This window comes from Mesocricetus auratus, unplaced genomic scaffold (genome assembly GCF_017639785.1).
Source record: "Mesocricetus auratus isolate SY011 unplaced genomic scaffold, BCM_Maur_2.0 Super-Scaffold_100676, whole genome shotgun sequence".
Classification (NCBI taxonomy): Eukaryota; Metazoa; Chordata; class Mammalia; order Rodentia; family Cricetidae; genus Mesocricetus; species Mesocricetus auratus.
The window spans coordinates 5356639-5644996 of NW_024429266.1; the positions used below are offsets into that span (position 1 = coordinate 5356639).

General features: G+C 44.3%; 1 protein-coding gene and 2 long non-coding RNA genes across 7 annotated transcripts; 1 reads left to right on the top strand and 2 right to left on the bottom strand.

Annotated features, from left to right (window-relative positions):
• Positions 1-14706: 14706 nt before the first annotated feature.
• On the bottom strand, positions 14707-29583 carry LOC121136870. Its single transcript, XR_005874044.1, has 3 exons — positions 29376-29583; positions 17856-18024; positions 14707-16507 (listed from the first exon to the last, which is right to left on the bottom strand). It is a non-coding gene; the product is annotated as an uncharacterized LOC121136870 (long non-coding RNA).
• Positions 27267-204130, top strand: Kcnk2 (potassium two pore domain channel subfamily K member 2). 5 transcript variants are annotated; one of them, XM_040738351.1, is made up of 7 exons: positions 27267-27683; positions 87916-88226; positions 120494-120611; positions 151408-151568; positions 154729-154915; positions 168693-168832; positions 201997-204130. In XM_040738351.1, the coding sequence occupies exons 1-7, from the start codon at positions 27650-27652 to the stop codon at positions 202312-202314; spliced, it is 1269 nt and encodes a 422-aa protein (XP_040594285.1). In that variant the 5' UTR covers positions 27267-27649; the 3' UTR covers positions 202315-204130. The 5 variants fall into 5 exon arrangements, with proteins under 5 accessions (XP_040594285.1, XP_040594286.1, XP_040594287.1 ...); XM_040738352.1 differs by lacking the exon at positions 27267-27683 and adding an exon at positions 83924-84068; XM_040738353.1 differs by lacking the exon at positions 27267-27683 and adding an exon at positions 84515-84746.
• LOC121136871 lies at positions 83151-84081 on the bottom strand. The gene is made up of 2 exons (XR_005874045.1): positions 83944-84081; positions 83151-83464 (listed from the first exon to the last, which is right to left on the bottom strand). It is a non-coding gene; the product is annotated as an uncharacterized LOC121136871 (long non-coding RNA).
• Positions 204131-288358: the final 84228 nt, after the last annotated feature.

Consider the following 288358-nt stretch of genomic DNA (forward strand, 5'->3'; position numbering starts at 1 on the left):
ATTCCAGGTCTGTCTTGGTGTCCTAGTTTGTTTTCTATTGCTAGGAAGACCACGTCCCAAAGACACTTGGGGAATGTCTTAAGACATGTTACTATTGATGAACCACCGTGGCCAACAGCAAATTAGGGAGAAAAGGATTTTTTGGCCTACATTTACACATAACTGTTTATAATTGGAGGGAGTTAGGGCAGGTACTCAAGCAGGGCAGGAGCCAGGGAGTAGGTGCTGATGCTGAGACCATGGAGGATGCTGCTTACTGGCTTGCTCTTGTGGCTTGCTCAGCCTGCTCAGACCACCAGCCCAGGGATGGCCCCACCTACAATGGGCTGGCCCCTCCCATGCCAATCATTACTCAAGAAAGTGACTACAGGACAGTCTGATAGAAGCATTTTCTCAGTTGAAACTCCCTCTTCTCAGACAATGCTAGTGTGTTAAGTTGACCAAAAAATCTACCCAGCAGACTGGGCTACACAACAAGACTCTCTCATAAAAAAAGACCCTCTCTCCATTTTGGAGGTCCTGAAGTTAGGACTCCAGTACATGTATCTGGAGGGGTATGGGTACAATTTAGTCTATAACAGCTTCCAGATGGAGAGTGGTGAGAGAGAGTTGCCAGAAAGAGCCAGGAACCAGAGGACAGATCCATGGGAGCAGAGAGAGTATCTGAGGATGAGGAATGATGGGAGGAAGGTTTCCTGAGGACTTTTGAGGCTGGAGGGGAGGAGGGCAGAGGCAGATCAGGGGGAGACAGTTCTCTTAATCACTAAAGTATGGTTGTTAAGCATGTAAAATTGGATTTTTGTTTGAGCTAATTTTAATAAATTAAAGCCTAGGTTTTCAAAGTAGAAATGCTAGTCAGATGGTAGATTTCTATATTTCAGGAAAATGCAGACAACCAGCTTTCTGGAAAGTCACCCTGAAAGTGTCCATACCTCATCCACACCAGGCATGAGCGCTCAGGCTCTCCAGTAGGGCTTCCCAGTCTGATGTGATTGACAGGTAGAGCTAGATATCACCTCATGGTCAGGGGTATGCTGTTTTAGCTGGGTTTCCCGTTTCTGTGATAAAACACTCCGGTAAAAGTAGCTTGAAGGAGAAAGCATTTGTTCTGGCCCACAATTCAGAGATACAGTCCGCCAAGGTGGGGAAGTTAAAGCGTCTGGAGCTTGATGCTAATCACATCCCAGACACCATCAGGAGGCAGAGAGTGATGGATGCAGGCTGGTGTTCAGTTCCCTTTATCGACATTCACTGTCCAAGATCCGAACTCGGGAATGGGAGCACCCACAGTGGCTTCCCACTTCAGTTAAGGATCGCGATACTTCCCACAGGCATGCCCAAAGGCCTGTCTTCCGGGTAGCTGTAGATTCTGCCCCGTTGACAACACTCGCCACCACAGGAGGGCGCTGGAGGGTGCAGAGCACCAGTCTGAGCTCTCCTACCAGGTGGTGGTGGTACTTGCCCCAAGTCCTGACAACCAGAAATGCCTGAAGACAAATACCCACGGGAATAAAGTCTTCCAGTCAGGACCACAGCTCTTCGTGGCTTCCAGTCCATAATCTCTAGGCACCGTATTCGCAGCCTCAGCAATTTTGTGAATCAGGTGTCGTAGGCATTCCTGATGGAGCAGAAACACAGCCCATTTACTCATGTTTATATCCCTAAGGATGTCTGTCAGAGTCTCAGATCTAAATCTGTACCCTTTGTTATCTTGTCCCAAGCACTAGAACGGGGCAGTCAGGTCCTTTCTTTGCAAGGGAGTCTACGTCCCAGAACCCTACCTCTCTGACAACCTGGGATCACAGAAACATTCCAGTGTCTGTGCCTGGAGGATAAAGCCCTCCCAGATCCACATGTAGCCTCCCTCAGCTTTTCTCCTCGCTACAGCCTGACAGACAGCTGTCAGGGAGAGACTTGAAGCTGCGTGTGTGCATGTGTGTGTGTGTGTGTGTGTGTGTGTGTGTGTGTGTGTGACAAACACGCACAGCCCTCTTCTATCCGCTAGCCAAAGCACAGTTTGTTAGCCTGTCAATTATCATTGCCTGGGTGCCGGGCTGCATTTTTAACTCTCATCATGTACACGATATACTTTGCTAGTCAGGGAAACCCCTGTGGGAGTCCCGGTCCTGCCCGTGGCTTTGCTTCCATTCCCGGGATATTCCTTGGGTGCCAGAGTGTGTGTGTCTTTGCTTCAGAAGAAGCTAGTGAATAGGCAGCCTGTCTGAAGAGCACCTAGGAAAGTGACTTCAAGTATGGCTGGCTAAGGAGAAATGGCACCTGTTTAGTTCGCCTTTTATGTCACAGTATTTGCAGAATACGCAGATTGTGTCCTGTCTTGGGTGACCCACAGGATATTCACTGATGCATGCAACATACTCCATGCCTTAAGATCCCCTTCCTGTTTAGACATGTATGTGTGCAGACATTGGTAGACATGTGTGTGTGCAGGCATTCATAGGCATGTATGTGTGCAGGCATTCGTAGACAAGTGTGTGTGTAGGCTTTCATAAACATGTATGTGTGCAGACATTCATAGACATGCTTGTGTATGTGCAGGCATTTGTAGACATGTGTGTGTGTGTGCAGGCATTCATAGACATGTGTGTATGCAGGCATTCATAGACATGTGTGTGTGTAGGCATTCATAGACATGTGTGTGCAGGCATTTGTAGACATGCTTGTGCATGTGCAGGCATTTGTAGACATGTGTGTGTGTGTGCAGGCATTTGTAGACATGCTTGTGCATGTGCAGGCATTTGTAGACATGTATGTGTGCAGGCATTTGTAGACATGTATGTGTGCAGGCATTTGTAGACATGTGTGTGTGCAGGCATTTGTAGACATGTGTGTGTGCAGGCATTTGTAGACATGTGTGTGTGCAGGCATTCATAGACATGTGTGTGTGCAGGCATTTGTAGACATGTATGTGCAGGCATTTTGTAGACATGTATGGAGGTGTGCCTCAGTTGTCTTCCTCAATTGCTCTTCACCTTGCTTTTGAGACAGGGTCTCCCACTAACCCAAAGTTTACCAATCCTACTAGACTGCCTGGCCATTGAGCAGCCAGAGTCCTCTTGCCTCTGCTTCCCCATTGTGGGATTGGATGTGAACTCTAAAATGCTGGTTCCTTTTCTTTTTTTATAGCATGGATGCTATTGATCATAACTCAGGTCTTCATGCCTAAATGGTGATGGTGATCACGTTACCCAAGGAGCCATCTGCTCAGCTGTCCTCTCACAGGAGATATTTGATCAACTAACCACACCACAAAGATGCCCAGAATAAGAGGCCACATTGGGTATAGAAAGGACCGGGGACTGAAATGTCAGTGGCGCCTTCCTTCATTACATGCTTGTGCGTTATCCCTGTGACTCAAGATGCCAGAAATCCCCTGGGAGAGTCCATTTGACTCTTCCTCCCATAAATGATCTGCTGGGGTGACATGGCTCCCATACCTTTCCCCGGAGACTGTTGGAATTACCGGCAGCATTCCTGTACTCTTCTCCCAACAGTTCTTTGCTGTTTGTTATATCTGCAGACCCTTCGCTTGCCCCAAAGTGATTCCTTCCTCCTTGTTTCCATTCCGTTGTTTTCCAGCAGGCGCTCACCCCACTGTTCAGTTATGTAAGGGTGATAAGGGTATATACAGTCTTATATCTGTGTCTCACTCTGATGGACAAGTCTCTGCCTTTCAGACTTAGTCCTCTGGTTAAGCAGCATCCTTTATCCCAGAGACACTGCGAATGCCATGGAGCCAGACATTTTATTTCTGAGCCTACAAATTCTGCTTCGCTGTGTCTCCAGTAACAGCTCAGGTGGGATCCCAACGATGGCGTGTTTAAAAGTCTGTCTAAATGAGAGAACTTCAAGTATTGATCTATTTCTACTTCCGATGCAAAGTAGCAGCTTTGTCCTGAAGCTGCTCCTCATACAGCCTACCATTGATTTTGAGTCTGAATTGATTGGGAATGAATAGAAGAGAAGCCAGCAGTCGCACTGGGCAGGTTGGATCAGTCAGTGGAGTTCATTTGGCCACAAAGAAACACTGAGACAAAACTGGAGCGCTGAGTGTTGATCTGGCATTTTCTGGGAGGCGAGAGAGAGAGACATGAACCCTGCTTACTAATAGCATTGGAAATTCAATAACAATTTAATGCTATGACCTAACATTGACCTGGCTGGACCATCTCAAAATGTACAAGATTCCCTTTCTCTGTCTACCAAGCTTTGCTAGGCAAGGGAAGTACAAAGACAAAAGAGTCTCCTCTCTACCCCCAGCTGGTGCAGAACGTGTTGTGTCCAGGACTTGTTGTGGGCACACACAGAATCAACCTGAGTAATCCAAGCATTGGGTGAGGGAAAGGGGGTACAAGGCAACAGTCCATCCCTCTTTTGTTTTTCCGGCGGGGCCTTTTCCTCTCCCTTAGCCATGGTTACCCACTCTATAGCAAACGGTGAACTCCAAAAAAGGAAACAGCAGCAAGATTACTTTCTCATGCTCCATGTGTGTTCTTCCCAGTCAAATCAGTGATTCCTGTCAGTTGTTTCTGGCCACACACGCTTCTTTATGATTCATCATGTCTATCTGTAGATGGTACCCTTATCATCCCTACAAGGGCCTGTGAAGCCCATCTTGATATCACTGTTTTCGGATAAGGAAACCGAGTCTTATAAAATGCACTGAATTAGTCTGAGGTCATACATCCATATGTGTTGATCATGGGATCAAAATGTGATTTAAATTAAGGTCACTGTGTGACCAAAATGAAACTCAAGTTGAGGTCAGTGTATGAACAAAGTAAGATTTGAGTCCAGGGTTAATGTGGCTCCCCAGGCCCTGAGCATCCCTTCTGGTCCACGTCTCTCTCCTTACAACAGCCACATACATTCCTGTTGGAAGGTCGTTCCTTTTCCTGTACACTTTCCCTCCACAGATACTTTAGTTGGTTTATCACAGGGAAAACCAGCAGTATATTTACAGTGATTAATGACAATTCTTTTTATAAAAATTTATTTAGAAATTCTTTGAGAATTTTGCACAATTTATCTATTTATTTAATTATTTATTTATTTTTGGTTTTTTTCGAGACAGGATTTCTCTGTATTGTTTTGGACGCTGTCCTGGAACTTGCTCTGTAGACCAGGCTGGTCTCGAACTCACAGAGATCCGCCTGCCTCTGCCTCCCGAGTGCTGGGATTAAAGGTGTGCGCCACCAACGCCCGGTGCACAATTTATTTTGAAGTTATTAATTTTCCCCCTCCCAGATCCTCCTTCTCTACCCAAGCAACTTCATGATCTTTCATTAAAAACAAATAAACAAACAAACAAACCAAACAAGACCAAACCCAAATTACAACAACAACAATAAAAAGCCCAACATAGAGTTGTGATGGCCAACTACTTCTGAGCGTGGGGACCTGCCCTGGAGTGTGACCTGTATAGCAGGTGCCACTCCACTGAAGAAAACCGACTTCCCTTCCCCAAACAGCAGTCAGATGTATAGGTGTGGACTTTGTGTCTGCCTAGCCTGCTCCGGAACGAGGTTTCCATGCTTGTTTGGGTCTTCCACATGTGATCACAATCTCTGTGAGTTTATGTGTGCAATCCCCCTGTTGTGTCTCGAAGCAATCCACCACCCCAGGGCCTTACGGTTTTCCGGCCCTCCTCTTCCACAGCAAAGCCAGCTCTTTGGCTTCTCTCCAGCTGAAGGGGTAGCACTGGGAATTATTTTTTCCATAACAAGTTTTGAGACATCTTTATCCAAATTCTCATTGGATTGTTGTGTCTTTTTTGTTGTTGTTGTTACCATCAGCCGGTACATTCCAAATCAGTAGAGGCATTGACTAAGGAAGTGGGGGGGGAGGGCGTTTTTATTAGCTGTAGATAAATAATGATGTTAAACTCTTAGTATATAAAGTGCTTTCTACACTCTCTTCATTGCTGTAATACAGATAATTTCAGGTAACCCACAGGACGCAGGCCATCAGCTTTGCAAATAGATAAATGGAGACTAATTTTCCTTTACCCATACCATTGTCGGAAAGCCTAGTCCAAGTCGGTTTGTCCCCACACTGAAGCCTCTGGTGCTGAGCAGGAATGTCACAGAGGGTTCCCTGACACATGCTTAGAGAATGGATTGTGTTCCTTTTCTCCTGTAGCTGCTGATCCCTGTGGCCTGGCTATAAATAATCAAAGTGGGCAGGCCCAGGGGACCCTGTTTTCAATCCTCTTCCACACATTTATAGAGAGGAGAGGAGAGAATTCTTACTCTGGCTAATTAGGGCTACAGCTGATGGAAAACAAAGGAGTTGTTGCAAAGCCAGCCATCAGGGGCCTGGTATCGACAGCGGCGGTGGGACTCTGGAAGGCTGGTGACAAGCTGCTGTGGTGCACCCTGAAGATGGAGGCTATTCTTCCTCAGATAGAAGGATTCCTAAATAAGAACCCTAAAGACGGCCACAGAAGACAGGCTGTGTCCCCAAAGTAAAAAGAACTGCTTCTGTATTTGAATGTTAAATGTCCTCTAATGCAAAAATTCTGTTGATGCTACAGGTGAGTTACACATATTTACAAAAATGGGCTGGGGCGATAGCTTAGTCAGTGAAGTGCTTACCTTGAAATTAAGAGGGTAACCCCAGTATTGAGATGGGAGCTGGAGGCAGGAAGTTCCTGGGCTTACAGACCAGCTAGCCTCTTCCTCAAAGCTCCAGGCAAATCCAATTAGACAGCCCGTCTTAACGATTGATACCTGACCACATGGATATTGTGACCACACACCACACACACACACACACACACACACACACACACACACACACACACGCACGCACGCACGCACGCACGCACGCACACACACACACACACACACACACACACGGGCCACCCCAATCCATTCATGGAGAAAACTTTGCAGACTTTGGGAAACTGCTGAGCCGTGGGTTTAGCAACACCGTGCTGCTGTCTGCATGCCTGTGCTTCACAGCAACCATGAACACACATGCATGTGTGTGGCATTTGCCTGTGCACACACAAGTACGGATGTGTGCATGTGTGTGGGCACTTGTCTATGTACGGACATGTGTATTTAGTGTCTCTCTTTTGTACCTTGGAAATCCCCGTAAATGCTTGGGGAGAGGACTTTGAACAATGTGTGGGCATGTCAGATTCTCTTTGCAGACGCACGCATTTCTGGGAGCTTGTAGACCTGGAGATGGAATTTTCCTAAGTTATCTCAAGGAGAAATGGGTGCCAAGATATAGGGTATAATTAGAATTTGTTAAAGTGTATTCTTGGCAGCTACCTATTTAGTACACATTTTATGTGTTTTCCCTTTTCTTTCAAGGTGAGAGTCAATTGCTTGCCATCTTTTAGCATGGTGTAAAATTTTCTGAAGAAGATCTCGTTGATAATGATGAAATGTGGAATTCATGGCGGTGTCTGGAAACCACATTAAACACATTTAGATTCAGGTTTTCTCCCAAGGAGTCTGTCAAATAAACACATGACATCTTCGCAGAGAAATGAATGTGTCAGACAATAAGTATTAGGAAAATTTACATAAATTATTTAAACTAGTACATCTTTAATTAAGAGTAATCTACCCAGAGTTGCCATACCAGCCCCATTTTCTGGTAAATTCACCCAGAAAGTAAAAGGCTAGAGGAGGGTAAGGAAGGGTTGTGGGGGAAGGGACACAGTAAAGGGAGAAGACACAAATGCAAAGTAAGTGTTGAGCTTACAATGCTCATTCCATGAAAATTCCCGAACACAGAGAAATAAAGGAAGAGAATTATTAAAGCTGTAGTAGAATATGGCTGCCCAGAACTCACTCGAGAGCATCATGCTTTTTAATCGGAGTGCTGAGTGATGGTCACACAGAACGGCACAGGGCCACTGCACAAGTCAGCATGGGGAGGCGAGTGAGAGAAAAAACCCAGAGAGGAAAAAACAAACGAAATCCAAGCCCTCCATCCATCTTACCAGGAGCGACTTGTAATTAAATTTAAATTACATTTAAAAGAAAGATCAACTATAATGGACCAGCAATCAAGTGTCCCTCAGACACAGGTTAAGGATGTAGGAAGTTTACATTTTTTTGAGAATGTCCTCTAGAAAAAGCAAACCAACAAAATTGTACACACACACAGACACAGACACACACACAGAGGCACATACACATGCACACACACAGAGGCACATACACACGTGTGTACACACACACACACTACACACACACACACACACACACACGCATGCATGCACGCACACACACCCTGCCTCTAGAAACTGGGAGAAGAGTCAGTGAAACTAACACAGACTCAGGGAAAGTGGGTCTAACCAAAACTAACAAGCTTGGAGTGACTGTAGTACACCTGCTAATCTTTTGTGCAAAATTATCTGGAAAACAGAAGAGTCCACAGCACCTCAGTGGCCAACAAGCCTGCATTATCCCATGCCCCCACCATCCTCCTGTCTCTGCTCCCTCCTCTCCTTGCTCAGCACCATCCAGGGAATAGTGGGTTTACTTCCTGCCTGCTGACCAAGTAAGCCTCAGACCCTTAGCCTTTTATCTCCCGTCTGGAATTGTCTTCCTTTGGTTGTAACTTCCCCCTCTCCTTCCTGTTCTGAGGGAAACTTTCCCCGAATCCCCATCCTATTTTCATCTCCCTTCTCTCCTTTCATTGCTTTAATTCAAAAGATGAGCACATCCATCTTACTGTATATTTGTTTGTTGTCTTTTTCTTTTTAAACTGGGAGTTTTCTAAGATACAGAAACTTCTGGGTGTGGATGCGATTCAAACTCTAGAACGATGATTTGTATTTAGTAGATACATATTCAGTACTGTTAAAATGAAAAATTTAAGGGCTAGAGAGATGGGTCAGTGTGGGAGAGTGCTTTCTGCATACATATGGGAAACAGTTTGGATCCCAGTTTTCACATTAAACACTGTGTGTGGCTGTGTGCATACCTGTAACCCTAGTGCCATGAGTGACAGGGATTGGAGGATCACTGAAAGTTGCTGGTTCCGACACTGACTCTGATGTCAGTGAGAGTATCTGTCTCAGATGAATTTGGTGGAGAGAGACAGAACAGGGCCTGCACACATGCTTATACACAGTCATGTGAACAGCACACATACGCTCATATACCATACTCACATAGATGTCATACATCCACACACTCAGTGTTAAAAAATGAATGAGTAAATAAATAAGTAAATAGGATCCAAATAAAAAAGAATGGAATGGATTAAAAGGAATGAAGAAAAACAATTAAGGGGTGAAAATGCTAGAAATATGATTTAAAAAGCATATTCTTCTCTCAATATAAAATAGCACACATCTGCATTTCCACTGTTTGAAATAACACCCTTTCTGCATAGTGCAAAGAAACAGGGAAAGGCAAACTGAATTGGTTTAGTGATGACTTTTTAAAAAACTTGTTTTATTACTGTCTTAGTTAAGGTTTCTATTGCTGTGAAGAGACACCATGAACCACAACAACTGTTATAAAGGAGAAACATTTAATTGGGTGGCCTATATTCTCAGAGGCTGAGTCCACTGCTGCCGTGGTATGACATAGTGGCGTGCAGGCAGACATGATACTGGGGGAGTAGCTGCGTGTCCTACATCTTGACTTGCAGGCAGGAGGAAGTGGTTTGTCTCAGGGCACATAGCTTGAGCATAGGAGACCTCAAAGCCCACCCCCACAGTGACGCACCTCCTCCAACACGACCACACCTCCTAAAGTGCATCACCCTTTGGGGGCCGTTTTCTTCCAAGCCACCACAATTAGTTTATGTTTATGGGTGCCCAGCCTACATTTATGTCTGTATGCCATGCACATGCCTGGTACCCATGGAGGGCAGAAGAAGGTCTTAGAGTCCCTGGAACTGGAGCTACAGACAGTTGTGAGCTACCATGTGGGTGCTGGGGACCAGACCTGGGTCCCCTTAACTACTGAGACAGCTCTTCAACTCCTGGTGAGGAACTGTTAAATGTTGCTAAAACTAGTAAAAACTGAATTTTACATGGACAAGGGCTTAGTTGACTGTAGCATGTTAAAAGCCACAGACTTAGGATGTTCTGAGAAGATGCTTTGCTCCTGCAGGGTGATCTGCTCTGCAGATCTGGCCCCCGATGAAGATCTGCAGTGTCATGTGGGCAGGGTTTAGGAATGTAGATTCTCAAGTTCTAGGAGAAAGCTCGGGTTCTCATTTGTGTTTCTAGGCGATCTGGCTTTGGGAGGTGTAGAGTGTTTCCTCCTGACTCGTTTGGGCATTTCCCCTCCCCCAAACACACACACCCTCATCCTCACCACCATCACCATCTCAGATCTGTTATCCACTACATCATACTTGCTTCTAACTATGGTCCTCTGTACAAATAAGGCAGCACTTGCCCCCTCTTTAAACAGAAAACATAGTTTTTAAAAATCTTCCTTGAGTTCCCTTTCCCTTCTCGTCCCTGTCCCATTTTCACCTCCTTTTTATAGCATTACTCAAAATAATTCTCTGAAAAGTCTGTTTTTCTTTTGGACACAGAGTCAGGCATTCCTATGACCACTCTACTAAGTTGCTCTTCCCAAGGTCACTCCCAGTGCTCTCTTTGGAGGCAAACTCGCTCCCCACTGTCCTTGGTCCATCAGCGTGAGCTGAAAGTTGGTTGCACTCTGGTCAGCTCCTCTTGATTCCCCCTTAGTCTCCTTTGGTTGCATATTCAATGTTTTAGAATCCTTTGTCCCCAAGGTTTCTCTGCCCATTACTGTATGATTGTTCTTATCAGTTGATGATCTGCTTTCTATGTCTTAACCCAACGGTTGCAGTGAATTCAAGAGTCCAAACATGGACTCTGGTTCACGGCAAACATTTGGTGCTTGTTAGATTCTAGGAACCAATGTCCATTTTCTGAGCCCCTATACATTCCCTCTCAGACTCCCTCCTTCATGGCTTCAGTCTGTGCAGCCTCATTCTTCCACTGCACAGGCCTCAAACACTGTGCCATGGGCTGACTTTTCTCCCTGGAGCCACACCCGAACCAGCAGCAAATTCTATTGGCCCTCTGAACGTAACCATCTTCATTGCTACCTCATTCCAACTCATCAAGGTACGTGGCCCAAGGGACGCATTGCTGGTCTCGCTTCTTTTCTGGTCCATGGAGGGTGATCGCCAGCACAGCACTGGTCAGGGCTCACCTCCCAACTGGGATGCTTCCTGTGAGCTCCCTGCAAGCTGTGTGAAACCCTCACCTCCATTCCCAGCCTTCATGATTGGTTTCCATCTCCATCCTAATTCCTGAGCACACTGTTCCTGCCACGCTGCTTTCTTAGGTGCCCTGGGCACATTCCCACCTGGGGTCCATTGCACGCTCCTCTGTTCTGCACTCAGTCTCCCCCGGGTGTCTGCACTGTGTTCTTCCTGTCACTTCTGGGAAGTCACAACCCAGTGGTTATGTAGGTAACCTTGGAACTCTTTCTCTCCCTTTGCATCCCAGCATTATGATACACGGGGCCCGTTTGGTGTTGTTTATCGTGTCTTTTCTACATCCAAAGACAAAGCTGAGAAAGTGTAAGTGATTCATACCCTGTACTCCTCTGGTGTCTGAAGCATTACTTGGCCAATTTAAAACAATTCTTATGTGTTTGTTACAAATGAGTAAAATCTTGGGCCCTTATTATCAAAGTCTATGTATTGTACTCACCTGCAGGCTTAAGGGAAAATATAGCACCCTTGTGCTTCTAAGAGAGAAGGATTTACGTGTTTTCATGTAACTTTGACAATACCAATCCTCTTCCACTTGACTCTTAATGACTCAAGGGTTGCACTGTGTCTGTTTTGCTCAAAATTTTCCAAGGTCAGAATGGGATGAAGGAAGCAAATCACTTGCTTTGCACAAAATTTAATTCGGCTTTACAGGAAGAGGCTAAGCGAGCCCAAAGAACCAGCCACCAAGATTCTTAATGTGTTTTAATGGAATAATTTAACAAATCAAAACGAGCCAAGTATCTAGGGACAGCACACAAGGCGTTTAGGTGGTGATAAGACCTGCATTGCTGAATCCTTTCGGCTGTTTGCAGTGCAGTTCAACTTAGTACTGGGTGCACTCCCTGACACCTGAGAGCCATCTGTAGAAAGGCTGCCTGAATGAAAAGATGAACGAAGGCAAGACAAGGAAACCAAGACCCCTCGCTGTAGTCGGCCACTGATCATGGTGCCTATACACATGGCTATTAGCTGAAACCCTCCCCACCCTGTACACTTGTAGAAGCTGAGGTCTGGAGGAGCAGACAATCTGCACTGTGAGTTCTACCCCAGCCAGTGGCAGCGCTGGGCTCCTCACAGCTTCATGGGATCATCAGTGGCTAGGAACCCTGATGGTCCGCAAGACCCCAGGAAAAAGGAATCTAAGCAAATCCTTTTACTTTTATAGAGCAAATTCAAGTGGACACCAGAATAAATCCTGAAAACACAGGAAATACAAAGCCCACAGATGTCATGATCTAAATACTAGGCTGGAGAAATTAATGTGGAATTACTTTATGAAGCATGCTGAACATATGGAACAAGTTACGAGGCTGGGGTATGGCTTTTTTCAAATGGCACCATTGGCTTCATGACCCAGAGTATGGTATAAAAGAAATGGAAATTAAGGCAAGAAATTACCCTATGTTTTCTATAGCAGAGTTTGCTCTGTTTTTCTGAAAAATCATAAACGGTGGACTGTACAGAGAAGCCTTTTTCTTGTCTGCCACTTGGTTTGTCCCCACCAGTCGACTGGGCTCTGCTGTGTTGTAGTCCCCAAATAACACACAAGATGCTGTATTAATTATGAAGCTGTTGGCCTTTCTTGTTCCTTACTGGCTAGCTCTGACTTAAGTATTTATCCCATCTTTGTTAATCTAAGTATTTCTCTTACCGGAGAAAAGTTCCAGACATCTTTCTTCTTTGGTGGGCTACATCATGACTCTCTGTGTTTCTCCTACCCAGAGTCCTCCTGGACTCCTAGTCCCACCTATCTTGTTTCCCTATTGGCTTTATTGACATATACACAGGGCTTCCCCATCATCTCCTCTTTTCTGTCTAAGCAAAAAGAAAGGTCTTAACTTTAACGAAGTCAAATTATATATAATAGAACAGTTATCAAGTAAGAACACAGTTACAATATTTTGTTTATCAACATTCAGCAAGATTTAAAGAAAATATCATCCATCTCATCCTTGTGAGTCCAAAGTTCTATATGCAGCTTATCTTTTATCATAACTAAGGAAAACTATGATAATAACTATCTGTCTTCAACTCTATCAAAGACCACAGAAGGATAATATATAAACATTAGGATTGACAGAGACATCTTGCTGCCTGGGCAGTCACCTGAAGTTCCTCTGTAATGTTGGGGCATCCATCTTCAGCCCATAGGCCACAGTGTGTCTGGAACACTTCTCAGCAAAGCAGGAAATTTCAAACTGTCCATCTGCATCAGCAGTCTGTCAGTCATTTTTCTGTGTCCTGTAGAAAGTCTCGTAGACTCTTCCATGAAGCAGGAACCCTGAAGGACTATTTGAGTTTAGCAGTCACTTTCCTGTGGGTCCTGCATGTCCAGATTATACAACAACAGTCAAGCAGTCCAGGCAAGAGCAGTTTCTTGTCCAAATGGCTAATCTTGCCATGTTGAAAGCAAAATCCATAGCGAGTTTCTTTGATGCCCATCTTCCTCTCAGACGTAATTGGTGCTGCCAGGAGCAGACATTTCTCATTGTCAAGAAAACCCTAAACTATTTTAAATGCCATTTTCTGAAGGTCTTTGAAAGGTTTGAAGACTGTCTATCTATCTCAAATATATCTGTGTATTTGGAAAACCTAACTTACCTAATTATAAGTTCTGACTATTATAAGTAACTATCTATAATCTGTATTTAATTATGCATTATGTTTTAAAAGATCAGTATATGTACAATACTTAATCAAGAGGAGAAATATACGCATCACAAAATTGACCTTGAATTTGTATCAATAAATGAAAAACCATACCAATACAAAGTACTCATTTCCATACCATAATCCCCCTTTTCCTTTAAAAAGAGATTGTTTGTGTTCATTAACCAACTATAAGTAACCCCATTTAAATGAAAACAAAGATTTATAAACAATATGGGGATTTGGACGTTGCTCATTCCAAACTGCTTCATGCTGGAAGGGGGTGCTGTTCATACCATGGGGATCATGACAAAACTCAGAAACCTGTATAAGTCCTTATTTTTGGAGTTTGTAAGGCTCCATCATCTTAGCTGTTTTAGATGTTGAATCACTTGGGCCATTGCTTCAGGGGGTCTTGGTTCATCAAACCACAGAAGCCTGGAAGGAATCCTTAGCTTTTAATTTTCTATAGAAACATAAACAAAAACTCTTTTCGAAAGTAACATATCCTTATACTTAAATTTTAAAGTCAAGGCATTTTCAAAAGATATAAGTTTAATTAATTCAGCATCATTTATAATCAAGTGTACTTTAGTAGTTGTTCCTTCCTGAGCAATCAAAAATCTGAAAAACACAATAGCATACAGTATCCAGACTTTCTGTGTATTTTCCATCTTTACGTGGCTTATTTATTTATCTATTATTATTCTATTTCTTTTACTTTTATTTATTTATTTTTGTCTGAGATAGGGTTTCTCTTTGGAAATCTGCCTGCCTCTGCCTCTGGAGTAAATCCTATCAGCGTGCGCCACCACAGCCGGCTTCTTTATTTATTTACCACTATGCCGTTTCTTTTTCACTCTCAATCCTATGTACATTTTTAAACAGACTGCAAAATGCTTGGGTGGTGATATGGCTTCAATTCCAGATCCTCTGCAAAGAAACCATGTAGGACAGGGTCCTTTGAGCAAACCGCAGCCATCTTCACCAGATCAACTGTACCTGCTTGCAAGAGCCCATCGTGATGGGGCCTGTGGACTATGGACGTTTTTGTGTTAGGAGGGTGTGGGGAAGGTCATTACAGATGCTTTCCCCACCCACACAATCTCTCCTCAATTGCAGGTGGCCATGCTGGAGCCTGAGGAGGAACTATAATCTACAGGTATGGAGGCTAATTGGGAAGGATGTGGGGCAGCTGCGATTCCTGCTGGGTGACACTTTGCTGTGCCGATTCTTCCCGTGTCACCCGTGCTCCCATAGGCAACCCCTTAGCTGTGCCCTGTAAGTGCAAAAAATTCATCGCTTCCCAAGACTGAGCTTTGGTGAAATCATACTTTGGTTTGTCCTTGGGAACTTATGAGGAAGGGGTGGTGTCTCCCTGGGGATGAATCATCGCAGCGCTTGGAGTAGGCGGCAGGATACAGCAAAGCCAGGGCTGAGTTTGGGGGTAGCGATGGCGTCTGTCTGATGATCCGCTGTGAGTCCTGAGACAGGTAAGTGAAGACTAAGTGACAGGGATCTGGAGGGGACCAGGCGTCTATGACAGAAGCAGTGCATGAGACCTAGTCACCAGATAGACAGATTGTGTTGGCCAGAGAGTTGGGAAAACAGTTTATTCCGTGGGACCTTACGATGGGGGTGAGCTTTAGGCCTCTTACTCCAGTTGCTGTGGAAGAAGGAGCCCAACAGCTAATTCCCTAATAAGGTAGCCGGGGTCGCCTGCTGGTCCAGGACCATGCAATGCAGTGCTAGCCAAGGGCACATCAGTCCCCGTGGCCAGGCATACAAGGCATGACACCGATCATGCTGTAGAATGCTGTCCTTGACATCGGCCATCATCCTTATCAGAACTGTGACGATTTGTGTGAGAACCCCAAGGTCAGCTCTGTTGACGATTGATGCTTCCTCATAGACTAGGGATGGGTTGGTTGGGTTGTTGGACCTTCACCTGAGATTATGGCTGCCTCTGCTAGCCCTGCGGAGTAGTAGGAAATCGAGGTTGGGGGGGTTTACTGATAGGGCCTTCGTCTCTGTCACTGTAGCAGAGCCATCATCCACAGCCACCGGGAGAAGACTTCCCAGTGTGGCCTACTTCTTCCAGAAAGGGTCCGCCCTTTAAAGTTTCCAGAACATTCCAAAACAAAGCCACCAGCTGGGAACCAAAGGCTCGGAACAGAAACCTGCCGGGACAGTTCACATTCATACTGTAGTGTTTCCCTTTCATGTGTACATGAACTTCTGAGCCCCTGTGAAGTTCCCAAGGAGACAGACCCTCCAAGTCACCACATACACAGGACCGGGAGTGCCCACCCGCTACTGAGGTTTTATCCGGTGTGTTCTTGAGAACCGGAAACTTGGACTCTCATTAATTTTTGCAGCATACTTGAAACGATCCTGCCATGAGTCATCAAATGCCCCAGTGGAAACAAAGGAGACACTGTAGAGCATCATCTCAGAAGAGCAGCAAAGGACCAGGACCAGGGTGTTGTCTCTCAGTGCGAGGTGTAAACTTGTTTGGTCTCTCCTCAGGAACACAAATGTCAGGGAGTCCCCGTAGCAATTGCCTTTGAGAGTTCTTCAGTTAAGCACATGCCTGTGGGAGAAGACCTTGAATCAATGCACACTTCTGACTCTGAATTGGAGTCTAACACACAGGCTCAAAGAGGGCCAAGGCCCGTGCAGAACAACCTTATTGAAGACCTCTGCCGTGAACCAGCTATGTGGCCAGGCAGGGTCTGACATTTTTCTGGGCCTTCACGTATCTATCTTTTCCCTCCCTCTTTTGGTTCTTTTCACCCATATATGTAAGAGGAAGCTAGCTAGATGTTAGGTGTGCATTCATTCACTGAAACATAACTGGGAGTGGAGCATTTGCATTAAGAGAGGGACTTATCAGACAGCTGACTCCCACTGTCTTGCCGTACTCTAGAGTTTGCAGGCTGGTGGGGAAAGGTATGAGGTGCACATCAAGCCCAGACCATTAGATTAAAAGAAAAATTTAAACATAATAACTTAAGAGGGGGGAAATGCTACTGGGTCTTACAGACGTTTAAAGAGGGAATCACACACATCACTGTAGTATTGCATTCCATGGGAAGGACGGTGCAGAAAACTGGTTTATAACCACATTCCTTTCACTCAAAAATAGTTTTAAAAGGTCTTACCAGAAAAACCAAACACCGAACCCTTCATGCTCTTGTTGCTGGACAGGGAGAGAAATGGCGTAGTGGTTTTTATGAGGTAGAAATTGAATGCTGTTAGGAATAGCCAAGTTTCCAAGGCTGAAGAACGGATGGAACACTTCTGAGAAGATGGCTCGTGTGTCCCGGGAAGGTGGCGCATTTAGAGAATAGGATGGGGAGTGGGTGAGGTGTCACACAGTGGGGGATGTGCCCGTCCAATGACCCTTTGAGTTGTTAAGCTATCCGATTGGTCCAAACCAGCAGTTCTCAAACTCCCTAAGGCTGAGACCTTTTAATATGTATCCTCATGTTGTGGTGACCCCCAACCATAAAATTATCTCATTGCTACTTCGTGACTGTAGTTTTGCTACTGTTGTGAATTGCAGTTTAAATATATGATATGCAGGGTATCTGATATGTGGTCCTCAAAGGGGTGGGGAGCGACGGGTTAGGACCCACTGACCTAAATCAAGTGTGCATGTGTGTGGGCGGGGCAGTTGTTCTCTGGTCTCTTAAAATCCTTGATTCTGGTCAAGTTCAACAATGTCCATGGGGCGGGAATATTTGAGCAATGTGCTTTATCCAGTGAGACAGCAGCAAAGGAACTACTAGGCCCGCTTTCTTGGGTGCCAAACTGCTCCCTGGGTCTCTAAAGCTTCTAGCCCGCTTGTTTTCCCCTCTGTGTGTTCTCTGTGCACCTCAAGGCAATAGTGTCTCTTCTAATGGTGTGTCCCACGGGTGACAAAAGTCGATGCTTACCTAGTTTGCATTTGTGCTTGTAAGGAAGGGGATTGACACACCTAGCTTCCCCTTATGGGGTGGGGGGTGTGGGGTTCGATGCAGCACAGTTGAAGTCCAGTCCTAAGAATCATTAGGGTGTGTTTCATAAAATCGCCAACATCCAAGCCCCCTGAGTCTCAGCATCTGCCTGGTGGGTAAGTCAAAAGACGGGAAATGGTAAGATCCACGTGTTTCGACAGACACAGTGTATGTGCGGCTTTCAGTCTCCTCGCCCCGTGACCTGGTGAGTACTCCACAATGCGTATGGCTGACTGGTCTTGCATTTCGTCCTTGACGTTCCTTTGAGAAAGGGGATTCTTTAGGTCCCCAGTGTGGAGACAGAGGCAGTGCTGCTCAGAAGGAAGCAACAAGTGAGTCACATAACACTGCAACGCCATCTGCAAGAGACCGTTCACTGTGTGCTAACCCAGAAAGGAAGTGCTTCTGTTATCTCCAGCCCCCTGGGATGCTCACCGTGTGACAGCCTTGTCAGCCACAATGACACCTGCTGCTGTCCTGCAGCCTCAGTCACCATTCCATTCTTGGGATTCTATCAGCCAGATCCAGAAGACAGGGTCATGCTTGGTTTCAACAGCCTAGGCCCTTCCAGACAAGCCCTCAACAGCCCAGGCCCTTCCAGTCAAGCTCTCAATAGTCCAGGCTGGGAAGACAAGCCCTCAACAGCCCAGGCTGGGGAGACAAGCCCTCAACAGCTCAGGCTGGGAAGACAAGCTCTCAACAGTCCAGGCTGGGAAGACAAGCTCTCAACAGTCCAGGCTGGGAAGACAAGCTCTCAACAGCCCAGGCTGGGAAGACAAGCTCTCAACAGCCCAGGCTGGGAAGACAAGCTCTCAACAGCCCAGGCTGGGAAGACAAGCTCTCAACAGCCCAGGCTGGGAAGACAAGCTCTCAACAGCCCAGGCTGGGAAGACAAGCTCTCAACAGCCCAGGCTGGGAAGACAAGCTCTCAACAGCCCAGGCTGGGAAGACAAGCTCTCAACAGCCCAGGCTGGGAAGACAAGCTCTCAACAGCCTAGGCTTGGAGGACAAGCTCTCAACAGCCTAGGATTGGAGGACAAGCTCCAAGGACATCACAGATGCTTCTTAATGCCCGAGTGCCCAAGGCCCAGTCCCTGTGCACCTTGTAGCACAGATGGCATTGTCACAGTATTTTCACCAACAGCTAGGGAGTATAGAAACAAGAATTCATAAAAGAAAAAGATGAGCCTTGCCTGTACCTGTTACTACATAACCTCAGTATTCACAAGGCCAAAGCAGGAAGCTGAAGAGTGAGAAGCCAGCTAAGACTACATAAGGCAACCGTAGCTCTCCCCCTCCTGCCTTTGTTCATTTTTCAAGATTGTATTTCTCTTTGTAGCCCTGGCTATCCCAGGACTCTCTGTAGACCAGACTGGCCTCGAACTAGGAGAGCTGCCTGCCTCTGCCTTCCAAATGCTGGAACTAAAGGCGCGTACCCGCACACCTTTGTGGCTCCCCCACAGCCCCATGCTGGACAGCTATACGCTATATATTAGACTGCACACATGATTCATTGTTGAGTGAAGCCTTTTGCTTGTTCTGCCACGTTGTAGTCCCCAAATAACACACAAGACGCTGTATCAATTATGAAGCTGTTGGCCTTGCTTGTTTCTTACTGGCTAGCTCTGACTTAAGTATTTACCCCATAATTGTTAATCTAAGTATGTCTCTTACGGGAGAAAAGGGTCCGGACTTCTTACCCCTGTGGCGGCTACATGATAACTCCCTGTGTTTCTCCTACCCAGAGTCCTCCTCAACTCCTAGTCCCACCTATCTTGCTTCCCTATTGGCCAACAGTGCTTTATTGACATACACACAGGACTTCCCCATCAATTCATCTCCAGTGTGGGTCACCACCATGCCTTACTGTTTCCACGTGTGTTGACACCCACACAAGCAGGGAGTGTATTTGCTGTTCTTCATCCACAGGCAGGAAACGGCCATGTGCAAATGGCCTAGTTTTAAAATGATGAAATTTATATAAATAATACTGATTTCAATTTAAAATTACTGAACCATTAGCCTACAAATCGATATTCCTTCCCTTTTTGGAGTATACGTACATGTATATGTATTATTAGCATGCATATATATTTGCCCTTTCTTCTAGCATGCATATATATTTGCTCTTTCTTCTTTAAGAACTGAGAACTAAGAATTAAAAACTAAATCATTGAGAGTGTTCATATTATTTTGCTAGAAGGTAATAGAAGATCAGTTTGTCCTCTGCCTGATAACATGAAAGAGTAGGAATTTTGGGCACTGCCTGTGGGCATTACTAAAACACAGAAACCTGTATTTGAAAGTACATCTTCATTAACATGCCTCCTGCTAGCCCTCCTGCCTGAGCAGAACGTCAGCTTCAGGCCTCACAGGATTTGAAGAGGAAAAGTGCTGAAGTTAGACGTCTCATCTGCAAGGTCCTCATCTCGTAATACTGTTTTCCTAGTAGATCAGTGTAGCCAGAAGTCTTGGAGGAACAAGATCAAGTGCTAAATCATAAATAGATTTTCTAGACACTTCTAGAAATTAGCTATGTAAGGGATCATATTTAAATTATCAGACCAAGCCAGACATGGTGACTTGTGTCTATATTTGTGACATTCGGGACAGTGAGGCAGGAGAATCATGAGTTTGAGGTTATCCTGGGCCATACAGTAGGCCCTGCATCAATAATTAAACAACTAATTGACTAACTAACCTATGAAATAAATGAACAATACATAAATCAGGTCAATATAGATAAACGGTTATGTAATAAAATGTCCAAAGCTGGATATGGAGGGATGAGGAGAATTAAGAAGTAGAACTTTTGAAGGACCACAAGAATACTGTTGTGGAATTACTACTGGGAAGGAGAAACTCAAGTCTGCAGTCAGAGCCCACAGGTGGCGCAGAATGAATAGGGAGTTCAAGGTCAGCCTGGGCAACATAGTTCTCGTCATGAATAAACAGCTTTGGCTAACAAAAATCCTTTCAAGAGCTCCCTAATTGTATTCTTTTCCAAATAACCCAATGCTAATGAATTATACTCTAATTTCAGACAGTTTTATTCATTGATATATGACTCGAATCCATGAATGTAGAATCTGGTTATGATGGGTGAATGTCACCCTGTGGAAATGAAAGCTCTCCACTGAGAGTGACAGGATGGCCACCTTTGGTGGTTAGCATTCCTGAAGATAATTTTCAGTGTGTGTTTGGGAGGGCGTGCTCATGTGCTTGCACAAGGGGGGGGGTAACACCTGTGCGCGTGCATGTGAGTGTGTACATTGCTTTTTGAGACATGGTCTGTCACTGAACCTGGAGCTCATCCATTGTACCGACTAGACTGTCGGTGTGTCAATGTCCAGGACCAGCCTGTGTTTACCTTCTCAGCACAGCAATTACCAGTGTATGCCATCAAGCTTGTTTTTTTTTTTAACTAAGGCTTGTGAAGATCAAACTCAGGTCCTCATGCTTGTGAGGCAAATACTTTATGGCTGGAGCTAGCCCCTGGCCCTAGGCACTTGCCTCTCCTCCTGCCAAGTCTTTCTACGAATTTCAAAGATCAGAAAATGTCACGTAAGATTACAGGTTGCTTTTTAAGATGTCCAGACCTGGGTGTGCTGGGTGCTTACTCCTTGAAGAGAACCGTGGGTTAGGGGCCATTGAAGGCAGCCCCTGTCATGGGGCGAGTAACCAGGACACCTTCCATGGCACTCTCCAGTCACCTCTTCTAAACCTGCTGCACCATGGAACCAAATCCTTTTAGTCAGTCTTCAGAAGTGCCGATTTGATGACTGTTAGCCTAACCCCTAAACCATCTACACCAAAACTGCTCCAGAGACCCATCGTCTGTCTGCTTTGTTGTTTAAGGTCCCATTGGCCTTTGCTGACTTCCATTCCCACCCTGCTTAGTGGATTCATTTGACTTTCTTTGTGTGTTCCTCAATTCTGTCTCTGTCCCATCCTGCAACTCTGACATGGGTAGGTGCCATATTTGGTGTTTTGCTTGCACTGTCCTGGGACATTCCCATCCAGTCAGGGATTTGGCTTTGTTCTGTGTGGAGACTGAAAGTTAATTCTTCTCTCATTGATGCCATATTTTGTGAGACCCTGTCCAGGGAATTTGAGTGTGGCAGACTTTACGGTGTGTTATGTGAGAGTGTGTGTACACGTGTACATGTGTGTTCGGATGTGGGGGCCAGGGGGTGATGCCATGCTCTCTGTGTCCTGCTCTATTGCTTCCTACTGTATCCTCTTGAGTCATGGTCTCTCACTAACTGAACCTCACTAGACTTGGAGCTTGCCAGTTTGGGGCTGGGGGGTGGCCAGCATGCCTAAACAGTTCTTTTGTCTTGGCCCACTACAATGCTGGGAACATGCCTGGGCTTGCTTGTATGAAAGACATGCAAATGTAAGAGACTCAAGGGGAAAGCCTTAATTGTCCCAGCCGAGCCTACCTTGGAACAGCATGAAGTCAATCAATGCCATATTTAAAAAATCCTGCTCAGGTGACCAGTCCCCTACCCAACATGCTTGAACAAGCCCTAATGATACTGAATTTGTCATGCTGACCCATAGAATAGTGAACAGCAAGAAACGCCTTGCTCGAACAGCTCAGGCACAATGAAGGAAGAGAGGGCAGAAAGATAGTCAGAGCCAACAGAACAGGATGCCTGTTACTCTATAGTGTCTTTTAGACTTGACAGGGAAGTTGCAGTCGTGAAACCTCATCTAGTCTTACACAATGACCACATAAGTTGACATTCCAGTGTGGGATGCGTGAGATTTCACAGGGCCTCATACCTAGGCGAAGAGCTACAGGCAGTCAATGGTTGCCAAGACAGGAAGAATCTGTTTCCCGGGGAAGAACTCGCGGATAGATCCTTCAATCCCAAGTAGTCATCCCTAAGCACATGTACATAGGAGTGAGATGACGTGGACTCTGTAACGTATGTGTGCACGCGTGCAGGCAAAACAATAACAGTTAGAGAAGAGGTCACGAATTTGAGAGGGAGGGGGGCAGAATGGGAGGAGTCAGAAGGGGAATAGGGAGGAGTGGAAATGGTGTAATACAACATGCATATGTGCAATTCTCAGAAAAATGTAAATAAAAGTATTCTCAGGAAAAAAAAGCAGTGACCATTGTCCAGGCCACTGAAGCGGAAAGCAGACACAGTCCTCAACAATGGTTGACGGATTCGGTTATGCCTCAGCAGAGTTGTAGTTGCGTTTGGGATACACATTTCAGGGCTGGAGACACGGCTCAGCAGTTAGGAATGCTTGCCACTCTTGCAGAGGACCCATGTTCTGTTCCTGGCACAGAAGGTGGCTCACAACCATCTGTAATTCCACTTCCAGGCAAATAAATATTCATACATATACCATAAATATAAAAATTCTAAAAATACATTTTCCTTGTTAAAGATAGGCAAATGGAAGGGGCTGGAGTTGCCACACATTTAATATGCCTTGGGATATATTTGTAATTGTGGTGCATTTGTGTATGTGTGTGGTGTGCGCCCACATGTGCAGGCGTGCTTGCCCATCTGTGTGCGTGTGAAGCCAGGGGAGGCCATCAGGTGTCCTAGTCTACCATACTCTGTCTCATTCCTTTGAGGCAGAGTCTCTCACTGAACCTCAAGCTCTCAGGTTTCAGGCTAGATTAGCCGACCAGTGAATCCCAGCGACTCTTCTTCCCCCATGCCCCCAACACCCCCAGCACTGGGCTGTCAGATACATGTGGCCATGCCTATTTTCTTCAAGTGGGTGCCGGAGACCTGAACTCAGTCCTCCTGCTTGTGCTAATCCCCTGAGCCATAACCACAGGCCCTTTCCAAAATCTTTTTTTTGTTTGTTTTAATATTTTTATTTGACCAGGAGAAAAAGAGAAAAGGAAGCAACTAAAAATAAAGAAAATAATTGAGGGGTTGTTTTAGGATAGGTCGACGTGATTTTAGAGAAAAATAAATGTGTCATCTAAAAGTTGAATGTGTTCTGAGGACATTTGAACCCAATGTTTGTGTTACAAATGACATCCTAAGCCCATTGCCACAGCGGCAAGGGGATGTAGGACTGGCATGCACAACTATTTCCGACAACCCTAGCATTCACCGCTGCTTAGAGGTCTCGGTGCTGAGCTGTGCGTGGAAAGACAGCACATCCGCCTCGGACCTCGGAATGCTGGCAATGCCTGGCAGATACTTATCTGAGCCACACGCATTAGGAATCTGGGATGGAAACCTCCTAAGAATAGCCAGTCTCACGAAATTTCCAATCTCTCTTGTTTTTGGCAGAGCTTAAAATTCCATGGAGATGGTTCATGTCGCAAGCCTTTTCTGTGTGGTGCTGGCCAGCACCAGCAGGGAGAACGGCCTGGGGAAGGAACGCCAAACCAACGTGGCTGTGTGTTTTCACGCCTCTGAAAAGGTCTGGGTTTGGCTCCAACCAGGAAAGAACACTTGAGGTTTGCATTCTGTGCCAGCGTCTTCAAATGCCACTCACCTGACTCAGGAAGCTCTGATCGTCAGCAGAATCCAAGGGACTGGATAAACTTTGAGTATTCTTGATGTTCAGACATGCTTTGAACAAGACTCCTCGCTGGGAGAAAGAGCAGGGTTCTGCTGGAGCAGGATGTTCTCACACACCCCTTGCTGGGGAGCAGAGGGACAATGTCAACTGTTGGTCCGAAACCCATTAGGTACTAGTAATGCCTGAGATGCTGATGTGGACTGGGCTTGCTTTGTTTACATGGTTGAAGAAGTGAAACGAATGGGGACCAAATTAGCTACTGCCGTCAGTGTACGTTTTCTTCAGAATAACCTGCCATTCAATCCTTCTCATGGCTGGGCATGCTACACCTGTCCCACTGCTCTGGAAGTACTTCTACCTCTTATATGACAGATATGACAGATTCCACTTCTCACCCAAACCCAGCTCAGACAGCAGCCTTAAATTTGCCAACCATTGCAAACAGCTTTTGTGCATGGTTGCACGACTGTATTTTAACACACAGTCGTGTTCTCAGCGTATCATGTAGGGTGCTGTAGAAGCTTGATGAGAGGATGACCTCACAATACTCCCTGTAACTGCATTTCCTTTCTGTACCATAACAACCTTTCACCAATGTTAGATCCATCCTTGTGATGACCATTCTTGGCTGTCAGCTTGATTATATCTGCAAAACACAAGCAGCTGGGTGCTTCTGTGAGGAATTTTTCCTAATTAAATAATTTGAACTAGGAAGAGCAGCTTTAATCCAGATCTTTTGAGATGAGAAGAACCCCTGCAATCTGGGCCATGACTTCCACTGACAGCCTGTGTAAAAGAACACGGGAAGAGGGAGCTTCTATTCCTTGCCTGCTTGCCCTTATTCTCACCGGCAAGTCCATTCCTTCCCTGGCATTAGAGCCTACTTCATTGTAAACTGAAAACCAGTTGAGACATCCAGCCTTATGTCTGAACAGCTAATGGATTCTTGAACTTTCTGTGGGTAGACAGCCAATGTTGGATTAGCTGGACTAAGCCTATAAGCCACTCTAGTAAAACCCCCTTTATCTATCTGTCTGTCTGTCCATGTATCTATAATCTCTGTCTATCAATATCTATCTAATCTATTTACATCTCTGTCTATCAATATCTATCTTTCCATTCATCAATCCATCCATCCATTCACCTGCCTTCATTCTATCAGTTCTGTTCCACTAGAGAACCCTGACTAATACAATCCTTATCTCTCAGTCCCATATTTTACAAACCATTTGTTATCCCCAGAGTGGCTTTTTTTTTGTTCCAGAAGATTTTTTCCATCCTCGTTAACATCCTTCTCCCTCTGCCACCCTTCCCTTGTGTGAATATAAAAAGGGAGCACGTGGCCACCAGGGCCCTGCTTTCCCATCCACTGGCCCATGCTTAGGTGCTGATTTAAAGCAACCCCACCTCTGTAGTCTGGCAGCGAATGAGTCCTCTGATGTTTAACTGTGGTGTTACTCAACATGGAGATGCAGGAGCCATTTCCCCTGAAGCTTATGAGACAGCCACCATCTGACTTTGTTTATTTTTCGGGGTGCCAACGGCTGGCAACTTCATGGGATTATAGCCTGAGAGCACATTAATGAAACAAAGGTCAGGGGTCACGCTCTGGTCCAGTTAGCATGGCTTGTTTCTTATATTTCCTTTTCCAGTCCCCTCTACACAGGCAGGTCTCACATGAGTCAGTGTCATCTAGCAAAAGGTGTCCCCGGAGCAGAGTTTCCAGTGGAGTGATGAAGACCCTCCCTTAGCTCTGAACAACCTTGCTGAGATGAGTATGTTAGAGTATGTCATGGTGTGGGCACATGGGTACACAGGACGGACGTTTCAAAATACGTGAACAAAAGCGAGTCTGTGTCTCTTGCATGATTTCAATAGCATGGATTGCCCCCATCCGATGGGGAGATCAGGTTACTTCCCGCCAGCATTTAATGCATAGGGCCACACAGCACTGTCCTGAGTCCAGCTGTTTAAGATCTGGACTGGAAACTCCACAGCACGGATTGGGTTACCTCAGGGTCACCCCACACCTCATGCTCCCTGCTCAGCTGTGTTTTGTTAGAGCTTTAACAGAGCAACGATGTGTTTCCACAGTCTAGGTCCAGTATTGGATGACATGCCGGCGGATTTTGGTGGTTTGAGCAGACCAGTAGGGGGTTATACAACACAGAGCGGTTTGCTTTCCCAGCAGTAAGAAACTATGTTAAGAATGACTGCCGATGGTCAGGGCATCTCTCCCCCTCCTTCACTGCCTCCTTAGCTCCTCACTCCCCTTTTAGCCTCCAACAGGTTTTAAAGTTTGTTGTCACTTTTACGGTCTCTGAATGTCCCTCTGCTCTAGTCCAGGAGACTCTAACTTTAATTGCTTTCTTATCGCAGCCAATGCCCCTTGAAACTTTGCTCTTACTCCCCTCTCTCCCCTTTTATCCCCTATCCCAACCCACTGAAAACAAACCAGGCTGTAAAACCGATAACATTCCTAATGTAAAAAAAAAAAAAGATAATCGATGCGGACACGATTTAGATAAGGTGAAAGAAATGAACAAGTAAAAGCCTACGTGGAGCAGGGCCAGCCATTCATTCATCCGTTTGTATTAATAGGTTCCAGTCACAGTACACCAGGCACAGAACGTCTGTTTGCCACTGCACTTAGCAAGCACATGGGCTTAAAAATAAACTTTGACAACGTAGATCTCTTTGTCCTTTCAGGAATGGAAAGCATTACGTACTTCAAAGCCCACGGAGCCCGACTTGAAAATATAGCTTGTCCTTGTGTTACTGTGGCTGTGGGGTGGGACTTGACCGCAAGAGGCACATGGACGACTTGTATGCAAACAGACACAAGCTAGCAAGAGCAAGCGACACGGGCTGCTTTGATAAGCCCACTCAGGAGGCAGCGCGTCTGTCTTTTAAGTTCCCCGGGACGACTGGGATATGATTCCTCGTTTTAATCAGCGTTCCCTTCCTGAGCTAAACTGCAAAAGCAGAGGACTCGAGCAGCGCATCTCACTCACACAGAGCAGCGCTCGTTGGTTTTGAGTGTTTCTGGACAGGAAATTGATCTACAGGGTAACATTCACACACAAAGAAGGAACAGTATGGGACGATGGCTTGTTAGTTCAAGTGACTCTGTTTTGGACATTACGGACAAGAAACCTTGGAGGAAGAACGGCGTTAAAGATCAAAAGCATGACAACTCCTGATGAAAACGTCCCCAAATGATGAACCCACGAGTGAAGAGGAACTTCTACCGTAAGTATCTTTGCCGTGATCAAGCGTATTGCTTGCCGAGCAGATCTCTGAGCAAGTGTTTGATGCAGAGACTTCATTTGCAGACTAGTCTATAACTAAACTCTTTGGGTGGCTCTTGCAGAAAGTTCATGCTGGAATGCCTTCCATGATTCTGTAATGCTGGGAGAAACTGCAGGTTGATTTAGGAGTGCCTTGGATGGCAGGTATATCACGGCAGCCTTTGTTCTGTGATGTGTTATTTGGGCAATGCATAACCCATCGATGTATATCTGTAAATTACACTGAGTCAATCCGCATGCAGATAGTTTAAACTCTATGACTTTGATTTCATGTGGCTCATCCTGTAATCAGGCTGTGAATGTATAGAGATTTACATAAAACTATCAGGATTTAGAGAGAACCTGAACTGTTTCCCTAGTGAATTGTATTTTTCTACCTTATCTTCCTGCTGGGAAGACATGTTTAGAATCTGCGAACAGGCAAGGAGAAGGTTCACCACAGAGAGTAGACTTCTTTGGAACTGACACCTGGATTCCTTTTCTGTTTCCAAAGTTTATGTCCATAGTGTTCAACAAGTCACCTTGAGAGTAAGACTTCTCACGTCTAAGTGTGTTGACATGCCCTTGAAAATGGGAACCAAGCCTATCAAAACCTTAGCTCTGTGCAGATATTAAATCTGGCAAGTTGTACTCTTAGTGTCTACCATGTAGTAGATTTAGACGGTAGTACACAGTTTTGAATGTTGCATGATGTCTGTTGCTGATTTAATCAGGAGATAATTCTCTATTAACTCTAAACTTACTCACCAGTGGGACTGAGCTGTATGTACCGAAGGAGTATATCATAATGCAATTACATTATATTGCCTTTTCAGGGAAGGGGTTTCTTCAAAAGTCAAATTTTGAATTCACTGCCACTTTAGTTATTCTTCTTTTTATTTATTGTTTCTTTAGAAGGGTATCTCCCCAGAACAGCTCAGTCTGTAGAGTAGCTGAGCATATTTTTCCCCAGGCAGTATATAGGGTCCTGATGTTAGCCTGTGTGGTGGGACACAGGATAAGTTACTGTGTTAGGATCTCCCTTTGTTGAGTGTGAACAGACGGGCTGAGATGCTGGACATGTCCTCTACTGGACTGATCGTCTTTCAGGCGCAAGGGTGTGAAAATAAACTGAGGTATGAATGGATAAAAGGCTCCTTGGAGTCCAGAGTGACGAGAAAAAGTCACATAGTGGAGGAGAGCCACACACTTATCCACAGCCCTGTCACCACCTTCACAACACCAGACAGCACCGTTCTGCCATTTCCCTCTGGTGTACTTGGGGTAGATGTTTGTCAAACCGAACCTGCCCTTCTCTACAAGTAGGGAAGAAAAATGCTATGCACATGTTGGAAGTGGTAGTCAGATCGTTGGCAAAAGCTGTAACTAAGCAAGAGTCATCAGTAAGGCGAAATGTTTTGGGATAATTACATGGAGTTTCTGGGTGAGCTTAAATTATAGCATATGTAACATCATAAATAAAAATGGCTAAGCTTAAAATATCCCTTTAGCAGTTCAGACAACCTAGACGTGACTTTCACTGGTACCATTACCAGGTAGAAATTCTAACTAGAGTAATACAGTCCCTAGCAATTGCCCAGCAGCTCTTTTAATGCCTTTTCAGGCTAGAGTCATCTGGAATTGTTATACTCACTTCTGGGATCTCCATCAAGAAATGATGCAATGTTCAAGGAGTTCTCACTGGCCCCTGTCCGTGAGGGAAAGGGGAGCTTTAGACTGGAAAGGAAAGGAAAGCAGGGGAGAGGGTGCTGCGGTCACTGAGGCTCTGAGGATTTCCACCTGGGAGCCAGGAACGCGAGTTCAAAGCCAGACTCAGCTGTTGAGTGATAGCTAATCTTATCCACAATAAACAAAACAACAGAATTGGGGAATAACTTCAACTGGGGAAAGTAGGTGTAACGCTGCAGCAGCTCAGCGTCAAGAGAGGCTTATGGGTAGCAGATGATGACTTGATGTTTCTGCGGCACGTTTTGATTTTCCAGTCAGCAATAGGACACCAGGAGACCCACAGGCAGAGTTACACAGTGTCTGCTGTACGGAGAAGGGTGAGTGTCTAACGCTGTGGGCAGTGAGTGTAAAAGAAGGAGGGTCAGGAATTTTGAGTCAAACAACTATGTGTTAAGAGTTCCAGACCCACCATTTATAAATGGTAGGGTTTTGGAAAAATTGTCTACATGCCATTTCCAGCTTCATATATATACATATATATATATACATATATATATATATACACACACAATATTACTTCTCACACTCATAAAGGTTAAATTAGATCATTACATTGGCTGTCTGACATGTAGAAAGTGTGTTATAGGATGTTTAAATTATGCAAGCTTCGGGAACCTTAAACTTTTGAGTTCTGTTAATACAATAATTGGGGCTATTCAGCCCCAATTCTTTGGTTGAATTAAACACCAGCCGATGGAGGAAACTGATAGAATATCTGCTCTCCGAGTACTGGTCAGCTAAGACACGAGAAATGCCGAGCAATGCTTAAAGTGCAGTAGAAGGACGAGCAGCAGGCAGGTGTGGTGGCTCGAGCCTGCCGTTCTAGCTCTTAAGAGGCTGAGGCAGGCATCTCATCTTCAGGTGCAAAGCATCTCAGACCACAGAGTGAGACCTTGCCTCAAGAGGTGAGCAAAACAAGGCAGGATGAATAAGGCAATCAGGTGCGTGGGTTAAAAGCGATAAAGGGGTTTTCCTGGTGTTCCCCAGGCGAGGGTCAGAATCCACTTGCTTATGGTCGTTGATGCTTGTAAGACCACGTACTCGGTTGACTGTTGTTACTTAATTTCACCTCTCAGGGTTTGCATGTAGCCTGTCTACTCATCTTAGAAAACCTGCTGTAGATGGTGGTGCAGATATTTGCAGCAGAAGTGACCTTCTGCAAACTCAAGGACTAAACATGTCTCCAGTGGTAGGCTGATTCCCATTTCCCTGAGGAATCTCCATACTGCTTTCCAAAGTGGCTGTATGAGTTGGCACTCCCACCAGCAGTGGAGGAGTGTTCCCCTTTCTCCATATCCTCTCCAGCATAAACTGCCATTGGTGTTTTTGATTTTAGCCATTCTGACAGGAGTAAGATGGAATCTCAGAGTTGTTTTGATTTGCATTTCCCTGATGGCTAAGGATGTTGAGCACTTTCTCAAGTGCCTCTCAGCCATTTTAGACTCCTCTATTGAGAATTCTCTATTTAGTTCTGTAGCCCACTTTTTAATTGGATCCTTTGGTGTTTTGGAGACTTGCTTGTTGAGTTCTTTGTAAATTTTAAAGATCAGCCCTCTGTCAGATGTGGAGTTAGTAAATACCTTTTCCCATTCTGTGGGCTGCCTTTTTGTCTTGTTGACTGTGTCCTTTGCCTTACAGAAGCTTCTCAGTTTCAAGAGATCACATGTATTAATTGTTGACCTCTGTCTGTGCTATTATTGGTGTTATGTTCAGGAAGCGGTCTCCTATACCAATTCGTTCAAGGGTACCTCCCACTTTCTCTTGTAAGAGGTTCAATGTGGCTGGATTTATGTTGAGGTCTTTGATCCATTTGGACTTAAGTTTTGTGCATGGTGATAGACATGGATCTATCTGCATTCTTCTACATGCCAGCATCCAGTTATGCCAGCACCATTTGTTGAAGATGCTTTCAGTTTTCCATTGTATATTTTTAGCTTCTTTGTCGAAGATCAGATGTTCATACATATATGGGTTAATATCAGGGTGTTCAATTTGATTCCAAAGATCCAGCAATTCCACTCTAGGGCATATATCCAAAAGATGCACATTCATACAAGGACATCTGTTCCACTATGTTCATAGCAGCATTATTTGTAATAGCCAGGACCTGGAAGCAACCTAGATGCCCCTCAACCGAAGAGTGGATAGAGAAAATGTGGTACATTTACACAATGGAATACTATTCAGCGGAAATAAAACAATAGAATCTTGAAAATTGCAGGCAAATGGATGGCACTAGAAGAAACCATCCTGAGTGAGGTAACCCAGGCACAAAAAGACAAATGTGGTATGTACTCACTCATATATGGATTTTAGAAATGGATCAGGGGAGTGCCAGCCTACAATCCCACTACCAGAGAGTCTGGGAAACAGAATCTTCAACCAGTGGAAGCAGACGCAGACTCTCACAGCTAAACACTGAGCTGAACTCAAGGAACCCAGTGTCAGAGAGGGAGGACTGATGAGCATAGGGGTCAAGGCTGCTCTTGTTTAACCCACAGAAACAGTTGACCTGAACAAGGGGGAGCTCTTGAACCCAGACTGATGGCTGGGAATCCAGCATGGGGCTGATCCAGACCCCCTGAATGTGGGTGTCATTGAGGAGGTCTAGGTAATCTATGGGACCTTGGATAGTAGATCAGTGTTTATCCCTGGCACACAAATGGACTTTGGGTGCCCATCCCACAATGAGAGATGCACTCTCACCCTGGACTCTTGGGGGAGGGCCTAGGTCCTGCGCTGGATGAAATTACAGACTATGGACACCCCCATGGAGAGCCTCACCCCCCCCATGGGGAAAGGAGTGGGGATTGGGGGAAGGGGGCTGGGGGGCCTGGTGGGAAGGTATGGGAGGAGGGGAGGGAAAGGGAGAGGGACCTTGGATTGACATGTGAAGCAGCCTTGTTTCTAATTTAAATTTAAAAATAAAAAAAACTAAAAAAAATGTCTCCAATGGCATCTTTCCACAGTACTTGCAAAAGAGCAAAGATTTCTGTGGGTAACGTATTTTGATGATTTAATTTATCATGTCCACTTGTTCTAAGCACACATGCAAAGCTCTTGGGCAGGACCAGAATTCTCACACTGCTGCCTAAAACCCCCACCTCCCAGATAGGAAGTAACCCAGTGGTTAGAATTTTCAGTTGGGAAAAATCACTGACATGTAGGCATGGCCATTAAAAATATGATCTTGCATCTGTATAGTATCACTTTCTTTCTCACAAACCTCCACATTTGTGAACTTATTTTTTCTCACCCCTGTTGTGGAGATGGAGGCTATAATTCGTCTTCTGCCTGGGGTAAATAAATGCAGACATGAAGCATGCTTGTTGAAGAGGAAGGTTGGGTAGGAAGAAGTGAAACGGCGCCTTGTGGAATTTGTTTAATGGCTTCACAGCCACCTCTGATTTTTACCCAGAAGTATTTGATCTCCTGGTCTCCCATGTTAATTGGAGTCTCAGATTTGATCAGTAATTAACACCAACTTTGTGTTACAACATTCACAGGGGCCCATGAAAATGAAAATACAGCATAACTGAGTTCAGCCTTAAGAGTGTTCGTTTCCATTCATTTGTTTCTTTTTTATTTACAATTCCTGTTGTGATTGCTGTCTTCCAAATGAAAGAGTTGCTGTTTTCATCAGTGTTTGCTCATGAGAGAGAGAGAGATCATCACTATCAGGCTTGTTGACTGTTGACATTGCCTCATATGAGGGCCTAGGGAGTACCACTGGACCCGCATCTGAGATTCCAGTTCTCCTCCAAGCCATTTGTATGCAATTCTGCCCGTTATATGAGTTCACAGGAAGTGCTAGGGTATTTTTATAAACCAGGGGAGATTGAGACTCCACCCACGTGGCTTTTGGCAAGCCATCATCCATGCTAGGTGAAGACTTGCCATGAAGCTCCTTGGGGTCCTCCATGTTCCTTTAGGCAACTGCTCTGCTGTGATCTATAAATAAGCCAGTGAGATCATTGGTCCCTGAGGCCAAACTTGAGGAGTATTGTATTTTAAATGGTTGTTGGTACAGTGGAGAGGGAAGACATTGTATCCTACTCACCAGGGTAGTAATTCTTGCAGTGAGGCCCTGGATGTGCTCTGGGCTGTCTTTTCTCTGTGGTGAGATGGTGCAGAGCTGGACAACTGTATAGTAGGCACACTTCTGTGGTTGTATCTTAAGTGGGTAGTGATAATAGCAACTGGCACTCTGCCCCACCTCTCTTCAGAGACCTAGCACCTGCCTCTGGCAGGCGTGGATTGTGAGGCTCATGTCATAGACTTTTGATCATTTCAGCCCAGCAACTGGATGTCTTCCTTGCATAGGCTGAGGGAACTGCAGTTTATAGGTGCAAGAGAAAAAATAGGAAATGGTAAGACAGCAGAGCTCACTGTCTCACACAGATTAACAACTGGTGATTGTAAAAATGTAACGCGTTGATTTTGTATCAATCACACTGTCTGTGCCATAATCTTTGTGTGCATGTTTGCAAGAGGAGATGTGTGTGTGTGTGTGTGTGTGTGTGTGTGTAGACCACATCAAGTGTCTCCTCAGGTGCCGTCCATCCTAACCCTTTTTGAGACACTAGTCTTGAACTCACCAACTAGGTGAGGCTGGCCAGTCAGCAAGCGCCAGGGATCCACCTTTCTCTACCCCTCTAGCTCTTGGATTACAAACACATGCAACTATCCCTGGAAATTTCAAAAGTCTGTATTAATTTTAACTCTGTGTGTGTGTGTGTGTGTGTTTACTCAGCTGCTTAAAAATGCCATCAGAATAGCCCCCAAATAAGCATTGACAAGGGAGTGACTTGATGCACCTTGTATGCTCATTATTTGCCTGAATATATTTTTCTGGAAATGCCTATTCAAATCTTTGCCCCTTAAAAAAACTGGATATTTTTCAAGTTTTTTATTGTGTTTTGAAAGTTCTTATAATGTTAAAGATATAAGTAACCCCTCTAGATCTGTAATGCACAGACAGTTTTCATTGGTTGCCCCATGCTTTATCATCTGTCATAGAAAAAAACATTATAGTTTTGGTGAAGTACAGTTGATACTTTTTTCTCTTTGTGCGTCATGTTATAAGTATATTATTCAAATTCTTTTCCTAATCCAAAGTTATAAAAGTTTCCATTGGTGTTCTTAGAGTGTTTGTACTATTAATTTTATGTTAGGTCCACAGACTACTTTGAGTTAATTTTTGTAGTGGAGATGAAGTCTGGAAAAAATTCATGCACACACACACACACACACACACACATTCATTCATCTACAGCGTTTCCTTTGCACTACAAATCCATTGACCATTCTTCTGAGAAATATCTCTAGGCTACTGTGCCCTGTTAACTCTATGTATAATTTCTATTATACTGCTTAATTTAGATTTAGAATTAGTTATGGGATCATGCAATGTGAGTCCTTTAAATTATCCTCCTTTTCAAAATCAGTTTTTAAGTTATTTGTCATTCCATAAAAGTTTTATTTGTATCTTTCCTCTTTGTGCGTGTGTGTGTGTGTGTTTGTGTGCTGCATGTGTGTCCATGTGAGTGTACATGTGGACACCATGTTGAGAATCATCCTCTATTGTCCTTCCATCTTGTGTGTTGAAGCAAACCTTGTCAAATCTAGAGCTTGCTGATAGGGCGAGTCTTGCTAGTCAACTTGCTCTGGGGAATCCAACTCCATCATAGGCGGCTGGGGTTACAGACAGGCTGCTAGGCCCACCTGACATTGAACATCTTCTGGACTCTGAACTTTTGTTGTCTCTCATGCTTGTGTTGTAGATGCTTTGACCACTGAGCCATCCCCATAGTCATTCTCCTTGCAAGTTTTCAAATCAACCTACGTTATTTACACATAACCCCTGTAGGGTGTAAGAGTTGGTTGACTCACATGATTCCTGGGAGAAATGGCAACTTAACAATGTCAAGCCTTGCCTTCACACAGTTAACTCATCTGTCATCGGCACTTTATGGTTCCCTCCTACAAATTCTGCACATTTAACTTGTTAAATTCACACCCGAACATGCAACCTTTCTGAGCTATCATAAGGGGTTTTCCATAGCCTCCACCTCCAACATTCATTGCTAACACGCAAATGTGTTAGATTGACCTTTATATACTGGCTGACATGGCCCTAGTGACCTTCTTCAGTTCTTAGCTCCTAGGAGTTTCTTTTGAGAAATGATTTAGGTTATTTTTAGTATAGAACATGTCACTTCACAGTGACATTTCTATCTCTCCTTTCCCAGAGTGCAGCTGTCATGTTTTCACTTACCCTATTGCACTGGTGAGGGGTTTCAGTGCCTTGTGGAATAGGAGCACACCAGGAATAAGCATCCTTGCCTTGTTCTGTTCGTAGCAGGAATAGATCTCTATCCTCTATCATTAACATGACGTTAGTTAGAGGTTTATGTGACTATCCTCTATTAGATTAAAGTAATCCTGGTCTAGCCCTGAGTTTGTTAGGAGATTTATTATAGAGTACATCTTATTTTTCCTCAGTACTATTCTTATGACTATGTGATATATTTTATATCCTATAATTTGTTAGTCTGATCAGGTAAATCAACTGAATGTTGAATCTTTAACAAGTCCATGTTTAGTGTTAACTCCAGATGGCTATGAAGCATCTTTATGTTTTATATGTTGATGGAAAGAAATAGCTGAGGTTTTTTATTGTTGTTGTTGTTTTGTTTTTTTGTTTTACGAGACAGGGTTTCTATGTATTGTTTTGGAGGCTGTTGGTCCAGCCCGGACTCGAACTCACAGAGATCCGCCTGCCTCTGCCTCCTGAGTGCTGGGATTAAAGGCGTGTGCCACCAATGCCCGTCTGAGGTTTTTTTTTTTAACATGGAATATTGGCATGAAGCTTTCTTTGCTTATGCTGCATTTTTGTTGAATGGTGTCAGGCAACTGCTGGCTTCCAAAATGTCTCACAAGTCTATTTAGAAGACTCTTAGACTGTACCAGTGGCAATTGCATGTTTAAGTTAATTGATAGAGAGAAGCCAATCATTAGCAATGGAAAATGCTCTCCCACCAAGAGGGTAGTAATTTTGAGAATGTATAACTATTAAAACTGGAACATATTATTGATAAAATCTAATGAACTTGCTTCAAATAAGTGAATTGATTAGCATGTTCATTCAAATATGAAGTGAGCTGAGAAACTTCATTGAACCTGCAACATTGCCCATTCCCATCTCCCTGTATATAGAAAACAAAACCTGCCTAGGAGTATTTCTATAAATTGATAAGGCTATTTCCACTTTGAATATCCCTTGCTACCCTGTACTGGGCCATAGGAAAGACAGCGAGACAGACAGAGAGACAGAGAGAGGACCCTTCTAGACTGGATGGAAACCCACTGTCTATCCAGTTGATGATACATATAGAAGTTACCCTGCTTGCATGATGTCAGAGTGCCAGACAATGGAGGCAGAATAGACTGCTTCCTTGTAGTCATCCATCATCAACACTGACTCCTACAGTCCCTCATTCCCCTCTTCCACAATGGTCCCTGAGCCTTGGAGTACCATACAGATATCCCACTGAAGCTCTTCCACAATGGTCCCTGAGCCTTGGAGTACCATACAGATATCCCACTGAAGCTCTTCCACAATGGTCCCTGAGCCTTGGAATACCATACAGATATCCCACTGAAGCTCTTCCACAATGGTCCCTGAGCCTTGGAGTACCATACAGATATCCCACTGAAGCTCTTCCACAATGGTCCCTGAGCCTTGGAGTACCATACAGATATCCCACTGAAGCTCTTCCACAATGGTCCCTGAGCCTTGGAGTACCATACAGATATCCCACTGAAGCTCTTCCACAATGGTCCCTGAGCCTTGGAGTACCATACAGATATCCCACTGAAGCTCTTCCACAATGGTCCCTGAGCCTTGGAGTACCATACAGATATCCCACTGAAGCTCTTCCACAATGGTCCCTGAGCCTTGGAGTACCATACAGATATCCCACTGAAGCTCTTCCACAATGGTCCCTGAGCCTTGGAGTACCAAACAGATATCCCACTGAAGCTCTTCCACAATGGTCCCTGAGCCTTGGAGTACCATACAGATATCCCACTGAAGCTCTTCCACAATGGTCCCTGAGCCTTAGAATACCATACAGATATCCCACTGAAGCTCTTCCACAATGGTCCCTGAGCCTTGGAGTACCATACAGATATCCCACTGAAGCTCTTCCACAATGGTCCCTGAGCCTTGGAGTACCATACAGATATCCCACTGAAGCTCTTCCACAATGGTCCCTGAGCCTTGGAGTACCATACAGATATCCCACTGAAGCTCTTCCACAATGGTCCCTGAGCCTTGGAATACCATACAGATATCCCACTGAAGCTCTTCCACAATGGTCCCTGAGCCTTGGAATACCATACAGATATCCCACTGAAGCTCTTCCACAATGGTCCCTGAGCCTTGGAGTACCATACAGATATCCCACTGAAGCTCTTCCACAATGGTCCCTGAGCCTTGGAGTACCATACAGATATCCCACTGAAGCTCTTCCACAATGGTCCCTGAGCCTTGGAGTACCATACAGATTCCCATTCAGTAGTGAGCACTCCAAAGTCTCTCATTCTCCACACCTTGACCAGTTTATCTCTGTGTTAACCATTATTTTCTGCAAATAAAACCTTCTCCGATTATGGTTGATAGATGTGGTAATCTCTGGATATAATGAGAAGTCATTGGAATTCAGCTTAGTATTGCGTCCATGTAGCAGACTTATAATAGCAGTGACTTCCCCCTGGAGTCTGTGAACTTTCTAGATACAGGTTCATGGACCCAGTAACAGTTCCAGGTATGATTTTCAACTTGTGGATCAGGGCCTAAAAGCAACTGGAAAGTAGGTGGTTACCCCAGTGACATGTGTGCCAAAATGGTGCAGGAGCCCGTCTTGCAAGCTGGTTCTTATTGCAGCTCACAGGATTCACAGCAGGTAAGATTCATGATTAGTTCTCTCCTCCTGGAGCATTCACGTACCTTTCAACACTACGAAAGCTAGTTAGTAGAGATAAGGCTTCCAGGTCAGTCCTAGCTTGGTTTCTCAATGGCCCGTGATTCAAATATGTAGTGTTGGCAATAGGGTCTTAGTGTTAAGTTCTGGAGGATAACCAAGAGAATTGGCAATAGTTTGAAATGCTCTTTGGGGGGTTCTGTGGGTACTCACTGGCTAACAACTGCAAAAAAATGATAACCCATGCCTGGCACTAAGTTTTTTGTTAGCTTGTAATGTCCAGTAGGGTTATTGTTGCCCAGTTATAGGGTAACCCCATTTAAACTCTTTTTATATATGCATATGCGTATGCATGTGTTTATGAAATTTCTAGAGTAACAGGTTCATATATAAACTTTTGAAATGTCTTTAGTGTTAGAATATCCCTCCCAATACTCCCTCTTCTAGTCTGCCCGACTATGGGATACTTCTCTAAAGGCATTCTGTGTTGTGAACTCTGCCAATAATGTTTGGAACCAAACCTAGTGCATACTTTGTCCAGCTTAGAAACCTTGTCAGGAATGAAGGGCACAATCTGACTACAAAAGCATTGGGACTCTTTTCTCAAGTGGCCTGTAAATCAGCAGTGCACTGGTGATAATACTTGCTGTCTTGTGGGGTCATGGCCTACCTCAGAAGCCAGCTTCAGAACAAGGGTGCCCAGGGTATTTTCAGCATGGATGCTTTTGAAACCCAGAGGCTCCTCAGTGTGATCGTGGAAGAGCAGTCCTCTCTGGGATGTGTGAACTCTAAAAAGTTCCCTTTCTGCTTCATGCTAAGCTCCCATCATACACTCTCAGTCTCCTTGGGAGTGGAGGATCTCCGACCCCAGTGTGGTGTGCAGGGAGTACTGGACCTCATTCTGTAAACACCCTGTTCTGCCCAATTCTTGTCTTCTGTGGGGCCAGCACTTTCTCAACATTGCCAGGAAAGGAATCTTTCTCATTTTTAGTGACCTGGCATTTTGAAACAGGCACAACATGGGATTTCAATTGGGGGGGTTGATAGTTACCTATTAGATATTAAGAAATATTTTCACAGGTTTTTGTTTGTCATCTGATGTGATGTCTTTAGTCACGGAGTTTTCCCATGTCGTTGTGTCTGCCTTGCCTTAAATGTCAGCTCTTGTCAAGTCTGTTCAGTAGTTTCTGAGCATCTCTCACGAGACAAGAGAACTGTGTGACTTCTTGCCACTTAGGGGTCATAGGGTGTTTTCCGACACGGTCGCAGCCCCCATTTTGGCTGGATAGCTTTGGTGGGCATTGATATCTAACCACTTTCTTGCACAGTAGGGCACAGAACATTTGTAAGACTCCAAATACCTTGCTGGGATGCATTGGAAGAAGTTGCAGTTGCAGGCACCCCAACCCCACTAACCTCCCTGGAGGCTGTGCCCACGCCCATAGCCCACATGACCCAGGATTGGATGGTTCAGGGTCCCTTCCCAAGGACACAGGAGCAATTGATATCTCCTCTTAATTTTCCTCTTATCTGTGTCACCTTTCTCTTTCACACAGTGGGAAAGACAAAATGTGAACTCTGGAGTTCACACACTGTCCCTTCAGCCTTAAGGTTTGTGGGAGAACGTTGGCTTCTGATATTTGTGAAGAGCCAATGACTGACTTCTGTCTTCTCCTTTCATTTCTAGGGGCTGAGTCTGTGGGTGACTTTATTAGTGGGGGAGGATCATGTGAAAGGAAAAGAGTTACTAGAAATTGAAGGAGGCATAGCTGAGTAACACGATGCCTGAGGACAAACAGAAATGGAAGGAGAAAGAGCTGAATTATGCAATGCCTGTCTACAAACAGCATAGCTGTTACTACACAGTCTTGTGAAACCTATAGGGTTGGAGGTTGCAGGTGGAGTCCCTAAAATGGGAACTTTGGGGTTCAAAGGAGATATTTCCAGTGTGAAGTAACGTTGTAAATCCCTTCCCCCAAATCTATCCTTATCTTTAGCAACTTTCTCTGAGGTTGGTAGTTTTATTTTGAATCTGATCTTTATGATCAGATAGGAAAGAATTTCTCCTTGGAACTCCATAAGCTCTCTAGTCTCTAGCCAGCTTGCTACTGCAGACACCTCCTTCCCCACCTCTTTTGACAAAGCAGACCCCACTCTATTACCCAAATCCAGGAAGCAGAGCATGCCCGTCCAGTGAACCGTCAATGAATCACCTCTAAAATCTGTCCCCTGGCTATAAATGTGTCAACCTCAGTATTGTTATAGCTCGAGTGGAGCTCTGTTGAAGCAGTTAGACAATGGGAAGAGACGAGAGCGTTTGAGTTGAGTACGAGACAATCATGGTCAATGGCTGCATGCCCTAGTTAGCAAGCCTGGCCATGCCCCTCACAGACTTGGCTTCTTAAGACTGTGGCAATTCACACTCATCAGCCAGAGAGTGTCTTTTAATGAGCAGCAGATCCAAGTTTTTGATGTCGGTTTTCATCAAAACTAGAAACCATACTAGGCGATTGTAAATCTAAAAGAAATGACTTATTTGATAGCAAAACATTTAGCTTTGTAAGTGGAAAAAAATGGAACTGAGATGGCACACACCCTCCAGATTCTGGCACGCTGGTGGCTGCCATCTTGCATATTGTCTCTGTGTCTTACGCTGTGCCTGTCCTGTTTTTGTGTCCCCCACTACTTCATTTGATTACATGTGATACTCTCGTCACCAAGACCCATAGAGATCAGGGGATTTTTCCTTCTTGGTCCCCTTTTTTTTGATTGGGACACTTATTTTGCTTCTGGAAGATTAGTGGCACGATCACTCTCGGGCAGGTACAGGAGACAAGTGTTCCGCCAGGAACAAGCCTGCCAGGACACTTGGGAGCCCACCAGTACCACTAGGCAGTGCACGGAGTTGCTGGCATTCTCTGGACAGGCTGTGAGGTTGAGTGAGGACCACAGGAATAGAGTGTTTGGGACAGGCGTGGGGGGGAGGGCATCCACTCACATGGTTGACTAACATGTTCTCCTTCCTGGCACTTCACGTCTGTACAAGCCCACACACTCTCCTAGATCGCAACCCTGCTACCCTGCTTCCATGCAGAAAGGCTTGCCCCAGTCCATGTTCCAGAGGCACTGTTCTAGGAGACGCCTTGCAGTTTCTAAGCCATATACATCACGTTCTTCCTCAGACTTGTCAAAGCCCCTCCTGAACTGAATGGCACCTCCTTCATGAAAGGCTGTGTGCCTGACATTTCCACCAGGAGAGTGCTACCCAAACATCAGAGCCTATCCAAGAGAAGGAAAAGCCTCAGTGATCTGCCAGTACTATTTATGCTTAATTCTTGAGACTGGGTTCTTTTCAAATATGTTTAAGGGACACATTAAAAACAAAACATCAGGGGCTGGAATGTGGCTTGGCTGGCGGAGTGCCCACATAGCATGCACAGAGCCCTGGGTTCAAGTTCCAGAGGTTCACAAATAGTCACAGTGATACATGCTTGCACCCAGCACTTAGGAGGTGGAGCCGGGAGGATCAGAAGTTCAAGGTCATCCTTGCCTACATAGTGAGTTCAAGACCAGACTGGACTGCATGAGACCCTATTCCAAAATCAGACAAGCGAACGACATCCAAATTACCCATTACTGTCTTTGCATGTGTTCCCACCCTCCAAATTAGAGCGTGCAGATCAAAAGTTGTGTGCCTTTTCCTTTTTGCTCAAATACATACATTGTATTCATGACTTTAAAAAAAAAGATAAGCTGAAACAGACTCAGCATACATGTATCCTATTGCAACCTGTGTATTTGGAACAACACAATGTCCTGGACACATATTTGCTGAGAGGCAATATGTCTAGTGGTTATGGGCCAGGATTTCAGGTTTGTCTATCCTGAATTCAAATCCAAGCCCAGAAGCTGAATAACTGTAATTGTAGAAAGGTTACTGCATCTCTTAGTTTGCTAAATGAGGATAATAACAGTTTGCACCTTGTGGCGTGGTGGAAGGGGATGAAGAAATGAGCACGTGGAGCTCTTGGTGCATACTTAGCGGTGGAGAGGTCGTTGTCACTGCTTCTCAGGTCAGGAGGCCATTGTCACTGCTTCTCAGGTCAGGAGGCCATTGTCACTGCTTCTCAGGTCAGGAGGCCATTGTCACCGCTTCTCAGGTCAGGAGGTGCGTGCAGACACCTATGTTTTTACATATGTGGGGTTCCTGTGATGCTCTCGGTGTGAAAATGTCCTTTCTTCTACCTACCTCTCTTCTGTCACCTGTATTTACATATTTTGCAAAAAAGAATTTATTTTATGTGCATGAGTGTTTTGCCCCACAGGGGCCAGAAGAGGGCAGTGGAGTCTCTAGAGCTAGAGTTACTTGTGGATGCATGCCAAGTTAGGATGCTGGGAACCACACCTGTGTCCTCTAGAGGGCAGCCATTGCTCTTAACCACTGAGTCATTTCTCCGGATGACTATCATTTTAACTAACATTGCATCTTTCTAAATGCAAAGTCCCTTCACAAATAGTCGCACACACATCCTTCTGGATGTTTCCAGATGGTTACTGGTCCACATCTCACAATATACATGCAGCATATATGTATACGTATAATCACACGTACAAGTATGTATTTTTTATCGTTTCTGCAGCAAAGTGAAACTATATTAAGCATAATTTTCTTTTGTACTGTGTTTTCAATTTAACAGTTTAAGTTACTTCTATACATGCCATGCTGGCTAGCTTTATGTCTATTTGACATAGGCTAGCGTTATCTGAGAGGGTGGACCTGAACTGAGAAAATGCCTCCATAAGCTGTAGCTGTGGGAAAGCCTGTTGGGCATTTTTAAGGATCGATGTGTGAGGGCCCAGCCCATTGTGAAGGTGCCACCTCTGGGCTGGTGGTCCTAGGCTGTATGAGAAAGCAGGTTGAGCAGGCCTTGGAGAGAAAGCCAGTGAGCAGCACCCTCCACGGCCTCTGCTTCAGCTCCTGCCTCCAGGACTCTGCCCTGTTTGAGTTTCTGGCCTGACTTCCTACGGTGATGAACTGTAATGTGGAAGAGGAAGCAAAACAAACTCTTTCCTCCCCAAGTTGCCTTTGGCCACAGTGATTCACCGCAGCAGTAGAAACCCTAACTAAGACCTATGCTGATCACCCTCACTCCTCATCCCCTCCCTACTCTCTCTGCACCTCCCCCCACACACATATTTCTTTCATCTTCACATCTATTCGTTTTGTTTTGTGACTCACTGAGTTTAACCAGGACAGTGTGTGGCCTTGGGTTGAGAGCTCTCCACTGGGGTCAGCAGTGGGTATGCAGCTGAAGACAGTGACACCCCTCCCCCAGATTCTATGAAGAGCCAATAGTTCAGGTGTCGAGGGGAGGCCCCCCAGCATCACCATGGTGCACAGAGCTGGCCTTGAGGGGCCTTCTGCAGGGAACCACAGTTGCTGTGAGTTGGTGCCTGTGGTGATGGTGTGGAGTCTTTAGGATGGCATTTTATAGTTCATCTCGTCTTCTGGCTCTTCTGTAAATGCGGAGTCAGCAGGGGTGTTTTGAGGGTTTCCTTTGTGTATACATCAATCGTTGGTACTAGTGCTCCAGTCCACATCTGGACTCACATCTACTCTTGGGTGTTCTGTGTATCCAGGAGAGGGGCTGTCGGAATGTTTATGTTTCTTCCTCTTAATAAATGTTCCCAGTTGTCCTCTAAATTAAACTTCTGTCAGCAGTTCCCAAGACGTCTTCTCACATGTCCCCACTGACGGTGCTGTTACTATCATTGCTATTTCTCTCTGTCAGTCTGATGGACCTGAAGTGATGCTGTGTTTTGTGGCTTCCGCTTCCATTTCCTGTTAGTAAACTCAGAAAATGGTTATGCATATGTACTGGCCATTTGTTTTTATTTTTGGCCTATGAATCATCTATTTATATTTGTTGCTCATCTCTCTGTTAGGCTGTCAGTTTCTTGTTAATTTGTAAAGTGCTCTTCCTGTAATTATAGCCTTTAAATCCTGATCTGTCACCCACATTGCAAACATGTCTTCTGGATCCGCCACTTGTTTAATATCTTCATTTGTACTATCCTCTGCTCTACAGCAGTTATTTATTAGCATCCGTCTGTGTCTTCCCCGGACACCCCAGTCAATACCAATAATATCGTTATAGTTACCACTTTTACGGGTCACATATCAGATTTCCTACGTATCAAATATTTAAATTATGATTCATAACAGTCGCAAAATTGCAGCTATGAAGTAGCAATGAAAATAATTTTATGGTTGGAGGTCATCACAACAGGAAGAGCTATACTAAAGGGTCATGGCATTAGGAAGGTTGAGAGACACCACTTTAACCCATCTGCCTGTTTTTGTTTGGTACATGACATTAGATAAAATGGCTATGCTGACTCTCTCGTGATAGATGTCCAGCCCAGAGCTGATGTTGTTAACCTTTTTTCTCTTTCCTTTTTTTCCCTTCCTGATTGAATTGTACTCTGGTCATATGTCAGCTCTCACATATGTATCATATCTTTTATGATTCCCCAGTTTCTACAGATCTATTTTTATGGACTTATGCATCATTATATTTCAGTTGCCTTGTGGAATATCCAAATTCTTGGTTTGAGTTAATTATCCTTTTAATTTTGTTTCAGGTTATTCAAATATGTTTTTATTTCATATAACTTTTTAAATTACATGAAATTAAGAACATATTATATTATTATAATCATCTATCACATTGCTAAGACTATTATTACATGAAATTCAGCAGTAATAGCATTCTCCCAGAAGTGGCCTTACACACATGTACACATGTCTGTGTAGTTATAAATGAATACATGCCATGACAGTAAGGCATACCTGTCATGGAAAGCCTTATGTTACTGAAACATTTTAAGTACCACATTCTGTAGATCTCTGAAACGTTTGAAGACCATCTATCTACTAAAAATATGTCTATGTTTGACCTTGAAAGCATATCTAATATGACTATAAGTTTGATTGTTATAAGATAGCTATTAACTTGTCTTTATTACCCTTAATAGTTTTAAAGGACTAGAATTTTACATTTTTAAAATGGGCTGCATATATATATATACATATATAATACCTTAAGCAAGAATAGAAACATATAGAGTATAACAAAAATAACCTTAAACTTGTATCAGTATAAGAATATCCATACCAATACAGACTATTTGAGACCATAGTTGCTTTTTTAGTTTGAAAGTAGATTCAATAATCCACCTTTTTATCCTATCATTCCTCCATCCCTCCTTTTTCTTTTCAGAATGAGGTCCCTGAATCTAATCTCCTTTGTTTAATTTTCTCCCTGCACAGCTTGTAACCAGCTCCCCTAAACGAAGACAAACATCCACCAAATGACCAGAATCACCCCCCCCCACACACACACCTCTTGAGAATGTGGGCATCAGGTTCTTAAAATTACTTCCTGCTACCAGGATGTGACGGCATCTCTGGGGAACCCGGAAATATTTGAGATAAAGATCAAATTCTGGGAGATGTAGTTGTTGTTCAGTCTAGCTGTGATGGGAAAGTGCGGAGCTTATCTGAAGTCCTGACTAGAGTAGTCTATGAGGCTGGACCATCTTAGCCAACTGATTTGAAGTTGTGGGAGCAGTTTGTAGTCCAAAACTGACCTTTGGGTGGTGTTTGTCAGTTTAGTAGTGTTACCACAATCCAGGTGGAATCATCGTTGTGGGGCTCCATCATCATTTCAGAGATTTCAAGAGTTGCTGTTAGGAATGGTCATGGTTCACTGCAGAAAACTTAACACTTTAAATGCCATATGCAGCATATATCCAAGAGGTTAAAGGAATACAATCTATTAAATGCACCCAGGATGCACAAACTTAATTCTTAATTACCTGCTTCAGACTCAAGCCTGAAATCACGTACAGGAAGCCAGATGAAGCCTATATCTAGAATTAGTACTCTTAAACGATCATTCATATCATGAAATATATATATATTCTTATAAATGTTGAGATAATATTTATGCCTTAAGAAAAGTTTTAAAGAGTCAAACTGAAAACCAAAGGATTATGAGATTAGTGGCAATGGAATAGTCCCTTAATTTTGGTTTTCTTCTGTCACAAGACAGAGACTTTGTACTTCCTTTGAAAGAATGCTTGGGCTTAGAGAAGGAGAAAGTCACACTCCAACTTCAAAGCCAGTCTTAAATTTTAGTTGATTTGGAACTACAAAAAGACAACTTGCCTTATATGTCTGTAGAGAACAGCAGAAACAAACATTTGGGAAGATTTATGAAATTTTATCCTATTGGAAGTTTGTTATACCATTATGCCAATTTGCTCTTTTTCTTGGGACATTTATCTGGATTATTCTGTCTTCTTCTGTCTCATTTGTCCAGTTGTCTTCAGTTTCCTTAGTTGGATGCTTTTATTCTCCTGGAAAGACAAAAACAAAACACTGCCCTAACCCTAACTTTGGGGAATTTCCCTTTTTGACAGTTTGTGTCTGATCAAATGAAAGGTACAAGCTAGTCTTATAAGTTAGTTTAGATTGAATGACCAAGATGTTTGGTGAACTATTGCCTCTCTAATCAAAAGGGCTCTCCTGTTTGAATCTAATCTTTATCAGTTTAATGGTATCCATAGCATTTCTTCTCCTGTGAAAACAAAAGCAAAATCTCTTTCCCAAAGTAACACATATCCTGGTTTGCATTTTGAGGTCAACACATCTTTTAAGTATATAGGATGATTTAATTCAACATTTTTTTAACTATCCGATGTCTCTCTCAGCAGCTGTCATTCTTTTATTATTAGCATTTTAAATTTTAAGGTTAATAGGGCATTGTCTATCTCTGGGGAGGTCTTTATTACCCATTTCTGTTTATTAAGAATATCTTTTAAAGTGTAATTAGATCTTTCTATAACTGCTTGTCCCATGGAATTATGTGGTATATCTGTAATATGCTTTATATTGTAATATCCAAAAAACTGCCTCATTTTGCTAGGGACATAATGCTGGGGTATTGCCAGTCTTAATTTGTACAGGTATCCCCATATGGCCATTAATTTATAATAAATGTATTATTACAGAATCAGACTTTTCAGAACTCAAAGCAGTTGCCCATAGAAATCCTGAATATGTATCTGTGGTATGGTATAATATTTTAATCTTACAAACACTGTAAAATGGAACACATCCTTTTGTCGAATTTCATTTCTTTGAGTACCCTTGGAATACTTCCCACAGGTAGTGGAGTTCGGTTATACAAAGAGCAAGTAGGGTGTTTCCTTGTACTTGTCTGTTGCCAAGTGATAGAAAAATCTTTCTTCAAACCTTTCCTATTAACATGATGTTTCTTATGAAATTCTGAGGCTTGTAGCACATTTCCTACTAACAGTTAATTGACTTCATTATGATTTTGAACTGAATCATAAGGGCTTGGAGACACTTATTTTTTTCTGACTTATAACCTGCCTTTCTTGACTTATTTGCATTAGTATAAAAGGTAGGGGCTTAGCCAGGCATTGGTGGCCCATGCCTTTAATCCCTGCACTTGGGAGGCAGAGGCAGGTGGATCTCTGTGAGTTCGAGGCTAGCCTGGTCTACAGAGCTAGTTCCAGGACAGCCTTCAAAATAATACAGAGAAACCCTGTCTCAAAAAACCAAAAAATAATAAAAGTTAGGGGCTCCATAAACTGGTGTTCGCCATACAATGTGAGGAAAGATACAATTCACTCTCTTATAAACTGAAATATCTTGCTTCTTGGATATTTGTGAAAGACCCCAATAGGGATACTTTCACGGAAGGGAGACCCGTACCCAAGGAACAGCGAGACCACGAACTTGGATGCAACAGCAAGAGGCTTTATTGGTGACATACGGGTACCCGGGCGTCTCAGTCTCGGGGAACTGAGCGCGCCGAGCTGGGGACTCAGGGGTTCTTTTATAGCAAAAAGCGCAGTACAGAAGCGAGAAGCCTAGTAACAGGACCCTGATTGGGCAATTGAGGTTTTTCTTGGAACTCAAGTCTTGGCTTTGGCCCTATCTGAGGAACAATTAGTCTCTGTGTTTGCTCAATCCTGCTGAGCTGGCTGTCCGGCCACCTGCAGATACCCGGCAGCCTGTGTCCTTGAGCTGAGCTCCCTTCTGATAGGCAATGACTATGCAGTTGTGGGGGAACGGAATTCTCCATAAGCCTCAGCTGCCGGTTTAAACTGGGCCAGGGTTTTCATTTGTTACTAATCTCCCCCCCAAATAATTTGTAATTGATCTATCCTGATTTATACTTTCTGTGGTTGAACTTTTTGTAAACCCATCTTATATCCCAGGTAATTAATAGAATCTCCTCTTTGTATTTTCTTTTTTCAGGAGCAATTTATATTCCCCGACAAGGCTTTTTTTTTTCTTCTTCAAACATTTTTTCAAAGGTATCTGCATCTAGATATCATCCATTTAATGGTAAATTATAGATTGAGGGAACTACTTACAAATTATTTCTAATGGCTGTTGTATAAAATGTTGACACAAGTTGAGGTGGTTTAATGCACCCTGTCGAAGAACTTTCCACTGATACCTTTTAACAGGTTGGAAATTATTATAAGTAGGCACTGTGCAGGCAAACTTTTCTCTATCTTGTTTTTGTAAAGGTGTAGTAAAAAATAGTCTTTTCAATCAGTCACTATAATATACCACCATGTAGGTAACACAGGAAGCAAGGTAAGTCCAGCCTGTAAAGAGCCCATTAGCTGAATCACCTTATTAATGGCTCTTAAATCTGCTAACATTCTCCATTTTCCTGATTATTTTTAATGACAAATATAGGAGAATTTCAAGGATTAGTCGGTTTTTCAATATGTTGAGCATCTAACTGCTCCTGCACCAGCTGTTCTAGTACCTGTTATTTTTCTGATGTCAAAGGCCAGTTCTACACATACAGGTTTATCAGTTAGCCATTTTAAAGGTAGGGCTGTTGGTACTTTTGAAAGACCACTAGCTCTTGTGCCCTGCCTATGTATAACCTGAACAATTTGTGAGTGTACTTGGTAATATCTCTTAATACTTCTCTCAGAAGCATTCTTTATTTTACAGTTTGCTTCTGAGGTTGAAGGAATGTTAATTTGTGGTTTTCGTTGCTGTAACAAATGATGTCCCCATAAATTCATTGCTATGTTAGCCACATATGGCTTTATTTTTCCTCTCTGTCCCTCTGGCCCTATACACTTGACCCATCTTGCACTTTGTTTCACCTGAGACACAGTTCCAATGCCTAGAAGATGAACATTTGCCTCCTGAAGAGGCCAATCTGGATGCCAAGATTTTTTTTGTGAAATTGTTGTTCCATCTGGACCTGTGCCTACATAACCCTCAATATCAAAGCCATTTACATGTAGTTTTAGCTTTGGTCTCTAATCATTTATAGCAGCTAGCCAAAATACTTATGTTTTTGATCTCTCCTACACTTCTATAGAAGTTGTTCTGTCTTTGGTCACATCCACAGCAGTGTGGTTTTTAAGAACAGGTTAAGTCTTTTAATTGCTCTGTGTGCAGAGGATCAGCAAAGCCACAGAACTGCAGAGCCTAGAATGTCTTCTGCTTCTGCTTTGCCTTTATACATTTGCTGCAGCTCTCTTTGGTATATAGCATGGAGTGAGTGGATGTGGGGAGGTCTCCACTGCCTGTAATACGGTGTGCTCACCTCTTGGAAACATCCCCTTCTACAGGGCACTAATACCTAATACCTGTGGATTGTCAAGAAGATGACCCCTCCCTAACTGTACTGTCTAATTTGATAATAATAATAATAATAATAATAATAATAATAACAATACAGGATCCAGGTGGTTCTAATTCTCTTAATGCTGGAAAGAGGCAGTCAGGTACCATGAGCTGAAACAAAGCTTTAAAGTAACCTGAGGTTAGACCACGTGACTTGCTAATAGTTTTAAGATAAATAACCTGAGAAAACAAGCTAAAGTTCACAAGGACACATAGCTGGAGTTAAATATTAGGCAACTAAACTTGAGAGACCTACAGCTCCACAGAGAAATGATCACCCATTCTCCACCTTATCTGCTCAAAAAAAGACCACCATCTCCTTAGGTCTCTCCTCCTTCTTCCTGTGTGTCCCTCTAGCTTCCTCTCAGCCCATCAGAAAACTCTATGGGCCACCCCAGTTAGCTTAGTGTGGACCCTGACATTAAAATCAAGGTCCAACTCCATTGGCAGTCTCAGAACAACAACACAAATAAATCTCCCACAACAAATATTTACCAATAGCTCCCCGAATAGGGATAGAACTTCACATGTAACTCCCCCTTCTCCATGCTGGACTTCCATCTGGCATGGGCTTGAATAGGTCTTACATATGCTGTGCCAACCACTATAGGTTCATACATGTGGCTCCCCTGCTGTGTCCAGAAGGCCTTGTTTCATTGTGCTCATCCATTACCTCTGGCTCTGACACCCTTTACATGCCTTCTTCTGCCATGATCCCTGAAGCTTTAGAGAGGGGAGTGGAGTACATATGCTTCATTTAGGGATGACTAATTTTGAAGTCACTTATCCTCTTAGACTTTAGTCAAAGTCTATGATCAGCTGTAGGTGTGTGTATGTGTGTTGGTCAGCAAACAGAAGTTTCTCTGATGAAGTTCCGAAGGTGTCTTAATCTACAGGTGTGATGATGTCATTGGGAGTTTGTTTAATAGTATGCTCATTCAGAGGAATAATAACATTAGGTTCTCTCCTAGGATCTGTGATCTGTCTCATCATAGGTTATTTGACCAAGGATGATACCAGGAATGGGTTTCATCTTTCTGAGCCAATCAGAAGTGGTTACCCCCATCCAATCAGAAAGTGGTTACCCCATGACATTTGTGACACCCTTCCACCAGTGGACATACTTTGCCAGGCTGGTTTTTACTGTAGCTCACAGGGTTCTCAGGTTGGGTTGATGATTACTTTTTTGCTCGCACAACAATTGCCATTGTGGCTAGTAGGGGTGGAGCTTTCATGTCAGGCACAACTCGATTTCTCCATGTTCTATGAGAAGTTTTTTTTTTAGATTTTAATTTACTTAAAAAATTCTGTTATTGAATTTGTGTGAGAGTGTTGGTGCAAGTATGCCATGTTGCCTTTATGGAGGTCAGAGGCTAACCTCTAGGGGTCATTCTTTTGTGATATCTTGATGCAGAGTGAGTCAGTCTCTCTCTCTCTCTCTCTCTCTCTCTCTCTCTCTCTCTCTCTCTCTCTCTCTCTCTCTCTCTCTGTCTCTGTGTCTCTCTCTTGCCTGTCAACAGAGTATTCTACCTAGCTGTCCCATAACTTTCCAGTGCTGGTATTATAAATGCATATCAGTGAATATGGATTTTTGTGGGCTCCAAGAATTGAACTCAAGTTCTCAGGCTTGCATAGTACTCATTGAGTCATCTCACCATCTCAGGTTTTAAAACTTACTTAGAAATGGGATTGCTGGGTTTCTACAGTAAGTATATGCTTCACTTTCTTTTTAGACTAGGTTGTTTTCTAGCATGGTTGTATATTTTGCATTCCTACTGCTCTGTATCCTCATCAGCTCTTGGTGTTATGGTTTCAGTTGATCTTCAGGAGTTCTTATGCATTCTGAACACTTAATCTTGGTTAGATGTGTGTATAGTGAATATTTTCTCCCTCATCTGCTGATTGTCTTTTCATTATTTTAGCAGTATTGCTTAATAAGCATAAGGTTTTCATCTTCACGAATTCCAATTTATCTAGTTTTTATAGTTAACATTCTGTGCATTGTTTAAGAATCCTGTCTGCTTCAAGTGTGTGATGGTGTTCTTTAAAGGTTTTTTTTCCTACAAAAGTATATCATTTTAGCTTTGATCTTTAAGTCTGTTTTCAACTTTAAATTGATTTTGGATAGCTAGTTTGTTTTCATATGGATACCCTGTCCCAGAAACATTGGCTGTAAAAGTGCCCTCCCCCATTGAGATGCTTTGGTTGACTGGTCAGTCATATATGTATGTATAGGACTACAGTTGGACCTTCTCTTCTGATATTGATCTAGTTTCCAGGTTACATCAGCCTTTCAACTTTGTCCTTCTTTCAAGGCTGTTTCAAATACATTTTAGAACCAGCTTGACTGTTTCTTCAAAATGTCCACTTAGATTTTGAACTTTATTGTCGTAGCTAAAGATCAATTCGGGGAGAATTTTATTCTTAAAGGATTCACTCCTGTAGTGCTTGACCACACTACAGAACTCCACTTACCACATCTTTCACTCTGCTCTAAGTATTAAATATACAAAGTTTATAAGCGTCTCTATTCAGCTATCTCTTAGCTTTTAGTGTGGTTTGATGTAATTGGATGCAGCCCTGCTTCCTTAATTTCCTTTCCCAGCCATTTGCTGCTAATACACAGGAGCTGAGCATTGACTGTGTGTCCTGTGGCTTTGGTAAATTCACTTCTTTGTTTTAATATTTACTTTGTAGACACTTTATGAGCTTCTGAAAGACCATCTGGAATAAAGAACTGGCTTGCATCTTCTTGTCATTAGTTCCTTTTATTTCTTTTTCTTGTCTTACTGCCTTTACCAGGTCTTAGGTTCCATATTATGAGAATGGTACCCTGACCTAATATGGGAAAAGCAGGGCTTGAGAGAGAGAGAGCTTATCATGAAGGAGTTTCCTTGGAAGGCATGAGGACCCGTGTTTAATATGCAGGACCACAGTAGGTGAAGGCAGTATAGTTAATACTCATTATTTCAACAGTATTGATGCTGTTAGCCACAACATTTTGATGTTCATTGTTTTAACTTTTGTTAGCCAACTTTCATCAGATCTATGAAGCCTCTGAGAGATTTTCCTCTTACTTATGAATGAACATAGAATTTTATTAGATGAATCTTCTGTGTCCCTGCAATAATCACATGGTTTGCATTTTGTCCTTTGATGCTGTTGTTTTTATTATTGGGTTTTCAAGACAGGGTTTCTTTGTTGCTTTGGGATTTGTCGTGGAACTCACTCTTGTAGACCAGGCTGGCCTCAAATCCACAGAGATCTACCTGCCTCTGCCTCCCAAGGCATGTGCCAACCACCTGGTGACAAACTTCTTAAATATAGGCCCTTGCTATATTTTCACTACTTATTGAATCTGAGTGATCACCTCTGTTACTGATAATGGCCATGTTTTTTTTTTCTTTTTCTTTTGTCTTCCTGTCCATCTACCTGTCTGTTTACCTGTCTAACCCAAGGTTCTAGAAGGTAACTATGTGCTCAGGGATGTTTTTCTTCTTCTAAGCATCCTTTGTCTCCTTGTGTCCCCTCTACATGTCTGGGCTCTATCTGCTCATCTTCTTGGACCTTCTGAGAGTCCGTGACTTCCTGCAGCGACATTACAGACCCACTGACCACACTCGGGATCCAAGTGTCATGGAACCAGTCTTTCCTAGACTTCTCACTCAGTTCCTTGCCCTGGGGTTGACAGTGTTGTCCTCTGAGCTTGGGGAACCCAGGGATTGGAGGTTCACAGTCTCACTCTCATCCTCCACATGCCTTGCCTGCTGCTCCATCAGTCCTGGGTCAGTCAGGATGGATGGTTGCAGTAAGAGAGAAAATGGGTACAAGTTCTAGTGCTAAGGAGATAACCCTTTCCATGTCAGGACTCAAAGTTCATTCATTTTATTGTATGATATTGAAGAAAAGCTTTGGAATCATTTAATCTATTACATCTCATTTGTTTCCAGGAATTTGCAAAAAGGACATAAAATCCAAATCACTTGGCTTGATATCTCCTACAAGGGACCCTAGACTTAAAGCAGTGGTTGCTGGCAACAGTTACCAGTCCAAAGGTAGAACCATCTGAAGCGCTGTCCTCATCGTGACCGCTTGAGAAACATCACCCAAAGTGCTGAGAAACGCTTATTCCCAACCCAGATGCTTCCTCTCACTCCTTTTCTCTCCTCTTCAAGATGATTATTATGGGGATGATGTCTAGAGATGCTTTATCAATATGTTATGATCATTCGCCAGCATCTTTTATTGTTGCCATGGGAACAATTATGCCTTCAAAAGAAATGAATAAGACTTCAGTTAGGGTAGAAATTGGGTTGGGCAGCTAATGCTGATGAAATAAAAAGATGCAGGATGTTTGTGCCTGCAGGAGAATGAGACATAAATCAGCAATTAGGTGTTTTGTCTCACTACTGTCGATGAGGACATGACATCCCATCTGCACTCATTTGTGTGAGAGCTGTTGACACACTGAAGCCAACACCAGTGTCATTGCGTGTCCTGATTGCTCTTTGATCTTTCTCAACCACATCAGATTTCTCACTCACCTGATTCTAACATGAAGATACTCATGCTTAACAAGTTAGCAAATGACCAGAATACAGCCCCTCTAGCAAATACAGGCAGTTCCATCTTCCAGATGCCTATGACAGACTCTGCTGGGTTATGCGTCAGTGCCATGAGTTTTTACTTGGGAGATTGCGATGTTGATGATTTCCATGGGGAGGGCTCCACTGTAGATCATCATGTCATGTCCCCAACGTGCTGTGCTACCCAGTTCTGCAAGAATGTGACCAAATCCCCAGAGAGGCAACTTCAAAGGAGAGAAAGCATATCTCAAGGAGAAAGAGCATATCAGCCCATAGTTGCTTTGACCTAACACTTTGGACCTGTGGTAACATCAGGATATGCAGGCTGGAGAAGGTCTGTTCATCTCCTGGTTGCTTGGAAGTGAGAGGGAGGGGGAAAGAGAGATAGGACTGAGAGAGAGAGAGAGAGAGAGAGAGAGAGAGAGAGAGAGAGAGAGAGAGAGAGAGATTGACCAACCAGCATAAAGCCAATAATAACCTTTTGGCTACAATGCCCTTTTTATGTGGATTTCCAGAACCTACATAGCAGCTCTGAATGGTCTGTACCTCCAGATCCAGGATGTTAGGTGCCCTCTTCTGGCCCCATGGATACCAGGTCCACATGTGGTACATTTACATACATGCAGGCAAACACCCATACACATAAAATACAAATAAATACATCTATTTTTAAAGGCCATGTATCATAGTAAAAAAAAATAAAATCCTTAAAGAGTGAAATATAGACACATGTATATTCATGCATTTAAATTTTAGTGCAATCTCAGTTTAATATTTCCAGGTGTTATGTGAATATATAAGAACATGGAGCTAGGAGAGACTTTATTTTCTGATATAAATTACTCATCTGATGCTTATGGGTCCAACTTTGAAACCTCATGGGAAAAGGGTTATGTGTAGCATAGTAAGGAAAAGGTTACCCTCTGGCTTGACAAGATTTTTTTGAGTCTTTTGAAGTCTGGATCAATTTTATAAAGATCAAGCACGATGTCCTGTTTTCATACTACAATATTTAGAAATATATAATGAAAATTAAGGTGATGATATTTACATGAAACACATTTGTAAATTTTAGAAAATTGAAAGAGCTTTCAAAGTAGCCAGGTTTCTTACTGCATTTTCACAAGTACTTGGTTCTGGTTGACCCCCTCCCCCTCTCCCTTTTCCCATCCCCCTCCTCCCTCCCCCTCCTCCCTCCTCTTCTCCCTCCCCCCCTCCTCTCTGGACTCCCTCACCTTCCCACTTACAGGGCTTCCTTCTGTCCCCTCAGTCTCAGTCCCTGGAATGTTTCCTTCCTCCACTTTATGTCACAGGTGTCCCATTGCCCACCCCACGGCTTTCACCCCCTCAGGAACCCCTTTCCAGTTTCCCCTGTATTCACACTCATGTAAAAGGTGGGGTCTTTTTGGCTTTATCATGTGACATAGATTCAAGTATTAGTAATCTAGTCTGTGCCACTCAACTCTAGATCTACACATATGCCAAAAGCACACTTGGAGTGTGGTTGATTCTCCCGCAGACTGGATTGTGCACCCACAACTCCTGAAGGCTGATTTGCACCCCCCACACCCCTGCAGGCAGATTTGCACACCCACAAATTCTACAGGCTGATTGGCACACACACGCCACTGTGTCTGTCTCTGCCCAGGATAGGAAGGCACCAACCCTGAGTTATCATGGCATGGAGAGGAGCATCTTCCTGTAAATATTAATGATATTGAAACCATAAAAACAAGGGGAAGACACTGAAAATATCACCAGGCATGGGAAATTTATTGTGTCATCGGAGAGGGGCTTTTGGCCTTTCCAAAAGTCAACCAAGAGCTATTTTCAGTATGTTGTACTTGGATGAATTTTCTTTTTCTAGTATGTTCTTTTCAGATAGTTCGCCTTTAATTGTCTGTACCAAGCATCACATACTTGAAAAGTACAACGTCCTTGAAAACATGTCTTTAAATCACAAATTTGAATGTGGAACACAGAATTCAAATGTTAGGTCGCTAATTTGAAAATAATGAACATAAAATTTGATTTAAACTCAATTGGATGGAACGTTTATTTATGTTCACCATGTAGTCATCTTAATTTATCATTAATCTAAAGCACACGAGGACTCTAAACATTGGCCTTGAATAATAAGTTCATATAATTCAGAAATATCTGCAATACTGCTCCCTTTCAAAAAACATGTTTAAATTGTTTGTTTTTATTTTACATATATGGGAATTATGATAGTAAGGATGTCTGTGTGCCTGATGCCTTTGGGAGCCAGAAGGGGGATCAGATCTCCTGAAACTAGAATTATACCTGGGTGCAAACTGCCATGTAGGTGCTGTGAACTGAACTTGGATCCTCTGCAGAAGCAGGAGCCATCTCTTATCCCCCAAGAACATTGTCTTTTCAATTCTCCCACGGTGGTAGTAGCTAGGACTTGTCCATACCTAAAAGTCAACAGTATGCAAGTATGTACTATCATCACCTGGGTGTCTGAGATCTTGCAATTACTGTCCATGACCAGATCACTGTATATCCTCACAGAGTTTTTGGTTTCAGAGATAAAAGGGCGTGTATTAATTCCTTATGGATAGAAAGCAAGTGTGCTGGGTAGACAGTTCTGTGGCAAGAGCGCTTGCTGTGTCCACAGTATGAAGACTTGAGTTTTAATCACTGGTATCAACCTAAACAACCTGGGCTTGGAAGTGGGTGCCTATATTCTAGCACTGAGTTGGGTATTTGAGGAACAGGGAATGGAGACAGGCTAATCTCCAGGAGTTTGCCAGCATAGCTCAAATGGCAAGCTTTAGGATAAGTGAGAGACCCTGTCCAAAGGGGAAAAGGCAGAATATGGCAGAGGCATGACCCACGGGCATGCTCACACATGTACACAGCACACACAAATGCATATACCCACCAAACAAAGCCTTATTAAAAGAAGAACTATCAAGTGAGCATTGCACTGTGCCTTGATTTTAAACAAGACTCCGTAGAGCACCCACAAAGCTCATCTTGGCAGGTGAATTCTTAGGAGCTTGAGTGGGGTGCAGATGACAGGGACATACTCTTCTGTCTCCTGGGTGAAGAAGAGCTTTTCCTTTATTGTGTGAAGGTGAAATGCTTGCCTTGTTTTCATAAAGGCCTGAGTTCAGTCCCCAGAACCCATGGGAAAGACTTAGTAGAAAGCACTATGACCCCCAGCTCTGGGGACACAGAGACAGGAGGACACTTGGAGATCAATACCAGCTAGTCCAATCTAGTTGATAAGCTCCAGGGCAAAGACCCCGCCTTAAAGGAGGTGGGTAGCATTTCTGAGGAAAACACCTGATGTTGTCCTCTGGTGTCCACATGTACATGCACAGATGGTCACACACACCCTCACGCCTGCACACACATGTGTGCCTGCAGGCATTCACACAACTATATCTATTATTAGTGTTAATCATAGAAACTATGATTAATGATGAAATTCTAGTGTAATGATCTTCCCAAAGTTCATTTAGGAAATGGAAAATGGATGAAAACATTAACATGACAGTTGCCTGTGCTAACCTGTGAAATATCTATTAAAAAGTAGCATTCGTGCTGTTATTTCAAGTCACTGGATGCAGGAGGTAGGATTTCATGACATCACGGAGACAGGAAAATCAGGTTCAGTTGCTGGGAATGTGTTACTATCCCACAGACTTAACTTCCCATCAGCAGAAGAGGAAGAACACAAGCTATTGTGAGGACCACGTGCAATACCTCCCGCCGTCCAGTGAGCACGCATGGGTTCTCACTTGCCAGGCGACAGCCGTCGTTACACCTGCCCCTCCCCACAGTGCACATCCGTGTTCATCACATCATTGGATTGAGCCTCGTGCTTGAGACAGCCACACCACAAGCTAGAGGTTGGAATATCGTTTCAGGAACGAAGTCAAGACTTGCCTGTGGTAGCTAATCTTGGTTATCAACTGTATCCGATTGAGAAATGCCTGAGAATTAGGGAAGCATACCCCTGGGCATTTCTGGAGAGGACTCATTGCAGACGTAAAGCTTGTCTTGGATGTGGCTGCCAAGGGCTCACAGGCAAGGAGTCGGAATGGAATAACGGGGAGAAGCTGAGAAGCTGCTTTGCTATAGACTTTCCTTCCTTCCTCTCTCTCTCTCTCTCTCTCTCTCTCTCTCCCTCCCTCTCTCTCTCTCTCTCTCTCTCTCTCTCTCTCTCTCCCTCCCTCTCTCTCTCTCTCTCTCTCTCTCTCTCTCTCTCTCTCTCTCTCTCTCTCTCTCTCTCTCTCTGCGTCTCCTCTTCCCTTTCTGTCTTTGCTTGCAGTCTTTTATGAGAAGATGGACTGAAACATCTGGAACAATGGGTCCAAATAAACCCTCCCTCCGTTCTGTTGCTCTCTGGAGGAGATAAAAGGCTGACACAATGCATGTTTAAGCCAAGAAGGGCTGCGAGATAATCTGTCATATCTTAAAACTGTCTTTGCTTTTTCTTTTGACTTGCTGTCACTTGTATTTGAATTACACCTTGGGGTGAGTAGGGGAGATACAAGAAGGTCTTGTAAGTGCACAGGACACTTGTGGACAGAAGGCAAAACCGCCAAGTACTGAGGAATGGGGTTGGTGGTCAGGGAAGACCTACATCGTCTTGACTGTGTGGGACTCATGGGATACCAATGAGAAACAGACACCTTTCCCTCAGCCGTCTGTGGTTGTGTGTTAGGAGTTGTGATTTTGCGCAGTGGACCTGGCTTTACATCTTGTTCTGCCACGAACATGCTCTCTGGCCCCGCCATAGTAGTCCCTGGGGTCTGCTCCCTATCTGTAGTGACACAAAATTTCAAATGCATCAAGGCCAGGTGGGACAGAGGGACCAGGAAGGAGCAGTCTGCACCAAGTAGAAGAAGGAAGAGTGAGAACAGAGAAGGGGGGGTGGAAGCCTGGAGAAGGGGAACCTAGAGGGAGGTGAGGAGAGTAAGGGGGTGAGCCTGAGGGCAGGCAGGGAGGGGAATGGTGGGCACAATGGAAACGGGAGCCCAGGAAGCAGACAGGCTTGCTCTTGCATCCTGGCTCTGATCCTTCCTGGCCTGGCCTCGGCAAGCTGCGTCATCTCCCCAAGCCCGCAGCTCCCTACTGAGACAGCTAATCATAGCTTTTGCCACAGGAAGTTGTAAGAAACCATCCAGACTGTAAGCACCAGGTTAGCACTCAATAAATGGTTAATGGAGTTAGAGCATTTGGGTAAAGGACCTGAACTGCTACAAGGCGTGGGTTTAGACAGCCTCCTTGTACACCAGTTAAACAGACAAGTTACACTGAAAAGCAGAGATGTTGGACAGGGGAACTAGGCTCTTGTGAGTACTGACACCAGCTCTGGGTTTCAAAGCTGAAGAACTGGGGTAAAGTGACAGGAGCTGGTTGAAATCATTCAGTTCCCATCAGCATGTGCCCCTACCCATTGTTGTCTTGCAAGGTAGTGCAATAAGTCATTCCAAGGGGACCGTTTGGGCTCCTGTAATGTGAGCTGCTCCAGGATGCTGCCTCTCCATCATGATAGCTGCTCTCATCTTGGAGCTGTCTGTGTTGACTGCCAGGTCATGCTGTCCCTAGAATGTAAGGTGACCACAGGTTTAGGGCAATGATTCTGTGCATGTAGGCTTTAAGGGGGATCACAGAGGTTAAGGGTCACTGTGTTCTTAGGCAGACACACCTAGTTTTTAACTGGACACAGAAGTAGGCATCCCTTGGAAAAGAGGGTCTTGATTGAGGAATTGCCCCCATCATATCGACCTGTAGCCCCGATTTGGGGCATTTTACTCACTGCTACATGGTGTAGAAGGGCCTACACCACTGTGGGTGGCGCCATCCCTAGGCAGGTAGGACTGGGTCGAAAAGGAAAGCAGGCTGAGTAAGCCAAGGCAAACCTGTGAGCAGCATCCCTCCACGGTCTCTGCTTCCGTTCCTGCACGAATTCCTGCCTCGTTTCCCCTCAACGACTCACTGCAACTTGTCAAGCAAATAACACTTTTCCTCCCCAAGTTGATTTTGGTCAGTTTTTAATCACAGCAACAGTGCCAAACTAGGATAATGGGGGTGAAAGTCTAAATTAAAATGATTAAGGAAGTGATAAAAAAAGATTGAGAAGAAGCTAGGGGCCGGGGGTTTTAGAGTAGAATGTGGAGATGAAGGAAGGAAAGTGAGGGCTGGGGATATGGCTCAGTAGAGGAGCTGGGTTCAGTTCCCAGCACCCACATGGCAGCTCCTAACCATCTGTAACACCAGGTTCAAGGCATCTAATGCCTCCATGGGTACCAGGCTCATATGTGGCACAATGCATATATGCAGACAAAACAGTCATACAGGTAAAATAAAAACTACGAAAAATACATAATTTGCTTTTAAAGGTGGGAAGGTTACCTAGAAACATTTGCTTCTGAACACCAGAGTCCCTTGACTGTGGCGTGTCCTCAGCCCTCTTCCACAGCCCATTCCCTCCTCTTACCAGTGACCACACCCATCCACCAGGTAAGTGTTTGTCAATTGGCCATGTACTGTTTTGTCTAGGAGCTTTGTGACATTTTCCTGATTCCTTCTTCGTTGCAGGAGGGGCAGTTGCACCTGATACTTGGGTTTCTGTTGGTGGGAAGTAAAAGTTCATTGAAGACAGAATAGAACTCACAGCTCTGAGAATGGAAAGAGATCTAAGCCTACCCCCTCCTCCACTCAAGTACAACGTTCCTGATTCTTCTTTCTCACACCCATCAATATGTTCTGTTCACTTTACCTCCAAAATATGCATCGAATTCCACTTGACATCTGCCTTCTTACTACCCTCTCGGTTTCCCTCTCGGTTTGTCCTAGATTCCTATTCTTTTGCTTCTACTTTAGTCCCTTCCACTCTTTGTCCAAAGACAAAGTCGTCATCCTCCTGCCCCCGCCCACTGAACCTCTCCAACAGCCCCATTGTACAGTAGATAGAATGCAGACATATCTCTTGCTCATAAAGCCTTATAAGTACCTATCCCTCCTCACAAGCGAGCCCTTCCCTCTTCCTTCTGCTTTCCTCTTGCAATCTGCCCTCCAGTCACACTGAAGACGTTTGCTTTTCTCCGAGCTCCGTGCATATCCAAGCTTTGTTCCTTTCCCCCTTCAGGGTCATTTCTTCCTTTGTATGTCTGCCAGTTCCGATCTCTGGTCTCTTTGTCTTGAATGGTTTTAGCTTAAAAGCTATGCTCTGATGGGCTTCAAATGATTACTCCATGTGAAAGTCACCCAACATCTTGGGTCACACAGCAAGGTCTTGTTACTTTACACAGGCATTTGTCCTCTGTCTGTGTGTGTGTGGGGGTACAAGTGTGAATGTCTCTTTCTCCCTAGACTATAGTCTCCAGGGGGAGCAGAGATTTTACTCATATTGTTCATAAAATCCTTTCTCATAGGTCAGAAATATGTCCAGCATATAATATGGACTCAATAATTATTTCAGTGAATGTTGCTAAATAGATGATTCAAACCTCTGAATGCAGAATCTTCACTAGTATTATGTGATATATGTATATCATGTATGATGTGATATATATGTATATATATACATACAAGCACTCATACACATAATATAGAAATAAACAGAATGAAAAAAGATTTTTAGGTAAATCCAAGTATCTGTTTTATTATGGCTGTAAAACTAGGTCATGAAACAAATTGGTGAGTGGCTCTAAGAGGCAGAGAGACTGGAGAGGGAAAGGTCTTTCCGGATCTTCGTAGGTCTCACTGAATAGTTGGAAGTGTCAGGTCTAGCCAAACCTCATCACAGAATGTGACTAATAGATAATGTATAACAGAAAAAAAATACTTAAGAGACAAGTCCATAGTTTCCAGCTTGAGACAGAGGGAAGAAAGATGGAGAGAGCTGGAAGAGTGTCAGAGCTGTGTGTCACCCAAGGTGCCACACCTGCCTTCCCTGCAGTAAGTCACCTCACACAGAGAGGGCCAAAGGCAGCATGACAGCTGTGCTTGAGGCCTCCAACAAGATTGGCATGGAAGTCAGCGTGGCCAGGCGTTTAGTGTCTTTATACAAGTCCTACGACTTCACCTCGGCTTCCTGTGTGTGACACAGGCTCTGAGAAAGAGCCAGCAGGCCTGCCCACGGGGCAGAGACACAAGGGAGCCATGGCAACAGACAACAGAAGTGGTCAGGCAGGGCCTGCGCTTCGTGCAATGCAGCGAAGAGTCTAGGAGAAATGACCAGAGAGGCCAAGGATGCTTGACAGCAGAGTGCCCAGGGTGCTCACACCTGAGTGTCCTCATTGGTGGCTAACAAAGGAAGAGCCTGACCCTGGCCGGTGCTGTCTTTCGCCAGTGCCGAGCGATGCCGTGAATACCCCCTTCCCCTGGGTGTTATCCGGAGGGATCCAGGGAAGACAAGAATGACAAACAAAGCATAAATGTTTCCAAAGTACGGTTAACACCGAGGTGTCTGGTATGAATTAGTGGCTTAGACGGACTTTTAAATTCATCAGACTCATTTCCTTAAAAAAAAAAAGTTCTATGCCATGTATCAGGAGAGCTATGAGGAAATCAAGAGTAGTTTTAGCCAAACCATATTTGTCCGCATAGCCTCAGTTTGCTTTGTATCCTAGTCTGTGGTGTGAAACTGAGATACATGCTTTCTAACACCTGGGGACTCCGTGAAACATAATCGCTGTCTCTAGAGAATAGGAAATTAATTATGCTAGCACTCGGGGCTGGGGAGATGGCTCAGTGCTTGAAGTGCTGGCCGCGCAAATGTAAAGGTTGAGCACACGCACGGCATGGATGCCCTTGACCTGAGCACTCCTACGGGGTAGGGAGGCAGGGAGGGCGGCTCCCTGCAGCCGAGAACAACACAGAAGAGAGGCTGTCTCGGATGAGGTGTCACTCAAGGTAGTCTCCAACCTCTGCACTTGTGCCATGACACACGCATGCCCACACACATGCATATGGATGCACACGTGGATACGCGCACACACACATACACACACACACACACACACACACACACACACACATATACTAACTTCAAATTTCTAAACAGGTGGTCTGGGTATAGAAGCCATGACTGTTGGGAAGCTTTGAGTCCATCACTCTGCATCAATAGAAGCAGACACTTTGGGAAACAGAAATAATGTAGATATAATAAACCAAGTACATGTGCAGTAAGACTTTGATTGTGGCTCTAATGATAGATATAGACTTAGAACGTTTTCTGTGGAAACACTTTGACTTTTATGGAAAACTTTATGTGTTGCCCAACCAGTAATGTGTTATCTAGCTTACAAGATAATGGAGGCTTCCTATGGCTGGATTTGTCATAAATTAAACATCTCTATCACATTTATTTGTTGAGTGGTATAAGCCCATGCCACAGCACACAAGTGACAGTCACAGGATGGCCTGGAGTTGGCTATCTTCCCCACTATGTGAGTCCCGGGGATTGAACTCAGGTCCTCAGACTTGGTTGCAAGACATCTTTGCTGAGATACCTTGTGGGATCCTTATCACCTGTGGTCAACCTCAGGTAATATTACTTCTGACTTCCCCCAAATATATTGGAGCACTTGCTTTCAACTCCCATGTAAAAGGACTGGAATGTAGCCTCCTTCAAAATGTGAAATTCACTTTGCACTTTATGAACCTCAGCGTGGAACTTTCTAGAATGTGTGCAGCTCATTTTTCCTAGAGTGAACTCATGCATACCTGTGAAAAAGTCCTCGGCTCTTTCGACCTTGTTTTTGTTCAGAAATAAAGTGCAGCGAGTGTTTCTATATTTAAAAGGTAATTTTTAACCCCCAAACAAAGAACAGTTCTAATTGATTTATTGGTGTGAGGCATTTGTGGTTCAAAAGTATTTCATACAGGTTTAAGAAAGAAAAAACCCTCCAAAGCTACAGTCTTATCCAATGTAGGTCTTGGGGTTAAAGCCAATCACCGCACTAACACTCACACTTGCAGTCTTCCTATAAACATGTTTTAAAAGTCCCTGTGGCTAATAGAGTGGATTTAAAAAGGAAGTGAGTTCCTTCAAAAATATTCCAGAGGTATGATTTTTTGCTAATAAAAACAGTTGTCCTTGGAATAAGTTTTAATGACTAAAAATCAGCTAGAATTACTGTGGCTCAGGCTCGGAGATGGCGATTTGGGAGCTGGTGAAACGGGGGGGGCAGACGTGGCTTGGTTGGTAAAATGCTTGCACAAAGGCCTGAATTTGGGTCCCCAGTATCCATATCAATAGCTGATCATAGTGTCACCTCAGCATTGAGGAGCAGGACACTGGAGGATGCCTGGAGCATGCTGACCAGGGTAGCCAGACCAGAGAGTTCCAGGTTTTATGTAAGATTCTGTCTCAGTAAGGTAAAGGGACACCTGACTTTTACTCCTGGTCTGTGTATACATGCACTCACACATGCATGCATACCATTCACATATGACACATGTGCATGCACATCCTCCACACATGTGTATGCACACACAAATGCACCCTTGTGGACATGGGCACACACACACACTCACACACGCACACACACACACTAGTGGGAAATATAGAAGAATTAATAGTGAAATCTCATTTGTTTTATTTTTTTAAAGGAACATATCTTGGGGTTGTAGACATCTTAATTAAACACTGACTTCATATAGATTATTAACAAATTATAATGGGTTTCGAAGATTCATGCAGCCTAATAGTCTATGCCAACAGTCTTCCACACAGTCTGGCGATAATAGTAATGTGCCCAGTGCATGGCTTTCATTAACTCCCGTACAGGTCTCTGACAGAGTTAATTGCCTAAGTCTGTTCAAAAGGCCAAATGACTCTCGGGGAATAGAAAACATTGTGCTGGAGACCAGAGATGCAGATGAGCGTCCAGGCTTTAATTTAAAGAGACGAGATGAGTTCTGTGCAGGAAACAAAGACGGTCGGTCTGAGTCTGAATGGCTACAACTGGTTTTTTAAGTGTACAATGCTGGATCTATTTAAACCCCTTAAGATATGAATAAGCCATTGTGAGCTCAGAAGACAAGCCTGATGGCATAGCAGGTCCCTGAGCCATTGTATGACACTGGGTGTTGACATGTAGGTGGGACATGCTGGGAACACCCACGGTGTCAATCTCCAAGTTAGCAAAGCAGTCAGTTTGGTACACTTGGTGGACTAAGTTCATCACCCACCACATAGGCCGTTTGTGCAAATCATGTCAAACGCCAAAAGCTGACTCCCAAAATATTTTCATGTCATTTTAAACTATTTTATCTCCAATTCATATTCACCTTTTAAAAAACATCACAATACTCATTTCTAAATTTATTTTAAATTGTTTTGGTAGTTATGAGTATGTGTACTCAAACGCTTGCATCTGTATGAGTGCAGTTACCCATGGAAGCCAGGAGAAGGCGTCAGATCCTCTGAGCTAGGCTTACAGGCAGTTATCAGGTCCAAACTCAGGTACTCTGCACGAGACCAGTGTGTATTATTAACTGCGGAAACTTCCTGCCTGCCCCTCCCCCTCACTCTTCTGTGCTTCCCCCTTCTGGTCAACCCCCCCCCCAGTCCGTGTGGGTGGGTGGTGGTGATATATTATTTATCATTTATTCAAGTTTGCCTGAGGAATCAGAAAGCAAATTCAGTCACAAGCCATAGAAGCCAAGCACACACCTTTAATCCCAGCAGCCAGAAGCTAGGAGCTGGTGGTATACACCTTTAATCCTAGGATTCAGGATTAAGAGGTAGATGGATCTCTCTGAGTTCAAGGCCACCCAGAGATACACGAGATTGAATCAGTCTAAAAGATTAACAGATCACAGGCCTTTAATCCCAGCACTAGATGGGTATAAAATACAGAAGCAGGGTCTTCAGTGTTGAGTAGGGGGCATTGATTCTCCAGCCACACTGAAGACAGGAAGGCTCAGTATCAACGAGGATAGGAAGACGTTCAGTCTCGGGATTCTCCAGCCACGCTGAGGAGAGGCAGCAGGAACAGCCCATTCAGCCTGAGGTAGAGGTAAGAGTTAGCGGTCTGCTACTTTGCTTTTCTGTTCTTCAGCTTCAAGTTTGAACCCCAAGATCAGTCTCTCGGTCCTGTATTTTTCTTGTTGTGTATGTGTTCGGGGCAGGGTGGGGGCCTTGTGGTCAGAAGGTTAAAGCTAAGAAGTAGATCATACAAGGCTCTGACTTCAAAGGAGGATACACATGCGTATTTAAAAAGACAAACTGTGCAGAAGGCTCCGTAGAGAAAGCGCTTGCCACACAAGCCTGAAGATGAGTCCAGAGAAGCAGGCAAAGGCTGGGTAGGCAGCTACTGTATTTCCAGTACATGGGAGACAGAGACAGGGGATCCACAGAGCAAGCTGGCCATCCACCCTAGCTGAAAGCAGCGAGCTCTGGATCCAGAGAGAGATCCTACCTCAGCAAAAAGTGCAGCGTGATCTAGGAGGACACCAGTGTCAGCATTGAGACTTCAAATGCACTCATGTGTGTGAGCCGTCTCCATCTTCCGCACGTGAACCCACACACATTCAAACATGCATGCATGCATGTCCACACACCACACACACACACATGTGCATGCTGTGAAGAGAGCAGAAGACCAATGCGGTACAGAGCAGTGTAAGAGAGAGAGGAGGGAGCCGATGACAGAGGGAGCTCAGCAAATCCCTGACCGAAGGAGAGAGAGGGGCGTGGCAGGCAGGGCAGGAGGGAGGATTGAAGGTGGTGAAATGTACTCAGCCAGATAGATGTGGGCCAGAACCGGAGCAGAGCTCAGGGAAGGGGCCTCAGGCATCTACAAGCTACTATCTGGGGAACAGTAGGAACGCTGGTCATGTGACAGCGAGGTAGCCTGATGCTCAGGAAAAGTGCAAGTCGTGGCTTTCCTGCAGGTGGCTGCAGTTCCCCCAGAAGCTGTGCAGAGCTGCTGGGACACTATTGTCAGCTTCATAGTCGGAGCACAGCAGGGAGAAAACTGACATGGTAGGAAACCAGTCAGGGACTCCTGCAGGGCCTGTTGGGATAACGCTTCCCCACTCTCTGCACAAGGCCCTCCCTCAGCTGCACCTGTGCTGTGTGGAAGAGGCAGCCACCAGCTGGTAAGCTTTCCCAATAGTTATCCCCTGTCCCCTCTGCAAGAGTGATGCCTGGGCCTGGAGAATAGGTGAGAAAGACCATGTGTGGTTTGCTAGCCCCGCCCTCCCTCCCCCCCCCCAGAGGAAGAGCCATAACCATGGGAATGGGTTGCCATAACCCTGGAGACAGGAAGCCAAGGGGACATGGAGAGAGAATGAGAAGAGACAGTGCAGGTAGCCACGCCTCCCTCCACAGCATCTTCAAAGGGGCTCCAAAGCCCGCAGATGTGTAAATGTCAGAGTGGAAAGGTAACCAGAGGGGCAGCAGGCACGAGAGCGTCTGCGAAGGTTTGATGGATGTTTTTGCTTGAGTAGAGACTTAAAGTAGGAAACGTAATTTGATATGTGTATGTGGAGCAAGTGGTCGGCATGCTTGAGGAGACTCAGAAAGTTACCAGTCCTTGATGAAGAATTTTAGCATTTTTCATTTGTAATCGGCTTGAGCTATATAAGTTAGTTAGTTTGTGGTCATAGAATGAGAATTAGAAATATCTTTTTTTTTTGAGACAGGGTCTCTCTGTGTAACAGCTCTGGCTGTCCTGGAACTCGCTCTGTAGACCAGGCTGGCCTCACACTCACAGAGATCCGCCTGCCTCTGCCTCCCCAGTGCTGTGATTAAAGGCGTGCGCCACCAACGCCCTGACTGAGATGATATTAGGCCAATTTTACACTTGTAAAGGCTTATATGATATAAAGAGCTGCTGCAAGAAACATATGAATGTGTGTACACATGGGTATGTGTACATGCATGTGTGTGTGTGTGAATAGACACATCCATCTGTGAGTGCATCTGTGAGTGTGCATGTGTGGCTGAGTATGTGCATCTGTGTGTGTGTGTGCGTGCGTGCATATGTGCGTGTTTGTGAATGTGTGTATGTGTGTGCACTCACTTAATTTGGATCCGAGCAATGACAATAGGTGACTGGCTCCCACGTGATTCAGGAACAGGAAACTACCGGAGTCTGGGGTGAGGGGTGTGGACGCATCTCCTCGGTGCTGAGGCAGCAGAGTCTGTGTCTAGAACACCGTTTTCTTCCTTGGCTGACTGCAGCAGGCCTGGGCTTGCTCACCATTCCCGGAGGAGTCAGCAACTCAAGCGCAGACCTGCTCCAGGGCACGAGGCAGGAAACTCAGTTGTCCCTGGCCTGCGATGGCACTGCTGGTACCTGGCGGGGGAGAAGAGGTCAGCGCTACTCAACCAGACTTGAGATAGAGTCATACCCTCACCCTGGAGGCCATGCTTCCTGGAGGACAGAACTGTTCAGTAACCAATCCTGGGACCCCCATCTTGTGTAATGATGTCATTTGTGTTTAAATTCCTCTATGCCTATAGACATACAGCATTTCCCCTTCCTGCCAATACCCCTGAGGCACCCTCTTTATTTCTGGTTGCTGTGAGAGGTTAAGTTTCAAACAATGTGATGGCTAATTTTGATTGGTAGCTTGATTGGATTCAGAAACGTCCTGAAGATCGATGGTGCACACCCTGCATGTGTCTGGTGGGGTTTCCAGGGCCCTTGGACATGAGAGCTCTGACCCAGATAGGGGACTAAGCCCGTCATGGAGTCACTTCATTGGCTTTACTGGGAGGTGGAGAAAGGAGAGATGGTGCCTATGAGGATAAAATGGGTGTTTCCGGTACGTCTTTGGGGCCGCATCATGCTCCATCTTCTACCTGCTGTTCCCATTCTCCCCGTTTCCAGCCCCATGTGAGAGAAAGAAACTCCTGCTGCCCTCTCCAGCCACCACGGTATTCTACCTCGCATGGGCCCAGAAACAGGGATTCAGGTATCCACAGGCAGAATCTTGTGAAACCATGGCCCGCACCGAGTCTTCCTCCTCAAGTTGTTTAAGGCATTTGTTCACAGAGACGACAAAGGCCATTAGTAAGGGTAGACAATGGTACTATTTAGTCAGAGGAGTCATTAGAAAGCAAAAATGATACAGGATGCAAAGTGTTTTGGTATTCCAACATACTAATTTAAAGTAGATTTAAACTGGGCAATTAGGAGCTACATAATTGGGGCTCTGTTTTCTTGCCCCCCCACTTCACTGTTTCCAGCAAGTATCTGCATTTTTTTTTCTGTAAAGAGAACTTTCAAAAACATGTAATGGATTTTCATGAGCAGTTCTAATCTGTGGAAGCCCCAAGAGAGATGCTCTTAGTCCTTTAGTCATTTCCATTTAATTTTTTTCTCTCTTTAAGTTTGGGTTCTGTTACATAGGAATCTTCCAGTCTACACACTTGTAACCCAGAGGCGCAGGAAACCTTGTTCTTTCATTAATTTTTTTCAACTAACCTTTGTTTTTGTTTTTGTTTTGTTGTTGTTGTTTTCGAGACAGGGTTTCTCTGTGGCTTTGGAGGCTGTCCTGGAACTCACTAAGTAGACCAGGCTGGTCTCAAACTCATGGACATCTGCCTGCCTCTGCCTCCTGAGTGCTGGGATTAAAGGTGTGCACCACCAATGCCCGGATGTTTTCGTTTTTTATAAACCCTTTGTTTTATCTTTAGCTTTAGTCACATTTTTGGGAAGAAAAAAAAAGAAAATCAAGAAAGGGACATCACATAAACCAAGCAATATAAAATATAATCATTAATCATTTAGGATCTCAGAGCCACATTACTTTCTTCATAGTGACCATAGTGACCCCTACTTGGTAGGAGTAAGTTACGGCTTGGTGTCCTGGTTAGTTTTTTGTTTGTTTTGTCAACTTGACACAAGCTGCAGTCATCTGGACAGAGGAACCTCAGTTGAGAAAGCCCTCTGATCAGAATCCCTGCTGGTAAGTCTGTAGTACATTTCCTGACTGATGATTGATGTGGAAGGGCCTGGCCCTCTGACGGCATTTCCTCCACCGTGCAGGTAGCCCTAAGTTCCGTAAGAAAGCAGGCAGAGTCTGCCATGTGAAGGCAGCCAGTACACACCGCTTCTCCATGGCCTCTGTGCCAATTCTTGCCTCAAGGCTTCTGCCCTGCTCCAGTCCCCCCCCACCCCACCCCTTAGTGACCTGAGAGCAGTGAGCTCTGAAGCAAATCCTTTCTTCCCCAGCCACAGAACCCCAACCAATGGTAATGTTTTAATGTCGTGTTAAACATGTATTGTTCACCCAGGAGCCAAATAGCAATAGGACATTTGCCTAGACAAGTGACTTTTGAAACTTGCGGATAAAATAATTCTAGAGCTTTCCTCTGTGGGCCGCTGTCTTGCCTTTGTGTTGGTGAGACCGGAACACGTGGTTCAGTCTGCGGTGAACAGTGTCAGCGCTTTTGCAAGGGAACTTGGGAGGGATAGGAGGGAAGCATCTCAAAATTCTGGAGAGCATCCATGCCACCTCTTCTTGCCAGTGCCCAGAGCAAGTGTGGACTCTGTTGGCTCAGGGCTCCTTAAGATGAGAGCCCATGGACCAATGTGCACGGCGCCAGCCGTTCTTTGATTCCGGGCTCTAAAACCCAGGTCTCTGTTTTCTGTAGCGAAGTTAGTCTAGAGAGCTCACCAGTTGCCCCGTGTTCCTATGGATCTACTTTATTTTCTTAATTTTAGGGCAAGTTATAGTGTGGGGTTTGAACATAAAATGTCCCCCATAGGTGCATGGGTCTGGACACTTGTCCCCAGTTGGTGGCACTGCCTGGGGAGGATATGGGAGGAGACCTGTCACTCAAGGGATGGGAAGGCACTTTGTTTTCTCTCCGCCTCTCAAGCACAGAGGCATTTTTGATGGACTAGCTTCCCGCTCTTGTTGCCATGTCTTCCCTGGCTCCCATAGCATCTTTCTGGCCGTGATGGGCTCTTGTTCTGGAACTTCAAACTTACATGAACCTGTTCTCCAAGTTGTTTTCTGTCTGTATGTTTTATCACAATAATAGGAATTAATCCAAGGAGCTTATAGAAAACAACTTTGCTTCAGTTCTGAACAGGGAAAAGTGTATTGTTCTTTTTTTTTTTTAATCTGTGGCTTTGGAGGCTGTCCTGGAACTCCCTTGGTAGTCCAGGCTGGTCTCGAACTTACAGAGATCCGCCTGCCTCTGCCTCCTGAGTGCTGGGATTAAAGGCGTGCGCCACCAATGCCTTGCTAAGTGTATTTTCTAAGAAAGTTCTGTATTCCACAAGATGAATGAATCTTGATAACATAAATGTTTATTGAGGTAGCAAATTAGCAAATTGAAGGGAATTCTTATATTAATGTATATAAATGTAAAAATGCTTCATATTTTTGTACCTGCATATACACATCAGAAAAATACATCTATACTCATAGGAAGGATGGACACCAGCTCCATGAGAGGGTCAAACAAAACCATGAATTTGAGGACAGCCTGGTCTACAGAGCTAGTTCCAGGTCAGCGAGGGCTATTACACAGAGAAACCCTGTCTTGAAAAACCAACAACAAAAACAAAAAACAAAAAGAAAATCTGTCTGAGACAAAGATGGAAAATGTTTGCAACTTTAAAAATCTAAATTTATGGTCACATTCCAGCTCCTTCATACTTCTGAAATATGTAGCAACTAACAACTTGCAAAATTATGTGCTGTCTTCCAGCTTCATCCACGATGCTTCAAACAACTGAACATCATTACTTTTGTATCAGAATAATATTGCATTGTGTCTGGTTGCCACATTTCTTCACCCACTGATTGATACCCAAGTCTTCAGGACTCTTAAAATAGCTCAGTTGATTTCAACAAGAATTTACTAAGAATTTATCACAGGCACTGAGGATAAAATGTGGCATAACAAGGTCCCTACCCCAAGCAACTCACCCTCAAGAAGGGAAGAGGATGTTAGCAGACCTCAGTGTATCGTAGTAGCATAGTCATGTCTTATATAATATTTTCTAAACAGAATAACTGAAGCCATGGTGATGTTTTTCTAGAAGATTTGAATAAATGTAAGCCAGATTAATGGCCAACATATCATCATTGTTGAATTAAAAACATAATTTATGGGTGCTGGCAAGAAGTCTTAGGTAAGGGTACTTGCCACTCAGTCTCATGACCTGGGTTTGGGTCCCAGAACCCACATGTTAGGAGGAAAGAACAGGCTCCCACAATTACCCTCTGTCTTCCACATGTGTAATGTGTAACACAGACACACACACACACACACACACACACACACATTTTAAAGTTTACTTTTATATTCAGTCTTTCAACTAACTGCAGACAAAGTAATTTTTAAAGACAGTCCTCCAAAGTACGACTGGCTGGTGTCCTGTGCAGTTTGTTTGAATAACCAATGCACACTTTGGTAGGCATTTCTTTCATGATACCTTCTGAATCCACCTTTGGATTTCATTATGGGCGTCTTATGGGAACTTAAGGTGCTCAGCTTTACCATGGTGGCCATCTGATATTGTTTATTATCCATCTCCTGAAGCACTTAAGGTCATCCTATGTAAAAGAAACCATGGTTACATTTTTATCAGATGCCTAAAATATGCATTGGGATATAGTCAAGGCCTTCCATAGTGGTTTGAATAGGAACGGCCCCATGGGCTCATATACTGAAATGCTTTGTCATCAGGGAGTGGCACTACTTGAGAAGGATTAGGAGGTGTGGTCTTCCTGGAGGGTTCGTGTCACTGGGGGGTGGGCTTTGAGGCTTCAAAAGCTAAAACCAGGCCCAGTGACTTCACTTCCTGCTGCCGGTGGATCTGGAAGTAGAACTCTCAGCTCCTTCTCCAGCACTGTGTCTGCCCGCAGGCTGCCATGTGCGACCACCATGGGTCAAACCTTTGAAACTGTAAGCCAGCCCCCAAGTAAATGCTGTCTTCTGTACGTGTTAATGTGATCATGGTGCCTCTTCATAGCAACAGAACACTGACTCAAGACACCGTCTTAACTCCACATGCCACGTTCAGGTCCAGAGAGACCAGGAAAGCTAGCTGCCATCAAGATCGATGCTATCTGACATGCAGTTTGTACATGTGCAGAATATAATCGCATGTCCAAAAATGACAACCGTGACTCTAGTCAAAAAAAAAATAAAAGAAACATCAAAACCAGAAACAGGGCAGTTCATTACCAAGAACATTAGGAATCCGAGCCATGCAGCGCTGGCTCCCCGTCCGGAGAAAACATCAATGGAGAATGCCAAACAAATTTCTTTTTTTTTCCGCCCAACTTTTATTCAAAGAAAAACCACCATGAAACTTAGCATTCCACTGCTGGGAGTAAATATAAAAAAAAACAGGAAGAAAAAGAAAAAGATCATGAAATTGTATTCATAGCTACCCTTAGTGGCTAACAGATTTCTACCAGTTGTTAAAAATTGTTTGGTAAATATTTGACAATTATGCACTAACTAAGGTGAGCCTAGCGTGGCCCTGTGGTGATAGGGACAGGAGCAATTCTGGTGAGCCTGTGCAGGGGGAAGCAACACAATGTATGAGTCACGGTGCTAGACCCTTGACGCACCTGCTGGCCTGGAGCCTACACCCTCTCCAGGGCCCTCGGTGCATTTATATGTCTATACGTTCTCACATACATTGGTTCTCTTAGCAACCGGCAAACTAGAGTTAGAAATTTTTGTTTTTAACTAAACCCTGCTTGTGGGAAAGATTTCTACCTGCGTCCAGAGGACAGCTTTATTAGGAAGAAACAGAGACCATCCGTTAGAGTCACAGGATGTAGAGCAATCGCGATGGCCAAGGGGACTGAAAACAATGGAGTAGGGTGTCAGGGCATCCCAGGGAGCTACAGCTCACTCCCTGCAGGGCACAGCCAAGAGAAATTTGACAAAGTGCATGGTAGATGGTGGGGTGGCCATTTCTAGGCCAGTTATGCCAGTTTCTGGGAGCCCCCTGCGGCCCCTTCCCACCCTTTCTGACAGTACTGACTGATACCTGCCCACCCCTTGTTGTCTTCTGCTAAGGATTTCATACCAGGGATTATGTGAAAGGCTCCCAGCCCCAAGAGGAAACCACTTAACAGTCCTCTTTTCTGTAGCACAGGGACGAGTTTTGGCTTCCTCTGGGCTATCTGATTATATCCCAATTCAAAGTACTCATGTGGTTCCTAAAAGGCATCTTCCAAGTGTTTTCTGGAGGCTTCTGGGACATAAGTGGCCTCTTCCTCTCTGTTTCCCCCTTCTTATCTCAGAATTCTCCCTTCTTTCTTTCTTGGATCATGGCTACCAATGACGGTGACACCTGTAGCTCACATTCACTGAGTTCCTGCAGTGTTTGGGTCACTATTGAAAGCAGGTTTTCAAGTGTTTCTTCTCTGGGGTCACATTAACACACTGGAGATGATATAATTTTCACCTCTCTTTCTCAGATGTGAAATCTAAGGCACAGGTGACAGTTGTCTGGGCTGGGACTGAAATCCAGACATCTCACCATCTTCACCCAGTAGGCTGTGCTGGTTCTTGTGAATCTGTAGTTATCATCCCTTGTGATACTGATGAACATGTGTGAAACTCAGAGCCTCCCCATGTCTCCAAAGAAATGAGTTAGATGTTTGTTGATGATAAGCACGATCATGATGGACTAGATCACTAGGACGTTATAAGAACTGATTTTTGCGTGTGTTGGGGGAAGTGACGTTGCTACCATTCATTCCACAAATAAAACGTAAGGGGCTGGGCAGCTGGCTTGTAGTTAAAAGCAGTGACTCTTCTTGCAGAGGACCCGTGTTCAATTCCTAGCACCCACATAACAGCTCACAAACCACCCATAATTGCAGCTCTAGGGTGTTCAATACCCCTTCTGGCCTCTGGACAGACACCACACGCATGCAGTGCACAGACATACATGCAGGCAGAACGCCTGAACACATACATAAAATAATGAAACATCCAAACATCTATTAGATGTACATAGAAATAAAGAAGATCTCAGGTGAGGTACAGCCCTTAGCTGTCCCCTTAGCATTTATTCCAGCAGGGGAAGGCAGGCATAGAGAGGAGTTGACACAGGATAAAATGTTCCACAGGCGTGTATCAGCATGTATTAAATATGATTGAGTTCACCAGAGATGAAGCTCATCCATAACTTCACAGACAAGATAACTCAAAATGTGCGGTGAGTCAGATGTCTCAAGAAATAGAAGTAATTCTAGCTGAAAGTTTTGAAATGGGTTTTTCATCTCATAATGCATAAGGATGTGTATGTCCCTGGGACTTGGGGGGGCAGATTAACCCTTCCTCATCACTGTTGGCTCTTGCTTTCATCCATGGGTCAGGGATTTTGTAGTATACAAGTTGCTGGGTTGGTCGGAGTAGCTTTTCAGTGGGTATTCTGACACTGCGTAAGTACATTTGCAGAATTAGCTGTGTTAGTTTGAGTGTGGTGTTGACATGTCTTGTGACTGTCTCAGGGACCGAGAGAAGGTTGTAACTATCCAGAATCAACACTCTTGCTGCTCATTACCAAACCATGCCCATTGTCCCACAGAGGCAAACCGTGTTTGGACCAATGAGAAGCTTTACATTTAGAGTGGCTGCTTAGGAGAGAGGTCAGCGTGCCCGCCGTATCCCCAATCCTTCATCACTTCAGATGCCATTTCCCCCCAGACCGTAGAACCCATGTGAGGACATTCCAGGGTAACTTGCCTTCTTGCCTTGAACCTGGAAGGAATGTTTAGACACATGGTTCCGGTGACTTGCTGCTTCTGTTAATTCATTTCAAGCAGGTAGAGCTTCAAGTAGGGGAAACTAAACTAATGGGTTAGAAGAAGTTCTGTGATAGACAACAACTGCTAGTGTTTGGATCTGGGAATTTAAAATTAGATTAATAGCTATTTGAAACAGTCTACCCCACCACACTCATGAACCAAAGCCTGGCTCCCTGATCTTTGTGAACGGTAGAGCCTCCATGGGAGGTCTTCTGTTCTTAGGGGCAAAGGTCAAGCCTGTTTCTACCTTCTGCCTTCTGCTGTGAGGTGAATGGCTTTGGTCTGCATGTTTGATGATACAATGTACTCTCACTAATCCAAAGTAAAACAGCCCATCTGTAATGGATGGAAGTTTCCCTGCGCTGTGAGCCGAAAGTAGTACACCCTACTTCTTTATAAGTTGACTTACCTCTGGCATTTCTCGCAGTCAGAGAAGGCTCCTGACCTCAGGCCTAACCAGGAAGGTGGCAATGGAGGAGGAGTCAGTCAGGGCTGGGCGTGAGGTCACATGAGGACAGGCTATTTGTACAGTGCAGGGTCACATCCTATCCGTGTTTATTAGGAATTTTAGCACTTAATGTTGATTTTTCCAGACATTATAGTGAAGTGTTACTTATTTTTGAAAGTTTCATGTTTTTCTTGACAATCCTTCAACTTTATACTAGAGAAGGGAGAGCCTTCTCAGTACTGGCCCCATGTGAGAGCAATCAAAATGAGACACTTCAACGCAGGCAATAACTCAGTGAACAAATCACATTTTATAGTTGTCCCTCGCAGGGCTCCTGAGGCTGTGCTGGCATAGAAGCCGTGGTCAGGTGGCCTCACGACCGTGTTTAACCTGTGGACACTTTCCTTTTGTTGTCAGAAATTGTTCATCTGATTCTACTCAGTTTGAAAATTAGAAAAGATTTCTTCTGAAAAAAATGTGAAGATCTGGCTTCTCAGACACTGGGTCAGTTTCCCTTCTGGCAGGAAAGCAACTGAACCTAACTGGAATATTTGCTCCATTTCTGATATGTGCTTTATTTGCAAATGGTACCTCTGAGACGCTGTAGGCTTTGAGATTGCGGCCCCTGGTTGATGGCTGGGCTCTTAGTCACACTACTTCTGGGATTTGAGTCATGGAATAAGCATCGACTTTTGGATCTTTATCCTTACTACATTTTGGCTATTATGCAGAAGAACAAGATGCCAATGTCTCTGAATTTATTGGAGTCTTACAGGCACTATTACAGGCTGAATTGTATTTCCCCACAATCAATTTTTTTGGGGGGGAATGATAAATAAAATCCTAGTGCCAGCACCTTGGAATGTGAGCTTACTGGGAAACAAGGTCTTTGCAGTAGTAATTAAGGTGAGATCCTTAGAGTGGCCTGGGAAATACCACTCGGCTCCTCTAACAAGGAAAGGTGTGGATACGGAAATTGACCACTCAAAGGGCACACATACTATAAAGGAAGACAAGGACACAGTGCCCATGTCACAGGAGTGCTGTCTCCAGGCCAAGAAACACTGTGGATTTCTAGCCAACTGCAGGAACTGGCATTCAACAGAATTGGCCCCGGGGAGTTGTGAGGGAGCATGGCCCTGAGACACGTTGATTTCTGACCTCCCTGATCTGCAGAAGGCGGACCACACATTTTCTCTTGTTTTTAGCCACCCACGTATTTTCTCCATTAGCAACAAAAGGCAGTCTGAATAAATATTTAATAACAGTGAATCTGCGCTGTCAGTATGTGTTGGGGGCGGTGGGCTGCACTTGGTTGGGAAGTAGTGGCCTTTTGGAAGACGGACTGTTTTAGCTGAGGTCTGGCGAGTGAATGGAAGTTGTATTCTGGTAAGAAACCGGGCAGGCACAGTCCAGGCTGGAAGAACTGGCAACAGGAGGGCTGTCAGGGGGAGAAGTGATAAGAAGCATTGAAAAAGAGCTGGAATCCAGCTGGTGGCTGAACCACAGAGAGGGACGGACGGGCCTGATGAAGGAACTCTGTGGCTCAGGGCACTCACTGGCCCTTGCTCTTCAGGGGACCTCTCTAGTGCTAAGAACCCAGTTGCTTGCCTCATATGTCCCCTACGGGGACCAAATTTCAAATGATGCGTCTCCAATACACGTTTGGTACAGGTTCTCTGTCTTACCCCTCCCCTCCATCTCCTCTCCTCTTCCCCTCTCCCTCCTCACCCACTCTGTCCCTCCCTTCTCCCTTCTCCTTCCTGCCCCCTCTTCCTCTTTCTCTGCCTCCTTTTTCATTTTGATAAAGCAAGGATACGCTTGGCCCTGACACACCTTCCACACCATGGACTGGATTCTGAAGGCCCTGAGAAAGAAGAGGGTTTCCCCCCACTGCATCTCACATTCAAACCGTCTGTGCTGTTGCCGTGTGGGAAGGGATTGGTTCCCAGTGGAGAGGAGGCCATTGGTGAAAGGCCCTGGGGAGCAACAACTAAGAGGGTGTGGGGATAGACCATACAGGCAGTCATAGGGATAGACCACGCAGGCTGTCAGAGTGCCTGGGCCGTATTTTAGGAAACATAGAAAACCCTGGAGTACTTGACCAGATTTTGAATCCAGTGGAAAGTAATTGTCTGTATTTTAGGATTTTTCTTCTGGAGGAAACACAGCCTGAGGTAATACATGGAGAGGTAATGGTACATCTCCCACATGTCTAGCTTATGGCCTTGGGCAGGTTTCATGTGTGTTCATTCAGTCACAGACACAAAGAGTTGTGAGGGGAGGGAAGGCTATGGGTGGGGACATCAGGAGCTTTGCTTTCTGAACGAGGTAGAACATGTCTTCAGGGAGTCCCTCTTCACATTGTCTGTTTGCCAGTGCCAACCTCAGAGGGGCTGTTGGGCTGATTTCCTCTTCCCAGACAATAGTCAGCACTAACAGAAACAGTGATACCCAGCAAAGGCCGCACCGGCAGAGGTTCTCGGTGACAAGTATGGGTTTCCGCATGAAGCACTGCCTGTGTCAGACAGTCATCAGGCCCTGAGAGCCACCAGGGAAGAGGCACAGAGGAGTTGGTTTCTGAATGGGAGAAATCCCACATAGGCCTGGGTATCTGGTCCCCCGTTGGTGGCACTGTTTGGAAAGGTTTAGGTGCGGGCTTTGCTGGAAGAAGCGTGTCACTGGGGTGGCCTTTGAGAGTTTCACACTACCTTTAGTTCACTCTGCTCCAGCTGTGGTTGGGGATGGGAGCCCTCAGTTTCCTGCCTCAGCTGCCCTGCCTCGCTGGGCTCTAGCCATCGGAGCTTTGAAGACACTCTTCCTTCTCTAAGTTACATCCGCTCATGGTGTGTCATCACAGCAGCAGAAAGGGGACCGATACAGAAGTGCCGGGCTGAAAACGGAAAACCAAGGTCTTGTCAGGTCACGCTTTGAAGCTGAGATGACATGGACATACGTGGGTGTCTACCTTCATCTGGCAACTGCCGCATGCACTGCTGTCGGGTCCCATTTCTCAACATCGCTGAAAGACACCCCGGTGCTCACGCAGACGAGGCCTGGATGCCGTCTCTTGTCTAACAGTTCCCAAAGTCCTTGACCGATAACAGCCTTTGTGTCTCTTGGGGACTTGTTATGGATGCCAGTTCTCGAATCTCACCGAAGGAAAAAAAATATCAGGGCTCTGGGTGTGGGAGAAGCCTGTGGACTCTACCATCCCCATCAGGTGACTCTAATTCAAGTTGAAGACTCCCCATCCTGCACATTGCTTACATGAATGTCTGGCCTTAAAAGATTGCCTTCTTAAAGTCCCTGCACGGCTCAGGTCTAGCTGACAAGTGATGCAGGCCTCTCAGAGGCCTCGTCTGTCCTCTCCGGCTACAGAACAAATGTCCCCACCTGCCCTAGCTCTCTGAGCTCCTCATGCTCTCCCAGCTGTCTCCCACCACAGGCCTTTGGCAAGCTCCTCTGTTGGGGAAGATCCTCCCTAGCATTTGTTACCTCGTCATACATGTGCTCACGTTCTCCAAGAGTCTGAGCTTGCAGTGTAACATACTGCCGCAGTGCCTGTAACTTTCTCAGTGATGTACACTGAAACGTTATAGGTGTGTTCACCTACACCTACCCTCTTCAGACCAAATCACCCCGAAGGCAGTGTGCTTGCTGTGTCTGTGGAACTGCTCAGGGTGTAGTAGACGCTCAGTGAATATTTGACCAGTATGCCTTATTCCTCCTTATTTCTGTAGGATGGCGTTTTCTAGAAGACAAATGACAAAATACATTAAGGAGTTGAAATTTGTTGGTGGTCTAACTTCATCAGTAACTCCCTTTTTCATGGGTTTATGCTAATGGGTAAATTATCATATTAAGCATGCAAATGATGCCTGTGTTTGGATCTAGAAGGTCTCTCAAAGGCTGCAGTGTGGAAGGCTAAGACCCCAGTGTGGCAGTATCAGGTAGTGAGGCCTGGAGGGAGGTCTTTAGGCCATTGGATGCCTGGCTCAAAGGGGTCTGTGAGGTTCAGGCTGCCCAAGCTTCTTTGTTTACGCTGTAAGTGATGTGGCCCAGGCTAGAGTCCCATAAGCGACCATGTGAGTATACTGGAACCTTCAGAATTACAGAACAACATAAGCCGTTCCTGTCTAGGTTAGTCACCTCAACTCTTCCATTACAGTAGTGTGAAGATGGCAGTGCCAGTGGTCTCTCGCCCTGGCTCTTCCATCCATCTCCTGGGAGTGCAGTGAAACTGACCCTCAGAAATATGACCCTATTCATAGTTCAGAAGCAACGGAGGTAGGATGCTTGCAGAATCCTTTTGATGTGCTCAAATATTTATAAGAAGCATGCTCATTTTTTATTTTTCTTCTACTAGGGCATTTTGAGTAGGCCAGGATAAAATAAAAAAAGCAAAATTAACGTGAGAATGAAGGTCTGAGTCAGGCTGCAAGCTGGGTTGCTGCATGTACCCTGAAAGGACCAGAAGGAGGCTTTGTGGGAACCCGTCTTTGTACTATGTATTCTGGGTTTTCTTGTGCATTATAAAAAGTAAGGCACGTGAAACCCTGCAACACAAGGAACGCAGCGCTCTGCCCCTCCCATTACGCGTCTCATGTTCTTGTGGGGTAGGCGTGTGTGGAGCAAGGTGTGCACATCGTTAATAGGGCGACCCAACAGTTTCCTGTTTCTCTGGCTTCCGTGACACACAATCTGGGCTTCTTCCTTGTATTTCACACACTCTTACGCACGTCTTTTAAAGTCACTTAAAGGGGCCAGGGGTGCTGAAGGAGGGGCTGTGGGGCTGCTGTGGAAGCGAGGCCAGATCCATCCAGGGCCGTGGGCGATTTCGTGGTCCCCTTCAGATTATTTGTGGAGATTAACTTTTATCGTGTTGGATTAAATCACGATGATACGGTTTAGAAACTTTCCTTTTTGACTTTCTTTCTTGCTTTAGAGATTTATCCTTTTGTGTGTGTGTGAGTGTTTGCTTGCATGTGTTGATGTGCACCAGGTTTGTGCGGTGCCCTTGGAGGTCAAAGGAGGGTGTTGGGAATCCTGGCACTGGAGTTGCGGATTTGGCTGTGAGCACCTGGACGTGGGTCCTCTTAACTGCTGAGCCAGCTCAACCTACACATGTGGGACACCGATGAGTTGACAGAGAATAGTGATCCTTTGGGATTGGGGGTGGGCCTTAGAGCCTGCAAATGTGGGCAAGTGGACCATGGAGGCCTGTGTACAGAATTACACAGAAGACCAGTCAAGACAAGGCATGGATAGATCCAGAGAGTGAAGAGGACCCTCAAGGTTCAGAACAAATTAGAGGACACAAAGGAAGGATGGGAGCAGGGAGACATGGAGTGAAAAGAGAGCCTGGAGTCATTTTCCCTGACTTTGTCGGGAAAAAAATTATTTCAAGTTGGACAGTTTGCCCCATCCCCTATATAAGTTGGGTATCCTTGCTCTGGAGGCTGGGAGGGAGACCAGGATCGTGGTACTGTCTGTGTTTATCAGCAGTCGTGAACTCAGCACCCCTCACTAGTCCTGTGTGTTGGGGGACATGGTCAGTCCTCCAAGAGCCCACAAGATAGCGCTGTGGCCAGGGAGAAACTGACCAGGAAAAAGAAAGGGTGAGACACCAGACTAGGGCTCTTTGGAAACCTCACCCAGCATGGAGTTCCTATTTCATGCTGATCTGGAGTCTAAGGGCCGCTGTGAAGACATTGGAGTTAGCTCAAGATTACTCTAGACGTGTAGGTGGGTGTCACCCACTCAGGAATGAAAGAGACTTCCTGCAGTAGATAAAGTTGTGCCTCAAGCTTCCAACGTGCTGTAGCTGCTCCGGGATTCTAGAGGGATTTGCAAGGTTCAGGGATCGTGTGACCAGGCCCCTAAAATGAATCCCCTGTGCCAGCACTTTTGCACACAGGAATTCTCTGTGTCCAGAACTCTGCTCCTGTAAGGTGGTGTGAGGTGTGCGTTGGGAGAAACTGAGAGAATGCCATAGGACCCAGAAAGGCCTGCAGTAGAGCCAACAGCATGAACTATGACCCAGAAGGAGGGTCCAAGTCTACCTGTGAGATCAGACTCAGTTTTCTGTTTAATCACTTTGTTACTTTTGAGACCACAGGTCAAGAAAAAGGTGCTTAAATGGAATCAAGGTGGATGTTTTATTACAGTTGAGGAAACAGGCGCTGGGATTATTCTGGAATTAAAAAAAATCACTGATGTTGCAGAGAGTCTTGTAAATGATTTATGAGGTTCATGTTACAGCCACAGTTGTGTCATCTGTGACTTCCTTCGTGTACCTGGGAAAACACTGGCTTTGCAAAGGTGATGGGCAGGTGGGAGTTCCCACGGCAAAGTGGAGTGCCTTTTGGAAGGGCAGTGGAATTCTCCCACATAGAGTAGAGGCAGCATCCAGTATCCTTCCCTTCCTCGGCCAGTTCTGTTGTAAATCAATCCCTGTCGCCAAGAGTTCAGTAAGCAACTCAGGCGCTGTGCTCCAGGTGTCTGGGCAAAATTGCTGCCTACCAATCTGGGGTTTCCAGGGTTGTTGGGGAGGAGGCTGGGAACAAGCACAGCCTGAGGACCACTGTCTTCTCGTCCTGCAGCATCTGCCCATACCCACAGCATTCAGCATCCTTGGTCCCAGCCTTGGGCTGGAGGGGGAAGTGCGGGAGTGGAGTTGTCCTAGAGAAAGTAGTCGGGTTTCCTCCATTTCCCCCCTTGACTTTGGCATCTTCAGCCTGCCTTTCTGATTCAGGAACCCTAGGCCCAAATCAAGTAGCCCTGAGAGCTCAACGACTATTCCTTCCCCAGTGTATCCTGGAAGACCCCGCATCCTCATGCAGCCCCCACTCTGAAAATCACAGGGCACCAGCGGGATGGTGTTTCTGTGCCACCCTGGTTGGGGGGGGGGCGCTAGTGAGGAAGATACTCACCTGTGAGGATCTAGGGTCTCTCACGACACCAGGACTCAAGAAGGCATGGCTTGGAGTTCCTTGGAAGACGCATGCATGACAGCTAGAGCAGGAGGTGGCATTGGGACCCTGGGTGATGGGTGCAGGTGAGGCTCATGTTGATCCCGGGCGGGAGGCGGGCCGAGGGCGCCATGGGGAGGACGCATTGGCAGCTGGGGCGACGCATAGGCTTGGGAGGGGGGTGCGGGGAGGCGAGCCCGGGCGGGGACACCGCAGGGGCAGGAGGAAGGAGTTCCGAAAGGAGGGAAGAGTGGCGAGGCGAGGGGAGAGTGGAGCTGCGGGGCCAGGAGGGCCATCCCGGGCCACACCCCCCCTTGCGGGCGCCCCGTGGGGCTCGGGCCAGGCGGGGCGCCGCACAAAGACATGCGGAGAGGGGCTGCGCGGGGCCGCGGCACAAAGACACCCGGGCACTCGGCCGCGCGGGCTGCAGTGATCACCCCCGCGCCGAGCCCCAGGGCAGCGCCGAGCCACCGGCCGAGCGCATCCAGGGCCCGCGCGGGACCCAAGGCGGCCGCGCAGTCGGGGTGACCCAAGGCGCGCGGAGGCGGCAGCGTCGGAGCCCAACTTGGCCTCAGCCTCACCCTCTGCCCAGACTGCCGCCGCTGGTGTCCCCTCCTTCCCGCGATTTCGTTTCTTCTCACGCTCCCCCCAACCCCCGCACACCCCTCCTGCCTTCAGCACCGCTCTCCCCACCTTGTAAAACAAAGCCGGGGAAAATGCCTGCCCGTGCAGCTCGGAGCGCGCAGCCCGTCTTGGAATAAGGAGTGAGTACAATGGCGTGTTGGTAAAAAAAAAAAAAAAAAAAGAAAGAAAGAAAGAAAAAAAGAAGGAAAAAAAGAAAAAAAGAAAGAAAAGAAAAAAGAGAGAGAAAAAAGAAAAATAAAAGCATCAAGTCTGTGTTAAAAAAAAAAACATTTTGAATGCTGCATGCCTCATGCTTGCCAGCGCCTCGCGGGAGAGACCCGGCTATACCGCAGGAGGTGAGACCCCTGGGCACCCACCCCCGCCGCGCGCTCTCCGGGGAGGGCAGCGCAGGTCCCACGGTGGTTCCTCATTTTCCTGTCCATTCCGTGGGTTGGATGTGATCCGGGCTTGGCGACTCAATCCCAGCCCGGATCCTCTCCCGGCCCCGCGTTCTGCTCTTCCGTGGTTGCCTGGGGTGTTTGCGTTTGCCTCCCTCGGGTGTGGGTCTGGCACATCTTGAGACAGTTTCTAGAGAGGAGGGTCAGCCCTGCGGAAGAGTAGCCCGCAGGCAGGTTGCACGGCGGCCTTGGTCACACTTGTTGCCCATGCATGGAGTCCACGCAATGGTGCTGGGGGAAATAAAATAAAAAAGCTCGCTTCTGCTGCCATTTCGGGGGCACTGGAGGCCAGCGCAAGAGGCATATGCATGGGTGAGGACTAGAGACCAGGAATGCCAAGAGGAGAAGGCTGGGGGAGGGGAGAGGGAGTGATGGTGTTGACGGTGTGAACAGCTACCTTCTTGTCCTCTCTGCTATCACCAAACGTGGAGGCTGGGAGTCCAGAGCGCCTAGATTAGATCCGGGGGGAAAGGCTGCTTTTTGCTTTTTGTTTCTTTTAAATATTCATTTTGTATTCATTCTATCAGCTTCTGTCTATTTAGTCTGCCAATTGTACATTATATATTTCTACTAATTAAATATAAGGTCACAGCTTAAAAGAATTAACTCCTTCAGGAAATTTATTAGCCTAACACACACACACACACACACACACACACACACACAGAGAGAGAGAGAGAGAGAGAGAGAGAGAGAGAGACAGAGACAGAGACAGAGACAGAGACACACACAGAGAGAGACAGACACAGAGACACAGAGAGAGACAGAGAGAGAGAGAGAGAGAGAGGAGAATAAAATACCATATTTGTCCTCTCTCAAATGCATCATGACAATATCTTTGTAGGATTTCAGACTGGAGCTGGGTAAACAGTGGTTGCTTCTAATTCTCAGGATGAGAAAGCAACCCTAGAATGAAAAATCAGTACCCTGGGGTTGGAGTGGGAGACAAGACTTTTCGGTCAAAGAGGTGATATGGGACTCCTCTGTTGTGTTCTGTTTTTTTAAGTCAAAAGATGCCTCAATTTTAGATTGTTTTTTAATTTCTCAGCCTCATTCTGAGGATAGGCAGGGGATGGGGAGCACTGGAGAGGCTACAGGTGATAGTGACCTTTAACAGTAGCAAGCAAAAAACAAACAAACAAACAAACAAACAAACAATCCAAACAGCTAGCACCTGCTGACGTGCTTATTCTGAGTGGCATCGCCCTTGCCAATATGTAAAGGGACTTCTTAGTTGGTGACTTTACTCAGAACAGGTGAGTGGGCTGAAAAGGAGGCATTCACACTCGGGAGGGGGTTGTACTGAACCTTCCTAGCTTGCCAAGTTGACCCTGTGGAGTGTCCATGAAGAGCTGCTGCTGGTGGTGGGAGTCGGGAGCTGTGTCCTCACGTCTGTCTGTGTCCTCATGTCTGTGTCCCCATTTCATCTCTTCAAAGTGAGGGCTTCCCCTGAGCTTAGCTGCTTGAGGAGGAGATCCTGTCAGCTGCCTTTATACCCTTCCTCTAGTGCATCAGATTGCTTTGTTTGGAAAGTGTCTTTCTGATGGACGACTGGAGGTGTGCTTTAGGAACTCACACTGGGATAGCCTGCATTTATGCACCGTGTTAGGCGGGAGGGCAGGATAGGTAGCTGCTGCAGCGCGTAAATTGATGCTCTTTACGAGAATGTCTTATCTTTGAGTAATTTTGGAGCCTGTAGGGTGCAGTTCCATGGGGGATTTGTATGTTGAAAAGTAAATTTTAGATTATGCTATCATTTTTATGAAAGCTATAATGCACGCATGGCAGCAATCTGGCTTTTTTTTTGATAAGTGATAAGTTTTAAACTGATGATTCGAGTTGGTGTTTAAGACTCCATTCTTTTTGATCGTTCTGTTAACCCATGTTAGTTTTGCCCTTCTCTCCAATCAAATGTTCTGTGGTGAGTGGCTCATTTCCCCCCACCCCACCAAAGTGGCCATCGGATAGCTTTTGTATTTTCTAAAATGAAACCCATTAATGATGATTTTGAAGATCTGGGATAAATAATAGATGGACTTGGAGTCACCTCACAGTATCTGGGAGCTCTAATGGAGCAATTAGCCTTGTGCAGAGCATGGAGGGCCCAAGGGTCTAAGGTGTAAGCCAAGGTGTTGCGTTTCTTCTTACTTTTGCTGAAGAAATAGGATTTTTGTCCTGTTTTGGCTGATGTGGCTCAAGAATTAGCAATAATTTTTATGTTTTGAACATGTGAGTGATGGCAGGACCATGCTTCATAATATGCTCACTTTGGAAGACAGGTTCCAGGTGTGACTGTGCTCAGTGGTGTGTCCCCGCCCAGGAAAAAAAAATCCTGAGCCCCACTGATCGCCAGCCCTTCCTGTAAGAATTTTGAAACCCAAATAGCAATCATTATTTCCTCTGATTGCTTATAGTACAAAGGTCTGATATACAGGAGGAAGCCACGAGCCTTCTTCCTCATGAGCAGATCTTATTTAGTACCATGGTCCCTCAGGAGCTAGGGGCATCTTCATTGACACACACATAATCATGGGCAGAAAACGAATCTAGAAATTAATGAGGAGCTCCCCTCGAGTATTCTTTTATTTGTTGACTTTTTGACTCCTGGTCTGACCCCTGTTTTTTTCCATCCACCTGGCCCTCCAATGGCAGCAGAGAGCAGAAGCCCCGCCCCCTCCCTTGAGCCTACATGTGGTTCTGGAAGTGGTTATAGAAGGCTGCTGGGTGAGGTTCCTCAGCTCCCACTAGGAGAGTGCCTGAGTCCAGCCAGTCCTGGCTGACCCCTAGAGAAACAGCTAGCCCCTTGCTCCCAGACTCCTCTAGCCTAACCCGAATTCTCTGTTGTTGTCAGTGGCGGCCCCTGACTTGCTGGATCCCAAGTCTGCCGCTCAGAACTCCAAACCGAGGCTATCCTTCTCCGCAAAACCCACCGTGCTTGCTTCCCGGGTGGAGAGTGACACGGCCATTAGTGTTATGAAATGGAAGACGGTCTCCACGATTTTCCTGGTGGTCGTCCTCTACCTGATCATTGGAGCCACTGTGTTCAAGGCGTTGGAGCAGCCTCAGGAGATTTCTCAGAGGACCACCATCGTGATCCAGAAACAGACCTTCATAGCCCAGCATGCCTGCGTCAACTCCACCGAGCTGGACGAGCTCATCCAGGTAATGACCCCAGATGAGCTGGGCTCCATTTCTCCCTAAGGGGAAGAAAAGACTAGGGCGCCAGGGTGGACCTCATGGTCCCCAAGAGCATGGTCCCTGGTGGTGTCTTCATTCCCTGCACTGCCTCCCTCCTGCCGTCTTATCTCTTACTTCTGCTCACCCTCTCCATCCTACCCTCGCACAAGTTTCCTTCTTTGTTTTCCTTACCCTCTCTTAGAACTGGCAGGGACTTACTCAGTTTGCAGGCCCTCATTACTGGGGAGCCATTGCCCGCAGAGAAGTATTGGTTTCAGAAAACAGTAGAGCTTTTAACCTGGGCCATGGCCATCACCACTGAGGGAGACTTGCTTGTGGAGTGACACTCTTGAGATGAACCTTCTGCATTGTGAACAAGTTGTCATCACCCAGTTCCTTAATCTCCACAGAGTATAGCTGCATTAACGGTTACTTCTTGTTTGGATCTCAACTAAGATCAGTTTACCATTACACAGAAAAATGAAGTCTTTGAAGAAAAAGCAACAGCAGTTTTAACTTGAAACAGCAGAGCACCATCGCTATGGTGAAGCATGTTTTAAGTATTAAATCCCCTGCCCCCCCATGATTATGTATGTCTGAGTTAGGCTTCTTAGACATGGTCACATTTGGGTTGTAGTTTTCTTTGGCATAAAACAAGTCTTAGGTGACAAGAAAAGCCTTCAAATTCTCCTGCAAGGGGATTTGCCGATTGTTGAAAACATTCTCACCATGTACACATTCATTTTCCTAGACAGCTTTCTTTTTCTTGCTTGGTTTAATTCAACTTGGACTGAAAGTGATCTGTGAGTCATCATTTGAGTGTGTTTTCCCTCATTTTGTGTCTGGGTTTTTATATCATTTGAATGAGCTGGGATAATAGATTTAGAAATTTATTGTTGGATTTAATCCCATGTTTTTGTAGGACCTTCGCCCTAGTTTCATCTCATGATGACTACCCGTTATTCCCAGCCTTGGAAGGAGATATAACCTTATTCACACATGACTGACAGTTGTCAGTGCTGGAGTTCTCTGATCCTGAACCCCATCAGACATTTCTGCCTCTCTCCTATTTAACTTAAATTTTGTTCATTTTTGTTTCAGTTTTCAACAGACACAGCCTTAAATTTTGAAACGTTCTTTACACGCTCACACACCGAGTTACTCTGTTACTTGGAGATGATGGTAGATATTGGTAGCATGTTCTACATAGGCAGACCTCACACATTTGGCTAACTAATCCTTTGTCTCGGGTACTCCTTCCCCCAGTTTATGCTAGCCCATCTTCATTTCATTCCTCCTCCATGCCACCTAAGCCCTCCCGTGAGACGCCACAGGTCTTCAAAGCATCCTTACTTATTTTGCTTTTAGAAGCACAGCTCCTGGTGGTCTCAGTGGAGGCTGATGGGAGTGGCATTCAAAGCCTTAGCTCTGGGCTTGGATAGGGTATGTGTGGGCACTTTACCAATCAACTTCACGAATAAGCAGCTTTTCCCTTTAAGTCCCAAATGATTTCTCTGGGATGGCGAGAGACTTCCCATCCAGTAGGTGTGAATCGAATCAATAGGATAGCCGACCTACAATAGTGAGGGTCGGTAAAAGCATCAGGCTATTCCCCACCCTCCTCTTTTTATTGGACTGTACCTGTTGACTCACATAACTACACCCTCACAGCTGGTACTCAGTGTGATTGGTCTTGGGCAGGCAAAGGAAAAGAATGTGCAGGTTGCTGAAGGAACCAAGAGTGAATTGGAGAATGATCTCACTGTCAAAATAACATGAAAGTCATGGCAGATGGGACGGTCTAGTGGTGAACACAGATTTTTTTTTATGCATTGTGTTTTTGGAATAGTCAGAGCTCTAAATATGACCTGCTTTTCCCATTTCTGTTCTGCATGCTCCATCCATTTTAGCTTTATGACTAAGCACAGCTGATGAGTGTCACTGCTCTTTAAACATAGTTTTATGTTCCATAATTTTCAGTTTAGAAGTTGCCTGTTATTTGTTATCATATCTTATCTTTATAACTCAATCATTTCAGTACATTCCCCCTCCAAATATGTGTATTTTTGATACAAAAATCCAATGTTCAGACTTCAAGGATCAAGAACAGATAAAGGCAAATGAGCCATGGTCATTTATGAGAATAGCAGCCCATCCCTATAGTTCCAGTGTCTGGTGTCTCCCCACCCTTATTTCCTATTACTGTATCCCTTAAATCCCTGCGAGTGGGTCTACTGGACAGTAAAATCAGCATTACGTGTTGGGAAACCAGACAGAGCAAGTCGAGGTGATTTTCCCAGCAGCATCAGCAGGGGTCCAGTCTCCAGAGTCTGGCATCTGTACTAGGAGGCTCTGCTGTCCAGGGAGCTTTTTCTTGCTGCATTGTGGGAGGCAGAAAGAGTTGGGAGTGGGTAGTAGTTCATCCTGCTGTTGGTGAGAAGGATGTGGTTAGACAGTAGGACAATGTCTGATACAATGAAACTGTCCTGGTCCCCAGATTATTACCAGTCACCTGACTCCATGCTGTGTTTACCAGGGCAGGATGAAGGAGAGGGAGGAGCAGCAAGGCTTCTGTGCTACATACATGTGCATCCGTGCGATTCCCGTTAATTCCCCGATGACGCATTCAGTCAGTCACCCCAGCTTTTCAACAAGATTGGTGGAGGTTCTAGACACAGGGTGTCATAGCAGATGCCTTTTCTGGGCCAGGGTTTGAGGACAGAGCAGGGATCTGCGTCGTGACACTTCACTTAATGTGGTGTCTCCACAGAAACACACAGGAAAACACCCCTGAGCTTTAAACTCGTAAATATTGTCACCAGACAGAACTCAATGAACACCCATGAAGTGTGTTCTTTGTTCTAAGCCTTTCACATTCTTCAGCTCATATAGTTCTCATAACTGTTTAGCCTAATTATCTATAAATAACTTCTGTGAAACTGAGGCGGGAGAGGGCTAAATGGTAGGACGTTAATTGAACCGTGGTCAGACTCAAGAACGTGTGCCCAGCTTCCTGTGTTTATTGCATTTTAATGTCCCTTAATAAATACTTTCTTGGAAGTGTTCTGGTAATCTGTGCATTAGGGTGTAATAAATGTGAAATTGTCACCTCCATACACAGTGGTGTACATTACATATCTGTGTTTCTAACCTGGTGAGTTCACTGGCTGGATTCCAGGGTTCTTCCCAGGCAACAGATCTCTTATCAGTGTTCCATTTGAGTGCCGTAGACCAGTAGACGCATGGTTGCGTTAGACATGCCTTACCTTCAGTCTAGTTATTCCAATGTTTGATGAATCAACGTGGGGATTTAAAATACACTGCAAAATCTATGGCCTGTGTATTAGTAACAAAGGTATCTTATAGGCATTTGTCCTCTGGTTTCTACCTGAAGTCCCACTCCATAAAACCTAGGTAGGGAAGTTATCCTTCCCTGTTACGGGTTAAAAAAACATCAGATTTGTATGATGGTATCCAGTGACCTCAGTCTAGATATTTGGCATTTTCACTGGGACAGTACTGAATTATCTTTGAGTAATTCCTTCCTTGCTGTTTGGTTCTTTCATGGGTGTTTATGGATGATCTTCAGAGGGTTGACTTTTCTGCTAGATATTTAGCCAAATAAAACAATAGGAGAAAAGCATGACTTCTCTTAAGGTACCCCCTCCTACATAGTCAAACGGGGGTGGGGGCACTTTAAATATAGTTACATTAGAAACACTTGTAGATTGGAGTTTGGAGTGCTCAAAATTGGAATACGAAGGAAGGCATTAATTACCTAATGACGGTAGGAGAGACACAGAAGAGGTAAAGAGAAGCTGCGTGAGGGGGACGAAAGGAGATCAGAGGAGGAGCAGGCAGACATGACCCAGCCGAAGAGTTACCTAGACACAAGGCACAGGCTCATGAGCAGGCCCTGTTCTTGCATAGCACGGAGGCTGGTCCCATCCTAGGCCTGTCCTCCATCTGGAGCGTGGAGGAGCCCTGCGGGATTTGCTTGTGTGAAAGGACACTAGGAGCTGCAGGGTCTGAATGTATTACCCTAAGATCCAGCTAACTCTGGACTTTTTGAATAAGCAAACATTATATTTTATTTGTTGTCCTAATATCACATTAACTGTATATATCCATTCATTTGCAAATGCTGGTTTGAAATGCCTGCCATGTAAAATAAGCTCTGAAATACATGGAGATTAGAGCTTGAAGACTCTTGCCCTCTGTGAGCCTGTATTCTGTTGAGGGGTGGGGTGTTCATCCGTAGTGATAGGCTCCAGAAGATTCAAGCAGTGAAGCTAGGTTTGGGGGTTTGTTAGGAAATGAGGATGAGGAGACAAGCTAGTGTCACATGTGGAGTAGCACTTAGGCTACTGCAAAGGCCTTGGCTGAGGTGGGGGAAACTTCCAGGGGGCTGAGGGGAACTGGAGAAAATGATGTTGGGCAGGGTATAGGGGCACCCCAGTTCCTTTTGTGTTGCTGACAACAGGCAAAACATGAGAGGATGGTTTGTTTCAGCCTGCAATTCCAGGCCCTCATGGTGGAGGGGCCACGGCAGCTGTGGCTGCAGCCGCTGGTCACACACCTCATCACCAGTCAAGGGCAGAATGCAATCAGGACCCTCATGCTTCTTGCTCAGCAGGCTTTCCCATTCTTACCCAGTCTGGGTACTGAGCCTCCCACCTTCAGACTGGCTCTTCTTACATCAGGACAGAGACAGTCTCCCCTAGACATGCCACGGGCTAATCTGACCTTGATAATCTGCCACTGGGACTCTCTCTTCCCAGTGACTCTCTGTTGTGTGAAGTTGGCAATTAAAACTGGCCATCTCAGGGACCGAGCCATGTCCACCTTCAACATGTAGAGTCTGTGTGTCTCTGCTTGCTCGGACTTGTGTCCCAACAGTCCCTCCCCAGCCTTTGCCTCAGCACACTGTCCAGTCAGCAGGAGCAGAATAGCTCTGTCTGGAGATGTGTGCAGTAGGGATATCACTCGTGACATGCTCAGATCCTGTGTAGACTTGGAAGGGGAGTGAGGTAGCGCTTACCCATGGACTAGTAAAGTGTGCAGTGGGCAGGAGACAACCATACCCTGTCTGATTTAACCCCAAGGAGTTAAAAGACAATGGCTCCTTTCCATTCAAACCAGGAAGAGTGTGGGGATTGCCAGGGTGGGGGATATTGTCCTGATAGTGTCAGGCAGGTTTCAGTTATTAGGGGTCTCTGAGGCACCGTATTGCAGTGTTTACAAAGCCACAGGTTTTTTTTTTGGAGGAAAACGGTATAATACAGTATAGTACAGTGAACTACAGTATAACACTCAAGTTGAACAAAACCCTACCCTCTGGAGATGCTGGCAGCTAGCAAGCAATAGTTATCCTGCCTCCAGTTCCTCCTTGAGTTCCTGACCTCACTTCTCTTCATGATGGACTATAAACTATAAGCTTAAGTAAACCCCTTCTTCTTCAGGTTGGTTTTGGTCATGGTATTTATCGTAGCACTGGATGCCAATCTAAGTACATCAGTAGCAATTCCCTCATCAGTAGCCATGGATATTGTAACTCATATTTATAAAATTGGAGAAATGGAGACAAGGCAAACTGGCCCCTGGGTCAGATTCTCCTTTTGGCCCATGCTGGGATTGCCTCTCAGATAGTGATGTTGGGGTGTGGGCCACCTTATGCCTGCTGCTCCTGTCAGAGGCCCTCTAAAGAGCCTCACAGTAGGAACCGTTTTTGCTGACACATGTCATGTGTGTGGATACAGAGACAACCTCGGGTGCAATTCCCGAGGATCTGTCTACCTTGTGGTTTGACACAGGGCTTCTCATTAGCCTGAAGCTGTTCACGTGTGCCAGCCTGGTTGACCAGTAAGCTCTGGGGAAATCTACCAGTCTCTGCTGCTCCAACACTGGAATTATGAGCACTGGTGACTTGGGCTTTTGATGTGTGCTCTGGTGGCCAAACTCAGGTCATCATGGTTCTAAGACAAGCAATTTACTAATGAGCCATCTCCTTAGCTCCCAAAGTCATGAGGTATAAGGGGTAGCACGGTCATAAACAGCATGTGTTTCTGAGGATCTGTTTCAGCATCGGGACAAAACGAAGCAGGAATGTAGGGTTTCTTCAAATAGGAAGCTCCCTCCTAGGTCTCTGAAACTTTGTCTTTGGTTTCACATTGCCCAGTGCCATGTAGATGGGGCTTAGCAGAGCCATCCCAGGTCATGTTTCTTGTCTGAACACTTAATCTTTGACAGTTCACCATGAAAGCAGTGTGCAATGACTAAGAATTAGTTACCTTAGCCCATAGATATTAATGCATTTTGACCTGTTGCACATTCATGTGCAGACTGGAGACATGATTTCACAGAAGAAATGTATGGAAAGGTAGGGATAGTGTCTCCACTATTTCTACAGCATGGAGGATGCATACATTGAGAGCATGGGCTTCTTTTCTCCCAAGGAGTTATGGACGTGCTGGGTTTCCCCCGCCTTCCCTGCTCCCCCCTCTTGCCCTACTCCTCCTCTCAGTCGCTTTTAACGTTTAAACAACTAATCCGCTGGTGGCTATCTCCCTGTTTTGTGAGTACACGTTTATCAAGAAAACTGTGTATCTGTGAGTATCTGTTTATATGTGCTGCTGTGTGTCTGTGTGTGCGTTCCTGAGAGAGAGAGAGAGAGAGAGAGAGAGAGAGAGAGAGAGAGAGAGAGAGAGAGAGAGAGAGAGAGAGAGAGAGAGAGAGAGAGAGAGAGAATGTGTTGGCAGCATCTGGAATTATATATCCTTAGTTGTTTCTGGTGCCTTCTGGTGCCTTGCTGAATTCCTTTCTCTGGCTTCATTGCTGAATGGATTTAAGACCAAGTCTGGCCTTGTGTTCATTCCTCACAGTGTTTGATTTTAGATGCTGCCACAGGAACTGAGCGGTTCCATGAGAATATCGATTCCTTTGTGAATGGGACTGGGAGTGGGGGTTTACTGTTTGATTCTTGTAAAGTGAACTGCAGAATTTGGTGGAGGTAAAGTAACTTTAGATCTCCCCATGGTTGTTGGGTGCAAGGGGCTCACTTGTGTAAGCAGCCTGGGGAGGAACCTAACATCTGGCAGTGTATTCCGGTGGAGGAATGGCATCTGGCAGCTTCTTTAAGCTATCCAACTGGGCTCTTCTGCTCTCACTCATGGGGTGTCAGTGGTCCTGCGAGAGTTGCATCTTGCATGTCCTTGTGGTCTTGTCCTCCGTTATTGTAGTGTCCGTTGGCTATTTTAGCTGTCCTTCTTAGGGTCATATTCTACTCAGTTAAAATTTGGCTAAGTGCTGATTATAGCTGTGAGTAGAATTCCAAAAGAATCCTAAGTTAATGCAGGTACAAGAGTGGCTTTGTTTCCTTTATCCATTCTACTCCCCTGCGCACCCTGTGTGTGTGTGTGTGTGTGTGTGTGTGTGTGTGTGTGTGCGCGCACGCGCGCGCATGTGCGTGCATGTGTGTGCACGTGCCTGCCTGCCTGTGTCATGGCACATGCAAGTGTGGTGGTCAGAGGACAACTTGTGGGAGACTGTCCTCTCCTTCCACCATGTGTTTGCAGGGACAGAGCTCCGGTTGTCAGGCTTGGTGATGCTAAGCCATCTCTCCAGCTTTCCTTTTCTTTTCATTGCCTCTCTAGTCTCAAGTCCATCCTATGTTGCACATTAGCGTTGTTGAACGCTTGTCTTCAGGCAGATTCCTGGAGTCTAGATCTTTCTTCTAAGGTGGTCAAAATTTTTTTTACTAGGGTGAAACCCGCTGTCGTTTATATTTCTCTTTCCTTTGGCTTGTGAGATATAAAAAAAAATGGAATGTTGAGCATTTCACTGTCTCACAGATCACAGGAGTATCTGCAGACATCATTGTTCTCGATTTTAATTGAAAATATCAACAATGGGTGTTCAGATGTGTCCCTCCCCTCACACGTACGCACTTTTATTATCCCTATTACACCCCCCTGTGTTGCTGTTTTCCCTTTCTGAGGCTGCACATGGGATTCAGGGTTGCACATAAGCTAAGTTTGCGGCCAACCATTGAGCCACACCCTCAGGTCTCCATTCTCTTAACCATTAAGACTCATTTTGGTCAGTCCACAGCCACAGACTCTCATTAGACACAGCCGCTCACGGGGTAGCAGGTTGTCTCTTTATAGCCACTCACACTCGGTAGACTGAGCCCTCTCCCTGTCCCAGGTCACCCTCTCCTGTCATCTCCTTGGTTTGCAGATGGACTTTTCCTGTGCAGATCTGCAAACCGCCCTGTGATTATCAGACTTCATGTTCAAAGTGTCTGTGCTTTCACTGGGGTTTGCCTTAAGTTTTCAAAGGAAACTCTTACTTCCTTATAACTTATCGTGCTAGAAGGTGAACAACAGTTCTAGGTCAAAGCTTGTACAGGTGTAGACTGAGGCCACCACTTATGCCCAGGCAGGTGAAAATGTTCATATTTCTGATTTTTAGGGATGCCTCTAAGGAGGTAGAATCAACTAGACGTTTCTCCATGTGTAACGTATGGCGTGTCCTCTGGTGATGCAGCAGTTCGGTGGAGTCACGGGGGAGTAGGTAGATACTTGTAACTCTAGTAGACACCTCTCCCAATGTCCATGCAGGGGAAAGAATCCTCAATTCTCACAGTCTGTTTTAAGGTCCCAATCCAGTTTCTTGTCTACTTTGAACTTCTGCAGTGATGCATCTGTTCTCCCTGTTTTGCTAAAGCTCTTGTGGAGGACACAGTGGGATTCAACAATAACTCATAATTGCTACCACAGGCCATGTGTCTTTGGGGCAGATGAAGACCTCTTTCCTGTTCCCCTCTGTGGAGGGACTTGCAGGAGTGGTTTGGGAGCACTGGTGTCACTGACAGTAAAGTGAGCTTGTCCTTTCCCGCATGTGTGTGGCTTCAGTGCCACGTGCTCTAGTGGCTCCAGGGGAGACCGACAAGTAAGGATGACGCCAGCTCTCCTCTCCACATTTGCAGCCAGACCTTCAGGAGTGCTGTCAACTCAAGAGTCCCCAGCCAAGAGACAGACTTTGGTGTAGTGTGTCCCCAACATAGCGGCATGTTTGGGATACCCAAAATAGATTTCCCAGCCCCACACCCCAAGAGGACAAGAAAGGAAGACTGTAGTTATTAGGTGCTCTAGCACTCCTGTATTTTTATTTTCCATTGGTGGTAAAAAAGGAAGGTCTCATTTTCCTTGAAACAGACAGAGAGAAGTTTGAGTAATGTATTCAGGGTTGACAGCAGGTCTTCTTACAGGGGCTCTTCAGGTGGCTGTGATTTTGTTGCTAGTTTCAGAGATCCTCGTTTTTTTTTTTTATATAGAAAATAAAAACTCACAAGTGAACTGCAAGGATTCACATGGGAATATAAAGCCTCTGGGGTGCAATTCCACTTCCTGTTCTACTGGAGGCCAGTGATGCTTTCTTAGGACACCTGTTTATTCTGCCTCTCAGTAGGTCAGGCAGTGATGGCTGTTTTCAGTGTCTCCCAGCCTGTGGACAAGCGGTCATGTGCACAGTAAGCAAGAGGTAAGTATTTCTGGTCATTGCTAGATAAAATTGTGTAGGCCAAAGTTGCAATGAGTCATTGCTCAGAATAGTGTTCTATGAGGTTGGGCATGTCCCGGGTGGCATCACTGGCAACAGGTAGACCTTTGGTCTTGTATGAGCATCATTCATGCAAGGAAGAAAGGGAGTAATTTGTACTGTTATTTTCACATCTAAATTACTTGGACATTTAAAGACACATTGAACATTCTGAATTCCCTTCCTAAATCCTTGTTCAACATTTTTGCATTTATGTATCGTGTTTAGACATTAGATTAGTCGTAATGGAGAGTCAAGGTAAGATGTTTGCTGTGGCCATCTGCTCATAGAAAGCAAAAAGGAGGATGCATATCATTTATTTGTTCATTCATTCATTCATCCATCCATTCATTCATTCATTCATTCATTTGTGGAGCAGTTATGAGTTTTGGGAAACTGTATTTCATCCATGGAGTGTAATAGCTCAGTTTAAAAGCCTGTGCCTCTGCAGCTGCTATGACATAGAAGAGCTATTAAAAGTCAACACATGAATACCCTGATGAGATTAATTTCATGGTCTAATAATGTCATGAAGACTGGGCAAGTGTCTGAGAGGGAGAATGATGGAGGTGGGCCTCATTTGGATGGCCCACCCTCTGGAACCTTCTCTCCAAGGCAGAATTTGAGAGGAAACTTGGCTGAGAACAAGTGAGGGGTGCCAACAGCTGGTGGAGAGTGGCTCTGGAAGGAAGGGTAACCAGGCTAAGTCTGGAGCATCTTTGTACTGTTTTAGGATTGTATGCTTAAGACTCCTGATGTGGTCAGGCCACCGCTGTAACCAGGATGGCCTAGCAAAGGGGAGGAGGGAAGGTAGGCCACATCTCTGTAGACCTTGGCAGCACTGGTTTAGCTATGATGGTAATGGGAAGCAAATACGGTTACTGTCAGAAAGGAACAGACAATTCTGTCATGATTATTCAGTGAGCAAGATGTGGCCCATTGTGGGTTGGGTGAAATTAAACCAGAAATATAGTTGGATAAATTGTAGTAAAAAGGTGGTTTTGTAAAGAATTTTGAAGGACTGGGCATGAGAGTGGGGGCAGATTTTAGGTTAACAAGAGATAAATGAAATTTCTGAAAGAGATGCTGAGATAATGGGGATATTTCTGGGGAAAGAATCAGGAAGAAAGGGGACAGCTGATTGAACAGTGTGGAAGTTGGTAGGAAATGTTGAATTGAATATGTCTAAGATTCCTTAAGAACAAGGCTTCATTGACTGCCCATGGAGAGCTTACCTTTTCTGGGAAGTGGGTGGGGGCGGGGGTAGTGGGAGGAGGGGAAGGAGAGTAAACCGTGGTTGGTATGTAAAATGAATAAAGATAACTACAATTTTTAAAGACCAAGGTAAAATTTTATGTGTATAGTTACTAGAAAATTCTGCTGAGTTCTGCGTTTAAGAGTCCTCTCCTTCGTTTTTTTATTTCCTCAGACTAAATGACAACATCTGTTTGAGATAAAAGATCTAGACAGATCTCACTCTTAAAATATTATTGCTTAGATATTCCTACAGGATGGATTTTTCTGGGCTCCTTACATTTGACATGCCACCAAAAAGCGTATCTTTAGTAGATACGGATGTCTGTCGAGCATGGTTCCGAGGTCTCACCTTGGTGTTTGTTTCTGGAAGGTGCTGCATCAGACAGTGACATTTGGCTCTTGATTTCAGCAGGCCTAAAAATCCATTTCATGAGGGTAATTTTAAGTAATTCTGTTTAATTAACGTTGTAAAGGCTGTTATTTTGTAATAATGCCGGTTTTTCTGGGGCAGCTGTTCAGTGCTATTATGCTAATCAGTATTTTTTTGACAGGACAGGAACTCAGCTGTACTCTCCGCGTTACTCAGGACTCCTGAGTCACAGGCAGCTGCTGTGTGCACTCTTGTAGGCGTGTGTGCCTCTTAGTTGCCTTGGTCCTTCCCGGATGTAGCATTAAACTCTCCAGACAAGCTTTCCAACAGGGAGGTAATGAGAGCTGGCCTTACGTGGGAGCCAGACCTAAGTGTGTGCCATAGAGTTTGAGGAAATACAGAGTACAAGCAAAAAATAGCAACTGACTCTGGAAGGGGGCGGGTCTACCAGAAACAAAGTTGGAGTACATCTTAATGTCAGCTGGACATGACTTCTAGGGGTAGTTTTGGGATTTGGGATCTAAAGTAGCGGCTGTCTTGTCATCTCTGTCCTTTCAGAACTGAGAGAACGAGCAGTTAGCATTTTCCTAAGAGCACAGTACTGGTGACAAAATAGATACCGTATCTGTGAATTTGGGTTTCTCTGACCTTGATCCCTCCAGTGTCTTTGTCGCTATTTTATAAATAGCACCAGCCCTCTAGGATCAGAGGTAGCCATCCTGACACACGCATTTCTTTGAGGAAAGTAAGCCATATATTGGATTCTCCATCCTGAAAGGCAGTCTGTCCTGACCTCTCTGGCTTGTCCCTCTTTGTCTGAATTAGTCATTGTGGTCTGTTCAACAGAGATGCTTACTATCCTCTAGCTATCACGGAGTGAGAAAAATTCTCTTCTTACAGTAGACTGGACAATCCTGAATCCAGAGGACAGTATCAGAGGGGCTGTCTTTGTTAAAGCGCTCATTCCACCCATCACCAAATGAAGCTATAAGTAGAATTTCAATCACAAAGATTCAATAAATTAAGCATGGCAAATCCAGCACACATCTGTAGAGTAGTAAGGAAACTTAAGATTTTTTTGTTTGAACGTGAATGAGTCTCCCATGAAGTTAAAAATATTGCTAGCATAGTGGTGTATACATGTTATCCGGATGCTCAGGGGTCTGAGGCAGGAGGACAGTCTGGGCTGCATAGTGGGGTGTGATGTCAGGGCAACTTGAGATACATGCTGAGCCCTTGTGTAGAAATATACTGTGTGTGTGTGTGTGTGTGTGTGTGTGTGTTTTAACGCTACAGCATTTGTGTAGTGTGCTTAAACCTTGGGTTCAGTCGATTCCCAGCACTAGGAGGAAAATTTGCATGCATTTATTGACTGCCTACTTTGTTCTTAGCTCTGCTTTGTATAGAACAATAAAAATGTCCCTTTTCATCAATTATTTTTATTACACATATTATTTCATAACATGGTTGGCTCAGCTTGCAATGTATCATGAATGTATACCTAGATCTTTACCATAGAACTATAGGCATGTTTTAGATGGCTTTGCTGTATATCATTTATTAGAGAGATCATATTTTTTAAATGATTGTCTTGCTTAGACATTTTAATCTATTTTTAACTTGTGGTACAAAAGCATAATATGAAATCTAACCTGTTAATTGTTGAGTGTATGGTCCAACGTTGTTGATTATGTGGTCATTGTTCCATGGCAGATCTCTAGCAATGTCTCATCTTGCCTGGCTGCAACTCTGTACCTACCAATCAGCATGTCCCCTACTTTCCCCATGACCTCAGACTTGGATATTAACACTCAGATTTCTGCTTGCATGCACTTGACCACATTATATGTCTCCTGTCTATGGAAACACACTTGCCCTATGTGACATCCTCAAAGGTCACCCATAGGATAGTGTATGACAGGCTTTTCTCTTTGTAGAGGTCAGAAAATACTCTGTTTCATGTGTATGCCCCATTTCCTTAATATGTTTATTAGTGAACATTTATGGTTTTCCCACATAATTGGATGGTTGTGAGGAATGCTGCCATGACCATGATATTGTACATGCTTCCTGCTTCTTTGAGATTCTAGGTTTCCCCAGTCAACACACAGAAGTGAGGTTGCCCTTTTCCATAGCTGTGCCATTTATACTGCCACAGGCTCAGACACTCCTTATTCTCATCAATACTTGCTTTCTGCTATTTGATGGACACTTTCCCAAGGGGGGAATGTGAAGCAGTCTCATTGTGTTTTCAATTTAGGATTTCCTGATAGTGATGTTGACTATGTCCATTTTAGTGGTCCATTTGGTAGAGTGTTTGCATAGCATGACAAAGCCCTAGGTTTGAGTCTCAGCACTGTATAGAGAGGCTAGCCTAGCCCACATGTACAAGAGCCTGTCTTAAAATAAAACAAACAAAACAAAACTTCTTGCTCATTTGCATGTCTTCTCTGTAGAGCTATTTATTTATTTTACCCATTAAATTTTTTTTGACATTGAGTTGTATGAGTTTCTTATCTAGGCTGGTTATTAGCTGTTTATCAAACACATGATTTGAGACCATTTTCTTTCCTGCTGCAAAATGATATTCATTCTGTTGGCTTCTTTCCTTCTTGTAGCTACCCCTCTCCCGCTGTGTGTGTGTGTGTGTGTGTGTGTGTACATGTAAGTACCTGTGCATATGAGTAGAAGCCAGAGGAAAATCTCAAGTGTCCTTTGCCTCACTCCCTTGAGACAGGGTCTCCATGTGCACCTGGATCTAGACTTGCACCAGCAAGCCCCCAGACATTGCCTGTCTTTATCCCACACTGCACTGGAGTGACAGGCTTGAGCATGGTCAGGCCCAGCTTTTTACCTGGGCTCTTGATACAGATCTCAGGACCTCACACTTGGGCAGTGACCATTTTACCCATTGAACCATCTCTCTAGCTTCTAGAAACAACTCTTTAATTTGATGTTGTCCAGCTTGGTCAATTTTGATTTTTCGTTTGGGTTTTGGGGATACATATATTAACTTTGTCAAGACTACATTTTCTTCTAGGAGTGTTGTAGCTTCTGTGTTAGCTCTACTGACTGGAGTTGCTGTTTGGGTATAATGTAAAATAAGAGCCCGGTTTCATTCTTGGCTTGTGGCCATCTGACTTTACAAATGCTATTTGTTGACAAGACTAGACCCTCCCTTGACATCCTTGTCAAAGATCACTTAACTGCATAAGTGTGGGACTATGAGGAGCCCTGGATCCTGTTTCATTGGTCCATATATCTGTCTGTCAGTACCATGTGGTGTGTTTTATGTAGGAAATGTCTTTTCTGTTTTCTTGTCTCCAAATTCTTTCCTTCCTTAACTGTGTAACATATCTGGATTATAGAGCACTTTAGGCTTACAGCAAAACAGAACAGGAAGCAGCGTGTTTCCTCAACACCCCAAGTCCCTTAGGTGTAGCTCTCCTCATCTCCACTGTCGTCTGCTTGTGTGACACAGCCGTTAACTATTGATGAGTATGCATCATGTGAGGCTCATTGTTTATATTAGGGATGACTCTGGTGTGTACTCTGTGACCTGGACACATGCATGGCGCCATTTGTGCACCATGGTAATATTAGACAGTGTAGGGTCACTGCCCTGAAAGTCCTCCATGTCTTGAGAATCCTCAGCACTCTGTGCCCCAGAACCCCTGGAAGCCACTGGGATTTGTTTTCATTGTTTTTCTGTGTGTGTGAGTGTGTGTGAGTGTGTGTGTGTGAGTGTGTGTGTGTGTGTGTGTGTGTGGTAGGAGAGGGAGGTCAGAGGTTAACATCCATGCCCTTCCCTGTGATTGCCCGCCTTATGTGTTGGGAAAGGTCTCTGAAACTAGTTCACCAGTTGGCTAGACTGGCTGACTAACAAGGTCCTGTGATGAGGCTGTCTATGTCTCCTGGTTTTTCTGAGGGGGCCTGGAATCTGAACTCAGGTCTCCATACTTCCATGGAACATATGTTACCCACTGGACCATCTTTCCACCCCCAGCTTTAAGGTGTTCGCCATCAGAGATGACATAATCAATTATCAAAGCCAACTTCACAGCTTCCTTTCTGAGCTAGACATTTTATTGCTTTTTCTCCCCTGATTTCTGTAGCTGGATTTCTGAATACAGTTGGTGAGCATAGGTCTCCTCACCTTGCTCCTTGGATGTATTGCCAATTTTACCAAAAGCCTTTGTTGCATATGTCCATCCACTTGATGATGTCTCACTGAGCTTTGAGGTTTTTGCTTTTCTTTCTCCCTCCCTCCCTCCCTCCCTCCCTCTCTCTCTCTTTCTTCTCTGGCCGGATAGTTGCATACACACTATTTTGAGCTCACCCTTGCACAACTTTCACTAAGTCTGCCGTGGGACATCTCCAGTGAACTTTCTGACTGACTCAATTGTAGTCCCTTCTTGTTTACATAATTGTAAATCTTTTTGTTGATGTCTTCATTTAATTCACGTTTTCCTAACCTCATTAAACAGCTTTCTGTTGGTGGTTTTGTATCTTTATCAGGGGGTTTATATCCATCTGTTTCTTGAGATCCATGGATTTTGATTGAGTCATGTTTCTCCTTTCTTTATGCACTTTGTAACTTTCGTGATGGCCCCTACGCCCTTGAAAAACAGTCCATGACCCCTCTCCCCCAACACACACACCCAGAGGGATTTGAAGGACTAGTTCTTATACAGGAAGATTTTTCTCTACTCAGTCAGAGCTCCTGAGACCATAGTGAATACCCTTCACTGGACTTCTGTAAGTCATTAGCTAGAAATGGACCCATCCCCCTGACCCAAGCATCTAGTCTCTTACTCCCTCTAGTGTCTGTCAGTAGGATTACAGGATGCTCCTGGACCAGCAGTGACCCCCCAGGCCTTTGGAATCATGGCTGTGTTAGATGTAATGGAAGTCAGCTCTTTGGGTAGCCCCTGGAAAAATCACCACCTCAACATACACGTGAGGTGCCCACCCTGCCCACCTGGAGCAGAAGAGAAATGGAAGTTTCTCTCGTGGGCCAGAACTGGACTAGGGCTTGTGTTTGGTGAGCCATGACAAGCAAGCACTGTGAATTTTCTTGCTTTCTTTGGTTCATCAGGTTTCATGGTTTCCCAGAGTGCTGGGGACTCTTACATGGCTCCCTTTTCCACATGAAGGAGTGGCTATGCATATTGAGTCCTGAGTCAGTGGCAGGATGAAGAAGCAAGTACTTCCTGTCCCTCAGTCTCCCTGGCATCACTTTCCTTGAAGTTTAGGGCTATGAAGGCATGAGCAACTCAGGTGACAATTGTTGTTGTTATAGAAACAACCATTAAGTATGTTTGTGAGTAGAAATACATAAGGCAATTTCAAAGTGCTTTGGACGTTGTAGAAAAATACATCACTGTGGCTAATTAGAATGGCAGGTAAGGAGATCAGGGAATTTAAATATTCCGACACAGACTGAGCATCACAGCGGACCCCAGCCTCCTGGGGTCAGCTATTGAAGCTTTGAAGCTTCAGGTTTCTGGGTGCAAAGAACTGAAGACTAAGCAGGCTTGCTAAAGGTCACCAAAGTCCTAGATTCTAGAAGAGAAGAGAGAGAACCAGTCATTAGCGCCTCACCCGTTTAGGCGGGGTTTCCATTTATAACTTAGGACGCTGGACAAATGGAATGCTAAGAGACCTGGTAGGGCTACAGCCTTACGGTTGAATAGGCCAGGCGGTGGTAACTGCTGGAAAACCATGCCAAAGTGGAGACAGGTTTGCTCCCGCACGGTTCTCCCACATAGCTTCAGGGTCTCCTGTCTCACCAGCAGGAGCACACAATTGCATTGTGGGCTGAGAGGACATGAGGACAACGACTTCTGGGATACCTAGGGCAGACTGGTGCATCAAGGTCTCTCCATCAGCGGCTTTAGCAAGATCTCCATGAATCCGCCCTGTCGAAGAGTGGACTCCCCACCCTCCTGCTCTTGAACTTGGTGCCCTTGCTGAATGAGGATGGACAGTTCGGCAGATGGGAGTGACCTATGTACCCTACCTGAGTAGACGTGTCAGGCTTATTTGCTGCACTGGTGCCTGTGAGGGTGACATTCTCCTGTCCGCCTGAGTGCTAACTGAGGGATGAGTTTAATTGCATTTTTGTGTGTCAACTCCTGGACAGGTGATATGGGTAACTCTGTTCAGTGGCCATGAGAAAGTGGAAGGAGTTCTGTTTGGTCCTTATCTTTCCACAAAATAGAGTTCTTATTTTTTTTTAAAAAATGTCCTGCTGGGTGGTGGTGGCGCACGCCTTTAATCCCAGCACTCGGGAGGCAGAGGCAGGCGGATCTCTGTGAGTTCGAGCCCAGCCTGGTCTACAGAGTGAGTTCCAGGACAGCCTCCAAAACAACACAGAGAAACCCTGTCTCGAAAAACCAAAAAAATGTCCTATATTAGCCTATGTTAATTATGTATGATGACAGGCCTTTTGTAACCATTTCATGCATATGTGTAGCGTGTGTTGGTCATATTCACCCCTGCACCGCTACCACTATTGCTACCCTTGTTCTCTCCTTCTGTTGATTCTCGTCTCAGCCAGGCCCCCTCTACTTTTATATTGTGTGTGCGTGTGTGTGTGTGTGTGTGAGAGAGAGAGAGAAAGGGGGAGGTGAACTTTGAGTTTTACTGGGGTTGGTGTGTGTGCACGTATGACACACCTATGAGTTTCACTGGGGTTGTTTAGAATTTTTCATGATTGGTGAGTGGCTGGGTATGTCTGGAGAGAAGCTAAGAATCCTAGATGAGAATGAATTGCAATGTTAGGGGATGTTCCTTGTATATTATTTTTGCTGTCTCCATTTTGTGACACTGAGCCAGGAAACATAGGCCTATGAAGAGTTTTGCAAGCTCCCTGTTCTCGGCAGGGTTGGCGACTTGCTGGGAAAGTTCTCTGCAGTGTGTCAAGAAGCAGGCCCTGGGGTCTGAAAGCACAGAGTCCTGGTGACAGAGTTGAGTCAGCCCTGGGTAGGTGATATACAGATGCTCTCCCCCATGACCTGAAACAAGATCTGCCAATCAGTACTGGATTGCCTTCTTTTGGGGGGGTGGCAGGGTTTGGCGTTTGTTGGTGACTAATTTGGCTTGTAGGAATTTTGTTGATTCAAATACAGATTTGTTAACAGATCCCCTTGTTATTTGTCACGTGTGAGTATACACACAGCTCTGAACTCTCCACCTCTGCTGTGAATTTAGTTCCATGCTCAAGAAGGACAGGCGACAAGCCATTTGTTTATGAGTTAGAAAAGATAGCTGTTTTGCAGAAACCTGAATGCATGCTTTAATGCATTTCCCATGATGCCTTACACAGCTGGAGGACACCCTCTTTTGTATAAGCCTGGGTCTGCTGTATATATACCGGATAAATGCTATTTGAAAGTCAAGCGAGTAGAGATCTCGGGCTTGCTACTGGAAAAAGCAAATGCCATTTTCTTAATTGGAGAAGGGTGGTGCATGTAATTAACTGGCCAAGCAAAATTTCCTAAGTCACATTTTAGACAAAGAATTAATGCCCCTCTTTATTTTCTTTTGAGACAGAGTCTCATGTAGCCCAGCAAGTATGGAATTTACTATGTAGCTGATGTTGGCCTCTAACTAAGAATCCTCCTGTCTCCACGCTAAGCGCCGGGTTGCAGAATTGTGTCGCCAGGCTGAGCTTATTTCTTCTCATCAGTTAGGAACCTGGGCTTTGGAGCCATAACGTGTACATGTATGTTGGTTGTTGTAGAATCCTGTAAGCAAAATATTGTAAAAACATGTCCTTAGCTGCTGTCACCCAGTGTCTTTCTCCTGCCTGCCAAATCCTGTTTGGAAGACAGTGTCTTTGAAGGGCCCTCCTAGAGCAGCGTGTGACTGTAGTTTGCCCTGTCCCCTCTTCTAGAACCCCTTCATCCTTGCTGTTTGAATGGCCTCTGGCTGCTTTTCTTCTGCGTGTGCCTCACCTTCCACTCCCCTCCTGGATGTCCTCCTCCCCCATCTTTCCTTTGGTTAATCCCACCACACATACAGACAGGGGTGCAAGGTGGTCATGGAGATAGGGTTTCATATTCCATAAGTATTGCTGATCCGCACAGGGCTCTAGCCTCTGCACAGAGTGGGGGAGTGTACATCCGGGCGCCTCTGCCCCATCTGTGTTTCCTGTGTGTTCTCCTGACTCCTTCAGCTCTGCAAAGACTCAGGGGTCTTTTTCTTCTTCATGTTTTATCTTCTCTGGTATAGGGTGAAGTCTTCCTGCCAGCCTGGTTCCAGAGCCGCATCAGTCCCAAATGAACACACGGGAGGCTATATTAATTATAAAGCTGTTGGCCATTTTCTTGGTTTCCTACTGGCTATCTCTGACTTAAGTATTTACCTCATAATTGCTAATCTAAGTATTTCTCTTACCTCTTACTTCTATGGTGGCTACATGATGACTCCCTGTGTTTCTCTTTCCCAGAATCCTCCTCGACTCCTAGTCCCTCCTATCTTGCTCTCCTATTGGCCAACAGTGCTTTATTCAACAACCAATAAGAGACAGATTTACAGAATGGCATCTCCCATCACTCTACTTACACTGTGTTCATTGTGTTGAGTGTCTCAAGTTCAGACCCTGATTTATATATAGCATCATTTCCATCAACCCCTGGCACTCAGATGCCAATTGCATAAATGAATCTGAATATATCCAGTGTGAATATACTGCCTGAAGATAAACTGAGAGATACCAACATTATTGAAAGGGGTGGAATCCCAGCTCTCCAGAGGCAGAGGCAGGTAGAACTCTGTGAGACAGAGGCCAGCCTGGTGTATCTAGTAAGTTCCAGGGCAGCCAGAGATATGCAGTGAAATCCTGTCTCAACAAAAGGGCTTAGGGCTGGAGAGAGGACTCAGAGGTTAAGACCACCGGCTGCTCACCCAGACCTGGGTTTGACTCATGCCACTGCATGGTGATGTACAACTGTCTGTAACTCCAGTTGTAGGGGATCTGATGCCCTAGTCAGACCTCTGTGGTCACCAGGTACACATGTGTTGTACCCAAACATACATGCAGGTGAGCCACTTCTAAAAAGAGAGTAGCTCTGAAGACTTCAAATTGCTTGAGATCATGTTTGTGCTGTGTGATAACAGTGGAAGAAAGGATGGAAGGGCTACAGATACTAAAAAGTAAATATGCGTGTGTGTTGCAAAAGTCACTCTGGTTTAGGGACTAGGGGTTATTTTTCCTTTCAGCAATTCATCTCTGAGCATCAGACAACTCAATACTATTTTTATCATCAAAACCATAAGTGCACATGACCAGAGAAATCAGCTCCAAGTCCCAGAAGTGCAACTGTTTCTGGCCCTTTGATGACACCCGCCCCCAGCCCTGTTGTCTCTGTCTTGGGTTTTAAAGTTTTGTTTCTACTAATAGTAACTCAGCTTACACTTCAAAGAGAGCAATAAAGAAGCTTCACACGTCACAGGACATAAAAATAGTTTTGACCTGCAAACGCGCACTCCCTAAATAGAGGAGAAGAGTGATCAGGTAACCCTGATGCAGCTGTGGTGCAGAGTCTCCCCCGTAGCCAAGGCTGCTCTTTTCAGGTTAGAAGAACTGGGCCTCCTTTTAAATAGAGGGTTAAATTTGGGTCATTCCTTCCTTAAAAGCCCATTTTACAAACAAAATAGGAAATATATTTTAACTCAAATTGTTTCTACTAATGATCAATAAATTAAAAGATTATTTATATTACCCTTATTACAAAATACACCCTAAGAAAACCTTAATGCCATATTTTCCTAATATCTAAATATAATGTGATTTAATTAACCATGTTTTGTATTTGATTATGGAACACAACACTGTCATTTCTATTTCTTTTTTCAAACCTAGGAGGTTGGGTAGCCAGACAAGTATCGGGCCCATGTGGCTATACAACTTCTGAAAAGCCAAGTTTCATACGAGTAGCTACAAACCCACTTTTAACCACTAGAAGCGAGATCATATGTATATTAGAACGGTATGATGATGTCAAGTCATGAACACACAATGTTAAGATAGGTAATTGTCTTAAATACCTGATGTATCTCGATGTATCAGATGTGTGCAAAAATTGGACACAGTTTGAGTTTTCAACAAGAATTCAGTAGTCAGGATTTTCAGAAGATAACTTTCCTAGTGACATGAGATTTAACTTGAATTAGCGTTAAAGCTGCAGCAGTGGGTGTCACCCTGAAGTAGAAAGCATGATAATTACAGTCTGCCCATTGACATGCCAATCTATTTTTTTGCATGCCAATATTAAGCTGCCATCTTACATGCCACAAAATTGCATGTATTAGCAATTTTGTATTTCTAACCCAGTTATTGTCAGTTGCATCAGTGCAAAGCTCAGCTGTCACCTCAAAGGGAATGAGAGAGAGTTTATCCTAGAATCATATATGAGCAATCACGGGCTGGAACCCAGTTTCAGGTTCCTGAGATAGCATATTCTAAAGTGGAAGTAGTTTCATGATTTCTAAAATAGGTACAAAGAAAAGCTATGGGAACAGCTAGTGCGAAGTTTAAAACAAAGCAGGGAGATCTAATGGAACAGGTCTCCATGTAGTCTGAAGGTTGTTTTAGCTTTTGGGTTGGTGGGAGGTAGAGCTCTGATAAATGAATGCATTCAAAGGCTTTTGATCAGTTGTGGAAACGTTGTGGGATCTAACACAGAGGCTAGCAATCAATGAATGTTAAAGGGACCAAAGACAGCCCAAGATCTCTTTACTCTGGATCTGCCGCATTCCAGCTGCTCATGGTCAAGAGCTCTAGTCAGCTAGTCGGCCTCCTAGAATCTTCCGCACAGGTGTAGCTTCATTTCTGGGACCTCCAGTCCACAGATAGAATACACACACACACACACACACACACACACACACACACACACACACACACACACACACACACACACGTTCTATTTTAAGAGCATGTTGCTGGTGCCATGTGGTGTCAAGTCTGCTCCCCTGGTGGGTCTTCAGGGTGTGGAGGACTCCGGCGCTGTGAAGATAACCCCACTCAGATACACCAGGCTTTACCTGAAACATCAGGATACAGAGGAAGGACGAAGGGAGAGTATAGGCCTGCCTCCTGAGCAGTGGCGTGAGGGATATGACCTGGGGTGGCTTTGCCAGCAGCGACGGAATGGAGCCGGCGCTCCAGCTGGTTGCCTGCAGCAGCCCAAGGAGCTCCCTTACATTTTTAGGGGCCTCAGTGTGAGTAAAACTAGATCTCTGGCTTTCACACAAAGGGGGGGGGGTCAGGATGAGCCCGTGTGAAGGAAAAACGGGGTTTATTGAAGGCATTTTGATATACCGGGCTGAGGGATTGGCCCCTGGTTAAGAGCCCTTGCTCCTTTTGCAGAGGACCTAGGGTTAGTTTTCAGCACCCCCTCTGGTCCCCGTGGGTACCAGGGCTACACATGAAGCACTTGAACATAAACAGGCAAAACTACCCATACACATAAAAGATAAATCTTAACAAAAGATATTTGATATAAATTCTGAGCATGCCATTAACAGAAAGAGATGCTCAGGGAAGGGATTGGGCATGCCCAGGCGTGGGTGTGGCCTCTCCTCGAGGGAGAGGTGCAGATTAAGCAGGCTTCTGCTTACATCTCAGTGCTTCTTACTCTTTCTTTTGATGGGTTGAGATGATTGCGTGGCTCAGAGATGCCTTGGGTGAGATTGCCATCTCATAAAATAAAACCAGTGGTTTCTGGTGAGAGTCCTAGAAATTGCAGGTTTTGATCTGGGCAGGCAGAAAGGCCTTGAGCCTTGTTGACTGTTCTGGGATTCTTGCTGTTCATGTGTCAAAGGGGTTTGAAGTAGAGGGCAGGAATTTACAGTTTCCCCTACCTTTCTGTTCTGTCTTAGTTTTATAAAGCCATGCTACTGCCCACTGGAGGAGTCTCGTTCTGATCTGTGTGCAATGGCCAGAGAAGCAGCTTCCGTGATGGAGACTGCCTCTGACACCGGAGGAGCCACTTTCTGCATCATTGTCAGTATCTGTAAATAACATTCGGGACAAGTCTGTCCTGCAAATTTTGTAGTGGGCAATCCAATGCAGTGGTTCTTAGTTGATTCATACATGCTAGTCAGGGTTTGCCAGGCTCCACCGGCGCAAGGCCCATCCTGAGATCGGTAATGCAGGGCCTCTCTGAGTAGTTCCCTCTTGATGAGGTAGTGATTGACACAGAGACCCACAGTGGACAGTGCGCAGAGAGGGGGGACTTGGGAGCACTCAGCCCTAAGTGGAATGTCTTCACCAACCTCCCCCTCAAGACTCAGAGATCTTTGGGGAAGAGGAGGCAGAAATGGTGGAAGATCGGGAGGTGGTGGGTGACTCCCAGAAAATGGTGTCTTCCAACCACACCAGGACTCTGAGCAGAGACTGTGATGCCATCACAAGCCCTGTATGGGTTCAATGCAGCACCAAGAAGGTAGAAGAGCAGACACGAAACCCCACCCCTAGTCAAGAAGTTATTTGCAATTGGTACCTGCCGGGAAAGGGAAAGCCACATTTCTCCAATGGAGTGTCACTGCATGTAGAAACCGCTCTCCCGGGCAGGCCTTGTGCTCAGAGGTAGCTGGCCAACACAAACAGACTCCATGTTGCTCTGTTGTTTATGTGGGCTTTTTGTTTCATCTTGTTTATTGTTTTCTTTTTGTCTTATTGTTTTTTTTTGTTTTGTTCATTTGATTTTCTTTTCTTTTTTTAATGGAGAAAAAACCATGAAGTTGGGTGGGTAGGGGTGTTGGGAAGATCTGAGGGGTGTCAGAAGAGGGGGAGGAAGATGATTGAAATATATTGTTTGAAATAATTTTTTGTAATGATAAACTTCAGAATCATCTAGAATCAGGTTATGATTACGTTGGCACATAGCCAGAGGTGAAGGAAGAGGCAATTAAGCCTGCAGCCTCTGGCTGTAGAGTCTCTGTGTGATTGTGTGACGCTGAGGTGATGTGATTATTTCCATGCTGCAACAATAAATCACAGTGGTACCCACCGTCACCTTCTCACTACGTTGGGGACAATGCAAGTGTCAGTTGTTATTCCGGTTTTCTTCAAGGTTTTCAAAATAGCCTTTCTTGTGTACTACAGAGGTCAGATGTGGTACTGGAAGTGTGTAACTTGGTTTCATTTATAACCTCTAAGGTAGGAGTGGCTTTCCCAAGAGCAAGTGGCTGCAGATAAAATGTCTGTCACCGTGCATCACAGGAATCTAGCAGGCAAATGCTCATGTTCAAGGAGCCACACACATGCCAGTGTAAACAACTTTAGCATTGTTAGCAACTTATTAGAAATACTATCCTTCTTAAAAAGGAGCAAAGACCATTCCTGAATTCTTAGTTAAGAGAAGTTTCTGTTGAACCTGTTCTCTGTGCTTCTCTGATGCAACCTAAGAAGTGGTTACCATCTTACTAACCAACAACTGGGGTACAAACCTAAGTAGCTACCACCTTTCTAACCAACAGCTGGGTCACAGACCTAAGAAGTAGTTACCATCTTTTTAACCATCAACTGGGGTACAGATCTAAGAAGTAGTTACCGTCTTTCTAGCCAACAACTGGGGCACAGTCCTTTTTCATTACAAAAATTCAAATTGGGTTTGGAGAGATGGCTCAGAGTTGGCGCATGCTACAGCTGTTGCAGAGGACCTGAGTTCTTATCACCCACGTTAGGTGGTTCACAGCTGCCTGTGTTTTCAGTTGCAGGAGATCCCACACCTTCCTCTGGCCTCTGTGGGCACCAGAACACAGATGGTATACATAAACTCACATAGAGGCACACAAACACATAAATAAAACTTTTTAAAATGCCTTTTAAATATTAATACAGCCCCACTTTTAAGATTTTAGGTGTTGTTCTATTTAAACTAAGTGCTAGTTATGGTGTTTACAGGGGGGAATTTGTAGAAAACATTCTGTTTTGTCCTGAGGGATGTGAACATCTGTGTGTTGGGAGAAAAGGTAGAATTGAGACCTGGAAAAATGGCTCAGGGGTAAGAACACTTGTTTAGCAAGCATGAGGACCTGAGTTCGGATCCCCATTACCCATGTAAAAGCCGAGCACAGCTAGGCAGCCTGTAACCCTAGAGCTGTTTGGTGGCAGAGATGGGAGGATCACTGGGTCTAGCCTAGCCAAAGAGTGGTGAGCTCCAGGTTCAGTGAGAGACCAGATCAAGAGAAAGAGGTGGATAACGATGGAGCGGGACACCCAGGCCCTTCTCTGACCTCTGCATGTATGGCATAGTGGGGTACACCTGCTACACAGGCAAGGCATGACAAGACTTGGTAAGCATTTTCATGTTTAAATTTATAGTAAGACCAGTTTCAAGGCAATACATTCTTCAGGTCTTTGCTGGCCATCACACTAGGGGAGACATGCTTCTGACTACCAGCTGGCCCTGGAATCTGTGGGCACAGAGCAGAGGCCCATGTCTCACCAATGTCTGATGCCCAAGCCAGGTAGAGTGCCGGTATGACAGATGGCATTGCTGCATTCATTTTTCACAGCTCAAGAACGAGCACATCACAGTTTGAGTCAGGCACATTGATTCTAAAGCCAGCATTGATACAGAGACCAAGATTTTCTGTCATGATCTTTTTGACCCTTGTCATTCCTGAAACCAAGTAAAACTGACTGAAGCCATATGCTCTGCTCCTTTTTCATAGAATGCACTCATTTTTTTGTTTTCATTTTATTTGTTTTGTTGAGTTAATCTCATTGTTGTATGAATGTTTCTGGCTCAGCAGGGTCCCGCTGCCACTGAGAACCCCAAATAAACACACAAGACTCATATTAATTATGAAACTATTGACTGGTGACTAGGGTTTTTTATTGGCTAACTCTGTCTTAATTATTAACCCATTTCTATCAATCTGTGTCTTTCCACATGGTCTTGGCTTACCGGAGACTACCTGGCATGTCCTGTCTTCCCAGGCTCACATGGCAACTCCATCTGCCTACATTTCCCATAATTCTCCTTGTCTTCTAGTCCCTCCTATTTTCCTATCTGGCCAATCAGTGTTTTATTCATCAACCAATAAGAGAAACATGCATACAGAAGGACTTCCCCCATCATCTCATGTATACTGGCTAGCTGAGGCTAGCCTTGAACTTCTTATCCTCTTGCTCCCACTTTGCCAGTGTTGTGATAACGCTGCGCACCACCATACCCCAGCCTTCACACTCCATCCATGAGGTGTCAGGGATGGAAGCCTGAGCTGTGTGCATCCCAGACAGTTGCCCTGAGAGCTGACCCAAGTCCCTAGCCCCCTTGGTGCACATTCTGTCAACTGAGTAACAAATATACGAATAAATCCTTGGTGATTATCATGTTTTTTTTTGTCTGTAGAGCTTAAACTTGGAAGCCTGTTCTTAATTAACACTAAATTAACATAGAATTTTGTCTTAGGGTAGGTATGTGTGATGTTACATTCCTTTCATCTCAATCCAGACTGTTCAGACCGCTTATAAATTACCCATGCCATGTCACTGGTTCCATGTGATTTAGTAGAAAAGTGAGGGTTTTTAAGCTTATATGTTCATTTGTGTATATGCATGTGTGTGCGGATGTATGCACACATGTGTACACATTCATGTGGGGGCCAGAGGTCAATACTGGGTGTCCTGCCTTGATCACTGTTTATCTTGTGTTTTGAGACAGGGTCTCTCAGTGGACCTGGAGTCTACTGATTCAACAAGAACACTGGGCAGTGTGTCCCTTACTGGGAACCTCCTGTTTCCCAGATCTAAGATTATGGGAATCTGCTACCATGCCTAGCTTTGTACATGGGTATTGGGATCCAAACTCGAGTTCTCCTGATCACTCACAAGCTCTTTAACGACTGAGCCATGACTCCAGCACCTGAAAAGTGAATTTTTGTCATCAGTCCAGCAAGCCTATCACTTTAGTTACCTACATGCACAACTAGAAAGAGTTCTCCTGAATGTGTTTATTGAGTGCCCTTGTGACCTAAGCTGAGAATGCAGTCACAGGCTCAGAGATCTGCGTTGGTGCCTAGGAGAGAGCACTAGTCTCCTTGGGCTGTTGGTCAAGAGGCTTGTAGCCCACATGCAGATGGAAGTTTCTGTCCTGCCCAGTCCTGCAGTCATTAAGTCCCAAATAAACACACAGAGGCTTATATTAATTATAAACTGTTTGGCCAATGGCTCAGGCTTCTTATAGACTAGCTTTCTCTTAACCCATTTCTATTCATCTATGCATCTCCACGCCATCTTAGCTTACAGGTGATTCCCAGGCTTCTTACTTCCTTGGCAGCTACGTGTTGTCTCTCCAACTCTGCATACTACCTGTCTCTGTCCCTGTTGGGATTTCCTGCCTGGCTAAATTCTGCCTGCCCATTGGTTGAAATAGCTTTATTCATCAACCATTAAGAGAAACTATATTCACAACATACAGAAGGACCTGCATGTAGAGTAAGTTTACAGAGCTGTGGGGGAATTCCTCCTGGCAAGCCCATCTGCTGGGCTTTTAGTTCACGCATGAGCCTCTACTTGAGATCACAGCCCTGTGGTGGCTAGTCACAGCCTCTCCACTCACCCAAGGTATTCTGGATGCTGGCTAGAGCGCCACCTTTGTCTCTTTGAATTTAAACGATCTGTGGATGTCATCCACGAGTCAGACTGGCATTTCACTTCATTGTAGGCACCAAAAGGAACAAGATGAAATGATAGAGTGGACTCCAAAGGCTCTGCAAATCAACTACTGCAGGGATTGGCTGGCCACAGTCCTTGGGTGGAGTCTAAAGTTGCTTTGCCTTCCTTACCTTTGATGTCTATGTTTTTATCATGGCTGGCCTTCCCCATCGATTTGCATGACAAACTGACACTTGTTCTCTGAATAAATGGAATAAATGGACGTGTTGAAGAAATGTCTATAAAATAATATATTTTATGGGTGCAGGTGCCTGTGAAGTCCAGAAAAGTTCAACAGATGGCCCGGAACTGGAGTTACAGGCAGTTGTGAGCCACTGAACATGGGTTCTGGGAACTGAACAAGTGGCTTCGGCAAGAGTAGCAAATACTCATAACCACTGGGTCATCGCTCCAGCCTTTGTTTACCGAAAAATGCTTCTTAAAGTTTTATTTATGTCTTTCTTTAACCTGCTGTAACAAAATATTTAAATGAAATTTGCTCACCAATATTCAGTAAATTTAATAACACACCATTCTATTTGTTGAGAGTTTTGTATGAGAAAAACACTGCTTTCATTGCTCTTACTCAGCTCTGCTGTGGGGATTGATACAAAGATTTAAAGCATGGCTTTAGAGAAACATGAGGTAAAAGGCCATAATATAGAAGCAAGCTTTCTCTGGGGGTAGAAAACAGGTTTGAACAAACACAGAGAAATAAGGAGTTCAGTCAGTGGTTCTCCAGTTTGATCCCCAAGAGCTTCTTGGAGCTATGACAACATCAAATCAATCCTTGTTCATTGTTTGAAAGATTTGTTTGAGTGTGTGTCTTGTGTGGGTGTGCGCATGTGAGTGTGGGTGCCCGAGGAGGCCAGAAAGGGGCGTCAGAGCCCCTGGAAAAGAGTTACGGGAAATTGTGAGTGAGCCATCCTATGTGGCAAAACCAAACCCAGGTCTTCTACAAGAGCCTTCTATGCTCCTAACCACCGAACCATTGTTCCAGTCCCCAAATGAGTTTTCTTAGTATCATGAAGATGTTTTTGTTCTGTTTTATTTGTATACATTGCAGTTTTCTGGAGATTATGTGATGGGCTACTCCCAGCAGATTGATTGTGGAAGTGTGTCTGTCTTGTATTAATACATCTGTCTTGTATTAAGCCAGGTATTAAAAATATTCATAAAAATCGCAAAGCCACCTCTCTTCTCACTACTTATTTGCAATAAAGACCAATATTTATAATTTAAACATACACAATAAAAGTTTACTGATTTCTCCAGTAAGTGGTGAGGCTACAAAATGGTTCTGAGACTTAAGACTTTCAAATGCTGATAACACAAAAGGTGAGAAATATGCGTTTGCATATTCAACACTGGCAAATAAATTTTAACTTAAAACAGAAAAAAATGTCAATTCTTCAATAAGTAATCTCTTTGGAATCCAGAACAACACCCCAGCTGTGTTGCCTGAGATGAAGTAGAAATTTAAGCTGTGGCCTCGGTTGGAAGTTCAGACTGCTATGGGGCTGTTCATTTTCCTTTTTATAGATTTCATGTATTTCAAATATGTGGATGCTTGGTTTGTGTGTGCTGAGAGTCTGTAAAAGAGAGAGAGAGGGGAGGGCAGAGGAGAGAGAGTGGGCAGGAGGAGAGGTATACGTAATACCACATGAGAGATTATGAGCCAAGGTCTTTCTCTATATAACCTAGCTTTGAGCTTTCAATCCCCCTGCCTCTGCTTGGAGTTATAGATATGCATCACTGTGCCTGACTAGCATTTAAAATACGTCGAATCTGTGAAAGCAAAGTTTGCATAAAACTACAGAGAGCATGCTTTTTATTTTTAATTTTGTCTGTGCTTGCTGCTAGGGACAGAACCCAGCCTTAGTGTAGGTCACATAAGTGTTGTATTATCAAGCTATAGCCCTGGTCTGTCTCCCTCCCTCCCCACCCTCTGCCTCTGCCTTCTTTTCTCTTAGTTTTGAGACAATGTCTTGCTAATTTACTCAGGCTGGCTTTGAATTCACTCTGTGGCTCAGGCAAGTCTTGAATTTCACAACCTTCCTGGTTTAGCCCTTGGAGTAGCCATATTACAGGTCTGCTACACCAGTTTCAACAGAGAACATTTAAAAAGATTGATGCTGAAGGGAAACCTTCATTATTTGCCACTAAGGACAGAGTTTGACAAGCAGAATTAGCTTTCTCAGAACCGGCTTCACTGCATGCTGTGCAGAGTTCGCATGTGAAGCCTTTTTCATTCACAGAATGGAATGTAAAACACTCATGTCCAGTATTATTTACAATAGAGAATATATAACCTAAATGTCTGTTGTTGGTCCAATGAAGATAAAGTGTTACTAGCTTTAGAATGACTGCTAAGGCTTTGACTATTATTGGGGGACAGTGTAAACAAAGTCTTCTGGATAATGACTATTTTCCATCCAGCATTATAAAATATTAATAATTTTTAATGGGACTAATTTATTTCTAGCAATCTCTCCCAAGGAAATGTTAAGAAACAGGAGTATTTATAAACAAATTTATTTGCAAAAGAGTATTATATAATACAGTGTATTCCTAACAGCACATGCCTATGTACTAGACTATGGTAAGTATGGGACTAGCAAGCAGAAACAAGGGAGGCAATATTACTTATAAGGGCATTGTTAAATAAGTTACTAATTGCTTAGCATTGGTTAGTGCACAGTTATTTCTTGGTCATTACCAAGTTATTATAGTTGAATAAGAATAGATAATTCGCCGGGCGATAGTGGCACATGCCTTTGATCCCAGCAATCAGGAGTCAGAGGCAGGCAGATCTCTGGGAGTTCTAATCCAGCCTGGTCTACAAGAGTGAGTTCCAGGACAGGCTCCAAAGCCATAGAGAAACCATGTCTCGAAAAAAAAAAACTAAAAAAAAAAGAAAAGATAATTTAGCATTTAAAATAGTTTATGAATCTAACTATATAAAAGATATTGAACCAAATGTGATGATGCATGTCTGTAATGACACTAGTTGGGAGGCTGAGAAAGAAAAATTGCGAGTTTAAGGGCAGCCTGGGCTGCATAGCAAGACCCTATATCAAAGAAACTATAATGAAAAAGGCTATCAGAATTATCCCCCTTACCATGTTAACAGTGATCCTGTCTATCTTCTGGAATAGTGAATATTTTTATCTTTTTATCATCTTTCCTCATTTTCTTAATTTTGTTTCCATTTATACAAAGAACATGCCTTGTAAAATAAAGGATGGCAACATGATTTGGTTGACTTTGCACACAAGCATTGTCGTTTTAACCAGTGTGTTGTGAGCAGCTGTGCGATGAAGCTTGAAATCTACTCCTAGTCTCTGCTGCCTGCTCCCTCCGCCCGCCAGTGCCCCAGTGCCGGGAGAGCACCCTCCCATTCCCAGCCCTTTATCCTCCCTCCGCCTGTAACCTCAAGGCCTCCGCAAACAAGATGTGCTGTCTTGACCTTTCCCTCGCCCATCGAATGATACTCTCCCAAATCCTAAAATTTGAAAGATAAGTGACAAAGCGTTCTCCAGGCTCAGCAGAAACATGTGGTCTGGCCTTCGTGGTGTTTCTCTTTGACTACACATCATCTCCTCAGGCAGTCAGCATCATTTACACTTCCAGAGGGGATTCTCCTGCTGCCTTCCAGTCTACTCTTGGGGGGAGGGATATACACAAGGAGTCTACAAATCCCATGGTCCCCATGAGCATGGCTTATGTCGACCTTGGGTGATTCTCCTTGAAGAATTTATTAGAATCTGAGGAAACTCAAGGAACCTAGACCTAACAGGAGGGACCTAACTTGCTAACAGGTCACATGGTCTTTTTTTTTTCTTTTTCTTTTTTACCCCAGTCTGTCTCCTTAGATCTTTTGAAATATGCTTTTAGCTCTTGTAGACAGCCCAGTCTTTGGTATGACCATTAACATCTGAAATCATAAACATGTTAATGAAGGATTATACATTACTTAATGCAGTCTGAAATCTGATATTTAAATACATAACCAATCCATGTTGCTTACTAGAGAACACTGATATACTTAGGTGTTGACTCAAATACGTTACTAAACATATCATTGGAGATGCTATAAATGCACACTATTAGGAGCTCCATACCAATCCATTCACTTGCTATGAAATGTAAAATGTTCATGATTTAAGTGGTATTACATTTTTCAGAATAAAGTTTCAATCCTTTAACATATTTTAAATAGAAAAATCAAAGACTTAAAGTTGATCCCTTTTGTGTAACTGGTCATTCCTGGGGTGGGAGTTGAGATGTTTGATGCCGCTCTGTGATTGACATGTACTGATAAGTTTCTTTTTAAACTTGCAGCAAATAGTGGCAGCAATAAATGCAGGGATTATCCCCTTAGGAAACAGCTCCAATCAAGTTAGTCACTGGGACCTCGGAAGCTCTTTCTTCTTTGCTGGTACTGTTATCACAACCATAGGTAGGAGACGAATCACTTTCTATTTTCTTTTTTTGGTATAGTTTGTGACCTGACATTCATCTGTTCAAATTTCCTTTATATAGTTGGTCAAAGTAGTCTGAGATAGAAAACTAGGGTATAATACATAGGGTTTTGAATTAAAAGTTTGAATTGAGCAAACTAGCTGTCAGTTCAGAATGTAAAACTCAGAAGCAATATGGTGGAGACATTTGATAAGGGATAATATATTGCAATATATTAAGAATCAAGATCATTTTGAGATGATGGTTTCTTTGTATAAGCAGTCCCCCCCACCCCTGCCTCTTGTCTTCAGTGTAAAAGGACAGGATATTAATCTGACTTTGACTTGATGTGTTTAGTCTATGTTACCTATCTCAGTTTATAAGTCTTAACCCACCCCTGTCAAGGCAACCGTTGTTACATTGATTGCTCATGTATTAGGCTTACTTCAGGGTTTGTTGCCTACATGTTTTATTTTAATAATAGCATAGACATATAAAGTGTTATCTGTGACAGAAGGCTGGACCCTGGATGTCTTGCCTAATCTCTCTCTCTCTCTTTTGCTATAACATTGGAAATGTTGTTGCTGTGGAAGCTCATGTTGTTTTGAGCTTGCCTTATGTGTGCTCAGCATTTCTGTGGCATCCAAATAAAGGCACACAGAAGTCTTCCCTCTGGTATTCAAGTCTTCAGTGCTGCAGAACTTTCCAGAAGACTTCTGTGCATAGTGGGAGCCACCTTTACCTTTCTAGGTTTCTGGCCCATTAAAGGAGGTGTGTTAAAACCATGGTTTTTGAGAATAAGAAAGATATGGATTCATCAAGGTCATGAATGCATTTCAAGGGGAGACAACACACTTGTGAGTTCATCTCTCATGGGGCAGGATCTCTGCTTATGGGATGGACTGAGACTGTTAAGGTTTTAATTTTATTTGCTTATTGCCATCAACAATTATTATAATAATTCATATAAAAATTTCAGATCAGCACGTTACACCAAAGTTCTTGGTAAGACAGCATGAACGCTTGTGGGTGAACATTTACTTGAAATTCTTTCTTTGCTGGGAGTATGTGGTGTCTACTGCATGAACACATGGTAGTTGATATAGTTTGGAGGTCACTTTCCAGCAAAATCAGTGCCTTTCCATGCTGATGAGCCGTTGTCAGGCAGTCAAGAAATTATGTGGATGCTGACATTTCCATCAGCGGGGTCAAGAGTTGTAATTGTGAAAACCTGGAAGAATGATAACCTTGATCCCATACCACAATCACAGGTTCTGTTTGAGACTTAGACATTTTGGCCATTTCTGCTGTGGAAATAACTGCTTATTGTGTAACTTAGAGTCTGTAAGCAAGGACAAGAGAGGCGGGGATGGGGGGGGTGGGGGGATTGGGGGGGGGTTGGGCTCACAGACTGAGTGAGAATGGTTTGTTCCTGTCCAAGGATAACTGAAATCCACATTACAGCTCACCATGACTGCCACTAAATTATTTTGCAGGAGGCACAGTCATTATATGCCCTTACTGCTGAACTGTATGTTTATAAACAGTCTGGTTTTTTCAAATTCCCAAGTTCAGTAAGTTTCACAGACATGCTTCAGTGCATGAAAAGAAATAAACCATCGTTACCAGCTTTGCCCCCAAATTATAGCCACTAAATACAGTAGCTGGTCATATGGGCTGCTGCGGAAGTTGCCTGGAGGCCTCGTCTCTTACCCAGACATCTCTGTTTGTAGCCATAGGTGGCTCAAGTCATTTTGAGTCACCCCTCTGGACATTTTACTCCCAGGCCTTTGTTATTCCAGTCTGAAGGCCATTTCCTCTGACCTTGGATGAGATTAAGAGTTAGAACAGGGTGTGAACACTGCTTTTTTTCCTCCAAGTATCCATGTGACACTAAGTTGACACAGATTTTGAGTCTGTGCAATTAAAAGCATAAAAGCAACTGTTGCTGATACTAAGGCTCTCGTGGCCACGATGTGTTTCTCAGCCACGTGGGCTTCACCCTGCTGTAAGCCACACTGGTCCTTTGGAAACTAGAACTTGAGAGCTTGGGCAGGTGGCTTGCGGTGTCCTTTGTAGGGTGCCATGTGAAGGTGGCACTTCATGGAGCCATGTGGGCTGCAGATGTCGTTGGCTTTTCAGTTTAAGATGCGAACATGACCTAGGCAGCTTATACATTGGAATAGTGCTCAAGGGAAGGTTAATTACACACAGTGCCGTATTAAACTTTAAGACCCAAATTTAAGGAATCGCTTCCAAATTACTCACCCTTTCTAAAATCAGATCCCCAAATTCTGCTCCACAGCTGCACACACTACGGTCTACGATCATTCTCCCCCCCTTCCCCCTCCTCCCCACACCCTATACCCTCCTTCTAGCCCATTAGCTCACAGAATTGGCTCTGCTCCAGCAGCAACTGCTCTCCTTTCTAGACGTCACTCCATTGGTTCAGCCAGGCCCCCTCCACATCACCTTTATTGAGAGGCCTGACTCAGATCCTCTCTGTTTCCAACCCAGTCACCAAACATACGCCACAGCCCCGTGCCTGTCTCTGGTAGCAGGATGCCAGGGGTTCTTATCTGTTTTTGTCCCCCACCCCGGAATTTCCCTTATTTCTGAGATGTAGTAGATGCTTAGGAATTAATTTGGGTTGGGAGGTTTACGGAACACTTGCTGCTCTTGCAAGAGGATTCGGGGCCGCAAAGATTGGACACCTCACAGCTCCTGTCAGGAGACCCACGACCTTCTGAGCTCCACAGGCACCTGCACACGTGAGGTGCATATACAATCTCACAGTCATACACACTTATACATAAACCAAAAAGAAATCTTTTAAAGGAACCTTAGAATTGAAAGCAAATAGGCATATAGGTGGTGTGACCTGTGGATCGCTGGATGTTACTCAACACTAAAATGATGGCTGTGATACTAAATTAGGGGCTTGTTCAACACATCTCAGCAACAGCTTGCTTGTTTGTACATTTGTTTATTTAATAGATAGCAAACACTCTTTCTCTAATGCCATAGTGGTAAGAGTCAGGGAGGTGGGCGGGCAGATAAACACAAGAGGCAGGCAAACACAGAGGTGCCAGGTGTGTAAGCTAAGAGCATTTAATGGAACCCATGGTGTAGGCGGGGAGGTAAGGGCAAAGGATAATTACCTCTGGTTACTAGATGCTGTCTCCAAGATTGGAAAAAGGGTCAGTGATTTCTAAGGCAAACACATATGGATGGGGGAATTCAGGTACAGAGAGCTAGGGGAAGAGATGAAGGTAGAAATCCACAGGGGGCTGGCGGGGTCATCTGGGATGTTGCTGATGCTGGACAGAATTCAGGTACAGAGAGCTAGGGGAAGAGATCCACAGGGGGCTGGCGGGGTCATCTGGGATGTTACTGATGCTGGAGAGCCTCATGCTCGGACCCTGTGACTTGGTACCTGTCCAGGTGGCTCACACTGGACCATTGCTACCTTTGCCACCGCTGGGAGCTTATAGAAGCAAGGACACAGTCTTATTGTGGAATTGCCATTTACACAGGAAAAGCAGCTGTAGCGGTCACGTGATCAAATGTGCCATGGAGCTGGCTTTGCAGTAGAAGTAGGGAAGGAGAGTGTGGGAGAGACCTGCAGAGAAATGAACCCAAGTTGGATGTGAGCTGTGAGCTGGAGAAAGCATGCTGTGTCTGCCTGTGAAAGGGCAAGGCTGGGCAGTCTGCGGTAGAAGCAAGCTGAAACCCAGACAGAGCGTGAACTGGACTTGGTTTGGGGGCGCATAGGTAAACATTTGTGGAGCTCAGAGGCTCATTTAAGGGGGTAGCAGGAAATGCTGACTGCTGGAGGTGGAGAGGGAAAGATAGTTCAATATAAATTGATACCCAAGGGTTTTGTGCCTATTAAATAAGATAAAACATTGATTTTCTTTTTAAAGTAAAATGAGAGGTAACAGCAACATTAGGATGCATCTTTCAGAAAGATGGAACAATTAGGAAGTTAGGACAGCGACCCTCACAGCCACATGAGCATTGCCGGGGATGGCAGGAGTTGGTGTGGAAGGAAGAGTCGGAGACGGGTTGTTGATAGAATCGGATGAGGGAAGCAGCCGGTCTTGGTGACTAACAGGATGAAGAGGATGGCGAGAATGCTGAAATTGAATCGGGCGTTTAGACGGTAGACATGTAATTCATCGAGAGCTCTCGTTGATCCTATTCAGAAAACCAAGTCGAAAAAAAAAGTAGCCAAGGTTTTAAATGCCGCGTTATTTTAGGAAGCTTCATTTCAGTGCTTCATCCCTCCCGCCCCTCCGTCGACTTTTATTTCCTTCTTTATTTTGACTATTCTTTAATTGTGCCGCCTCAGTTATGTTACTGCCTGGTCATTGTCTCGGGGTGGAAAAGACCGGCGACCAGTCTCTGGGACATTAATAAACAAGATGCCGAATGCTGCAGAGGTGGCCTGATGTGCCGTCATAGAGAGAAACCAGAGCTGGGAGTGGGAGGCTTTCCCAAAGAGGCTGCTGCAGGAACTCTGAGGGGGCGACATCCATCTGAAACCTGAAGGATGAAAAGAAGTCATCTGCGGAAAGACAAGTGGAAAGATGAGTTCAGTCAGAGGGCACAGCCGCGGCGCAGATCCTGAGTAGGATGGAGTCTGGCACGTTCAGAGAACTCAGATGAGCCGTGGAGCAGACCCTGGAGGTCTAGAAGGAGGGGTGGCAGAAGGAAGCCAAGGGGAGGGTCACAAATAAGCAGAAGCCAGAGCATGAGGGACTCTGAGGGTCATGGTGAGGGCTCTGAAGTGGGGGGCACTGGCAGATGTCATCATAAGCATGGGGTGGGGCTAAGGAGATAACTCAGGGTAAAACACTTTCTCTGCTAGCATGAGGACTCGACGCAAGGTCCTCTTTAGTTTACCATCCTGGGCATCCTCTAGGTAGGTAGAGAAGCTTTCTCTTTTAGGGACATCTGTCGCTTTTACAGAGAACACTCAGTTTCTACCACCAGAGCTCACCTATGCTGTCCCTATGGTTTGTGTGGCTTTTTTCTGTATTTTTTTAATGACATAACTAGAATAACACTTCGGTTTTTACATGGCCTGACTTGCTAAAGACATTATGATATTGATGCCTGGCTTGCTGCAAAATTGCATTCTGTCAGACATCATGTTTAACTGGTGAGAAATAGATTATGACAAGAAAAAATAAGGAGAAGAAAGTGAAAGAAAGGTTTGGGGTAATTTTACCAAGCAGTTCTAGATAAAAAGGAAAAAGAAATAGGGGAAGAAGAGAAGAAAGGGAGGAGGAGAAAACATGATTTGGAAAGAGAGAATGTTGGGAACCATAAAGCCCCGTGCTGGCGTTTGGCTGATACCCTTCTTCCTATGTGGAGTGGAAAAATAGAAACCTGTGACTCTGAGGAAAAATCCCCATCATTCTGTGCTCCCTGTTGTGAGTACAGTGGTCTGCCTGTGTGTGGAGTCGAAGGCCCCTGTAGCATCAGTGTAGAATTTGTCACAAAGTCTCCCCAGAAGGTGAGGTCCCTGCAGCTCTGAGTGTTGAGTGCTAACTTAACTAATTTGCACACACATGTGTCTGTGGCATTTCACCAGTCTCTGAGAGGGCTGCATGCTGGATTCCGAAAGCCCATTTTAAATGAAGGTGAAGGTTCTCTCAAGCAACTTCAAGGTGGGTCATTTTGCAAAGTTTCTAACCTGGACTCACTATATTTAAAAAAGCTTATTAAAGAGGATGATTGTTTAGCGGTGGCGGGGGGGGGGACGACGACACAAGAAATCTACTGAAATCCGGAAGTACGAATAAATTGTTTTGTGTCTTTGACTCTGTTGTGATTCTTCTGCTACACTAAATTAATGAAAGAAAAACTCATATCAAGATGTTAATATATGTTCTTCATATTAAAAACCTCCATGCAAGCTTATGTATTATCTGAGAAAGAAGACTAGGAAGAAGAGGAAGAGGAGGAGGAGGAGGAGGAGGAGGAGGAAGAAGAAGAAGAAGAAGAAGAAGAAGAAGAAGAAGAAGAAGAAGAAGAAGAAGAAGAAGAAGAAGAAGAAGAAGAGAAGCAGCAGCTATCAGAGACGATGCCCTTCCAATAGAGCTAGGCTTGCAGAGTCCGAAGTTATGCTGGATGGGTGATGGAGCCGGGTTCCTGTGAATACTGTTACAGACTTCTAAGTGGATGAGCTAAATTAGTCATGCTAACTTCTCATTGCATATGTATGCATGCCAGGCAAAAGGAGGCCTGCAAAGGAACACCAAGTACCTTGTGCATCTTGAAAAGGGATTTGGAACCCTCTGGGAGGTAGTTTTCCTAAGTGTTAGCCTTTTTCTCCAGTCACAGGAGAAAGCAGAGTGGCCTGGTCTAGGTCTGGTTTCACTGCACACATTCCAGTAAGAAGAGAGCGGCCTCGCTTGTCAAAGCCTACACGGGGTATCAAGGTTACTTGTTATCAGAACAAAGGCCACCATCTTTTCTTTTTTTGTAATAAATTTGAACCGTTTGCAATAAGGCACTCTTAATCTTCTGGAAGGCAATGGAAGTCAACTTCTCTGACCTTGAAATTGTCCCAGAAAAGCCTGAAAAGTAGACTCATCAATTAAAGGCACCAGCTGCTCTTCCAGAGGACCCAGGTTCAGTTCCTAGTACCAGCATGGCGGCTCACAACCATCTGTAACTCCAATTCCAGGGGCTCCAACACCATTCTGGCCTCAGTGGACACCAGGCATGTACACAGTAGGCACACACATATTCATGGTAAACACTCATACATACAAAATAAAATAAGTCATAAAAAGAAAAAAGTTATCCACCAAGTTATAAACAATGTATCTTTATGCCCTGAATTAGCCCCTCACCTGTTTCTTCCCATCCCCCCACCCCACACGCTCACCGCTGGTACACAGTGCTGTTAGTCCTGGGGTTGAATTATGTAGCGCATTTGGCAGGCTTGGCTCCGAATGTGATTAAAGCAAGGTAGGACACTTAAGACTACTGTTCTTGTGAGAGTCTCATTTAATAAGGAAGGTGTGGAGTTATGTTTGGTCAAGCTTCTCTGCTTTCAGCTGGTAATTATGCTACACATTTGTTTTTGTCCATCTTTTTGTTTGTTCATTTTTTTTCTTGAAGGTTTTTTAGAATAACGCAGTCATACACTTGGAAAGTTGGTATCACTGTGCCATACTTTAAGCATGGCGTGATGTTGATAGAAGAACTCATGCCGGGTGATACATGACACTCATGCTTAACTGGCTTGGTTTATGTGCAGCAGTTTTTATTCACTGTAGGGAGAAAGGAATTCTGGGAAGCTCTCGGTTCTAAACCACAGTTGGGAGAAATACTGCTAATGAGAACAATCGAAAGCTCAAGTCGTCAGAATTATACTTTACCTCCTAGCCTTAAGTGACCCTCACTTCCAACATTCCCTTGAAATAATAATAATAATAGTAATAATAATAATAATAATAATAACCAACAGTGTCCAGGTTTGGGGGATGCTCTATCATAGCTCTCTGAGGATGCTAAGAAGGAAAGCAATTGATGGGTTCCAGAGATGGCTCAGTGGGCAAAATCCTGCCATGGGAGCCTGAGGACCTGAGTACAAGTCCTTCGAACCCACAAAATGATCTACATTCAGCATTAGTAAACACCTGTAGTGGTAGTACTCCTGTGGGGGATGGGAGGCAGAGGGAGGGGACTTCCCAGACTAGGTGTACCCATCTAAAACAAAAACCAAAACAACAACAAACTAAAAACAGAGACCCACATTGTCTCAGACGGTGTAGAAGGCAAGAACCGAGGTCTGAGGTTGCCCTTTGACCTTTTTGCGCATGCATCTGCATACACGTAATCAAATGTGCACACCATGCATACATTTCACATACACACACACACACACACACACACACAGAGAGAGAGAGAGAGAGAGAGAGAGAGAGAGAGAACATAATTATGCAGGCTAGCAACAGCAAGGCACGACAAAGGACAGAAAGGATAAATGAAAACTGAACAGACTCTCTCTCCCTTGAGCTCTCGCTCTTAACAGCACACACTTGTGCCCTCCCCCATACTAATCAGTTCTCCAGCAGACACTAATTCAGTCTCGTTCTGATGCTGTCTAGCTGGGTTAGCATCAGCATCTACAGGTGAAGGACTCAGACCCACGACTGCCCCCATTGGAGCCCAGACTCCTATGCTGTTTGCTCTAAACTCAGGCCCCTCCTTGTGTTAGGTCTGGAGCTTCTCACTAACTCGGGGAAACAATTTGTGTTTCTCAGTGTATTATGAAGTATAAAAGATAGCATCTGCAGTCAGATAGACACAGGGCAAGGTGCTTGAGAAGAGTCCTGAAGCCTGCGTAGAGCCGCATCTTCCAGGCGTATGCGGAAGTGGAAGCCGCGGAAACTTCCTGAGCTCTCCTCACCCATGTGTGTCAGAGATTTCTACAGGGTTGCCCTTAAATATGTGTTGTTTGTGCCAGTTTCTGGTTCCTCCTGTCTTCGGGAGAAAAGGCTCAGCTCCTAGAGCTCCCTGAGCATCTGTAATGGGAAGTCGTAGAAACTTGAGACAGTTGGCCACACTGCATCCAGTCAAGGGCAATGCAGAAAATGTGAGCCTGCTTACTAGTGCCCAGCATCATTCTCCTTTAATCTGGTCCAGGGCCCAGTCCGTGGAATGGTGCCGTTCACATTCAGGGTGTGTTTTCCCAATTCTATGGCTAGAATCCAGCTAATTCACCACATACCTTCTCGAAGGTCCTCCTCCCAGGTGATTCGAGATGATGTCAAGTTGACAATTAAAACTAGCCCCCATACTGGCCAAAGTCCACATCACAGGATCATTGATTCTTCCGACACCTCTGTGTCTCAAGAAATTACAAAGGTCTTTAAAAGTGTTACATGGAGGCCTAAGTCAACATTATTGTTATAACTCGCAATGGTGTGAAAGGCAGGAAATGAGTTGGGATGAATGAAGTAGGCAGTATACAAAGACCGGGTGTTTGAATATATTTACTTTAGGCGCATGAGTGTTTTGCTTGCACGTATGTGTGTGTGTGTGTCACGTGCATGCAATGCGCATAGGGGCCAGAAGAGGGTGCAGATGCCCTGGAACTGGAATTGCAGATGGTTATGAGCCACTATGTGGATGCTGGGAATGGAAACCAGGTCTTCTGTAGGAGCGGCAAGTGCTCTTAGCTGCTGAACCATCTCTTTATAAAGCCATTCCTATAAAGAGCAAGTGTTGTAAGTGAAAACTTGGATGGCCAACTTAATGAATCTGTATTTTAACACTGATTACACAAAAAAGTTAGAAACATGGACTTTTAAGTAATAACAGCCAAAGAACGTGTTATACACATGTTCTATATTCATAGACTAGTCTGTGCTTCTGCATTAGTTATCATTGTCTAAGCTACGTCTAGGACCAGTCTGGTGGCTTTTCACAACAAAAGCACTTGGCTGCTTCCCAGTGCAGGTTCAGCATTGGAAGACAGGAGGCCTCTTTCTCATCACACTTGATACCTCTGCAGATCATGGGTCTTCACCTCCAGGTCTTTCTGCTGATCGTAGGGTTAGAAAGAACTCCGGTGCTGGGCAGTGGTGGTGCATGCCTTTCACCCCACCACCTGGGAGACAGAGACTGGTGGATCTCTGTGAGTTCAAGGCCAGCCTCATATTCAGAGGGAGTTCCAGTACAGGCTCCAAAGCTACACAGAGAAAACCTGTCTCAAGAAGAGAGAGAGACAGAGACAGAGACAGAGAGAGACAGAGACAGAGAGAGACAGAGACAGAGACAGAGACAGACAGAGAGAGGAAGAAAGGAAGGAAGGAAAGAAGGGGGAGGGAGGAAGAGAGAGAAAGAAAAGAAAGAGGAGGAAGGAAGTAAGGAAAGAAGGGGGAAGGAGGAGGGAGAGAGAGAGGAGAGATAAGAGAAGAGAGAGAGAGAGAGAGAGAGAGAGAGAGAGAGAGAGAGAGAGAGAGAGAGAGAGAGAGAGAGAGTTCTGGTACCCTTCATGCACTCTGGGCACTAGGCTTTACACATGTACACATGTAATTTTCACTCCCAGAACACTGGCATAGCCAAGTTCAGGAGTGTACAGTGTATCCAGAATATATAAATATTTGGCGACAGCTCCAGTCACTACTTTAATTTCTTGTAAAATAAATCCACTAGGGGTGGGCATGGTGTGGCGACTCATTCCTTCAATCTCAGCACTCAGGAAGCTGGGGCATTCAGGATTGCCATGTTCACTGTATACATAACAAGTTCCACTCTAGCCAGTCTCAATGATACCAAAATGAGTGAATGATAAATAAATAGTTCTCAGTAGGGAATGATGCAACTGAGTTTTTTAAAAAAAAATCATGAAAGAGATGTCATAATATTTTAAGTACGCAAACATCCGAAGTCCCAGTGTCTAAAGGTTGGACATGCCCATTTGAGTGACATCAGTGTGTCAGATATTTTTGTCTCTCCAACTCCAAGATTCTGAGTAGAATTCTTTAAACACGATTAGCAATGTTATGCTTCAGAAAACTGGAGTTCTACTAATGTCAAGCCATGACATTCTGGGTTTAAAATAGAATAAGAATTTGAGAGGGGGAAAAGTAAAATCTAATTGTCAGAAAAGAAGGCAATATATTCTTTTGGAGTTATGTAGGCTCATCATCATAAAAGCAGGTTATCATGAAAAGGTGTTGAGCTATAGAAAGGGACAATCTCCTGGGCTTGATGATCACGAATCACATGTTGGAAACTCTTTGTCTCTTTTACAGTGTCTGTTAGTTGACTCTCATAAATGTTTGTGAAGATTTGAAAATGTGCCGTGTTAATTGCTTTTTAAAATTCACAGAAACACTAGGAAGCATAAATCAGCGCAGCTAAGATAAATGTTCGCCTCTGTCAGTACAGAGAGGAGGCCATCTGTGTAGCAGCACTGCCTGGGAAGATGGTGAGAAATTAATGGTGTGCTCACTTTAAATGAAATTCTTCGTACTTACAAATATGTGAACATTTCCCTCTGTTGGCCTGCCATAGTTACTGTCATTCCATAACTATTGACTTATTTGATGTATAATATGATGACTTTTGTCATTTGAACGTAACATGTCCCCTGTAGACTAATGTGGTTGGGTAGTTGGTCTTAGGCTGGTGGCACTGTTGGGGAAGGTTGGGGAGGCATTGCCTTACTGAGGACAAGGCTTAGTAGCTGGTACCCACTTCTGGTTTGCTTTCTGCTTCCCTCCTGAAGCTGGGTATCCTAGATCTGCGCTATATTCCCTTCCCAGGAAGATTCGTGCATGTCTCCCCACCCCCCTTGAGCCCTCCTTGTTACTTATCTTCTCTGGGTTATCCTTTCTTTTACAGATAATATCCACTTATAAGTGAGTACATACCATGTTTGTCTTTCTGGATCTGGGTTGCCTCACTCAGGATATTTTTTTTTCTAGTTCCATCCATCAGTCTGAAAATTTCATGATGCTATGTTTTTAACAGCTGAGTGACACTCCATTGTGTAAATGTAACACATTTTCTTTATCCATTCTTCGGTTGAGGGACATCTATGTTATTTCCAGTTTCTGGCTATTATGAATAAAGCATCTATGAACATAGTTATGCAAGTGTATTTGTGGTAGAATGGAGCATCCTTTGGGTATATGCCTAGGAGTTGTATATCTGGTTCTTGAAGGTCAATTTCCAATTTTTCTGAGAAACCACCATATTGATTTCCAAAGTGGCTGTACAAGTTTTCACTCCCACCAGCAATGGAGAAGAGTTCCCCTTATCCTACATTCTCACCAGCATGAGCTATCATTTGTGGTTTTGATCTTACTCATTCTCAGAGTCATTTTTGCATTTCCCTAATGGCTAAGGGTATTGAACATTCTTTTTAGGTGCTTCTTGGGTCATTTGAGATTCCTCTGTTGAGAATTATCTGAACCCCACCTTTAACTGGATTGTCTGGTTTTAAATCTAATTTATTTTCTTGTGTGTTGATTCAGTTGTGGTGTGTGTGTATGTGTCTGTGTGTGTGTGAGTGTGTGTGTGTGTGTGTGCGTGTGTATAGGTGGACTTGTAGGCATGCATGTGCATATACATGCATGCTGGTGACCAACAAGTCCCAGGGATCCTTTTGTTTCTGCCTACCCAATGATGGGATTATATGGGATTATATGTATAGCCAATCACACCCAGGTATCACATGGTTCCTGGGGGTTGAACTCACATCTTCCAGCTTTCAGACAAGCCCCTTGCTGAGTCAACTATCTCCCCAGAACTGACATTTTCTGAAAATTCGCCTTTTAATATTCTGCTTTGCAGATTTCCTCTTAATCTTTCACTGGCTTCATTTAATTATATTTTTAGAAAAAAATTTAATTGCAGCTTTGTTGATCTGTTTTGATTTTGATTTCCTACACTCAATGCCGTTGACAGTTTTTGTTTCTTTTCTATTCTTAGTTCTCTCATTTACTTCTTAAGATTCTTCCCATGTTTATTTTTCTGTAATTCTTGGAAACATTTAGTGTCTGTGCAGTGATTAGAATTTCTGCCCTCTAGTTATTATTATCTTCAATGCTGATTTTAATTCTGACTTTTGCATATCAGTTTCCCATCTATCTTTATTATCATTCTATTCTGTTTTTCTTTATTTGTTTATTCTCTTGGTGGCACTGGGAATTAATCTTAGGACCTATTCTTTGCTGGGCTGGGGCACTACCGACTGACTGTACTACCCAGAGTCCTCTGTGCTTTTGTTTTAAAGTACCAGTTATTTCAGTTTTCATAGAGTTTGGACTCCAGATTTATAGGTCGTGTGGTTTATTCTCGTCTGTTGTCACTCTAACCATGTTATGGGTCCTGCAGTATCTCATCTTCAGAGATATGCTCTTTCAGTCATTCATTTACCCAGATAATACTATTCTTGAATTCATGGGACAACCTTCTAGAAGGTTGAGACATAACAAGCCAACACACAAGACCTAGTAAGATACCAAGTAAAAGAAATAAATGATAGAGCATGTGATGGAAAGAGGCAGGGAGTAGGCCAGGTATAGAGGCCAACGATGGGAGGAATCGTTTGTTATTTACTTACGTTTGAGACCCACATTGGCTTTGAATTCAGGATCCTTCTGCCTCAACCTCTAGCCATGCTGAGGGGAAAATGGTTTTAATGGAATCCAACACCTGACGTTTCCAGTATTCTACAGCAGCCATTTTTATCTTCGATTGTTTGTTTCTAAGCTGTGTACCCAGAGAGAGAGATGAGGGTCTCCAAGGTCTTGTACTCTCTGCAGTTTGAAAATGCCAGCTGGAGGAGTAGCATGGGTCAGTTGGTTCCTGAATGGTTCACACGATAGCCCACTGTTTTCTGCTGAGTGGGAAATCCTCCCACGTTCTCTCCCTATAGGCTCCAAATGGTTGTGTAAACAAGACCATGGTGTTTCTAGTCACTGTTCTGTGCATTCTTTGGGAACTCTCTCTTTGTTTTTGTTTTTTTTTGTTTGTTTGTTTTTGTTTTCTCAAGTCCTTGGTGTCAGGATTTGGCACTTGAAGAACATAAATTTAGGGTAAAGCACTTAACCTGAGCAGCCTCCCCTGTTGCTGGTGTTACAGACAGGGTCGGAATGCACCGGACACATGTTCTCATCCGTGTGCATGTACCTTAGGGCTGAGTGAGACACGTACAAGGAAGCACAGTGCAGACATGTTACATATCATTATATCTCAGCCTGCTGTGACTTTCCTGACCTTTCAGAGGCTCCTGGATTCTGTGTGCTACAAAGAAGTCTCCACACTGTATTTATCTCTACCAAGCAAAGAGATCTAGAAAAGTACAAATCATTTATCCAATAGCTGTTGGTGTACTGATGACCAGTACATGACCTTTGCAGTCAGAAAGAGATCAAGCTGTGGTTTCTATAATGATATGTAATGTGACAGGGAATGTCTTTAGTGTGTGGTGTATATCATGTTCCCTTCTTATGCATAGTTTTGCTTTCTGCAACCTCTATAGTCAACTATGATCTAAAAAACTTAAATGGAACCTTCCAGATAGTAGATATAAATTTTGTACAGCTGTTATTGTAGCACATTGTTCAAAATACTTGGGTTTTGTTATTAGTTACTGTTGTTAATGTCTTACTATACCTAATATAAAATTCAACTGGCATAATTCTGTCTGAATGTATCAAAATCTAAATCTCACAGCAGAGATGTGACTTAAAGGTGCCATAGGCTATTTACTGTACTTAATCTGGTTATAGGAGTTGCCCTTATGGCTTCAGGTATGTACACTTTGACCTGAACAACCCAACTGCTACTGCTTCTAGTCAATGTCCAGTTAATTATCGATATGGATGGGTACCTTAGCCATTTGTGACCACATCCCTCACAGAATCATTTTAAGGGATGGTAGGTGTATTTGGGTTCACAACTCCTTGTTCTACTGATGGCTAGGGTACTTCTGTCCATAGTGGGAGATTTTAAGTCACCGTCTATAAACATTTTACTAAATTAGGATGCAGAACCAGGACCAGAAGCAAGGTTCAGCTATAACCCTCAAGGCCTGCTCCTAGTGACTTGTGTCATCCGACCAAACCCTATGTTCCCAATTTCTCAAAACAGCCCTACTGGCTAGGGCCATGTATCCCAACAGGTGTCCTTGTCTCTCTGTCCTTTTCACTGAGACTGATGAGTTGATAAGATCAAAATTATTGACCTAAAATAACAGGTGTGGTGAGGGCAGATGCTCATGCCTGGATTCCAAGGGCAATTGTTTCAAATGTCTCAAATGTTGGTAGTCGGTACTTGAAAGTTTGCATCTTAGCTCTTCACATGGTGATACCTAATTACCACCTGTACTTCAATGTTCTGAAGTATGACTTTAGTATTTATGCAGTGATGGGATTAAAACTGTACTGGCCATCTAAATGATTATGTTTTATTATTTAAAAATTTCTAATTTTTAATTTAATGTTTCCCCCTTGGCTCGTGGTACTTTCTTTTGTGGCGATAGCAGTGTAATAAGGCATCTCACACAAGACTGTACCTGGCCATCCTATGTTTGTGAGAGATGTCAGTTAGAGTGACTCTATCAACATAGTACTCATGTTTATCACTTGGCTAATGATGAGATGTTCTGGGAGCTGATATTGCTTATTAGGATCTGGAATGAAAGGTGAACCATACTTCACTTTGTAGACTATTTATTTTAGTCTGCAAAAGAATATTAAAAAATGCTTCCTCAAGTTTCAAACATATTTAAGGAGGAAAAGCACCACTATCACTAGCTTCTCCATCATTCCTATTGTTATTTTCATCCATAGTCAACATGTGCTCTGAGTGTTAGGGGTGGTGCCTGAGTCAAGACAGGAACTCAAGCAACTTCACATCACATTCATCATCAAGTGCAGAGAGAAACAGGTGAGCCCATGCTGCCAGCTTGATGCCACAGCTAGCTCTCTTTACTCTTACATCATTCAGGGTACAACCTAGGGATAGTGCTGCCCACAGTATAGGTGAGAGGGGAGAGAAGGAAAAGGATAGAGGGATTGAGTCAATTAACAATCAAGATAATTTCCCAAATACCCACAGGCTAGCCTGATCTAGATAATTTCTTAATAGATATTCTTTTCTTAGACATGATTCTAGGATGTAGTAAATTGTATTTAAAACTAACTGCTTTATGGGAACCCCTTCATGCATGCTGTTTCTGCAAGGCATAGGAGTTTTAAAGCAACTTTCTCAATGACAACCCTCTTGTAAAATAGCAAGGGGCGATGCATCTTGTAAAATAGCAAGGCAGCCATCTTGTGAAACAGCAAGGAGGCCATCTTGTGAAGTAGCAAGGCGGCCATCTTGTGAAATAACAAGGAGGCCATCTTGTGAAATATTGTTCCAACTGCATCTGGCTCCTGAACTTATAGGAAGTTTCCTGAGTGTGTGAACACTTGGACCTAAGTTGCTGACATGGTTTGGGGGAGATCATGGAACTTTTAAGAGGTAGAGTCCCACAGGAGTAGGTGGGTCTCTGGGGGGGGGGTGTCACTGAAGGTTATGTCCTTGAATGAATGACAGCTTGATCTCTTTCTGACTGCAGAGGTCATGTACTCAACCACTCCATACTTTCGTGGTCAGAACCATGAACCCCTCTCACAGCCTATAGCAATAAAGAAAGTGAGTAATACAGTGTGTTTGTTGAAAGGGTGTACGAGTCCAGCTGGTTGAAAGGGGAAGCATAGCTGTGCATTGAAAGTTTCTGTGTGTGAGGAAGGCAGAAAGGACAGAGGAGACTCCATCATAGCAGCAGAAAGGCCGTTAGAAGAGGCAGATGCCATGAAAGGCTAAGGAATTGGGAGAGTCCAGCATATTTCTCACTGGGAATAATGGTGGCTAAGCTGTTACTGGAAAGCAGAATAATTACCCATCTGGACATGCTAGATCTTGGGGGTATCTCAGGTCTTTGAAAACTCCGGACTAGCAAAAACAGAAGCTGTGCTTTCACTAGAGTTAGCTCTTGTGAGATGGACTCAAGGAGAGAGGACCAAGGCAAGCTGTTCGGGTACTGTGCAGTATGAGAACAAGGGAGTGGACTGTGAAGCATGATGGGAGGTTGTGATGTAAAGGGGCCAGCCATGCTGCCTACAAAGCCCCTAGGCTTATGACATTGGGGCATAGAGGAGTTAGATGGTCCTGGTCAGTGGTGACGAGTTTGACTGTGTCACTGACATGCTGCTGAGCATGTGAGGGGCATGTAGGGTGTTGTCCAGCATATCACAGAATTTGGGGCCTGCTCCCTATGAATTGTCAGGTTGGAGAAGAGGAAGTCTCTATGAAAGAATGATCTATACAAATGTGCTTGTAATGGAATCCATGGGACTTCAATGAAGGTCACAGCAGAGTGTCAAGACAACATAAGCTACAGTACTTGCTGTTGTCACCTAGGACAAAACACTGAAAACCAAAGGGAAGAAGAGAGAATAAGCCAGTTGGACTTTTTAGATTTTTGTTTCCTTGAGACCAGTTCTCATTTAGTCCAGACTGACCTTGAAATTGCTCTGTGAGTGAGGAAGATGTTGAACCCCTGATCCTTCTGCCCCCACCTCTCAAATCTGTGATAACAGACATGCATCACCACTGACACACCAAGCTAGCGTGGTTCTTTCTAAAGGAGGAAATACTAGTCAAGAAGTTCAGACAACAGACTAGTTGCTCAGATAAAACCCTCAAGTAGAGTCGATGGTAAAGGCCACAAGCATGTGAAGGGGGCAAGGCAGCTTCATGGGACATCTTTCCTCAAGTCCACCGTTTCCATAGCAGATATGACAGAAGGGCTGTGTGACAACATTTGGGTCAAAATTCTCTTGAAAATCCCACACTCAGAAGGGGGACCAGCACAGAAGTAGAATGAAGAGAGGGTGCCAGTAAGGCAGAGGTGATAGGCCAGGAGCTATGAAGAGTGGGGAATGTATTTGGTTAGGGCCAGAGTGGTAGCCAAAATGTGGCCCTTGTCCATTCAGAACTGCAAATTCATCCGGTGAGAAAGCTCTTAGAGAGGAGATAGTGAGATAAGTCTTGTTTGGGGAATGTATATAGCACGATTTATAGAGAAATTGATGTCAAACCCTAGTGATGGCTGATGCTTAGTCACAAGCCAGGTAATGAGCAGTGGGAAAGGATGCTTCTAAGGTGAAGGAGAGAAACATAAGGAACTGAAAATTTGATTCATTAATAGTTTTTACCATGGTACTGCGAAGATACACAGGCTGAACATTTTTCCTCTAAAGTTGTAACCAGTTGCCCCAGGATTACTAATGATTACTCAGTTTTCAATTGATGTGTCCTGCTTGTTTTAATGATACATTTAAAAAATTAATGAGTGCCACCCCAGTTCTTGTTCTATTATTTTCTCTTTTGTTCCCTCCTAGCTGTTGTAGATCAAGCTGTTCCTCCCTAGAGTTCTTGTATATATCTTAATAGGTATTTGATGTTTCTTTTAATTTTAAAGAATTATTTTTCCGCCTTGTTCCATGTATAGGAGTATGTTAAAATACTAAAATGCTGCCGGTTCCGTTTGTGTTTTTCATACATTCAGCTTTTTGCCAAGTTTTAATGATTTAACGATTTTCAGTATTCTTTATTTACAGGATATTTAATTCCACCCACAACTAATCTTCTTGTCATCTTCTTTGTAACACTTATTCCTTTTAGTATTTTCTGTCATTACATCTGCTAGAACATTCAGCCTAATAAATAATGGTTGGAAAATGGATATCATTTTCCCAGACTTTAAGGGAATTCCTCAAGTTATTTTTTAATCTTATATCTAATATTAAGTATTTTGATATGGGTAGCCCTTCTCATGATAAGGTAATCATTTTCTAGTTTTTATTTATTTATTTATCTATTTTTTTATCTTTAGGACGTCATATGTGAGTACTATATTTATATCATAATCAATCCCTCTTCTTCCTCCGACTCCTCTTATGCCCCCATCTCTCTCAAATTATTATTTAATATATGTATGCATATATGATGTGTGTATATACATATACACACATACACCTGCTAAGTCCACTTAGTGTTGGCCATATGTATATGTGTTTGCAGCTAAATACTTAGGATTAGAGTCTATCAGAAAGCTTGTCTCTCAGTAAAATTGGTTCTCCCTCTATCAGCTTCCATTGACTATCTGTAGTACTCTATTTGGGAGTGGGACCTTGTGAGGTCCACCCCTCTATCACATTGGCAACTCAACTGGCGTTGTCACAATGCATGTCTTATTTATTTACTGTATTGTTGACATTTCACGTGTGTAAAGTTCCCTGTCGTGTCACCCCTTACAGCGTGGCAAAATACCGTTCTCTCGCTCTACAGTCCTTCCACCTGTTCTTCTGTGATTTTCCCTGAGCCTTAGGTACAGGCACACTGTAGATGTGTCAGTTGTTCTCTGGATTTTGACCACCTGTGGATCTCTCAGGAGTCTCTGTCCGCTGCAAAGGAAGATTTTCTGATGCGTGTCGAGGGCTACAACTACCAGGCTGGGGACAGGGCATGAGCTCTAGTTTTTGTAGAATTTTAAGGACTTCTATACAGCATTGCTTAGGGTCTTCTTGATCTGTAAGCCACCTTGTCTTTTTTCTTTGTAACTATCCTGAAACGCTCTAAGTAAGCAGGCATGTCTGAAGAGAGCGATGGTATGCAGGTGACTTCATCCAGTCTCAACAGTACCTCTTGCCTTTTCTGTTATTGCTGTTGAATGAGGCACATGCAAGACTGTGAGCAGCCCTTGTCCATCATTGCGCATAGCCGCTGTCGCCCACATTCATTCACTAGTTGACGGCTGGGACAGCTGCTCATGCTTCTAGATGCTTGGGGTCTGTTTCTGAGATCTCCGTTATTTCTTATCACCTTCTGTTTCCATTTGCTGTTCAGGACTGTATCATATAAATCATACTGCTTCTTAATTGCTAATAGTTAATTCCTGGTACTATGTAGGAGGAATCTTTCTACCTCGTTCATTTTGTTTTTCAGATATTTATTAGCTACTACTGTACTTTTAAGTTCTAAAATGACTACCATATTTATTGCAACTACATCGTATCTTCACATACATTTTGTACACATCCATAGAAACTGATACTTGAACATTTGTTTCTTTGAGTATGTTGGGGATGCACACAGTGATTGACAGTAGTGAAATACAAACCACATTTTCCTCTCTGCTTGCAAGTTAGTTTTCATCAGAGATTAAAGCAAACATGGCTCTAAACGTTCTGTTGCAGATATTTAAACATGGGGAGGGTTTTTTTTTCATGTGCAGATGGACACCCTTGATTTTCAATGTAACAAGTCTTCATTGATTTGTCCATCTTCATTAAGGCTTTAAAGAAGAGTTGGAGTCAGCAAGGCCTGGCACATTGAGTTGAGGCAGGACCAAGCCCCTCCCTCATGCATCAAGACCGAGTAAGGCATCCCACTGTAGGGAATTGGCTCCAAAAAGCCAACTCATGCACCAGGGATGTGTGGTTGGTCTGTAAAATGAATACAAGATTTAAAATTAAAAAAAAGAAGAATGCAGAGGGTATAGGTAGTTTTCTGATTTTTAAAAAATAATTTGGAAATGTTCAGAGTAGCATATCCTTTATTTTTGTGTCTTCAGTGTGTACCATTATTATGGGAGATCCCCAGGACTGGGAATCTTGGTGGACCATCCCAGTAAGACAAAGTTGAGGGATCATGAAAAGCAGAGGAGGGTTTTTTTATTTTTATTTTTTATTTTATTTTATTTTCCAGTTTAAATTTAGATAAGAAACAAGGTTGCTTCACAAGTCAGTTCCAGGTCCCTCTCCCTTTCCCTCCCCTCCTCCCGTGCCCTCCCCTCAACCCCCCCGTTATCCCCTCATTCCCCCAGGGAGGGTGAGGCCCTCCATGGGGATGTCCATAGTCTGTTATTTCATATAGGGCAGGGCCTAGACCCTTCCCCAAGAGTTCAGAGTGAGAGTGCACCTCACATTGTTCTAAGGGAGTCCAAAGTCCATGTGTATACTTGGGATGGGTACTGATCTGCTGCCCAAGGCTCAATAGATTACTTGGCCTCCTCACTGACACCCACATTCAGGGGGTCTTGATCAGTCCCATGCTGGATTCCCAGGCTGATGCCTGGGATGCAAGAGTTAACCTTTGTCTGGTCAGCTGTTTCTGGGGGTTAAACCAGCCCCGTCTTAATCCCTTTGATCATCAGTCCTCCCTCTCTGTTACTGGCTTTCTTGAGTTCAGCTCAGTACTTAACCTAGGGAGTCTGCCTCTTCTTCGATCAGCCACTAAATGAAGTTTCTGTTTCCCAGACTCTCTGGCCATAGGATTGTAGGCTGGCACTCCCCAGATCTATGTCTAAAATCCATATATGAGAGAGTACATGCCATGTTTCTCTTTTTGTGACTGGGTTACCTCACTCAGGATGGTTTCTTCTAGTGTCATCCATTTGCCTGCGAATCTCATGATTCCGTTATTTTTTTCTGCTGAATAGTACTCCATTGTGTAGATGTACCACATTTTTTCTATCCACTCTTCGGGTGAGGGACATCTAGGTTGCTTCCAAGTTCTGGCTATTACAAATAAAGCTGCTATGAACATAGTGGAACAGACATCTTTGTTGTATGAATGGGCATCTTTTGGATATATGCCTAAGAGTGGAGTTGCTGGGTCTTGTGGTAGGTTTATTCCCATTTTTCTGAGGAATCTCCATACTGATTTCCAAAGTGGCTGAACCAGTTGGCACTCCCACCAGCAATGGAGGAGTGTCCCCCTTTCACCACATCCTCTCCAGCATAAATTGTCATTGGTGTTTTTGATTTTAGCCATTCTGACAGGAGTGAGATGGTATCTCAGAGTTGTTTTGATTTGCATTTCCCGGATGGCTGCAGAGGAGGGTTTTAATGACTACAGCTTGGAGCTAGGTTGAGATGAAAAGGTCCAGTGACCCCAAGTTCATCTTTAGAGTTCTGATGGGTTCTTTATATTTATATAGAGGAAGGCTTGAGCAAGGAGCAAGAGATACGCTTGATTAAGCAGCCTGGTGAAGCTGTGGTCTGGGTTATCACAACTAGGCTCTGCTTCTATATGGTGAGGAGAAAACCTTTACACATGTTACTGCCTGCCTGAGGAGACTCTGTTTCGTGTGAGAAAGTTAGTCAAGTTTAATCGTTTTGGTTAACTGTTTCCAGAGAGGTTCTGCTGTTCCTGGAGACCAAGGGGACTAGAATGAGAGAAGTCAAGACAGCCTGCTCATAGTCTTGTATGATTGTATTATTAATATTTGATGTCTTTATCCATCTGATAGTTCAGTGTGTTGTATGAATGAAGGGCATCGTTTATTTCTTTGTGTGTGTGTGTGTGTGTGTGTGTGTGTGTGTGTGTGTGTGTGTGTGTGTGTACCCATGAGCACATGAAGATAGTAGGGGAGAGTGTCAGGTGTCCCTCTCTACCATTCTCTACTTTCTTCCCTGGACACAGTGTCTCTTAATGAATCTGGACTGGGCAGGCAGTCAGCTAGCCCTAGAGTTCCTCCTGTCTCTGCTGCGCACAGCACTGGGGTTGGGCATGAGTGCTAAGGGTTCCAACTTCTGTCTTCAGTCTGGTGTAGCAAGCACAATTGCCTGCCGAGTCATCTCCACGGAGCCGGCACAGTTCATTTCTTACTAGCTACTTGCTTCATCACTACTTAGTGAGCATCAATTACTGCAAAAGTGCGCTTGCTAAACACTGAGTTCATGTGCATGCTGGAGTCATTTTCAGCTTCTTTACTGGTTTCATCCATTAATTTCCCATATGGTCTTAATTATCAAAGCTATAGATAACATTCTTTTTAATTTGAACGTAAATTTTTATCTCCCTTTGGTCTTTAAAATATTTATTGATAATTACTTTTTATTCCAATAATCCATGAAATGCAATCATTAAATTATAAAAGGTTTTAAAACCAAAGCATTTTTATTAGAAAGCAAGTTTATTAATTACTCAGGGAGTTTATTCATTATTTTTACACGGTGTTTCTTTATTCATATTCCTTTCTTTCTTAAATAGTAATCTCATTATTGGAAAATTTCCCACAATACATTTTGATCATATTAATACCCTCCTTAACCTCGTCCATGGTACCCCCACCTCCATACCCACCCACTGTCATGCACATGCTTGCATGTATGTTCTCCCCCTCCAGCATACATGCCATCACTCTTTTCCTTTAATCCCACCCAGTCTAATTTGTGTTGGCCAAAACTCCTGGCTGTGGGGCCCGATTTGTATTGCGATTGATACATCAGGAGCCACACCACTAAGGAAGACGAACCTATGCTCTGCTTGTGGCAAACTAATGTCTATAGCTTCTAAACCAAGGGTGGGGCTTCATGCCCACTTCTCCTGCTCCGTACTGGGACTTTGTCCACTTCGAACTTGTGCAGGTCCTTCCCATGCTGTCACAACTACAGGGAGTCCATGTGTGATCTACACGATTGTGTCCAGAAAGACACTGTTTCCTTGAAGTCATCTGCCACATCTGGCTCTGGCTATTTTTATGCCTCCTCTTCCGTGTGGATCCTGGGTGTGATACAGATGTCCCATTTAGACCTGAGAACTCTGAAATCTCTTATACTTGGTAGGCTGACCACTTGTGGGTCTCTGGGTTAATTGTCACCTACTTTAAGAAGGTGATAACTAGATGATACACTGAGCTGTGGTTATGGTAGTGTCTCGTGCTCTGTCCGTTTAAGTGAATAATAGCAATAGGATCTTCACTATGGCTCATAACTTACCAAGCCACATGTTCTTGGCCTCGTTGACAGTTTTGGGTATCAGTTCCATATCCTGTGGCTGGATTTAAATCCTAGAAAAAAATGGTTGGATGCTCCCATAAAATTTATGGCACCATAAATTAAATTATAAAATGTTTTAAAACCAAAGCATTTTTATTAGAAAGTAAGTTTATTCATTATTTTTACATGGTGTTTCTTTATTAATATTCCTTGGAAAACCACTAGTTTCTTTATTCATATTACAGCTTCAAAATCTTTAATAGCTCAACTGGGACATAACTGAAAATCTGCTCACTGATTGGCCTATAAATGCACAGTCTCTAAGTCAGAAAAAGCGTCAAGACCTATGTTGGCCATCATTTGCTGTTAACTTGACTCTAGGCTCACCGGGGACACAGGCTTGTCTTGAGGGCTTGTCTTGCTAGGCAGGTCATTATTCAAGCTTGTGAGAGTCATACTTGGCTAAGGTTGATAATTAGCCAGGAGTGTACATAACATCTTCCAGCACTATGAAACCTAGCCAGTAGGGATGAAGTTTTGTGGTGATTGATTGTTTATGATCTAATAAAGCTTGTTTGGAGATCAGAATGCAAAGCTAGCCACAGCCATAGAAGCTGGGCAGTGGTGGCACACACCTTTAATCCCAGGACTCAGGAGACAGAGGCAGATGGATCTCTGTGAGTTCAAGGCCACCCTGGGCTATGTGAGAGTGAATCAGCCTAAAAGAGAAACAGAGATCACACCTTTAACCCCAGCACTGGAGAGAATATAAGGAGTTCAGTGCGGTCTCAGGAGTAGTCTGAGATTTGGTGAGGAGCAGTGTAGTTTGGAGATGCAGTCTGAGGTTCGGTGGATCACCCCTTGTTCTGAGCATTGGTAGAGGTGAGAGCTCTCAGGAGACTTGACCCCTTTGCTTCTCTGATCTTCAGCTTGAACCCCAATATCTGTCTCTGGGTTTTTATCACTCGTACTACAAGTCTTCCAAGTGAATATCATTTTTATATCTCCATGCTCTGTTACTCAAGTATGTGATATCTTCCGCAATAGGGTTTTCCCATCGAGTTCAGGGATACTCAATAACATTGGCAATAGCTTGTTGTGTTTGAAGGTTTATGGGACCCCATTGGCTAGCAAGTCAAAAAGAGAACTAATTCCTGGTATTGCTTTTTTTATTTGGTAGTGTGTGGTGTCTAGCTGAATTATTGTACCCCGCCCCCATTAAGGGTAACTCCATTTAAGGTCCTTTATATGTGTACATATTTTAGGACGTTTAAACGGTGGTAGGTTTCAGTATGGCTCCTTCTAAAGGCTTTTGGTGGCAGTTTTCCCTCTGCATAGTCTCCCTTCCTCTCCCCTCTCCTCCTCTTCCCTCCCCTCCCCTCCTCTCCCCTCCCCTCCCTTCCCCTCCCAGTTTTATTTTTCCCCCTTTCCCCATCTCTGACACTGCATTCTGTTTCCCCTTCCTTGAAACACAGGGACACCCAGCTTCTTTTCCTTCCCTTCTTCTCTTCTCTCCTTTGTGTTTCAACTTCATGTCTCAGTTTCTTTTCCTGCTGCTGTAATAAAACCCTGACAAGAAATGTCTGTTCTGGTTCACAGTTGAAGGCACAGTCAGCCCACCATGGTGGCAAAGTCGAGGCAGCAGGAGCTTGAAGCAGCTGGCTGCATCGCACCCGCAGTCAGAAAGCAAGAGGATGAGTGGACGCATGCTGTCACTCTTGTCCCTTTTTCCATCTTACACAACCCAGGATCCTTTGCTCGGGGAATGGGTCCACCCACAGTTAAGATGCCACCACCCACATCAGTTAACATAAAACAATCCCCTCACAAATGCCCAGATGCCTGTGTCCCCAGTGAGCCTAGAGTCAAGTTGACAGCGAACGATGGCCAACATAGGTCTTGACTCTTTTTCTGACATAGGAGACTGCATTTATGGGCCAACCAGTGAGCGCATTTTCAGTTATGTCCCAGTTGAGCTAGTGGCTCCCTATTAAAGGTTTTGAAGCTGTAATTGTTCTCTCCCTCCTCCTCACTCATCCCCTTCTCCTTCTTTCTTTCCATCAATCTGTCTCCTTCCCTCTGTGATAATTGAGTCTATACTTTTATTAAATAGGAAGTCAGATGATGGAAGATGGGCTGATGCTGCAAATACATAACTATATGATTACAGCCCTGCAGCGCTGGAAGGGGGTTTTTATTTTTAGTACAAATAACTTCTGGTGAGAAAAAAATGGCCCAAGCCTTTGGGATTGTTCAGCAAGAGTGGCATATGTGGACCTGACACTAGACAGTCAAGGTAAAGTAGACTTTACAGGAAGGCCCTACTCATGACTGTGATGGGAAGAAAACAGACAGCTGTGATAAACTCCGAGGTGACTGACAGGTAGCTTGGCTTCCATCCCACTCTCTGCACCAGATCATTCGTAAGTCCCTTGAATGTTACTGTGTCTATTCAGTGCTGGGATGGCATCCTGGTCTCATTTATGTTTCTGTGATAAAATACCCATACCAAAGTAGTTTGGTGTGTGGGGGTTAATTTTGTCTCACAGTTTCTAGTTATAGTCTGTCATCGTAGGGACTTGAAACTGTCGTAACACATCAGTAGAGAGTAGAGCAGAGAGATGTCAATGTCTGCACACCTACTGCTCACCCTCTCTACACTTACATGGTGCAGCGAACGGTGCTGCCTTCAGTGAGTTGGGTCTTCCAACCCCATTTAGCCTTATGAAGACACATCCCCACAAAGATAGCCACATGTGAGCCCTATCTTAAAAAAAAAAAAAAAGAAGGGCGTGTCTCCCAGTAAGTAAGACCGTCTTTTTCGGGTGATTCAAGATTGTTTGGGGTTGACAGACGTAAACAATGCCTGCAGGAGAAAGGGAAAAAGATGTAAGTTACAGTGTTTGCCAACTTCTCTGATGAAAATATTCCCAGGAGAGATGGTTTCAAGCTGTTAAGGTGAATTGAACAGACTTGGGAAATTCCTAAAAATTTAACAGTTCTCATCCCAAGCCCCTTCAGTGTACCCCGGAACTCATGCCCCTCACCCTTCCAAGGTCTTGTGCCACCACCTTCAAGAGCTTGACCCATCTGCAGTCCTCGTTTGATGATCATTTTGAGGCTGTCTTCTTTGTCAGCCTTGTTAGCCAAGTCTAAGCCATACCTAAAACTCAATTTCCTCAAGGGGACACTGAGTATGAACTCGTTTTAGGTGAAAAGGTAGGAGATAATTGAGAATGACTGAGACATGTCAATCAAATGCAGTGTGTGCTCCTGAGTTGATCCTAGCATTGGGGAAAATGTGGTTAAAAATGTTAATAAAGACAACTGATGAAATCTCAATGTAGATTATAAACTTAGTGATAATCCCTTGTCTATGTTCATTTAGCCAAGCTTGAAAATTGTGTAGCTAGTTAAGAGAGTATCTTTTTGTTTTCTGAAAGGAAAGAACAAAGAATACAGGGATGAATGGGCTGGGGATGTGGCTCCATTAGTAGAGTCCTTACCTAGCACATGTGAAGCTCTGGGTTTGATCCCAGGTGCTGTGGAAAGAGTACTCACAGAGGACATGAGGATCAGATCAGTGCCCTCCTGGGCTATCTAGTCAGTGTGGAGCCAGCTTGGGATACAGGAGATCTCCTTTCAAAGAACAACAACATCCAAACAAAACGATGCCAGGAGCTTGTTACACAAGGGTGCGGGATTGGGAAATGGTTGGCAGATACAGGAAAATGTCTCAAAGAATTCTGTGTGGCATCCTATGCCTTTCCCATGACTCTAAAATTATTTACAAATCAAAGGGAGAAGGAGAAGAAAGAGAAGAGGGAAGGGGGTGGGTGGAAAGGGAGGAGGGGATGGAAGGGAAGCCCAGAAGGAAAGAAGGGGATAAACCAGGCTGCAGAGCAGTCTGTAGTTGGCTTCTCGTGGCACTCTGCCATTGAAATGCCTTTTGTGATGCCTCTTGTGACAAATTCTTGCTAAATCCTTGGCATTCCTTGTTGGTTATCTCAATCCTTGGCACTCCTGGGTGGTTATATCTCCTTAAGCCCTTTGTTAGTGATTTGGTGATGTTCCTTACTCTCTTCATTTGAGACTGGCTTATCCTGTCACAGCCAGACTCTGATTGTCCCCATCTACATCTCAATTGTGGATGATCTGTGAAGTTTCGTCCTTGATTTATCTTCTTTAGAGTTACACTTTTTTTTCAGTTTATTTAACTTATCTCATAATCTACACCAGTTCAGGACTCTGTCTCTGTATCCTGAGTCCAGGCTTATGGATGTGACGTGCAGTGTCCCCTTTGGTTATTAGACTAGAGACTGGACGTCAGCTGGGGCCTCAGCGTCATTGTCCTTGCTGTCACCTTTGTGTCACTGTAACAAAAGACCTGGGAGAACTGACTTTAGAGAGAAGTGCTTCCTCATGCCTATGGTTCTGGAGGTCACAGTCCAAGACTGCCTCTGCTGTGGGAAGAGAGGGGGCAGAGTAATGCTGTTACTCTGTGGTCCAGGACACAAGGAAGGGGTTGGGTAGCTCAGTTTCCTCTAATGGCAAACTCCCATGGGTGTAAATATCTCTCGCCAGGCTCTACTGTGATGATTAACTGTCAAGTTGACAGAATCTAGAATCCCTGGAGATGTGCTTGTAGGTATGCCTGTGGGAGTGTATGTTGATTTCACTAGTGGGGCAGGAAGTCCCACCCACTGTGATAGAGTCACTGCCTGGATTGGATAGGATCTGGGACTCTGTAAAAGGAGTAAGGGAGCTGAGCAGCAGCTGTCGCTCTCTTGTTGACCGTGGATATGATGTCACCAGCTGTTTCAAGTTCTGAACGCCTTGACTTCCCTGTCACAAGGGGTACCCTTGAACTGTGAGCTAAAACAGACTCGCCCATTGATTGCTTTTGCCTGGATATTTAATCATAGGAACATGGAAATAAATTAAAAGACCTCCTCCCAACCTTTTAAGTTTCTACCAATCCCTAATAGCTCCATGCTGACGACCAAGTCTTCAGCGCACAGAGCTTGGGTGGACACTCACCAAGAAAGTGCTTACCTTCCTTGGCCCTACCTGTGGTGTCCCCAAGCCTAGCCACATTCCAGTTTGTTTGTCTCCACGAAGCATTCCCAAAATGACCTATCCAGGCCAGAATCCTAGCCTAACATTTTCCCTTTGCCCTCCTTGTGAACATGCTTGTTTTGAGAGCTAAAAAGACATTGATGTTTCCAAGGAGGATCACATTGCTGCAGACAGTTGAAAGCCTTACAGCAGCTCCTTCAACCCAAACCTGTTGGCACGGATGAGCCTTTGTAATGTGGCTCCTCTTCCTGTATCTACTGGAAACTCACACACACTCCTCGGCATCCAGCTATCTCTTTTTCAGTTTCTCAGAGATGACTGATTTCTTTCTCTAACTCCCCCCCACCCTATCTTTGGTTCTTCAACCTTGTCATGAACACCCTTCTTTCTGAACCCTAAGTAACTTCTACTCAGTTTCTGGCCACCACTCTGTGGTCATTCGTGTGTGGCTTCTCTCATTCTTCTATGCCCATGACACCTCCACACCTGTGCACATCAGTGCCATGCCCTCCCCCCTCCTCCCTCCCCCCTCCCCCTGACTTATTAGCTCTGAGAGATGAGGCCGGTTTGCTTTACCGCTACACTGTTAGTACCTGTCACTGAGTCTGGCCAATAGCAGGTGCTCAAGAGTAGGGAACCTTGTCCTCATTCCAGCTCCTGAACATAGCATGTGATTGGCTCCGCCTCTTATGGCCAGCTGTTCTACATGTGCCTTTGTGTGACATCCGCCTGCTACTTGGTTCTTTGCCGTGAAGCACCCAGGTAGGCCCAGTTCCTTTTCTGTCTTGTGATCACAGCTGAAGTTCCCTAGTGGGCCTGTCTGTACTGCGGGTCTCCTTCCCGCTGCTGTAAGCATCCAGGTCTTCCAGCCACTCCATGTGAGAAGGTGCCTTGCGCAATGAGTGCTGTTTCTCTAATGACCATTGTGAAGAATGGCACCCACGGGTGGTCAGAGAATCCCAGAACGTGGTGAGGACCATCATGTGAGGGCAATGGCATTCGCTTGGTTGTTATTTCATACACTGATAGACAAGACACCTTGATTTTGCCATCTTTGCTTCTTCTACCAGTACTATGACTAGTAATAACTGCAGCAGATTTCATACTGCCTGAGGTATGTGGAGCAACCCAGTATAAAGAGCTTTCCTGACACCTTCATGCGGTACTCTCCTCAGTCCTTACACCTCGAGGAAGTAGACAGTAACAACATACCCCCCCCCTAATAGTCAAGGAAGTACAGTAACAACACCCCCCCAACAGTCGAGGAAGTACAGTAAAAACATACCCCCCCTAACAGTCGAGGAAGTGGACAGTAATAACATATCCCCCTAAAAGTCGAGGAAGTAATCTGTGCACAGACCCATGTTTGATGAGTGGCTGTCATGTGTTGACAAACTGCCGAGTTCTTCAATCCTATGACATCCAAATTCTTCACAACATCTACCAGTCCATGGCTGCCTCTCTGTACAGAACTGGGGGCCGCCATACAGAACTCTTCTGAAACCCTGTACTTGCAGCTTTCTTCTGATGAAAAGGCGGGAGGGACTTCTGTAGATGTTCCCCTGTGGTTCCTCAGAATTGTAATAGATAAAAATACAAACGAACAAGAACCAAACCCAGTGACATGACTATTTTCATAACACAGGTAGACAGCAGCAACAACAGGGGGACAGACGCCAATATGCCACCTGTTTGTATTTTTGAGTAACAGAAACTTTGAACAAAAGCTCTAGGTTAATTTACCATGGAGGAGAGAGAAGGGACTGTCTATCATGGATGTGTTCCCGCGCTTCTGGACTGTGGGTGATTCACCAGGAACAGGTAGAGGTGGTTAACTCCAGGGGTTCTGAAGTCAGAGAGGTGCAGCTGCCAGGGTCGTGTGACCAGTACATATCTTTGAACCTTGGCATTCTTCAGAACGTCAGTTATTTTGCATTTATCTATTTTTTTGGAATTTAATTGAGTAAAAAGACAAATTGCAACATGGCTTTATTCTTTAAATAATTTAAACGTTTTTGGGTATTCTCAATGTATCTTTCCAAATACATTATAAATGATAATGAAAGTTTTGTGAGTTGTTAGCACTATCAGTGCCTGGGAGACATAAGTAGAGAGATGAAAATATTGACTCGATTGGGCGCATTAACATCTCATCTTTCATCATTTGATCAAAGTTTCATCAAAGCATTAGCTGTATATTGTAATTTTGGAATAATTGCTTATAATAGCTTTCAGTTCTACAGTTATAATATAAAGGGAGTCTTCTCCAGTTGAAATAAACAATCCATGTCTTGCAATAAATACCTGGTGATTTCTCCCTAAACTTGGGATGGGTGTTTTAAACTATGACTCATTTGTGAACAACTGAACTTTTCTATTTCTGTTTTTCAGGATTTGGAAACATCTCCCCACGAACTGAAGGTGGAAAAATATTCTGTATCATCTATGCCTTGCTGGGAATTCCCCTCTTTGGCTTTCTGTTGGCCGGGGTTGGCGATCAGCTTGGGACCATATTTGGAAAAGGAATTGCCAAAGTGGAAGACACATTTATTGTGGGTACCACAGACTTCTTACTGTATCTATTTAGTGTTTTTTTTGTTTGTTTTTGTTTAATGTATTGCCTCTTCTAGAACCTTTGATGAGGTGGAAATTCAGTTGTCATTTACATAACAAATTCTATGCCTTGTAGCATGCCACACACTGTATTTGATTTATTTGCATACTTAGAGAAACTAAAATTTATGTGCAAGAAAGCAGAATTATAACCTTCCTGGGTTGCACTTGAAGTTGTATGGTGTCCTAATTATATATATATATATATATATATATATATATATATATATATTGTGTGTGTGTGTTTGGGTGCACACTCATGTTTTTGCATCTGTGTGTGTGAATGCATGTACATGTATGTGTGTGTGGAAGTCAAAGGGTAACCTTAGGTGTCACCTCAAGTGCCCTTTAATTTGTTTCTTTATACAAGGTCTTTAAATGACCCATGTTCTCACTGACCGATTAGTCACGGAGCTCCCCTGCTTCTCCCCTGTCTGTCTCTGCTTCTCCAGGACCCAGATTACAAGCATGTGCCACCATGCTTGTGTTTTCTGTTGTGGGTTCTATTGGTGGAACAGATGTCCCCATGCTTATAAAGCAAATGCTTTACATAACTATGCTATCTCCCCAGGCTGCACCTACATTCTTCAGTCAATTTTCCTTCAAACCTCTGGTTTATTCATTTTATGTGAATGAGTGTTTTGCCCATATCCAGTCTGCGAACCCTGTACATGCTTGGTGTCCACAGAGGTCAGGAGAGGGCATCAGATCTCCCGGGACTAGACTTACAGATGGTTGTGAGCTACTGTGTGGATGCTGGGAACTGAACACGGGTCCTCTGAAAGAGCAACAAGTGCTCTTAACTGCTGAGACCCCTCTCCAGCCCCAAAGCTTCATTTTCCATTTTGAGCACCACTAACAATTCCTTTACATTGTTCTAAGCAGTAAATGCTAAAACTTAACTCTGGAAACAAATAGCTGGCAGTAATTTTATTTTGAAAAACTGCTTTGGTATCTGTCTTGATTACTGTTGGTATTGATCTGTTATGTGGTTCTTTTGGGCAGACTGTAGTAATAAATAGTAAACACAAACTACCTTGATGGTAGGACTCAGTCAAAGCAAAGCTTATCTACAAAGCGCAGCAATTCCAAGGAACTCAAGATAGTAAACGTGAGGGTGTTTGGAACTGGCAATACTTAGGAGGTATGTGGCTAAAATTAGGATGCTGTTATTGAAACCAAGGGAGAGGGGAGGTAGTGGTGGTGGTGCATGCCTTTAATCCTAGCTCTCAGCTCTCGGGAGGCAGAGGCAGGGTTCAAGGCCAGTGTGGTCTACAGATCGATTTCCAGGATAGGCAGGGCTGGCCTACAGATCAATTTCCAGGATAGGCAGGGCTATACAATAAAGGAGAAATGTTTTTATTGAATTTTAAGTGAAAAATAAGAATCTGTGATTATAAGTGTGTATCCCTGAGGAGAGTCATGAAGGATAAAATGGTTGCATTTGCATGTGCAAAGCATTGCACTTATCATTCAATTATTTTTGTCATTTCTTATAATTGTTAGTGAATCAATGGATTCATGGTTCTACTGATGAAATGAAACTACTGAATCACCATTTCAATTTTAGCATTAGAAATTTTTCCTGCTGAAAACTGAAGCTCATTCTTGAGCATTTTTAGGATGCAGTTGATGAGATGATTACTCCCAAATAGGGCTTTCCCTTCCCTTATACATGATAGACTCTAGCTACTTACACTCACCAGAAAGACAGATTCGTTGCATCAACTTGGAAATAATGAGTTGTTCATTCCTGCATTCAGTAAAAGTCTGACTGCCCACCCCGTCCTTCACTGTGTTTGATACACTACATACCTGCTGGTCATTTATACGCCTTCACACCTTCACGGTACCATTCCCATTGTCACGATGTTTGATGTCAAGCACTTTGGAACAACTTTCATGTCCCACATGATATGAGGAAGTTAGACAAGAGAGCTCCCTGTGGTCATTTCCATTCTGTGATTTTATACATGTTTATCTCTAGAAAGATCCCAGCCTATTATTAGATGGTTTCCCTTTTTTAAAAAATTAACTTAAGCTTATTTATTTGTATGTGTGTATGCCATGTTGCTGATGTTGAGGTCAGAGGATAATTTGCTGGAGTTGGCTCTCCATCCACCATGTGAGTTCTGGGTTTGTACTCAGGTCTTCTGGCTTGGTGGCAAAAACCGTTATCCTTTGAGCCAGCTCATCACTCCCCCCCCCCATTGTATGCATGGGGTATGGATCATAATCTACAGCTTCTGCAGTACATTAGACAGTCAGTCTGTAAATGAAGATGCATGGCAACCATGCTAGCATGGCTCATTGTAACACACACCTACAATCCCAGCAGTCTAGAGGCTGAGTCGCGAGCTTCAGGCAAGTCTGGGTTACACCATAGGGACATTTTGCTTTGAAAAAAAACCCAAGAAAGTCACTATAACACTATAATCTCAAATAGAGAGCTGGAGACAAACCCAGTTCCATACTCACATTATAGGGATTTCTTGCTGAAGAAGCAGGTTTAACAAAAAATAAGCAGGTGCGGTGGTGGTGACAGGCAGGTGTCGTCAGGGCTGTGACATCGCACCCTTGCTTGTAGATCCAATGACTTTGTGGTCCCACAAGCAGCTGATTCACCTGTTGGTCCTTAGCATCCTATCCGAGTCAACTGAATGGATGCCATTGTCGGTGTTTCCCAGTTCCCAGCTGTGAATGTGGAGTGTTTGCCCAGCTTTCTCAGTTGTCACATTTCCCTCAATTGTACCTGGCCCACACAGTCAACTGTGTGCCCACAGCATAGACAGATTTCATTAGTGGTTCAGGTGACGGACTGTTGATGCCTATCCAAACCACACCCTCCCAGCAAATGAGAAAATGCACTACAATTTTGAGAAAATATTTTACCCTTGGCAAAGCTATGAATATGTGAAATGGCATTACTCTTTGACACGGGTTGTTGTGAGTTGTTGATATTGTGCTCCATTCTATGAGTAGAGACAGTGGGATAGGAAGGATGGAAGGACAGGAAGCAATGAGCTCACTCACGTGGTAGCACTTGGTCTTGTGGGCATGTCAGTGACCTCCGTCTACCCCGCCACTCTGTCTCTACAGAAATGGAACGTTAGCCAGACCAAGATTCGCATCATTTCCACCATCATCTTCATCCTGTTTGGCTGCGTCCTCTTTGTGGCCCTTCCCGCAGTCATCTTCAAGCACATAGAAGGCTGGAGTGCTCTGGACGCCATCTACTTTGTGGTTATCACTCTGACCACCATCGGATTCGGGGACTACGTGGCAGGTAAGGGTTTCCCGTGCTGACCGCGGCTGCTCTCCCAGCCCGAGTCTACTAGTTAAGGCTCACAGGGTCTTATATCGGAACACGTCTGAGACTGGGCTGCGGTGCTGCAGGCTCACGGCTAGGTGGCTGTAAACAGAGGGAGCTCTGGGATCCCTCTGAGAGTCTTCCTTGCCCCTCGCTGGTCACAGGGGGAAGCCACCAGGCCCTCGTGACTTTTGCTTCTCAGAAGAATCATTACCACCTCAGTCTTGATCTCGCATCTGCCTTGCATGAGTGTCCAGGTGCAAACTCCCCCCTTCCTCTAAGGACTCGCTGAGTGAAGGACCCAGCCTGCGCCCCTGTGAGCTCACCTTTGCTAAGGATGACCGCAAGGGCCATATTTCCAAATGCAATCCCATTCTGGGGTACATGGGGGTTGGGGATTCACCATGTCTTTGGAAGGACATGACCCAACCCCTAACAGTGATGAGTAGTGATTTGGCTACACCAGAGGGAAACAGAAGGATTACGTCGAACTCATTTATGTTGAAATAAGTATAAATGGCTGGTTGTATAGAATTTTGCATTTCTAGGTTAATTCTGAAAAACAAATCTCTCTCTCTCTCTCTCTCTCTCTCTCTCTCTCTCTCTCTCTCTCTCTCTCTCTCTCTCCTCCTCTTTTTCTGGTGTAAGAAAGTCCAACTCCTCTTCATCTTTTTTCTTTTGCCTTAGTTTGTAAAAGTTTGTCAACTTTGGATGGCGATTTTATTCTTGGCCACCAAAAACCTTCTTTTGTCCGAGACACCGGAAGGTTTAATTCTCAGTACAGGGCAGCAGCTCTGACCCCAGCTGAAGGGGGTCACATGGTGCTACATCATTCACATCACCTGATTTGTCCTTTTCTGTATGTAGTGACTGATGTCTGTTCCCTTGTCTCTCTGGCTTACTTCATCCGTTCAGATCTCACTCTCCTCAGTGGTATTGTTCCAGCTCACGTCTTTGTTTTCATGTGTATGTGTTCAAGTGTGTATGTGGGTACATGCATGTGTGTGCATGTGCAGGACAGAGTGTCTTTCTTGATGGCTTTTGACTGTGTTGTCTGATACAGAACCACACACTGAACCTGAAGTTCGTGGATTCAGCCAGAACAGCAGGGCCCCGAGTCCCCCTGTGTCTGCTTTGCCAGCTCTGAGATTACAGGGCCATGCTGTCATGCTTAGAGTGTTTTTATTACATGGATGCCAAGGATCTAACTCATATCCACATGCTCTTCACTGGCTGAACGATCTTCCAAATTCAACCCACTAATTTATAACTCCAGTTTGATGTGATAGAAAATACAATAGGCACACCTTGTTTGCCATAAAGTAGCAACATGTCATTAAAGTCTCAGAGTAAGCTCATCAGGACTTTAAAAAAAATCTTATGTTCTTTATTTATCTTGCACAAGCACATGTGCGTGCATGTGTGAGGGTGTGTGTCCAGTGTTGTGTATGTATGTGGTATGGTGTATGTGTGTGTGTTGTGTGGTGTGTGTGGTGCATGTGGTGTATGTGTGGTGTGTATGTGTGTTATGTGTATGTGGTGTGTGTGTATGGTATGTTGTGTGTGGTGTATTGTGTGGTGTGTTGTGTTGTATGTGATGTGTGTTGTGTGTGTGATGTGTGGTGTATGTATAGTGTATCTGTGTGTGTGTTGTGTTGTATGTGTGTGTGCTGTGTGTGTCTGTGTGTGATGTATTGTATGTGTGTTTGTAGTATGTGGGTGAGCAAACACATTATATGGAGGTCAGAGGACAACTTGTGGGAGTTGGCGCTCCATGAGCTCTGGTGATTAAACACAGCTTCCAGGTTTGTGTGGCAGGCACCTTTGCCGGCCCAACCATCTCTCTGTCCTGACCTCAGTCTCTTGTTTAAATACTTCCAGGGGAGAGCCTCTATTGCTCTGTTCAGTAAAGTGTCCCAAAGGGCTGGAAGTCAATGATTTGTGCTGCCACTAAGGTTAAGGTTGGCAAAGCCCCTTATGAGGAGCACGCGATGCTTTGAAGAAGCGTGTCATTCTCATGAGTGAGGCTCCCCTTTGCTAGAAGCGCCATGCACACATCTTTGTACCGAGTAGAGGAGCTGGGGCCAGGGAGATGGGGATGGTGCAGAGGTCTAAGGGGCACCTTTGAGTTAGACAGTTATCAAAATGATGTGAGAAGCCTCTGACATTTGTAACTCCAAGTAAGCAGACGGGACTCTGTCCTAAAATATCCATTTTCTTACCTCCCTAGATGTTATATGAGTCAGTGTAAACAGAAATGAGAAATGTGTTCCTACAGAGGAAGGTGAAGTAGCATGATAAAAACAAAAACACACTTGCAATTCATTATCTTACCTAGTTACATAAACAATTACAAAGTCTTGTGAAATGTGCTGGTTGTATGGGCATTAGGTGACAAGTCTTACACTTCAGGCCAACAGCCTGAAGTGGAATAGGACATTTTAAACAACCCACAAGACTGTGTTGAACTGGCTTGTGGCCTTCGTGGTCTGACTCTTTAAAAATACAAAATTTATAAGTGAAGAAAAATGTGTGTGGAATCTTAAAATAATAGTTTCTGTGACCACTACCGAGATCGGCTTGGACCGGGTAAAGCTCAAAATATTACACTTTATGGTTTTGGAAAACATGTTTTTTAAAAAGACTTACTATAAATTCACCTGGAGAGGCCAGACTGAGGAAATCCTGCAAGTCTGTCTGTAGCTGCAGTTCCCTGCCCAAGGAAGGGTATTCAGTGGGAATGTCCCATGGGTCCCTGTGAGGTCCCCAAGTCCAGAGTTGTGGCCCCGTGTCATAGAAGGGTAGGGTGACAAGAATGATTCTTCTCAAACTGGGGAGACACCTCAGCAGTTGAGTTCTTCCTACTCCTGCAGAGAACCTGAGTTAGAAGCCCTAACTCAGTGAGTTTCCCCAGTGCGCACACGGTATCTCCCAGCTGTCGGTAACTCTGGCTTCAGAGTCTCTGATGCCCTCTTCTGGTCGTTGTGGGCACTTGGACAGGGATGCACATAAACTCACACATCAATAACATAGACATTTTTAGAGAAAGATGCTTTGTGCAATCAATAATGGGGAAAACAGCTTTTCTTGTCACCAGTATTTTGTTATATTGAGCTGTTCATCAAAGGCATTGCTTTCATCTGTTTTTATTTTGTAAAGGAAGATTTTAAAAGATAGAAATCTGTCTTGCTAGTTGCTAGAACACAAGTTTGCTTTGATTAAAACAGCTAATGGTGGCTCAGTGGTTAAACACCTGCATGGTGGCTCATAACAGTCTGCAACTCCAGTCCCACAGGATCCACCCTCCTCTTCTGGCCTCTTTGGGCACTGCACCTGTGTGGTGGACAGATATGCAGACAAACACTCATAAATATGAATTTTTTTCTTGGTTTTTCAAGACAGAGTTTCTCTGTATTGCTCTGGAGCCTGTCCTGGAACTTGCTCTGTAGACCAGGCTGGCCTCGAACTCCCAGAGATCCGCCTGCCTCTGCTTCCTGAGTGCTGAGATTAAAGGCATGCGCCACCAACACCTGACTCTAAACATGAAACATTTTAAAAATCATTAAAAAAATGTGGGAGAAGAGAGGAGCAGCACACTTTGACCATTCTTCTGCCTCCTTGGTCCATGCTGGTGTTTGTGAGATCACAGAGCTGTGTTCCTGAAGGCATATGTGCCAGATCATCACACCCAGGAAGTGTGTGGGGCAGATATGGAGAAGGCAGGACAGGAAACATGTGCCCTTTGTAGTAATCGTAGGAAAACAGAAAATGTGTTTGTCTTTCAAGCTTCTTGTGAAGGGATTGCCATTTATAACTCAATAGAGTCCCCAAGAGCCTTTGCTCTTGGGGACCTTATGATCCCAGTAAGCTGCTGAGCTATCGCCCTGTGCCCCTCTGGGGAGAGGCTGGCTATCTGCTTTGTAGAACTATCCCTCTTGCTGTTCAATACCCTGACCCATAATGCAAGAGCTATCTCTCTACCCAAAGCCTTCCAGATACTCCCTGCAGATCTTAATTTTTATATTTCTGTTTCTGCTTGTGTCAGAGCATGCTGTAGCGGCTGGATGGTTACCTTGGTGATTGACATTGGATCCTCCCAGCTGATCCCTTCTGTCCTCTTCCTCATGCTCAGTGTCCTGGGGCTGAGAAGGAACAGGGAGGAGCTAGGTGTTGGCTTTGTGTTATGGCAATCGCCCAACCCCACAGCTTAGAGGAGCATGGGCAGTAGCTCTTGCCTGAAAATGAAAAGGGAGAATGAGATGACTTAGCCAGTGTCACCCGCCTGGTTTTGAAAGTACACTCAGAATTAAAATACACTGCAAAGTCGTACCAGAGAATTACTGTTGATGTCCTCATTCCTGTCATTTGACTTTTCATTTCTTTAAATGCCTAGGATGATGTGTTCTTAAGTCACACTCACCTTATAGAATGAAGACTATACCTACGTTTCTTTCTCAGAATCTAGTCTTGATCATATCGGAATGCGTTTTTTAAAAAAATGTCTACTTATTCGGGCTTGCTTCCACAACTATGTGCCTGGTCCATGAATGTGAGAGAGGAAAATGACACAGAACCTAGATCCTTGAAGACTAGAGAAAAGCCTCGTGATCCTGCTTAATGCTACTTCAACTGCATTTTCAAGACTGATGACTTTTTAAATCTACAGAATCTGTCAGAGGGAAGATATGAAACCCCCAAATGTGCTTCTCGGTGAAATCCTTGAAAACACTTCTTCTCCCAAGTCAGCTTAGGTTGGTTCAGAAGAGAGGTGGATGGGGCAGAGGCTGGCATGAATGACAGCTTGGCAAAGCTCTGTCTTCACACTCCCTATGTGTTTAAGCCCCTCCAAATTTAAGCATTGTAAGTAACCATCACAGACAGCCCTACAAAGACACATATTTCCCAGCTGGTTCATTAGTTACATGTGCTTACTGCTCATCCAGAGAGGGGTGTTAGGTTCCAAGCACCCACAGAGCAACTCATACAAGTGGAATTCCAGCTCCAGAGAATTTACTGCCCTCTTCTGGCCTTCTTGGAGACTGTACTCTGCTGCACAAACTCATTCACACACACACACACACACACACACACACACAATACAGTTGATTAAAATATAAGGAATACATTCCATGATATATATGTTTATATATCAGGTATATCAGAATATGATATATATCAGATTATCAGAAATATATGTATTTTATGGGATTTTTGTCACTGAAAGTATGCTCTGCTACATGCTGGGATCTTATTCAACCCACAGGAGGTGGAGCCCATCCCTGACTGGCCATGATGCACACATGGTACTTTTCTCCTGGCAATGTTACCTATAACACTTTCAAAGTTCTATTGTCATTTGTCATTGCGTTTTTGACTTTGTGAAAGACATATTTGTACACCTTCTAATAATGTTTCCTGGGATTATTTGTTATAAGGTGTCATTGGAAACTAAGTTTTTCATAACCAAAGATCTCCTTTCCTGAATAACCCTGGTGACTCGTGCAATGAGTACGCACTTAATTCAAGAGGATTTCATAGTGAAAACGCATCAGTCTTTCTTTAAAAGCTGAGGTGATGTTTTTGTTGTTGGGAATGATCGTTGGTAGACATCCTCTAGGACACAGTGCTTAATGCAACCTAAGATTTGTGCATTTATCTCCGAGACCATTTACCAAAATCTCTGCCATTAAGCTGATTGCTGAGGAAGATGTTGCTGGAGATCCAGTAGATACCAAGGAAAGTACTTGATGTGGTTGGAGGACTGTTGAAGAACAGTGACCCTGCGTCACAAGGGCCACTCAGAAAACAAAACCATAAAAACCATGTCAATCAGAAAGGGGAGGTTTATGTGACTGCTAGGAAGATATGTAATAGGTTTGTGTATGTGTGTGTGTGAGGGGGAGTCAGAGAGAGAGGGAGGGGATCAGTTCTCCCCTTCTACCATGGTGAGGCAAGTCACTCTTCTGCCTCTGCATACCTAGTGTCAGTCAGCCCATAAGTTTCCTGGATAGCTCTCGTCTGCATCCCCCATCTCACTGTAGGAGCGTTGGAAGGCAGACACATCTGGCTTGTAGCACAGGCTCTCGAATCTGAGGATCAGAGGCCATCAGGCTCCTCAGCAAGAGATTTAACCCGCCGTGTCAACTCCTGGCTCGCTGTGTGGCAGTCATCACTCTTTCTCTAGTGCAGATCCATTTTCCCTGGGCTTTAGTGAATGCATGCTGTTTATGAGATTCTGTGCTAAGCTAACTCAGTAATAACAATGGCTGTGGGTCCTGCTCCTCTGGATGGAGTACACAAAATTAAGGAGCAGCTACTAAGCAGGGATCCACGTTCTGAGGAACAGGAGAAATCTGCTCATCCTGTTTCAGTTGGTGGTGAGAGAATTGATAGCTCTACACATGTTTAATTAGCAAAACTGAACTGAGCGTCTGTGGCCAAGCCAAGAGTGAGCTCCTAGGGTTCAGCAGGCATCTAGAGGCATTGTAGAAACACAGGGGGACAGCAAAGGAGGGAGCAATGGTGAGTGATGGTTACAGTGGCACCAGTGCTGAGTGGAGACTCCCAACTGCCGTCCACGGAGACCCAGAGATCATTCCTGGGGAAAGTGATCACTTAACTCCTGCACACCGCAGAGTCCCATCATTGTGAAGGTGACTGCAGATCTCCCTTATCGACACTCAGGAGGTTCCTGTTCTTCTAAAATCTTATAGCAACTTTTACATGAAGCACAGACATGGACTGGTTTCTAAATCTGAATGTTGATCTCTAAAATCCAAAATTATAACTTCAAATGCTAGGCAGAGCTAATTGCCTTCATTTACAAATTATTAAAAAATTTCAATTTCATTTTACATATGTGGAGTTTTGCCTCTATGTGTATCACTGTACTACGTGCACGCCTGCTATCTTCAGAGGTCAGAAGAGGGCATTGGGTCCCCTAAAATCTGAACCACAGACAGTTGTGAGATGTTACAAGGTTACTGGGAATTGAACCCTGGTCCTCAGGAAGAGCATTGAGTATTCTTAACAGCTGAACTATCCTTCTGGCCCTGTAATAAATAAGGTTTAAATTTTTTTTGAGATAGGGTTTCTCTGTGTAGCCCTGGCTGTCCTGGAACTCGCTCTGTAGGCCAGGCTGGCCTGGAACTCACAGAGATCCCCGTGGCTCTGACCCCCAATTCCCATGCAGTAATTAAAGGTGTGTGTCCCCACTGCCTGTATAATTACCTTTCATAGCTTTACATTTTCCTGCCTCAGTGGCATCAGTTTGTTTTAATCTGCCAGTTACTGTTGAAGACTGAAGTCACAAGATTGTCCATGCCCCTGTCAGAATGTCTCTGTTCCTTTTGCAATTTGATGTCGCAAAAGAAAGGTACACACAGCAGAAATAATGCCTTGTCAAAATCATGATAAAGCACCATTAATAAAACGACAGTCAAAGCAAAAAAAAAATTAAGATCACTATTTGATCTCGAAACTAAAATACTTGTAGAGAAATGACACCCCATTTCTGTGGTTTAAATCAGTGTCCCCCACAGGTCATGCATGCTGTGAACCCCCCCAGGAGCTGGATCTTCAAAGGGATCCCACAGGTCACTGAAGGTGGGCTTCCACAGGGTGCTGTAGGATCCTGCTCTCTTATTTCTCAGCTTCTTGGCCCATCACCCAATCTTGTCGTCATTGCTCTTATGTTCTTCACCAAAGAGCTGAATCAGCGAGGCCACCTCACCCCAAACTAGAACGTCCAAAGTCATGGACAAGTGAACAACTTTTGGTAGTTGTATTGCATCAAGTATTTTTGTTATAGCAGTGTGAAGCCGAAATGCTCATTTCCTTAGAGTGGTGCTGTGTGTAGGCTCTACATGTTTATGTAATATGTGCATCATGGTAGAGAATGGGAGGAAGGCCCTGGAATTGATCATCTTAGTCAAGAATGACAACTCTTTATGTTGGGGTTTCATCATTAATATTTTGTGATTCAGAAAAAAAACCCACAAGTCAAGAAAATTAAGGGGACAGAGCATTGTGCTTTTAAGTTCTTATTTTTCTTCCGGGGCTGAGGTGGTGACACACACCTTTAATCCCAGCACTTTGAAGGCAGAGGCAGGTGGATCTCTGTGAGTTCCAGGTCAGCCTGGTCTACAGAGCGAGTTCCAGGTCAGCCAGGACTGTTACACAGAGAAACCCTGTCTCAAAAAACAAAAAAGTTCTTATTTTTTTAAATAGCTTTATTGTAATGAAATTTTACACACACACACACACACACACACACACACACAACCACACAATTCCATTGTGGTAGCTACGCATACCTGATCCCTAACTCAAGTTCTGTGGAACAGAATAGTGCCACCTTCTGGAAACTCCTGGAGTCAGGAGGGGGCCTGCCTTCTGATGCACAGGGCTTCTATGTGGAGTCAAAGGGGGCTATGAAGCACCCCCCATACTGCATGGGTGCAGTACTTTTGTTGATGCTGCAGTCTGATTATTACCCCTTCCTAAATTTCCATTACCCCTTTAATTACACTAAGAGGCGTCCCCTTTATGGGTTATTACGTCACAAGGGCTTCACCCTCTTGAACGGGACTGGCGCTGCGGTTACTGGCAGTCTCCGTGTCTCTCTCTCTCTCTCTCTCTCTCTCTCTCTCTCTCTCTCTCTCTCTCTCTCTCTCTCTCTCTTTCCTTTCCTCCTGCTGTCATGGGATGACACAGCGTGAAGGCTCTAACACCACCCTTCCTTATTAACTCCCCAGCCCACGAGAGCTGCGGAGCACTGTCCTACAAGTAGAAAAGCCACCACCCTCATCAGGACAGACCCCAAGATCTAACTTGTGGACTGTTGATGTCGGCTCTTAGCAGGAGGGGATGGAAGGGTCATTAGATTCAGGCTGCTCCATCAAGTACCCCTTGGCCAGTTGTATGCCATTCTACCCTAATTATCCCTGGACTCACGGTCTCGGGAAGTGCTAGAGTATACAGACCGGGGAAGGGTAATGGATGGGGTAACTCCATCCATGCAGTTATGGGACGTCATCATCATCTGGGCTGGGATGAGATGTTCTGGTATTATGGCTACTTTGAGGTCTCTGCACTTTTGTAAGTAAGCCCTCATTCATGACGTGTTAGTAGGCCCAGGAAACTTAGTAGTTCTCCACGTTGGTCCCTGGCTTGTTGTTGGCGTCCATTACAGAGAGCATCCCCACAACAGCAGGCTGTAGGACTGCTGTGTGGACTAAGGTGCAGGGTAATGAGACGACCATTAGCAGCCAAGCACGTGTGTGATGAGCTAAGGAAGCCATGCTTTGGAGCAACATGACTGAGTTTGCACTTGAGCTCTGCGGCTCGTGCCCTTGTGTGACCTGGGTTATTTTCCCTACTCTGACAGCTCCATTTGGAGACACTGGGATTTCAGAGAAGCTGTGTGGACCCAGCAGTCACTCTTGAGTTCTGGACAGATTGAACTTGATGGCACTTGCATCATCAACTTTATTTCTGAGAAGGCAGATGGAGATGAAGCTTAAACCTATGCCCAAAGGTGTGATTTATATCCTGACCCAAACATAGGGACTGCAGCTCCCTCAGCAACCATCTCCAGAGCCTCCGGTGGGATGGCTCCCCTCGGCACCACCTGATATCCTTCAGGATGGGGTGGTTCCAGCCATGGAAGTTAGTCAATGAGGCTAGGTTCTCTCATCTCCTCCAATAGGTGTTTGAATATTCCATAAATGAGTTGAAGTGAACATATTGATTGACCACTGCAGGGCATCCAGAGTCAGAAGGTCCCTTGCACGACCCCATGGGCTATTCTCTACCCTCCCCCAGCCAGGAATCTTGGGCAGCAGGCAGGAAGGTTCTCTCAGTGCTTGATACAGGGGAGGTTTCCAGCTACTGTGCCTAGGGAACCCACTTTGTGGAAAGAATCACTTCCCAGCTTTGTGAGCAGTGTGAACCTTCCTGAGTTATATTTTTAGTGATTTAATCTGCTACATTGGGTAAAACTCTGGCTGAGTTCCTCTTGCAAATGTTAAGGAAAGGAGATCTCATGAGAGAAGGAGAAGGGGAGAGGGAGAAGGAGGGAGGGGTGGGAAGGGAGGGGAGAGAGAGACAGAGACAGGGAGAAACAGAGAGGGAAAGAGAGGGAGAGAGACAGAGAGAGAAGGAGGGAGGGTAGGGGAGGGAAGGAGGGAGGGCAAGGGAGGGAAGGAGGGAGAGAGGGGGAGAGAGAGAGAGAGAGAGAGAGAGAGAGAGAGAGAGAGAGAGAGAGAGAGAGAGAGAGAGAGAGAGAGAGAGAGAGAGAGATCTCAAAAGGAGGCTGCCTCACATCCCGGAAGAGTCTCAGAAAGCTTAGACTTCCTGTAGCTATTTGGAAGGGTTGACGAGGTTCCTGAAGCTGTCTGTCCCCACCCCTCTGTGGTATTTTTATTGCTATCTGTATGTTCTCTTATAATGATCCAGAAAGCCCCTAAAATGGAAAGAGCTCATGTGCACATTTTCTACGGCAACAAGGAGGAAATGAAGCAGAGAAACTGTTCTGCCAAGTCTGTGGAGAGCCCAGGAGGGGAGGGAGGGAGACAGCAGAGAGAGCAGCAAGCTGCAGTCTGCAACACTGACAGTAAGAGGAGAAGGAGCCAGTGGGCATGGCAGGCGTTATCCAAGTGAGACAGAGACATAACTGCATTCCTCATCGCTTACGGTTCCTCGGCAGTGTCTCACCGTGTCCTCAAGGCTGCTCTCGCTACCAGTCCTCTCTCAGCATCCCACGTGCTGATTACAGATGTGAGCTGCCACGCCCAACTGATTTACTGTCTTAATCAGAGACATCTGGGTGAATTCCTAAACAATTGGTAGAAAATTCATACCCCTGACAGTGGAGAATGCAAAAAAAAAAAAAAAAAAAAAAAAAAAGCACTTTCAGTGGTTAGCACTTGCTGTTTCCTCAAAAGACCAGAGTTTGGTTCCCAGCACCCACATGAACTCACAACTGCTGTTAACCCCAGCTCCAGGGAACCTGACCTCCTCCTCTGGCCTCAGCAGGCACCGCACACATATGCACATACATGTGTGCTCTCACATACATGAGACTAAAATTAAAAATATTTTAATTATTTCCTCATTTTAAAATACGCCCCCCCCCCGCCGCCCAATCAAGTTATCTCAACATTACAGATATACTGACTAAGGGAAGATTTTGTCATCATGTCAGCTGATTAATGTGCCAATTAATTTGTAAGCCTCAGGTTTGGGATGCAAACAGCACAAATAGTTGTCTGACAAAGCTTTCTTTCTTGGTGTTTTTCTTCTTAGATCATCTAGCTGTCAGTATTTCATTTTAAGAGTGGTAATTAAGAAAGGGGGAAAATCTTTTCCATGACTTTGAATCAATAAAACTTCTGGGTTAGACATTTTACCCAAATATAGGACTTCCAGTGATTAAGCTAACTTACCCCTTTCCAACTGTAACATCCTGCTTATTAAAAAGACATAAAATGTCATCCCCAGCATTCAGGCTGTGCTAAAATCAGAGTGTCTGTGAGCTCGTGTGTCAGAAGAGCCCTGACCACTTGGGGTTCTTGTTTCTTTTTTGGTTTTGGTGTGAAAGAGGGAGGGAGATCATTCGATTTCAGTGAAATGGAAACATTTGTTCACTTGCCGGCCGGCCTATCTTAGCCGGCTTCTTTCCGTCTGCTCTGGGCTGTCCTCAGGCTGTGCGTCTGTTCACCGTTTACCTGCTAGAGCCCTCTCTCCCCATTTGTCTGTCTCCTTTCACACTCCAAAGCCTCCAAAGTCCAATTTGTTTAGAGGAATGTTCCGTTAATATCTTACATTTCAATGCAGTGTGCACTGGTTTTCTCCTAGCCATGGGTTGAAGTTTTGCGTATCCCCAGTGTCTATGAAGTTGGTCCTGAGACACTTGTCCCTGCTCTGTCCCACAATGCATTAGGCTTGCCTGTGAGGATTCTGCTGGATGATTTCGCATGTTGGTTTCTAGACATGCCTAGCCTGTCAAGTCCCAACTTAAAACACTTGTGTTGATTTTAGTCAATGTCTTTGTTATCCCTTGTGCAGTTACTGGTCATCTCCCATGTAAGGGACTGTGGCCATGAGAGGCAGCCCTGTCACTATATCAGTCCTCGGTCCACCTCTCCCCCTGCCTCTGCTTCCCAGGCTCACCCCCAATCAGCACAGCAATTTCCCAGTTGCCCCCTAATTGGAGCATCTCTTGGGGCTTCCCACCATGCCTTCCCCTCAGCCACTAAGATCCTTTTGATCATGCAGCAGTCAGCCCTGTCTCCTACAAACATAACCCAGTCCCTACTGAGTTGGGTTCAGTCTGTATCATCCGACACGTCCTTTTCTCTGTACCACTTTCTTGGCCTTAGCCATGCTCTGGCCCCCATCCATATGCTGCCCGACCCACTACGAGAATCCTTTGAGGAGAGTGTGCCTTCTCGCCGTGTCTTGACATTCCTCACTTAAATGCCCCCTCTGTTTCCTCATTTTCTCCCTTCTCTGTGTTCTTCCACAGAACTGTGTGATCCTTGTCCTGCTACACCAGACACTCTACTGTGAGCAACTGTCTATGTGAGGCTTGCTTTCCTGTTCAGATTGTGTGTGTGTGTGTGTGTGTGTGTGTGTGTGTGTGAGTGTGTGTGCAGGGCACATGTGTACCAGAAGTCAGAGGACACACTCAGGGGACAGTTCTAGTCTTCTGTCTCTTCTTGAGATAGTCTCTAGTTCACTCCAGCACACTCCATGCTAGCTGGCCCAGGATCTTCTAAGAATTTTCTTGTCTCCATGACCCATCTCTGGGTAGGAGCCCTGGGGTTACAGAAATGAGCTCTCACATATAGCTTTTACATTGGTCCTGAAATCAATAAGTACTTTATATACCAAAGCATCTCTCCATTCTCAATGTGAGAATTTCTCAGGTTAAAGTTTGACTTGATAAGACGTAGCCTTGACTACTTATTTGGGTAAATTAGTATTTCAGTGTTTGACACTTCGTAACCCCCTTGATTTGTGCTGAATAGAAGGATGCTTGGAATTGTGCTTGGCAGATTCCTACAGTACAGTGACAGCAGCACACAGATTTCCTTTAAAACAGAAAGTGCTCTTCTGCGTATTCTTTCTGGACATGTAGGCCTTAAATTGATGACATCATGGGGATTCCTCAGAGATAATAATGGTAGCTTTGCTTGTAAAGACCATCGGTTCTCCACAGACCCATGGCTGCCCTGCCTTGGGCTTGTTACCAGGCCATCCTACCTAAGACCTGAAAGTAATAGTCATCACCATTGCCACCCACTTCCAGTTCAGTTTGGCTAGCCCGTTGGGTGGCACAGGTTGATTGACAGCAGGTGGACATATGTGGTCCTCTGCATGGTGTGGAGGCAGACTCTGCTTTGTACTTCTCCAGTGGGGTGGAGAGAGATTTAGTACACAAGGAGCAATTGGGTTCTGAGAGACAGATGTTCATAAGTGACAAAAGAATCAGGAAACAGGGACAGGTGCCATGACGCGGAAAGGGAAGATAGCATCCTTCCAAAGCACCTTTCGCACTTTCCTTGAAAACCTGAGAATTGTGTAAATGAATGAGAACTTCGGTGTGAGGGAAGAGCCTGGGTCAGTGGAGGAGGCCAATAGATCTGCCCTTGAGCCATGATTCAACCAGTGAGTGTGTCGGGGACCTCAGTTGTTGACTCTTGGGATTACAATTGCTGTGTCCAACGACTTTGCTTTTGTCTTGCAGGCGGATCGGACATTGAGTATCTGGACTTCTACAAGCCTGTTGTGTGGTTCTGGATCCTGGTCGGGCTTGCTTACTTTGCTGCGGTTCTGAGCATGATTGGAGACTGGCTGCGGGTGATATCTAAGAAGACCAAGGAAGAGGTGAGGGTGAGGGTACATGGAGACAGCATCCAGTAAAGGGTTGGTTTTATGTTCTTTTAAAAAAGTATTCACAAGCTTAAACACTTAGTGTTTGCGTTAGCATAGAATGTACTGTATGAAGTAATAAAAAATACAGGAGCTATAGTTCAGTCAATATAAGTATTTGTTGAATACTTATTATTGTGTCAGTGGCTATTTAGGAATTCAGGTTCATTTGTAATGAAAAATGATATAATTTAAAATATTTTGTTAATTATATATTTTTCTTTTGTGTTCTTTGTTTTGTGCAATGGCACACGGTGAGGTCTGTTCCATGGAAAGAATTTCTTGGGGCTGTAGTATACCGCCATGGTAGAACACTTGCCTAGCATATGGGGAACCCTAAATTCAGTTCATAGCAATGGGGGAAAATGTATCGGTGTATCAGGGAATGAATAGTGAATGCTCTACATAGTAGTGATTTATTCAGCTATTTCCTTTTTTCTTATGTCTATATAAATGCGTACATGTTCACACTTGGACGTACATGTTCACACATGGACATACACATATATATTAGAAAACTGTGTGCACTGTGACTCTTTTCACCAGAACCTGCAAGTGTTCAGAATTTTGAGTATTTTATACAACAAAACATGTAGTACTGATCTTGAATCTTCTGATACATGAAGTTTTAAAAAATGTTTTGACATTTATTCCTTGGATATTCAGTTTTGATTTTGTATTTATATTTGCAGAAGTACCATTGGTTGTTGGAGGATGACTGAGTTGTGGGCTTGTTTGTTTGTTTATTTATTTATGAATATATTTTTCTTCTGGTGGGACTTGCCAACTTTGCTAGTTGTTTAAGGGAGTCACCGGGCTGTGCGATCTGCACCCATGGCACTCCGATGCCTTCCTCTAGTGAGCCTGTCCATTTCATCATCCACAGGCCAGACTGCACCAGTGTCAAATCTTTGGTTGTTAAAAGCACACCTTCTTTAAATGTCTATCCAAGAGAAAGAGACTAAAATAAGAAATAGTGGGTGTGATTTCTTCTTATAAATTTTATCTTACTGTTTTGAAGCATGTCAAGTCACACAGTGTTTATTGATACCTTAGGTGCTAACAGTAACAAGAGTGTGAGTTACCTAATGCTGTGTCCCACGGGTACCAGATTGCCCAGTTGGGATGTTGTGTATTTAGTCTAGATGTGTTTTCTGCATCTCGGTTATACCATATGCCAGAAATCTTTTTATTGTGAGAAAATCAGCAAGACAGAATGCTCCATATGTTAAATTGGGTCAAAGACCTCTTTTCTGTGGGACCAGAAAGGATCTAAGTCATGGGCTTGGGATGTGTGGAGTGGGGAACGGGGGGAAAGGAGATGTTTACTTGAACTTCATGTATACTTTTCCCGAATCCTGAAATTCTCAGGGATAAAAAGAGTTTGTGGTAACGAAACATTTTTGGATAACAGTTAAAAAGAAAGGAACTCAGGTGTTCATCTAAATTACTTTCAAGTGCATCAAAATATTGGCACACGTGTGCACATGCACACACCATCATTTCTTAAATATTGGCACACGTGTGCACATGCACTTGCCATCATTTCTTAAAGCTTGAACTTCGACAGTTAGGAAAAATATCATTGTGTGACACACATATTATGTGCTGTAAATTAAATACACATACACACTAACACTAAAGTCTAGATGCCACTGAGGTGTAACATGGGGAGAGAAGATTTTATGTCTTTACACGGTCCATGAAGTTGCTGTAGCGTGTGTGTTTAAGTACGAAAACTTTGTCGTGGTGTTTTTTTCAGTGGGACTAGCTGGCTGTGCCCCAGCTCACTTCTCCAGAGTAATGACAAAGCAACTTAGTTTGTGTTTGGGGCTGTTAGAACCAGGGCAGTAAGAGCTCGATTTTCTCCCCGCTCTGCAAGCCATTAAGTCTAAAAGGGTGCTGGCAGGTGTGGCCCATGGTGAGTCCTCTCTCCCTGGCTTGCATGGATGCTAGAAGGCATAGTCCATGGCGTGGCCTCTCTCCCTGGCTTGCACATGTCTTAGCTGGCATGGGCCATTGTGAGGCTTCGCTCACTGGCTTGCACATGTCTTAGCTGGCATGGGCCATGGCGTGGCCTCGCTCCCTGGCTTGCACATGTCTTAGCTGGCATGGGCCATGGCGTGGCCTCGCTCCCTGACTTTCACATTGCTACATCCTCACCTGGCCTTTTAGGGATTTATGGAGACTAGGGTATAGGCCATGACACTGTCTTTTCAAATTCAATTTACTGTTTTACAAAATGGGTTTGTTACATGTGGACAGTGAGGTCATGTGCCCAATTATAAAGGGTTTCCCTGGCTCTCAGCTAAAAGTATGAATGTGTTTTCATGCTAACTCAGCATGAAAAAGGTTAAAGGAAGAAGCCATTTTTTTCCTTACCACAGACCTTTTGACTGCTACAAAGTCCTGAGTGCCATGTGCTGTCTGGAAACAGCATCTGTAGAGTCATGTGAGGGTGGCTGTGGCCAGAGACAGTGTAAGCCCCGAGCTGTAGCAGCTCCTGTTGAACCCATGGAAAATGAGTTTAATTTGAGTAGATGTTTATTTTCTGATTTATGATGCAATTTAAGGAAATTCAGAACGGGGTCACAAACTAGCAAAGAATGTGGGGGTAGGGTGGAGAAGGCACTGTGTAATTAATTTGGGCATCAGGAACCAAGTATTTAATAAACGACATCATGCTTAGTTATCTGTCCCAGTGAGAAGATAATAGATAATTTACACTATGAAATAGCTTTGGTGAAGGCTATGACCACAGCAAAACCAAAGTGTGGATTCAGGATCTAGAGTGATAATTCTATGACTCACACACTGCCCAACTAGAGCAAATTTTAGTTTAACAAGTCTAAGCATGGCATTAGTATTTTGGAATATGGCTGAGCCACAGTGACAAAATACATACATACATACATACATACATACATACATACATACATACATGCACACACACACTATATGAAGGGTTTGCATCATTTCAAATGTTAAACCATATACTATTGTCATCGAGGAATCTTTTCAATGGAATTAAGGTTTCAGAAGTAAAGAAAAGCATAGCTTTCCCTCAGCATGATGGAGTGAACATTGCTGGTCTAGTGAATCCACCTGAAGTGCCTGAGGAGGAAGCCACTGCCTGGAAGAGCATGACATTAATCCGGAAGCACCACACATAGCTGTAGTTGGTCTGCATTTCTCAAGGAAGGCAATGGCGAGCTTAGCCATTTTCTCCTGGAGACAAATGCATGTCTGAAAAGTGTGCTCCTTTGTTATCTTTTCTAAGTCCCCAGAGAAGGTAGATGGGGTTTAGCAGAAAATATTAACACAACTAAGTATTTTCCCCATTAACCCATGCACCCTATCCTGTGAGGGATCATGTTTCCATTTTGAAAGCAGGGAGTATGTCACTGCACAGTGTAATGTAGTATCACTGATACCCAATTCAGGTGTAACAAAAATAAGGTGTTCTCACAACACCCAGAAAATAAAATCGGTCCTTGCTTAGGGGCAAAGTAGGGAAGAACGAACCCTGACCCAGACATTGCTTAGTCACTTACTGTTTACATCTGAGTGCGGGAGCTGTGGCTTCTGTGCACACCTGGGTTGCAGTCCACGGGAGGAAGGCAGCAGCAGTATCCCAACACAGAATGACAGTCCTGTCAAGCCTTGCAGAAAAGGGGCACTGTGAATGGATGCCCAAGCAATGCTTTTTTATTGCAAATATTATTTCTTTAGTCTCTGAAAATATTGATGTGGATTTGAGACTCCAACTTTGTTGATTTGGTCATCTGTTATCTAGGAAAAAAGCCAGGGTCTGGGGCCTCTAGCTCTCTAGCCCCTGAGAGACTGTGAACTGACCTCAGCATCATGAAGTGACCCAAGAACAGGAGGGGAGAAACGTTTCTTCCTCTGGACACACAGTGACATCACTGGTCTCTCTACCTCTCTCAGCACGGTAGAGACCCTTTTAGTGAGGGAACTTAGGGGATCAATGCCATGTCCGGAAAACAGACAACTGAAGAAGAGATCTGGGTTGAGCCCTGGGAGCTCTGCAGAACAGGAGCTGATCAGCATCGCTTAAGTGAGAATTGCTTTCTAACACTCTTACAAAAGCTTCGACTTTCTCCCGAAAGAAAGTCTCAGGAGTCATTGAAGGGTCTTAGGGAAATAGAGTAAATGCTTTCACAAGAATGAGAAAGATGAGGTTATAGATGCAGATGAGAACACTCAGTTGGGAGGGATTGGTCCAGGAAGACTTTGGTAATGATGAGGTAGAGATCAAAGTATTTATTCCAGAAACACTTGGTGGCTATGGCTACAAGGAATGTACTTCAGTTACTTCTTAGTTTGTATGATGAGAAAACAAAACAAAACAACAACAAAAAACAAAAGATGGTGTCCAGGATTCTAACTTCAGTAGGGTACCCACCACAGGAAGGAACACAGAAAACTAAAAAATACTGAACAGATGGGGGGATAGGATAATCTCATTTTGACGTATATTGATTCTTGAATAATTTGCACATCCAAATGATTAATTCAAGTGTAACATAATGGATCTGCATGCCTAGATATATGGGAAAATGGGAGCTGGGAAGATGGTTTGGGGATCAGGACTATATAAGTGACAATGGAGTTTGTGAGTGTAGATAAATGTCTTCATTAATGTTTGTACAGTGGGACAACCACAGAGATAAAAATGAAACCTGGGGCAAAATGTTCATTGAAGGAGCTGAAGCTGAAGGTGGAGACTCACATAGCTTAATGAATCCTCTGGTGGCAGACTCTGCTGAAGAGGCAAGGGAGGGAGGGAGGGAGGGAGGGAGGGAGGGAGGGAGGGAGGGAGGGAGGGTTTGGAGGGTGATAAAATGACGGATTGTGTTGGCTAAAGACGGTGGAGAAGAAGATGAGTCACAGGGAAGCACAACATCCCAGGAACAGATACTAAAGTGACTCATGGCCCTCTGGGGGCAGATGCCACGTGGGTGCCACTCCTCTAGAAAGCCATGGAGACATCATTCCGTGTGGTCTGCAGTACACGGTGGCCGTATCCTAGGATAGTCCTCCAGGCTCATCACACGCAATTCCTAATGTAGGCATTTTTCTCTTTTGCTTTTCTTCTCACCATACCTCCCTCCCTCCCTACCTCCCTCCCTGCCTCCCTCCCTCCCTCCCTCCCTTCCTGCCTCCCTCCCTCCCTCCCTGCCTCCCTCCCTCCCTCCCTCCCTCCCTCCCTCCCTCCCTCTGTCTCTCTCTGTCTCTCTCTCTCTCCCTGTCTCCTTTACTGCCCCATCTCTCCTTTCTTTACACCTTTCTTTTCACTCTTTCCCTGTCTCGTTTCCATCTCCAGATTGTATAGTTGACATTGTAGTTTTTTTTACTTTAATTTCTAACATATTACAGGGGAAGGACAATACAGGTTAGTATAATTTTCAAATCTTTTGACATTCTCTCCTATGGAGATACTACAGACATGGTATACATGATCCTAAGACTTTTCCAATTTATATTTAGTGTGTATGTGAGTTTAAGATATTTATTTTACCCTTGCTGGAGTGCTATGCAAATGAAACTACATCCATCAAGTATATTCTTAATCTTATTAAAGGTCTTATTTTAAAAATCGAATAGAGGAGCCGGGCGGTGGTGGCGCACGCCTTTAATCCCAGCACTCGGGAGGCAGAGGCAGGCGGATCTTTGTGCGTTTGAGGCCAGGCTGGACCGATAGCCTCCGAAACAATACAAAGAAACCCTGTCTCGTAAAAACAAAAAAAAATCGAATAGAGGCCGGTGGTGTCATAATGTACCATAAAAATTCAGGCTTTCACATCCCATGGAGATGGGGATGCCCCTGATCGTGCACTGTGCAAAGATCTGAGCGGTAGGCTTTGCTAGCCTCTACTGGTTGGTGTTGGACTCCAGCACATTCTATCAAGGACAGTTTCTTCCCGTTGTTTCAGCCTCAGCTCTGTGAGTGACTTGTTGAGTAAAGGAGGAAAGGAGAAGGAGGAGAGTCACAAGAAAAGAGCAGAGGGCTTGGGAAAATGACTCAGTGGATAAAGTGGGGACCAGCGTTGAGATCCCTAGACCCACATAAATGCAGGGCAAGCATGGCTGCCCTCTGTAATTCCAGAACTGTGGAAGCTGGGAAACAAGGGATCCCCAGAGCAAGCTGGCTAGATATATCAGCTGAAGTCCTCAAGTTCAGGTTCAGGCTCAGCCTCATTAAGTAAAGTGAATAGTGATGGAGTAAGACATCCCTTGTCAACTTCTGCATGCATGTACACCTGCAAATGTGTGTCTACAGACATGCGAATGTGCATGTCCACATGCATGCGCATCAAACACACATTCATTAGAAAGTAAGTAAATAAAATTAAAAAGTGACACTGCTCACACGAGACCATAGTGACTCCTGAAGGCGGTAGTAACTGGCAGGGGCCAGTACATACCTAGTTTCTAAGTGGATTTTTGTTCTTTTGTCTAAAAAAGTGATTCTGTAATCATCTGTATGATGTCTGAAAAGCTCATGGGATTTGAAGCCCACAGAACTGTGAGCTAGAATTGGCAGAATCTATAACGGAGCCTCCATTTTCTTATAAAATGTGGTGATAGTACTTTGAGACTGAAGAATCATGATGTGAGTACATTGTGTTGTGGCCAAATACTTCCTTTGGTGTCTGTTTGATTTTTTTCCTTTATTGTAAAGACCATGATACCAAATTATTATGGACTGGAGAGTTGGCTAAAGATCAATTGCTGCTCCTACAGAGGACCTGTCTTCCAATGCCCATATCAGGCAGCTTACAATGGTTTGTACCTCTAGATCCCAGAGAGCCAACATCCTGTCCTGGCTCCATGGACACACACACACACACACACACACACACACACACACACACACATACACACACACACCACTGTAAAACCTTCTTTACGTGTTTTGTTAAGCTCTGTGGCTGCCATTTGGGGAACGCCATGTGCTGCTATGTGCACAGCTCCAATCCATTTCTTTGTGTTCTGGGAACCCATGCTCGCTTACCAACAGTGTAGGTGGCTGAAATAATAAGCAAATCCAAAATAAAAGAGAAACAAGGCAGCGTTGTTCCTATGTATATTGGCAGAATTCCATCATAAAATCGAAGTCCAGAATATCTTAAGGGAAATTTGTTAGCTACTCTGTGAATCCAACATTCGTTTTTACATTAAATGTTGTTTAGGCATATGCAGAAAGCTATTTTCTTAATTCCTTTCTTGAATTCAACCCATAGATTTTCTGGGTCTTCCAGTCTTAATGGGGGAAGAGTCCATATGGATTCTTCCATTTGCAAGTGACAGTGTCTTAATTGCCATCTTAAACAAAAAATACTCTGGATTATTCTCCCCTTTTTTTTCTCCCTTTGAAATGTTAGGTCAGAAACTGTTGATGAGTTGCATCATCTTTCTGTATCACGTTTTCCAGACCGCTGTCTGTCAGTAGAAACCTGAGAGATTCTTCCTCTTGTTTCGTAGGCAGTATAACAGGAAGTCAATAGCCTCCGCCTCCAGGCAGTTCATAAGTAATCGCATTTACTTTAACATAATTTCATAGAGAATGAGTGCACAGGAATGATATAGCATTGTCAACTTCATTTAGCTGTTTGGAAGCCATCATCTCTGAGACTCTGTGTTCGGAAAGGTGGCTGCCATTAATTTACCTTTCAAAGCCGTTTTTGAACTCTCTCATTAAATCCTGAAGTAATGTGCTTTCTCATCCTACGAACTGAAATAAAGCACATTTTATACACATCCACACTCAAATGTTCACATGCATAACCCCAAGTGGAGTGTGTGTGTGGTGTATGTTGTATATGGTGTATGTGTGTAGTGTGTGGTGTTTATGTATGTTGTGTGTGTGGTGTGTGGCGTGAGCAGTGTGTGTCTATGTATGTTGTGTTTGTGTCTGTGTATGTGTGGTGTGTATGTATGTTGTGTGTGTATGTCTGTGTGTGGGGGGTGTATATGGTGTGTGGGTGGTGTGTATATGGTGTGTGTATATTTTGTGTATGTGTGGTGTGTGTGTATGCTGTGTGTGGCATGTAGTATGTGGTGGGTGTATGTGTGTGGTGTGTGGTATGTGTGTATGTATATGTGTGTGGTGTGGTTATACAAGAGTTGGCATCTGATGTCTTCCTCAGTCTCTAGCCATCTTATGGGGGGGCAGCATCTCTCGTTGACTTTGGAGCCCAATTTGTCTAGACTGGCTGACCAGCAAGTCCCATGAATCCCCGTGTCTCAACCTCTCCAGTGCTGGGTTATAGTCTGGTGCCAGCACTCCTAGCTGGGACCGAACTCAAGGCATCATGCTTGCACAGTAAGCACCTCACTCACTGGCCCTGCTCCTGGACCCCTGAAGATTCTTTCCAAACAAAAGTCTGTGGTTGTTTGAGGCCGAGAGTAGGGGGCACTCCGGGATTCAAAGTCAAATGCTCATCTCTCTCACCAGAGTGTGGTGGGTTGTCTAGTGGTCCGTGGGTGGCATCCTAACTGTAGAGAGGTAATTTCTGTCTTCCTGCTTCACATTTGACTTGAGCCCAGTAAACCAGCTTCCAGTTAATGATTGTGTTTTCATGAGGCCGCACACCGTGAGTGTGTGCACGCACTCTCCTGTTTCAGAGAAGAGGTCACCTGTGTTTTCCGCAGTGAAAGTGGCGGGCAGGCATCAGTACCACGGTCAGTGGAGAACTTGCCTGTGCCTTCCCCCCAGACACACTTTAAGGTCACGGCTGTTTCCCGTGTGGTCGGTGAGTCACAGAAACAGAGCTGGCCAGCAAGTGTAGGCAGAACTGATGGGAGCAAATTGGATGAACTAATTGTGCCTGTGACCTCCTGGGGTCTCACTTGGTCTCGGTACAGTCACCTCTGGGAAAGAGAGGCTGTGCCAACCCAGGGGACAGAATCTCTGCTGACTTCTGGGTGTCCAGAAAGAACCAGAAAATGAACCTTTGCTGCATGAAGCCACTGAGACCAGGGAAGGGGCAGGGTTGATTTGAAATGAACCCCTCCCCACCATGACTGTTCTAGGAACTTCTAGCTGTTATCTCTCTGACTCAAAGAAAGAGTTAAAAATAGTAGCCACAATTTGGTATAGTCTGATCTTGTCGGCCTCATTCATATCAGTGCTTTGCCTTCGTTTCCAACTCTCTGACAAGCTTAGGTACAGTTGTCAGGACTTCTCTCCTTAGGGTTCACTGGTGGGAGTGACTGAGGCGGGAAGGCTGTCTTGAGTGAGTTTAGGTTAGCCTAGGCTACGCAGTGAATTCCAGGACAGCCTGGGCTGCAGAGTGAGATCTTGTCCCCCAAAAAAAAAAATCCAAGCCAAGCCAAACAAAAGCCCACAGATGGTTTTATCAAAATAGAAGCTTGAAGATAAGAATTAGTGGAGTGACTGGCTTGTTAGGGGAAGGGCAGCTGCACGCCTTACACTGAATGGTGAGTGCCCCAGCCCCTTGCACCTGGCTCCTGCTTCCCGTTCGGGACGGTTCCCTGGGATGTTGAATCTGCTCTGCGTCTAAATGGTCTATATATACTGAAGACCTCACTTCTCACCGTCTCGGGACTGTTGATTCATCAGATGGCTCTCGAGGGCCTGTGCGGTGTTTAGCTTTTGAACAGGTCCTAGTAAAGTCTAGGAAGGTCATAGCACTTGCCTTTAAGGAGAAAGTTACAGGAGGGCCGTGCGGGGATCTGTAAGATCGGTTGTTGAGAGCCACTGGGTTGGCCCTGTGTTGCAGATGAAAGAGGGTGTTGGTGGAGTCATGAGCATAGGCACAGGAAAGAAAAACTGGTTAAGGGACGCTCTGCTGTGTTGAAAAGGAGCCCGTCTCTCCCATGTAAAATGCCACCTATGACCACATCAGCTTCAAACGTGAGGAACATTCTCCACGAGGTTGCTTGTTTTAAATTTGTCCTTTCACAATTCCATTACGAATATGTTATACGGAGCACCGCCTTCTTCCCAGGAAGTCCCCCTCCTTGTTTATGTCTGCTTTGCTCCTGGATTGCTGGATCTAACCGGGTAATATACTTGAATGTGAGGGGAGCTCGTTGTCTTGGGCAGGGAAGCCTGTTTCTCGCTACACTACTGAGGAACCGTGCTCCTTCTCCAGGCAGCCATCAGCTGCCTATGGCTCCTCGCTGAGGGGCAGGGCCTTATGAGCCCCCTCCCCGCCCCGTTCTGTGATGCAATGTCGGTAGGCCCAGTATTGTGCACGCCTGTGGACACTACTGCTGCTGTGAGTCTATGGGTAGAGCATCCACGTCATGGCGGAAGACATCATTACAGTCTTTCTCCCCATCCTCGACTCTTACAGTCTTTCCACCACTCTCCTGTGATGCTCTCTGAGCCTCTGAGGGGATAATAGAGATATCTCACCTTTGTGAGCACCCAACAGGTGCTTATCCCCAACACTTTCACCAGAGGGACCCACACACTAACCTCTGCTCATTTCAAGCCCAAAGCTTCTCTGACCAAGACTGAGATTAACACTAATCTGTGTTAGAAACATAAATATTTAGAAAGCAGTTTGATATGGTGTCAGTATAGCAAAAACAGCAATAATAGGGTCTCCTCTACAGCCTGTGGCCTCCCCAGCTATGGATCTTTTGACCAGATTTACGGTAGCAAGTACAAATTCCTCCTGGATCTTCGAATCCAAAAATCCATGAGCTTTGGAACAGATTTACAATACCAAGTATGAATTCCTCCCGAGCCCTTGAATCCAACCAGGCAGTGGTTGGTTACCCCAACAATCATGCCACTATTGCACTAACAAGCACAGTTTACCTGATAGATTGGCATCGTAGCTTGCAGGTCTCACATCTGGGTAAGACTGTTAATGACTTTCATCCCCTGACCCCGGCAGCCTGCATAGCACATCCTGCCATTATGAAAACTAACCAGTGGGAAGAACGCTTCCACTAAGTACCAGCTCGTGTCTGTGTCCTGTGATTAAAGTGTGTGATGTCTTTAGTAGTGGGGTCACACCATGTAGTTCAGCTGGGTAGTCGGGCACAAGGTAATAGCCTATATATTTTGGTGGTTCTGGGTACTCCCCGACTGTATTAGTTCCTTTTATGTTGCTATCCTAAAAAATACCATAATCAAAAAGGGACGGGCAAGACAGGTTTTTTTTTTTTTTTTTTGGCTTACGGTTCCAGAAAGATGGAAATCATCACGGTAGGGGAGGCTTGTGGTCACGGGCATGAGGTGGCCTGACAGTCAGGGAGCAGAGAACAGGAAGTGGACCATGCTACAAACCTCCAACCCCACCGCCACTGGCACACTTCAGCCAGCAGGGTTCCGCCTCCTGAGTGTTCTTTGACCTCCCAGGACAGCAGCAGTATCCGGGAAACCAGTGTTCAAATACAGGAGCCTATATGGGACATTTCTCACTCAAACCTACACCCTGCACTGGGATTCTTTTTTTTTTTTTTTGCTGGATAACCTATGTCTTTGGGGACCAACGTTATCCAAGCTACTTCAAGTCAAACTCTTCTTAATTCTATTTTTTAATAGCTTACCAAATGGTAGGGTTCCATATGGCTTTTCCATGCTTTGTCCTGGTTTCTTCATCTTCGCCATCTCCACCGAAACCTTCCCGCCCCACCCCCAGCCAACACACAGAGATCTAAAAATTCTAAGCTAAGAGCCAATTTCCAAGGGAGGTCATGTGATGTTTGTCATTCGGGGCCTGGGTTACATCACTCAGTACTTTCCAGGTCTACTTGTTTACCTGACAATTCATGATTTCATTTCTCTTTATACCTAAATAGAATCTCGTTGTACATATGTGCCACAATGTCATTATCCACTCATCAATGGATGGGCGTCTGGGCTGATCTATTTCATAGCTATTGTTAAGTAAAACAGCAGTGAATGTGGATAGGTACAGATTGCTGTAGGAGTATTATGGCCTCCGTATGGTATTTGATCAAGAGTGGGCTGTAAGGTAGTTCTATTTTTGGCTTTTAAAGGCACTCCCACACTGATTTCCACAGAGGCTGTACCAGTTCACACACCTACCATCAGTGCCTAAGGATCCTAGGCAGCCAGCCTGCTTTGTCATTTGTTTTTCTTGATGATTATAGCCATTCTAATGGGAGTGAGATGGGACCTTACGTGACCTTAGTGTCAGAATATGATATTCCAGTTATAATTGTTATTTATAAATACAATGCTGTGTTTACTGAGGGTGGTTTTTTTTTCTGCAGTTCATTTGTTTCTGACTAGACACACTTTAATGCAGCAGAAGAGAGTTTGGATTTATATATCTGTATCTTTGGTCTCTGAACTGTCGCAAATGTGTTCCACTTGTCACCGTTTATCACCCACTGACAGTGGTATAGCCTTGTGTGTACCCCAATGCTCAGGTATGTTTCGACCACAAAGCAGTCACGTGTCTGTGGGTGGCCTCCTAGAGAAACTGTGACGAGGGGTTTGGACTACAGGAAAGAGACTCTGTGACCCCCAATCCCCTCTTCTGTTCTCTTTCCCTGGAAGTTTTTGTTTCCTGTTATGCAAATCACATGTGCAAGTTCCGGGCTCATCCGACAGAAAGGATAAAGACTTGGGAAGAACTCAAGCCTCCCTGAGCTTTATTTAAAGCCCTGAAGCCATCAGAACCAGACGCAAGCAGAATGTCCATCAGATTCGCCCTCTAAGAGTGGTTTATTGTGAGAGACAATGAAGCTCTGTTTATTTTCGTCAGCCTAAGGTGAATAACAATGGTGTCTGCACAGTCCTGGAGAGACAGTACCCACAAAGTCCTGGAGAAGGGGTAGCTATGACATAGCTCCCCCCTGGCTTTTATTAACACTCAGGAATATTTTTTGCTCTGTAATACAGGCTTCTTAAAATAGCCATAGTGAGGTATAACGGAGACTCCTTGCTGCAGAGCTCTGTGCTACATGGGCACAGAAACAGATCAAATAGTGTAGTCTGAGATACAAATGGATGGGATAAGGACCAAATGTGGAAGTCAGCCTGTCAGCTGACTGAGTGGGGGCGGTGGGGGCGCGGAGGCTCTACCTCCCTCTGTCTTGACAGAGTCCCTTCCTTCTCCCATGGTGTGTGAGTGTCTTCTGCAGACAGCTCTGATCACCACAGGCAAGGTATGGCCCATGGTTCCAGCCAGGCTGTCTTCTGGATACTGGGAGCCACACCATCAGAGCTCTTTGGCTTTTTTGTTCCTGCTTACGTTCAGAGTCACTGTTTTCCCTAAATTCTCCACTCACAAGCCAGCAGGGGCGCAGCCTGGGAGGTGGGAGGCCTTGGGCACCTGGCTCAGGTGCATGCAGTCCTACTCTGCTTCCGTGAGGGGCTAGGCCTTCCCACATCCCTGATTCCCATTGCGTCTTCCGTTATTCCCTCCCCCTCCTTCTTGTGTCTCTGACACTGTAATGAGAATACAGCCCCATGCTTGTCAGAGAGAGCCATCCCGGCAGCAGGCAGTATTTCTGAGGGCTAATTTCTCGGTGCTATATTTGGCTTGTGAATGGCAGCTGGGAGCGCTTGCACAGTGTACAGGAACACTCTGCCTTATTAGACCCTCATTAAAATAGGGCGGAGACACTGCTGGTTTTAGAAAGTGCATATCCACTTTGGCTATTCATTTGTATTCCTGGTTGTCTCTGAAAGCTTTCTACTTGTTCATAAGAAGACAAAAGTGTGAATCGTTAACTGTCCCAATTCAAGATCGTGACAGAAGGGCATCTCTAGACCAGTGCTTTATAAGGTAGCCACAAAACACAAGATAGATTACATATCAACATATGTGGTGCAATATAATATCTATTATATGTAAAACCATAATATAAATTACACATAGCATGCCTAGTAATGCATGCTATTAATATGGCATTATATTTAATGTTGTTTCATGTCATAAAGTACATAGATTATATATTGTTCTAAATAATAAACATGGGCTACATTAACTTTATATTCCCAATAGTTATGAATAATGTACAAGGCACAAATACAAGTCATCTATGCATAAAAACTTTGTAAACACTGTGAAGCTAATTTTATGTATATGTAATGATAGCAAACATACATATTATTTACTGTATTTGGGTATTTCTTTCCCCTGCGTGTGTAGCTATGCAGTGTGTGTAGACAGTGCCTCCAGAGGACAAAAGAGGGCATCAAATCCTGGAAATGGGTGGTTGTGAGCCTCCCTGTGGGTGCTGGGAACAGAACCCCGAAAGAGCAGCCAGTGCTCTCAACCAGTGAGCCATCTTTAGTCCTTGGGAAGTTTGCTTTTAAGAGAAATCTCTGGAAGCAGTTTCTCCTTTGGAAAAGAAGCTGGAGAAATAGTTCTTCCTGGGTCTCATGAATATTTTCCTCAGCATGTCACTGTGCAGTTTAAGGAGGTAAAAATATTTCAGGGCTGTTAGGGCATCGGTTTGGAGATGAGTGTGTCAGCCTCGTCAGGCAGCAGCAGGACAGCATCGCAGTGGGGACGGCTCTTCCAGCAGCCCTTGCCCTACACAGCCTGCGCGGCACACCACGCTCGCAAGCACCCCAGCTGCAGGTGGCATCTGCAGTCTTCTGGTAATGCTCTTTATCCCAGACTAGTGTAGCCAGGGAAGCAAAAATAACCTTTTCCTGAGATCTCTGTAGAGGGAAGAGAAATCCATGTCCGCTTTGCCCGGGATAGAGTTTTCAGTGTGTTCTGCACAATGGCTTCCAGATGTAAAACACCCCTGTCACACTCCCACTGCAGCCAGACATTAGGAGATGATGTGTCAGCTGCTGTGATGCCTCCACCACGTTCCGACATTAGTAGTTGCATTAGTTGCTTTTCTGCTGTTATGACAAAATTCCTGACAGGGACAACTTGGGGGGAGGAGAAGATTTGCTCTTGTCTGTGGTTCAGAGATGGAGTCCATCTTAAAGGGAAGGAAAGGGATGGAGGAAGGAAGGGAGGGAGAGAGGGAGGGAAGAAGGAAGGAAGGAAAGGAAGAAAGGAAGGAAGGAAGGGAGGAAGGAAGGAAGGAAGGAAAAGAAGGAAGGAAGGAAGGAAGGGAGGGAGGGAGGGAGGAGGGAGGGAGGAAGGAAGGAAGGAAGACGGACAAACTCCTCTCTGTGGCACTGGGAGGCTACTTGCTCGTACCTTGGTGGATGAGGAGTTAGAGAAGGGGATTCATGTTCCTGAGACTCTGCTGGTTTTTTCTCTTTCCCCCTTTTTACTCCTGGGATGGTGCTGCTCATATTCAATGTTGGTTTTCTTCCCTCGATTAATCCTTTATGGAAACTTCCTCACATACACAGCCAGAGCTGTGTCTCCACGGTGACTCCACGGTGACTCCTCGTTGACTCAAGTTGATAATGGGTATTGTACAACCAATTGGGCTGAGCAGTTTAAAGACAAATTAATTTGTTTGTATGATAATGATAATTTGGATTTTTAACCACTTTGTTTCAGACATTGAGGTCAATGCTGGTGATTAAAAGATAGCCCACAGTGACTGGAGTCCAGTGAGGTGCATGGTAGACTGTTCTAGCAGCTGAGATATATGCCTCAGTAGAGTCTAATACACCAATAATACTTGAGGGAATGGAAATTTTATAGGCTGCTAGGAGATGGAGGAATGGGTACCAGTGGGACCAGGTGACTAAGACAGTAACTTAGTGTAGTTCATATGTCAGGTAATATGGTAAGGTATAGGGGAAAGCTCTCAGTCCCAAGATACTGTCCATGGGGTGTGGACAGGGGTACGTGGGACAGGTGAGGATAAAAGGGGAGGGATAGCAAGTCTCTCTCTTGGATGCTGGCCATGTTTCTGAGGGCTTCTCATCTTCCCAACTTCTCATGTAAGTGATTTCTCCTGTTAATAAATATGCTTGTTTTCATATTGCATTGATTCCTTTTCAGTAAGGAGGCACAATCGGCTGTGGTGAGGGGTTCAGTCCAGCATGTCAACATCCAAGTGAGTGTTGACCTGCAGCTAAGGTCACAATGAAGAGGATGCTGAGGGAGATCCTGGGATGCTGAGGATGCTGAGAGAGATCCTGGGATGCTGAGGATGCTGAGGGAGATCCTGGGATGCTGAAGATGCTAAGGGAGATCCTGGGATGCTGAGGATGCTGAGGGAGATCCTGGGATGCTGAGTATGCTGAGGGAGATCCTGGGATGCTGAAGATGCTAAGGAAGGTCTTAGGGGAGGCTATGTGCTGCTGCAGCCATCCCCACTGCAGAGGTCGGAGGGAACACAGTACCAATGAAGCAGTCTTTTATTATTTCAGCTTTAGCATCACTCACTTGAGACCCTGATGCCCTGTCTGTATAGCATCCAGTGATGTTCCAGTTCTTGGGAAACTTTACCCAACAACCATCCATTAGCTCATGATGAAAGAGTTTTTATCGTTTGCTATGTCTTGCTCTTCCTCACCCACTTGGCTCATGTGTCACAGATTTTCCTGATGCCATGGCCACAGCACATGCAATTTCTTGTCTCACACTGGGTTTCCACACTGTCACTTAGATCAATGAACCCCGTGACTACTTCAGCCCATCTGACCCATCGCTCCAGCACCCCCACAGCTCAGCCTGCTTTGCTCTGTAACTCCTATCAGTCAACCCGTCTTCTCCAATGATCTCCAGGTTTTTAGTGTGACAAGTACCAGTAAAAAAGAATTGACCATGTGCCTCTACATAGTTATCTGCACATTACATAAACGTGCTACTGTGTCCCTGTTCTAAAAGGAAAGATATCATATAAAATGCATGCAAATAAATAAATGTTAACAAAATGAATTTGACCTAGCTTTTGCATATTTCAATTGTACTTTTTCATACTATACAGGGATTTCTTTTCTTGGTAAAAAATTGGAAAGAACAGCAGTGTGATTCATATGGTTTGTTAATTTTTTGATAGATTTAACACTTTTATACTAATTTTGCTTTATAGGGCTATTTTGATTGTTAACTTAAATGGCTCATGTCTGAAATGGTGACTTCTGTAGATACACAAATTCCAATGAAAAAAGGGCATCTTTGATTTCATCTTTTGCTAAATATAAAAATGAAGCTGGAAGCCACCATCTCCACCAATATAAAACTGTTGCTTTTAGGGTTGGATTTGTTCAAATTTGTTGAAAACCTCCTTTTTTTGAGGGATTTTTCAAACAGTCTAAACCCCTTCTTCCAAGCTTCCTAAATATGATTTCAAAAATTTTACACTCTTTATTGGAACGTATATAGTAGTAACATTCCTAAACATGCATTTAAAAATACTCTCCTTCCATGCACACATAGAAAAGACAATTGAAGAGTAGCTTGGATCTCATGTCTCTTAAGAGAGTAAATAAGGTGGGTTTTTTTCTTGCAAAATAGCTGCCATGTGGCATCTTGCAAAGTCATTTGTCATCATAGAGCAGAGCATAAAATGTTAAGAAAGAAAATGCATAGCTGATCTTTAAATATCCTGCCTCAAAGAACAATTGTATTGGAATGGAAGATTCCCATGACCAGGCCTGTCCAATCAGCATGACAGGAATTCCATTTAGAATCTGTTACCCATTGGTGATAGCTCATAGCCTGTCACACATCTCTGCATGGTGGGAACAGTGAAGGGAGGAGGGTTCTTGCCCACCTTCTCACCTTGGACGTCTGCCCTGCCCTCTGCATTCCTCCCAGACCACAGGACTTTGAGGTCATGGAAGTCCGCCTTTGTCACTCTGTGTAGTAAGTGTTAGAACAACGTGATGATAAATTACAGTAGATGTCCCACTCCTCCCCACGATAGTGTGTCAACCAAAGTAAAACCTTAAAAAACCCAAATCTGATAGTGTTGTTCTATGTTTTAAAATGATATGTGTGGCTCTGAGAATCAAGGTGAAAAATCTTTTACATGACTGGTAATCTCCCGTACTTTGCACTCTGCTCACTTCTTGGACCTGTCTCATACGTTTGTCTGGCAGATTCTCCAGGGCCTTCTCTCCATGCTCTGGATGTACCAGGCTCCATTACATATCTGCTCTGTAAACCTCCAAGTGTGGAGCCATAGCCTTGAGCCCACTTATCAACACCTGTCACCCTGCTGACTGGATTTGTTCAGATCACAGATCTGGTGCCACATCTCTGCCAATTGCCAATAGTCTCTGGCGCTCAGCCTAAACTACCCCTCTTTTCAGGATCTCATTGGAAGTTGTCAGTTTGTCTTACTTTTGCTGTTGTTTTGTTTTGAGACAGGGTGTGGTGGTTTGAATATAAATGGCCCCCATAAACTCATGTGTCTGAAGGCTCATAGGGAGTGGCACTATTAGGAGGTGTGGTCTTGTTGGAGGAAGTGTGTCACTGGAGGTGGGCTTTGAGGTCTCAGATGGTTTAAGCCCATGCTCAGTGGCACATAGTGTGGATCCAGATGCAGAACTCTGGGCTCCTTCTCCAGCACCATGTCTGTCTGTACCCTGCCTTGAGGATATTGAATTAAACTGCTGAAACTGTAAGCCAGCCCCAATTAAATGTTTTCCTTTATATGAGTTGCCATGGTCATGGTGTCTCTTCACAGCAATAGAAACCCTAAGACATAGGGTTTTCTGTGGCCCTAGTGGGCCTTATGCTCAGCCTGATTTCAGGCTCGTTAGTCTCCTGCCTCCACTTCCCAAGTGCTGAGATGTCAGGTGTGTGCCACCTTGCCTGGCTTCACTTTTGTCTTACTCTTACTTCACCACAGTTGATGTTATTTTGTGTGATTGTTTGTCCAGTGTGTGGTGAACTCTGTGAGGGCAGGCCTCTTCTTTGCAACCCATTCCACTGGGTCTCTTAATTGCAAACACCTCATCACTCACATTATCCTGCCCAGGACTCCCTGTTGTCCATGTCCTCCTCTCCGGCATCATCAGCCAGTCTCTCTGTAGCACTTTCAATCCAGGGACATTGTTTTGACACATTTTATTAAGCATCCACAATGTGTACATATTATGTTGAGCAATTGAGATAGTATAAAATCACACTTCCAAAATAGGTCGCTTTGTATATTCTTCCTCCTTTAAAAATAAAGACTGTGCATAGCCACACACACAGAGAGACACATGCACGTGTATACACACATACACGCACACACATACACGAATGCACACACACAGACACATGCATATGTACGCACACACACACACACACACTGATGTTGATTTACTTCATGTGGCATGGGTTTATAACATTTACTGAGTCACGTACTCTTTGGGAATTAATTATACACGTCTCTGGTCTTCTTTCTCCACTTAAAAACATAAACAAACATAAATCCTAATAGCAAATACCTACTGTAAGATGTCCTTATAGGATTCTGACTGGGTGATCCTTACCACATTAATTATGTCTAAAGCAGAAAAAAATATTTACATTTTCTTCTCAGAGTCTGGGGAGATGGCTCCACCAGAAAGACTGAGAACCTGAGGGCCTGGGTTTGGATCCCCAGCAGACACGTAAGAGCCTGCCATGGTGGTGGCATGTGTCTGTGGCATGTGTCTGTGGCAATGCCAGCCTAGGGAAGCAGAGACAGTAGAGGTCCAGCCAGCCAAAGCAAATTGGTGAGCTCCAGGTTGAGTGAGAGACCCTGTGTCTTAATCAGGTTTCTCTTGCTGTGATAGAGACCATGACCAAAAGCATCTTGAGGAAGAAAGTATTTATGTGTCTTCTCATTCTTGTCACAGTCCATCAACAAGGGAAGTAAGGCATGAACTCCAGCCTGCAGAAAGCTAGAGGCAGGACTGACTGGAGCATTGACCATGGAGGAACACTACTTACTGCCTTTTCTTCTCCATGGATTGCTCAGTCTGCTTTTTTATTCAACCCAAGACCACCTTGCCCTCAGCGTGGTACCTCTCGCAATGGCCTGAATCCTTCAACATTAACCATTTGTCAAGAAAATGTTGCGCAAATTTGCCTACAGGCCAATCTGATGGGGCCATTTTCTCAATGGCTTGCTTGTGTCGTGTTGATATAAAAGTAACCAGCACACCCTGCCTCAATTTGTGACTGAGGAAGACACTGACTCTGGCTTCTTCTGGGCTCCACTCACACGCACAATCTAAGCACACGTAGCTGCATACATACGGAACACACATACACGACCATCATGCATGCACTGACACTCACAAGTGAGTATGTGTGTGCACTCCCACACACAAAGTGACCATGGTTTCTCTCCATGGAGCAAGAGCAAGGGGTGGGTAGAGTGACAGAAATGCTCTCTTGCACTTGTTCAAGCCCTGTGTCTGACCAGCAGTCGTCCTCAACTGAAATCTTCTGGGGAGAGGGAGAGGGCAGGGTTTATTTCAGCTTACAGTTGCAGTCCATCATAAAGGAAGTCAGGGCAGGAACTGAAGCAGAGGCCATGGGGAACTGCCGCAGATAACCTTTCTTCTCCTGGCTTGCTCAGCCTGCTTTCTTTTTTTAATCATTTTTTATTTTAATTTTAAATAGCTTGTTTTACATGTCAATCCCAGTTCCCTCTCCCTCCCCTCCTCCCGCATGCCCCTTCCCCCCCCCACCCTCCCACCCTATTGCCTAATCCTTCCACATAGGGGATATCTAGAGTCTGTCATTTTACTCTGGGTAGGGTCCAGGTACTCCCCTAAGAGTCCAGGCTGAGAGAGCATCCCTCTTTGTGCTATAGGCACACGAAGACTGTTTGTATATCAGGGATAGACACTGATCCACAGCTCAGGGCCCCAAAGGTTGCCCAGGCCTTCTCGCTGACACTCACATTTGGGGGGTCCAGATCAGTCCCATGCTGGCCTCCCCACTGTCAGTCTGGGGTCCAAGAGCTCTCCCCTGTTCAGATCAGCTGTCTCTTTGCCAATTTGCTCATCACTCCTCTCTCTCTGTCACTGGGTTCCTTGGGTTCAGTTCAGTGATTAATTGTGTGTTTGCCTCTGCTTCCATCAGTCACAGGATGAAGGCTCCCGGATGGTTATAGACATCAAGTTCATTATCAGGAATGGGCATTCGAGGTGGTCTCTCCACTATTGCTTAGCTTGCCAATTGGTGTTCTCCCTTTAGATCACTCGAGGTCGCTCTGGTGCCTGATCTGTATTCAATCCTATGATTCCCTCTTCTCCCTATTCTACCCCCACCCCCTCAACTTCCTGTTCCCCCATGATCAACTCTCTTCCTCTTCACCCCTCTCTTCTTCCCAGGTCCCACTCCCCCCCCTCGCCGTGTTCCCCATCCATTCAGGGGATCTTGTCTCCATCCTCTTCTCTTGGGTACTATGCATGTATGCATATCTTTTATGGAGGCATAGATGTTCCCACTCACTGTCTATACCATCTGATGGAGGCATAGAGGTTCCCACTCACTGTCTACACAACCTGATGCAGGTATAAATGCTCCCACTCACTGTCTACACAATCTGATGGAGGCATAGGTGCTCCCACTCACAAAATCTGGTTGAGGTTTTCTCAGTTGAGGGTCTGTCTTTCTGATCCAAACTCATGTCAAGTTGGCAAAACAAACAAACAAACAAACAAAGCCCTAACTGGCACAGGGATCTTGCTGAACCTTAATCTTAACATTTTCTTGTTTGTGAAATCCCAGCATATTTTCTTGAAAACATCTCTGTCCGTGTGCATTTTAAGTTAAATTCTAATATTCTTCCTTTTGCTTGAACAGTTGCAAAGGCCACAGTGGCGGTGTGAGATTTAACACTGTGGCATTTCTGTGTGTCTTCTGCTTTCCTCCTTGCATGCGACAATAGCATGTAAGTGTCACAGTAACTTGCCCTGGATCCCTGGTGTGTACCTAACAGAGTCAACCCTCCCTGTGTCCTGTATCAGAACCCCAAGGGTAGACTGTATAAACCCCTGTATCCGGACTTCTTCATTGAAATGAACCTGTTCCCTGGGAATTGACAGTCTCGTGTGGAGGCTATCAAACTGCCAATTTGTTTATTTGTGTTATTTTTAGAAAGATTGTGTGAGTGTCTGTCTGTGTGTGTGAGTATGTGTGTGTGTATGTGAATGTGTGTGTGAGAGTGTGTCTGTGTGTGATATGTGTGTGAGCGTGTGTGAATGTGTGTGTGAGAGAGTGTATGTGAGAGTATGTGTCTCTGTGTGTGATGTGTGTGTGAGAGTGTGTCTGTGTGTATGATGTATGAGTGTGTGGTTGTGTGTGTATGAGAGAGAGAGAGAGAGAGAGAGAGAGAGAGAGAGAGAGAGAGAGAGAGAGAGAGAGAGAGAGAGAGAGAGAACACAAGAGTGTAGATACATTCAGAAGACAAAGCATATTGGATTCTGGAGCTGGAGTTACAGGTGCTTATGCTGGGAACCAAACTCAGTTCCCTGAAAGACCAGAACATGCTCTCAGCCATTGAGGTGTCTTCTCAACATTGTCTGATGTTTTGAAATTAATTCTTGCTATATATCCCAGGCTAGCCTGGTAGTCTTTTTATTTTTTTATCACAATTCTCCCTCCTACCCCTCCTCTTGCCCCCCCAACTTCCCCAGCCCACCCCTAGTCCCTCACTGGTCATTACTTTTGCTTTGGCATTTTCTGAAAGCCTATAAGAATGTAGACAAGGGAGAGAGCCCTACCTTTTACCCCTCATCCCCATCCCACCACTCATCCTGGTGCAGACAGCTTCTGCATGGACTCACAGTTGAACAAATATCTAATGTCAACAACTCAATCATGTAACTGTGGTAGAATTTTTATAAGTGGCACACAATTGCTTTCAAGTGTTTTATATATTTCAATTTGTAAGGTGTTGTGTAAGTTGGATGACTCCCCTAAGACAGGCTGCTACAGAAACCCCAATTATAGAGCATCAGGGAGAATCTCAATATTAATAACAAAAACTCATGCTATTGTTCTTAGTCTTTATGAACAATATTCATATTGAGAAGCCCAAAATTATTAAGCATAACAGGTAGTTTAGGGTAAGGAGACTTTATGAGTATTACATAAACTCTTCTGAAACCAGTGGGGGCAAAATTGCATACCATTCTGTCAGAACAGTGTGACACCTAAGTACTCCTATCTGGTTTGGGAGGGCTTTTTAACCTGGTTGGTAGAGAGACGATCTAAATTGCTCTTTTTAACAGTGTGGTTGAACAATAAAATGAAATGTCAATACTTTAGAAGCAGAATAAAGCTAATTGTTAGGAATTACGTCTTGGCAGTCTCTGAAAGTGGAACACAAAGTAGGCTTCCGATTATTTTTACACATGGAACCAGAGGGGTGTTTTCAGCCCAGCTGGCTGCTTTTATTACTTAGCTTTCCTCGATGCATTAAGGTCTGTGAACAGATGAGTGCCAGGAAAAGCACATTACTTTGTGATCTCACCATCTAAGGGGACAGGAAGATTTCTGGTCAAGGCCTGGGAAGGCCCTCTTGACTCTGCTCCTGATGATGAGGGTCCCTTCATGTTCATTATCAAGTCCTAGGCGTTTGCCTTTGAGGACCTGCCATAGCAGAGAGGTTCTATATTACAGTGCCTACACCAACAACAGGGGGGCTGGAGTCCCAGAAACAGGGCAGCGCCTACAAGTATTGCCCAGAATTCAAACTGAGTGCTGCTAACTGAACAGACTTCAGACTCACAGGGAGAAACTGCTCATCAACAGGTGGTCCGGGAGAGGAACTGAGTGACTGGACATACTGGATGCTACTCAAAAAGATCATTGGGGAAGTGAAAGAAAAAACAGGATAAAATTTAGATAAGGCAGTGTAGGCTGTATGGGGAAAAGATGACTAAGAAAACATTATGAAGACTGGGAATGGGGTGGGGGTGGATGGAGGAAAGGAGGCAAGAAGGGAGGAGGGAAGGAAATGACTTTGTATAGGGAGTGAGCATGGGAAGGCGGAAGTCAGTGGAAAAACTTGTGGAAGGGGTTTCGTGGGCGAGAAAACATGACTACTGTCTGGTCCAGAGCTGCCCCAGATGCTTTCCATGACCCCAGACACCATAGACTCCATCTGAGGCGGCTACAGATGATGGAAGTCCCGTAATTGGGGTGCTCATTGATTTTGGAGAGAGCATGTTTAGAATACTGGCAAATTTGGATTTCCCTCTTCATGATTAGAACCCAAAAGATGAGAGGCCCTGAAAGATGGCAGATGGCGGGGGAGTGTGTTGCATGGGTGGCACAGCCAAAGCAGCCAATTCCAAGAGGGAGCACAGAGCCGCCTCCCGTGATGTGGTTAGGGGTGGGGCGCAGGTTTGGAATGTTTTGAGGCTGAGTAACATAATTAAGGTGGCCACTGAAAATATGGTGTGACATTGGCTCCAAATTACTCAGCTGCTTGTCATTTGATCAAGGTGAGTTATTCTACATTTGATGAATTTCTCAGTGCTATAGAGGAAATAGACAGCATGGTTAAAAATGAGGGGATGCCCAGATTCTTGGTGACCAGTTGCTAAATTTTATCAAATCAGGATCCATGAGACAGCTCTGTTTAGTACTGGAGAGTTTATGTGAAGCAACCTGGCTTGAGATCCAGTAGTGCAATGTTAGGTCGGAAGACCACAATGGTTGCTTTGCGGGGAAGATATTTTTCCATTAGACTTCTCCTGGAAGTGAGTTTCTTACTAAAAATGAGCAGTGTAGCTATGCCAGAGCAATTGCTTCCTGTGAGCAATCCCAGCCCAGCAATGGGGAAGGAAGGAAGGAAGGAAGAAGTAAAAGGAAGGACAGGAAATTTTCTTCTCGTAGGAACATGGCTAAAAAGTTAAACTAGAAGGCAGAGAAAGCACAGGGTTACTGCCTCTCAGAAATGGACTTGACTTTGTACCTCTCAGAACAGGGTTCCTCTTTCCTGGGGATGTGTGCAGCTGGTATTTTCTAGAGCTATGTAGAAGAAAATGATCTTTATACAGGCACCTAAAAAGACCATACTTTTTGATGTTTCATTTGAAAATGAAAATCATTTCCAAGACTGGAAAGTTCCCCCAAAACCATTTTGGGCTTTCTGCCTTCCAGTGAAGACTGGGGGAGGAGAGAAGAGACTTCATTAAGTGCATTCATTTAGACAGCCACAGAAGCCGGACGAAGGCGTCGTCTCACGGCAAAGTGAAGAGCAAGAAGAGATGGCACGTTAGTAAGCAAGGTTGAGTTATAGTTCAGAAATCTGGACTCAGGTTCAGTCACTTTTTATTTGCTTCACAACATGGAAAACTGAAGTTCCCATCAAGCCATGGTTTTGTTCCTTGATATCCTGGTCAGGCAGATTCCCAGGGACTGCTACATCCAGTCATGGAGCGTCGGCCGTACTGGGCAAATAAAAAGCATCCAAGGATTCTGCTTCCAGCGTTTGTCTGAAGCAGAATCTGCTGTATGTTTCATCTGACAGATATTGGCACCAGGGGACAATTGAAAAGAAAACAGCACTACACCAAAAATTTTATACCTTCCAAGGAGCAATACGAATCCTAGCACTCAGTATTAACAGTATTAGAATCCAGTTCCCATTTTATATACTTTTAATACTTTTGCTCATATTTATTCAGTATAGTATATGATAGTAATTAGTTATGAAACAATTTTAGTTAACACTTAATAACCCCATCAGTAGAAAATAGTTCCTACAGGCAATAGACTTCTCAAAAAGCAGTGACATCTTACATGGTATTTATTGCTACTATGTTCAGAGTCTGACTTTTTTGTGTATTTGACAGCAACTCTTGATCAGAATATGTTTCTTTATATTACTGGACTTTGTCACAGGATGTGAGTATATTGTACTGTTAAAATTGGTGCTGATACTTGGGGTGTACTGTGCAAATGAGCAGAACCCCAGGTTTCTGGGTTGCCTTGTCTCTGGGCTGTGCTGGTACACAGTCACACAGAAATCATGCAAATAGCAGCATCATGCTGAAGGCCCTGGTGCCCATAGGAGGATGTCTGTGTCCGGCAGCCATTGGTAGACTAGTTCTGAAGTGTGCATGGTTTCCGAAGCATTCCCTTCAAGGTGGGAATGAGTGCATTTCTCTGTACTCTCCAAGCACAATGGTAGATGTTATACCTTTGACTTTCAAAGAGACTGCTTCATCCATGACGGGAGTCAATGGAGTGAACAACTAAGACTCATGTATAATTTATAAATTGTAAACATCCAAAAGAGCTGTAGAGTTGCCCTTCTTGGTACAGTCTGTCAGTCAGGCAATTTAGGACACTTACCCTGAAAGGGATAAAATATTGCAAGTGCTTGTTTTTAAAATGCGTTGTTGCAGTTCTAAGGGCCTTCCTACTGTCAGTTGGCATAGTGTGTAGAAGCAGAAGACTTAGGCTTTGGACCACTGCTGAAAAGGCAAGCAGCCAGGGCTCCCTTACTATGATGATGCTCTGCTGCCTCGAATGACCTCGGATTCTAAGTACATGTCTATAGCTGCCAAGGAAGATGCTTGTTTTCTAAAGTGAAAGTTGTTCGTCTTCCTTTTGGGGGATGCATCCCATGAGGACAGTGTATTAGTTACCTTTCTTGTTGATCTGACAAAATACTTGATAAGAAGCAACTCACAGAGGGACGGGGTTTTCTCTGATCTCGGTTTGAGGGTGGGGCAGGCACAGCAGCAGGGCTGTGTGAGACAGCTGGTCACATTGCTCCCAGTCAGGAAGGACAGAGAGTTATATGCTGGAGCCCAGCTGGCTTTGTCCTTGACCTGGTATTTATACAGTCCCTAAAGCCCCTCCCCCTGATAGGATGGTTCCACTGCATTCTGAATGGCTCTTCTGTGTCCACTTAATCCTCTCTGGAAGAGTCCACGGAGACCCATCACTAGCCAGGCCAGATGGGGAAGGCCAGAGTCTGCGACTACTTATAAGGTGTTGTCATGTCGAGCAATTGGAACTGTGAAAATGGAGATGACACAGACGGGGAATCTGATTAGAGGAATCTATACAGTCAGCTCTGTGACTAGAAACTTAGAAAGTAGGTTTGGGGAAACACATGCTGGACCTTAACTCTGCAGACCTGGCTAGGCATTCGTGCTTCTCATAGGCTGCCTCTGCCTGCAGAGAGGAACACGATCTTTTATCAGATTTAGGAAACAGACAGGCTTTGACCTGATTATGTATAAAGAATATGATTAGTTTGCCATTCATTCACTCATCTGATTTGCCCAGCTGACACTGGCTGGATTCTCCATATCTTGGAGCTGGGAATGCCCAACAGGACCCAGCAGTCAGATCTGTCTCCTGTCATGAAGCCAGATAAGCAAATTAAGCCAAGAATTATAACAAGTTGTACCGAGAGCACTGGGAGGGGAGGACAGGGTGTACAGAGCGGCCCAGGAACAAACAGATCAGAATGTATGCTAGGTGATTGGGAAACGGTTGCATGAGGATACTCAGTCCCTGTGAGCAGGAACTATCCTGGAGGGACAGAGAAACACTGTTCTCTGGACTGAGGGACTGGCATGTCTAGGAGATAGAGCAAGTGTAGCCCTGAAAGAAATATGCAGAGGGATCCCGGGAGCAGTGCTGGCTAGGGCAGCTGGTAGGAGTTGACTCTTGAGACTACGGTAGGCAAGCCCCAGATTGCATGAGATCCTCGGAAGAGATGGAATGTTACAGAATGTCGCGGTTGCTGTGTGGAGAATGTGTTTGGTAGGGTGGGGGATGCTGGGAGATTATGGGGTGGTTTGGGTGGGACAGCAAGGGCATCAGGGGAGCTGACAGCGGGTGATCTGATATGAGTGAGAGCAATCGCGAGGAAGGAGAGGGTGACCATAGCAGTTTAGCAGCCTAGTGCCTGCAAGCGCTGTGACGGCATGTGCAAACCTCAGACTCCCAGACATCAACTTGAGCACTTCAGCAGTGTCACCGGGGAGACGTGGATTTACGATGCCTTCCCATCTTTCAGAGTGAGACGCCCACTGAGCAGTCTGCTAGACACTATGTGTCCAGGGTAGAGCTGACCTGGAAATATGGATCAAAGAACTATCAGAGAGCGTGATCACTGACAGGCAGAAAGCTATGCTCATCCAGGGAAAGAGAGAGGACCGGAGTCCGGAGGAAGTTAGGGGAAGACACAATGAAATGAGTGCAAGGTAGACTGAGAAGCCCCGATCTGACCATTAGCACGCAGGAGAAGGCCCTTCAAGGAATGGTCACCCTGAGGAGTGGCCGTGGTGGCCATTCAGGACCGCAGTGTGGCCTTCAGCTCTGTCGAGAAATGATGTACCCTGCTATGCCTGAGTGAGGGGGAGTACTGCTGTAAGATCTTCTCAAAAAATAAAAGCAAACAAATTCAAACCAGTTTAATGCATGAGAATTCATTTTAATTTCCCAGAATATCGTATCGACATTTCAGACAACAAAAAATCTTCTTATACATTTGATTTATAAGGAACTTCTTTTCGATTTTTTAAAAGATTTTAATTATTTTATGTGTGCAGGTGTTTTGCCTGCATGCATGTATGAACACCCTGTGTGTACAGCGCCCACAGAGGTCAGAAGAGGGCATCAGATCCCCCGGAACTGGTTATGAGTGGTTGTGTGAGTAGCCACGCAGGTGCTAAGAGGCAGACCCGACTCCTTTGCAAGAGCAACAAGTGCTCTTAACTGCTGAGCCATCTCCTCAGACCCTCCTTCCTTCCCTCCTTCCTTCCTTCCTTTCTTTCTTTCTTTCTTTCTTTCTTTCTTTCTTTCTTTCTTTCTTTCTTTCTTTCTCTCTTTTTCTTTCTGCCTTCCTTCCTTTCTTTTTTCTTCCTTTCATCCTTCCTTTCTCTCATCTTTTTTTTTAACATAACACCTTCATTTCTTGGATGGATGATTGATCAGAGTTGAAATGAGTCTGTACTTCAGGGCCCTGTTGTTTGATGGCTAATGAGTATGTTGTGCTACAGTTGTATCACATCACCATTTGTTTTTTTCTTTCTTTTGAAATGGGAGCAAATTAATCTTTTTCTTAAGGAACTGGAATGATTTTTTTCTTTCATGTGGATGCTTTGATTTTGTTTTTGGGGACCTTTTTTTTCTTCCATATTTTCAAAGCTTAGCAGTTATGTTCCCTAAGTCCAGCATCATAAAGAGTAGTGAAGACAGGCGTGATTAGGAAAGAATGGGCACTACTGTTGGTTTTGATGAAGAGCCAAAGGGTTTGTCTTTATGGGTTGACTCATTGTTTCCCTTAGGATATTCAAGCCACACACACTCGCTCTAGTAGCATCACCGGCTGCAGGGTGGGCTTCCACCTAGTGTGAATTCTTTGCATTTCTCCATAAGATTTCTAGACTTAGAATTAATAAATAATGAGGGTACACTTAGGCATCCTACCAACACTGGCTTCAATATATTTATCAACCATAGGATCCTTTGTATTTTAAAAACACACTCACCCAGGCAGTGGTGGCACACACCTTTAATCGCAGCACTTGGGAGACAGGAGCAGGCAGATATCTCTGTGAGTTCCAGGCTAGCCTGGTCTACAGAGTGAGTTCCAGGAGAGCCAGGACTGTTTCACAGAGAAACCCTGTCTCAAAACGGGGAAGAAACACAAGAAGAACAAGCCCAAACTCACACGTGTGCACACTCATCTCTCGTGTTTGCTCTTGTGCGGCAGCTGATCTCCAGTTTTTATTGCACACTCATCTCTCGTGTTTGCTCTTGTGCGGCAGCTGATCTCCAGTTTTTATTGCACACTCATCTCTCGTGTTTGCTCTTGTGCGGCAGCTGATCTCCAGTTTTTATTGCACACTCATCTCTCGTGTTTGCTCTTGTGAATCGAATGCTCGATAGGGATGCCAAACGGCTGCCTGTGGGCACGCAGGATGTGCTTGCACCCTGAGTCACTCTCCCATTTCCCAGCTTGTATTTCTGACTCCTCCCCCTTAAGCTGTGAAACCCTCCAGAGGCTATTTGTCCACCAGTGGGGACTCTGTCAAAATCAGGAGAATCCCATTCCCCAGGGGGCAGAAATTCACACCCATGCCAGAGATCAAGTACAACTGAAGATGAGAGACCAGCAGCCTGAGGATCAGACAAGTCAAAGCCTTCCTGCGGCTGCCACTTTCTGTTTGGCAGCGATGCTCACACGCAGGATTTCTTGGCTCTGCAGAGAGTTCTCTGTCACGAGCAGCCTGGGAGGTCCTGGTGACTTTGTGAAATTTGCTTATTGAGAAAATTCAGGTGAAGGCCAAGGTTCGTACTTTCTCCAGATCTCAGGATCTCTTCATTTCAAGTTGCAGTGAAGACAGAGCTGAGCTGTTTAGCTTTCTGTGGGGTGCCAGTAATTGGGTCCTGTTTCTGAAGTGGGAAAGCAGAGTTTATGTGTGGCTGTGCATAAAAGGTAGTAGTGGGGCTGTGTAGAATTCGGCCTAAAATAACTCTCAACTAGAACTCAGTAAAAAGAGCTGTGCTCGCTAACACAGGTCTGGGTGGCACTGTGTCATATCCTGGATGTTTATGTAGTGCATGTGCGCTCGCTGTTGCTCTTTTAGGAAACCTGCTCTACTAGATTGCTGTAGCAGCATATAGGGGAGATTCTAGTGTTGTCTTCGACCCACCGAGAGTATTACACTAAAGCAGAGAGGTTGAGAAACACAGATCTGTAGTGATCAACTGGCAGAGTGAGGATTTGTACTTGGGGTTTAGTTCCCTCGTAGGATCAGATAAAGCAAAAATATCCACATCTGAAAAAGTGACAAATGGTCTGTCTCTGTGCTTCCAGCTGCAGTAACAACAGGGAAAATTTAGCAAAGATGTGGCCCAGTCGGGATCACTGTTGCTGCTCACAGTGCTCAAATGCAGAAGAAAGGAAAGGCCAACCAGTTACCCTAAGATGTCACACACCGCCATCCTGTTAGTTACTTCACAACTTGCTGTGGCCTCTGTGACAAAATGCCTGAGGGAGGGAGGGAGGGAGGGAGGGAGGGAGGGAGGGAGGGAGGGAGGGAGGGAGGAAGGAAAAACAGAAGGAGGGAGGGAGGAAAAAAGGAAGGAGGAAGGGAGGAAGAGGAAGGGAAGGGTTGGTTTACTCGGGGCCCATAGCTCAAGGGGACACATATCATGGCGGGGCAGGCATGGCAACAGGGTAGCAGCCAGCTGGTCACATTGCATTGGCATTCAGGAAGCATAGAGCAGACAGGAAGCGAGGGGCCGGGCTGTAAAGGCTTGAGTCTTACCACAGCTCCATCTTTACGGTTCCAAAACCTTCCCAAACTGTGTCACTATCGGGGGACCAAGTCTTCAAAACCACGAGCCTGTGGGAGACAGGGCACGTGCCAGCCTTGATACACCCATCATGCTTGCTGAGAAATGCTAGGCTTCTGACAAACCACCAAGGACGTGTAGGCACTAACAAGGAAAGGGGCCCAGACTGGTTTGAAACACAGCCATTTTGCAAAACAACTCATTTACTAAGGACTTTTTTTTTATTGTACAAAATATGGAAGAGGAAGAAAATAAGACGAGCTTATGTAAAAGAAAAGCAGTGACAGCATGTGGGCTTTGCGACACCAGCTTTTATCACCAGCGTGTCAGGTAGAGAGGCTGTGATTTTAGTGGTTTAGTGTTTGCTCATTCGATAGGCGTTTGTTGAATGTCTGCTACACACCATCGACTTAGTGTCAAGGGTATACAGAGAGCTTATACTCTGGCTAGAGATAATACAAAGTTAACCAATGAAAAGATTAACTGTTGACTTTTGATAAGCAAAGGGCAAATTTTATAGCAAAAAATCCTTTTTTTAAGATGAGAGAGTCAGAAAGAGAGAGAGAGAATTACCTTAGAAAAGGGAGGGAAGCCCTCTAATAAAGTAGCCACCTTTGGGAGTATGGAAATGAATTAGATGCCATATCTTGTTCTTTTGTTTGTTTCTTTGGTTGGTTTTGGTTTTTAGAGACAGGGTTTCTCTGTGTACCTCTGGTTGTCCTGGAACTCATTTTGTAGTCTAGGCTGGCCTCAAACTTACAGTGATCCACCTGCTTCTGCCTCCAGAGTGCTGGAAGTAAAGACATAAGCCACCACAGCCCAGCTTCATATCTGATTCTTGCATTCAGGGACAGACACTCATTTAAACAGAATATGTAGATTAGTTTGCTTCCTCTTTGTATTAAAGCTTATATTAAACTTCTGCTAGGAAAAGCTCATCAAAGAGTAGACTAATACTTGCTGAACTTACTGTGGGTTGATTATGAATTGTGAAACAGAGCAGGCGTACTCCTCCATAAAATCATCTGCAGTGGGAGTAATGGTGGAAACGATTCAGGTGGAATTATTTTAATTTATTAATAATTATTCTCATTTCACAATACATTTCAAATTTCACATCAGGCCAGGCCAGGAGGCATGCCTTTAATCAACCAAATACCTGGAACAGAAGGACACATTGAATCCTAGGTCACAATGAGGCTGTGTGCCGAGACCTTGTTGCAAACATTTATTTTATTTTTTTTAGATTGTTGTCTATGAAGTAAACTAGGATAATTAATGCATTAGAAAACAGAAACTATTTTATCTAAGAACTTACTAATGGATATATTTAATCTTTAAGCTGTAATTTTTCTTTAAAATTAAGTTGCAGTTGCAGAGAGACTAGATATTTTAACCTTTGATGGTACGTGTGTTATTTCAAAACCTAAGGACAGTGTGTATTCATGGAAAAGCACTTCAGTGTCAGACAGCATACACTCTAGACATGAAGATCATGTGGACTGTGTTTTCACACACAGTTAGCCTGGACAGGGAGACAGCTGGTTAAGAAATAGGAGCATAGCATGAATGGTGAATGATGATTTACCACTACATGTGAGGTTCCTAGGGAAGCAATGTCTCACTGAATCACAGCTCTCAAAGTAGGTTAGGCTGGCTGGCCAGCAAGCCTTAGGGATCCACATGTTTCCTACTGCATCTGACTTAGCATTTGATCATTCTATTACAGGACTCTTGCATAAAATTAAGTGTGTCTGGAGCCTTAGAAATATAATTTTATTTCTCATGTTTATGTTCATGATATTTTGGAGCCCTTTCTGCAGGAATTTGACTCTTGTCCTGTCTGCATGGCTGCTAATCACAGTCACTGTCAGAATAGATACCTTCTCAATAAATCCCCCAAATGAAACACGAACTACACAAGACATAGCTCCTGTGTTGACGGCTTCCTCTTTCTTCTTGGCCTCTACGCTCCAGGTGGGAGAGTTCAGAGCACATGCTGCTGAATGGACAGCCAACGTCACAGCCGAGTTCAAAGAAACAAGGAGGCGGCTGAGCGTGGAGATCTACGACAAGTTCCAGCGTGCCACATCAGTGAAGCGGAAGCTCTCTGCGGAACTGGCCGGGAACCACAGCCAGGAACTGACTCCTTGTAGGAGGACCCTCTCGGTGAACCACCTGACCAGCGAGAGGGAAGTCTTACCTCCCTTGCTGAAGGCCGAGAGCATCTATCTGAATGGCCTGACCCCTCAGTGTGCCGGCGAAGAGATAGCTGTCATTGAGAACATGAAGTAGCTCTCTTCCGGAAGAGGGTAGCCGTTGGGGAGGGCTTCTCTAGGCTCTTTGTGACTGCTGCCGCCGGTAGCATTCAAACACTGTGCATGCTGAGCTCTCAAAGGGAAAGGAGACAGATGCAGCCTTCGGTCACCTTACACCCAGGGAGTGTGGAGTCCCCAGGCAGCCCTCTCGGGAGGCTTGTGAGCTGTCCTTCTGAGTGGCGAGTGATGGACGGGCAGTGTCGGATGCCTTTTCGTGCCCAGACTGTTCCCCTCCCCCTCTTTTCCTAACGTGCCATAAGGCCTCTGAAGGAATCGGAATGCTTTGGTAGTCATGCAGCTTGGAGGGATCCGCCCCTGACCTTTTCAGGGTTCCCCTGACCGAGCCTGGATATGGACCACTTAGGGATGACAACATTTCTTTCTGTAAATGGCAAGAAATTCTCATGCAGCCTTTTACCTAAGAAATTTTCTGTCAGTGCCTTAACTTTATGAAGAAGCAGGACCCTCCCTAGTGGGTTTGTGGTTTCCCCTCCCTGCCCCCCCAGGCTGACCTCTGCTGATTCTTACCCCCCCCTTCATATACTGTACCTGGCCGGAAGCAATGGGTAGCTTGGTGGAAGAAACAGATGCAGGCCACGGGCACAGAGGCGACACTCAGGAGCTCTGGCGTCACAAGGCACCGCCGAGAAGGGAGGTCAGAGAAGGCCCTCTGAGTATTTATTTGACTGGGGTACCAATGGTACATCTATACATATGTACAGAGTAATAATCACCAGGCCGGTAACATCGGCTGCTTCTACACAGCCCCTCCCCCCTCTTTCCTGGCAGTATTTGAAGTTTATCACTTATTAATAACTAGCCATGTTTTAAGGCAGAAGAAGTGAGCACATACTTCTGTAATCCAAGCGGTCTAATAGGAAGCCATCTCAACAGTTGGCATGAATTCACTCTGGTGAAAAGAAGACAGTGAAGCCACTATGTGTATTTGCCAATAGATGGCTCACTGCCAGCTTGGAATAGCCTAGAAGGCTAACACCCTTTTCTTTTCTTGACTGGTTCCTGCCAAATTGTAGGGTGGGGTGGTGCCCAGGAGGAGGGGGCTACAGCCCCCAGTCACCTAGAGTCCCTCTGCAGAGGTGACTGATTGTGAGCACAGACTCTGGACTGGGGACCTCTGTGACTTTTGCACATGGAATGATACAGACCACCAACCTACATCATCTCTGCCAGTAGAGAAAATGCTGGGTAGCACAACATACACCCCCAGAGCTATTATTTTTTAGATAAGAGAAAAGCTAATAATCCATTTAATTTAAATGTATATCCTATAATTCTTTTGGATGTTTCAAGATTCAGAAAAAAATTTCAATACCTGCATCTTGTAAACTGCCACCCTTTCCTTTATTTTCATACTTACATCTACTGTACACTGTATATATAACTTTTAAAGTGCAGAAGGAAAATGATTCCTCTACATGTAATTGCAAAAGTGTGATTTCTTTTCCTTTTGGAGGAGGGATGGGCATATGTGAACAAGTGGCATTCAGATTAAAGTCTTAAGAAATAAACCCAGGATCTTTTAAAAAAATCTTAAAGACATTCATATTTTCCAAAATTTGAATTTAAGCTAGAAATGTAAATATCCAGTTAGCTTGCAGAGAGTACTTTTATAAACCCACAGAAGTTCTAACCAAATTTTTAGCAAGTCAGGCCCCCTTACAAAGAAAGCTACACCACCTATTCCTTCAGTAACCATTCAGAAAGCTGATATACAATGGGATGCGCCACGTAAAAACTGTGAACCAGACAGACAAATAAAGTTTGTAAGTAAAGCCGGAGTTTCCTGTTTGCTGTGAGAGCTTCAGTCTAACGGAACTGAGGGGTGATGGTTTTCCTGCTAAGTCATTTTGGCAGGTAATGGCTCTGGTCGGTCTTGTTGGTAGCGGACCTGGGGACTTGCGCATGCGCACATAGTAGACGAAGGACTACAGTGCTGATGTTTACTTGGTTTCTAGCACAGAGTAGCCCAGGCTGGCTCCCAGGGTGCGATTCTTCCACTCCACTCTCGGAGTTCTGAAGCGATAGTTATACGCTGCTTTGTCTGTTCCTCTGTAAGTATTCATGATGCTTAATACAGCCCTCTTAAATACACACACTCGGTAATCTTTGGAGGGTGTTGTCCCAGAGCAAATGGCGGCAACTTTCGGGAGATGATGCTTGTAGTTTCATCGAATTCCAGATTGTTTCTACCGTGTCTTGTCACATGCCTGAGTCGTTTCATCATCGTTAGAACGCGCACCCTGACACTGACCTAGTCTGGGGAATGAGCACAGACAAGCAACTGCTGTTGGTAGAAAATGATAATCAAATTATCTGGGTAGTATTAAAACCTAAGGAAGGCAGCTGTCAACTAATCTTCTAGACTTTATGCCCCAAATATTGACTACTTACCATTTTTCATTTACCCTCCTTTTCCCCCTTTTTTGCAGTACAGGGGATTAAGTCTAGGGCCTTGAGCTTGCTAAGTAAGAGCTCTTCCCTGGAACTGTGGCCCCAGGCCCCTTTCTGCCTTCCTATGGGGTTACACTAGGTTGCCTAGGCAAGCAGCAGATGTGCAACACCAGGCACAGATGTACAGATTCGCTCTGTGTACGTATCTGAAAACTGGTGCCCACACCCGTGGTCTGAATATAAATTCCCCTAGCGGCTTCCCACCTGGCGATGCTGCTTGCAGACGCTGTGGGACCTTTAGGAGGTTGAGATGCGTCACTGGTCACCGGGGATGGTTTTTATAGTCTGTGCTCACTTCTTGCTTGCTCTGTTTCCTGAGTGGGAATGGAATGTGGCCAGCGAGCTGCCCGTTCCCGCTGCCACGCCCCCCCCCCTCCCTTGTTGCCAGGTCTTCCGGCCGTGATGGAGTCCACCACTCTGCAACTGTAAGCCAGACAAACCTTTTCTCCCTTAAATTTTCTTTTGGTGAGTGTATTTTACAACAACATAAAAGAAGCAAGTACATGACATCACCACAAGACTGGGGAGATTTTACCACGGCTTGAGGATTACACCAATTGAGATTGCTTTTTATCTTCCCCGAGCTTTGATTTTATTTTTTAATTCTTCTATGAAGAATACTGATTAGGATTTTGATGTAACTTTGTATTTTTTAGCGAGGTGGTTTTCTTCTGGATCAGTAATAATAGCATGAGTTCTATCTTGGGGACTATTTGGAAAAAGAAATTTAATACTGGAATAAAAATCAGAAATTCCCAGGTTCTTAGTCTCAGACCTAGGGGGTAGGGGCAATGCCCTTTGTCCGAGGCTTCAGTGACTAATGAGAAAGTGATTCCTCTGAAGCCCTTTCCGTTTTGTTGTGGGCGTTTCTAGGCCTTGCCCCATGATTTATGTCACCTGTGCTGTTTTTATGCTTCTCTCTTATAATGCAGTAAAATGTAAAATTTCAGAAGCTTAAAGAGACTCAAATATGTTTCTCAGCCTCTGGGGGAGGAGGAAAGGGTGAGGGGTGATATATATGACTTTGCTTCTTTCTCAAATTCTAAGAAGCAGATGTTGTAACGTGAATGTTTTTCTAGCCTGGCTAGGGTCAACCTGCCCCAAAGAAACACACAGACCCTATATTAGTTATACATACTGTTGGCCTTTTTCTAAGGTTTCTTATTTGCTAGCTCAGTCTTAATTATTCACCCATTGCATAATAATCCATGTATTTCCACGTGGCCTTATCTTACCAGAGATAAGGTATGGTCCTTTTTCTCCTTGGGGGTCTACATCATGTTTGTTCCGTTTCTCCGCAGAGAAGAGAGGGGAGCGAATTCCTGCTTGTCCATGCTTATATATACTGATTCTGTCTTGCTATGTCACTTCCTACCTGGATCACATGGCAACTCTTCTTTACTACATTTCCCAGAATGCTCCTCGACTCCTAGTCCCACCTACCTTGCCTCCCTATTCGTCAACAGTGCTTTATTCAACAACCAATAAGATAAGCATACACACATAAGATCATTCCCCATCAAGATAGGGTAGAAAGGAGATCAAATCCACGAAATTCTGTGTCACTGATCAATCAATAGACTGATTTGATTCTCGAGGTCAGATGTCAAAAAAGATTTCAGGAAGTTTTAGATGAAATGCCCAAACTCAAATCTGGATGCTCTGGAGACTTGAACTAGCTATGCATGGTTCAGATTTTGGTTTTACTTTTCACATTTCTTTAAGTTTTTGCTGTTCCCATAGAACTTATACTATATTCATAGTTTTCATGTCTTATTAAAGTGGGAGTATACATTTGGGGGGTTATATAAAGATGCCTGTTTGAGTCCCCAAATTGCTGACATTGGTTTGTTCTAACATGTATTCACTGAAGTATTATGTATAGTGGCATTACTGACCTGAATGTGCTCAGGTACCACCTCCAGCGTAGTGTGGCGATATCTGTCTACCTTGTGGGCACTTTGGAGGAGGACACCCATTGCTACTTTACAATGGGAGTTGTCATAAGGCCCGCCTTCCTCTGTCACCCACACCCTAGCTCAAACGCTTCTGTGTCTTTCATAAATACATTTCCACATAAAACACTACTGCTCCCTCCTGAAAGATGAAAATCCTAAGCACACAATGTTCAAATCCAGCTGATGTCTGTAATCCCCAGCTCAACGGATAGGCTTCTCATTTGCCTGTTACTACACGTTTATTCCTATCATTAAGGGCTTTATTATTTTCATTTCCTGCTTTTGATTCATGGGTACCTGCTATCACAACTTTTCAATTATTATTTAATTTTGTAAGTTTGTCTAGGAATTAGTCTATGAACATATTTGCTAATACTAATAAGTGAATGTCTTTTATTGGCATTAGCTGAATGCACACTTAATATCCTTGCCAAAGAAAAATTAGTTTTTTTCATTTTTAAATAATTGTATAAGCCATCTGGAAGTGAACCCAGTATTTGGCACATTCAGGTTATTTCCAATAGGGAGTATTATCACTTGCAAGGTAGAATTTTTAAATGAACTCAGAATAAGTGTTTCTCACTCGGGAATGGCTGACTGTTGTAGGTGGTGCTCCTCTCTTGCATTATACATTAAGAGACACTAATATGTCAATCATTTTTGTACTGTCTACTTTGCTTAAACACCAAGTAAGACCTTCAAATTATATTAATATTAGACTTATATTTCTGGAGTTCGTTAAACATTTTTAAAACAAGCATCAGTAAGTGATGTTTCCTGGCCCAGATTAAGATATAATCAGTAACCAAGTGTTTCATATTTGGGACAATGTTGCATGAAGATTTTATCCATGTATCTTATGAAGTCTCTTTGCTTCATGTCAGGTAGGAGTTTGCTCACACGTGAACAAAGATGATTCTGGCATTACCACGGTCTCCAAGCAGGTTAGCCAAATGCATATATCTTCCTTATGATGACAGTGTATGTGCCAAGTAAACATGGCCTTGCTCCTGTCAGCACTGAACTAAGAGCCTTCAATGTGCCAATCACTAAAGATATAAAACCACTCAGGAGACAGAGAGATGCATGGTGGGAAGTCTAGAAGCCTTCATTGGTTCCTAAGAGACAGATCTGAGTCTGAACTATGGAAACAGACTGGCAAGCCTTCTTGCCTGATCACTGAATTCTATGCCCGTACCCCACACGGTGGCAGGAGAGTACTGACTTTCAGAAGTTGTCCTCTGACCTCCACATGTTCATCATAGCATGCACTCACCTGTACATACTCATCTCACATGCACACACATAACACACACAACACACACACAACACATGCACGCACACACTTACACACACAAACCAGACACATACTCACAACCCCCCACACTACACACACACAGACACACACACCATGCATACACACTCACACCACACACGTACACACACCACACACGTACACACACATACACCATACCACACATGCACACACACACTTAGACACACATGAACCACACACACATACTCACAACCCCCCACACTACACACACACAGACACACACACCATGCATACACACTCACACCACACACGTACACACACACACCACACACGTACACACACATACACCATACCACACATGCACACACACACTTAGACACACATGAACCACACACACATACTCACAACCCCCACACTACACACACACAGACACACACACCATGCATACACACTCACACCACACATACACCACACACACCACACACGTACACACACATACACCATACCACACATGCACACACACACTTAGACACACATGAACCACACACACATACTCACAACCCCCCACACTACACACACACAGACACACACACCATGCATACACACTCACACCACACATACACCACACACACCACACACGTACACACACATACACCATACCACACATGCACACACACACTTAGACACACATGAACCACACACACATACTCACAACCCCCACACACTACACACACACACACACACACACACACACACACACACACACACTCATATACCAAACATAAAACTGAAATTGAACCGTGGGATGGAGACTGGGGCATCCCAGTGCCTTCAGCTGAGGCTAGGAAGGTGAAGAGAAGAGGTTGCCAAGACTGACGTGTGGATTAAAGATGCCTGGGGAGTCGCCAAAGCAAAACCCTCTTGCGGTGGGCGCTGTGTTCATTGTTTTGCTCACACGTGGACAAATTCCCGACAATGGGAACTTAGAAGAAGATGGATTTGCTTTCTGTCATGCTCACAACAGAGAGTGTAAATCATCATGTCAGAAAAAGCACACTGTGGCAAACAGCATTGGGTTGTGGCAGCAGGAGCAGGAGGGTGCTTGCTCACAGCTCCACAGACAGGAAGCAGGACCAGGCTACGGCCTTCCAGGCCTGCCTTCCCAGTGACCCACTTCCTCCAGTGGGGTGTTGCCTCCTAACCCTCTTCCAACAGCACTACGAGCTGGGGACTATGTGTTCAAATACACGTGAGCCCGTGGAGGGCATTTCACCTCCAAACACTCACTGGCAGCTGGAGCACTCACACGAGTCCAGGTCAGGGAGAGCGCGAAGAAGGATGGATGCGTGAATCCCTGAGGAGCTCTTCATGTGAATGGTGATCCCTTGAAGCCAATAGAGCTGATAGTTTAAAAAAGGAGGAGTGAGGAGTTGGGAATTTGGTTCAGCAGTAGAGTGCTTGCTTGGGACACACACAAGGCCCTGGTTTAATTACCAGAATATATAGACAGATAATTTATTTTTGAAAAGGGCTGGTGAAATCGCTCAACAGGTAAGGGGGCTTGCACCCAAGCCTGACAATCTACATGTCCAGTCCCCAGGACATGTGGCAGAAGGGAAGAACAAGTTCCTGCTGTCTTCCCCTCCGTACACATGCTGTAACAAGTGCATACCCACACATACACTGCATAAATAGTTAAATGTAACATCAGCGGAATGACAGATTAGAACAAACATTCTAAATATGAGCCCACTGTGTGGCTCAGGCATAGGTCTACTTCATAGCAAGTCTAAAACCCTCTCATAGGACCAGGGGGAAGATCATGTTCAACTCCTAAGTAAGCATCATGCATGGTCTGGCATGGTGGTATGTGTTATTGTGAAGAGTATTTATGATCAGCAAAGTGTGTGTATTATGTGTATGTGTGTGTACATTTGTTCCTGCGTGTGTGTGTGTGTGTGAAGGAGAGAGAGAGAGAGAGAGAGAGAGAGAGAGAGAGAGAGAGAGAGAGAGAGGTTTCACTGGCCCAGTCTACAGCATTTGGTGCTGTTAATATAATATTAACACACACAAAGGCTCTCTCTCTCTCTCTCTCTCTCTCTCTCTCTCTCTCTCTCTCTCTCTCTCTCTCTCTCTCTCTCTCTCTCTCTCTCTCTCTCTCTCTCTCCCAGGCTCCCAGGATATCTTCCTTGAAAGATGGAACTGCCATGAACTTAGTAGTGCATGCAACCAGAAAGCCAGCAACGACAAAGTAACAGCAGTGTAGACTCTTGCTTCTTGAGCAAAATTGACATGGATGCCACTAGCTGCTCTGAGTGCCACGGGGACAATCAGATCCACCCCTAGCACAGCTCTGCAAATGGGAAACTTCCCTTATGGGAGGTTAACCAGCTCCAGTCCCACCCCAGTGCGGATGCTCCAAAGACAATAACTGACGTAAGGCTAATAAAAGACAGAGCCCTTTGCCTTCGCATGGGTAGGTTCCACTGGACCACAGACTTCTCTGTAGCCCTTCTGCCCCCTCTTTTCTTACGCCCTTTCTCCTGATGCACATCTATAAACCTCACATTTGCCCGAATTCTGGCCTTGTAGACACTGAATGCTGGGTCTGAAGTGACAAAAAAGCATTCAACACTTTTTAAATAGGAAACTGATTACTCTGATCTGTCTCTCAGTTTCTGAGCAGTCAAAAGGAAATATTTATCAGTGGCTTAGAGCTCACAAGCAGGGGTGAGAAAGTGTATCTAGGTCCTAAGAAGGAAGCCAGATGGAAGACAGTGTCCCAGGAACACAGGCATTAGCAGGCCTCATGCAGGTAACATTCATGGTTGGGAACTACCCACAGTAACCCTCGAAAAATACTTCAGTGGGTTATATTAAAGTATTTATGGCACATTTAAGCTGAGTGGGGCCATTTCTTCTCGTTTGTCAATAAGGATCAAGTGCACATGTTCATGGGCTCTGCCTTTGTAAAGGTCAGAATTTCCCTAGTTGTGGGTTTTTCATTATCATTTGATAGATTTTAAATAGTTGAAAACAGTAATACAGTTTTGTTCTTTGAGAATATCATACAAGCATACGCAATATTTTGATCATATTCCCCCACACCTCCCCATTACCTCCCTTTTCCACTTTCCACTGACTCCTAGCTTCATATCCTCATTTAAAAAAAATAATAACCCATTGAGTCAAATTTGTTCTGCTTGTATCCACCTAGGGAGAGAGTATCCACCAGAGCATGGATGACCTACCAGGATCTGCTCTGTTTGAATAAAAACCATAAATATGGGGTTTTATTTGTGGTTAGCTCCTCAGGTGGGGATTAGAATGTTGACCGGCTTAAATCTGTTCAGGCAACAGAGTGACTGTGAGTTCCCAAGTGTGTCAGCAGTCTTCCAAATTGAGAAGATGCAGCTTCCACTGCTTCTTCCTGGCCACAAACTCTTGCAATCGTCTGCTTCACTTCCCTTTCCACAAGGCCCTGAGCCTCGTGGGGAGGAGTATCACATATTTGTGTTTTGTGTTTCTAGAAGAAAACCACAAAGTTTTGCAACTGTCACTAGAGAAGCATCCCCCATTCTTCCAGCTCTATTCTGTTGAAAAGCAGTATATATGTGGAGGTAGAAATAGCTCCCTAAGTGTTCATCCATGCATGGTGTGTGTGTGTGTGTGTGTGTGTGTGTGTGTGTGTGTGTGTGTGTTAGTCACCCTCCTAAGTGTTCATTCATAGTGTGGGGGGGTTATAAGAATGGAGAGCAGAAGTTGCATAGTGTTTTTCTTTGATATTTGAACAAGATACACAGACACACTACAACAAAGTGAAGACAGATTGACCAACTTTCTAGACTGAGTACATGGATGAGAGGTACTCAGTTTCATCTTCATCACTGAGGTCAGTCGAGTTAAGACACAGCCGGTGTGGTTTTGCCATGAGTTGCATGTCGGCTGGAAGATTTAAGTTTCTTCTTAGCTTACACGTTTCAGAGGTAGTTGGGAAGTGAAGCACTCTGGGTAAAGCGTTCGCAGACAGCCAAGTCAACGAAGCTCAGAAACAAGTTTGCTGTGATTGGAGCAAGAGTGATTGATAACTAAATGCAGACAAGTGTAAGGAACTGTAGATTGACATTTAACTAAGTCAGTTTCTAAGCCTGGGTGTTCTCTGGTTCCTCGGAGGGAATTTGGCACCAGAGAACGCCCAGGCTCCTGCCTACTAACCACCTATTAGTATTCCCAATTGTCAAAAGCAAAAAATGCTCCCAGATGTTGCCGGACATCTTCAGTGGGGCAAAATCAACTGTGTATTCTGTAGTTAAGTATTTCAGTGATGCCACAAGAAAATAGTGAATACCTAATTCTGCAAAAATGGTTGAGAGATTCTTGCAAAGCACAGACCATTGCTTGAGCTCTGGTCCACAGGGAAGACTCGGTGAACCAGGAGAGTGAAACTGATACACAAGGGATGTTGACTCTGCTGCCTGTGGTTCCCTTAGAGTTGACCTAAAAGTGCTACCCCAGAGTCTTGTTGGGCAGGACTGTGGCTTTGGAACCAGTGGAATAAGAGTGCTCCACAAGTCACCATGGCTTGAAATCTGTGCACTGCCTTGCCTGTGGGCAACTTTAATATCCAAGAGAAGTGGTCAGAGAGCGACATACCCTCTTCTTGCCCTGGGCTGTTAGTTATGGATTTGAGAGGCAGTGTCCTATGAACAACTAACCAGCAGTTAGTTGTGAATTTAAGGGGCAAGCGTCCTAGGAATACATGTCCCCGTATACCTGCTGGATTGTGTAAATGTTCTCTGAGCCTTTTCCCATGTGGTTCTCTGAGGAAGTCAGCTGTTATGGTGGAGTATCCCTGGAAAAGTCTCAAATGCATCTAAATTCAAGTAGCGATTTCCTTCAGCAAAGCGAGGCCCTTGAAGTTTTAGCAGAGGGAGAGAGAACCCATTTCGTATTAATTTATGGATGCTTTCCCCATGATAGGGCTGGGCTGTGGAAAAGCTGAAATATTACAGCCATCCCTTTTATAGCCTAGCTACAGAACATGATTAGCATTTCAATAAGGGGCACTCATTTTCGTGAATTATTTTGACGAAGTCTTCTCAGCAGAAAGATATTTATTTCAGGAGATTCTGGTAAGATATCCTGTGCAGCCATCACCTCTGCACACTGCAAGAACTACACAGAGGCTCAGAGTGTGGGCAGGTTTTACCAGGACACCCACGTTCCCCAGGAGGGCCGCAAGGAGTGTCTGCTGGGTGGCCACTTTGGAACTGTTCAGCAGGGACAGATCCATGTCCTCACTGACGTGACTGTAAAGTGCTGACATTCCATGCCAGCTTGTTCCCAAAGGTGCTTCATGGGTCGTCACCCTCAAGGTGTTTTGTGATTTGAATTTTTTAAAACAATTTGCTTCTTAAATACCATAAATAATTCAGTGGATTACAGTTCACTGCTGCAATGAAACACCATAACCAGGGGAACTTACCGAAGGAAGGATTTATTTTGGCATACGGTCCCAGATGGAGAGGCCGTAATGACAGGGGAGGCTCAGCAACAAGTGGTCAGGGCAGGAAGTTGAGAGACACAGACAGAGCACAGACAGAGAGTGAATTGGATATGGAGTGAGGCTATGAATTCTCAAGGCCCACCCCCTGTGACTTATTTCTGCAAGGCCCCTCCTCCCAAAGGTCCCATAACCTCCACAAACAGAACCACTATGCAGGAACCAAGGGTTCACATACATGAGACGGTGGGGACATTTTTCATCCAAAGACCCCCCGACCGAGCAAGCTAACAATTAGGAGCAACATGAAGACTGTTAGTTAATTTTCCCCAAGATGCAGTTAACTTATAACAGACCCCCTGGGGATCGAGAGACTTGGCTGAGTGGTGTGACTCTGAGACTTAATGGGTGTGTGGTGTGACTCTGAGACTTAATGGGTTTGTGGTGAAGCTCTTGACCACCATATTAAGGCTTGCCTGAGCGCAAGAGTATGCCCCAAAGATGGTGTTCCATGTGTCTGTGGAAAGGAGGCCTAAGTGAACCTATCTCTTTACATGTCTGAGGAGCCTCATAGCGTGGCAATGAGCAAACAGAGAGCCACAGGACTATCTATATTTTATATTTATTATCACACATAGCCAATTTCACTTAAGATGTATTTATTAAAAGTGAACCATGAGGTCAAGCTATATTCAAAGGCAAGAAGTTGACATTCAATGCAAACTGTTAAATACTTGTGCTATATAAAGTAGCATCTGGGGCTATTTCCATATCTAGGAAAAATCACATTTGATTTTAGATGCTGATACAAATAAAATTATTTTGATATATCACTAGTTAGATAACTGATAACCCTCCTCCATTCCTTAAAAATGCAAATCTTGCAAAAAAGAAAGAAAGCTGACTATCGGAAAAATAGGATACATTTGTTCCTCATAAATAAAATATGTTCCACCATGCTAAATACTCAAACATGCCTAGAATAACTAGTTGTTTTGTTACCAGGAAGTATGTTTACAGAGGAATACTATTTTTAACGTCTATAATCTCATTTTTCAATATGAAAATGATAGCTGTATTCTCGGTCCTACGAGAAATTGGGAGAGACCGAGACACACCTGCAGTTTAAATTATAACAAGGCTTTGTAAACCCAACTAGCTGACACCACTCTTCCATTTCTAGGTGAGCGTGAAATTCAGAAAGAATAAGGACACCTGGCTGAGCCCAGATTGGATGGGGTTGCTGGCTTGCGTAGCTGGCTTGGGTAGGGCACAGTGGGAGTGACAGAAAATGTCCCTATTTGTAAAGAGCAACCTCTACTTCATGGGCACAGGATGGAAATTTCTGAAGTTTACTTCACGTGTTTGCTCTAAATAATTAAAAAGAGGTGTGGGAGAATATGGGTAGCTTATTAAAACCCGTGTAATAGCATTGTAGAAGACAGAATCATTAATTCTTATGCATGGCAAGCATTCTACCACCAAGTTTTTTACCCAGACACTACACATTATTTTAAAGACTAGAAATTTCTCAACAGATAAATCCAATGTGTCTCACATACCACGTCACATCAAAGAATTATGAGTTATTAACTCACAACTCATTATCCCCCAATCCCTCATTCTTATTTATTTGGAAAACAAGATGAAGATGTCATTTTACTGGAGGGACAGAGCACTAAGTACAAAGATAAATGGCATTTAAAACCTATGATATTGGGCTACAGAGATGGCTCAGCAGTTAAGAATGTTTGCTGCTCTTGCAGAAGACCCGAGTTCCGTACTCAGCCCCCTCTTTCGGGGGCTCGCAGGCACCTGTAGCTCCTGCTCCAAGGGATGCAGTGCTCTCTTTTGGACTCCTGGGGCACCTGTAATCACTCATACATAATCAAAATAGTAAAGTATCTATCAAAATATAATATCAAAATAATGAAGAATCTGCTATCAGTTTTGAAATCGCAATTACCAGCTTTTAAGTGGAATTTCATTTGGAGACATACAATAGGAGCACAGATCATCAGAAATATGTGTCAGCCCATGGAGTGACAAAGACCCTGCCGGAGGAAGGGCTCACTGGCCTTAAGGCTCGCAGAGGACTGCGAGGAGGAGGCCGTGGGTATGACGCCATCAGCAATGACCATGCCGTTTTGACATCAGGAGAGAGCAAGCCTTGTTTGAATCCTCTTGATTCCTCCCCTCTTTCCCTCCTCCATATCCACGGGTCATGTCGGCCAGTGAGTGTGTCTCTAAACTAGATAATGTGTCCCTTTCTTGGTTCCCCAAGACACACTGATTGAAGCAGGTAGGTAAGAGACTTACTTGGGGGCAATACTTGAATTAACAGCACAGACCCGCCCCCACAAAGTACCATAAGACAATTGGCTTCAAGCAAGTTCTCTCTCACAGTTCTGAAATCTTCGTGTCTGAATCACGGTGGCAGGGCCACAGTGGTGGTTGGTGTTGATTGTCAAACTTGGCAGACTCTAGAATAGCCTGGGAGAAGGGCCGCTGGGCGTGCCTGTGAGGGATTGCCTTAGTTATGTTAATAGAGATGAGGAGACCCTTCCACGGTGGGTGGGACCACAGTGACCTAGGCTGGACACTTAGATGATGCAGAGAAAGAGAGCTGTCATGATGACCTGTACCTTGAACTGTGAGCCCGAATAAGCCCTTTCTCCCTTAGCTCGCCTCAGCCAGGGGATTTTACTGTAGCAGAGGGAAAGGAACTCGGGCAGTCTTGCTTCCTGCACAGCCTCTATGGAAGGTCTTATCTCTTCCAGTGCCAAAAGCCTCGGGAATTCCATCAGAACTCTGAGATCTGATTGTCTCTTCACGTAGCCTTTTTCCAGCTCTGTTCCCAAATTTCCTTCCCACTGTAAGGACAGCAGTTATCCTGGATTATGGTCCCAAACTAATGGTGTTATATTAATTTTCATTATAGCTCCAATCTCCAAATAAGGTTGCATTTGCAGGTAACTGAGGTTTAGAACATCAAACATATATTTCTGCAAGATACACTTCAGTTGATCACAAGACTTGTAACATAGAGGGCAAGAGGAGTTTCCACAGAAACTCCTCATGTCACAGTCTAAATTAGACACACCCAGGAAGGAGAAAATGAAAGGAGAGGCAGGAAGCATTGCAGATGGCAACAGCTGAGAGTTATGTCCAGGCTGGTGAGGGCTCTAAAGCCAGAATTTACCAATAAATGGGCCGTGGGTGAAGTAAAGAGGGAAAGGCCTGGTTGTACCAGCCCCACCACATCCAATGTGAGCTTGTGGAAGCATGGCCTGAGTGGAAGCTGGGATGGTCAGTCGGTGTGCTCCCTAAGAAGTCTATAAGAGGGGGATCTGAGCAGAGCATGGTCTACCTCCCACATATCCAGACGTAACTCCCTGTGGTTCTTGCCTCTTTAATCCACTATTCATGTTAGGTTCCCCTCAAGGAGGTCCATGTCTTTCTTGAAGAAATGGTTCTAACATTTATTCCTGGAGGTACCAAATTCCTACTAATATGGATTGTTGCTTGTGTCCAATCCTGGTTAGGTTTGTGATAGTGTCAGGTGACATACCAAAAAGTCACCTGAGTTCCACAGTATTTCATTGCTCCACTACATAACAGTGATGCTATCATTCTCTTGCTTATTAAGTACATTGTCATCGCCACAATGCTGTCTCCTGTTCTTTCCTGCTAGACCTTGAAACTACAAAGTTCAAAGTGCCCGAATGCCAAGCAAAGCTTGATGGAATACTTCTAGTACACACGTAAGAGCATGTATGACCTCTACTTTGGGAGCTGGGGTATGCAACGCGCACAAGGCTTTCCAATGAGACATGTGACATGATAGAAAATAGAGCCATGTTTCCCATCTTTTGGTTCCTGGATTCATATATCCTTCTGATTAGGGTACAGTGCCATGCAGAGGTCTTGATTAATGCATATCATCCATCTAGTTGGACAACATCTCATTCTTGAAAAATAATACTCCCAAAGTAGCCATATTTTCAGTATTTTAAAGACAGATATAAAGTCAGCTGTGTCTGAATTTCAGGGCATGTTGTATAAGTGGGTCCCAGTGTAAGTGTAGCAGCAGAGATGGAAAGGGAGTTGGGAGCCAAGGAATAGCATGAGTCACTGTAAGCATAGCAGCTCACAGCCCTGCTCCAGGGAAAGGCTTCCCCAGTGCATAGTGTAGCAACTCTGCTCTGGTCGTGTCTGATCCAACAGACTTGTCTGCTTTGTGCTTGAAGGGAGGAGTGTGCATTGAGGAAAGAAACGGACTAGAGACAAGAGACAGGTAAGGAGGGCATCCAGTAAATACTGTGATCAGCCCCAAGTTTCTTTCTCCAAGTTCTTAAATACCACAATCAAAAAGGTATGAAGGCAAAAGACTTCCTTACCATGATGCAAGGAACAAACAAATGTAATTAATTACCTCCTTAGCACCCAAAACAACAAGTCACCCCAGGGAAAGTATTACAACTCTCTACTCCACTCTGGAAAAGTTGTTATAGCTGGGCTCTGCTCCTGAGAAAATGTCATAACGCTCAACAAACCTCACTCAAGAAATGTATTGGAAAGGAAAAATCCAGGAGGATGGCTGCCTCTAGGGTGAAGCAGCAGTAACTGATCAGGGTACAGAGCTTATGTAGAGTTTCTGGGGCGGGGAGTGGTTGGGAGGCAGAGCTTTCCAGGGTGGCTTGGGATTGGTGGGTTTTTGTAACCTGATTCTGGAGCAAGCTCAGGGTAGGTGGGCTTTTGTACTCCTGCATCTCAGGGATTAGTGGGGTTTCAAGCACTGGTCCTGGGGTCAAGTCAGGATCAGGGTGTTTCTCCTTGGCCCCTTTTACCCTATAACCTGAGTCATGAGCACAGGCCACTCCCACATCTCCTCTCTGTGAGGTGCATCCTTTGGTTAATGGCATGGTACTGAGCATTGCTTCAGAGAGAATGCTACTTGTTGAGGATTTGGATGTACCGAAGTCAGATCTATACTCAGAAGACATCTAGTTGGCCATATTTCTGGTGTTTGGGGAATGACATGGAAGGATACTAATCTAATCAGCCTGAATCTGAGTGAGTAACTGGATTTCATGGAGGATCCTGCTATGTCTCACTCCGAAGCAGATATAGTTAAACAGGCCACTTCAAAGTGGGAATGCATTCATTTAAAAGTGGGGAGAGGGGCTGAAGAGATGGCTCAGTGATAAAGCTATTGTTCCTGCAGAGAATCTGGGTTCGATTCGCAGCACCCCATTAGGCAGCTTACAACCACCTTTAACTCCAGTTATGAGCGAATCCTACTTTCTAAGGCCTTGTACCTGTGTGGTCCACATAAACACATACAGGAACACATACATACATGTAACCAAAATCAACTTAAAAAGTAGGAGACCTCAATCAAGCTGCTGTTGTTCAACAGGCGTTGTCTGACCCCTCCACACTCACAGTCTAATAGACTCATGACCTGGAAGGAAAGATATGGATACAAAGATTCTTCAGCTAAAATGAGTGAGCCATTAGTAAACAGAGTTCTATTGGTCACCTATGCCCTCACTCTTAGACAACCCCAGACTTGCCCACTCTCATTTTGGCTGTACCTTCATCCTAATGCCAGATAGATTCATGTCTGACCCTCTGTAACTAGAAGTGAATCTGTGCCAAAGAGAGTGCTTTGTTATGACCTAAGGGGAGAACTATGATAAAAATTGAAAACTTCACTGCAGCTACTTTTGAGACACCCTGAGTCTGTGGTTCTTTGATTTTCATTCTGTGTACAAGTTGTCATGAAATATTAATTATGACTTCAATGAAAGGATCATGGTACCACAGGCAAGAGGTTGTCACTGTGGCACAATGCAGAGATGAAAGTTGGAAGGACGTCTCCTCCTTAAAGCGATATCACATGTAAAAGAACACACACAGCACAGGCGCCTCGCTTTCTCTTGAAATTTTCATTGCATTTGAGGGAGGGAGGGAGGGAGGGAGGGAGGGAGGGAGGGAGGGAGGGAGGGAGGGAGGGAGGGAGGGAGGGAGAATGGCCACATTGCATGTGTGGAGGAGAGAACAGCTTAATCAGAGTCAGTTTTCTCCCACAGGGTGGATTCCGGAGATGGCCTTTTCCTGCTGAACCAAAGGTCCCTACCTAAGCACACTCACTTTGTTTCCATCCTTTTGTGTGATGTCTCTGCAATCCTTTGTAGGGTTTTGCTTGTGCTACTAAGAAGCATTCCTTCACGGAGGCCAATTAGACTTGTTACTTTGTTACACATTTTCGGAGATGGGCGTGGACTCAGACTGGGTTACTAGCTAGGAAACAATAAGCTAAACATGACAGAAGTGACTCCGAGATAAGGGAGCTTCTGAATTAGCCTGGGGTGCTGGCGAGTGTGTGCCAAATAAACCAGGCAATCTTCCGTTGCTTTTAAAAATGCATATGCATTCATAATATCTCTTAAACGGTATTAAATGTGATCATCTTAAGTCAGTTTGTATGATTGGACTGTGTCCAATTGCATGGACTTGGAAGCCATGCTTCTTCCTCTGGCCAATTAAAGGGAATGAAAAGAGGTGCTAAATAACATCTCCCCAGGAATGAGTGAAGGCTGTGCAGAATAGCACAGCATAGAAGACTAGTAACTGCATATCTACTGCCACAGTTAATGTTTTTTTCCTAAAGGATCTGACTCATAAAAGTGTCTTCAGAAATAAAATACATTTTTCTAAAGACTCATAAATATTACCTAACAGTGTGTAGCCTCCTCATCTCTATGTGACTATCTCCAAGGAATAAGTAGTTAAAAGGGGGAGACAAAGAAAACCTTCAAATACAAAATGTTTTCAGCCTGTGTGATGCTTAGCTCTGCCAGCTGACCACAACCTAGGCTCACTGGAGAGGAGTCTCAGTGAGAGACTCCCTAGACCAGTGGTTCTCAACCTACCTAACACTGTGCCCCTTTAATAATACAGCTCCTCGTGTTGTGGTGACACCCCCCCCAACCATAACATGATTTCCGTTGCTACTTCATAACTGTAATTGTGCTACTGTTGTGAATCATCATGTAACTATCTGATATGCAGCATATCCAATATATGACTCCAAAGTGGGAGGGACAAGACCCACAGGTTGAGAACCACTGGCTTATATCATGTTTGCCTGGGAGTGAGCATGTGTATGAATGATTATCTTGTTGATGTTAGTTGACAAGGGAAGTCCCAGCATCATCCCCAGACAGGGTGTCCCCAGCTGCACAGGAGCAGAGAGTGAGCAGAGCATCCGGGGTAAGGTATACGTGTGTTCTTTCTCTGCCCTTGGATTCCTTGAGTTCCTGCCTTTTCTTCCCTTGCAATGAGGGGCTGCTACTGGCTATGTGAGCCAAATAAGTCCTTTTCTCACCCAAGTTCCTCCCTGTTAGGGTATGCTATCACAGCAACAGAAATGAACCTGGAAAACGTGTTAATTACGTCCCGGACTTTCCCAGGGATGGTTAGATAGCTGGGAATGGTGGAGTCCCATAATTGGCAAGAACAGGAAGTTCTTGGGATTCTCCTCCCTTCTGGAAGATGATCTTCATTTGGGTGAGTGTAAGCAGTTACAGACATGTCCCTGAGTACTGGTGGGCTTAACCATACTAATCAGTGCCTTCTCCCATTTTCTGTGGCTGTCCCTGCCCTCAGGTGACAAACCATCCCTGGTGTCTGTGTAGCTTCAGATGCCACCATGAGTGTCAACATGGCTGACAATGAAGGCAATTTTGCTATATGTCCCAATCCGGGATTTTAACTTTCGTTTGCAGTCCTTTGGCCCAGATACAAAAATGAGTCTCCTTGGGCAGCTGGTGTCTTTAAAGGGGCAGTCACCACACTGTACTGACATTCACTGCCCCTTTCTGGTCCTGGCACTTTGTTTCTGGGACTCTATTCCAACTTAGATTTTGTCCATCAAGATACCCAAACATAATTGCATTTTCATCAAGGTTCAAAGCTAAATTTCCATTACAATTCTATTAACACCAATTGTAAATAATTGGCATCCTCAGTAAACTACAACAGAAAAATATAATAAAATATGATGAGTTTTTAAAACACTGAGATTTTAAATGTTGCAAATATATAAAAACAGAAATGAGAACAGATTCACTCTGATGTCAGTGATCATGGTGTGTGTGTGTGTGTGTGTGTGTGTGTGTGTGTGTGTGTGTGTGTGCGCGCGTGTACTGATTGCAGAATCATTGCTAGGAGAGTAGTGCTCTGCTAACAAGGCATTACATTGTTGCACATGGTGTGTGTGTGTGTGTGTGTGTGCGTGTGTGCGCGTGTACTGATTGCAGAATCATTGCTAGGAGAGTAGCGCTCTGCTAACAAGGCATTACATTTTTGCACGGCACACTTTAAAGCCATCATCTAGTAATGTCACATGATACACATAGCTATGGTAAGTGTATGTGAAAAACAATAAAGTATTAGGATATACACTCTCCCAAAATTATGGTGTGAAGAGAAATATATATAGTAACTTACTAACACTTTGAATGTGTTTACCTTTTATTTGTTTTTAAATTAATTTTGTGTGTGGGTGTGGCACTGCACACGTGTGGAGGTCTGAGAACAAGCTGCAGGGTTGTTTCTCACACACCAGGGATGGAGGACCACCTCCAACACTGCTAATGGTTACTTCACGGCCACTTTTTAGTATTGCCCCGTCAGCAAGAGCCTGTCTCAGTGTTTCTGTTACTGTGAGAAAGTGCCGAGACTAGAAGCAACTTGGGGAGCAGAGAGCTTGCCTCATCTTAGAGCTCTCAGATTCGGTGTTGGACTCTGGGGCCACCTTGTCCTCTCCCTCGAGTTCTAGCCCTTCGCTGTCCGTCGTGTTGAAGTTCAGTCCCTCACTGTCCACTGTGTTGAAGTTCACTCCTTCTCTGTCCACTGTGTTGAAGTTCACTCCTTCTCTGTCCACGGTGTTGAAGTTCACTCCTTCACTGTCTGTCGTGTTGAAGTTCACTCCTTCTCTGTCCACTGTGTTGAAGTCCACTCCTTCTCTGTCTGTCATTTTGAAGTTCACTGCAGCCAGGTCCTGCTGTAGCCAGAGCTTATCTTCCAAAATGCAGCCTCCTGTGCCTGCATCTCACTGGGACCTCATTCTAGTTCCCACACCCGGATACACCTTGGCTGCAGTCATGGGGAAAAGATGAAACCATCCCTGGATTTTGATATGGTGGAGGCCAGAAGAGGTAGGCTACTTGGGCTGCTCCAAAATATGAATGGACTAACTTTGCCATTGAAAAGTTGATTGTTGAAACAGCTAAGTGAATTACCTGTTTCTTCCATAGGACATCTATATCTATATCTATATCTATATATCCTGCTTAAGGGATTGACTCATAATTACTCATCAGCACACTTTGAGGACACAGGATTCATGCTAGAAAAAGTTCAGTGTCATTATTTAAACTGACATCCACACCCTCCAGTTGGCAAAAACTAATTATTTCCTAAATAAGAACATATATACTATGTCTGAAATGCTAACATTTGAACAATGTGCATTAAATTAAATTATTTCCTTTAGTTGAAGAAATGGTCCTAGTGACAATCTCTGCTGAAATTTCTCGCACTGGATACTGCACGGAAAATAGGTTCCTAGGTTGACCCTTGAACTACTCGTAAAGGAATAGTGTGTGGCCTCACCTTGGTTCTAGTGCTTATCCTGTCATGACTAGATGTGCGATGACAACTTTCCCCAGCTTATGATCACACCCTGGGATAGAATAATCTAAGTTACAAGTTTCTGTTACCATTAGACTTTCAAAGCCAAGGTGTCTTCTTTTGTAATCTCCTGATTCCTGGGCAGCCATCAACGGTGGTGGAAAATGGGAACAGACATGGATTAGATGGGGGGGGGAGGGGGAGCTGAGATAGTCAGAGGTGACAAGGGACCGTGGCTCCTGCCACCAGCTGAAGGGCCAATGCTCAGTTGTCAGTCTTCTTTCATACCAGCAGGGTCCTTCCTTTCAAGGCTGTGAGAAGAAAAGCCAGCACACCCCGACCATTAATGTTTGAGACAGCAGGTGTTGAGGTCTTCATTCCATGCTGAGAAGTGTTTCCCTCCATGGAGCCTGGAAACTCTTTGGTGAGTCTTAATTGTCACTTTTCTCTGGAAGGGCTTGAGACCAGCATGCCAGCACGCTGACAAATGGAGTATTTGTTCCTCTAGTTTCCCATGAAGTAGCTCTTTATGTGTCTCCAAGGCAGCTCCAACTGCAATGCCTCACAAGCAAATTAGAAGCACAGAATCGGGAAAGAATGAAGAGCCAGTTGGACTCAAGTGATCAACGGACCGAGAATAAACTTGAGCTAGAACAAGATAGACTAGGGATTTTAATTTCCACTGAAGACAGGTGGAAGACAATTCAATTTTGCTTCTTAAAAATACAGTCTGCCCCAAATATACACATCACAGTGAAATGGTTAGTCTCCCTGGTGAGTACAGAAGTTAAGGGAAAGAAAGCTTGCATTTGAAATCCTGTAGTTCTAGCAGAGACTAGCCTGACCACTTGTATAGGCTAACAACTCTATAGAAAATGTATTTTAATTGTCATTTTTCTAGTAGTTTAATTTATAATGCAAATTAAAGCTATATTCTATGACGTTGCTACTCATTGTCCAAGATTCATGTGATAGAGAGTGAATTCCCAAAATTTAATATTCTGTCCAAAGCTTTTCAAGCCAATCTTACAGCATTTTCAGACCAGGTTACTGACTTTCACAAGCTCACTCTTTTGGCCAGCTTTATAAACATGTGATATCCAGGAAGTTCCTGGGCAGTCTAGGATGTACCTGTTTATATCTGTCTGTACATGGGGGGAGGCTACACACTTTATTGGGCATTTATGTATTAGGCACCACCAGGAGCTGTGTAAATGCCAACATTTAACCATCCCAAGAATCCAAGGGAGCAGACTGTGTTAATTTCATGTTACATATAAGGAAACTGTCTCTTAGCCATGCCAAGTAATGCACTGAAGGTGGGTGGCACTTGTCATAAGTGAGGGTGGTCTATAAAGTTCACCCATCTTTTACTGATGCCCCAACCAAATATCAAGCTGGAGGATTGTCTGAGCTCAGACTTAGCTGGCCATTTACCTGCTAGTTGGCTAATACAGATTTTCCTTATTTCCTTTTGATGCTGCATTAGTTACACATATATATCATATCAATTTATCTAAAATGTAGACCTTTCAACATCACAGTTTGACATAGGGTATGATATAGGATGACAATATCAACAGCACAGGTTTAGTTAAGGTCTTCCCAAGGTTCTCTGTGGAGGTCTATTTGGTAGTTTTCTATGGTGTTTACTATAGATGATCCACGGAGGCCCATTTGGTAGTTTTCTATGGTGTTTATCCCTGGAGGTCCATTTGGTAGTTTTCTATGGTGTTTACTATAGATGATCCACGGAGGCCCATTTGGTAGTTTTCTATGGTGTTTACTATAGATGATCTGCAAAGGCTTGCAGGCAGCCTTTAAGGCCTCATCATGCCAAGATCTGCTACTTCAGGTCCATCCTGGACTCAATCTGGTTTTCTTATTTACATCTGAGTTAGAGTCCAACAATGCACCAGGAATGACTTAGCCTAATGACTAAGTACGATTCTGGGGAAATGGAACAGTAGCTAGTTTCAAATGCTCTGTGCCTGGGGATATTGTATACAGTCAGTAACTTGGGAGAATGCGATAAGCCATGATGGTGTTTTTCCTTGGGTTTGTTCTGAGTTACCATTGTTGGTAGTAACTATAGTAACCTTAGATGAAATATAGTTTTTTTAAAGAATATACTCTTTTAAAATTATTATTATTATTATTTTATGTGTATAGATGTTTTTTCTACATGTGTGCCTATGTACCATGTGTATGTCTGGTACCTACAGAGACCAGAAGAGGATATCAGATGTCCTAGGACTGAAGTTGCAGTTAAGAACCTTCATGCGGGTAAGAGGAATTGAACCTAGGCCCTATGGAAAAATGGCCACTGCTCTTAATTCCTACTATTTCTATAGCCTGGAAGTACAGTTTTAGGCCAAGTGTATAGTGTGTTTGGAATATGGAAATGTGCATAAAATTCCCTTTCTGATATTTTTTACTCTTTATTAATAAGATGTTTGTTAAGGGAAACTATGGGAAACTGTTTCCTAATGAGAATTAATAATAGGCAGCAAATTCTTTCCTGGACTCCTTCCACAGCATGTAATTTCCCAGGAACTGAAAGCCTGCCATAGGAGGGTCCCCCTCACGGGAAGTCCTCAGTTTGGACTCCATGGACAATGTTAAAAATACAGCATGACTATCACCATTGTTGTTTTCTTAAAATACCACTTCAAAGAGAAAGGAAATTGATTGTATATATTTATCCCATGTTTGAATGCATGATTATAACTCAATCTAAAATTATTCAAAGTTAGACATTAAATAGACATTCAAAATGAACCATTATGCTCCATCCTAGCATTACAGCTTTTCCTTAATTGAATGCATTCACAAATAATCACTCATTTGCAGCATTTTGGTGGCCCTCAGCGGTTTTATTGTTGGTGTGTTCTCAGACACCCAGATTTCCAGACAGATTCTCTTTTTACTAACTATGTTTAACCTGAACTTGAGTCTGGAAAATGAGCTAGTGATTGCCCCCTTCATTCATCTTTAATTTGTTTATGTTTACTGTCACCAGAGGCATCTGTGTCTTTAAGGATAGTCACTCTCAGCTGGTTATTTTCTACAGTACCTGGTGCCCTGCAGTGCTGTTCCAGCCTGAACTGAAAACAGTCAGGTCTGCACTACAGCCTTGTGTGAAAGGACACAGCAGGGATTTTACACAATGCCACCCAGCAAAGCTCTGCAAATCCTTCCCAGACACAGAGTTCTTCAAATCTCTATCTATTTCAGACAGCTTCTCCAACCCCATGCCTACCTCATGTCACTAGTATGGTTTCTCTGCGTCTCTGGTTTTCCTCTAAGTAGTTCCTTACCAGTCCTGATGGTACACAGAGCAGGCTTCCTCAGGAATCAAAGCGAGCTCAGAGAGAAGGCAATGTGAGTTAACAAGCTAAGAGAGGGTGAAGGTAAAAAGAAATCGGAGAGGGTAAACAGAGAAAGCACTGACTACCCCCAGAAAGTCAGGGGTCACCTGCACGGTGCTGAAGAGCAGTGCCTTGTTGCTTTTCCTGAGAAGTCAGCAGCCATCCATGTATCCCAGAGGGAGCAAAGGCAACGATTCTGCCCAAGTCTAGTTTAGTGAACCAAAGTTTGCTCTGGCTAAGTTCAAGTGACCAGTTTCTTCTAACAGTATGGTGACTCTGAGACACCTGCCTCAGAGTCACCCAAGTGTGGGTAGTGACCCACAGAAGCTGCATCTCCTGAGTTCTCTGCACAATTTTCAGACAGCTCTGCTGGTCAGAGCTTGAAAGAAAATGGTCCCCATGAGCTCATAGGGAGTGGCACTATCAGGAGGTGTGGTTTTGTTGGAGTAGGTGTGGCCTTTTTGGAGGAAGTGTGTCACTATGGGGGTGGGCTTTGAGGTCTTACACATGCTGAAGCTAAACTCGGTGTTTCAGTTCACTTCCTGTCACCTGAACAAGATGTAGAGCTCTCAGCTACCTCTCCATCACTGTGTCTGCCTGCACTCTGCCATGCCCTGCTGTGATGATGAGGACTGAACCTCTGAAGTGTAAGCCATGCCAATTAAATGTTTTCATTTATAAGAGTTGTGGTAGTCACGGTGTCTCTTCACAGCAATAGAAACCCTAACTGAGGCAAGGTTCCTACCGCTTCTATAACCTTGGGGAGGGACGTTGTGACTCTTGTAACTTTTAGGAGCGCCCTGAATTATCTACCTTTGAGTCTCACGTGTCTTCCCTCCCTCCTGGAGGGAGTCCCTCACCAATAAACAGCAAACCCTTTCCAGCCCTGCTACCCTCTCAGAACACCCTTTGGGAACATTAACAAGCCTGTTCAAACTTGGCATGTGTTGACTCAGAATCAAATGGGCAAATGTGTGGGCATCGTGTGTTTTCACTTTCCGTGGCTACTGATGGTTATTCTTGTCACCTCGAAGGTGTCTTTCTCCTAGGAGATAGGTCTGGGTGAGCCTGTGAGAGTGTTTCCACACTAGTTTAACTGAGGTGGGATGGCCCAACCTGCATGTGGGTGGCATCATTCCAGTGGCTGGGGTCCTGAAGAGAATAAAAAGGAGAAAGACCCTGGAGCATCACATGGCTCTCTCTACTTCCTGACTGCCTCAGGCATCTGCTGCTGTAACTAGAGCCACTCTCGCTATGAAGCCTTCCTGGTCACGATGGATTGTACCCTTAATCTGTGGCCGGAATAAATGCTTCCTTCCTCAACGTGACTTTGTCAGGTACGTTGTTTCAGCCGCGGGGGAAAGTGGCCAGTGATGCGGGGTATGGGCAGATTCTGCAGACTCCAGGACCACAAATTGTACTTTACCAAGTTTAGCCGCCACACTAAAGTTGCATATCAGAAAGTATCTAACACCCCATTGCTTCATGCAGATGCTTGCCATTTAGCAAGACAAAATCCACATAATAAGCCACTGTGGCAGGGTGTGGAATTGTCAAGGCCACCCAAACCTCTGTGTGTGTGCTCATCCCCGTAGGACTAGAGACAGACGCAGCTCTGGAGAAAAAAAATGCAAAGTTATACTGCTGGCCATGCTGAGAAGGAAGCACGCCACTAACAGTCCTTGCAAATCACTCTGGAGGAAACAACACCTGTCCTGTTAATGATTGCTGTCTCATGCCTAGGGCCATGTGTACATAGACATACAAGCTAGGTGGGGTTGCATACTGCTAAACTTCCAGCAGCTGGGCGGTTGAGGCAGGCGGGTCAGCGGTATGAGGCCACTGAGCTATGTTATGAGTTTCAAGGAAGCCAGGAACAAAACAGAAATGCCCTCTGTCAAAATACAAGCAAGCAAGCATACAAGCACTATATCTACAAAGCCACTGTAATGAGAGCCACAATCTCATATTTCAATGTATTCTCCCAGATCCACAAACACTGTGCCCAGTTGGTACCAGGAGTAGGGTATTTCTGTGGCAGGCCTGGCCATGCTGCTTGTGCATGGAATGTGAACTTTTAGACTTTGGATTAGGAAAACAATTGAAAATTCTTAATGGGCCATACAAGTAGGAGCATAGAAAACTACTGCTAAGGGTGATATGGACTGTTAGAGATCAGTTCAGGAGTTTCCATGGGAGAAGAATACTATTGGCTGGCCTAGGGGCCATTCTTATAATAGTTTGGTGAAGAATGTGACTGAGTTTTGCCCTTGCCCTAAAAGTCTGCCTGAGGCTAAACTGGAGAGTTTTGGACTAATGTCCTTGGCAGAGGAGACTTCAAGACAACCCAGTATTCACTGTGCCATGTGGTTGTTAGCAACCACTCTTACTCAGACCTCCAATGAAAAGGATCAAACTGGACAGAGAAAAATGCAAAATGGACTGTGGTGATATCTTGCTCATACAAATAAAGCCTGTCTGAAGGTCAGAGGATGGAGCTTGCCACTAGCTGACCATAGAGGTCTGGAGGTCTGTGCAGACAGACAGGAAGAGAGATGGCTGGGTGGAGAAAGGGTACAATCAGGCAGAAACAGGAACTCTTTCTCTTTTCCTCTGGGAAGCTAATGAGGTGAAGGTGGCTTTGGCTTGCTTCTTCCCTCTGATCTCTCAGCATTTTCCTCTGTATCCGACTCTGGCTTTTTATTATTTAAACCAATTAAGAACTCCATTTACAATGTACATTTTGAAGAGAAAAGGTGGTGTTGGAACCAAGGCTTGTGCTCAGAGAGATAAAACATTGAATGAAAAGCCTGATGTTAAATGGAATAAAAGGAGTGGTAGCCTCAGGGTAAGATCCCACCTGGCTAGTACTGTAATCTGTTAAAGGAAAAGGCCAGAGTTATTTCCTTAGCATAAACGACAAAAGAAAGTTTATGCAACTATAATTAAAATGGGGGGTGCAGATTACATCCCCAGCAGGCAGAAGAATTGGCAGCTTCAGCCACATGGGACTGGCTTGAGCGTCAAGAGTGATGCAGGAAAAGGGTTGTGGAATCTTCCTCCACGGTTAAAGGAAGCCACAGAGGCCGAGCATGTGGCAAAGGAGGCCCAGAGAGGACATTGGGTGAAGCTGTGATGGAGAAGCCTGAGTTGCATTGGAGGCCCAACATGTTGGAGACACTAGAGTCATGGGACACTTAACCAAAAAATGCTGCAAAGTGGAACCAACTCAGAGAGAGGCAAGCGTGCTGCAGTGGGAAGAGCCGTTCAATAAATCCTTTAACATCAGACATAGAGATGCAGAATTCGGAGTTTGCCCAGCTGGTTTCCAGTCTTGCTCTGGTCTGGTATTTCCCCACTAGTCTCCCTTTCTTTCATATTTGAATGGTAATATATAATCTGTGCCTCGGCATGTTAGAAGCATGTGATCTGCTTTTTGATTGATGTTACCAGGGGGTCACTGTTAAAAGAGGAGACTTTGAGCTTTTAAAGTGTTGAGGCTGAAAGACTATGCACCGAATACATTTTGCATTATGCTTTAGCTACAGGTCTATGGGGGCCAGGGAGTAGAAGGGGATGGTGTGAATGAGAACGAACTATCCACAGAGGTTCACAGACTTGAACGCTCAGTTACCAGAGAGTAGAACAGTCTGAGAAAGATTAGGAAGTATATGCCCTTGTTGGAGGATGTGAGTCGTTGCGAGGGGCCTTGGAGGTTTACAAAGTCCATGCCAGGCCCACTGTCTCATGGCTGATGCCTGAAAATGGGGGTGGAAAACTCTTACCTACTGCTCTCAAACCATGCCTGTCTGCTTCCCGCTATGATGATAATACACTAGCCTTCTGAAACTGTAAGCCAGCCCCCAATTACATGCAACCTTCTATAAGAGTTGCCTTGGCCATGGCGTCTCTTCACAGCGATAGAACAATGACTAGGACACCACCAAATGCGGGCACTGTGCCGGAGTCTGTCTGCACCTCCTGCTGGGGACACTGGCCTGCCTCTGGCTCCCCCAGCAGGGCAACTCCAGACGGTATCACACTCCTAATATGAAGCAACCCTCAGGATATACTGGTTAGCCAGCCACTGTTTTTCTTAACCGCAGCTTTCCCTGCTATTCATAGTGTTTTTAAATCACATTCTCCTTTTGTCACATTCACTTACTGGAACAGCTAGACCATCATCCACAGCGTCATGTGCTCTTCATTGTCACGTGGGAATAAATGTTACTGTGACTACAGAAGTTGTCCCAAAAAAATGGAAAAAGTGAGTTTGTCCTCTCAAATCTAATGAGACGAAACACAACCCCAAAGATACTTGGTTTTTGAAACTTTTGCAGTAAAAGTTGAGAAATGCCATTAAAAAAAATGCAACGTAGTTCTGAAACATCCATTTCCCATGAGACTTTCTGGAGGACACACCATGAAAGGAACTGCCTAGAATCAGACAAGGAGGCTCCTTGGACCAACTCAGTGCTCATAAGGAGGTCCTCTGAATCCAACTGTCCTGGTTTAGCATTCCACACTCTGGATAAATGCCTTTCTGCCCTCTGCCTCCCCTTCCTACCCCCACCATTTCAAATGATCACTGTACATTTGCCTAATGAATGGTGCTTTTGAGGTTTGCTGAAGTCATTTGCTTGAATCTGGAACGGGGGGGGCAATCTTCCTCTTTTACTCAGTGAGACTGTTGTAGGCTACCAACAAGAAGCAACCCATAGAGCTGATGGTAGCTCAGGTGGCCCAGTGCTTCCTGGTGTGCACACAGTTGAAAGTAAAATTTTCTATAAGCAGTTTCTATAAACTCCCACATTTCATAGTAGGAACTATTGTTCCTTGGGTAATTGTGGTGGTTTGGCCAAGTTTTCAAATCATAATACTCAAGTTTCTTGTCTGTCTCTAACCTTAAATTGTGTGTGGTTTTACTCAGACTTCTAAGGCCAGGATCCAGGGCTGAGGTTAATGGTGCAGTACAGCCATTCATATGTAGATGGATGGCTTCTCTGGCAGTGTCATGGTGTGGAATGCTGGGACAGGATCCTGGGATGAACCTGACAGCTGAGGGTTTAAGGAGCATAGGACTCTTGTGGTCTGGTGGGAGTTTAACAGACTTCATGGGTGGTCCAGACAGTGGAGGAAGGCCATCAGGTGTCACTACGGCAGCTGGACAAAGGGGCAGCTGTGTCTTGACACTGACTGTGGCCTCTGCAGGGGAGAGGTGGGAAGGGCGGAGAAGATGGAGGAGGCTCTGACTTCAGTGAGGCTTTGATGTGCTTCCCTGTGTGTGCCGCTGACTCCCCTCTCCACACTCATGGACTTGTCACTCGGTGTTTTTCTTTCATTTGCAAGCCACAAGCATGGGAAGGGATGTTAGGATCTCTGATGGCATCGAGACAGCGAGTTTAATACACTTCATAATGGCAGGTACAAGGGATGGGTTAAATATCTGTAGAGGTTAGATGCCACAGATACTCCGAACAAATGAGGGTGCCCGAAGACCTTCACTATTTAGATAATGGTTCTGGGCCTTTGACGTGTGTGTGTGTGTGTGTGTGTGTCTGTGTCTGAGAGGTAAGTGGTACAGGTGCACACACATGTCTATGCATATGTGTGTTTGCATATTATATGGGTGTGCTTGTGTAGGGAATAAGTATGTACAGGTGCTCACATATGTGAGCATGTATATATGTGCATGTATATATGTTTACATGTATGGAGATTAATGCCTTTAGGTGCACACATGCCTGTGCATTTATTTGTGTGGAAGACAGAGATTGACACTCTTCCTTGATCATTTTCCACCTTATCTGTTAAGGCAAACTCTCTCATTTGAGCTCACAGCTCACTGCTTCTGCTTGTCTAGCTAACTGCCCTGCCTCGGGGCTCCTATGCCTCCATTTCCCTGTGTCTGAGATTACAGTCATGCTGCCATGCTTACCCAGAGTTTATTGGGCGCTGGGGATCTGAACTCTGATCCTCATATTTGAGTGGCAAGAGCTTTTATTCCCTGTTCCATCTGCCAGCTGTCTAGATCCTTTCAAGAGTGTACAGCTCAGCGTGATCCACTGAAGCACTAGAGGAATCGCAACATCTCATTGGTAGCAGCCAATCCAAATTTCCTGTAATAAACATGCACAATAGCATTTAGTGGATCTGCTTCCCAGGTTTGCAGTGTGATGGTGAGTGTCTCAACCGCTTGCTGGTTCATGGAGCTAAACGTTGCCTGAGACGATGCTGTTAGCCTCTCCTAGACTTCTCCATGTTTTGGTTACCAGCATCTTCTGTGTTTGGCAGCTCCTGCAGTACTCCACACACCCATAGAAGCATTAGAAATGCCCATAGTGTGATGCTTTCCCTCATCAAAATTCCGTTCAAATTAAAACCAGGGATGTAGTTTTTTCCTTCCCAAAATTAACTTTGCAACTGTGTTATCCAGATGTGGGATGCCTTTGACAGTTGTTTATGGATTGTACACAAGTACGGCTTTGGAAAACAGACCCTCGCTTTGGTGGTTGACAGTCAGTGCACTTGGATAGATGTTTCTGCGGCATTTACTGGAAATCTGAACATCACACTGACTCAGAGGATGGATTTGTTCGGTTCTTGGCCAACTGTTGCCCTGCTATTCACCCTCTGACACACATACAGAGCAATATTTCTCATATCTTGGCTTTGTATTATGTTCAACTAAGATGCTCAGGGGAGTATTGAGGCATTTCAAATTACATTCCCTAAGAGCAGTGTGTTCAGGAGAGGTAACTGCAAATCTTTCCATGATTCTGAAATTTCTGTGATCACCTTGCAGGAAAGAGGGAAAATGTATGTTCCCCATGATTGCTTTTGCAGCAGTGAGTTTGTAGGCCACATCAATTGTCATTTAAAGTCTTCTTGTTATTTCTTTACTTTATGCCTCCAATGAGAGACAATACAAATTAATAATCAAATAGGACTCCACACTCCCCAGATCCACTTCAGAAAGCCAGGCTGAGTCTGTATCACTTGAAGAGAAATTCTAAGAGTGTTATGAGTGGGGATTTTACTACATTGGTGTTTTATTTAGTTTCCATTTAGTTTCCGCTGACTTAGATGAAATAGCCATTACAAAGTGTCATATGTAGAGTAACTAGAGAACATATATTTTCCCTCATGACTCTGGGCAATAGAGATCCAAGAGCAAGGTATCAGCAGTCTGTGCTCTTATGAAGGCTTCCTTCATGACTGTGGGGCTGAGGCCTTCAGAGTGACAGGGAACAGGCCAAGTTGCCACCTTCCTGTTTCTCCTTGTTGTGTCAGGAACCCCAGGCAGAGAGCCCAATCTCTACATCATGCTCAGGGTTAAGGTTCCATCCTGTGGGTTTGGTTGGGGGGCAGTGGCTGAGATCAGAGCAGTTTCGTCAGGATGTGAGATGCAATGCTTTCTCTCTTGCTTGTACACCCAGTCCTGACGTACTCTCCAGCCATAAGTGCTCATATATGTCTGGGGTATAGATATGATATAGACATAGATACAAATAGTTTAAATATGAGCTCTTGATTGTGTCACACAGTGACTCCTTGCCTTTGGAAATATTTGAACTGCAGATCACGCTGCTTAGTTATGCACCATTCCTTTGAAAGTCACCCAAACTTCTAGTTCTCACCGACTCATTCTTTCCTAGGTGTGTTAGCACACTAGAGGTTTACTGGGGCCTGGATGGAGTCTGGAGTAAATATGAATTAATCTAATGTGCTAGTTCCTATTTTTTAAATCACTCATATAGCAAAAAAATTACCCTAACAACTTCAAGTCTTAAATATTTGATTTCAACGGAATCAATTAGTTAATTCAGCAGATTTATATTTTCTGTTAATATAACCCCTCCCAGTATATTAAATGATCTTTGTTGCCATAACAAATGAGTCAACCTGGCTTTTTGCTATATTTGTAAATATAGCTCAAAATGAAACGAGCCACAGCCAGCAGATGGAAAGAAATGCAGGGCTCCCCCCATCATCCACCTTCATGATGGGGGGAGAGAGCCAACTCCCACAGGTTGTCCTCCTACCAACCCCGCCCTGCAAAAAGACCCCAAGTAAGTCCTAAACTTTGGGGTGACGCTTTAACGGTGGCGGTGGTGACAATGCGTGAGTGTAACCTGCCCTTTCATGTTCCTATGATGAACTCTCATATCAGGACAGCATGCTTCTGGGATGTAAGCTTCGTGGGGGCTCTTGCTCGCCAACGAGTTCCCAACACCTAGAATAAGGGCTGGCATTTCCAAAGGCCAGTGGAAAATGGATGGATCTATATTCTGTGAACACATTAGAGAAGGAGCTGATGAAGGGAATCCTCAAAGAAAAGAAGCGAGGGAGACAGCAGCTCTGATGGTGAGGGCTCTGCAACCCGAGGTGGCATTAAAGGAAAAGCTTGGCAGATAAAGCAAGGGTGAGTAACATGACTTGACATCGATTATAAGACATAGAAATATTCCTTCTTCTGGATGTGCTGGGTGGTGTGGTCTGGGCGTTTTCTGTGAAGGCAAATTGGTTTTTGTTTTAAAATGCATCTGTGTGGGTAAGTCAAGGATGGGAGGGAGAGGTTGCAAAAACAAAAGATGCTGGTTAAATGACAGGTGACATTTTCAGGAGTACGGTGGTCTATCTTGAAGAAAGCAGACGCAACCACCCTTTTCCAGTCGGACACCACTTGAACTATTAATTCACTTTGAAGAGGAAAAGAAACACTTTAGACTTAGAGTGGACTATAGATGTGTGGGGTCTATGTGTGCGTGCTTCCGTTTGGAGGTGTAAATGGCAGTGTCAGGAGCTGGAACAAGGCACTGACACCACTGATTGTGAGAAGCAATATAAGAGCAGGTGAGCAGGGCGAAGACAAGACAGGCAATCCCAGACAGCCAGGCAGACGCCTCGGGAGGCAGTCTAGGTGATGGAAGGACCGTGGCTGAGATGCCCTGGGAGAGAAGAAAGCCTTAAAAATATATTCCCTCACTGGAAATGTTCAGCTTACAGAAAAATAGACAGGGTAATAGCCATCATAAAATAGTCGAAATACTACCATGAAGAGGGAAGTTGAGGTTTTATTGTGAGTGGATGAGGCCAATCGACCTAACTCTGAGGAGATAGAGTTTCATTTAAGAAAGAACTTTCTAGACGTGAAAATTGTCAAGAGCTGTAACACTTCTTAGGAAAGGAAAATAAGAGGGAAAGATGACTTTAAAGGGTACCTGGACTTTGGAAGGGAGAGCTAACTGTAATGGCCTATCTTATTTAGGGTTGGTTAGGACAGCCAGAGTAAACAGTTTCCTTTGGGCTTTTCCCATTTTATGTTGAAGATGAACATCCTTTAGGTACATGTAGACTGTATTTCTCCTTAAGTCTCACAGGCGCCAGGCAGAAGTCAGGGGAAGCATGTGAAACAGCTTCCTGGGTAACAGAATAGAGAAGGACAAACAGAGGAACTAGAGGCCATAGAAAAGTTCATGTAAAATCGATAGACTTACTTAGGGACAAAGTGCAGAGAAGCTAGAATGTAGGACAAAAAGAGATAAAGTAAAATAGCATGGAAATGAAGAAGAGACCACAGTAGAAGGCTCTGGGGTAGATCTTGAATCTTAGGGGAATCATACTGTCAATAATATGTGGATTCAGTTACTAGACAGCACCCAGGGACTGGAGACAGCACCCAGGGCCTGGAGACAGCACCCAGGGCCTGGAGACAGCATCCAAGGCCTGGAGACAGCATCCAGGGCCTGGAGACAGCATCCAGGGACTGGAGACAGCATCCAGGGACTGGAGACAGCACTCAGAGACTGGAGACAGCACTCAGAGACTGGAGACAGCACTCAGAGACTGGAGACAGCATCCAAGGGCTGGAGATATGGTTCATCTATTAAGTGCATCTACTACTCTTCCAGAGAGGGAACTTCAGCTTCCCTCTCTCATGTCAAGAGGCTTACAGCCACACACCTAACTCCAGTTTTGGGGAGAGGAGATCCAACACCTCTTACCTTGGTGGGCACTTGGGCCCACATGTACAAACCTACACACAGACACACATATACAGACAGTTAAAAAAATAAGAAAACAAGAGCAGGACCCAGGCATGAGATTTGGAAAGGAAAGGCAATGGAAAGAGAGAGTAATATAGGATGTACTGTCAAACAAGGTCTCCAGGGCATAGACCTGCATGGTTTGCAACTCATGGGCTGCAATCCTGACCCAGTTCCAAGTTTGAGGGACTAAGAGTGCCATTGGTAGATAGAGGAGCCCCGGAGGGACTCTAAGGTCTAGACGGAAATATCCTGGAAGTGTATGAGGGGCGTCCAGGTCATTTCCTTACGAGTTCTCTGGCTTTTCAGAAAGTAAAAGGGCGAGAGGACTGATCCAGAGCTGAGAAGAACTGTCATGGACTACCTCCCGGGCGGTTCAGCACTGTGCATCAATAACCACTCTCTCTCCCTTACCTTCATGTCAGCCAGTGCTCTGTGGGTTCCATTATGAGTCTCTTAAATTAACATTAGTCTTTAGGTGTCTCCACCATCTTCTTTTGCTAGATCAGTGGAAGACGATGTGTTTTCTGCTGTAGTTTTCCAGTCCTCAGCTGTCAATTTGTCTGAGTTTCTTCGCTCTACACACCATGTAAGTTTTTAGACAGGCGGGAGCAGACAGCTTGGCTTAGTCAGTGTTGGGTTTGGTTTTCCTTTTGGTAGGTAATGTTTTTGTTTTTCTAGACGATACAAGTATGCAGATGCTTCTCTGTGCTTGGTGTTGGCAACTGTCTGTGACTGTTGTTGAATATAAGTACTTATGGGATATATGACTTACCAGAAAATGCTAGAATTTCCTGGCACCTAAGTTATTGCAAGGAGGTTTGAAAGCTTCAACAGCCCTTTCTTCCTTAGGATAAACCTTTTCCCCAGCAGCATTCATTGAACAAATGATTTAATAATAATAATAATAATCTGAGAGCAACATGATAACAGTTGTGAATCTTTATACTATGTGTAATAATTTTATATGCAGTAGGGACAGCTACATAAATTTTGCCCTAAGCATTTTTTCTTAAATATTTGTTCTTTCTATATCATCAGTTATTCTCCCAAGTGATCTGCCATTTTTTTCTAACTCCTACTACTAACATAACAAGGGTAAATATTTGTTACTATTATAGATGATTAAGTGTTTGTATTCAGCTAAAGGCAAAGTTTAAGGTTCATGTTCTACTCATAAATGGAGGTTTGGGGGCAAACACACTCATCCCTTTTTCATGGTTATACTGTTGTGACTGTTCACAGGCAAAGCATGGTTAGCATGATAAGCCCTGGAAAAGCAAAACTTTTGTTTCTTCATCATTTGAGAAGTGGCCAGGGTTTCTAAGATCAAGGAAGCTAATACATCAAAGGAACGAACCCCAGAAACTGCATTGGAAAGCAATCTCATTAAAAGAGGGTGATGTGTCATGACTCTTACCAGGATTCAGTTAGCGAAAGACAAAGGTAAAATACAGGACCCAGGCTATTCAGTGACTTTTTGGTAAGGCCTGTCCACTTACTGTAACCATTGTGATTCAATTTCTGTTAAAAAAAATAAAAAACAAAACAAGCAAAAACAACTTTGGTTCCATGAGGTGTGAAAGAAGGAAACGTTCTCTCCGAAGAAACTAAGAAAATTAAAGATCATAAATTACCGTGTCAGGTGAAAGCCCAAACAAGAATCACCATGCTCGAATGGCCAGATGGTCTGGATAATGCAGCCTATATGGCCAGGGAAAGCCACAGCTGTTTATACATGCATCCGATGACAGATGTTCATTTTGAACAGAAACCTTCTCCAGTGAACCAGTGAGACTATTTAATTGAAGTTTAATATGAAAGCAGCAGAAATTTAATAATAGAACAGAGCTTTAAAGAACTCTGAGCCCTCTGCTCGGCACGCACCCTCACTCTCCAAATGCATTTTTAAACTGTATACTAGTTGGGACTAATCATCACCAAATGTGCAAGTATGAATTCCACATACTTGGTCTCACCATCTTCATTGAGTTCCACGTGGCAGAGAACTTTCCACTCAAAATTTGATTGCCGCTATGTACGTATGTATGTATGTGTGTATGTATGTATGTATGTATGTACATATGTATGTGGTTAGGGGAGATAGAGGTACATGTATGTATGGGACACAATGGAGTTCTAGATTATATTCATATTTCCAAGAAATAGCTGATACCCACAGGAAGTTTTCAACCGCTGCTTTCTTTTGGAAATAATAAAGCCCTCTCCTCTGCTTTTGGAAGCTGGGCCACATGATCTTTCTTGGAATTCACAAAATTCTTCACAATCTAGAGCTGTTCTGATGTGACAAATGAGGACTAGCCCTATCCTGTGCATAAATTCCACAGGGGATGTCGATCTCAACTGGAATGGGACATTCTAAAGCTGAGAGGCCATCTACCTATATTACGTGCAATGGTCACCATGCTGCTTTTCTGTAATCAAATCTGTACTTGGGCAATAACTTTACTCATTTAGATTCCATATTCATGTAGTTTATAATCCAACAGGAGAAGCAGTTTGTAGACTAGAAGAAAAGTAACAAGCTATCACTTTTCCATGCAGACCTACCCTACTCTGACACAAGTCTCCATTGTGACATAACTGTTGATCCCAATACTACAGGCTCCTGTGTTTCTATTTGCTAGTCTATCCTATTGTGTACATTGCTAACTACCTATCTTGAAAATGTTCCTGTTATTTTTCTGCTCATTGAAAAACATTTCTGCATACACTTCAAAGAACTGGTGATAAATGTTTCAGGGAAGATTTACACATTGGGCAATTACATACACATTGTCTGGCTAGCACACATGTGGACCAGCAGTCATTTTAACCAAGGTTCTCCAAGTCACACATAGATATAGCTGACTCTTTGACAGTAAGTGTTTGCATGTAGATCATTAAACTATGAGCAAGCATCTCTGAACACTGGAGGTTTTTAGTTGTGAATTGTTCCAATTTGGTTTTATTAGTCAACTGTATTTCCATTGGGTTCAGACGTACAACCTACAGAGCTCCTTCCCAAGTTCCCTCTGGCTGCTCACAGTTGACTTCTGAGTTTCTTGTGCAGCACAGCATAGCTACAATCGTTAATCTCTTCCCTGCAGCACTTATCAATCATTTTTTAATTTTCTATAAATTTGATAGGTAAGCCAAATCATTGGTGTATTTTTTCCCTCTTTGACTTGCTTAAAACCATCATTATTACCATTGTAACTGAAGGCTCACTAGTAGCTTTTATTGTGTTTGGAGAGAAGACCTGTCATTGGGCCTGTCTTCCCTCAGCCATCTGGCTTATCTTTGCTATGAGATCTCAGTCCAGCCATGAGACTTTAGCCTCTTATCATAATGTTGGAGCTTCCAGGTCACTGGATTGTGCACAAAAGACACTCATTCATGGCAGAGACACTTATGTGGACCTCTGCCTAACACAGGCCATAGGAAGAAGATGCTACACATGGAAGACATTGCCATAGTTAATGTTGGCACTACCAACCAATAAGAAGGCAGACCGTTATCAACAGTTTTCCATAATCCCAGCAACTTTATTGCAGTGGAAGGTCTACGCATCCAACGGGCTTTTTTCTCCCTTAGTGCTTTGGTACTTCTAATTTCACCTGGAAGCCATTTTCTCCAGAAAGCCTCTCGGGGATATATATTGCTTTGATTCCTTCTAGACACCAAAACACATTCAAACAGGAAAAGCTAAAATTTCTTTCCAAACCCTCTTGATGTTTTGTCAACAGGATGTCAGACATCTGCATCCTTGAGATGCCTACAGACTTTTCATTTTCAAGTGACATTGTTTCTGGCACCATGGGAACGTGCATCAAGTTTCTTTGCACAGTATCCCCACGCCGCTTACAGAGGAGTAAATTGGTGTCTGCCCTCGTGAGCTGCCTGTCTGATAATAGGAAGGGGATATCTACTATTGGTTATGTCTCTGTTTTATACACAGAAGGGTCTGTGGAAGATCAGCAGTGATAGCAAGAGATGTGAACAGACATAAAAGGACAGACAGCCTAGGCCTTGAAAGGCCTTTGAAAGTCTACTGAGAAATGTAGAGACCCATTAGGTAACTAATGTGTCCACACTTGATTCTGTAACCACCAGCACTGGTCACAGATGAGCACCCAGACTGACGTCAGGAGCACTAATGGCAGTAAGGACACAATAAAAGGCCTACTGCAGTAGATAATCAAATAAGCGCTGGCAGTGCCGGTAGAGACGGCGATCAGTTTTTAAACAGTGGTCAGAAATATACTTTCGGCTAAAAGGCAGGTCCACCGACGGCAGAATAGAAGGGGAAGCAGCAGGAAGCAGAAGAAAAATTCAGAGAAAATGATGATCGCATTGAACTATGTCACATGTCAGGCCTAAATCATGGGAAATGTCTGTGAGAATGGAGGAAGACATAGACGTGAGAGCCTGAAGCACAGTGCCCGGCACCGCATCGCATCTTCCCTGAAGATCAAAGAGTAAAGTATCCCCAGCGACTATGGCACGCCGAGTCAGGGTGACGGAGACAGCACTGCCAACCAAACAAAGATGGATGTAGGAATTAGGCTCCAGTGGATGCCACTAGCCCTTGCCATGGTGGTGGTGTCTCTAGAAGCTGCTTGCAGGAGCTGTCCGGCAGTGGGTTTAACATCCAGAGCTGGACCTTAGCTGTGAGGCTGTCCTGGACAGTGAGTGCAAACGTCAAGGATGGAAGAGCGTGGAGTATGAAAGACTCGCTGTTGTGAGAGAAATCAGGGCAATAGAAAATTCCCAAGAATGGTAGGATTGCAGTGCCACAGGACCTCAGTCCTTGTGTAGATAGCACTGGCCCACCTGTGTGCCCCAGGACAACTTACAACTTCTTGCTTACTAGGCATGCTGATTTGGGCATGCAAAGGAAACAGCTACATCTGAGTGAAAGATTTTGCTGTCTCAAATACCAGACTGGCTCTGGGTCCTGAAAAGAAGTGACTTTAACTGTTAATTAGATTATCCCTAGCTCTCTGTGTCTCTTTCTAGTTGTGATCTGCTGTTCTTTTCCTTACTGGTTCCCTCTTTCCTCCAGTTTCTCTCTTCTCTCTTCTCTCTTCTCTCTTCTCTCTCTCTCTCTCTCTCCCCCTCCCTCTCTCCTCCTCCTCCTCCTCCTCCTTCTTCTTCCTCTCTCTCTCTCTCTCTCTCTCTCTCTCTCTCTCTCTCTCTCTCTCTCTCTCTCTCTCTCTCTCTCTCTCTCTCTGTGTGCGTGTGTGTGTTTCTTTCTGACCAGTAGCACCACCACTGCAGAACACTGCCTAGAGCTCTGGCTTTTTCTCTTAAGTGAAAGAGATTGTCTCTTAAGACCATAGACTTGGTTGCAAACTACACTGTGTGTGGCAGTACATTATCGATAACCTCTGCCTGCCTCTGACTTCTGACTTCCAGTGGACAAGGATCCGTGGATGCATTTAGCATGCAGGGCTGACATTGCAGTCATACTTTCTCACCCAGGTCCTAGCAGCCGAGGTACCTTCAAGACCTCACAGAGTAGAGGGACTCAGAGAAGACATTTAGGTTAGTGATGAGTGAGAGCCTTTAAAGATACTACGGTGTTGACAGCCAAAGGAGGATCCCAGTGTATGAAACAAGAATTTGGTTGCTCTGTCTTCAGAAAATGTCTTACTTATTCCTGTTTCTTTCACTTTGTCATTTGATAGTTTAAGGAAAGATCCTAGAAGGCAAATTTCAAATGGAGACATTTAAATCATTGTTACATATGTTCCTGTAGCTGTCCCATGACCAGGATGATGGCACCATTCAAACTCTCAGCTCCAAAAGTATTCTGACCTTGAGTTTGTGACTTTTCAGTGTCCCTTATACTCAACTACTTCTTAGACTGCAATTCCTGTTGATATCAAATCTTCCCAGCTAGGTCCCTCCTGCCTTATATCTGAAATGCCCACTAGATGGAAATTAAGCACAGACTTGAGAAAAGTCATTTATGGCTGTGCCCAGTAAACACAGATGTAATTGTTTCCTTTCCTACAGAAGCACAGAAATATTGCAAAGCCAGGAAAGACAAACTTGAGAGCAGATTCTCCCTCCTACCTTGACCATTCCACATTCTGCTGGTGTCCTAGGGGGTGGGAATTTGGTTCCAGGGTAAAACCCAACTCAGCTCAATGGACTATGAGGAAGTCCCCCACCCCCAGAACACTCAGAATATTTGTGGGGAGGGGAGTCTTTACAGTTTTCAGTTCTCTTTGAGTACTTAAAAACATGGGGTTGTTTTGTAAATACCCAAAGACTGGAAAACCCCACAGGACCACAGCCCAAATGTATAGTGTACAAAACCGGTAGAATTAGACCCAAGCATGTGTGTGTTTGGAGCATGATGTAAGTGGTTTTGCACAGCCTGAGTGGTCACCACAGTATGTGCCATCTGTGGTTGATCCCCACATACTGCTCTTCTCCCTTCCCTGAGGTTGTATCTTAGGTTTTGTTCCTACATTTTCTACCTTTACTTTGATTGATTTACTTTATCTTATTTCTCTGTGTGTTCTACCTTTTATTCACAGGACTCCATAGAGGAAACTATACCCTGCGATACATTGTGGTCCCTTTCTCATTGCTGCAAATGATTTATGGGAGAATGTGTGGCCCAGATCTGATCAAAGAGAAGCAAAGGAAAGTTGAGGCTACTGAGATAAATTTTTTACAGATTTTTTCTCTGCCCCTAGAAATTGTTGAATTTAGATATGACTCCTTTCCAAGGATAAGGATGTTTGGTCTGGAGACAAATCTGGTACACACTCTAGTGGAGAAGAGAGGTGTTGAGCTGTTGAGACAGTTGATTTTTTTTTTTTTTTTTTTGGTTTTTCAAGACAGGGTTTCTCTGTGGCTTTGGAGGCTGTCATGGAACTAACTTGGTAGTCCAGGCTGGTTTCGAACTCACAGAGATCTGCCTGCCTCTGCCTCCCGAGTGCTGGGATTAAAGGCGTGTGCCACCAACGCCCGGCTAAGACAGTTGATCTTAAAGCACACTTTCCTTGTAGACGGCAATTTCTGGAGTGCCATACGTCTTTCCTTTCTTATTCATTTTGTGTTTACTTTTAGATAGGGTCTCATTCTTTAGCCCAGGTTGGCCAACAGTTTGTGATCCTTGTTTCTCAGCCACCTGAGTAGACAGACATGCAACCTTGCATAGAACATGGGGCAAAACCCAGCCCTAGTCACTTTGTTCTGCCAAAGGTTTTACTCTAAAGTCCTTTAGTGTGTAGTTGACTTTTTATCCTTTTAATTCTTCACTTGACAAACACTACGAAGCCAACTAAGTTTATGTGTCTGTTGACATCCTTGAAATCATCCTCGCGGTGGACACAGATCCAAGTCCTTTTCTTCAATAGACGAAAGCACAGCTCTCACCTGCACTGTATCCTACATCCCATTTCTCAACACTTTTGTCCCTGCTTGCTTGGCCATACCTGCATGGCTCCTCTGAAGAGGTGGAACAAGCTGTGACATCTGATGACACAGCTTTACTCTGCACATTCCATCCCTTAGCCTCCAAGGGCTTCCCTCAAAAACGTGTTTGGGTGCCTCGGTGGCTCATTGATTCGGGCTCTTGTTAAGCTACCGTCTCATCTGTCACCCTCCTCTCCCGCTTGTCTGTTTTGGCTCACATTGTTTAATACTCCGCATGTGAAAGAACTACTCCTAGCCATCTTGGCTCATTGTCTGTGTCGGTTTTGCTTTATCATAGCTGTAGCAACTGACACACTTAAAACTTTAACAAAAGTCAGCACTAAAGGCAAAGGCAGAACCCCTAATGTGTGGCAGAAACTCCCTTCCAGAGACTTCCAGTTCAGCCATGAACAATCGTTGAAGTGTTTAACTCTGTTAGGACTTAAGTGAAAAATCTTCTGTTGATCCTTGTCCTAGTCAGGGTTTCTATTGCTGTGATGAGACACCATGACCAAAAGCAAGTCGGGGAGGAAAGGGTTATTCAGCTTACAATTCCACAGCACTGTTCATCACTGAAGGAAGTCAAGACAGGAACTCAAACAGAACAGGGACCTGGAGGCAGGAGCTGATGCAGAGGTCATGGAGGGTGCTGTTTATTAGCTGGCTTCCCGTGACCTACTCAGCCTGCTGTCTTATACAACCCAGGAACACCAGTCCAGGAAGGCACCACCCACAATGGGTTGGTCCCTCCTCTATCAATCACTAATTAAGAAAACGCCCTACAGGCATGCTGACAGCCTGATCTTATAGAGGCATTTTCTCTGTTGAGGCCTCCTCTTCCCTGATGTCTCTAACTTGTGTCAAGCTGGCATAAACCTGTCCAGCACAGTAGTATATGTAAGCATGGGCCCCAAATTGTCCTTCTCATTTTGACATCTGATCACAGCCTAATAATAACAAAACCACTGAGCTCAGCTGCTGCTGCATTCAAAATACTTGCTAATAATCCTGGTTATCAGTGTGGAAAATTCTAGCTAGTCCTTATTTGACACCATTGGTAATTAATCAGTTCTTGGTAGCACAGAAAGTGTGTGCAGCAGTGATGGCTACAGGATGGTACTTCTAACAAACACCAAGAGCAGGAAGAATAGAGATTTTTCTTGATGTAATGCCCCTTAGCATTTGGGAATGCAGGTTGCGTGAGCAGCTTCTACGCAAGCAAATCTAGTACATTCTATCTTTGTGCTGAGCATGGGTCTGGCTTGAAAATTGGTGCCAAAACCATATGTTTGACTCTGGAAAAAAGGGCATTCCACACATTCATCAAGAGCCCTTCCTGGCAATCTAAGCTAATAGTTTTGGACACATATGTGTCTGCGTGGTCGATAGTGTGGAAACCACATTGGTTATATATAGAGAGCAGTGTAACGCTGGATATATTTATAGAAATGTCTGTGGAACATGCAGTTATTTTTAACAAGAAAGACTTGAAGTTGTTTAGTGCAGATGCATAATTGTATTACAAATAAAGTGATTGATCCTAACACAATCCACATTTGCAGATACCATGCAGCCATTTCAGAGTCAAGTGCACACAGGGCATGACAGAAGGCTAAGGATCACAGAGGATGGTCTGATAAGCACTCATGAATCTAAAGACAGGCATGCCGACAAGAAGGCATGAGGTCCTGGCACTTGTGGAGGGTTAGATGTGCTCCAAAGCTATCTGCATTCATTCTGTGCTCAGGAGCATGCAGAAGACAGCCTGCTGAATTGAATTCTACTCTTCGTAAATGCTAGCTAGATTCTTGGGTATTTTTAGAACACTTTCCATTGATAAATGAACAAGAAATGAGATAACCAGCTGCTTGCACCCTGCTCTGTTACAAACTATATGTTTGCCATGACCAGTGGGAGTCACCTGGGAGACGGGCGCTGGCCATACCTCTGAGGGATTATCTTTTTTTTCTTAATTTATTTTTTACATTCCAATCCCCGTTCCCCTCCCCCCTTCCCTCCCACTCCCTCCACTCCCCCCCTCCTCCCATCTGCTCCACAGAGAGGGTAAGGTCTCCCCTAGGAAGTTTACTAAGTCTGTCTCATCATCTTGTTGAGAAAGGACCAAGACACCTCTCTAACACCACACCCCTGTGTCTTGGCTGGGTAAGGTATCTCTCCATATGGAATGGGCTCTACTAAGTCGGTTTGTACAACAGTGTTAGGCCTTGGACCCACTGCCAGTGGCCTCATATATTGTCCCAACCACATCATTGTCACCTATATTAAGGGAGTCTAGTTTGGTTTTATGTAGATTCTGCATTTGTCAGACCTGAGTCAGTGATCTCTCACTAGCTTGGGCCAGCTGATTCTGTGGGTTTCCCCATCATGGTCTTGACTCCCTTGTTCGTATGCTTGCTCCTCTGAGGGATTATCTTAAGCAGGCTGATTAAGTTAGAAGACCCTGTCCAAGAGTGGGTGACACTGTTCCCTGGGCTTAGGGTCCTGGACTGAATAAGTCTCCTCACTCTCTGCTTTTTGGTGTGGGTGAAGAGTGTGCAGCCACTTCAAGTTCCATTTGCCACACCTGCTTCACCGAGATGGACAACAAGCCCATATGGCCCTGTTCTTCCTCGGGTTATGTTATCATAGGAGCAGAAGAATGCAGAGGCATAGGAGTTTCCATGTACCATGCTTTTAAAAAGTCTTCCACTGCGAGATGTTATATTTTCAAGCCACAACCAGACATCCTTTCATATTATCCCTCTACAAAAGACAGGAAGTGGTCAGAATCCAGAGGGCAGATGATTGTAACCTGTAGTCTTCCCACGAGACACTTGGGCCTTGTGGCAGTTAGCCGCTTGGGTCCCACTGCTGTCTCAGCCCACAATAACACACAGGACGCTACATTAATTATAAATCTGTTGGCCATTTCCTTAGTTTCTTACTGGTTAGCTCTGACTTAAGTATTTAGCCCATAATTGCTAATCTTAGTATTCCCATGTGGTCTACTCTTACTGGAGGAAGGGTCTGGGCATGTTACTTCTCCCACCTCCTACATCATAACTCACTCTGCTTCTCATTCCCAGAATCCGCCTCAACTCCTAGTCCCACCTATCTTGCTTCCCTATTGGCCAACAGTGCTTTATTCAACAATGTCCAGTAAGACAACATATTCACAGAATGACATCCTGCATCAGATGATCACTACAGACTCAAGACTTGCATTTTTTGAGAAGGTGAACTTTGAATTGGGCTCAAAACCCAGGAAGGATGTGAAAAACACAGAGGAGAAACTCCACAGTGGACAGAGATGGTAGATTTGAGAGGTTACAGACAAGTCTAAGATCGAAAGGGCAGGTAGGATCAAGACTTTGGTCCCCAAATACAAGTGTGATGACACAGGCTTGCTCATTTAAAATTTATTATTTTTGTGTGTGTGTGTGTGTGTGTGTGTGTGTGTGTGTGTATGCTCCTGCACATGCGCGCACGGTAGGTGTAACACCAGAAGAGAATGTTGGATCCCCTGTGTCTGGAGTTATGGGGGGTTATATTCCCCAATATGGGTGCCATCTCCACTTAAGGAAGAATTTATGTAAAAAAGGCAACACAGAAGAAACAACGGGGACACCAATGAAAGAGTTTTCGGCTTAGGCTTTGTACAGCTATGGAAAAAGCGGAATGTCCCAAAGCTAGTCAGATTCACCCTAAACTTCGCAGGGCAGGGCTGTCTACCCTCCCTATGTCAGCCTGAAGATGATAAACAAGTAAGTAGCAGACAAGGCAAACACCTGATGGAAAATATCAGTCAGAGATTCATACCAAATGAAACGTTTGGAGGCATCAGACAAGGGATCTGAACTAACTATGACTGACATGTCATAGCTTAAATGGAAAAAGCATATAAAAATTACTTTCCACTTAGAGAGATGGAAACTTTGAGAAAGACTAAAAAGGAAGACCTAGAAATGAGCAACATTGTAGCTGAAATGAAGAATATATTTGATGGAACCCCTGGTCAATTAGGCCAACCCAAGAAGACAGTGAGTTTGGAGACATGCTGCTAGAAGCTTCCCAAAGTTAAGTTCAAAGAAAAAATACTCACACTTCCTGAACATCTAAATAGCAGGGATTTTACTTTTAAAAATGAAGATTCACATATGTGTATATTTATCATAAATGTACATGTATTATTTTATAACTTTCTGTAGACTTTATGTGTGCATAATATACAGCACTCACCAGAAAGCAAATTTTTAATGCTTTTATGCATAGCATATGGGCTTAAATACTCCTCAGAACAACTGCATAGGGTAGGTACAATTGTCCTCATTTTATAGCTATGCAGTTTTCCAGGATACTCAGAGAACAGCCGAAGTAGAGGAAATTGATGGACAGGGACTAAAACCAGAAATATAGAAGAAGTCGAAGAATGTACACATTGCAAAACTCAAGTCAAGTGCGTGACAAGTGTTCTGTCAGGTCGTGAAAGCTGAGGCTAAGAATTGCTGCTGCTGTGACCCATGTTGTGGGCTGGAGGACACAAAACAGAGATGCCATTTAACCTCTGGGCCACAGACATAATTACAAACAAAGCTATGAGTTATAGCCAGCCAGCCACTAAGCCTATTGGAGTCCTCAGATGTGAGACTAAGAACCAAGGATCACACAACCTGCCATGACCATCTTTTGGTGTGGATTGGAAACCCATTATACTCTGGGTCAAACCCTAGGCACTGTGGGAATTCCCACAGCACTGAGTTGGCCTGATCTTGCCTTCATGGAAGACACACACCTAAGAAAGTATTTCCTTTTGGTTTGGAACCAGTTGCTAAATTTGTAGGCTTGAAAACATGAACAGCTCTTTCCTTGCAGGCAAAGCACAAAACCAGAAACAGAGCCCCATTTTGGAAGCACAAAATCTGTGATCTTTAGTTTTCCAGAAACATCTGGAATTTGAGTTCCTGTTTTCATTGTTCTGGATAGCACTCAGCTTCCTCCTGAAATTAACCTTCAGCTGGACTTACTGCAACAAGATTTCAGAGGAGCCCAGGCACCTAAGGAGTCTGAATCTCCGGAGAGCCTGAGCCCAGAGGCACAGTGCCTTGGGAGTGGGAAGGAATTACCACGATGACAAAGTAACATTTCACTATTTTAAGCCTTTCGTTTCACTTGCTTTCTGTGCTGATTTTAAGTTATTTTTTCCTAGCATGAAGCTCAGGAAGGTTTCCAGATAAATCAAAAATGCTAATTTTAAATACTGTTTGATTCCATTACTGCCACCAGCTAGCTTAGGGTAAAAAAGATAAGGATTTTCTAAACAGGTCAACTTTTTGTATTTGGTTTTGATTATTATTTTTAGTGTGTTTGTGTGTGCGTGTGTGCGTGTGTGTGTGTGTGTGTGTGTGTGTGTATTATGTGTAAGTATATGCCACTTGTGTGTGAGTGCTCAAAGAGACCAGCAGAGGGCATCAGACCGGAGTTACAGGCAGTTATGAGCACCCTAATGTGGGTACAGAAATCAACCTCTAGAAAAGTAGCAAGGGTCTTGACCTCTGAGATGCCTTCAGCCCCTCTTTAAATTCAATGAGCCCTTTCACTTATGTGAAAATTCCATTGACCAAAGGTACATCTTCAAAGGTAGCTAGTAAATATGACTCAAATTATATTGGTTCAAAATGAAATGAGATCTAGGAGAGAAACAATGCAAGAAATTAATGATTGCTGTTAGTATTCAGGCATCTGTACTGGCCTGTCCTTGGGGTTCTGACAGGATATGCCCTCAGCTGCAGCCACTAAGAACTAAGAGTACCACCTGTGCATAGTCACTATGTTCCCTTTAATAGGGCTCTGCTCACCTCCCACCCTCCTTCTCTCTCTCTCTCTCCCCCTCCCTCCCTCTCTCTCTCCTCCCTCCCTCCCTCCCTCCTCCCTTCTTCTCTCTCCTCCCTCCTCTTTCCCCATTTTACAATCCTTTCCCCTAATTAAAAAAAACCTCTGCTTGAACTCTGTTGCATGATATCTTTCACTCTCGAGCTGCTTTTCCTAAATTACAACAGCTGTGGCATGCATTTCTGTGGTGATCGATGCTGGAACCAGCCTTCCTCATGAAGCACAGGTATGCTCTTCAAAATATGCTCCTCTGCCCTTCCCAACCCCCCAGGAAGCATCTACCACACTCACAATTGCCCTTCATTCTTGAGAGCTTGTTTGGAGGTTCTAGCAGGGGAGCGCAGCTACTCTTATACCCTTGACCAAAGACCGGTCCTCCTCTATTCAGGGAAGGTGGTCCTCTTCAACCCAGCATGCAGCTTCTGGAGGGACACACATGGAGCGGTGAGGGAGTAAGGGGACACCCGCTTGGCCAGCCAGATCAACCCTGGTGATCAATGGGGTGACAGATGTTGAAGTCAGATCGCCCTCACATCCATCTGCACTTCGTTGTGTCTATGCACCAAAGCCTCACCGTCTTCCTCTACAAAGTTTGAGGCAAGGTCTCACTCTGCAGCCCATTTTGGCATGGAAATCATGGTGATCTTTCTGCCAACACACGCCTGAATCTCCAGTTCCTCCATTTATCACAACCTTCCTGCCTGTTTTCCTTCTTCCTGCCTCTGGGTACATGTGAACATACCTTGTTCTTCTCTACTCCATCCCTTTTCTATTGAGAGAAAGAGAGAAGCAAGCAATGAAGGAGGGAAGACAGAGAGAGGGAGAAGGAGAGAGGGATAAGGAGAGAGGGAGGAGAGAGGGAGAAGGAGAGAGGGAGAAAGAGATAGGGAGAAGGAGAGAGGGAGAGAGATTGAATCTCAGCTCTGTTCCAGCCAGCATACAATGTCTGAATATCTTTGTCCATCCTTTATATTTTTCACTGATGAAATGAACAAAACACAGCATTCAGCTTGAAAACTTATTTGGTAAAACAAAACATACCTAATAAGTAAAGGAAACTAAAAGGTAAAACTTCCCCCCCCCCTTCATGTGTTTTGTCCTCTTCTCATAGGAGGCTCCAAAAAAAATTCTGAACATAGCACAAAGTCCTAACTATTAGCAATTTTTACATCACAATAAGTTAAGAAAATATGTCTGCCACCTTGGTATCATTGAAATGAAGGTTTCAAACATGAAACCCGAATAAGAAGTATTTTTCCATAACCTATGCTCTTAATTATATAGCCTTATAACTTTCGACATCATATTAGCCGCCATTCAGACAGTTTCCTGATTGTGTATTTAAAGAATTCTTGTCACATTTGCCCTCTACCCAAATCTGTGTCTGCAGCTGAAGCAAAGAGGCCCCTGGGTCCACCTACCTGCGCCTTGATATGTAGCTGCAGCTGCTGCAGCCCTTCCTAATGCCATTCTCTCTTCCCCAGCACAGGCTTTTGAGCTATCCAAGAACACCTGTCACTCCTAGATTACCTTGTAAACACTGCATCAAATGTGCCAGACACAGTATCTCACGTCTCCGAGGAATGTGACTCCCCTAGATGGATTTAAAAGCCGCTTAACACTTTCTGTTTAATTTTGCAGAAGTGCTTCATTATAAGTTGTGGAGTTAGACCACAGCGCCTTCTCTGCATGGTCTTCTCCCTTTAGAGGATTCCTCTACATTGAGAGATCACTTTCAGCTGGCAGTCCTTCCTCCACTGTGACAATGAGGAGTGTCCTTCATGGTATGTGACATTTCGGGGAGGAAGTAAAACTTTCTTCTTCTGAGTCTCATAGCCTCATATGTGCCTCTGTAGATAAAAAAGATAAAAAAGACTTTAAAAAATATTCAACTGCAGCACATTGTAAGCTCCAGTTGAATATTTTGTTTTCTGGGGGATGCCATCTCTGCAATCTGGCGTGAGGTCTCCAGAGAGTCTTTTCAGTATGCTATGGAAAAGAGAATTAGACCTCAGTGGAAAGAGCCTTGCTGTAAATAGTCCCCCACTGAGGGACAGTGGCCCTGTGATAAAAGAACACTGAAACCATTCCAGCTTCTTTGCATTGACATGCTCAGTGAGTTGCTTAAGGAACGGTCATACGGGAGGACTGACAGCAATGTCCGAGAATTTAAGACTAAAAAACTAAGACCACTACTGCAATCCGATCACCACAGTCAGTTTTGCCTACTGCCTCCAACAAGGGTGTCTCCTAGATGATGTATTGCCCACACATGGTATTCTTCTCAACTTTACAACATAAATAGTCTGTGACATTAGACCATCATATCCTCTGTCACATGACAGAATCTACTATCTTTGAAGCTATGCTGTAGGAAGTCAGTCAGAGCCCTGTAGCCGGAGTTCCTTTCCAGCCTGGTTATTGTCCCAAATACACACACAGACGTTATAGTGATTCATAAACTGTTGGCTGATGCCTAGGCCTTCTTACTGGCTCCCTCTGGCTTAATTATTAACCCATAACTAATCTGTGTATTTCTATATGGCCTCATCTTACCAGAGAATGCCTGGAACATCCTATCTTTCTGGTCTCTACATGGCATCCCTCCCTGGCAACCTATTTTCTGCCTTCTCTCCCCGAATTTTCCTCATCTCCTAGCCCTGCCTATCTTCCTGCATCTATTGTCCAAACAGTGTTTTATTCATCAACCAATAAGAGAGACATTTTTACAGAATGACATCTCCCATCATCTCCTCTTTTCTGTCTAAATAAAAAGAGGGGTTTTAACTTTAACATAGTAAAATTATATATAACAAAACAGTTATCAAACAAGAACTATAGTTAACAATATTTAGTTCATTAACCTTGGCAAAATTTAAAGAAAATATTCTATCGTCTATCCTATCTTTGTGAGTCTGAGGTTTTATATATAACTTAACTTTTATCATAACTAAGGAAAACCATAACCATAACTATCTTGTCTTCAACTCCATCAAAGACCTCAGAAGTATAATATGTAAACTCTAGAACTGACAGAGACATCTTGCTGCCTGGACAGTCATCCAAAGTTCCTCTGTAATGTTGGAGCATCTATCTTCAATCCATAGGCCACAATGTTTCTGGCAGACTTCTCAATGAAGCAATAAATTTGAAACTGTCATTTATTTTTCTCTGTGTCCTGCAGAATATCTGGCAGATTCTTCCACGAACCAGGAACCCCCTCAAGACTGTCTTGTTTTGTTTTGCAAGTTCAGCAGTCACTTTTCTGTGGGTCCTGCATGTCCAGTTTATACAGCAACAGTCTAACAGTCTAGGCAAGAGTGGCTTCTTACCTAAATGACTAGTCTTGCCATATTGAAGCCAAACTCCATAATTAGTTTCTTCTATTCCTATCTTCTTCTCTGACTTAATTGGTGTTGCCAGGAGCAGCTGTGTCTAACTGTCGTGAAAAACCCTAAACCATTTTAAATGCCATATCCTGTAGGTATTTGAAAGGTTTGAAGAATATTTATCCATTCAAAATATATCTCAGGGCTCAATGTCTAAGTGCCTCCATCAGTACTAGCAAAAGCCAATAGGAACCATTTAGTCAGGTTCACAAACTCTGCCTTCTGCATCTCCCAGAAAAATACAAGCAGGAGTGCGCTAGCTCGACGGCGCTCTGGCTCAATGCTGCCTCCATTCTTTCTCATCTCCTTCCTCCCCAACCGAGCCTCTTATCGCTCGAATGAAATTACCTGCTATTTTGATCAAATCAGACTCTGAGGAATTTGGCACAGAATGAAAATGGGAAGTCAGCTGCCACCTACACTCCCCAGCTTGGGAGCTGCAAAGGGTGGGCTCTCTCAAACCCGCTGTTTGGGAGCAAGAACTGCTTTCAGTGGTAGTAATACACCCCCGCCACCCCATGGCCCCATTCTATCCCAAATTCCCCCAAAAGACTGCAAAAAAGTGTTCCTGCAGTTCCCTCACAGAACCCCAAACTGCTGTCCATACACAGTTAAAAAGCCATTTCGGAATATCTCCTGATGTCTTGAATTCCACCTAATGGCTTCAGCCTCACTCTGTGTAATTTTATGTCTGCAGGAAACAGTCTTTTTGTGCTATAGGTGAGTAACCCTTCGAAAGAAATGCCTACTGAGTATCTCCAAATGTCCCTTCACCTCTCAACATCATTCATGTATTCAACAGTCTTGTTTCAGTGAAACGTGTCAGAGTAAACTTCATCCACTTAAGTTACTTGTGCTGGAGAATAAGCAGCCTCAGCTTCCTGCTTAGGACCCTGGTGATAGAGGCAGGTTGAAAATGTCCACAAATGTCACTGTTGTGATTTCATCCTCCCTTCCTTGATTACATCATGTCTTTAACTTGTAAAGTACCTTCCCCCTTGATTCATTTTTGTTCATGAAATTTTAAGTGAACTCAAGTATCAAATATGTAAGTATGTCAAATGTGTTAAAAATCAAACATGCAGTGATAAAGATGAAAGAAAAGTATATTTTAATGAAATCAGTGTGCCTGTCAAACTTTTACAAAGGAATTAACTGGGGCCTGGGAAGAAGGCTCAGTAGATAAAGTGCCTTGCTACTCAGGCTTGAAGACCTGAGTCAGATACCAGCACCTATTTAAGGATCCAGACATGGTAGCAGAAGCTTGTTGTCCCAGCTCTGAAAAGGCTGGCATGAGTGGATCTCAGGTTCCTGGCCACCCATGTCCCACTGAGAGACCCCGTCTCAAAACAAAAGGTGTATGTATGGGTCCTAAGGAATGACACCTAAGGTTGACCTCTAACCCTCACACACGTACACACTCATACATGTGAACACAAATGCATACACACATACACACACACAGCCACTCACACAAACATAAATGTATAAAAATAACCATTGGTTGGGTCTCTGACATTGCAGCATGAACAGCCTCTTCCGGTGGTTTTCACAGCTGACTAGTGTTTTGATTTGTAACTCTCCAGGGTGGCACACCACTTCCCCTAAATACATAATACAAAATGGCAAACATGTGTTTAAGGACATTTCAGAAACTGTTGGATATTCTGTTCTAATCTCAAGCCAAAATTCATTTAAATGGTACTTTAAATGAAACCCAACTCAACAATGCAAACAGCAATTTTAAAACTAAAACATTCTGGCCCAGTGCAATTCAAAGAGGTGCCACATAGCACTCTCATCCTAAAGAAGGATGCAGGAAAGCAGTGGAAATCTTTGTTTTCCATGAGTGAACGTGAGGTTCTGGCACACACGTCTCTGCAAGTTAAGGCATCAGCAGGAAACAGGGGCCATGCCACCAAGGAAAGTGCTCTCCAGGATCCGCTGGCCCTGCTCATTACCGAGAGCTGCAGGGTAGACAGTGGTAAGGGCAGAGAAGTTGATGCTATTGTCACATGAGAAAGTCTTCGCTCGGTGCAAGGAAAGAATTTTGTGCAGGTTGTTTCACCATATCAGAAATAAAGCATAAATGCCATGGATGCACTGAAGACTTCATAAAATTTATTCAGTGTATAAAAAGAACCCCAGCAGATGCAAGAAGAGGAAGACAAGTGAAGAGAATTTGTCTAGACACAATTTGTTTTGCATTGCTCTAAGAGTGAGCTCATCTCTCTGATGATTTAGTTACATGGAGGACTACGGCTCTATGGCTCCACTTTAGACTGCTTAGAGTGTCAGCTCCAAAATGCTAACTGCTTGATGTAACAGTGAGCTTCAGATGTCAACTTGGTACCCAGAGTCACCGAGGAAGGGGAACTGCAACTGAATAATTGTCTCCATCAGATTGTGAGCAAGTCTATGAGGTAGGGTTGATTGCTAATTGATGGAGGGGCACCAACCATTGCTGGGACAGTGGTACCATCCCTAGTTATATGGTCCTGGACTGTATAATAAACTTGGCTACTGATGTTTTTTAGTTAATCTTGTATTCTGCCACTTTGCTGAGGGTGTTTATCAGCTGAAAGAGTTCCCTAATAGAGTTTTTCGGGTCACTTGTGTAAACTATTATATCATCTGCAAATAGTGAAAGTTTGACTTCTTCTATTCCAACTTGTATCCCCTTGATCTCCTTTTGTTGTCTTATCGCTCTAGCTAGAACTTCAAGTACAATATTGAAGAGGTATGGAGAGAGTGGACAGCCTTGTCTTGTTCCTGATTTTGGAGGAATCACAGTGAGTTTCTCTCTATTTAGTTTGATGTTGGCTGTTGGTTTGCTGTACATAGCTTTTATTATGTTTAGGTATGTTCCTGTTATCCCTGATCTCTCCAAGACCTTTATAATGAAGGGGTGTTGGATTTTGTCAAAGGATTTTTTTAGCATCTAGTGAGATGGTCATGTGGTTTTTCTTTCTCAGTTTGTTTATATGGTGGATTACATTGATGGATTTTCATATGTTGAACCACCCCTGCATCCCTGGGATGAAACCTACTTGATCATGATGAATGATTTTTCTGATGTCCTTGAATTCCTTTGCCAGTATTTTATTGAGTATTTTTGCATCAATGTTCATGAGGGATATTGGTCTGTAGTTCTCTTTCTTAGTTGTGTCTTTGTGTGGCTTGGGTACCAAGGTTATTGAAGCCTCATTAAAAGAGTTTGGCAATGACCCTTCTGCTTTTATTGTGTGGAATACTTTGAGGAGAATTGGTATTAGCTGTTTGAATTTCTGGTAGAATTCTGCACTGAAGCTGTCTGGCCCTGAAGAAATCAGAGAAACTTCACTCTTTACAATTGCCACAAACAACATAAATACCTTGGGTAATGCTAATCAAACAAGTGAAAGACCTGTATCACAAGAACTTTGAGTCTTTAAAGAAAGAAATTAGAGAAGACACTAGAAAATGGAAAGATCCCCTATATTCTTGGATAGGTAAGATCAACACAGTAAAAATGGTAATCTTGCCAAAAGCAATATACAGATCCAATGCAACCCCCATTAAAACCCCAGCACAATTCTTCACAGACCTTGAAAGGACAATTCTCAACTTTATATGGAAAAACAAAAGACCCAGGACAGCTAAAACAACCCTGTATACTAAAGGAATGACCAGAGACATCACCATCCTTGACTAAAAGCTCTATTATAGAACTAGAGTCCTGAAAACAGTTTTGTATTGGCACAAAAATAGACAGAAAAACCAATGGAATCAAATTGAAAACCCTGATATTAACCCACACATCTATGAACACCTGGTTTTTGACAAAGAATCTAAAATTATACAATGGAAAAAGAAAGCATCTTCAACAAATGGTGCCAGCATAACTGAAGGCTGACATGTAGAAGACTGCAGATAGATCCATGTCTATTGCCATGCACAAAACTTAAGTCCAAATGGATCAAAGACCTCAACATAAATCCAGCCACACTGAAACTCTTAGAAGAGAAGGTAGGTGGTATCCTTGAATGAATTGGTACAGGAGACTTCTTCCTGAACATAACGCTAGTAGCACAGACATTGAGATCTACAATTAATAAATGGGACCTCCTGAAATTGAGAAGCTTTTGTAAGGCAAAGGACACAGTCAACGAGACAAAATGGCAGCCCACAGAATGAGAAAAGATAGTCACTAACCCCACATCTGACAGAGGGCTGATTTCCAAAATATACAAAGAACTCAACAAGCTAGTCACCAAAATACCAAATAATCCAATTAAGAAGTGGGGTACAGAATTAAATAGAGAATTCTCAATAGAGGAATCTAAAATGGCTGAAAGACATATAAGAGTACTCAAAATCCTTAGCCATCACGGAAATGAAAATCAAAACAACTCTGAGATACCATCTTACTCCCATCAGAATGACTAAAATCAAAAACACCAATGACAGTTTATGCTGGAGAGGATATGGAAAGAGAGGAACACTACCACACTGCTGGTAGGAATGCAAATTTGTACAGGCACTTTAGAAATCAGTATGGCAGTTCCTCAGGAAAATGGGACTCAGTCTACCACAAGATCCAGCAGTTCCACTCTTAGGCATATACCCAAAAGATGCGCATTCATACAACAGGACATCTGTTCAACCATGTTCATATCACCATTATTTGTAATAGTCAGAAACTGGAAGCAACCTAGATGTCCCTCAACTGAAGAGTGAATAGAGAAAATGTGGTACATTTACACAATGGAGTACTACTCAGCAGAAAAAAGCAATGGAATCTTGAATTTTGCAGGCGAATGAATGGAACTAGAATAAATCATCCTGAGTGAGGTAACTCAGTTGCAAAAAGACAAAAATGGTATATGCTCACTAATATATGGATTTTAGACCTAGAGAAAAGGAGTAGCAGCCTACAATCCACAGTGCCAGTGAAGTCAGGAAACAAGGAGGACCCTAAGAGAGACAGACATGTTTCCCTGGAGAAGGGGAAAGGGACATTATCTCCTGAGCTAATTGGGAGTAGGTGGGGAGGGGAGAGGGAGTTAGAAGAAATAGAAGGGGAGAGGAGGACATGAGGGAGCAGGAAGATTGAGTCAGGGGAAGAACAGAGGAGAGCAAGAAAAGAGATACCATAGTAGATTAAGCCATTATAGGTTTAAAGAGAAATCTGCCACTGGGGAAATGTCCAGAGATCAACAAGGATGACCCCAACTAAGAATCTAAGCAATAGTGGAGAGGTTACCTTAAATGCCCTTCCCCAATAATGAGATTGATGACTACCTTGTATGTCATCCTAGAGCCTTCATCCAGTAGCTGATGGAAGCAGAAGCAGACACCCATAGCTAAACACTGAGCTGAACTCTGGAATCCAGTTGCAGAGAGGGAGGAGTGATGAGCAAAGGGGTCAAGACCAGGCTGGAGAAACCCACATAAACAGCTGACCTGAACCAGGGGTTGCTCATGGACCCCAGACTGATAGCTGGGAAACCAGTATAGGACTGTTCCAGACCCCCTGAATGAGGATGTCAGTTTGGAGGTCTGGTTAACCTGTGGGGCCTCTGATACTGGATCAGTATTTATTCCTAGTACATGAATGGACTTTGGGAGCCCATTCCACACAGAGGGATACTCTTTCAGCCTAGACACATGGGGCAGGGTCTAGGCCCTGCTCTAAATGATGTGACAGACTTTGAAGATCCCCAATGGGAGGCTGGAATAGGTGGTAGGTGGGGGCAGGGGCAGGGGAGGAGAGGAGGGAGAGAGAATTGGGATTGACATGTAAAACAACCTTGTTTCTAATCTAAATTTAAGAAAAGAAAGAAAAAAAAGAAACTTGGCTGAGCAAGCTAGAAGGAACTGTCTAGTAAGGAACTCATCCATGGTCTGTAGTTCAGGTCCTGCCTTCAGGTTCCTGCTCATTGATGGACTGTGGCGTGGACGCGTAAGCAAGGAAATCCTTTCCTTCTAGTACTTTCTTTTGTTCATGGTGTTTATCACAGCAACAGGGAGCAAACTAATAGACTTACAGCCATCAGAAGAAGGGAGAGAGAGAGAGAGAGAGAGAGAGAGAGAGGTTTTCTCACTAGTCAACAACATGAAAGGAATAAAGTACTGCTGTTTGATTCAACAACATGAATGTCCATAAAAAGCATGATGCTCCATGGGGGAAAAATCTGCCAGGATGGTTGGTGCATGCCTTTAATCCCAATACTCAGGAGGCAGAAGCAGGAGGGTCTCTGACTTTAAGGCTTGTCTGGTCTAAGCAGCAAGTTCCAGGCCATCCAGAGCCATGTTGTAAGACTCTGCTTAAGAAAGGGAGAAGGGCAGGGACAGGAAAAGAGAGGGAGTGAGAGGGTAATGAGGATGACCGGTGTCCAACAACCTTTTGTCTGACTGTGGAAACAGTGACACACAAAAAGTCATCCAAGTATACACTTAGAGTTTATATAGCTTATCATCTTACATCTACAAGAAACTGATCTAGAAGTTAAAAATGAACAACAAAGACCTAGCCTCAAGTTGTTCATGAAACAAGTATCAATTTATAACTGATAATGAAATACTCATTAAAATAAAGGTGAAACCTGGAGTGGGAATTTTACCCTGGGGGGGTCGTGGGGCAGTTCACCATCCTCCTTGACTATACCTGACTACATAGGGAATTGAAGACCAGTGTGAGCTGCTTAAGACCCTGTCTTGAAAGATTATTATTAAATAATATGATGGAGTTTAAGCAAATTTTAATTCTGTTTGTATTGTCAGATGTCAGGCTGAAGGTTCAGTGTATTCTGGATATTTATTTGACATATTTATCATGAGAAATTAAATGAAAATGAAAAAGGACCAGAGAGGATACTGAACTTGAGAAAGTGGGGATGAGTTCTGTTACACTGGCCTCTTTCAGCCCTTTGACTAAATGACTTAGTTTAGTACATTTTTGTACACATAATGTGGAGTAAATCAAAATTTTCATATATCTCAATTTGGATTGCTGTTAATCCATGTGTTTGTGGGTTAGGTCTACGTATTTTATTTTATATTGGACCCTTATGTCACAGATTACTCATGTGACTATGAGCAGAAACCCAAGTTGCTACTTGGTGGCTTCCCTGTAGATTCACTGTTTTCACCATTGTCCTCAATTTTTTAAATAGTTTGACTGCTCTTTAAAAAATATTTATTTTATTAATTTAAATTACATGCGTGTTAGGGGAGGACCGTATGTACGGTATGGATGTAGGTACCTTCCGAGGAGTTACAGGCAGTTGCAAGCTGACTGATGTGGGTGCTGGGAACCAAACTCAGGTCCTCTAAAGGAGCAGTACATAGTTGTGACTGTGGCACCATGTCTCCATGCCTGGTTTGATTGCTCTTCAGTGTTTTCTCTGAGTCAGTATCTAATCTTGACAGGCTCATATGTTTATTTAAGTTTTCCAAGGCAATTCACATTTACTGATATTTTCCTACTCTTTGCATTTCTATGGGGAACTGAATTCTACTGAAAGGGGTAGCATTTGACTCTGCAATATCTTTATGTGGGTAGTGATTAGAGAAATGAATGTTGAGGAGATAGGCGAGTGGTAACATTTATAGAAGACTCATGCTGGGTACTTTGCAAAGAAGACTAAGAAGAGAGAAAAGGCTGGGTAAGGAATTTCCAGCTGAGGGCTTTGAACCATTCTTCCAGTAGGCACTCCAGGAGGGGAAGAGTGTACCGAGATGATAAATCTGGGTCAGTGTATTCTTTTCCACTGGAGTGCAGAGGCAGTCATATGCAGTATGAATGATTTTAATATTCTCCACTTAGCTATGCTCAATTTTGGAGTTCAATAATAACAATTAAAAAGTAACTAGGACTTTTTCTACACAAAATAGCCAAGCACCCCTTATCCTCATTGTTGTCCTACCTAGGGTGAGTATCACATGCTCATTCATTCATGCCTATGTAGAGAACTGTTTGCTATATGCGTGAGCAGTTTGGCTACATGTATGCCTGTGTACCCTGTGTGTGCCTTGTGCCCCCTGAAGGCCAGAAGACGACATCAAACCTCCTGGAATTCAAGTCATGGAGTGTTGAAAACTGCCAAGGGATGCTGGGAATCAAACTCAGGTCCTCTGGAAAAGCAGCCAGAGATTTCAACTGTGGGCCCATCTCTCCATCCCCTGTAGAGCTGTTATTAGCATCACCATTTGTTCCTTTTCAAAGTCTCACTCTGTGGTCCAAGTTGGCCTCAGACTCATCCTCTCTCTCGGCTGCTTGAGCGCTTAGGCTACAGCTCTGTGCTACTACAGTAGGCCTGTGTTAGGTATTATTCCTATATTTCAGCTATTATTATACAGCCACTGAAAACAGTCTTGATTCAAAATACACCCAGGGCCATTTTCATTGTCATAATACCTTGGTCATGTTAAACATTCAGTGTAATAACCCCCAATATTATTAATAGAGATACCTCGGAGGAAGGATCTCTTGCTACTCTGTATGGGTTCCATGACTGACAAGGTAGGTGTAGAAGCTGCCACGCTGGGCAAGGAAATCCTATGCTGGAAATCTTAATACACTGGCACCTTCTCCTTGGCAGTATTGGGGGATAAATCTGGAGTCTTGCACACGGGAGGTCAAAGCTCTACCACAAACCCCGCCCTTAACAATTCTACTCCTAAAAATAAATTCTAAATAGTGTTTTTTGAAAAAGTAGACAAAGATATGTAGGTGCATGGGTAAAGAGCGAGAAGGAGGTGGAGAAAACGGAAACTAGGCACGAGAGTGATGAGGGAGGATGGCGTAGAGGGACTCCCAGTTCTGTGGTTCAAAGGGCAAGGGCGTCTTCTGTTTCCTACTTCCATGCTTTTTGCAACAAACTCATTCGGCATAATTGGATGCATCCCCATGTCTCATGATCCTCATTTCATGAAGAACAGTTTTATTGTTTAAGAAAGTACCTGAGCATAAGTATTTCTATTCAAAAGGGATGAGTACTATGATGCATGCCATTTCTAAGTGTGTTAAAGAGGTGCATACCACTATTTGATTGCTAAGAAAAAATAAAGAAAAAAATCACATCCAAATCAACTCACAGAGAAGAGGCCCTGTCACCTGCTCCGAGAACACATCTGCATGCTAGCTAACATCCAGCCAGGAGCACGGGTCAAATGGGGACTGGATACAGGCTGGGAGAAGCTCCCCATGCACCACGCACCACATTGTTTATGTGTGAGCTTAATAACTGTGTGCTCTTCCAAAAGAGACCTAAGGCATCCTCTTTATAAATGGTTATTGTTGAGATGAAAATTTCAATCTGTGATATGAAAAAAAAAACACCCTTTCCAAGTCCATCCATCTCCGAGAGACCCGAGAGGGTAGCAGCTGTTGTGAGTATGAAAATCATTTGGATGCAGGATCAGCTATTATGTTTCCGGGCCTACATTATCCCCTCTCAATGACTTCAGCAAAATTAGTTTTATTAGTTGGATAATGAGCACAGGGGCAGACATCGAAACAGTCACTGAGCTGGAGTACCTCTGCTCTGAGGAGGATTGCTACTGATGTTTTGTCCCAGGGCGAGGTCAACCTAGGGCTGAAAGTAGCTTCCTGTCTGTTCTTTTCTGGGGAGCAGACAAGTCCGAGATGATAGTCAGCCTGGCTCATCGTGTGAAGTTATCAAGGGGAAAAAATCTGGAGGGGAATATTCAGAGAAGCTATTTTTTAAAAAAGCACTTGACTGCTGTTAAGGTAGGAGAATAATAATTTCAGTTTCAGCTTTTGAATTCATTGCTGTTCGTCCTTTAGTTGTATAGTCATCACTGGTTGGGCATCAGAAGACTTCTGTCTAGTGTTGTATGGTTGGGTAAGTCAGCATTCCACTGTCAGCCCAAGGCCCCTTCTTACCGGGGTTATTGGTAGAATCAGAACTCCGTGAAGTTTGCACGGAGACCACCTGGAAAATGAGTAAATGAAATTAATGACCAACTTTACAGAAATTCGACTCTTAAATAAAGCATGTCTCTTACCTTAGGTGTGCTAAAATGTAGAGCTCTACTACTATGCAATTGAAACCACCAAAAAAATAAAAGGCACACAATGTAGCAAAGTCCAGTAAGCTCTCTGAAGAAGACTTCATTGGACAAGTTAAAACGAAGCCATAGAAATGAATGCCTAGGGATTATACGTTGCTGAAAAGACGAGACACTTCAGTACCAAAGGACAGAAGCCAGCCACCAGGCAGCACTTAAGAAATGTTCATGGTTGAATAGAATTCAAGTCCTTTTTCCCCCCTTGAGACAGTCTTATGTAGCCTAGGCTGGCCTTGAACTCCCTGTAGAGTGGAAGGTGACCTTGGAACTCCTGATCTTCCTGCCCCCACCTCCCAAGTGCTGGGGTAGCATGTATGTGCATGGATTCTGGTCTTTTAATGAAATCTCTAATGGCCCTACACAGTGTGCAAAGACATTCAGAACATGGTTTTGTTGTCCTGTTGTGTCTACAACTTGCCCTTTGACCCTTGCTGTGCTTTGCCTCTTACTCTACAGATCCTCACTCCCAACCCAGCACAGAGGTTTCCCACTTATCTTTGTGAGAACAGGGGAGGCGTTGAACTTCACTCACTTATGCTGGGGGTTTTTCATTCCTGGCTGCTTCAGATTGCCTGGGAGTTTTGCTAAGTGCAAAAGCCTGACTTTTATTTCCAGAGACTTTGATATAATTTCTCTAGGGAGGATACTTGACATCAGTATTTTTAAGACTCTCTAGGATATTCTAATTAAAGCACAGGCAGGTTTGAGATGCAATCTTTAAAATACGTGTGGCACCTTCAATACATGTCTCCTAGTTTCTTGCTTTCTTATATAAAACCTGATATTGTGACAATGACAGAAAATGCATAACCCTGTTTGATGCTGTTCATCTTGGTTTAAAGATCCGAAACAAAAATGTATGCAAAGAGAATGAGGCCCTCATAAAGAGGCCCTATTTTAGTTTGGAGAGTGTGGTAGTTTGAATGTAATTGGCCTCCATAACCTCACAGGAAGTGGGTGTGGCCTTGTTGGAGGAAGTGTGTCACTGTGAGGGTGGGCTTTGAGGTCTTCTTTGCTCAAGCTACCCCCAGTGTTACAGACCACTTCCTGTTGCCTGCAAGATGTAGGACACTCGGCTGTCTCCAATACTATGTCTGCCTGCATGTGACCATGCTCTCCACCATGATGACAATGTAAGTGAGCCACCCCAGTTATAAATGCTTCTTTTATTAGAGTTGCTATGGTCATGATGTCTCTTCATAGCAATAAAAAACCCGAGCAAAGAGAGAGACAGAGACAGAGAAACAGGGACAGAGAGAGAGAGAGAGAGAGAGAGAGAGAGAGAGAGACTATTATTGGACCATCTGCACTGAGAAGGACTAGGGAAATAATTGACACCTTTCATCTGTAGGACATTAGTCTAAATGTTAGTAGGAGTCACCAGATTTCCAGACAGCATTAGAGAAAATGGAAAAGTAAACTCTTTTCTCCAAGTGTGGGGGGAAGTAAGACTTGGATTCACAGTTCAATGAACCCTACCAAGCACACCCAAGAGTGAGGCTGATACCCAGTTGGAACACATTAAGTAGCCATACTAAGTGCTAAAACATTGATTAAGGTAAACATCTTGACTAGACAAAAACAAACCAAAAACCTACTCTGCCAGGGCGGCGGCGGGGGGGGGGGGGGGGCGGGGCCGGGGGCGGGGGGTGTCTCAGTAGTCTTAAAACATTTAAGACTAACTCCAGATAACTCAGCCCAGGAGGCCTTCCTTCTCCATTGATCTGCTATTTCAATTTACCTCAGAAAAGTGGCCTTTGCCACTCTCCATGACTACAGCTGGTCCCCTCCACCAACCAAGTAAACAAAAGACAAAACAAGACAAGGGACACCCCACCCCCCAAGCAAACTACGAGAAGGCTAAGCAGCAATGGATTTAGGAGAAATTATTTAGGCACAAAGAGCAAACTTGTCATCACCCAAATGGAGTTTTGAATGCTTGTGACCCTCAGGTTGCAACCCTGAGGTGGGAAGATCTTGAGGTTGAGGCCAGTCTGTGCCCACGCCATATCCTACCTCAGAGTCAACAGAAAAGTGGAGTCCGCTGCACTGTTCCAGTGCTGAGAAAAATGGGCAAAGCCGAGTGACTCGGAGACGCGGTCCTTATGCCTGGCGCCCTGAAGCTAGCTGCTGCCTTAGCTTTTCCTCTGGCTTGCTCTGACCGGTATCCTGCTTCCATTTCAGGAGTTTGTTTTCAATCAGCCCAGCAGCGGGCAGTCCAGCATACAGAATCCCTCAAGTTGAGAAACAAATGGGAAAGGGGGGTAACAGGGACCCCCTAAAATGGATCATAAAGAATTAAAACTGTCCCAGGAAACACTCTGGGGAAAGGAGGGGTTGAAATCCTGATGCCGGAGGAGGAGCACCGGCTGGAGGTTCCCCTCAGCCGATTTCACAGCGGACCCCGCATTCACACAGTCTCAGCTTCCTTCCGTGTTTTTATAAAGATCATCGCACTGCACCAGGAAAGCCCCAGAGATGCTAAGAACCACCCCCGCCCACACCCCCACACTTCTGGTCCAATTTTAAATGAATAATTTTTTATTTGCTAAAATAAGTGAAGTATTAAACCAGCATTACCTGGAAAGTCCTCCGGGAAGCCTTCCTAAGATATAATTAATGAAAGTCATAAAAATCGCTGGTAACATCATTAGAGTCAGTGTTTTTAGGGTTCTGGAAATAAGTCAAAAGTTAATGTGATCTTAAATGCATTTCTTCTTACCAACACGTACATTAGGATAAATAGGAATATGAAGTTGTACAAATGGTGCTCACACACTGGTCACCAGCCACATCAGCCTGAATCCGGGAAGCCAGAGCACTCCCAGTCCCTGAGGGTCTGAATGGGGGCAGAGCTCCCAGGAGGCCTGTTTCCAGGTAATTGCCATCATCTAACTTTCCCCTTCAGTCCCCAGAAGAGCCACCTCCTGCACACTCTCTGCATTTGGTCTGCCTTGCAGGTTCCTGGTCAGAAGCTCTTTGTCTCTGGAGCTTTTGTGGGAAGCAGTTTTACATTGACGCCGGCTGGCCCAGCAGAAAAAAATGGTGAAATAAGGCAGAGAGAGAGAGAGAGAGAGAGAGAGAGAGAGAGAGAGAGAGAGAGAGAGAGAGAGAGAGAGAGAGAGAGAGAGCATATAAAAGATGGCATCACAAGCTGCCCACGTGGGGCTCCTAATGATTTGTTACAGTCCCGGGAATCTAGAGGGCCTTGACTCTCCCTGGCAATCGGTCCGAGGGTCTGCATTGGCCAGATGTGAAGACTATGCCAAAATTCCAGGGGTTATTTTGTTGTAGTGGTGGTGTCTTTTGTTTTGAGGGGGATCAGATTTCATTTTATTAGGTTTTCTAAATTGGTGTGTGTGTGTGTGTGTGTGTGTGTGTGTGTGTGTGTACGCTCACACTCGGGCAAGCACACACATGAGTGATTATAAATCATATTGATAGCTATAGAATGTGTCCAAATCCCCTACGTCTAATGTTGCTTGCTAGCACAGCATCTTCATCACTGATATTTGTAATTACCATTTTCTAAAGTCTCTGACTTCAGGTTTCCTCACTTCTTACCTTACATTCTTTTGGAAACCCCTCGATAAATTTAGTGAGCATGTAGTGCCTCTCAGTTATGACAGCAACTGCCTGACCTTTGATGACCCTGACGGTTTTAGGGGTGTTGTAGGTGCTATATAGAATTGCCTCTCCTTGTGTGAGCTTTTTTGAAGTTAAGAGTTTGGAGGAGGAAGGTACTGCCAATATATAGATAACATGCAGTGCTATTTTACCTCTAGGGCTTATTACTGACACAGGATTCTTCAGAGATTTCTACTGTGGGGCCCCTGTCTTCCCTTCCTTTCCTAGGAAAGGAAGCAACATTATGCTTAGCACACGTTATTTTTGGAGTATCATTCCTTGTTCCACACGGAAATTGTGTGACATTCTTCTGCAGAGAAGACAGGTCTAATGCTCCCCATGTGTTCTAACCTTTTGTTGGTGTTAGCATACTTCATGCATATTTTGTTTCATGCTTTTATTTTCCAGAGCTGCTTATGGTTCTGAATCATTCGAACGTTTGGTATCAATGACAACTCCTGGTGTTGACTTCCACTCTTTGAGGTGCCTCAGTTTCCCCATGTGTTCTAACCTTTTGTTGGTGTTAGCGTACTTCATGCATATTTTGTTTCATGCTTTTATTTTCCAGAGCTGCTTATGGTTCTGAATCATTCGAACGTTTGGTATCAATGACAACTCCTGGTGTTGATTTCCACTCTTTGAGGTGCCTCAGTTTCCCCATGTGTTCTAACCTTTTGTTGGTGTTAGCATACTTCATGCATATTTTGTTTCATGCTTTTATCTTCCAGAGCTGCTTATGGTTCTGAATCATTGGATCGTTTGGTATCAATGGCAACTCCTGGTGTTGACTTCCACTCTTTGAGGTGCCTCAGTTTTGTGCTTTTGCTTGTTCTGGAGCATCTCCAGCCTTCTGGCTCCATCCCATGCTCCAGGGACAGTCTAGAAGCAGCCATGCCTCCCAAGAAGCAGTGTTCGAAGCCCCCTTCTGCACCCTCCTGCTTCTCCCTCCCCCCCTCCCCTCAGTACAGTGCTCCGCCCTTTATGCTCTCACCACTGGAGCTGAAGGCCGAACGCGGTAGGAGGTCCTGGCAATGAACATGGCGCCGGAAGCAGTGTCTACGCTTTCTTCCCTTCCTTGCCAGCTCCGATCTGCTCTGGAGAGTGTTTGCTTCTGCCTCATGGCTCCTCTTCTGAGTTGGTGCTGCTGAGAAGAACTGAGGCGGGAGAAGTGACTCGGCGCTGCTTGCTTGCTAAAGTGTCGAGTTCTGTGGCCCAGACGCATTTTGTATCGTGCCTGTTGCAGGGTTGCTTCTATGTGTGGTCCGCCATAAACAAAGTCAACCTAAGGTGCCCCAATGGGAAACAGAGATTCATCTCATTACAGGCATCCCTCAAGTGGGCATCACTTGGGAGGATATGCTTCACGTAGTTCCTTGGCCCGGATTCTGACTGTTGGATAGACCACAGGTGCATTTTTCATGCCTCAGCTACATGCAGCCTGAACACACGGACTGCCATTGTCGACCCTCTACAGTTCTCACAGCAGCTTCTGTTTGGGTGTCATCTTGTTCCCACAAGGAGTGTTTAAGGCCACTGGCAGGAAGAACACGGACTCACAACCCAGAGCATCTTGCCCATGGGCAGGAGAGTTGTCCTGTGCTGGTATGGGTGCCAGTGCTCTTTCTGAACACGGATTCTAGAAGTTTCATGAAGGGTTCCACTGCCCTTTCTCCTGTGCATTCGTGGACTCTGAACCAAACTCTGAACCTTCATGATCCTGTGCTCAGATTTATAGGACCAAATATTAATGTGGTCATCCATCCTAGGGCGATTTTCTCTTTCATTCTTTCCTTAATCATAGAAAAATTATATAATATATTATGTAAAGGGAACCTACTGGATAATGTGCTTTCTGAAGTATGGTCCAAGCATTAGATAAATATTGTCAGATGGTCTTGGATTTATTTGAAAATACATTAGACCCCACATAAGGGTCTGTCATGTCTTCCTTTCTCCAGCTCTATTGTGTCACATTTCTCATAGCTAACCCTCCTCCTCCTCATCCTTGTATGTCTTTATGCTCTTTGACAGTGAATCATGGGAAGTCTGGTAGTTAGTGGTGTGTACACTTGGAGCTCATTCTCTTTCTTTGTTTTTGTTCATTGGGGCTCTGAAAAACAGGAACTATAAGCTCTCAAGCAGAGAAATATTTTCCTGGCTCCCAATATCCCCAGGCAACAATCAATTTCCCTGTTAGAATTTTTCCTTGAGTCTCATTTCAAGACGACTTAAAATCTCTCTTATGATTCAGTGGTAATAAATGACTGGAAAGCCCAGGATCCAAGGGTCAGCAGATAGAGGTTTACTTCTAACTTTGAGCCAGTAACACAGTGTGAAGCCATATGTCCTATTTTCGCTTTAGGCACTCACTTCTTGCATTGCTATCCATAATCCATACGAATCATTGGCTCTTGTCCCCAGCTCCAAATGTTGTAAACCCTCAGTTTCAAAAGTAGATATTGAATATTCTTGTCATTTTTTGTTGGGATAATATAAGGTATATAGCTCATAGCTCAGATAGCTTTAAAATATATTATAAGGCCATATACATCATGGCTTTGTCTTCTGTTTATTGAGATCGCTGATGTCTCAGGATTTTAAGCTATCTTCACAGGGTTGACAGGCTGCTTAATAGGTTTGTTTATGCTTTTTTGCTCATTTGTTTGTTTTCTTTTATTTTCCATGGCTTATTACAAAAATTTGTAGCTCATTTTTCCTGTCTACTACTTATAAATAAAAGCATTTGGCTTCTGTATATTAATTCAGTTGGTAAATAGCATACCTTTTTTTTTAGTAGTTTTAGTTGATTCTAAATCATTTAAATTCAGCAAAATAGGCTGTTTTCAGGTCTTGCATTTGTCAAATGTGGTAACGAAAGCCCATAATCCCAGCACCTGGGAAACAGAGGCAGTAGGTGTTTGTCCTTGGCTTCATAATGAGTTTTGAGGTCAGCTTTGGCTACCCGAGAGCCTGCCTCAAAAACTGAAAACAGAAAGAAAGTTTGAAATTTCCTTTTTTCCTTACTTTCCCTGAAATGTAGTAGCGAAGACACACTCAAAGGGTGGGGCCAGGACACATCAACCATGGACTGAGGAGCCTGGAGCTCAGGGTCACTGTGGGAGCCACTGGTCTCACCCTCCGTAACTCCAGACTGTGGACATGGACACTGGATGGCACCTAGTTCCTTCAAACCAACATGGAGGAATTTACCTCTGGATGGGACTAAACTAACACCTGCTCATGAGTTTTTGTTCTTTTTTGAAAATGAGTTGATATTTCAGCGTTTCTTTCCATCAATTATTATTGACACATTTTATACTTGTCTTTCTGTGTGGACAGTGTGAAGGAGGTGGGCACTCTGCTCCCATTTTACGGAGAGGTCTGATGCAGGCACGTGAGGGCATTTGGCTGCACTTACGGGAAAAATTTCAAACTAATTCAGGTCTATGATGAAGATAGAAGTGTCCCTGTTTTGACATTCCATGGCATCTATTAAAGCCATTAAAAACAAGTATCTTTACAGGCAAATCTTAGTAGTTTCTAAATTCCCATTTTGAAAAGAAAGAAGCCTCCTGTAGATGCAGAGCAACATGGCTTTTCCTTTCTTGCTGTAACTAGGCCTTGGTTCCTTATATTACATTTTGTATGCCCACTCACATTAAATTACCACCAAACACGAAGGAAGGAAGGGAGGAAGGGAAGAGGCAAGCTTGCTTCCCAGGCTGCCATAATTAAGTGATATCATTTGTCGTGAGCTCAGCTGCTGTTTAACTAAACAAATGTTTTTACTTAAACATTTGACAGTGTTTTCTGCAAATCTGCTGCTTTTCTTGAATAGTAACTCAGCTGTCAGGTAAATCACAGAGACATTTGTAAACCAAGGGCCCCTTGATGATGTTTGAACATCCTGTAACTTCCTGTCCTTGGAGAGCATAGCAAATTGATCCCTTTTGAAGAAATGTCTTCAGAGGCTGGGTTCCTGCTTTCTAAACCTTCTGCTCCTTCCTGTGCAGGTCATGGTGGACGGTTTCCTGGTTAACAAGGCCACAGCGTTTAAGAATAATCGTCTTTCAGAACTACCTGATCCAAGTCGCTTGCTTATGGTGCTCATGAAACCCAGGCGGTTGGGTCCTCTGGTGGCTGCTCGTCAGCCCTGGGAGATGCAGACAGCAGGCACTGGCTGTAGCCATCCTCTCCCGAGCCTCCGGAAATCCAGGTCCCGGTCTTCCTTGCTGGGCTTTCCCCTTCCTGTCCTTGTGCAGATCTCTGTCCCTGAAGCCCCGAGTGAAGGGAAGGACACTGGGATCAGGCAGGACTGAAGCAGGGACTTGACTAATCTCCACTGTGGAACCCACCAGAGAGCAGAGCCACTGCCTGGCAGAGGCCTCACACCATGGAACCATGCCTCCTGCTCGTCCATACAGAAGCACGCAGGACTAGATCCGTTGACCTTCTCAGAGATAACAGACGGTTTTTTGGAAACATTTGCCTTGGGGTATCTGGCTGGGGAGGAAGGGAAGGAAATAAAAGGCTAGTTGTGATGACAGACAGTCCCGAAGTTGTGTTAGAACCCTGAATCAACTCCCTGCTAAGTAAGGGGAACACCCGCCACGGAAGCAGGAGAAAGTACAACTTAGGAGCAGCTGATGACGGTGTGTCCCTGCCAGGTGTCTATTTGGAAAGAACTTGCTCACCCACTTGCTTATTTGGCAGGGAGGGGTGGTAGGGCAGGCGGAGTACAGATGAGGGACTCTCCCTACTGGATCAAGATCATTGTTGTTTGAATAGAGTGAGGCAATCTAAACTTGGGGTGAGGGCTGTGAAATGAGTTGAGTCACGCATGGCAGGGAATAAAGATCCCCTTTCTGGCTTAAGGCCTTCTTTTCCTTTTCCAAAGAGAAATCAGTATCTGGAATTTACCTTAACCTGCATATGGATCCATCAGTAATCTCATTCAGGACGCAGGGCTGCCGTTACATCTGCCTAAGGGATCTGTTATAGCTCTTCAGGGGTCACCACATTCCACTCTCCACACTCTGAATCTACAGGCATCTGCCTGTGTCTTTACATAAAGATGTGTCTCTTGTTGCTGATCCATGCCCTTTGACCTTGCCAAAGGAAGAGCCACAGGTTTTCTCTTTCTACTAAACCATTTTCGTTTCACACAGCTTGTTTGCACAAAGACCCTTCAAAGGCATACATTGCTTTATATGGCAATATGGCAATGTTTTTCATTTGTGTTTTGTTGTATAATGTCCTTAAGTTACTGTTACGCCTTTTAAATGCATTAATTACCCCCAGAAGAGTGAGACAGCTTTGGAAGATACTTCTCTTGGTTTTATGTTTTAACTCAAGAGTTAGCACGTAGCGTTGCATTCATTGAACATCCAGCACGGGGTGGTGTGCACCTCGGTCCTCCGGCACTTCAAGGATGTTGCTCTCCCTTCAACTCTCAGCAGCTGTGATTTTTCTACAGCAACCAGGACATGACCGGGACATTTAACTCAACAGCTGAGAGTAGAGGGAGCTTACGAAGCCCCGCCCCTGTGTGAAATTACAGGTGTTTCCTGGAGAGGTGTGAAGCTGCTTTGCCCTGCTCTGGTGGTGGTAAGTAACCCCATTTAGACTCAACCTGTTTCCCGGGCTGGATTTAAGTGGGCTTGTTTCCTCCGTCTTCACTGGTGTCACATCTGGGATGAGACGATGCTTGTGCACGTGCCTCAGAAAAGACAAGCACAGCCCTGGGCTTTGGGGCCGCTTGCTTGTTTTTGCCTGTCTCTTTGTTTCTGGGCACTAAGCGCAGTGGTAAGCTTCCCTACCATTTCTCCTGGAGGCAGATTGACTTTTGAGACACGATATCAAGAACAAGACAAATTCTTTTGTTTTAGTACTTTTGCCTTGTTGGGTTGTTTGTTTCGATTTTCATTTGGGAGTTTTTTGCTTGTTTTGGAGGGAGTTGAGAGGAAAAAAATGTGGTTGGGTAGGCAGGGAGATGGGGAGAATCAGAAACGTTGGGGTAGGGGAAAGAAAATGTTTAAAATATATGGGACAAAAAAAACAACAAAATAATATCCTTTGTCATACTTATTTCAGAAGCAGGACCCCTACTCTTCTGAAACATGTAGCTGTAGAGATGAGTTGCCTCCATTTGACTTAGGAGAAAAATGACACAACAGACAAGACAAAAACACCTCTTGTGTGCACGACGCCATGTTTCAGGCCGTCTGTCCTCAAGATGGTCTAGCACCCATGTCTCTCTCAAGCTTTTCTGCTGCAGACCAAGTAGGACTGTGCTACACAGGAAAATAATAGTCAGTAAATCTGTTCTGATGCCTGGGGTCTGGACCAGGTATTCTCAGGGTCTTGGCATTGTAGCCAGTGACTTGAAATGCACTCACATGAATTGCAAATTAGCAGGGAGACTTGATTAAAAGATAAAACAGGCTGTATACAGGGTCAAGAGTGACAGTGGGCCACAGGCCTTGAAGTACTCAAGGGCCCCAATTATTTTCCAGGGCTTCCTTTTACGAAATCCAAGAGGAGTTTGGTTGCTAAGGGCATAGTTTGGGTGGTTCTCTGGTTTCCAGGCTTGGATTACATAAGCCTTTGCCCCAAGCAACATGCCCTTGCCCATAATACATCTGTGCACCCATCCCAACCAGCCTAGGCTGAATAGGCCTACTTCTCCGTTTCGGGATGTTTATTCCTGGATGTGACTGTATCGTTTCCATTATCAAGTGATGCTAAGGGGAGTCATTCATTTTTATTGCTTAAAGCAGGTGTGCACACAGCTGGGTAGAGCTGGAAACCCCAGGCTGCCGGGTGCCTTGTGTGCATTGTTAGGGAAGAGGTGTGTGCATACCCCATGCCAAGCAGACCCCGGATTGCTAAGCTGTCTGTGAGCTTGCCGGCCTCTGGTCCTTAAACTGTGCATTAACCTGCAGCTTGACAAAGGCTGCTCTGAAGAGAGCCAGCCCCTTGGAGTGAGGGAGGGACCCATGGAGGGAGATGCCAAGGCTCGTCTGTCCCTCAGGGCACAGAGCTCTTTTGGGATCCAGGTCCCAGGTCATAGAAGGTTCTGAGTTCATAAGGAGGTGGCAGGATGGGGCATGTTTCATCCTTCCTGCCTCCCTGGGTCCCCGCTCTGCCTGTGACTATTGGTACTGTGTGTCTCCTTTGAGAGTGCCCTGCATGGCTGTCTTTACACAGAAGCATCTGTCACCCTGAGAATGGAATGGATCCAGACTTTCCTATCCACACAGTCGGCTGCTTAATCTTCTCCATTTCTACCTAGCGCCTCTCCCCTCCTGGAACCACAAAGCACATGGGAGATGCCTGCTCATTTTTAATGGCAATAGTTTCTGCATTTAAAATGAAAGCCTTGGGGCTGCTTACACGTTCCTGTCAGCTGCTTACTGTGAAGTCACAGGGTAACTTAGAATGATGCCCTTCCCAATCTATGCCGCCTTGGGTAGTAGATCAGTATTTATCCCTGGTATACAAATGGACTTTGGGTGCCCATCCCACAGTGAAGGATGCTGTCTCACCCTGGACTCCTGGGGGAGCGTCTAGGCCTTGCCCTGGATGAAATGACAGACTATGGGCAACCCCATGGAGGGCCTCACCCTCCCTGGGAAATCAGGGGGTGCTGGGGGGTGTTGGTGGGAGGGCGTGGGAGGAGGTGAGGGAAAGGGAGAGGGACCTGGGATTGACATGTAAGCAGCCTTGTTTCTGATTTAAATTTAATTTAAAAATTAAAAAAAAGATGCCCTTCCCTGAAAAGTCCTGTCAGGGTAGGTGTTCATCCCGAAAGAGATCTCTGGAGAGTTCAAATGACATCAGCCACCGTAAGAGGACTCAACCTGACCCACAGCCCTAATCCTCTTGTGTCAATAAGGAGAGGCCTGACAGTTACTCTTGATGGGACCTCATCCAGAGAACTCCTCCTGATCAAAACATCCAAGTTAAAAGTTTCCAGATTTTAGAAAGAAAAGCCACAAACTCAGAAGTAGCTGCTGAGGGATTTTTCTCAAGGTAGTTAAAAAACTATACAAGCCTGTTTAAAAGCTTTCAGGGAGTCAATCAGATTGCTAAAACAATAAACGCAATGTGGGTGACAAGGTAGCGACTTTGGTCTTCTTTCTCCAAAGTGGTGTGGCTGTAATATCTAGGACAATGCCTGGCCCCGGCTAAGAGCCGCTCCACCGATGGCTCATGAGCGAGTGGCCCTTCTTCCCTTCAGGGGAGGCTGGAACTGGACTTTGTGGACGTGGTTCTTTATGAGGAAATAGCAGAATATAGCTGTCCCTTTTCGTGGAAAGCAGGTTAAGGGGTGGGGCGTGAGCCATGATACGGGGAGGAACAGGAGGCAGAGTCTGCAAGCGATAAAGAATCCAGTGTCCCTTGCTAACCACAGGACGCCTGGCAGCCCTCAGGCTTCACTGTTCCCTGGAGAGAAATAACACTCCCTGTAAAATCAAGAGAAGAATTCCATCCTTTCAGACCAGGGAGGGAGTCGCTCTTTCATCCCGAGCCCTCACATTTTTCTGCTCCATTTACTGCTCAGATCTGGTAGCTCTCCTTCCTGCAGCTTGTCTGAATCACCCGTGGAAATAAAAGAAATGCCGACGCCCTTGTGCCCGTATCCCACCTCTCCTTTGGTTTGCTGCCCAGTGCTGCAGTCCTGGCTCTAGTGGGTTTTCTTTCTGTTTTGTGCTTGCTTTGTCTTTAGATCTCAGGTGGTTTTAATATTTGTCTAAAGCTGAGGGTTTTGTTCAGCCCCACGAAGCAAGAGTCTGTGTGTCATCTACTTTACTGGAAAGACATTTGGCCTTTGCTCCTGGCTTTGGCCAGGCTCTGTTTTGTCTGCCCCTGTTGCCCTGAAGTGATCTCCGTGGCCCTCAGTGGTCGCTGCAGGTGTCGCCTGATTACCTTGAGTCCTTGCAGGACATCTGAAAATAGCCCTTTGCAAGGGACTCCAAAATGTTACTTACACAAAAGTACATGTCCAATTCTGGTTCCGAAAATAGCTATCTCAGCCTAGAAAATGGCTGTGTCAGCAAGCGGTCTCCTTGAAGAACAGAAAGGCCAAGGTCACAGCATTGGAATGTCAACACGAGGAAGGAGAGGGAGTCCTCACCGCGTTCTCAGATGTCATTTCTCTTTCTAAATTCTGGTTTAGAAATCATCTCTGTAGCCTCAAAAGAAAAGGTTCGAAAGCCATGACCAAGTAGGACTCTATTAACTATGGGGGGGGGGAAGTTTCTATTAAAAAATAAAAACATACACAACTTAGCCCATCTGCAGCACTATTTCTGTCTAGGAAATGAATATAGAGTATTGTGGACCTAATGTCTCACGAGATGCGATGAACTTTAGCATCCCAACAGTTTGAAAAATTCTGATTTCATTCCTCATCTGCTTAGGAAAAACAAAGTCCAAAGTTGCTTCTGGCCCAGCTGCTCAGACTGAAATAAAAAGCCACCTCCTTCCAGGCTCTGCTCGGAACTCCACAGCTGGCCTCAGCACGGCACCAAGCAGCCCTTTGATCTTAGGCTCCCTGTCATCAGTTGTCATTCACGGTCGCTGTCTGGAAGGTGCACACTAGTGAGCTACAAACCTCTTCTTCCTTCATATTTTGAAGAAATATATGATTTGAAATAAGTGGTGATGACAAATTCGTGGGGCATAACAGCTCATGGACTATTTTAAGAAATGTTTCTGCCAATCAATTAGGAAAGTATGACTTGGAAAAAAAAGAAAGAAAGAAAAATCTAAGGGAAAGAAGAAACTGCTGGCCATGTGACTAGGGCTGGAGATGGAATCATTAATGGTTCTTACGAAAAGGAGAAACTGCCCAAAGCAACAGTGGAAACTCAGTGACATCGAAACCAGATTCTGGCGGGAAGCTGCTTCCTCTTCCAAGACACAGGGAATGATTTTAAGGCCTGAGTTAGCAACGTACTCCGGGACTTGGGAATGAAGTCCTTCCTTCCTTGGTTTTATATATAAGAATTTTTCATATATATGAGAAAAGGAGGAAGAAGTCAGAAGAGTGCACCTAAGGATATATTTATACTCTTTTGCCTCAGGAATGCTACAATAACCAATATATATACACTCATTACCTGTATACAGCTTGGGGTTCTAAATGCGATGCTAAGAATGAGTCCTTCATCTAGAGGATGCCATGGGTGAGCCATAATACCAGTGAGGACCAATCGAGTGAGCTCAGTTTAGCATAACTAAGATTGAAGATGCTCCACCAAAAGTAAATTAGATTTTAAATGTGTTTATTTGTAGATTAGTAAAGAAAATAAAGGTTGATAAAAGCTGGCAGTCTTAAGATGAAAGTGCAGCATCTCAAATTCTTTATTACCTTGTGTTATTTATTATTCCAGCCACGTGACTTTGAATCCCTGCTTAGCATTTTCACTCAGTTGGCTAACAGGCATCTCAAAAGCAACATGTCCTGGAACGTGGCTTCCCATCTCATAAAGCGAACTCCAGCACCCTCCCTTCCCTTACGCCTTTCTCGGTGACATCTTCCCAGTTGCTCGGGTCAAAATTTTAAGTCACTCTTGTCTTTTCTCTTAAAGCCACGTTCCAGGACATGTTGCTTTTGAGATGCCTGTTAGCCAACTGAGTGAAATCCTTTGAGAATTTCTCACGATTCCTGCCCCAATTCCAAAGCTGATAGCAAGTTATACACGGAAGAAAGTTTCTTTCCTCCTTTTAAAACACTCCAGATGTCATCTATAAATTATATTAAGTGTGAACATGTAACTGATTCAAACAATAAGCCTCAATCACATTAAGACGATATTAATAGCACATCGTCATATTGTCTTACAGGACAAGTCAATTTTATCATGCTTCTTAGTTGTGTTCATAACAGTCCAAGCTTTCCCTTACTTGAGATCACATGTTTCCTTCTATAGTTTCTTGTACCATTTTTTAATATTTATTAATTTCTCATTAGTTTGATTAATTAGTGCACTATGTCAATTTGTGACAGAGTAATTAAGAGAAGTAATTTCACTGAGTAGAGGAGCTCAATTTTCCATGGAAAGCATATGGGATTTTTATCTACTGAAAATTACATCTCAAAAATAGCATTAAATTACAAAACCAAGCCAATTTAACCTTGAGAGAATATTAAGCCATACTCACAGCCTTAAGTGCCTCATTTGAGATTATTTTAATGGTGATATTACCATGTTCTTTTAGTGAGTATCAGATTTTGTGTCAAGAGCTAACTTTTAGAACTTCGAGTTTCAGAGGTGCTGGTCTGGTTAGGGTGGCAGAGTTGGAGCGTGGGATGGGTCCACTTGGCCACCCCGTAAACTTCAGGACTGCATTAGTAACGTGTCTTTTCTGTTACAAAATGCCTGATAAAACCAGCCTACAGAAGGAGGATCCGCTCTGGCTCCATCATGGCAAGGGGAACAAGAGGCAGCTGGAGGCATCACGTCCACAGCCAGGAAGCCGAGGGTGGTGAACCCCGGCGTTCATCTGGCTTCCCTCTCACATTCACGATGGTTCTCCTCATCCCGGCTCCTCTCTGGAGATACCGTTACAGGCGGCTCCTCTCTGGAGACACCGTTACCGGTGTGCCCACAGGTATGTCTCCTGATTGTAAATCTTCAGGTTGACTGTCAAGACACCATCTAAAACTGGAGTTGTGTGAGGAGAATTCTGAGGGCTCGTGAGGAAACTCCAAGAAAATGAGACATGAGTCTTGTGACCCGGGTGTCCTCAGGGCATGGAATTGCTCCTGCATTATGCATTTTTTGCCCCTCCCAGGTGTGACAGATGAGAGTGACTTTATTTCGGATCATTCATCACAACTGGCTGTTGTTGTTTGTTTACATGCCTCTGGGAAAACGTGGTGTTTTTGCCATGTGCGGCTTGTCCCTGTGACTGTACACTTTACTCTTCTTAACCCTCAGAGTATAAATCATCTGGTGTGCTGAATGAAGTTGGCTATCGAATGAGACCTTAGCCTGCCTCATTTAAAGGCCCTACTCTCCCAGGTTCATACTGCCGGGTACAGTGGTAAACAGTTGACAATCAGGATTCACTACCACAAGGTCTGTGGCAAACAGTTGACAATCAGAATTAACCATCATAAGGACTGTGGCAAACAGTTGACAATCAGAATTCACCACCACAAACAGCTTACAATCAGAATTAACCACCACAAGGACTGTGGCAAACAGTTGACAATCAGGATTCCTACCACAAGGACGTTTTTCTGGCAGGGGAGCCTTCCTTACAGGTGCATAGAGGTGTCCCTGGCAGGTAAATGTCTCGTAGGCATTCACCTAGAACACACTGAGCCAGCTTGAAGTAAGCATCACAAAAGCCCAGCTCTTCTGTGCCAGAATCCTTGGTCTTGGAGATTCGGAGCTTTCTAAGGCCAGTCCTCAACGGCACGTTTGGATCATGACGTGTACTTCTTCTGGAAGTTACTACTGTGTTTTCTAGAAAACAGATTTACTTCTGCCTGTGTGTTTTCAAACCTAGATTCTGTCATAGCTCTGCTTTTTAAAAGGTTTAATTGAGACAGCTTAAACTCCTTCACCCACATGTGTATCAGGATTATAAATGTGTGTGTGTGCCTATGTGCTTGTGTGTTATGTAGGTGTGCATGCACATGGGTATATGTAGAAGCCAGAGACTGATGACAGATGTCCTCTTTAGTGGCTTTCCTCGTTACTTTTTGAGACAGAGACACCCACCGAACCTGGAGTTTACAAATCCTGCTGGGCTGACTGACTGGTGAACCCCGGGAATCTTACTCTCCACCATCTCAGTGATGGGATTGTTGACACGTGCCACTGTCCCCAGATATCTTCATGGGTTCTGGGGATTGGAAAGCTCTTTAGTAATTAACTATCTCCTCGGCCCCCAGGATTATAGATTCATACTACAATTTAAATATCATTGTTCCACTAAACAGCCACATCCTTTTCAGAATCGTAGACTCGTAGACTGTTTTGTTTATTATAAACCCTCCATCCAGTACATTGAGACCTAGAGGGTGATTACCATTAATTGAGAATTATAATTGGGAATAGGTTTGAAACGTAGGGCTATGCATCAAAGTCAATATAGTTGAGCTACAGCTGTCAAGAGCAACGCCTTACTTCTTCCATCATGAGCTGGTAATATGTAGTATGTAGACATTCAGGAGGACCCTCCCCCGCCCCCACCCCCCACCGCCTTATCTTCTGCTGGTGCCAGCGCCTAAATTCATCAACACGTTGCCTTAGACAGCTAGCTGCACACGGTTGCCGGTATGAATTATCTTGAAAACCAAACCTGATTGCATCGTTTTCCTTCTTAAACCATTTCATTACACCTTAGCTTTGGCATGCAGGTTGCCGCATTTTCCATTTTGCAGATGGGAGGAATTCTGTAACGTTCCCAAGAGCAAGGCGTGAAGCGAAACCTCCAAGTCAAGATTTCAGCAGAGCCCCGACAGCGCTGACTGAGAACTGGAGAGGCCCTGTGAGTGGCGGGGAAAATGGGATGCTCCCATATTTCCTCAGTGCCTGCCGCCTGGCTGTTCATCTCTGTCACTGTGAGAACAGGCACGCGTGCGCGGGAGCTGGAGAGGCGGCTCGGTGGGTAGGGGTGCTTGCAATTGCTGGTCTTGTCGAGGACCGGAGTTCGGCTCCCAGCACCAGCATCAAGGAGTTCGCAACCGCCTGTACTTCCGTATCCAGGGCATTCAGCACTCGATTTGGGGCTCTACTGCACTCTTATGCTACAGTACCTTCTCTCCCTCCTCCTCCCCGTCCTCTCCCTCCCTCCCTCTTTCCCTTTCACTCCCTTTTTCCTACCTCGCACATGTGCACAATATCGGATCCCAGCGCAGCATGAAGAAGGTTGGAAGGGAGCATTGGTCATGTATCACTTAATTAAGAGGAGGCTGTGCCGTGAGTGGTTAACAAGGTTTCCTGTGGCTGACTGCAGCTCCTTTCAACTCTGTCGCCCCTGCAGCTGAAGGCATCCAACGGCTCGTGGCACGGGCTCTAGATTCCGATGACCCAGATGCCAGTCCTGCAGCTTGTGGTGTGGTTGGAAAGACCCAGAGTGATAATCCACAAAAAAGTCCTTCCTCTACTTCCGGTGAATACTAAATTACCAGCCCAAAAGACGATATTTGGATGAGGGTTTACTTGCCAGCTGCTACATTATTCAGTTCAGAAGAGGAAATGTCATTTGAAAAGAGGGTCGGCAGTGTCTCAACTGCCTGGCCTATAAAGTGTCAGTCCGATGAGCATTACTGTGACAAATGACATCGTGTCTGCTAAGAGCATGCGAAAGCAAAGCACCACAGGAGCCGGGGCTGTTTGAGTCAGCTGTTGGGTAGAAGGGGGCAGAGGAAGAAGCCTAGGCAGTACAGGCTGCAAAGGCAGGCAGGCGGTGGCCTTGAACCACTTTGTAAGCCCTGTAAAGAATCTAAGCATCACCAACAGCCTCCAAAACAATACAGAGAAACCCTGTCTTGTAAAAACCAAATAATAATAATAATACTAAAGAATCTGAGTGTCATCCGAACAAGGGAAAACATCGCACATTTGAAGCCCAAACACTGACCACAATATAGAAGAAATATCGGAGGGGTTCCTGCGGGGAGGCCTGGGAGACAGGAAAGATACTGGCCAGAAGCAAGAAGAGGGAGGAGAAACTCACGCAGACACAAGAGTATGGGACAGCATTGGAGTGAAGAAGAAAAGTGCTCTGAGCTCTTAAAAAATGTGAGGGCACTAAAATGGGATGGCGCTGAGTATCAGTGTTCAGATTCAGAAAATGAAAATCATGTGTAGAGCCTGTCTAAAATCTGGGACTTGGGGCTGGGGAGATATCTCAGTGTTTGTTTAACAAGTATGAGGACCTGCTGACCCGAGTTCAGATCCCCAAACCCATGTAAAAGCTGAGCCTGCCTGGTAGCACGTGTCTGTAACCCCTACACTTGGGAGTAAGAAGGGAACAGATCCTAGGGGCAAGGTGGCCAGCTAGTGTAGTTCAGTACGCTCCAGGTACATCTAGAGATTCTCCTGAAGTTCTCCACCTAATGCTTCGACCTTTCATACAGTTCCCGGTGTCCTGGTGACCCCCAACCATGAGACTATTTATTGGTACTTCATAACTGTAATGTTGCTGCTGTTATGAGTTGTAATGTAAATATCTGATATGCGGGATACGCATGCCCACCCATACCACACTCAAACCCACACATACAGCAAGTGTCGGGGGCTTCAAAAGCCAAGGTAAATGGAGTTCCTGATGAGATGTTGTGTGGCTTCTCCTCCAACCTTCTGTTCCAGTTGGGTAAAGGCCAGTTTGGGAAAGTGAAGTCGTTTTACTCTAACAATTTTTATGTATCATTTAAATCTGAGTTGCAAAATGTCTTAGAACATTGTTTGGCCTTTCTTGCTAGTTTTAAGACAAGGTCCTGCTGTGTAGCTCAGGCAGGCTTCAAATTCCTAATCCTATGACCAAATACATCCTTCATGTAGCCGCTGGCTAGCACTGTACCCATGTCCAATGCCTTGTAATTGTACTGAGCTGATAAAGTTAACCTTGATGAAACGAATAGAGACAAAATAATTGCACCTGGTGATCGATGGTGTAAATACTGTGGAAATGTGAGCTCATCACTGGAAATTGGCACAGATATAACCTGAATAGGTCTGTAATGGGGAGAGAATTAGATTAAGAATTATGCTTGTATTCCAGCTATGATGTGAGCAGCAGAGGGTTCTGGTGGTGTGGGAAACCTCGGCAACTCGAGGACACAGTGATAGAGGAGGCATCATGCGGAAGGGGTTTTAGGACTTTGGGGATCCCCAGTGTAGAGGTGAACTGATTAATAGAGAGGCCCCGAGGGTGGAGTGAGATGTGTTTTAATTAATCATTTTGAGCATGAGCGATGAGACTTCAGGTTAACACTTTGCTGCTGAAATAGGAGAAACTAATTTTATGAATCGGTTTGTCAAGTCTATTCCCAGTGGCTCAGACTAGCACCCTCTAAGTGTCATGAGAAAGGGATTTTTCTGATGAGATTTTGCGCAAATGTAAGTACTTCCCATCATGTTGGACAGGCTCATTCAACTAGTTTGAGGCATGTTGACAAAGACTGAGCTTCCCCTGGAGAAAGACTTCTCAAGACCATCACGTAAAACCCTTACCCACATTTTCAGCTTGGTGGCATGTAGACTTTCTCTCAAGCCTGCAACATTGGCTTTCACTTATATTTCCATCTTGAAGAATTGGGCTACAGGTTTTGGTTTTGCCAATCAACTCCTCCAGTCAATCATTCATCAATCAATTGACTGATGATCAACTATTGATCTCACTCCCTCCCCTCCATTTCTCTCTCCCAACCTCCCCTACCTCTTTCCTTCTGCCTCTGAGCATATACACGTGGGTGTATTTATTACAGAAAGCACAAATACCAAAGATTTTATAAATGGCTAAGAGTTGGCAATAAAAGGAAAGGATTTCTTTAAGTAAAAGGCAGCTTCAGCATCAACAGAAGGCTAGAAGCAGCTGCAGTTTGCAAAGCTGCCTTGGTCTCCTGTCTTCACCCACCCTCCATAAAGGAGCAACACCCTCCCGACCCCCATGGTTCCTGGTGCCTGAAGAAGGCTATACTGTGTACTGTCTACTTTCCCACTGACCTTCTAATGATCTGGCTTCTTGTATTGACAGTATGATATATTCTAGACTTTCTTCTAATTGCTTAATACCCTCTAATATTAGGGTGTCTCAAATATCAGCCTCAATGGAAACTTAATTAAAGGCTTGAAACTTCAGTTTGGGCTCACCCTTGTAGCATCTAAAGGAACTCGTGAGAGGTATTCCCACAGCTTGTAGAACTGTAGGGTGGACCCAGAAGGTGAAATACTTTCTCTGTTGTGCTGCCAGCAGAAGGGTGCATACAAACATTACCCTGGAGTGGGTAATTATTCTTCTCAATTCAGATCTTCTCTAACTGCATTCTGCCTTTGAGCCCTAAGTGTATTTTCAGTCCACTTCCAGCTCAGGCTGCCCTCTGAGGGCTATGTGTCATCTGATGCAAAGCCAAAGCAGAAATCTCAAGAGGCTTGCATGATGTTGTCAGCTTCCTTCAGTATAGAACTCAGTGCCCACAAAGGACGCTAGAGTGCTTGCTTCAACTCACTCAGCAATGACACTAGCTTGAACGTCATCTGAACACTTTGTGGTTCTCAGTTCTGTCCAGAGAATTCAACATAATTCCCTGCATTGCCTATACTACCTGCAATAATAATGCCAGTAAAGGTACACCCTAAGCACTATCAATAAATTATTAACTTCTTTAACTTAAGTGATAAAGACAGCAGAGAATTGCATGGAATTTACTTGCAAAGTTAAAGTTTTTCATTCCTGTTGGCTAAGCAATACTGTAGACTTACTCATTAAAGATTTGCCTGCATATCTGTATCTTCAAAAAATATTTTAGTATCATATTTAGTACATGATTTCAAAAACTTAGAAATAACCACACTAGCCATAAAGTAACTAGATGAGAAAGTTGTGAAATAATACAAATTGGTAAACAACTGACTAAATTATCAACAGAGATACATCTTGAATCATTTATAGTTTTTGTTGGGAAAAATAATTCAGATGGCTACATTATCACAATAGGTTTTTTTAAGAAAGTTTTTAAAAAGCTAAAATATCAACTTTAATGATGCAATCATATGGGACAGAATTTAAAAAAGGAATTCTCATGTATCTCAAAAACACCTAAGGGGCCAGGAGCCATCAAGAGTGAAGCTTGGATAGAGTACATAGCAGCAGGCTCAATAGGGAGAGCCTGTTTTGTAAAAGGTGTTACTGAGCCATAGTTGCCTGTTGATATACATTTTTGCTGTCAGTAAAATCCTTCTTACCTCAAAAACAGAGGGAAGCTGGCAAGGTTAAACCATTTTCTGCTTCAGAAACCAACAAAAAGAAAGAGAGTATGGATAGTATATAGTTTCTAAAACCTCCAGATTTTAACAAAATTCATGACAGAAGAAATGGGATAATGTGGCCAAGACTCAAGAAGCTGAAGAAATGGACAGATGAGAAGAGATTCCGAGAGAAGCTGGATGTAGCAGGGGCTGACAAGCGGTTATTCTTGCTGCAGTCAGAGAACCGGCAAAGCTGTGATCAAAGGATTAAAGGGAAGGATGCTGGCAATAACTCATTGAAGTGTCTCCATGCGGAAGTGCAAACTACCAATGCACACACTGCATTGCCACAGTGGAGTGCGTAGCGACTGCCCTTAGCAGCGGATCTGATCTAGAGAAGGCACGTGGGAACCAGAAACTAAATCAGTGGTTAATTAAACACAGGAACTGGAAGACAAATTAGTGGTTAGTTAGGTGGACAGAAAAATGAACGGAGCCTCAGAGGTCTAAACAGAACACAGCAACCCATGAGTACAATGGAGACTAGTCTTTAAGTTATGAGATAAATAAAGTGATAATTTGCTGAAGACTTCCCAAATGCTATGAAAAAAAGGTGTCTGGAAAATACAGGTCCAAGAAAGGCCATGAAACCCAAATGGGGAGAATTTGAAGAGATTCACATGTAGATAGAAAGCTGCCAAGCTTCTGAAAGTCAGCAGTAAAGGGAATATAAGCAACTGAGGCTTAAGTCTTTCCTGAAGCCAAAGCTCCTTAAGGTGCGGAGCAAGAGGCAGTTTCTGCAGTGCAACATGCCATTTCTCAGAAGTCTTTACTTGTCCCCGCCCTCATGGGCAGATAGCTTTGTGGGGTTCACTCCTACACATGGCAAGTGTCCGACCCATCAATTCTAGTCTAGTGAAAAATGACAATGTGTCCACACCAACTGCAGCGATATCTATAACAGCAGTGTTTACACTATTCACAAATAGAGAAGCAAGTAAAATGTTCATCAGTGGATACATAGATAAAGAAAATGTGATCTAGCCCAGCAATGGAATATTACTGAGCTATCCAAAGAAATGAATATTAATGAAGCATCCCTGCTTTGGGGTGAAAAGAAATTACTAACAGACAGGCTAAATGAACTGTTTTGCATGATAGAAAAGGTATAAGATCGTCTTCTGATGATTATAAAACTATAAATTTGTTCAATTATTGAATTGAATACTCAATAAAGGTTTGTTAGACCACCCTAATTGGATTCCTGAAGCATGCATGCAAATATGTTTATCTAAATTCAGTGTTTCTACCACTTTAGTTTTACTGTAAGTTACTAATTGCAAAGTTGTCTTAAAATTCAGCAAACTGCTGAGGGAGTTCAACCACAAAAAAAGCTGGCTGCCTAAAAAAAGCATGATTAGTAATTAGATAATTATTCATATTTGACTCAGGTTTCCTGTTGACAAAACAAAAAACAAAACAAAAAAACATTCCTTGAAAGATCCGTCATTGCTGGCATAGTGTCTTAACATGAAATTACTTCATTGTGTGTCCTTTTTCCCAGTCTACATAGAGAGCATGTAGTTTCCTACATTTGCCTTGGAAGAGTCTACGTAAGGAACACAATGGGAGGCTGCAGTCAGAACCCCAGATTCCCCTACCCGCCTTACAAACGGTGCCACTTCAGAGCCCCGGCTTCTGCATTCAATGTTTGCACACTGCGGGAAATCTCACCTTAATTGCTTTTTCTAAAATGAACTCTCCTTAGTGAGCTCTAATGGCTAATTGTTCCAACATGAAGTCAAGCCTTCCCAGATTCAAAAGACAATAAAACTCGGATGGAATCAGAAATTTACTTCTTACTTTGAGTTTAAAATCTGTAGTTGAAATTGTTTGTACATGGTAGCCAGCCCATACTCTTAAGATTCATGACCAGGGATATGCTTACATTAGCTGACAAGATGACTGAGTGGGTTACAGTGCTTGTAGTAGGAGGATGCTGACCTGAGTTCAAGCCCTGAGACCCACATAAGGTGGAGGGAGACAGTGATTACCCAAAGTTTTGCTCTGAGCTCCATAGGAGTGCTGTGGAGTGGGTGGGCACACATTCACATGCTAACCACCACCATCATCATCACCATCTTTTTAAATTTTGAGAAGACATGCTTGTGAGCATATGTGATGAGACACAGTAAAGGAACATTGTTCACAGTTAACGAAAAATAGATATACTACAATATAGAATACAATATAGAATGCTGAAAATATTCAACAACTAATTTTTTTGCTGGTGATCAAGTATAGGGCCTTTTGCACAGCCATATCCCTAATCCAGCAAACAGATATTCAAAGAAAAAAGAAGTTATGGTCGGCAGTCATTTCCAGTTACTACTACACAGACACATTTGTTCATTTCCCTGAATACGTTTCCAATATTGATGTGTTGAATGTGACAGGAAGTAAGAAACTGGCATCCGTAAACTCTTTTTTTGCTCAATCATAAAATTAAATACCTGGTATGTAACTCAGAAGTACCTTCCAGAATTTTCTGAAACACAGCAAGCTGTGCGTGTGTTCACCAGTCACCACATGGGCACTGTGTACGACTCCATAGCCTTCAGGACACTAGAAGCACTCCAATAACTCTGCTTGCATTCTGCATGTCTCTAACCTCTCTAGAACACAGGAAAGCTGTGACCATATTTCTCCAGGGATCTAATCTAATCTGATTAAAAAAAAACCACTTAGGTCAATTCTCAGGCCCATCCAGCTGTGGTATCTGATAGGGCAAGTCCGGCCATGCTGGCTAATCCTGTTCTGTTTCCCTATGCTCCCATGGCTCAGCCCTGTTGTCCATCTTTCTCTGCTTGCTGTGATTACCCTTGATATTTCAACCCAGTACTAGAATGTGACAGTGTCTGCTTCTACGTGTCTTCTAAGTCCCAGGCTGTATCTGTTTTTGCAGACTTGACCCGTGTAATTTATGAAGTGGACATGTTGAAAACTGGTGGGTTCTTAGCTTGTTAAAGGGCATTTGAGAGCAGCTGTTACAATGCTTGCTGCAGTCCACGGAAAACCACAAGCGAGACTTGCTCTTTCTGGGTAGGCACTGCTAGGCAGGCGAGCTGCACTGTTTTTGTTGCTTCCCCACAGTTCATGGGTTGGGAACAGATTTTCCACGAGGCAGGATAGGGAGGCTAGTCCTGCTATGAGTCTAGCAGCAGGAGAGCTTCACCAGAAACCAGGGGTTGGTATCCTGCTCTTGAACTTCCCAATTTCCAGTAGAGTCAGCCAAGAATTAGGTGCTTATATTTACAGTTACAGTC

Excerpts from the sequence above, each read along its gene's own strand:
- Kcnk2 (XM_040738350.1), top strand. The coding sequence starts at position 84,917 with ATGCTTGCCAGCGCCTCGCGGGAGAGACCCGGCTATACCGCAGGAG. Across the intron at positions 84,963-87,915 it reads ACCCGGCTATACCGCAGGAG|TGGCGGCCCCTGACTTGCTG; the intron begins GTGAGACCCCTG and ends TGTTGTTGTCAG. Across the intron at positions 154,916-168,692 it reads ATTCGGGGACTACGTGGCAG|GCGGATCGGACATTGAGTAT; the intron begins GTAAGGGTTTCC and ends TTTGTCTTGCAG.